General features: G+C 44.6%; 1 protein-coding gene across 2 annotated transcripts; it reads left to right on the plus strand.

The window, feature by feature from the left end:
* Positions 1–55,664: 55,664 nt before the first annotated feature.
* On the plus strand, positions 55,665–179,808 carry LOC144755342 (uncharacterized). Of its 2 annotated transcripts, XM_078644151.1 has the most exons (5): positions 55,929–56,038; positions 115,641–115,737; positions 123,523–124,129; positions 128,703–128,867; positions 175,771–177,459. In XM_078644151.1, exons 3-5 carry the CDS (start codon positions 123,574–123,576, stop codon positions 175,992–175,994), a joined length of 945 nt encoding a protein of 314 aa, XP_078500277.1. In that variant the 5' UTR covers positions 55,929–56,038; positions 115,641–115,737; positions 123,523–123,573; the 3' UTR covers positions 175,995–177,459. The 2 variants fall into 2 exon arrangements, with proteins under 2 accessions (XP_078500276.1, XP_078500277.1); XM_078644150.1 differs by lacking the exon at positions 115,641–115,737 and having other exon boundaries at positions 55,665–56,038; positions 175,771–179,808.
* The last annotated feature ends 108,550 nt before the right edge of the window (positions 179,809–288,358 follow it).

The raw sequence follows: 288,358 nt of genomic DNA on the forward strand, positions 1-288,358 counted from the left end.
CCCTTAATACCAAAGGTACCAATCACCCTGTAAAATGCGGAAAAGTTCTAGATTACTGTACTAAACTCGAGCGTGATATACTACTACTGCAGGAAACTAAATTGAGTCCCTAAGATTGCAACTCCCAGCATTATAAAGGTATCCGGAGCATCTCTGCCTTCCCCGCCAATAGAAAGAAAAATTGAGTCATCACTCTGATATCTATAAAAGCCAATATAGAAGTTGTGGACAGTACCCACAACAATGACGGTAGGTAGCTAATCACCAAACATAAAAACTCCTCGTTCTATATTATCATCATATACACCACCATGGATGACAATTCTGAATTTTGAATCACCCTAAACAAACGAATATGTGAATTATCAAATAACTCTAGCATTCTACTTGCAGGAGATTTTAACATACCATGGGATGCTGTATTAGACAGGAATTCCACTTGGAAATACAGACCAAACAAATCACATAAACGAATGAAGAATCTAGGTAAGACACACTGCCTGAATGATATTTAGTGCCTCCAAAACCCATACTGGAAGCAACTTTACATTTTACTCACACCCACACAACACGCTATCAAAAATAGACTATATCTTGACAAATAATGAACTTACATTGGCGGCTAAGTCCTCTACAAGCAAATTAATATTAATCTCAGACCATGCTTGCATCTCTGTAGATTTACAAATCAATCACAACCCCCTAGGAGAAATCAGTGGAGATTCAACGAAGAGGTTCTGAAAGATCAATTACTCACAGACAAAGTAAAAAACTCCAAACTTCTTTCCTGAGGACTCCCATGAAGTCTCTGAAGAAACCATTTGGAATGCTTTGAAGGCTACCATAAAGGGAGGAACTCATTAACATTATGTCCAATATAAACCCATTCACTAACAAAGGCATTGTGGAATTAGAACAGCCAATCAAACAAGTAGAAAATAAATTCTTTGTTAATAATAATCTGGAACTTCTTCAACAACTTAAAACATTAAACTACGATTACAACACTATTTTAAGTAACCGAGCGGACGCCTGGGTACAGCATAACACAATTAAATGCTTCAAAGACTCAAACAAGGCAGGCAAAACGCTAGCAAATTACTTAAAATTTAAAAAGGACCAAAACTATATCCCATCTATTAAAAATAAATCAGGAACAATGATAATTGACCCTACAGAAATAGCTAACATCTTTAGAGTGTTTTACAATGACCTTTAGCAGACTGTGAGAAATACCTGGAGATAATACCAAAGTGATCTATCTAATGAAACAAATGAGGACAGATGGTGCACCAGGACCCAATGGGGTCCCCTCATCAGTGGTTAAAGCCTCACATGCATTGTGGGCAGGAAAGCTTACACCATTCTTCAAGCACACCTACGCGACTTCAACAATTGCATCATCATGGAAAGGTTCCATTCTCTTCCCCATTTATTAAAAAGGGGACTGCATGAAACCAGAAAAGTACTGCCTTATTGCTTTATTAGACATAGAAGCAAAAGTGCATGCAAGAATACTATTGAAAGAACTAGAAGCCTGGGCAAAAGACAATAACATCCTTCCCCTCTTTCCATCTGATTTTAGGCCTGAAAGCTCCACAACGGATAACATCTTAGTATTGGGTCACCTGTCACATCGAGCGACACAGCCAGCACAATCACCTCTTTTTTGCTGTTTTGGGGACTACATCGCAGCATTTGACAGGCTGGACCAAGGGAAACTGTGGGAAAAACTAGACTCCTGGGGAATTTCCCAACAGCTGCTAAAGGCAATAACAGCATTACATCAGGGGACCTGGGTCCGCATAAAGACCAGCCAATCTACAATAACAGCCAAGGTGCCAACCAACAACGGCCTGAAACAAGGCTGTGTCCTCACCTCCCCCCCCTTCTCTTTAATCTTTACACTGCAGACCTGGGAAAAGCCTTGGATGACACATGTTTATTAAAACCAAGGTTGGGGAAAGTGTGGCTCCAATCCTTCAGTATGCAAACGACATTGTAATAATGGATCACATGTGGACTGGTCTTCAGAACGCCATAAATGCTCCACAGGTATAATCAAAAGAGCAACCTCATGATGAACGAGGAGAAGACCAAGATAGTCACCTTTGGGAAGTACCAGCGAAAGAAAACAGCTCAATGGCACCCATTGTAACCTGAAAATCAAAGCATGCACGAGCTACAACTACCTTGGCATCAGGTTATCAGAAGGGGCAAAACCATTGGCCCACCTAAAACACCTAAGAAGCAAGGGGGCCGTCATAATTTTTAGTCTGAAGCGCCTACATCAGCGACTACATAGTCCAACTGCAGAACCCATTCTGAAGGTTGCAAAATGTGTCCCCTCACTAAATTGCAGTCACCTAGTATTTCCCGGCACACTCATAAGCTCCTCATGAACCTCCAAATCTCCCCTTACAAGAAGGTGCTAACTGTCCTCTGACAGGCCAGGAGAGCCAGAGTGAGACTGAAGCAGGGACTTGCCTGCCCGGATATCATTTGCTCAGGGGACATAATAAAATACTACATTAGTACCTCGCTTGCCTCAGCACCCTCACTGAAAGCCCAAATCAAAACAATCTTTGAAGAGACTGGTTCCCCATGGCAGGTACAGTTGGCAGCGGCTTCAAATCTACTTCAAATAGAAGTTCAGAATTTGCATAACCAGGATATCACAGTCACAGCCTGGAAAAAGACAGTGTACGCATATGTTAAGAAAATATAATTTGAAAGGGACCTGGAAAGTTTACGCTGACAACCTGATCTTTCTGCACTGGACGCCTCTTATATCCTGGGATAATCTCAGCCCTACTTTGAGCAAGTTTTGACAGGCCAGGCCCGGAGAAGAATTACTTACATGAGACTTCTTATATTGCCCATTGCGAACTTCAATCCATCCTGGGCTCGGGAGGACAACTCAACCGATTGTCATCTATGTAGATATCAACGTGAATCTTGGCTTCACCTGCTGTGCTGCTGCCCAAAGATGGCAAGAGAGTGGCTTTGCCTGGTATTCCCAATTTGCAGGTATCACAGCCTTAGACACTGCAGAGAAGACTCGGTGCTTCTCCGCCAACACAGCACAAACTGTGGCCTGACTAGGGACATTATAGATGTTATTTTGGCTGCTCAGAAACATACCATTAAAGCCACAAGTTGCAATTAGTTGGCCACTAAGCATGAGTGACAATCACCAAATTGCCCACAATATAATCTTGCCTCAGATTTCTCCCAACACAAATCCCAGGTACACAAGGGAACAATAATGATCAAGACTAGAGGATTAAACAAGTATGCCAGACAAGTCTACCCATGTACCCTGCACTGAAGCAAAGAAAATAATGTTGTTTTAAATGTTTAGTCATAACTAATGCTGGGACAGCTGACATAAGTGCTTTTTTTAAGCCCTGTAAATTAACATTAATTTATTGGGCAAAGGGCCCACCTAAAGGACGTGCACATTTCGGTCCCCAGATGTAGGTGCCATCCTTACGCACTAGCTCTTTAGTTTTAGCTCAAACTATTGCTTTTATGATTTTAGTGAACCTAGTTACCCCAGTTGGAGTATGCATGACGGTTATGAATTCGAAACTTTTTCTTTTTCCTTCCTTGCCCACACATGGAGAATTAAGTATATTGTAATTATTTTAATTAATTGAACAATGAAATAATCATCACCACCTGGAGAAAATACAGCACTCTGCTCTCTCAGATTCTAACTACATTTTTCTCAACCAACCCTTCTCTTGCTTGGAGATTGCGAAAGTGATACTGTTCTTGAAGCTAGGCAAGGCACCAGGTACTGATGAGTTTTCACCCATTGTTTACAAAACCTTCTGAAATGAATTAATTCCCCATCTGCATTTCCTTTTTACTCACTTTGAAAAATCAGGTAAAATCACAAGCACAACCTCCGTAGTCAACATTACAGTGATTCATGAAGATGGGAAGGTCCTCCATGAGGTCAAAAAACTATAGTCCCATTTCTCTCCCAAATTTGGACTGTAAAATGTACGCTAAAATCTTGGCAACCAGACTAGAAACACTTCTCCCATCCCTTATTCTTAGATCACAAACAGGCTTCAATAAAGGTAGACATTGCTTTGACAATGTTAGACTTTTCTGACATATCATTGACAAAGCTAAACGTATAGCATCACCAACTTATAGCATCACCAACAATGGCCGTGGATCTGGACTCAGAGAAGGCATTCAATAAGGTATCCTGGCCTTTCCTGCATGCTGTCGCAAACAAATTTAACCTTGGAGATACTTACATTAACCAAAGATTTGCTCTATATGCCCAAACCTCCTGTCTTATCAGAGTTATTCAAATCCTATCCAATAAAATTAATTTGGCTTAAGGAACTAGACAAGGTTGCCCACTTCCCCCCTTCTCTAGCTTTCAGTCATCGAACCCTTCCTTGTTTCCATCAAAACAAACACTCCTATTAAAGGTATCTCTCATCTCTCTTGGAAACACTCACTACAAAGTCACCACCTATGCTGACGACATACTCATATTTTCACAAGAGGCCAATACTACCATTCCGGCAATCTTATCTGAAATCAATTCCTAAGATCAGGTTACTCCCTAAATCTTGAGAAGACCGAGGTTTTCCATCTCAATAACCTTACTTTCCCATCCATTGTGAACAACACCAAACTAAATTGGCAATCCTCACAGGTCAAATACCTATGCCTCTACTTTAAAATCAATCTAAAAGACACAAGGAAAATAAATGAAGATTACCTCATAAAGAAAATCAAAGAAACTCTCACAGCCTGGTCCTGAAAAGTTATGTTGTGTTGGGGCCGAGTGGAATGCACTAAAATGATGACTGCCCCACAAATAAATGTTATTACATCCATGCTCCCCTTACTATTATCAAACACCTTCTATAAAAACATCATCCAGAAGGGAAAAAAGGTAGAATGACACTTAAGAAACGAAAACTAAATAAAAGCTCTGGAGGGCTCAGCAGCTCCAGCTTTTTTAAATACCAACTTGCCTTTCTAATCAAACAAGCCCCCTGGTGATCCCACCAAATAATACTAAACTCTTTGCTTTGGTTGCGGATCGAATAATCACTGACTAAACCGTATGCCTTGAGCTTGTTGCTAACTATGAAAAACATACTGATACAGCACTCTCACACTATTACCAATGGCACTATCTTAGCCCTCAAGTCATTAGATAAAATGCTTCCTCATAACATCCAGAACTCAGACTATGGTTCCCTATGGAACAATGCAAATATAAAAATAGATGGCACCTCTCCATCTTGGTCATCTAATAATATCTTGTTCTTCAAAGACCTTTCTGGGTTTTCTAAAAACATTTGAAGAATTACAGAATGGTGGCTGTACGAGTTTGCTAACTTGGGTCTGCCCTACCCTGAATTTTCAAGCTGATTTTCGCTCATTCCCCTTTTGGGATTAAGTCGGCACTTCCAAAAGCCCAGTTTGTTACAATAATTACATGGATTAGATTTTTTCAATGTTGCCACATTGATTCCAGTACTGGGGTCAATCAGGGAGACCACAATCTCCACCCGCATCATCACAGGGACTCCCTGTTGATGCACACCACCTTGCACAAGACCAACATTCCCTACTTACAGTTGATTCTAACTTCAAAATCAAATCAAATCAAAAAAGCATTTATATAGCGCGCTACTCACCCGGAGGGTCTCAAGGCGCTTGGGGAGGGGGGGTCTGCTACTGCTTGAACAGCCAGGTCTTGAGCTGCTTCCTGAAGGCGAGGTGGTCTTGGGTCAGGCGGAGGTGGATCGGGAGGGAGTTCCAAGTCTTGGCGGCCAGGTAGGAGAAGGACCTTCCTCCTGCTGTGGCTCTTCGGATGCGGGGGACGGCGGCGAGGGCGTGGCTGGTCGATCGAAGCTGGCGGGTAGGAGTGTAGAAGTTGAGGCGGCTGTTGAGGTATCCTGGGCCTTGGTTTTGTAGGGCTTTGTGTGCGTGGGTGAGGAGGCCGAAGGTGATTCTCTTGTTGACCGGGAGCCTGTGCAGGTCTCTCAAGTGTCCGGAGATGTGGCTGTGTCGGGGGATGTCGAGGATGAGTCTTGCTGAGGCATTCTGGATCCGCTGAAGTCTCTTCTGGAGCTTGGCGGTTGTTCCGGCGTAGAGGGCGTTGCCGTAGACCAGTCTGCTGGTGACGAGGGCCTGGGTGACCGTCTTCCTGGTCTCGGTGGGGATCCACCGGAAGATCTTACGTAGCATGCGCAGGGTATTGAAGCAGGACGAGGAGACGGCGTTGACTTGTCTGGTCATGGAGAGGGAGGAGTCCAGGATGAAGCACAGGTTGCGTGCGTGGTCTGTCGGTTTGGGTGCGCTGCCCAGGGCGGGGGGCCACCAGGAGTCGTCCCAGGCGGAGGGCGAGGAGCCCAGGATGAGAACTTCCGTCTTGTCTGAGTTCAGTTTCAGGCGGCTGGTCATCATCCACTCGGCTACGTCTGTCATCCCTTCGTGTAGGTTGGCTCTGGCGGTGGCTGGGTCGTTGGTGAGGGAGAGGATCAGCTGAGTGTCGTCGGCGTAGGAGATGATGTTGAGGTTGTGTTGGCGTGCGATGGCTGCGAGGGGGCTCATGTAGACGTTGAAGAGGGTGGGGCTGAGCGATGATCCCTGTGGTACGCCGCAGATGACTTCGGTGGCTTCTGATCTGAACGGTGGAAGGCGGACTCTCTGAGTCCTTCCGGCGAGGAAGGAGATGATCCACTCCAGTGCCTTCTCCTGGATTCCGAAGTTGCTGAGGCGTTGCACTAGGGTGCGGTGGCAGACAGTGTCGAAAGCCGCGGAGAGGTCCAGGAGGATGAGGGCCGCTGTTTCTCCGTTGTCGAACAGGGCTCGGATGTCATCGGTGGCTGCGATGAGGGCGGTCTCGGTGCTATGGTTGGCCCGGAAGCCAGACTGCGAGAGGTCGAGGGATCCATTTGTCTCGAGTAAGGCGGGCAGCTGCTTGTTGACGATCTTCTCGATGACTTTGGCCGGAAACGGGAGGAGCGAGATGGGGCGGTAGTTTTTGAGTTCGGTGGGGTCAGCTGATGGTTTCTTCAGTAGAGCGCTGAGTTTGGCGTGCTTCCAGCTCTCCGGGAAGGTGGCGGTGTCGAAGGAGGTGTTGATGATGTCCCGCATGTGGGGGGCGATGACAGCTTGGGCCTTGTTGAAGACGTGGTTAGGGCAGGGGTCGGTTGGAGATCCGGAGTGGATGGAGTTCATCATACGGATGGTGTCTTCGGTGGTGATCGGGGTCCAGACACGGATGGAGGTGGTGGGGGCGTTGATGCGGTCGTGGGGAGCGTTGGTTGCGTGCTGAAGCTGTTGTGTATGTCCGCGATCTTGTTGTGGAAGTAGAAGGCGAGGGAGTTGCAGAGGTCTTGCGATGGGGTGATGTCGTTGTTTCCGGCGTTGGGGTTGGAGAGCTCTTTAACGATGTTGAAGAGTTCCTTGCTGCTGTGTGCGTTGTTGTCCAGTCGTTCCTTGAATGTCGTTTTCTTGGTGGCGTGGATCAGTTGATGGTGTTTTCGAGTGGCGAGCTTGAGGGTGGTCATGTTGTCTGGTGTTGGGTCTCTGCGCCAGGCTCTTTCGAGGGCACGGCAGTTCTTTTTGGAGCTCTTGAGTTCGTCGGTGAACCATGGTGCTTTCTTACTGCCGGGTCTGTTAGGCGGGGTCCTCAGTGGGGCGAGGTCGTCTGCGCAGGTGCTGATCCACTTCGTGAGGTTATTGGCGGCCTGGATGGGGTTCGCTGAGCTGGTGGGAGGGTGCTGGCGAGCTGGTTGGCAGTGATCTTGTTCCAGCTCCTGCGTGCAACCTGTTGCTGGTGATGGTGGATCGTGGTTCTTCTGAAGCTGAAGTGGATGCAGCTGTGGTCCGTCCAGTGGAGTCCGGTCGCGTGGCTGAAGACGATGTCCTTGCTGGATGAGAAGACGGGGTCGAGTGTGTGTCCGGCGTAGTGGGTGGGGGTGGTCACCAGCTGCTTGAGACCGAGGTTGGCGAGGTTGTCCAGCAGGGTGGTGCTGTTGCGGTCGTTGTTGTTCTCCAGGTGGAAGTTGAGGTTCCCGAGGAGGATGTAGTCAGCGGAGGGGAGGGCGTGCGGGCAGATGAAGTCGGCCATGTCTTCGCTGAATTGTGTGCATGGTCCGGGGGGTCTGTAGATGAGGGTGCCTCTGAGGGTGGTCTTGGGGTCGGTGTGGATCTGGAAGTGCAGGTGTTTGACGGTTGTGAGGGTGTCGTGGGTGTTGGTCGTGATGCGGATGGTGTTCCTGTGGACGATGGCGATGCCTCCTCCGGTCTGATTGCCGCGGTCCCTCCGGGTGATCTTGTATCCGTCCGGGATGGCGATGGCGATGTCAGGCGCTGACGAGGCGTTCATCCAGGTTTCCGTGAGGAAGGCGACGTCTGGGGATGTGGTGTCGAGGAGGTTCCAGAGTTCGATGGTGTGTCTGTGGACGGAGCGAGTGTTGAGCAGGATGCATTTCAGGTGGTTGCTGCTGGTGCTCGGACTGGTGGGTGAGCGTTTGGTGCAGGTCCGGTTGCAGGTGAACTTGCAGGAGTGGCAGCTGAAGGGTCCGTGGGAGCGTCTCGGGGTGGCTTGGTAGCAGCCCGCGATCCGACCGGTGTTGAGTGCGTTGAGTTCGGTAGAATCGTAGGACAGCCGGGTCGTCTTCCGTCGGTGGGGGCAAGGGGTCCTGGCCCTGGGCGCGATCCAGGCGCGGACGGGCGCAGACGGGCTTACCTTCGGCGCACAATCCGCGCGCCCGCTGCGCGTCAACGCTGCGCGTGCGCACGGTCGCCATTTATGGCGAAGTGCGAGGGAGGGAGGAGCAGCTGGGAGGCGGGAGCGGGGAGGGCACAGAAGTCAAAGGGGGCATGTCCTTACACACGGCGGCGGGAAGCGGGGAGCGGGGCGGGAGGGCAGCGGGGAAAACGGCAAGGGAAAACGGCACAAGGGGGCACAGAAATCCGAAAAAGGGGGCAAAAGCCTAAAGAAGGCTACAAGGCAGCACAAATACCTAAACAAACACAGTAGTGCAGGAGGCCACCCCGAGCGACGGCGGGGGGCGTGGTCAGCAGGCAGGCTGGCTCAGCGAGGCTGAGAGGCAGCGGCAGGCGGGGGAGCACACGCTACAGCTGGTGGCCGTGCGGCGCGGGGGTGTCCCCTCTGTGCTGCTTTCATCTGAGCCGAAATGAACTTTTTCTTCAACTGCTTATGTTTCATGACCAATTCATGACTACAATATTTTGCATACCTCAAGACCTCATCAATTGACTTATTTTGCCAACAAATTAAATGCTGTTGAATCATCAAACTAATCTCAGGTATCAACCCTGTCACAAACCGAGACATAAAACTTTTCATGTCTTTAGCTTGAGTATTCCCAACCCCACTATGATGTTTAAACACTTACAACAATCTCTTATAAAAAGCATGCACAGTCTCTTTCTTCAGGCTCTTGAGTTGTTCTGTCAAGCCTAACCAAATCAATATCCTTCACCAGCACTTTCCATTTCAAAAAAGTAATCACCTGTTGATACTTTTTCATCGCCATGGGGCATGAGACATCATTTTTCTCTGAGGCTCCTTCTCTGGCCACTGTATAGTCGCGTACGCTCTGCCCATAAGTCAATATCACAATGTCAAAAAGGGTATTCAAATCCACCCACAATACCGGGGAAACCTTTACTAATCGATCAACCTGATTTGAGAGGGGACGACAGGACATGGGTCGGTAACTCACCATGCCTTTTCCACGGTCTTCCACTCTCCAACGTCTGCGGCTGGACCCAATAGAGAGGAAGGAGTTAACACTAACCAATGCCTCCTCCTCAGAGGAAGAAGGGTGTTCTCCAGGGCAGGACGGCGAATGGACGGTGTTGAGGAGGGACCGTCAGTACATAAGAAGAGGGAATCCCAAGAGGAGGAGATTGGAAACCCAGAAGGCATGGGGTGTTGGAGGAGCACAACTGTGACGGAGAACGAAGGCATCATGCCGACAAAAGAAGAGTACCCAGCTGAAGCTGGGAGAGAAGAGGAAGACACCGGAGAGGACGCAGCACGACGATTGGTGTGAAGACTGGTGGACGTCACAGGATATTGTCTTCGAGCCGCCGCAACTCAGGAGTGTTGTGGCAGTTGCGGTAGGTGACTCGGGTAGGGGGGAGGAAATCCAAGGGTCTGTCACAAAGGAGAAGGAGAGGGGTCATGAAGAGACACCACCCTGAAACAGTGCACCACTATAACCAGTCATCTCTTGCCCGGAATAACCATAACCTCTGGAGAGGGAGGCCGGGACAGGCTTTGGGGAAAATATTCACCCTCTGAAACCTTGCATGCCGAGTTAAACCTTGTTTATTTGTTTTCTTCTTTTTGTGGGGTACGTGACCTAATCCCTGAAACTAATTGATAAGCAGTAGCAGGAGAAGAGAGAGGGAGATGTTAAAACGGGGTTATATACCTAGTCTTTTGGCTGGCACGGTCCTAAGCCCTTCTCTCGCCTCTAACCCCCTGCACTTTGGTCTGGTGGCGGTATCTCATTAGAAGCCACTGCTGCTTTCTTTTCTTTTGGAGACCCCAGGAGATGACACCCTGATAGCCTAATGGAAGATACCTGGAGAGAAAGAAGGAAAGAAAAGAATGACTGTTTGGACCCTCAGGGAATGTCCCTACCCTTTCTGTTCTGAAGTATTGCTTTGTATCATTTCAATAAATCTATGCCAAGATTGAGCCGCACATCAAGCCTGCTAGATTCTGTTTCCGCCCATCCCTCCCACACTTGGGTATACCAAAACACTGGTTTCCCATTCCAAATATATGAAACATGAAAAAGCAATTCCTCTCTGATCAGGAATTACAGTTTAAAAGTGTATTAAGGAATTCCCAATGCTAGTCTATGAGAGGAGTAGGCCTCACAGTAGTGAAAAACTAAATAGGCTCTTTTTCACTATGAGAACACGCAAAACATTAAGGGACATGTCCTATCTCTTACTTATATGGCACCAGGACCTCAGGGTTGACATATAATAAAAGGAAGTTTTAGGCTTTGCAAGTAGTTTCAAATACCAAGTCGAAGTGGCAGTGAACTGCACACACAGGCACTGTAGTGGCAGGCCTGAGAAAGGTTTGAAAGGCTACTGCTGTCGGTAGCACAATCAGTGCTGCAGCCCACTAGTAGCATTTGAAATACAGGCTTGGGAACATGGTATACCACTTTACAAGATACCTCCCAGTACAACAAATATGCCAATCAGGTGTACACCAATGTCATCATTTTCAGGGATGAACCACATGCATTTTAACACTGGTTAGTAGTGGTAGAGTGCTTAGAGTCCTAAGGCCAACAGAAATAATCAGCAAAAATGAGAGGCAAAAGGATAAAGTCTAGGGGTAGACCATCCTAACGATAACAGGTCTAATACTGCCTAATTTGAATTTTCATTGCTGACATCCTCATACTAGTTATATCACTTTTGTAAAAAAAAATGCGATAACTTTTCTATAAGGATTTAGTCCGACTTAAATCTACATCATACACACAAGCTAAATCAGACAGCTTATCATGAGCTTGTCCAGCACGCTTAGTAACATGCTCGCACATGCATATAAGTTAATTTTCTTCATAGGTATCTAAGCAGGAAAGATCAAGATTTACTAATATCATCTCATCCAATTCTTAATTTTTATTATGACCACATCCACTGCAGTCTCCCTTCTTGGAGACTGAAGTACCCTGCTCATTCTCAAACCCTAACATTCTCACGGAGGACCCACTGAAAAACCGAATCAAATCATCCAACTCCCGTTATTTCACATTCCCGTTATGGGGCATTATCCCTTCCCAGGGACAACTGCTTGAAATATATTGAGATCAATTCCAAATAGACAGATGAGAACTTTGTGACCTCTGAGCGGGTTCCTCTGCTGGGGTGAGCCCTGTCTTATTCTTTGACAATGATACAGGAGCGACATATGTTGGAGTCACCATATTCAGAACCAAAGGAGTTCTTCATGTCCCCCCTATCCAGAGGCAGCGGGAACAGTAGTTCATGTGTTTATTCCAGTAGGAACCATCAAAGCATGGGTTGTGGTCCCTCACAAATCAGGTTTATATAAGGTAACTGCAGGACCAGTAGTAACTGGAATAGTTATTGTGTCTGGGGCATTAAAAGCAGAAGAATTAACAGGGGCATGAATCCCTGAATTTTCGCCCATAGGGTTCTGACTTGTATTCACTGGGGTGGTGGCTCTCTCAGAGTCACCACCAATAACAGTACCACTCATCCCTTCAAATTGGGACATGTTCTAAGGCGATGGATGGGTTGGCAGTAACACATCTAGAAAATCATCACTAGAATCACTATCACTATATTTGCCTGATCACTCTGTATAATCTATTTTATCCTATGTTTTTCTTCTTCTCTTTCTGAGGTTCCTCACTCATCTATGCAGGGTATAGTCTAATTCCCTCAATTATTTCAGCACAGCATCATTATTGTTCTGCAACCCACCTGGCTTTCTGACTTCATCCTGATATCTCTCTTTTTCTTTAACATGTGTTGCACGTTCCCAGGTACTGGGTGCCTCTTATGTGCGTCCTCTTGTACAATACCCTTCTTAGATTTCCAATAATTCTCAAATTAAATGTGCCATAGCGGGAAAACCTCAAAGCATCTGCATTTTCAGTGATCTTATGCCAAAATGCAATGTGGAGCTCACATGTATGGCCATATAATTACCTGCCGTGACCTCTGGAGGTGCTTCTTCTCCCTCTCGAACAGGGACGCTCACATCTCCCCTAATCAAATCTCTGAGAGCCTTGAAACACTTCATTTTTCAACAATAATACCAACAATCGCAAATAGAATTTTCATTTTAGAACAGGAAATAATCTCTTTAACCACAGTTCTTGTTCAGAGCATAGAAGGTGTCAGCATAATATAGACTTCTGTATAAGTCTTGGAAAAACGGAATTAGTGTTTAGCCTAAAGCTGCACACTTGCAGGAATAAGATAAGCAGAGAGGTCTGTCCCTCTCCAAGTCTAAAAGCAGTCTGACTGTCTAACTGTGGGAATGCCAATTAAAACACCAGGAGTTTCAAAAACATCCTTATCTCCTTTCACACCACCAGGAACCAACCAACTTGCTTCTCCAGAGAAGCATCCACAACTTCCCTTAATGTTCCCACTGCATTGAAACTTGGACTGTAATCAGGACCCTAAACATCTTGCCGTCTTGGTACATGATGAATAGAAGGTCTCTTTTGAGCATTAATTCTCCATGGTCAATGCCATGTTCTTCCCTACAGGCCTCTCTATTAACAGTCTGATACAAACAATACGCCTTTTTCTAACAAACAAGAAGAACGGTAATGTATCTGCAAAAAAAAGAAAGATTACTCTTATCAAGGCTAAATGCATTTCAATTGAGGTCTGTAGTCAGGCTTAGATAACTCAGCAGTTAATATGAACTTCCAATACATTATTTCACATACACATATCTAACTTGAAAGTGTGAAACATAAATAAAAGAACACAAGATTACATGTTTCAACTGAACATTATACGACTTGTATGTAGATCTCTAATCCCTACGATGATTACCTTTCATTAGTACATTTAAACACTTCACACACATTAAGGCACACAGTGAGTATAATGTCAGTTATGACAATATATTCACCGTAAAATTGTGAGAAATAAAGATGGAGCCTAAAAAACGCTGCTTCATTATCAAAAAGGAGCTTTTCATTTCAGAAAAAACGTTGTTATTCCTCAAACAACAATTTATTAGTTTCATTATAAACATTCACATAATTTTTATTAGCAGTTGGTGCTCAAATATTAATTTGACATTTTCGTTGAGTACTAATCACTACTACACCGGGATAGATTCTGCCTTACATAGCCAGGTATCACCATTTCAGTTCATAGATGCCCACTCTTTGCGAAAAAACATTTATTTTAGACTCCGTATTATAGAAAGGTGGGTATCATGATGCCATGAGTGGGCACAAAAGACTAGGACTCCCTTAGTATGCAAACAAAAAAGCAACGAAAAACACAGCACAATGTATAGTGTTAATTATGGTGTGTGTTGTGTGCCTTTCTAACCATAACTGTAAGTTTCAGTAGTTTTACGAGTCTGAGCTAGCGCATAACTTCGTTGTTAACAGTGTTTAGTGACCTTTGACATTAATGTAAACATTATGTTTCTCAGTGGCATGTGTAATGCTTTGCTTTTAGTTTTTGTAAAGGTTTGCAAGCCCTATGCATGTTTTTTTTTATTTTATCGTTTACTAGACTACAGAATTGTTTTCAAGTATGAGTATACTAAATAAAGGGTCGAATGGTCACTTCTACAGGTCTCTGTTAAGGAAAGATCAAGGTTAGAATTAGTTATGATATCAGCCATTTTTATGCCTCTTGATTGTGCGGAGCGACAATGGGCCAATTCAAAAAAGCATTTTGAACTACTAAAGAAGAACATGTGCACATGCCTTTGTAAAATGACCTCAAAAGATGTAAAATAGTACTCATTTAAAGGCCTTTGCTCCTTTTGCACTTTTACAAATAGAGAATTGAATATTTCAGTGATGATTCACAAAGGTATGTAAAAGACTACTCATTTAGTAGTAAATTCCATACCCATACTACTTTTGCGAATCAACTCTCATGTATTTGAGTGAAATAGCTTTCCTGGAACCTAGAGGCATCCTGTGATGTGAATCTCTCTGCAGCCCTGTGCCTTCTTGTGGAACTTACATGTAGTAGAGTTACATTTAAAATCGCTTGCCTGTTGTCCTGTTTGTTGATAGGGAGTGTAGCCAACTGTAACTCGTTCTGTAGCTTGTAAGATGTCTGTTGTTTGTCTCATTTAATGGTGTAAATTGTACTTGACAATCACTCCTTAAGGACATTATAAATAAGAAGAGATCAGGGTTTGGTCTGTAACTTTTTGGATTAAAGAAATTATTTGAATCACCCGCAACAGAGTGCTGTTCTTCTTTTCGGGGAGAGGAGAGTTGGTATTTGATGTTTTGCAGTGCTTGACCGCTGACTGGCACCGGGCTCATGGGGGATGTTCAGCATTGTCAGGTGTAAAGATAAAATATATATGTCACCACTGTGCTGGTATAATGAGGTGGAGATTTACACAGGAAGAGCATTTTTGTTTTGCTAATAACTTTGAAGCTGTTGAGGAATCTGTATAAAACTTTCCAAAATAACTCAAGTTTAGCCACTTAACCTCCTTCCTGGACAGTTTCAGGGTGATCCATAAAGCAGAATATATGTATAATTTACAATTAATGCACGCTCCAGGTATTAAAAATATTCAGTCATACTAATTTTCTTAATGGAAAGAATAATCAGTAATATTTTATTTTAAGAGATTAGAAGTAGCCTATGGAGGATTTCCAGTGAACACTCTCCATGTTCTTCAAGTGTACATTTCCTATTTTCTCAATGCATTTTTGATCATGCGGTTTCAATGTTTATCTTTCAAATGTGTCTGTCGGCATAATTTTTTTCATCTAATCATCATACTGTGGGACATGTGGAGTTCTCAATTTATTGATCATAATCATTTTTGCTACAGTCAGAAAGGAGACAATCCCTTCAGCATCAATCCATCATTCCAACTATTTTTCCAGAAAGCTTTCAAATGTACACAGGTCTACCAAATACCACCTGTGTCTCAGCCAGTTTGATCATATATGCAACATTTAAAAGCGAGTTGAAGCTCATTCAGTGCCTAGGACTAATGTTATTACACAGGTAACACTCACATCAATCCCGAACTTTGGCTTAAGTGAAATTCCAAAATGTATTGAAATTGTACTTTTCCTAATTCTGTGTGATTTCAGAAATCCTCCCACCAGGAGACATGTTTTGCTAAAACCAGTTTCCTGCTATCTCACAAGTCTTGGTTTTAGGTAGAGAGGGTCACTGTGGGATTGTTTGCAGCAGGGCACACGGGAACTGCTTCAGATATGGGTAGGATTACCCCTTGGAACTTTTTCCCTATTGGTTAGGGATGGGCCAGAAGTCACACCCGACCACAGGCTAGTGCCAGGCATAAATTAGGCATTCCTTGTGGAAGACAGAAGAAGGACTGCACCTGCTGTTCAGATCTGTGAGGAGACCTGAAAGGATGGACCTGCTCCCACTTGTACCTAGAACAAATAAGTTGACTCCAGGGGTCAGTTGGCTGACCTCCTGTTATACGACTGGGGAACAACAAGCTACTAGAAGCTGTGACAAGGTGGAATAGTAATGGGAATGGATGGTAGTACACCAAAAGTAATAATGGCACTATTAAAGTTCGGTCCAGTAAAGGTTTTGGTAATTTAACCCTGGCTTAGCCCCAACAGCTATGTCATAGGGCCGACAGGCTTAACTTAGGAAAATGTGCAAAACCTTTAGAAGTACCAAAACAGTTAAAAAGTGTTTCCACTCCAATTTATGGAAATAGAGAATATTTTACTACCAGTGTTTATGCCTTGAGTAGAATGCTGGCTTGGATGTCAGCTGGTGAGAGAATGCTTCGTTTTGATGGAACTCCATGTAGTCACGTTTTTAAGCTGCTTCCTTTTCTTAAAAACCCACTGAAATTTGGCACATCTTTGCTTGCGTGCCTATTCAGGATAATATTCTCTGAAATGGCTTTGCTTACATTTCCACTTTGTAGGCATATTATCAACTACCTTGAACATTTTGTGCAAGAGCTAAGTTCACTGTGAAAAATGCGGATATTTGTTATTGTCCGCTTGGCGAATCAACTACCATAGAAGAATCAACAATAGCAGCCTTACTCTAGCTTCAGCATGGCAACATGGGTGATGTTTATTATGTAAACCACATCACTTCCTTGTTTAGTTAGAGGAACATTTTGCTGGCACTGAGAGGTCGCCACATGCCAGCTGATTCCTGTTTACCTCTTGCAAGGGATGATGCCCAGCTCTCCAGCAAGATAGGCACCCTAATGACACTTACCCACAGGTAACGGAGGAGATAGATCACCATACAGGGATTAAGGCAGATTCACCCACCCTAGGTACACTAGAATATGTAGTGCTAGGTACGGGTATGATATAATACAGTACTTATAGACAAACATATATTTTCTGTTACAGCACCATTGTTGAATTGTTTATCTTCTTTGCCATTCTCGTAATGCTTATCACATTATTCTGTTTCCTTCCATTGATTATCGGAGCACATGTGTTTAATACAAGAATCACAATGCGTCAATAAATATTTAAATGCCTTGCTGAGTTTTTCTTGTGTAGCTCTTTTGGGTATTCATAAGTAACCATACAAAAGGGTTCTAGATCTGTTACCACAATTTCTTTTGGAAGTCAGGGTTGTCATGTTGTGAGGATGCACCATTCATTTGTTACCTGGCGGTTTTGGGGTACAGTTGGTACAATGTGAGCTAACAGGGCTACTTCCCACATATCCTGATGGTGTCGCAGAATCAGTCTTGCACCATCATGATGTTTTTGTTGTCCAACAAACACACAGTTTTTACTGAGAAAGTATAAGAAGTACTACATGGCACCACCAACGTTCTAGCTTGCATTTATGATGATAAATCCCACAAGGGCTGCTCAAGCTACACATCCACAACTGGCTACACTTGGAATTAGTCCAGTAACCATCAATGCAGTCATGGGTAAAGTTCCTAATAGATGGAAGGAGATTCCGTTTTGGAATTTACAAAAACCAAATCAGCTTGAAGAATAGTTTCGCCATATGAGCCACTGAGAAAAACATAGAATTGTCACAATATGTGTGTTAATAGGGATGGCTCCCCAAGTGGAAGACTTCACCACTTGGGGTAAAGTCTTTGTTGTGGTATATAATAGAACACATGGTACACCCTCATTAGGTGTTTTGCCGGAGGTGCTTAAACAGATCCAAAAGGAGAACGGAGAAACCCCAGGCCTGGATTTGGGGATGAAACTGATGGGCAATTTTGCTGCAGTCTTCACCATAATGTTAAGTAATATTAAAGGGGAAACAGCAGTGTTGGCTATACACCAGCGACTCACACAGGTTGCCTTGCCCACCAGGAGCGCGAATAATCTAAAATTATTGAGGAAACCTATGTAACTGTAGGTAGAGATACTTTAGAAGCCAGACCTAGTAAACCACAAATTAAGACTAATTCTGAAAAGGATAAATTGAAGCAGACAACATATCTTCTACTAAAAATAAATGGGACAATAAGAAAAATAAAGAACAGACTAAAGCATAGGGTGGATCTCCTCAACAGGATTCCACTGAAAAACATTTTAATTTGCATAACTGATAATATTAAAACTCCTGATAGATATCAGGATACTGATACACGTTCCTTTCTGACATTTCGGGATTCATCTGAAAAACGCTCTGAGGGAATCGGACATTAAAAGCTCAGAACATAGGAGTACATAAAACCGAAGATGGACTCACAACACTCTTCTGACTTTATAATAAAACAGGAAGACAAACCTAAATAGTCCAAGCCTCAATTCATAAAGAAGAAGGTGGCTGGTCTTAAATTTAAGCATGCCACAGATGTTGAGAACCCTTCTTCTGAGTGGGGAGTGTGTTCTGACCATGCTGGACAGCGTGGCAGAAGTCACAATAGTTCACTGGAATGTCTTGCGGGAGTAGCAGTGAGTGACTATGTCCAGGTGGAAATACCAGAGAGGAGACTGAGTGTCCCTAGCCAATTATATGAATTGCAACTCCAAATGGAGGGGGATATACAACATACCATAAAGGTTCTCTTTTCTGAGAACTTGTCATTCAGCTATGACATTTTCTTAGCTGAAAAGGATGGGCCACCAGAGTTTGTTATGAATTGCCCCAGAGGACAAATGGTAATTTTGCCTGCCTTTTCTGACCTTCTCCCAGGTGCAGTAAAACATTCATATGCCAAGGAATGGGCCTTATTGCAAGCTCCTGCGCAACCATGAGGGGTGGGATGATGGTTCCCCTTATCACATAATAACTATGAGGTCAGCCCCATAGCCACAAAGGCAATATCCCATGAAAGATGAGGCTAGAAAACCAGTAAGAGAGATCCTTACACAACCTGAATACCAACATGTAATAGACCATGAATAATCCTTTGTTTCCAGTAATGAAACCAGACCATTCACATTGTTTGGCCTTAGATTATAGACTTTTGAACACTTCTACATGCACATTCACTGTACAGAACGCGCACAGGATTTTCTGCCAAAATATAGCACCTGAAATCAGGTAGATGACCTCATTTAGCAGTGTAGGTTATCAAAAGCACTTCTGTCGATTTCCCCAGGAGTATAAGAATAGCCCAGGGCTGTTTTCAGGCCAGTTTACAGAACTTTTACAAGATTTTTATGATTAGGCATTGTCCTATGTCAATGACCTAATGGATGATGACCTCTCAACATACTTGGCAAGAGTAGATTGCATAGTTTTGGGATTTGCTCACATGGGCTACAAATTTCATTTTAAGAAATCGAAAATTGCCTATCTCAGTGTCCTGTTTTTGGGATACGATCTGTCAAGAGAAGGCAGAAGCCTTGCAACACATTATCTAGAGATGTGTGTGCTTCTACAACCACCTAATACATTGAAAAAATTCAAATCAATATTAGGTTTCCTAAATTTTGGAAAAACATACATTCCGGATTATGCAGAACTGGTAAAATCGTTTTACGACTTGATTTATCCAGACTTTAAAGGCACACGTTAGACATCTGAACACACACACATTCTACATTCAGTAGAAGCTGACATATTAGCCTCAAAGCAATTACACACATGTGTAAACACCACAAACCTGGGGATCTGTATAATTACTGGTGCACCAAGATACACCAATGTCACATTCAATGAAAGAGACACTGTTGCTTGTGCATTTAAATCGCAGTTATATACAAATGAAGAAATGCATTTTGCACCAACAGAAAAGTATCTGATGACATTACAGACTGCTGTGATGGAAGCGAGATCATTGCTCAGGGGAAAAAATTATTGTCATGACTTCAGTTCCAGCCTTAGAGTCTGTTACAAAGGCCAGTGTTCCAAATGCGAAAGCTTTACTACCAAGATGGATACAGTGTGCCAATTCACTTAACAGATGTTGACTACATATTTGACTCAACACTACAAAAACAGGCATATCTGTGATATAAACATAAATATCCTCTGCCTAATGAAGTCATGCTTCTGGGTCATACAATTACATAATCTATACTGATGGTTCAGCCAAGACTCCCGTAGGGACTAAGCACCAATAATAAAATGAATAAATAAATAAAATATTCTGCCACGTATGTAGCAGTTAAAGGTCGGATGCAGGATGGCGAATTCCACCCTCAGAAAACCTGCACGCAGTCACTTGGTGAGTGCAAAGTGCAGCTGGTTGAACTGAAAGCTCTAATTCTGGAACTTGAGAATATGGAGCCCGGATTCTACACACTCATAGTGTGAGATTCGTATTATTGTGTCCAGTCTTATAATGAATACTTACACTACCAGAGCCAGAATGGATTCCAAGATTCCAAAGGGTACACGATAAAGCACAAGATGCTTTGGGGACAGGTAGCCAAACTAAAAGCATGTTTGCCACAGACTCATGTGATTCACACTCTCAGTCACCAACATGTAGAAATACATGTTGTACGGAATTCCATGGCTGATGAAACTGCCAAAGCAACAGTGCAAACTGCTGCAGTTGCTGCAATTACTTGTTCTAGCATGAAGATAGATGGAGACATTTTGATGGCTGTCAGCGCTGCAAGAGATGGCACCCACTTACTGAAAGGTTTTCCAACTAAATACTTTTACTGTTAAGTGCGCAAAACATTCCGTTTGTTTATATTCCCGGAGTGGGGGATAGACTAATACAAAATTCGGATTGCAGGTTAGCTTTAATCCTAGCTGCACATGAGGGTCTAGCATCTGCCTATGCAGGGGTGGAAGTTGCAATTTCACTATTGCAGCAATGCTATTGGTGGCCAGGTTTATACAAACAGACCAAAGACTTTGTCCTGATATCAGTGAATGTCCTACAGACCGCCTGTGCCTGTCCTGGCTGTTGAAAGTAACAGAAGTGTACCTTTACCGCACATTTCTGGTAACAAACACAAAAGATTTGTGTAAATTGATCTAATCAAACCACATTATGTGCCCAGCAGGCCAAAAGGAATACTGGGTAGTTACCTGTCTCCTCTCACTACCCTAAAGGAGATCCCCTTGGAAGCTTTGATCGGCAATGAAGCTTCTTCTCACATCATACAGAGTGACATGTCTTCTTCACAACATGGGCAGTCACAGCTAAATTTTATTATATAACTGAGTTTGACTCCACAGACGCTTCGTGCTGGTTGCCTTCCATGGAAACACCTTAAACCCACAAGCTTGTTTTTAACATACAACCTTGCAAAACAACAAACAATTATGGCAAAGAAGGACAAGACATACACTATGTTAGACATAGAGAAGTCAGAAAAACTACAATTCACCTGTTGTAGGATTAACTTCCACAGGATTTGATAATCCACAGCTTTATTTCTCTGCCAATTTTGACTTTTCACTTCCAATTCTGCTTACAACACCATCAAAAGGGCAGATATAATGCACTAGGAGAAGGGTATGTACACGAGTTGTGGAACTTACCTTTCACATACCATTGTAGGAATGGGGGAACTGAGGTTTTTCTTAGCGGCATGGGCTACGAGAGTAATTTAAGCAATTCTTTAGTTTTCAGGAAGATAATGCTCCATGGTGCATGTAATGCATACATGGCAAATTTGTTGCATACTCTGAAAGGTTCCCCATCTGCTGTGATCCCTCTGGCATTCAGTTTTCTCTCTAATGGGAATTTGATGTTGAATGATCAAGGCTGCTGTAGAATGAGATTGGGAATACCATATCTGGTGATGGTTTCTGGGGGGTGACCTGTTGTGCACAAGTACTATTTCCACCTACCCGTACAGTTAGGGATGTGAAAATTTCGACTTCTATACAGATTCAAATGTAAACCTTGATGCTTTTAGCAGACTGAAAGCCTTATTGTTTCAGAAGGAAGTGGCTGTAACATCTGCACAAGAAATGTTTGGTCTTCTAGTTGCAAGTTCTTCCTCTGAGATACAGTTGCTACTGCGGACCAATCTCCCACACCATTTTGGGGAGTCAGTGTAGCGCATTTTAGGTCTCGCCTGGTGAAATCAGCGCATGCGCTGCTCTTGCCATGGAGAGCACCTTTTGGAATAATTTCTCCCGTGGGCTCATGAACGCGTCTGCATGGACAAAGATGTCTGTCCTCGCCATCTGTCCAATGCAGACTGCATGCACGTGTCCGTGGGACAGTGGACAGTCCCACTTCATTTTGTGTTCCCGTCGCACACACGCACGCATGGTAGCATGCTTTTAAATAGTGTGGCCTTAGCGTGATCGCTTTCAATTTCGCGCGCCCTCAATTGCTTTAACTTTTGCGAGGCCGCGATCGCTTTCATTTTCGTGCGGCCACGCTTGTTCGCTCTGTGGCCACTCAGTAAAATATTTTTGGCCATTGTCGGCTTGATTCCTCGGAAACCTCCTCCTCTGTAGATTAAGGCTTCCCTCTAACATTTCTTTTTATCGTTCTAATTCTTCCATGGTCATGCTACAGTGTACTCCTCCCCTCTCCCTCTCTCTGCCTCCCTCTAATACGTTATTTGGTCTCACTGCTTTCTTAAGCCCAGAGCTCCTCCCGGTCACTTTACCCCATGAGCCGTAGGTTTCCATCACATGAGCTGGGCTATGTTTGGGTCCATCTGAGGCTGAGTGAGTGAGTGTGAGGCTCATCCCACGGGCTGAGCTCCAGGGCTGGTGATCAGCACTCCTCCAGGCTCCAGCTCACTCCCGCCCAGGGTTTCTCAGCATGCACCCACGGCTTGGGACAGACAGATTAGCAGAAAGAGAATGAGCCACCTAAAGCCCTGAGGCATCACTTGCTGATATTAATCCCCATTAAAACCTCTACAGGTGCGTGTCACGGGTCGGCATTTGTGCACGCGGTGCACGTGGATGTTCCCAAGGAAGGCAAGCTGCATGGCATTAATACACCGGGGCCTCTGCGTGGAGGAAAACGATTACTAACCTGTAGCACTATGGGTAACTTCCTCAGAGTTGTGAAGCACTGCAGCACTAACAACCATTAGAAAAACCATTCTAGAACGCTGCTTTGTTTCATGCAGCCCTAGGGTATTTTAGACATTTTGTGACATCGTTCCTGGACGGTCCAAGCTGTAAATGTTTATCAACACGGCATCCAGATGTGCATGTTTTTGAGCATGGTTACATTTGTTAATAAAACAGCCTGTTTTTCTTATTTCCTCGTTTGCACAATTTATTTTTTCCTGGGACCCAGAAAGGGCTATCCAAAAAGGGTACAATAGAACCTTTGATTGGGCCTCTGGGTAATGAAAAGGCTTAAAATACAACCGTGTTCTCAGGAACCATTGGGAGTCCTCACTCTCCCTTTGCAGTATATCCTGAGATGTGGCTAGAACTAATTCGCTTTCAGGGGACTATCTTTATCAACATTGATGACTAAGCAGTGAAAAACTGTCCCAGGGCCAAAATAGTCTATAAACCTTTTTCCAATCAATATCCCTCATTTCGGTTGCCTCATCCTGTGTTTAGAAGGCGGAGTAACAGAGGGCCACCCTGAAGAGTTGGAGCAAGACATGGTCACGAAAAAGGTGCCTCGCCAAGTGTCCAAAACGATCTTAGAACGAGGCAGCATGGTCTCAATTCTGAAACCTGAACAGGGATGATTTAGACCACCACACTTCACTTCCAAGGGCACAGAGGCTACGCGGATCAGCCAACTTTTGGGATTCTTGACAGCTTAAAACTCTTAAGGTTCATCAGAGGGCTCATAATGTGTAATATGTGAGCTCCTTACAGCATATGTGTACTAGTCCTCCCCATATTTGTTCGACGCACAAGAAGATATATTTCCTCTGAACTCTCATCCCTTCGTGTCGAATATGCAAATCCCTGGATGAGCCTTCCCAAGACACCTAGTGGTTTGAGGGGCTGAGTCTTTAAGATCCAGAAAACTATTTCATGAAGGAAGTTCCTGGTTCACTTTTTAAAACAAGCATTGGCATAGCCAATAGGTCTCGCTTTAGGGACCTTATAAGTATTTAGTTAAGCAGCGCAATATCCTTAGTGCAACAACACCAACTGTTGCATGGCTAAACACTTATAAGGTCCCAAAGGCGAGACCTATTGGCTATGTCAGTGCTTGTTAACATTTCCAATACTGGGGGAATAGCACACTTTTTTCACATCCGAGACCAGAAGTCATACAGGCAATGGGCAGTACTGTGGAGACTTTAAAGGGGTCTCCTCCCATCCACACGAGCAGGTCCGGTTCTCGGATTCTTGCTCAGGGAGTGCCACGAACATTGATGGGTGGGTCATGAAGATGAATGCGGCATGGGCAGTGGTACAAAGTATTGCAGAGATGTGATATTTTAGGCACTTCACTGTCAACTTTTGCCATTTTGAACAACATAAGTATCAACCAATGAGGTACCTACTTTGCTTTCCCTGCTTTGCTTCTGGCTTTGTGGAAGGGAAGGGATGTGGGATACCGACTGGCTGGAGCCTGCTTCTAGCCATGTGCAGCAGCAGAAACGATCCTGCTGCCACACATGTCTTTGCAGCTTTTCATGTATTTTTTTAAAATGACCATTTTGCAGTTTGCAAAGCACTGAAGTTTAAACGTGTGTTGCAGTAAGCCCTCTAACAACTTTGCACATCCCTGCCTAATAAAATAATTCAGACTTTACAATTATTTATCCTCCCTTTCTATGCACATGGTCAATAAAAACACAGTTATGGTTTTGCCAAGCATGCAAAAGCAATGAAACTCACCAGTTATGCTAACCAACGCACACATAACTCACGTTGCCCATCATGTTTGAGAACATTTGGGAATTTGTTGGGGGGAAAGGAGCCTGGAAAACATCTTTTAATAATTTTAAAAAGTGCACAATTGATTCGCTTTGCTCACACTCCACCTTCTGATCCTGCCCCTCGGCTCACACGCTGTTTGCTCGCGTGGAGGCCACCATTGGGCATCTGCCGCAGTAACCTTCGCTGATTGGCTGACTACTAGCCAATCAGTGCACAGCCCCGGTGGAGCTTGTTGTCTCCCGAGGCCTGAAAAGGGCGCCGGTTAGTTAGTGCTGCTGTTTGTTTGAGAACATTTGGGAATTTGTTGGGGGGAAAGGAGCCTGGAAAACGTCTTTTAATAATTTTAAAAACTGCACAATTGATTTGCTTTGCTCACACTCCACCTTCTGACCCTGCCCCTCGGCTCACACGCTGTTTGCTCGCGTGGAGGCCATTATTAATTAGAACAGGGAGACCCCCTCTTGCAGATAATTTCAGGCCAGGGAGTAAAGGGGAAGAAACACTACAAAGAACTAGAATGCTCCCTCTTGACCTATAAATGCTTTTGACACGGCTGATACCTCACAAAAAACCAGGGCATATACAAAATACATGTACAATTGTATTTGAATTTTAAGTTATTTTATTTCATTTTTTCATATCAAAACTTTTTTATCTCATTTTTTTATATATAAATACAGTGATTATAAAATTCATCATTATTCAAAGAAAAATTTCTTTCAATATAGTCAATCCATAATTATTTGTCATTGATTGTCCGAATTCACATAAAATACAGAAGTTCAGAAAACCAGGTAGAGAAACAACCACACAGCCACATACGTACTCACTAAACATGCATTCCCTTTCACAACAACCATAGACATCCTGTAATACTGTAACTGTTGTCCAGACTCATTAGTTCTAAAAAATGAAGGGTATTGATCACAAATTGCTCGCGTGGAGGCCACCATTGGGCATCTGCAGCAGTAACTTGGCTAACTACTAGCCAATCAGCGCACAGCCCCGGCGGAGCTCGTTGTCTCCCGAGGCCTGAAAAGGGCGCCGGTTAGTTAGTGCTGCTGTTTGTTTGAGAACATTTGGGAATTTGTTGGGGGGAAAGGAGCCTGGAAAACATCATTTAATAATTTTAAAAACTGCACAATTGATTCGCTTTGCTCACACTCCACCTTCTGATCCTGCCCTTCGGCTCACACGCTGTTTGCTCACGTGGAGGCCACCATTGGGCATCTGCCGCAGTAACTTTCGCTGATTGGCTGACTACTAGCCAATCAGCGCACAGCCCCGGCGGAACTCGTTGTCTCCCGAGGCCTGAAATGTACACTAGGTCTAGGACGCGCGCAGCGGGCGCGCCGCTGGCGCCCCGAAGGCACGCCAAAGGCAAGCCCGTCTGCGCCCGTCCGCGCCAAGGACGCGCTTAGCGCCTGGTATGCGGCTTCTGTAGGGCAGCAACAGGGGCCCGCGGCGGCTGGAGAGCCTAGACGGTACACCAGTAAGGAACTTTTTAGCATAGGCGAGAGGAGGCGGGATAGAGGGACCCTAACGTTGTCTATGACGGCCTTCCCTATGGCGAACCATTTGAGGGGTGACATTTTAGCCGGTGGGCTTTTGAATGTGATGTCTCTCCCTAAACATAGTGTGGATATCCAACTGGTGCTGGAAACTCACGAACTCGACTTCCTCTGCATGACCGAAACCTGGACTGTGCCAGGATGTGATGTGGATGCTGGGATCGCCTGTCCACCAGGGTTCAAAATGCGTCATAAGCCCAGATCAAGTGGGAGGGGGGGGGGGGGGGGGGGGGAGGGAAAGTCGGGGTAATTTTTAGAGACATCATTGACCTGAATGTCATTAGTATGGAAGAGTGTAATGGTTGTGAATTATTCGCTTTTTCTATCAAGAACGCACAGAGGCCTGTCTTAACCTGTATGATCTGCTACAGACCTCCGGGGGCCTTTACGTATGCCCAGCAGCAGGAATTATTGGAATCATTTTCCAATATGGCAGTTATGCATAGCCACCTGATGATCCTTGGGGACTTTAACTTGTGGATGAACGGCATTTCGAATACAGGCTTCCTTAACATGATTCACTCGTGTGAGGCTCTTGGTCTTTCCCAGCAAATTTCCCAGGCTACTCACACGGGAGGTCATCGGCTGGATCTGATCTTTTCGGAGGCTAATCTTCTTACGGTGGAGATGTGCTTACCATGGCATGGACGGATCACTCGCTAATTAAACTTTTTGTAAAGACAGGCCTACCCGTAGTAGAGACATCTGGGCCAGTAAGGGAGTATGTTAGCAGGGACTGGAAGTCCCTGGCCCGGAAAAAAGGTGCGTCACCTACATTCATGGTTGAGCAATGTTTCACCTCGGCCTCAGGCACTGAGGTGAATTATGCTGCCCTCTGCTCGGAGATTATCTCGGTGCTGGACTCCTCTGCTCCTCTTAAACACCATATGAGTAGGGGGAGGCCCTCCGCACCCTGGTTCTCAGACAGCCTCAAAAATCTGAGACTAGACTGTAAACAAGCAGAAAGAAGGTGGAGGCATGCATATCTGGACAGGGACAGGCTAGCTTGGAAAGCCAAGCGAGGGGCCTATAAGAAGGAGATTCACACAGCGAAGGTAGAACACTTCGCACGGGTGATTCTCGATGCCCCAAACAGTTCTCGTAGTATATTTAACATCTTGAATAGTCTCACCAGCCCAGAGTGTGTCAAGAATGACTTCCCCCCCTCTCAGGAACTCTGTGACAACCTAGCAAGGTTTTTCCAGGAGAAAATCGGGTTGATTATTGATGACCTGGGGGTGGAGCAGCAACAATCTTTGGAAAAAGTTGATTGTGATAGTCTGCCGACCCCCGGTGCTGCCTATGTACTGGAAGGAGTTGAACCTCTTACAGTCTTTCCTCAGTTGTCTGTAGAGGAGTTCAGGGAAGCGGCCTCTGGCATTACATCCGGGTCTCCGCCCGACCCGTTACCTTTAAAAATCTGGAAAGAGTACGAGTCTGAGCTCTTCGCTGCGCTGCGGTGGGTGTGCAACCAGTCGCTTGCTACGGGAGCGGTTCCACCTCGGTGGAAACAAGCGGTGGTTACCCCCCTACTGAAAAAGCCCTCCCTTGATCCGGATTGCCTAAAGAATTTTAGGCCAATCTCGCTCCTACCATATCCAGCAAAAATTGTAGAGCGGGTGGTGGCAGGCACCCTTTCCAGGTATCTTGAACATCACAAGCTCTTGGAGGACGTTCAATTTGGCTTCCGTCCAGCTCACGGTACCGAGACGGCCCTTGTGATCGTGTTGGATGAACTACGCTGGCAGGCAGACAGTGGACAGGCGGGGGTTCTGATCCTGCTTGACCTGTCTGCCGCCTTTGATACGGTGAACCATGACATTTTGCTGGACAGGCTGAGAGAGGTGGGAGTTGCAGGTAAAGCCCTTGGATGGTTTGAGTCCTTCCTCCAAGGTAGGGAACAGGCTGTGTCTCTCCCTCCCTTTCAATCCGCCTTCTCTACCATCTCGCATGGTGTCTCTCAAGGATCGGCTGTCAGTCCAATACTCTTTAATGGTTATATGAAGCCCCTAATAGCGATCATCAAGCAGTTTAAGATCAAAACTGTTAATTATGTGGACGACACGCAGCTGATCCTGTCATGGGAGGGGAATGACTCCACCTCCTGGGATGAATTCCACAACTGCATGAGAGCCACTGCGGAATGGCTGAAAGCCAATTCCCTGCAATTCAATACAGGGAAGACTGAAGTGCTTTATTGCCCTAGGCCTAGGATACACTCTGCCTTACCTAGTACTTTCTGGCCGAAGGATTTCTCACCCCAGATCCAGCCTGTGAAGGTAGTCCGGAATCTGGGTGTGATGTTCAATAGTGACCTCTCCTTGGAGGCTCAGGTCTCTAAGGTGGTAGCCAGTTGTATGGCCATCCTTCGCCTCTTGAAAAAAATCTTACCCCTGCTACCATCCCTGGCAAGGATAGAGGTGGTGCGTTGCACCGTGCTCAGTAGGATAGACTACTGTAACGCCCTGCTGCTGGAGTATCCCAGCTTTCTCCTGGATAGACTCCAGAGACTCCAGTCGGCAGCTGCCAAACTCGCCTTAGATTGGCCAACCAGATCCTCCTCTTCGGGGGCCCTGGCTCAGTTACACTGGCTCCCTCTGAGACAACGGGTGATGTTTAAGTCACTTTGTCTGACCTTCAAAGCCCTACATGGGTTAGGCCCGGCTTGCTTTCAAAGGAAATTCTCATGGCATGTACCGGTCCGCAATCTACGCTCCGCTTCGGCTAGGATGGTGACTGTACCGAGATTCAGAAGATTCAGAGCAGGTGGCAGGTCGTGTAGCGTGGCTGCGGCCAAGCTCTGGAACTCGCTGCCTATTGATTTGAGGAAGATCAACTGCCGTCTCACTTTCAGAAGACAGTTAAAAACCTTGCTCTTTCCCACCCTGGCTTAATCTGTAGTCTGCAACTAATCACACCTTTACCTTGGGTTCTCTAGCGCCAGGATGCCTCTCGAGGTGATAGTGCGCTTTATAAGTATAATAAATAAATAATACTCAAAACTCTTTCTTAACTGAGCCTGGGTCTTTCTCCTATCTCTTTTGAGGCCGTCCAAGTTTTTTCTGAGATATTGCTTTTTTGCCCTTCTAGCCTCTAGCTGTCTTCCCTGTCGAGGTAATACTCCCAGCATTCACATCTCCCCCTTAATGGAAGAAGCAACACCATCCTTGCAGTGCTTGTATTGAGTCGTCTGCTTGTTTTGTAGTGTGTATTTAGTTTGCTATGTGTAAATGGTCATTAAAGTCTACCAAGTAATAAAAGAAGCTTTATTCAGGAAACAAACATGCCCATGATAGACAACACTAAAATGTGCACTACAGAGCTCTGCTTAGCCACTCATCTAATCAAAAAAGACTTCAAAAGAAATTAAGAGTACAACAGTTGTACACTATGAACCTTAAAACACCTATCTTTAAGGTACTGAAATACATCAGGTAAGGAGCTTTTGAAAGAAATCATAGTGTTATGATGCAAAATGGTTGCAAATTGAGCATTCAGCCTCATCTGAGAGAGTGAGCGTTCATGATATCTGTGTTGTTCATGGGTGCATGCAGCAGCTACTATTCCTGCTGACAACACACTTGTCCGCAAGCCTGAGAGTAGCCTATGTCCTGGGTTGAATCAGGACCAAAAATTGGCATGGGCATCCTAAAACAACTGCCTCACCTTTGCAGATCGTAACTTTTCATGAAACATTGCTGGGATAGTATCAGGGAGTAAATATGGGGAGACATTTGTGAAAAATTAAACTTTTCAAATGTTCTAGGACCGTTAGCATTCTCCACTTGCTGGAAACACTATTTTTTCTCTACAGCTCACTCACACATCTTCCAATGAATCAGTCCCTGAATCAGTTGCTCATTCTTAGACCTTCTAAGCCCTTACTCACCCTCTGAGTCTCTGAATTCTCTCTCTGCAATCAGGTCCTAAAACCCCTGATCATTCCTATGATCCTTGCTTGGCCCTGACCAACGTGGCCCCAGAAGCTCATGCAGATCCTCTTGCCAGTAGGCATCTGTTCACACTTAAGAATCCATAGGTGCTGCTCATCCTAAGGCCTTCAGACTCATGCTCACCATCAGTTGGTCTCTTAACTACCAACTTATTAAAGGAACCTGATGCTCATTTCCACTCGCCGGTCCTCGGAGACTCCTGCTCAGGCTCAGATCCTTAAAGTTCACTCTCAGGCGCCTTTGGATTCCAGCTCATCGTCTGGTCACCTGATTTCCCTGTTTATCATCAGACCCTAAAGCTCTTGTCAATCTTACTTGGACATCCTCCTTTTACCATGAGATTCTGCATAACTTATATACCCATAGAGCTTCCTTGATGTTTTGCTCACCCTAAGGGCATGAGGTGTAAGCATGGGCTGAAAATTCGTTGCACTCGCGAAATTTGCGGATTTTTGGCAATTTCGCGTTCCGCGAATCACGCAAAATTGCCAAACAATCCGCAATTCGCAAGTTTGCTAATTTTTTTTGCTTGTTTGCGCTTCAAAAATACAATCTCGCGCGTGCTGCATTGACTTACCTTGATTCTGAGTTTGCCGAGTTGTTTTCCTCCCGCGAACAAGATGGTCACGCCCAAAAACGACCGCATGGGTAAGTTCGCGGTAGCCGCACTGAAAAAAAAACCCGCGAACACGCCAAAATAAAAAAATTCACAAATTCACGGATTTTGCGGACCGCGAATTAGCTTTCGCGCGAATTCGCAAATTTCGCCCATACTTAATGAGGTGTATTGTCACCATCAGATGCCTGAAGCTACTGCTCTCCCTCAATCCTCACAGTCGGCATTGGGGTGAACATTTGCTTCAGAGGCATAGCTGAGTTTAGGTCCCTGAGCCTCAAGCGCACCCTCAGAGTCCTGAGGTTTATGCTTACTCCAAGTTGCCTGAAACCCTGCTCATACCAAGGTCTTCAAGGCTTCTGATTGTCTCAATGGCTCTGGCCCACCAGGGGGTGCTAAGGTTCCTGCTCAGTGTCATTTACTTGTGCCTCCTGGCCACGCCCAAGTGCCCAGAGGTTCCTACTCAAGGACATTAATCATTGAAGATCTGGTACACCTTAGACCCCTGGAGCAGATGGCATTCTCAGGTTGCTGAATCTTCTTCTCAATTTCACATACCAGGAGATCTTGTTAACCTTCAGATCACTGACTTCACTGGTCACTCTAAGGTCTCCTGATATCTTTGCCCACACTTCATAAGTCAGAAAACACACTGCTAAACTTCAGGCTTCAGTGGCTGTACAAATCCAAGTCTTTCATGGACGCTTTTGGTTGCCACACAGAAGTCTCTATGTGTGTGATGTCTTAGGTGGTTTAACACAGCTTGGTACTTGGTGACTTTTATATTGTGGGGAGAGACATGATCTGAATCTGCTTGAAATGCTTGCTGGAGGACTTCACTTCAACGACACGCTTTCTTTTCATTTTCCATATGTTATCTGTGCCCTTGCTCCCTCTTTCATTCCCCCATGTGTATCAACAACGTTTCACTGCTCCTGCTAGGTTTTATCCCTCTCGCCCCTTTCTTTACTCTCTTATTTTACCTGTACTCTCACATTCTCACCAACCACATTTCCAGTTCGGAACACTTTCTTCTAACCATTAGGTGTGAAGATGTTTATCCGTTCCGGGTCTTGAGGGTTCTGGTCTGTCTGAGGTAGGGGCGACCCCTTCTGGTAGCCACAGTGCTGCTGACAATTCAACGTCAGGGCAGACAGTGTGTAAAATTCTTTAAAAGAAGATGCAGACAATCCAAGAGAAGATTAAGATGTTTCTTCCATAAGGCGCAGTACTGCTCAGAGTAAAGCCAGCATCAGAATGAATAGGATTCCAGTTCTAAGTGGAATCATAGCTAACTGCATGGCAGGAGCTAGAGTCAAACGTACACAGGAGAATTAAAGGGGAAGGACACATAGAAGAAAGAATACACATGTAATGTAACACATTTCTTCCTTTAGGAAAATTCACGAAAAAACACTTACACATTTGGCTACTCTTTCGACATTCCAAACGTTTCCATTTGTGAAACAACGCAGTTCCGATTGACCGTGATAACTTGTCTGCCAAATTTAATTTCACCCTTAAGTAAAATACCTGGCAACTCATATTAAGGTCACTCTAAGATTCAAGTAAGTTTTCGGTACCTGTAATCCACAGGCAGTCTCCCATCCAGGTACTAACCAGGCCTGATCCTGCTTCACTTCAGACGAGATCAGGTGCTTTCAGGGTGGTAAGGCCGCAAGCAGGCCTCTGCCTACAGTGCCAGAGTGCCCCAAGAGAAAAGAGAAGTGCTGCAGGGCGCATCTTTGCACCCAGAAAAGAAACGGCGGGGCACTGCACTGGGCTGGGCATGCCCAGTGTCAAGAAATAGGTGCAGCGAACCGTGTTACAGCCCGCACCGGTGAGGTGGGAGATGCGCAGGTCATGACCAGGTCCACAGCGTAACACCACATCTATTAGATTTTCAAAGTTTCTGTATGTCTGTCCATATATTATACCAACTTTTCATTCTGTCTCCCTCCCTCTGTCTTTCTATCATCCTACAAACCACTCCTTTATCATACTCTGTCCCAATATTCCATCACTTTTGTTATTCATCCCTCTTTTCCTGTATCTCTCTCTCTCTCTCCCCATAGTTACCCAGATTGTTCCTTTTTCAATTGCCCCTGAGTTATTTCCCTCCCTCTCTCTTAGTCTATAATGTCCCCTCTTTCTCACTCCTGTCTCCCATATACACTCTATACCTCGTTCTATTTCTATCTCCCATGTCCTTATTCCCCACTCTCTTAATTCCTATTGCCTCTTTGAGATGTATGTTAGTTCTTTTTCCAGTCTTGAAAATTCTCCCTTTCTTTAGTTATGTCTTCTCATGCCAGTCACCCTCATTTCCCTCTAGCCCTTGAACTTGATTGAATGTTATATTTCATTGTGTCAAAATTACTGAGTTGCTACTGTCAGTAACTACCTGCTTTATCAAACCTTGTCATTTGTAGAAGAACATTCTCTGCAGACATTAAATAGATTCATGTCCATGTGAGTGCTTTCAGTTCTGCATGCTTCTAAAGGTTAGGAGAGTGGAAAGACCTTGTTTTACCTTAGGTAGACATTAGCCCAAAAGAATGTTTAATGGTGAATGGTAAAGAAAAATCCACCTATTTCTGGAGGAGTTGTTCGATACCAGGGATCCTCCACATGTGGCATTTCTTTTACCATACTATCCTTTTCTCGAAGTGATAGTGCCATATCAGCCCTTTCTTGGGTTCTACTCTTGATTTGGCACTTCCGCAAGGTATCACCAACTTCTAAATCAAGCTGTAGGCTGCTGAAAGTCAGAACTAAGAAGTGTGTTTAGGCCTTGATTCATCCTTTCCTTATTATTACTGACCAGGAAACTTCTAATAATCCCCTTCTGCATCCATCCTTCGCTTTGTCATTCATTATTCTATTTCTCCCTTTGCCATCGCCCTTCTCCACTTTTGTTTCCTACCCTGTCTTTACCAATCTCTTGTTCTAACCTTCTCTCCACTTAGTCTGTACTCACTTCATCTTTTACTTGGCTGTTTCCCTCTCTCATTTCCCCCTCTCTAACTCTCTCATGGTACTTATTTATAATTATTTCCCTCCCCTCTCGCCTCTTTTTCTCTCTTCTCTCGTCAATCATTTCTCCCTCTTTCTTCTCCCCCTCTCCGTTTGTCTCTACTCTCCACTCAGTCTCTTATTTCCTTTTGGCTCTGTATCTCATTTTATCTCTCCTATGCTCTTACCTCTTTCTTTGTCCCAACATTGAGGGTGAATTACGTTTTTACTGCAATATTATCAAAATATCAAAATCGAATTTTCATTTTTTACATTTCTTGTCATAGTGTTCTTTAAATGTAGTTATTTCAGGCCATAGTGTTTTTTCCGAAGATCCTTCACTCGTAGCTGTATACAGCACTCTCCCCATTGCACAAAGGGATGGAATTTCAATGGAATGAAACTTCCAATTTCAATCCGGTCTGTCACTTCACAGTTTTTAAACTAAGAATGTTGCCACTCGCCCTTCTCCCCAAACCCCACCCCACCCGTAGCTTTCTATACGATTGTTGTGACCTGCTGTGAGGGACTAAAGCTCATGTCCCTTGAATAAGGCTTGTTAACTGTGCTGCTGGAAAGCATCAGCAGCACCTCAAGGACACAAAGTCATCTCCTGAGGCCTGGGATGGAAGGAGATGCACCATGCTGTGCCTCCTCTGCCGGCCCATTGTCATTCTGCCCAGGACAATGGAACGGCTGACTCTGTGGCTTGCAGAGAGTCACACTCGAGCTGTAGCAGACGTTTAGATAGGCAGGGCTGGCATCTGCCACGCCAAATGTATGGCGGTCGTGCCAGCCCCCAATGACCACAGGCTTGTCACACAGACGATGCGCAACAGACCTGCCTCGCCATTCCATTGCGATACCAAAGGGGATGATGGAGGGAGCGCTGGAACAAATGAAACACTCACCCCCAGTCAATTGATCTGGGTTTAATGTATCATCATTCTTTAGCTCACACCACCACCCAGTTCAGACATGGACATATGCAAATCAGTCTGACCCTGTGCCTCATGGGAACAGCCCAGCCCGAACTGCCAAGCCATGTCTTCCCTGGGTCGGAACCAAGCATCCTTGGGCCGGTTTCGGGCTAATTAGCCATCATCAGCCAGGCTAGCTTGAACCCAGCGGCAAAGTAAGCAAGGGACCCACGTCTGGGCATACCCTGCCAATTTAGGGCGAACAAAGCGATACCAAAGGGGATGATGGACGGAGCGCTGGAAAAAATCAAACACTCACCTCAGTCAACTGATCTGGGTTTAATCCATCATCATTCTTTAGATCAATCCACCAACCCAGTTCAGACATGGCCATATGCAAATCAGTCTGACTCTGTGCCTCATGGGAACCGTCCAGCCTGAACTGCCAAGCCAGGTCCTCCCTGGACTGGAAACAAGCATTCTGGGACCTGTTTCCGGCTTAGCAACTGTCATCAGCCAGGCTAGCTTGAATCCAGTGGCAAAATGAGCAAGGGACCCACGTCTGGGCATACCCTGCCAACATAGGGCGAACAAAGCGATACCAAAGGAGATGATAGACGGAGCCCTGGAACAAATCAAACACTCACCCCCAGTCAACTGATCTGGGTTTAATCCATCATCATTCTTTAGCTCACTCCACCACCCCAGTTCAGACATGGCCATATGCAAATCAGTCTGACCCTGTGCCTTGTGGGTACAGTCCTGCCCGAACTGCCAAGCCATGTCGTCCCTGGACCGGAAAAAAGCATCCTGGGACTGGTTTGTGGCTAATCAGCTGTCCAGTGGCAAAATTAGCAAGGGACCCACGTCTGGGCATACCCTGCCAACTTAGGGCGAACAAAGCGGTACCAAAAGGGATGATGGATGGAACGCTGGAACAAATCAAACACTCACCCCCAGTCAACTGATCTGGGTTTAAGCCATCATCATTCTTTAGCTCACTCCACCACCCCAGTTCAGACATGCCCATATGCAAATCAGTCTGACCCTGTGCCTCATGGGAACACTCCAGACCGAACTGCCAAGCCATGTCTTCCCTGGACTAGAAACAAGCATCCTGGGACCGGTTTCCCAGTCAATTCCATTCCATTGGTCAGGGGCAGAGGCTCACGCCCCGGAAGTGATTACAATCACTTCCGGGGTGCACATTTGTCCAAACGCTAGGCCGGTTAGAACCGGCTTGGCATCCATGACCTGGCCATTCAGATTTTGCACAGGCAGGAAAGTCGACCCAGGTATGTGGGCCTGCTTTTCCACTTCTGAATGGCCTTGACTGGGCCAGGACCTTCCTTGGGTGGGCCTGGCCCACCCTCTAGAACCGGGCCTGCAAACGAGTAGATCATAAAACTGCAGAGCTCCTTTATGCCTCTTGGATTCCTGCCCACTGAGGCCGTTGCTACCGATTCCTTCATTCTCAAACAGTGTTACAGTGAAACTTTAAACAACCAACTAAGTTGGCCACTAGTATAAGACTGTCTGTCACGAAAATGTCTGGCACCTCATTCGTTTTATTAATAAAACCCTCACACACCAACCTGGTTGGTGCCATGCTTCATCATCGGGTCCCAGCTGAGTAGCCGAATGCTACTCGGCTGTGCTACGACACCTGTTTACAGTGGAGCAGGTTTTGAGGTGTTAGTGAGTGTGATGAAGTGAAAGTGAATGTTAAAAATACCTCTGGATACTATCCGCTGAGTTTATTCTTGGTGATCCTGGGTATATTTAAAAACTAGAGAGTGGATAAAGGGTACTATGTGTAGCCGTATATTTATCCAATGGTGGTCAACATGTTTCAGCCCACTAAAAAAATAGGCGGGTCTTTCGTCAGGACCTCTCAATTAACGTGTTCTAAAGTGCAAGTGAGTGGTAAAAAATTACATCATGTGTGGCATTTTTAGTGTTCACGCTAAGGGACACTATATATGAAAAAAGTTGAAGGACTTACCGTAATATGGGTCCTTTCATAAGGTGATACTTTAATCAGTTACACCTCACTCTGAATCACACGTTATGTTTTTTCAATGGTTTCCCTATTTAACATAAGACACAGGTTTTCCAAAGCAAAATATACACAGTCTTTATGGTCCTTGTTTTACAGGCTTTTATTCTTTTAGTTTCAGCCACAGCCAACACGTGTTTTGTCGCTATTGGGGCGTAATCCCGCGACTTCATCAAGGCTGTATAAAACATAAACATACAGAATTCCTCTGTATTCAATTTTCCAAACACAGCCTGATTATACATAGCAATTTTTATACAGTTACTATATCTTAGTGAGAAAGGCGAAGACTAGTATAGACCGAGTGAAAAGAGAGGAGACATTGAAGGACCACAAGAAGAACACTAAGGAAGCAGACAGAATTAGGCTAATTACTGGATATACCAACTGGTCAGGGGTACTGAGGCGAAGCATGGAAAAACATTGGGATTTATTGAGAGCTGACACATTTCTTAGCAAACACATTACAGAACAACCAAACATTACCTATAGAAGGGGTCTGACTTTGAGGAATATCCTGAGCCCAAGCTACCCGACATTACCTTGCAGAGACAATTGGCTGACCCAACATAGTACAGGCTTCTATGGTTGTAATCAAAGTGTGGCCTGCAAATGGGCTACTCCTAAAAAAACTCACTTTCACGGTCCAAATGGGAAAATGTATGAGATTAGGAGCAATATTAATTGCCTGACAAAATGTGTTGTCTATGCTATAGAGTGTAAGTGCAAGAAGAGGTACATATGCAGCACCATTAGACCTCTAAGAGAGGTGGCTGTGGCTGAAACTAAAAGAATAAAAGCCTGTAAAACAAGGACCATAAAGACTGCGTATATTTTGCTTTGGAAAACCTGTGTCTTTTGTTAAATAGGGAAGCCATTGAAAAAACATAACGTGTGCTAGGGAGTGAGGTATATTCGATATAGGGCATTGGCCTTGCTGTTTGTGGAGTCTGGTGGCTCTCCACACCTTTAAGCACCGTTGATATACTTTTTGAAAACTTATAATCTATGCTAATTCACCAAGAGGCGCCAAAATCCCTATAAAAAATACCACGCATCTCTAGTATTTACTACTTTAATCAGTTATTTGGCTCGTGTATTTGCTCCTGGGAGGATAGAGGGGAGCCATTACATCACCAACTTTGTAGTAATTCATTAAATTGATGCTTACGTCACTGGAGAGGTTAAGGTGTTCGAAAAATACGGGGTGAGAGTAATGAATGGAGCAGAGGGATGAGGTCTGAGTTTTTTTAGTGAAGTTCGTGTTGGTTCTAATATGTCTGAGGATCAGGTTGAATGAAACTGAGATGCTGGAACAGTTAAGGTGCAGGAGAGAATGGATGTTATTTGCAACTGATTTAGGCATGGGAATTAACGTGTGCAAATGGTATTTGGATCGATGTTGCATGTGCTATTAATATTTGTGCAATGTTTTGCAGGTGTATTCTAAATGTAAGTGTCCAGGCAAACAAACGAACAGGCAGTATTAGCACTTTCTGCTAATAGGTGATAGTACTAACAAGAACTTCAATTCCATTTGCACACCTTGAACTGCTAGTGCACAGGACTAAATGCCTCTGCCAAAGGAGGGTGGGCACAGGGCCAGCCAGTCTTTTACAATGTTGTTTCCGCTCACACTCAGATGTTTTCTCGAAGCCAAAATTACGGCTACTGTTTACTTATTAAATCACGGGGCCGGGTTCTCTTGAAGTCATGTTAATATTGAGTAACTTCTCTCTACTGCCAAGGGTGGATGTAAATATGTTGTTTTAAGGTTACTTCAGGGCGCAGTTATATTTTGCTCACTAGTGCTAATGTCAGGAATGTACTGCTAAATCTATTGTAATTACCCCAGTTTGGTAACTATGTAAGCAAAGTTTGATTTTATGTTACCTTGGATTTTGTTTTTTTCGGTACATAAATAGTGACCAATTAGCAGCAACCATATGTTTTGCTCCCTCTATACAGTTGGGAGAATACCACGGTTATACCCAATATTTAAAATTGATAAATGTATGGTAATCTGATTGAGTTATATTCATCACCCTTTTTTGGTAATCTTTTACATTTGACGACCGAAGTGAAATCGTCATACTACATAGAAATAGTTCGAATAAGTACATCTCATTCACAGACATTCGCTCGGTGCTTGATGATCCAATGTATTTTAGGAAACCCGGTAAAGACAAACTTATAATATACATATGGTGCTTCCTGGCAAGTTTCAAAGCGATTCCCATCCTTTGGAGAGGAAGATACAACTCTTTTGCCACATTATTTCCCGTTTGTGAGGTCCCTTACCCTGGCATGTCATCGTGCCGAAAACAAATGTACAAATTTCTGATGGTAGGTTAAGGTACATTCCACCTCATTTACATACAACACTGTAAAGACCTCTGGGATCTCAATTAAAGGTTTAGTCTTGTTTGAATGGGTGTGGGCGGGTAATATAGGTCTTGCCCTTGCTGGCCAGTACCCTGCTCACTGTGCTTTATCTGCGCATGCTCAGGATATGTATGTATGTATGTATGTGTGTACTTATATGATATTTCTATAGTGCAAACCCTGCCAAAAGGCAGCTGAACACTATGTATGGCCAAAGACAAGCATAACACCAATGAGTAAGTGGAGACAGAGCAAGGAGTAGGGTCGTTGATGCATTGTGATGTAGTGTTCTTGATGTAGTGTTCTTGATGTAGTGTTCTTTAACAGGGGCGCTTTCAACTCTTTCCTAAACTGGAGCATTGCTAGTGCGAGCCTGAAGGATACTTGGATGTTGTTCCTGTCAGACTCCTCTGTTCCAGTTCCTCAGGGTCGTGCTGATGCTCAGCGGCGGTCCACCTCTGAACTACCCCAAGCCTGGATTATGAATACACAGACTGTTGAGGTTATTGAGCGGGGGAAGGAAAGGGTAGGAACTGTGGGGAGGGAGATCTGTGAGGGATACAATAAAAACAATGTGAGGGTGGTACTAACTAGATTGTCTATTTTCCTTCACCTTAACGTATGTAAGTAACCCTTCCGGATGTCAACCCCAACCCCTACCTGAAACAATAAAGATGGATAGCAGGCTTCAGAAGAGAGAAGAGGGTGGTGGCACGTTCACAACAACACTATCAATAAAATGCAAAACAAGAGAAAACATATTAAAGAAGGATTCCTACAGCCCTAGACACTTCTTCTATGCTTTGTTTGTCATCATGAAACACATGCCAAGGATTCTTGCATCGTACATTGTGTCTGCCAGACTGTGTCTTCGATACCCCTCTTTGTGACCTCTTTCCTGGGATTTAAATATAACAAAAGGAAGTACCATCAAAACATGAACGAGTGTCCTTCAAAGTCTGAAAACAAATGACGGCATTTTCCTACTCCATTTGTGTAAAAGGCAAAGGTTTGTTAGAGAGCACAATACCCCTGTACTGTCTCAATAATTGCACTAGTCTTTTTCTGCAGACTGATCAGTCGAAATACCACCTAGTAGTGGTTGGCGCAGAGATTCTTTATATTACGAACGATACAAGACCTTTATCCAAGAATTCCAATAAACAATATATATGCCACACAGAATTTGGATTCCTAAGATTATCCTTATCTCCATGCATGAAACCGGTAATCCTTCAGTTTCTCCAACAGGAAGATGGCAGACCCAAACACCACTGAAGGCACCTAAGCTCCTCTGCATGAGACCGCTAGCAGGTGGGTCCCAGCCCCCAGAGGAGTCAGTGATTTGCGGTGAACCCGTCACCGTAATATTTGCTGAGATGGTTTGTTCGGTGGAGTTGCGCAAACGCACACTTACCGCCCAAACGAGAGAGTGTAGTTCGGCAGTGGGTGTTCCGGAGCCAGGTGTGCGCAAGGAGGGCAGTTAGTGCGCAACCGGCATTTGGATCCTGACAGTTCCAGATGTTAGGTCTATAGATGGAAACGGCCTGATGTCTAGTTTCTTCTTTTTTACATTTCTTAGTCTGCAGTCTGATGGTGTCCTAGGTGCGGGTGTGCCAAAATCCACCAGAGATGGTCAGCTTCTCTGCAAGATGAGTGGGGTGCCGTTCATGATGAGTGACAGTCTTTTGAAGCCTCACCTAACTATAACTCACTCATTTGGGGAGCCTCAGCCCTTGAAAACTTTCAGTAGCTTGAGAGGCCCTTGAGGATTCTGCCTATGTGAAAAACATAGACTGACACTTATTATCATTTAGCTTAATTGTATAGAATGGGGCAGTAAACATTTGCCACTATGAAAATACACACTTTTAACAGTATGACCCAATGCATATTTAACATAGCAGCAATATACTCAGCTATCATAATACATCCAGTAACACTAGCCCTTCAGATACATTACCAATAGACGCCCTCAGATGCATCTCATAAATACCATGCTCATGTACAGGGCTGGCTTTAGGGTGGTGCAGCCAAGTTAAACAAATTAAGTTTTTAAACTTATTGGTTTAAAAAAAACTGCTGAAAAGTTCCTTGTGTCTCCAGCACTTTTCAGCCAACAAGAAAAATGTCTAGATAACTCTACTGATTAATGTTCCTTTAGTAGAACAATTAGTGTTTTTCCTAGTGGCACTTTTGACTCATCATAAAGTAACACAGATAATTTAATATGCCTTCTGCAAAGAACATGTACCCTGCAGATAACAGAACTGTATTTTATGTTTATAGCTCATTGGGTTACTTCTTTTGTCCCAGAGATGGTTTTATTATTTGAAGTTCATTAGTTATTCTCCTAATATAGCACAGTGAGGTGTCATTAAAGAGCTGCATGCAAACTGCATGGTATAGTTTAGAACATTATGTTTTTCACAAGTGGTTCATTATCCTAATGTGGCTAAAAAGTGTTAGTTTGGGTAGTAAAACCAACCCCAACTACTGTGGTACATTTTAAAACCTGAGTTCATGCTTCTTCAGATCAAACACTCCTAAATTACACTGCCTTCTAGTATGGATGACATGTGATTCCTACACCTTGTAGTCCTCATTGTCTTATATACCCTTTCCTATAGACTGATTTACACACGGATGAGTCATGTGTCTCTGTATAATGTGTGTGTTTGTGTGTGTGTTATGTAAAGTGCTTTGACACTCCATCCTGGTATGAGTGGCCCTATAAAACAAATAAAATGTATGCGAGAGAGGGGCTATGGAGAGATGAGTGGCACTGTTGGAGGGTGGTAGTGAAAGAATCCACGGAGAAGGAGGTCATTTGGAGGGGAGCTCCAAAAAAGATTGTCATACTGGACTGGAGCTGGGCCTGACTAATAGACTATTTAAATATAAGCAGAGCATACTTAATTGCTGGCCTGTCTGCTAAAGTTGGATGAGGGCTCCCTGAGGCATACAATAACACCGTATCTGCAGGAGAAGAGCCCAGGCCAATGGACGGTCAATTTACAAGATATTAAGGCCCCTTAGGCTATCCCACTAGGGTTTGGCCAGCAAAACTTGTCTGTAAAATAAATATTAAAATGCATGATGACAGAGTGTTCCAAGAACAGTGATTTAGATGATATGTGTAAAAGAGGTAACTGGCAACATCTAATAGAGTCAGATTATTGTGGTCATAGCCAGTGTTATTTACTTGGCATACAAAGCAGCTGCATTGGAAAGTGGGCCTTAAAGGTTAGGCTACTGCAGCTCTTTTCCTTTGTAAAGTGGAAGTTGGTTAGAGCTGGTGGGTAGAGAGTGGCATTCACCCCTACTGTCAAAATGCCCCATTGTCCTTCTTGTAAACAATGAAAAAATTCCTAACTTTTGTAACAAAAGTTTCAATTCTATTAAGGACACGGAAGCAAGGATTAGGCTTTTCTTTCCTCATTTATTTTCAAAGCAGCCATTTTAAACATAAACAAAACACCACCAAAGACTACATATCCCATGAGTCTTCAGAAAAGCAGCACATTCTGGAACATGGTGTCTCTAGCCAATCAGGCATCTCCTGGCTCTATAACTGACAACGAGTCCTGCAGCACTTCTTCTTTCTAACTGCGACAAAGCCGACTGTGGAAGATCTTTACTCCTGTTTCGACGTCTCTGAACCTATCGATAAAGAAAGGAGTTGAAACCTTCTGCGTGCAGAAAATCCATCTCATACACCTTAAAACAGAGCCCAATTGGACAAGACCTCTGGGGGAATAAGGGTTCCTGACGCCTTGGCATCCTCTGCCATGTCAGACTGTTTTGCCAACTGGCCCGTGACGACCAGAAGCTTGCCCTGGCATGCTCAGCAGAACCTGTCAATGCCCTTTTTGTGGTCCTTGATATATTTGGTAAGGAACCTTGCCATCCTTGTATCTATTTCGGGAGAAAGGGCTACTTTACCTTCAAGGGAAGGTCAAGGGCACTCCGCCCTGAGGCAGGAGCATACCTCCTGGTCCAGAGGCTTCAGCAGCCGACTTGCCACGTATTTGACTACTGTTTTACAAGGGGCCCACTGTGATGATCTGGGTTGGTGGAGTTTCTCCAGGTCCGAGAGATCAGATTGAGGATCCGCGACAGTCTTGGAGGCCTGCAGGGGAACCTGCACTAGTGATGGGGAAGGGCGCCAAGACCGGCTGTGGCCGGACTCTCTGTCCGAACCATCCTGAGAGTCATCTGAGTGTTGAGGGGATGCCACTGCAACTCATCCCCTTAGGGGAGGGGCCTCCTGTGGAGCAGCAGCCAAAGGCGTGGACGGTGCCTTGCTGTCCAAGAACGCTTGCTTTAATCTGGCAAACGCATCCATATCCACCCCTTCTGGATGTGGGCACTTGCGCGGTTTTCACAGAGGGGAGAGTAGTGGCCAGCTCTGGGGGTCGAAGGTCCGAGGGCCCTGGAAGCTCTTCCCTCCCACGGAGCGGTTGAAGGCACTTCTGCGCAAGACCCATTAATCTCCTCTCCAGAGGGGCCACCGCCTCTGAGACCGCCCTGACAATGGAGGCGTCAACAGCATCCCACAAATCATCCATGACCGGGAAATACTGTGCCTCCTCACCCTCCTCGCATTAGTCGTCAAATTCCTCCATGACACACGCGGTCCTGGAGAAATGGAGGACCAAAGGTGAGTATCAGGTAAGTAAAGGTAAGTAAGGGGCCACCCACCAGGTAAGAGGGCTTATTTATAATGGGTGAGGCTAATGGTCCCTGACTAGGGAGTGTTCAATGTCAGTAGGGGAGAAATGGGTTGAGGACAACCACTGAGACGCAGCCAGCACTAAGGACAATAATGGAGCTAGGAACAACTCACTAAGCAACAGTACCGATTGTCCTCTAGGACTGACAGGAGACTAGCTCCTTTCAGACAAATGCCCTTCAAGTCACTCGGGCAACAGAAAACCATTGCCTGAGTTAGTCTGCACTAGCAGGATGTGCATGCTGCTCTTACCCCCATGAGGGGTATTCAAACTTCAGGCGGGCCGGGAGGCTCAATGGATGCAGACAGATGCGCTCAGTAAAACCAGAAACTGACATGACCTCCGTTCGTGCCCGTCAAACTACGAGCATCTAAAAGACGCGAAGAGGCGAGCGTCCTTTGGCGACCGGCAGACTGCTGCCTGCTCTTACACCAGCATGAAACTGACGCGTGGGAGCAGACAAACCGTTCCTGTGGCTGCGGAAGAAGAAGAGGCTTCTAAACAACACAAGGCATGTAATAGCCAATAATAGACAAGGAGATCACAATAAATTACACATAGGTGCCAAATACAAGCGTCCCAAAACAATCCCAAACCCCATAGGAAGTGAGGCACGTAACTGACACAGAGGCTGCAGTAGCGAAGAAAGAGGAAGTGCTGCAGGACTCGTTGTCAGTTATGGAGCCGGGAGATGCCTGATTGGCTAGAGACACTATGTTCTGGAATGTGTGCTTTTCTGAAGACTCATGGGATATGTAGTCTTTGGTGTTGTTTTGTTTATGTTTAAATTGGCTGCTGTGAAAATAAACGAGGAAAGAAAAGCCTAATCCTCACCTCTGTGTCTTACCATAGAATTCTATTTTGCACTTGCTTTGTCATAGTAAGAAGAAGTCTGCTACCTCCTGTTTTTAGATATTTACAGGTCCGCCGTATTAGCAGCCGCTGCCTGTGGAGGGAGTTGCGGTTGGGCACAAAGGCGGGGCGGGGAAGGGGCAGGGTGGGGGGTGCTAAAATCCGGAATACGGATAATTGGAGGCAAGCAAACAATTTAATAAATAAAACGGATTTCGTAGCACGCCCTGCATCGCAAAATGCGATGCAGCGTGCACTACGAAATTCGTTTTATTAATCAAATTGTTTACTTACTCCAATTATCCATATTCCGGATTTTAGCAACGCCACCGTGCCCCTCCCCCACCCCACATTTGTGCCCCACCGCAACTTCCTCCACGGGCCGCGGCTGCGTATTAGTGATTTATTGTCAGAAATATTTAAGTGCAATGATATAAGATTGTGTTTTGCCTTAGGGACATTTTTGTCTGTAGTCGCTGAATGGCTTGCTGAGTCAAGTAGTTCACAGCAATAGATGCACTCTTATGGAATAGGTACATTCGATTCAAATATCTACGAATTGTGAGTTTTGCCAAATTGTTTTTTACTTATTAGCATTACAGAATGAAATTTTAAGATATGAAGTATGAACTGGACAGAACCCTACTGAATTATTCTTTGCAGTTTTAGCTGGATCTCGCTTCTTAAAATTGAGAAGTTGAGGTTGAATTTTCGCTGCTACAATTGTATTTTGCACATAAATGATTATATTTTGCACACACAATAATGATATTGCTATACTATATATAAATCCCTGTTTGTGGTCTTTAGAATACTTTGTACTTGTGATCCTTGCAGTGTCTCTTACTGTACTTACCATCTATATCAGTAGTTGAGGTCCTGCTACAATTGTATTTGGCACCTAAACAGTTGTATTTTGGACAAATGTTAGGGATATTGTCATACTATGGGTAAAGAACGGTTTTTTAGAATGTTGTGTGCTTATGATTGGTGTACTTTGCACCTTACAAATTGCATTTTTCACAAACAATAAGTATATTGTCTTTTTATAGGTAAATTCCTGTTTGTGACTTTTAGCATATTCTGTACTAATAAAGTTTTAAAAAGGTTTATGTTAATGTTTATGGGTGCGATTATATTAATTTATGGAGGTTTTAAGAAGTATGTTGCTCTTTTAAATTAATGTATACCAATATATTGTTTGTACTGCCTTATTGGCAAGGTATCAAACTGTTAAATAAACAAACTAATAGATCGGATAAGTAGCAATTTAAAGAAGCTTGACAGAGTCAGTGTCTTTGTTGTAAAATGGAAAGAAGACAGAAGTGGCTAGGAGAAAATCACATTGCCCTCCCCAGTGACATTTTAAGGATTTTTGGGGCCCATAGCCGAAGGTATTTTGGGGTCCCTGTTCAGAACAGCTTTCAATTCATGATCCAATGTCAGCTCTTCCATGCCCTCTTTGACAAGTTCACTCACAGTGCACAGGCACACTCGTTCGAATTCTAAAGCTGTTACATCATATATTCAATAATAGTGAGGTGTGATTTCAATATAGTAATACAACAGCAGCTTACTAATATTACTACAAATAAACTCTGTGACACCCCTATTTCTCACATAGGAGGTCCTGTTTTTATCTAATAGTAACATTATTTGTGGATGTTGCATGAATCATAACCATAAAATGTCTCTGCAAAATGCCTGTAATAGACTTTCACACATCACTAACATTAAAAATAATTTTTAGGAAAACAGTATTTAGAAACAATCTGTTGAAGAATTATACAAGGTGATAAGAGCAAGACTTTCTGCAGAACAAAGCGGGGTCTGGATCTATATGGGGACCCCTTGAAAGGCTGAGGCCCAGGGTCAGAGCTCACTTTGCCCATGCTTTAAAACGTCTCTGCCTCCCAGGCTATGAGGGAAAGCTGTGCGAATTCTGCAGTATACAGATGATACAGTACTCCAAATGGTTTAGCTTATTACTGCAGTGAGAATTCTAAGGGCCAGATGTGCAAAGTGAAAATGCTTTTATTGTGTACAAACACCAATTCAACAGAATCGCAATTTGAGTTTGCGATTAGGCATTTGGAAGGTGAGTGTATAGGATGTCGCTTCCAAATAACGAATCATAGAGGTAGTCTAATGCATTGCGACCTACATGCCTCATTTTGAGAAACAATTACTTGGGGAGATGAGAAAGAGCCGTCCGCAGAGATCTAAATCATTAGTATGGTTACCAATGTGAAAAATATTTGGTTTATCTCAAACATTACCAACGCAAAGTGTAGTCAAAGTCTGCAGAGTGTTAATACCAAAAGATGACTTTTTAAGACATGTAGAATTGTGAATGGTGCATATAAAAGTTAGTCTAATTGTGTGTTTGAGTGAGTATGTTGTTAACCGCTTCCATGCTCATGACTGGGCCGCTCCGTCATGAGCATCCGTTGAGCTGTGCTCATGACAGAGTGGTTCCGTCATGGCCCGCTCGGCGCGCCTGCGCGGCGCGAATTCCGCGCCTGCGCTGGACGTTCCATTGAGCGGGCGAGGCCATGACAGAACCGCTCCGTCATGAGCACAGCTCAACCGCGGCTCGTGACGGAGCGGCTCCGTCACGAGCATGTGAGCGCCGCTCGGCCCCCCTGCCCCGCTAGCGCTGCGGCGGAATTGCCGCCGCAGAGAAGGGATTAAGTGAGCACTGAACTGCAAATTTATATAATGCTTATAGAGTGGTTTGTTCCCATCATCGCCCATGCAAAATTGGTTGGGAGTATGTTTGTGTTGGTGCTTATGCTGATGATGGTGATTGAACCGTTGACTACTGAGCTGCTAGGTTTGTGAGTGTTACAAGAGAATTGATATCAGGGTTTGCCTAGGTGTGTGTCTCATAGGCTGTGGTGTCAATGCTGAGTTGTGTGTTTGTCTTGGTCCTGTAGCTTGACATTGCCACTTTATTATTACTGCCCTATCATCTTCCAGATCAATTTATGTTGACTTTACTCTCTTTCCTCAAATTATGAAGATGTTCACTGTGCATCTTTGTCATGTCCTGGAACATTTCACAACATTATCTCAGTCTGGTGTGTGCTTGTTATTCATATGAGAGAGTCATGTAAAGTGATCTCCAATCTCTCAAATGTCCACCCTGCACAATTAGCTGTTATTAGAAAAATTGATCCTTGCAGAGGAAAGGATTTGTCATGCCAGTCCTCCCATTTTCATGATGCTTAGCCACCTGACACGGTCAGCAGATTGTCCTTATTTGAGAGGGATGCCATCTGGGAGGCAGTAGAGCTGAGTGATGAAGTGGGGTAGCTGTTCCTCACAGGGATATCCTCTCTCTCGGATGATTGAGAGAAGAGAAGAGATGTGCATGCAGTGGGGAAGTGTGTAAGGAAGTCATCAGAGGTATCTGTAGGTTGAGGAATGATTTACGGTGAGTCTTGCATTGCTAGCACAAGCATCCATGGCTGAAAGCTGATGGCTGGGAACGAGCAACTCTAAGGAGAGCAGTTGGAGGAAGACTGGTGGCCAGTTGTGTGGAGGTCTTGTCTGATCATCTCTGTGGGTGGCTAGCAATGTCCTTCTCGACCTCCTCTTCGTCTTCATCCTTCCCTTCTTCTACAATATGTTTTGTTCCTCCTCCTCTGCCTATTACTATTCAGCAGTTTTGACTACTGATACAGCAGCTTGAAGGAGGATTGGATTTTTATGTGTCATTATCTGCTGTCCTCTGTTTGTGGATGGTACAGCATCATTGTTCAGCTAAGTGTCGCCTGTACCAACAAGATGCCCCCTTTTCTCTTTACTGATGCGAAGGAGACACTGGTGACTCATTCAACCTCATCTGAATTAATATTCATATTCAATCAAGAACTACAAGATTGCCAAGGCGTTTGTTGCCCATTGTGGCTTTTTCCTCCAAACTGGGACTCTCTTAAGGGGACAATTGACACCTATCATGTGTATGGTTAACCACAGGGTGCCACCTTAGAAGCTGTGAGGAGTTGCCCTTTCTTTCAGCAATCAGAAGGAACATTGATAGATCTTCACAGAACATTCTTCATGGCTTTAGAATTGACAGTATTGTTTGCTAGAATGACAACACTTCACAACTAATTGGAATGTTAATTATAGTTACTGGGAGAAAGGCAGCCAGCGGAACTGGTTTCATTCTAGTTGGCTTTCAGGCAGCCCATAGTGTACTTTTTCAAATTTACCTTTCACCTTTGGACATCAAAATCCTACTTTCATCATTTAATTTGGTTTTCGATAGCAAGTGAAAAACTTTCAAGCAAATTGCTATAATTTGGCTGAATTATGAAACGAGATGTATCACAAGTATTCACAACAATTCATCCTCCTAGGAAGATGTAAATTTACCTACACAGTGACAAACAGCTTTGGGCAACTGTGCACTGTGGGGACATTCCGCTCTGTAATACTTAACATGCACAACTTTTACACATCAACCTCTGGCCTTACAGAATGCACTTAGTGCCTCAATATGTGTGTCCTAGGAATCCTGATGGGGAAGGAAGCAGGCATTATTGGCCCCATTAGGATTAAACATTGAAGTCTGTTATATTAAGTTTTCCAATGCTGCAAATTGAAATTCTGTGGAAAAACATGTTGGGCAATAATCCACATGGTGACCTCATTTGTCATGTTATCCTAAAAAAACATGTAATCTCCCTTATTCCCCAATACACAGAATTAATGGAAGTCCTGGTAATGATTAATTCAGGGTTAGGGGGTTACAGGAATTTTTCTGAGACACTAGTAGTGTGGCCCATTGAGACAATTTTGCCAGTGAATAAAGATAGGTTTTCTACTTGACAGAGTACTTTTCTCCCACATGTGTCATGGCAGTAGTTTTGGAACTGCAGCCAGCAAGTACCTGATGTTTTTTCAGGAGACCTACATTTTAGACACATTAAGTTGAATCAATCAGTGCTTGGTTCCTGCTCCACAGAGAGAAATTATGTTAGGCCTGCATTGAGGAATTACGAGGCTGACTGCCACTCAAGCCAACAAATGGTAAACAACGGGTGGGCTCCAAGTCCTTTTGTTAGTAACAACAGTGTCTCACAAGCTGGCTAAACGTGCTAGCTCATGCTCTCGTAGACTCAATACTAAAAACACCTCTATCTTTGTCTGTAGTGTGTGATTGCATACTATTTTTATTGAGTTTTTAGTATTGAAAACGTTAGTGACAAAGATTTTGTGTTTGAGGATTTTAAAAGTGTAAAAATTGTATCATTGTAATTCTAGAGGAAATTTCAGAGGAGGATGAGAAAGACCTGGTACACTTTCAACTAACCAAGCTAGATTTATCAAACCTCATAGAAATGAGATTTCACATGCAGCCGCAATCACCACCAGTGTGACTATCCCTGTAACAACTACTGCCACTACAACTCCTACCTCAAGAACTGGAGATAAAGAAACCTTAACTACTCTGCTTGCTAACTGTTCTTTTATCTGTTCAAATAATGTCTCCTTTATATACAGAGTAGAAATCACAACTTGAAATGGATGCCTATATTTAGCGATGGCAAATGCTATCCAATTGTCAACATGTCTCTATATTTTTTAAGATAATCATAGCTAGAGGAATGAGGCATAGAAGATGAGACATAGAGCAACAACAAACACCATTTGAACCTCTAAGACTTGAGTCACAAATGATTGTAGCCCAGCCTTCTGAGCAATCTGTTGCTCTCACACAAACCTTGGCAAACATTTGTAGCAGTTTGTAAGCAATGGCCTCTAGCCAACTCCATAAGAGCATCTTTGGAAGTATTCCCTTTTAAATTTCATGGGTGGGAAAAAAAAGTCGGATTATATGCTGACGATCTAAAGGTATTCACGAGTAATCTCAGGGCTTCATTACCAAATATTACTAAGATTCTGGATGATTTTGGAGGGGTTCCTGGCTATTAAGTGAACCATCAAAAAACTGAAATTATGGAATGGAATTCTCCATTTCCACATGCTACAGCAAAAAAACTAAATTAAATATCTAGGTGTAGTGATATTACAAAATATCAATGAAATTGCACAAACAAACTTTGAGATGAAGATAAAAGAGACAAGGAAACTTTTGCAAACTTGGAATGGTTTACCACTGTCCTTCATGGGGAGATCCAATGAATAAAAATGTTACGTTCTAAATTTACATTCTAAAATTACGTCTAAATGTATGTTCCTATTTAATACCATCCCATTGGAATTCAAGACACAATGGCTTAATAAAATACAAGGAGAATTGAATAGTTTCATTTGGGCGTCAAAAGCAGGAAAGAAACTGCACAGAAAAAAACTAACAAGGGGGTATTGCTAGCCCAGATCTCTAACACTATTTTAGAGCCTTTCAATTAAAAAATATCAGAGCATTACTCAAGGAACACGCTTTCTATCCTTCCTAATATAAATCCATATTATTAGAAGACTTCTTGCGATATAAATTTGGACACCCAAAATATTTAAAAAATGTAACTAAAGATCTTACTTACTAAAGGCCTGTAACCAATGGTATCAAATCAGAAGAAATCTGCAAATACCGTATTATTGTACTACAGCTCCAAAATTGGACTCTCCAGGGACACCAGAATGCTTGAAGAATACATTGGCAACCCCAATAAGACAAGCAGGGTAACAAAATGGGGTCAACTGATACAATCAGGGTCACTGGTTAGTTGGGACTCCTTACAACAAAGCACGGATCTAAAACTATCAAGGTTTACGTTTTATCAATTGACAAGCTGGTCACAATAGTTGGAGAAGAGAGTTGCAGAAAAAGCAACTTCAGAGGAAGAATTACAAAGCAATCCACCAAACAACATAAGTATCAAAATGGTACTGGTTAATGATCCAAGCAGGGGAAGAAGACTCTAAACTACTGGTTGAACTCTGGGAGAAGGACTTGCCAACGAGCGACATCCAACACCTATGGCAAGTATCTTTGATTACATTATGGCGAGTTTTACAATCTGCACATCTTAAGAGAAACAATCTTTTTACATTACACAGGGTATATTGGACCCCGGAAAAGCTATCAAGGATAAATAAACAGGGGGTGAAAAGTTGCCCCAAGTGAGTTGAGACAAAAGCTAATGACTTCCATATGTTCCAGAAATGCCCGCAACTACAACAATTCTGGGCAAATGTGGGTAAGGTTATAAATGAAGTATTAGGAAAAGACATAGAGGTAAGCATAGATTTAACTATTTTTGGAATTATGAATGATATTGGTGGCTCACTTAATTTAAACAATAAACAGATGGACTTACTGTTTGTATTATTATTACTTGCCAGATGGGAAGTATGTATAAAATGTATAAGTGTAAACCCTCCAACCGTAAATGAATGGCTGATCTCTGTGAATAAGATTAAAAAACTAGCAGTGAATAAGGAGGGAAGAAAGCGATTGAAGTTTGGGAGATTTGTGATAGGAATTAATCTTATAGTAGTGAGAAGGGACAAGGTAGGGAGGGCAGTCCGATGATTACTCTTGTGCAGTACGAATTACGGGCATGGTTCAGTGGAGGAACCTCGAGTGACCTGCCTTAAGAATTCGAGATCAGATGGCCAGACCCCACCTCAGATTAAGTAAGGTTTCAATGTCCGAGAAGAGGTGAGAAAAATCCTGCTTGGTAAAGTTGCATTTGAGGACAAAAAAAACGAAAAAGCAGTTTGGGAGCAATTGAAGCTGCAGATACTGACCCTATGGATCTAGGAAAGTGTATTACACTTTAAATGAGATTAGAGACACACTGATGGAGCAGGTCAGTTTGTATCAGTAGGAGGCATGTTCGGCAATTTTGCATCGCATTCACCAGAGTGGTAAATGGCATTCTTCTCAGTGTGCCATAGCTGTGTCCTCAAGGTCTGAGAGAACTAGTAGAAGGATCCATGGGAGATGGAAGATGTGGAAATACCAAGCAAAACTATGTAAATCAACTTGCATTAATATATACTATTCTATATCATTTTAGAAAATACGGAAATGCATAGAATCCCTGCTTTACGGACCCATGTCTTCTCAGAGGCCAGTAGCTATACTGCTCATTCCCCTTAACCATCCAAATCCTCCCCTTCACAAACCTCCCAGCAGCTTTCACCAGTGAGGCCAGGAACTGCATATGAACGTGCGACCCTTTGTCACACCCTCCCAAAAAAAGGTTCCTTAAAACATTATTATAAGCAATTAAAAATAAAGTATGTTTGCTATTTGATCAATGCTTATTTTCTACATGCAAAGTTATGTATGTATTTGTATATAGAAAAATAAACAATCGTTTTGATTTATTTTATTTTGTAGTGCAATGCTGATGTACATAAAGATATCTATATGAATATCAAAATGTATACATTATAAATATCAAATGTATTTTTCAATGAGTTCGTCTGTTATGGCTGCAGCATGTTGGTACTGTTGTTGTATGGCCTGTACACCATCTGTGCTATTCTCTTACTCACTTCAGCTATAATCTTGCTTGTCTAGATCTTCTAGCATGGCCATGTGTCAATGCAAAAAAACACTGTACAGCATGCAGCATAGGATTGTAATTTTACTCCCCTTCTCTGGTGTAAATGCTAACATCCCACCACTACGGCGGAGGCATCTAAAGCAGGTTTTAAGAAGTCCAAATGCAAACTCAATTACATTTCTGTTCCTAGAGTGCATCTCATTATCTCCCCTTTGAGAATGAGTGATGGGGTCAGGAAGGGGTGTCATAAGTATTCATGTATAGGATAACCAATCACCTAAGTCAAAATTAAGCAGACAAGTAGATGTTAAAATTATTATAGATATCATATGTAGGACGAGCCTGTCCCTTTAAAAATAAAAATTAAAATGTGTGGATTTATATTCACCTAACAGCCGTATTCTTTGTATTTTTTATGAGTGATATCTAGTCATGGTATATGGCATCAGAATATTTCCTAAAATCATGGGAACGTGTATTGATCTGGAGAAACTGGCAGAGCACTGAGCAACAATGTATTGTGGTGGAAGTTAGAACAGGGCATCCATCATCTGCTGCTTCAAAACTTTTGATAAGGTGGGCTGTAACATGGCATGAAGTCTTCCCAGTGGAGCTTGAATCCCACCTGTAGCCAAACAATTTAGCACTGCGAGCAATTTTAAAAGTGGTAGAAAGGCAGAGTTCGTTCTAATATTGGACTGTAAAGCAGTCCCTATGGCATCCAATATACTGAGGATGGTGTCCACGTCAAGGTGATAGTTGTTAAGGATATACTCCCTGGACACATTTAAAGGATTGAGACACCTCCTGATCATTCTTGGCCTTCTTCTACCCTATTGGGTGCGTGTTGTCTTGGTTGTTGGGCCTGTTAGTGTACTTGTGCAGTTACAGCTGTAGAACTATTAAATTAAGCCCCTGAAGATGAAAGGTCCAGTGCTTCAGTCATGCGACTGTCTTGCAGAATGAAAGAGTGATGGAATTGTCAGCACTTATATATGCATGAAATTGATAAACTGGATTATTTGAACCTGGTGTGTTTGACTTTCTCGATAAATGTGTTTGTGGCACAGAGGTAATGTTTTATTTTATAATAAACTTTTGTAACCACAAATATACCGTTTAAAAATTAATTTGTGGTGTCCACAAACACAAAAAAACACTGTTTTTATTTTTAAGAAAGCTACAAAAAAAATACAACATACATTCAATCCACCTTACTATTGTACTGCTGTTCTCTAAATATGTTTAATCACTGTCAATTAAATATATACATCTTTCAGATGCTCGTCTAGGGTAATAGTGATGCCGCCCACAAATATATATATATAGTTCCCCCTAGTCTAACTAATATATTTACTATGGAATTTCTCTTCCACTTGCAGATGTTGTGCAAGTTCTTATTCTATACACATTTACGGGATTAGAAAACAACAGTCATATGTGGCCTTCGCCTTGCCCAGGTGAACTGGGAAAGCGATGAACCAAGATTTACTTTAAGCTTCTTTTGAACGAACTTTGAGACCCAAAGGGCTGGCCGCTAAGACCAGGAAGTGAATGTATTATTTCCTCCCCGGTTCTTTACATGTAATGAGCACAGAATTACACGGGTGCCAACACAGCCGCAGTAAATAAAATAGTTAACGAACGCTGGACAGGTCAAAGTGCAGTAAGAGAGTCAGGGGCAGCATATTTCACACCCTGCCCTGGGGTGCTGTTTTATATTCTGACTGGGTTCGTGCCAATGTTACCGTTTTGAAAGAGTGCATGCTGTGCGTATGGAAAGAGCTACTTCGTTGCCGCGCACAATCATCTCCTTTCAGCTGTGCGCCTGTTGTTTTATACGGATATAATGCCTCGCACGAAAAGATCTCTTTTGGAGTAAAGTCGGGAAACATGAATCCGAGTTTAAGAAACATGAACGCTGGCCAGCTACTGTGCTGTGTGGGAGAGCGTTCATTCCCTTTCATTACCCTACCCACAGGTGTACCTACCCAGACCTATTGTTAGTATCCTCTGACTTAATTGGCAAACTCCATTGAAACTTCTGTCGTTTCCATAGAGATATCTCCATGGCTCGCCCAGCCCTCCAGGGAGGGTAATGCTGCGCCTTTGAATACACAGGAACCTGTTATGTCAGTGTCTGTGACTGCACCCAGAACCCGAGCCTGCAGGTACAAAAGTCACTGCGGTTCCTTGTTAAGTGCGCCTCCGATGACTTTAATGAACTAGATTCTCACAAACTAAGCAAGGGAATGGGGAATGGGTCGAGGAGTTCGAAGTGTAGCTCCTGAGTTGGGACAAATGTCGCCCGATTATAAGCCCTCAAAGTTGTTTGGCAACAAGGCGTCACGGCTCAACATACCCGGAAGTGTTCGGTGTCGCCTGTGGCAGAACAAGCTCGAGTTCATGGACAGAGTGCTTTTCTAAAAGGTCTGCACCGGTGAGAATTCTGCTAAAAAAGGTAGAGTTAAACTTATTCTTTTCTTTGGAGACGATACCTATTATTGACGCAATGCAAGTAGTTTGTCGTCGTTGCGGACAAATACATACAATTGTATAGCTTAGCAAGGCGTTCGTTGAGAAACCAAAATACGCACTTTTATGTGCTCCGTTTCAACAAAGAGGTTGTCGTCTGTCGCCGTGCTAGTCTAGGAAAATAAATAAAAGAAATTTAAAGAGGAGGTAACTGAGGATCTTTCCCGGACTAGGACAATACGGTTTAGTTTACATTTTCCCAGAAAACGATGTTGCCACGGAACGCTGAGTCTAATAGGGCTGCATGTTCTTTGTACATCAAGAAAAACTCAATTTAAGGAAATTTAAATGGACATTCCTAATTAACACTCTGAAATGTAACGTTAAAATAGGCTTACTTAGTGTGCCTATTTCAGCTATTGTTTGCAATAAAACTGCTTAAATGTTGTGTGACTGTATAATAAACAAACAGCCTTTAGTTAGCGCTGTTTGTTACATGATGCGTGCCAACTCCGTGTCAAGTACCTTCCCCACTATTGGGTTACTTTGCGTCTGGTTGCGCTGACAGTGGCTGGCCTGTGGTTGCCTAGCACAATTACCTTGTGGGTTAAGTATGAGTGGTTCATTGTGCGGTCGCTTTGTCTGGGATGCGCAGGTATCTGAAATTAATCCAGCAGATAACGGGAAGCCAGCTGGAGTTAGTGCAAAGAGGGTGTAATGTGAGCCCAGAGGCTAAAGGCTGTTGCAAGTCTTATGGCTGCATCTTGGACTCCATGATTGCAGGCCAGGCTGCCTTTTCTATATTCTGAAGTCTAGTTCATCTCATATAAAGTCACTGGAGGACTAAGGTATGGAGAGTTCTTTTAAAGTGGCTGGAAGAGAAAGGGTGATGGACTCCGGTCATAATGTTTTTTTTTTGTTTTTCATGGTCTGGCTAGACAGCGCAGCTGTCACCAGACAATTATGTGAGCATCTCTAGAGAGGGGTGTGGCTCCCCTTACAAGTTGGGAGGCAAGAGAACATGTGTTGATTGGGCAGCCGTTGGGTGGATCCACAAAAAGGAGCCTTTTCTCAGTAGTAGTGGCTGGTGTCCGAGAAATGTGGTGGGCCAGCGCGGGGGCTGAAACTAAATAAACAATAAAAAACATATCTGCCAGTCTTCTGTTTGCCGCTCTTCTGCTCCTCTGGGCACAGGCTGAAGCTCGCATACTCCCCTACGGCCAATCCAGATGCGGCTGGGTTGGAGAGATGTCAGTGTGCATGACAGTTTGGTCATCCCAAAAAGGGCGTCCAAACCGTCATGGGCACTGACAGCAGTGTCCACCACTCCTCCTTCCCCGCTGCAATGCTGTGGCCCAGCCCTCCAAGACACGGCTGCAGGATAAAAAATAAAATGATCATCACTTTATTTTTCATTTGCCTCTGAGGGCAGGGGGCGGCGACACTCCTCCGCCTTAGCGGAGGAGCCGTTGCTGCTTTTTCTCCAGGTCGAGACAGCTGTGATCATTTTGTTTATTTATCCAGCTGCCCAAGCTTAAACTTTCAGGGCACATGCATGACAACTGAATGCTATGAAAATGTCTTAGATTAGTAGATAATTGATGTTGTTTTTCTCTGGCAGCAGCATTGATTTTTAGTTCTGGCTTGACAGTGTATCTGTCACCAGACCTTTTAACCTGCACCAATATTATTCTACAGCTCTCTGCTACCACAGAAATACATATCTATTCCCATGCTATTTACATGTAATGCTTCACATTACCATATAACATTAATTCAAAGCCAGACGAATTGGCACTGCCAATGTTTGAACTTATTTCTAACCTCTGTTAGGTCTGCTTCAGCTAATCTACATTGAAGGCGGGTATGAGTTTTTTTGAGTGATAATACATAGCACTTGCCCTACACCTGTGCAAACAAAGGTGGTTTGTATGAGAAAGCAGAGTTTCAATTACACATTGTTTACATGTGCACACAATGAAGATAAAGTCTCTTGTGGGGAATTATGTGGCAAGCAGCAAACATTTCCAGAGTAAGCTAGATGCCCTGGTGAGCAGGCTCGTCTGCGACTGAATCCATTCGGGATTTACAGCCTCGCAGGGCACGAGAGGCTCACACGCACACGCACACGCATCTGCTTGTGCTGCGCCGAAGGGTAGGCAGAGTTCTAAACAGTGCACAAAAGCACTAATTGACTCCTGTAGGCAGAGGGTATTTTGAGTGGCCACCGCTCCTCTAAGTCCAGTCCCCACATTCTTCCATACCAGCATCAAATACAGTCTTGCCTAACAGCACCCATGTAGTCCCTTGGTCAAACACATCACCCACTCTCCAGTGCCCAGCTCCTTTCAGTATTCTGCCTTCCTCCAATTCCCTTTCTCGTACGTCTGATGGGATCACATGGTGGAAAGTTTTCAAAGATTAGCTCATCTGAGAAAGGCCGATCTGCCACCGTGTAATTTAAGCCCAAATCCCAGAGGCAGCTTTAATATAGCACAGTACATCGAATCTGCAGACTGCCACACAATTATTTATTCACTGTGGAGCTTTAACTCGAGACTGTTCTTCTAGAAGTCTTTCTTTTGAACACACATGCTGTAGTTAATCACATAGCTTTGGATAGATGGTTCGTTACTTGTGAGTAGGTACATATCAACACACTCTTGATTTCCACCAAAGAATAATATTTTCGAAGACCTGACCTAAAAAACACTGTTTTGTGAATAAGGAGCCCTTGTCAGTTAACATACATGTAGAAAATGATTCCACCAAGGGTTAAAATTAACTTTTGTCTGCTTAAAAATATAAGTGTAGTAAAAACATTATTCCAGTCGCCCTAGAAGTCACATAAACATGTTATTAATCCAATTAACTAGCACATTTGCCCATGCTTACTTTGTTACAAGTGGCAGGACAATACCAGATTGTTTTTGTCTCGGTATTGGTTGCAGATCTACTGTTTACAATAGATAACATATACTTAACGTGGGCTTTGGCAAGCCCTCTTCTTATGTTTGGGTGTCTTTAATGTCTATCTCTGATCCCTGCTCTTGATTAAATGGCTTCCCTCCCTATTCTTTTGTTTGTCCCCTCCAGGGTCATTTCTGTCTCACAGGTTCCAGGACTGATTGACTTAAATCTTTCTGTGCCTGACTTGAGCGGATTTTGTCCTACTTTCCCTTTCGGTCCCTCCCTGTTTACTACCATGTTGTGCTCCTTTGATACACCTTGATGATCCCTGTTCCACTCCTCGTTTACAGTTTTTTCCCTCAAATTGTAATGATGACTGGGAGCTGCAAAGTCCTCCTTTTTGAAGAGCTGTTGCACATTTTTTAAAACTTTGTATTTATTGTTCTAAAATGGCCATCGGCTGTATGGAAACTTTAAAAGAAAAATGCCAACATGGTTGCACGTGCATCACAATGCGCTCACATGCACCCGCAGCCATTTTCTAATGGCTTCACAGGGACGTCTAACTGTGCATCATCTTGGAATGGCTTTTCTCTAATACAGATCAGAAACAAGATGGATTCCTGTGCATCTGCATGTATTCCCGTGCGGCATGAGCATGTATGTGCAGGCCTCTAATTCACTTTGGTATTTTTTAATGCAAATGCAAAACAAGAATTAGTCAAACCAACAGCTCAGCCTTTTACAGATGAGAGCTATTGATTTTGCCAGTACTTGTTTAAGTTTGATTGAAATCAGAATTTATGAGCTAGTTTAGTCCCTTTTATGAATGCTAGTTATTGCCTGCAGACTTTGAACTCTTTAATGGAAGATGACCGTTTTAGATGATAATTTGCAGATAATCTATAAAAGCACTGCCATTTTTCAAACTATGAGTACAAGCCTGTTGTCTGACTGGCCATCAGGAAAAGCATGTCCCACTTCTCTAGTGACATTGGAGCAAGGTGACTGATGGAACTAGTGTAAACACTTGCACCAGCAATGAATGCCATAAACCCATAGTTTGATAGTCTCCCAGCCCATCCAGATTAAGGGAGTGAAGATCTGACTGTACGAGATGTACATCTTGGTGGTAAAACTATAACATCGCTCCTCAAACCCCGTATTCAGTTGTTTAAGGCATTAAAGAGCAAATGTTGCAAGTTGGAGTGAACTTCTGTTACATTCGTCTCAACAAATACATTTTGCCAAAGCCAATAGGTCTGGCTTTCGTGTGCCCATGCATGCAAACTGCACTTGTGCAGGTCTATTCGCGCGGTTGGTAGCATGTATGTCCGATTAATGAGATTAGTCCGGGTTTAAGAATGTAGATTACAAAGGCGTTGATGTGTGGCTAATAACAATCCTGATTAACTGGAAGAAGCAAATCTAAATTGCATGTGATGAACTGGATTTATTGAATATTTAAATGAGTTCCAATAATGTAAAGTTGAAACATCTGTAGGTATTATTCTTTACTTTTGTCTTTGCCATTTCCTCCCTTAATCCTCCCTATTCTCTCACAAGTAAACTATTTAATGCATACATATTGTTACTGGGATTCTTTGAATATGTTCTCATAAATGCTAAGGCCGAGCCCAATACAATAATGTTTGTAACATGCACGTCCATCAGAATACACGTTTTCTGTAGTGAGAGTCACTCCTGGTACTTAGAGAAGCAGATTCCTATTGCCAGAGTGTACATGTCTTTACCAAAGACTTGTAAACTTGTCAAACTTTGTCAGTGAGGCACGCAGCTCCTCGTTTTCTTTTTCATTTTGGTTTTAGCATACGTTTTAAAAAAAAAAATATGCAACTATGAGTTTTAGCCTGGTGACCCGCAATTAAATCTGCACCTCCTTCGTACTGAAAAAGAAAAGTAAAATGCTATTTCGTTTAGTGCAAATGTCCTTCTACTTAATGCCTCGCTAAAAGTATGGAATCACTACATAAATTACCATATAATGCATAGGATTCTTGTGTTTTTGTAGTCAGAAGTGACATCGACGGTTATGAATGAATGAATAAAGGTTTACAAAGTGGTACAAAACAAGGGTGTCCTGGCACTGAAAGGAGGTGAGGTAAGGAAGAGACCGAGTTAAATAACCTCGAACCAGCCACATTTTCAGATACTCTCTCAAAAGCGATCCCGGGGGCATTTCTTTTGGGTCTAGTGGAAGATTATTCCAGATTGTTGCTGCTGCTACAAGAGCAACAGAGCGTCCTTCACTCTTTATTCAAAGGTAACGTGGGGCTTGTACAAGAAATGCCTTTTCAGATCTACGAAAGTGTGGAGTTCTTATGATTGCATTAATTTTTGAAGGTAAATTGGGCGTTTCTTGTTAAGGAGCGGGAAGGTAGGAGTAGCCTGCGGGAGGGCGGCCTGTGGCCCGCTTCACTCCTGTCTGAGATAGTCGTTGTGGGCGACACGAGGGAAACATTGCAAGGGCTGGCTGGCGTAACGAAACTTGAGAGGACCCCCGCCCACAAAGTACATGGAGCCCCCCCTCCTTTCCTGGCCCACCTGGCACCACCTAGCACTTTTGCTGAGCCCCCTGAAGCTCGGCCCACCCTCGGCCCATGGTGGGAGTTCCCAACATCAGGCTTGCCCCACAGCGAGACCCATTCTTCCTCACCCACTATGCCCTGAATGAGAAGGGCTGTGGGTGAGGTGTTAATGCAAACACTGTTTCTGGGCTGCATGGGCCCCAGGGGTCCGAGGTGACAATGGCTCAAAGGCCTGAGCAACACCTTGCTCCCAGGGAGGCTGATTCTGGCACACAATCGCCCCAGGCGTCCACAATAAAGTGATCTGTGAAGTCTGCACATTGACATATGTCCGGGACTCACAGAAGGCGTCTGCCGCACGTAGATAAAATGCAGCACTTGTATGCACTTAGAAGAATACGGTGAAATGAACATACAATAAACTTCACATGTGCACATGGAAGAGTTCTCTGATGTGTGCACACTGGTCATCGGCCAGGTGCACACAGAAGCTGCCTGTAAAAAAAAGCTGTTTACATGAGTACAATACATTTGAAAAGTTCTGGCTTACATCTCCTGTTGCCAATTAGAAAACAGAATAAATGTGCTCGGGTCTTCTTGAATATAGAAGCCCTGCAATTGGCTTCAGGCCACTATACTTCACTCTTATAACCACAACTCTGCATTTTTAATTGTTTTGTAGCGCTCACATGGAGCCTTAAGGAGCTTTGCTGCAAAGCTATGAAGTGAGGCTACCATTGAAAACAAACGGAGAGACGCAGGTGACTGGCAAGAAGCTGGCTCATGTGTGGGGGGGCTTACTCTGAGTCACTGCTGACGCTTCCAGAAGGGTGCGCTGATGTCAAGGTGTGTGTGGGGACAGTCTCTTTAAGGACGCCTGTCTTTGGTTTCTTTTCACGGCTGACAGAAATGTTGGGGTCCCTGGATGTAGGCTCAAGTAAGGGTTACAAAGGTGTGATTTGCAGAGCCCCCCTGCAGATTGTGATGGGGCCCCGATGCTCACATGTCTCACAGACATCATCAGCGAGATTGCTTGGCAGGGTAGGGGGTCAAGGGGAGGCCACAGCACATCATCGCTGAACGGCCGCCCAGCTCTCCCTGTCAGTGCTCTATGTGGACTGGAAAAGGGGATAAATAAACCGGCCCACAGAGGGCACTGAGACACCGGCCATTCGGCCCATGCTCGAGTGCCCGCACTGCCAATCCGCCCCTGCCCAGAAGTTCTGTAAACTGAACAATCTGCACTTTATAACGTACATAAGTGGGACTGGACCTGCAGATGACTTAGCAGGAGGTTTTTTTTTAGGTCCTTTAAGCGTCAAAAGGAGGGATGCTTGGCCCAGGGTGCACATAGAACCTCACATAGCTTTCTCCGCACCACGCGCCGGGGTAGCCTGCATAGTGGATTCTATAACCAGACTACTTAGCCAACCACATGTCGACCTCAAAGCTGGGTAAACGGGTTTGAGTCGTGGCTGGGATTCTCAACATCCTGTGAATCTGGGAAAATCACTTAATCTCCCCATCCCCAACAACAATTAATGTCTGTAACAGAACTGGTGTTCATGTAAAGGGCTCTGATACATTCGGGTAGACTACTCCCTATATAAAACTGCAACAAAAAAAAACAACTGAAAAGTGCCTTTATTTTCTTCACTATGTGTAAGAACAGTTTTGTGTTATGTGCAGTATTGACATGAGCTCTGGTAGACAGCTCCACGGTCAAGTCAGACCTAAGAAGAATACAACAGAGAACAGCATAATCTTGGTAAATGGGCGCTGCACCAGAAACATTTCAGAAGCCCTTCGCTGTAGCTCAGTGAGAATTGTTTACCTGATAGAACAGCCAAATGTTAAGCTAAACGTTCACAGTGACCTAATCCCTGCCTAATGCAAACTTTATCCATCCCCTCTTGGCCTAGAAAATGTTAAATATTTACTGCAACACCCTATGCCTGAAATCCCATTGTACAGTTAAACTCGTTTTCGGCTCTGGGAGGGGAACTATTGTTTGCACCGTAAATATTTAATGCTAATAAAATCTTATTATTTTCTGAATATCTTTTGGTCATATTTTTTTTATTTCATAATTATTTTGCATTTGATGCCAAATTTCCCAACTCCCTACCACCTGTACTGGATTCCGCTCTTAGCTCAACCACACTATGAGTACGCAAGGCATGCAGAAGACTAGTCTAAAAACCTGTTTTGTGTTTTCTGAGTAAAGTGCTTTGTTGCCTTCTCTGCTTCAGAGAAACCAGCACTTTTTTGCAGCGCCCCCTCACACTTTCTGCCCCCATTTTGACTACCAGATGCTGGTTTTCTGTCTCTGATTGTTCCATGGGCTTTGCTAACCATGCCCAGGGCCAGTGCTCTGATCAAAAGGTATATGCTAATTAGGTGCAATTACAATTATTTTATTATTTTTATTTTGAATATTTGTATAGCGCAACTGATACCTTGCAGGCTTCCTGGCGCTGAAGAATACTCTGTTGACGGTTGACCGGGAAAGCAGTCAGACGGGCATTTATTGGGGGAAGAGCCAGGTCTTAATACGTCTCCTGAATGGCAGAAGCTGAGAAATCTGACGTATGTCGGTGGGCAGGCTGTTCCACAGCTTGGCCGCTGCAACCCTGAAGGATCTGCCCCCTGTTCTGGTTTTATTGAATCTGGGTACCTTTACCAGACAGGCCGAGGATGAGCGTAAATCTCTGGCAGGAGTGTACCACCGAAACAGGGCTTGCAGAGGTTTGGGTCCAAGTCCATGCAGAGCCTTAAAGACAATGCAGAGGGACTTGAAGGCCACACGTTGTTTTAAGGGAAGCCAATGTAGCTCAGCCAGAGCTGCTGTGGCCGAAGCCCTCCTCGTCCAGCCAAGAGCAAGCTTGGCGGCGGCAGATTGAATTCGCTGTAGTCGATCCATCAATGTGACTGGAGACTCCAGGAGCAGGGCGTTACAATAGTCGAGGCGACTAAGTATCGTACCCCTGACTATTGACGCCCGAGCTTGTGCCGGGAGAAGTGGCATGATTTTTCGGAATGAGCGGAGCAGGGCTGTGCAGGTCCCCACGATTTTCGTCACCTGTGTTTCCAAACTTAATTTATTGTCAAGCATGGCTCCCAGGTTGCGTACCGAGGCAACCGGCAGAGGTTTGTCTCTGATCTCTGGGGGCCAGAATTCATTCGGAAACTGGCGGGGTATCTTGGTGCCTGAACAGAACAGGACCTCCGTTTTAGAGGAATTGAACTGGAGGGAGTTTCTGTGTAGCCATCCAGCCGTCTCTCTTAGGCAGTCATGGAAGGTGGACAAAGGGATGGCATCCTCACCTTCCCAGGAGAGGATGAGCTGCGTATCATCAGCGTAATTTATTGTTTTGATCCCAAAGGATTTGATTAGCTTGACTAGCGGGATGAGGTACACATTGAAAAGGATGGGGCTGATGGAGGAGCCCTGAGGTACTCCCTGGGGTACTGGTGCAAAGGTAGATTGGAATGGGGGAAGGGAGACAGCCTGTCTTCTGTCCCGAAGGTAGGAGTGAAGCCAGAGCAATGCAGTGCCCTCCACTCCCACTTCACCAAGTCTCTGCAGCAGCGTGCCGTGGTTAACCGTATCGAATGTGGCAGACAGGTCCAGCAGTATCAGCGCCACTGGCTGGCCCCTGTCTGCACGCATGCGAAGATCCTCCATAGCTGTCAAGACTGCTGTTTCGGTGCCGTGGGCAGGACGGAACCCGAACTGGTGGTCGTCAAGAAGTGTGTTCTGTTCTAGGTGGGCGGACAGGCACGAACTGACCCATCGTTCGGCGACCTTCGCTGGGAAAGGCAGCAGGGAGATGGGTCGGTAGTTTGAAAGGCAGTCTGGGCTTAGGGAGGGTTTCTTCAAGAGAGGAGTGATTAGAGCCTGCTTCCACGGTGTTGGAACAAAGCCACTGTGCAAAGACTGGTTGCATATAAGGCGCATGGTGCCAAAAAGTTCATTTCCAAAATTTTTCCAAACTTTTGGAGGCAGGGGATCGAGTGGAGAACCCGAGGTGATACCGAGCGCCAGTCTGTCAAACTCGGAGGCCGGGATTGGGGGAAATTCCCGTAGTCTAGACAAAAGGACCAAGCCCGAAGACGACAAGTTTTGAGAGCTGGTGACCAGTCCCTGCGTGTTGGAAGTTCCCGAAGAGGGAGGTGTTTTCAGGTTATGAATAATGGTGTTTATTTTGTTAATGAAAAACACTGCCAGATTGTCGCAGAGGGCTTGGGTGGGAGGTTGTGTAGAGATGACACACACAGGATTAGTTAAGTTTTTGAGTATCTGAAAGATACTTTTTGAGCTGTTGGTGGCATTGGTGATAATGGAGCAGTAGTGTTTAGCCTTGTTTTGGGCAATGGCAGTTTTGTACTCCCGGAGATTTACTTTCCAGAGAGTTTTGTGGGTTTCAGAATAACCCTGCCTCCATTTTCTCTCTGCTTGTCTGCATGCTAGTTTGAGAGCTCTTAAAGAGTCGTCGAACCATGGGGCCGCTACTCGTCTCTGTGGTTTACCCTTTTTTTGAGGGACGAGGTGTTCCGAAATATCGGAAATCCTTGTGCAGAGGGATTGATAGTTAGCCTCTACTGGTTGAGTAGTGGAAAAACTGTCTTCCACTTCAAATACTGGGCCGATCAGTCTAAGTTTGTCCAGAGCCTTCCAGTCTCTGTACGGGGGTACAGGGCCGTGGCGGGGTGCCGGTCTGCAAGACCTGCTGCCTGCTATGTAAAATTTGATGAGTGCATGGTCGGTCCAGCACATTGGCAAAATGTCGCTCAGAAGTGCTAACTGGGGGGAGGCAAAGATTAAATCGAGCTGATGCCCCGCTGCGTGTGTGGGTTTGTTCACTAGCTGGGCGAGTCCCATTCCTTCACAGGAAAGTAGGAGATTGTTGAGGGCAGAATCTAAGCTGCCGTTGGGCCAAAGGTTGAAATCGCCCAAGACAATCAGGTTGTTATGAGAGGTAGCCATATTGGTAAGGGTGGTGAGGAGCGACTGCTGCTGAGTGGAATTGAAAGCTCCCGGCGGGCGGTAGCAAATCACCGCCGTAAAGGTCGTTCCAAGATGGCAGTCGATAGAGAGGCCAAGTATTTCGGTCCCGACCACTGGGTCCATAACAATGGTCTTTACTGACCAAGAAGCTTGATAGATTAAACCGACACCACCGCCCCGACCCTTAGGTCGAGGAAGATGCAGGATTTTAAAGTCTTGTGGGCAGGCCCAATCCAGTACGATATTACAGTCAGAGTGGGTCCATGTTTCCGTCAGGAAAAGAGCATCTAGATGGTGGTTATCTATGAGCTGGGCGATTTCGTGAGCGTGTTTGGGCAGGGACCTGACATTCAGCAGGCCTCCTGTAAATAAGCCTTTGCGTGCAAAATCGTGCAGAGGATAGGCGGAGTCCTGGAAGGACAGTTGACCTTCATGAGCGAAGTCTCTGAGGCGGAGTAGAGCCTCACGCGTCAGGAGCGAAGAGCTAGTGGTGGACGGGGGAGTCGGGGCCACGGGTGGCGCACCGGGCGCTGCCGAGGCGCGGACGAGCGCAGACGAGCTTGCCTTATGCGCGCCTTCGGCGCGCAATCGTCGCGCCCGCTGCGCTCGTCCGCTGCGCTCGTCCGCTGCGCTTCCTGCAGGAGCTCATGATTTGTAGTTGCGTCAGAGCATAAAAAGGGGGGCGTGGCCAGCCGCGGTGGGCGTGCCTGGCGGGACCCTCGACCAAGGGAATGGCGGCAAGACGCTACCTGTGAGCGACGCAGCAGCTGACAAGCGCTAAGCTCCAGCCAGGTAGTGCCACGAGTATTTTTTAAGCAGTGCACAGGTCTCAGTCACACAAATACACTTTAAAAACGACTCGTAAATTGTTAAAAATAAGTGACTTCTCACGGCTCCAGCCAGGTAGTGCCACGAGTTTTTTAAGCAGTGCACAGGTCTCAGTCACACAAATACACTTTAAAAACGACTCGTAAATTGTTAAAAAATAAGTAACTTCTCCCGGCTTCCGCCTCAGGAGTATTCACACAGTATAATGAAGCGCTGGCGCTTTGGAGCTTAATTTATACTAAAGCTGAAAGGGAGGGGGCGTGGCCAGCCGCGGTGGGCGTGCCTGGCGGGACCCTCGACCAAGGGAATGGCGGCAAGACGCTACCTGTGAGCGACGCAGCAGCTGACAAGCGCTAAGCTCCAGCCAGGTAGTGCCACGAGTATTTTTTAAGCAGTGCACAGGTCTCAGTCACACAAATACACTTTAAAAACGACTCGTAAATTGTTAAAAATAAGTAACTTCTCACGGCTCCAGCCAGGTAGTGCCACGAGTTTTTTAAGCAGTGCACAGGTCTCAGTCACACAAATACACTTTAAAAATTTAAAAATTAATACTGACAACATACCTGTAAGTTCCTAGTGTATGGTAGGGCACATCGTTTTAGAGGTATAGCAGATTTTATGCACTTAATTGTGCACAGCTGTGTTATCTGCTGTCATTTTAAAAGTCAGTCTTGCTTTGCAGGCTGCTTTTAAAATTATATGCAAATTCAACTTTGGAATTAAAGGTACTTCCAAAGGCTTAAACTACCTTAATTGTACATATAAGTCACCCCTAAGATCTCCTCAAGGTGCCCCAGGGGTAGGGTGCCTTGTAACTATAACCAGGGACATTATAAACAAGCATTTGCAATGTAGTCGGTCTCACCTTTGGGATCTTATAAGTATTTAGCTCTGCAGCACATTATTGTGGGTATAGCAACATTGCTCTACTGTGCCGGACATAAGGAACTCTTGCACTACCAGCAGTAGCATAAGCAATGAAAGAAAATGGACAAAGAAGGCTGTTATTAGGTGTCCCTTGGGACATCTTTTGGCCACACAAAGTACTGCACCCTGAAACACATCCCAATGACCCTTCGCTCACTCAGGGCCGGGTCCCGGCAGGAGCCATGAAAATGCATAATTATACGACTGGCCACAGACAGTCATTCATTTCATTTAATTTCCGAAGGCTTTATTCGGATCATAAAAGAATATCCATAAAAGCACACATAATGGTAAAAACAGGTCACAGTTACAGTACCATTTACAAAAACATTTAACAGTGATTGTTAAAAATAGAACATAGTATACAGGCGGGGAGAGAATAAATATTTAAAAACTCATACTTTTCCTAATGCCAATTGCATAAGCAAAAAGGTAGCAGTAAAAAAACAAACATCAGCATGGTGCAGGTTAAAAAGCAATTTCATAGAATCATGGACTGTCCTTACACCAAACTTGACGAAGATCGGTTTTAAAAGGGTTTTACGATAGTTCCCATACAATTGACATAGCAGAAGAAAGTGCATAGTGCTTTGTGCAGAGATATTGTCACACAAACAGAGGCCAACGAGGTGCTTGTTCACGGGAGGGAAAGCAACTAAATTATGCACAATCCCCATCCTTAACCTAGTTAAAACAAACAGATGGGAAGCTCTGGTCACTTGGGTCAGATATTGTTGATAGCCCCCAATTTCATTCATACTATTGTAGAAGAAACAGGTAGATAACTTGCCTTCCTTGCAGGTCCTCCTCACTGACTTACTATTCAAAAAAATATTCTTCATATCAGACTTAGAAAAGTCTACAGCGCCATATCGGTCAGTAAGAATATTAAGACCGTAGGATTCCTGGAAGTTGTCAATAATATATTTGATCCAGGGAATCTTTGAATGGTGATCCATAGTGAGACAGTCATTAATAATATCTCTAGTTAGAGATGTCTCCTCTTTCCGCCATATGGAGCGCCACAACAATAGAGGTCTCAGAAGAATTAAATCACTTAAGTATTGGATTCCGAGTTCTCTATGAACTAAATCATTAGAAGTAGATTTAGGCAGACACAATAATCTTTTTAAGAAAGCGTTCTCCTCCACCTGAAGGTTCCCAGCAGGGGCCTGACCCCAAACCCCGGCCCCATAAAGGGCAACCGCAAGACATCTGGACTGAAAGATCTTAAGCATGTCTTTAATCCGTTTGTTCCCTATTTTAGTGGCAAAAGTGAACACCCCATTGGCACTCCTTAGCATCTTCATCTTAACGTTCTTATGCTCGCTGGTCCAACTGCAATTCTTAGAAAAAGTAATCCCGAGATAACAAAAGTTATCAACTTTTTTGACCCTTTGACCTTCTATATGATAAGACTGAGGCTTACTTGGACCAGGCCCACACTCCGTGATATAGGTTTTGCTTTTATTAATCACAAGTTTTCTATCCTTAATAAATTGCGTAAACCTGTCCATCAAACGTTGAAGGCCAATTGGAGTCCTTGCCAGCAGCACGGCATCGTCCGCATAGAGTAATACAGGAACATTAAAATCATTAACTCTCGGGACATCTGCCGCTACTGTCTGTAAAACCGAGTCTACTTCATTTATGAAGAGTGTAAAAAGCAAGGGGGCTAAAACACACCCCTGCCTTATACCCCTCTCGATATTAAATTTGGTCGAACACTCCCCGTTTCTGCCATATCTAACGCTGGTACGTAGTTTGGCATAAAGACGGGCCAAAAAGAAAATGATACCCTCAGGTGCCCCCTTTCGATCAGTTTTCTCCAGAGAATAGCGTGGTCCACCATGTCAAAGGCGCGACTCAAATCTGCGAAACAGAGATAAATAGAGCCCTTCTTTGCCTGGGTATATTTTCCGATCAGGAGTTCGAGATTTAAGCACTGCTCAATTGTTCCACGTCCTTTCCTAAACCCGAACTGGCAGTTAGCTAAGATCCCGTTAGTTTCAGCCCATTCTTCCAATCTAACTAGAAGTACCCGGCTCATAATTTTCACCGAGGAGTCCAACAAAGAGATTGGACGATAAATGTTCGCGTCCCCCCGTCACCTTTCTTATATATGGGGATAATAATTGATTCCTCCCAGGTCGCGGGTATCCCATAACATACTGCTGCATTGAAAACTTTAACCAGCAGTGGGCCCCATACAACCGGGGCTGTTTTATAGACATCAATGGGGACCCCATCAGGTCCCTGAGCCTTTCCCCCTTTACTAGCTCTAATGCTTTCCAGTACCTCTATAATAGTAATGTCCAGAGGGACAATGGGCCACCCATCCATACAATTACCCAAGGCTTTATCTGAATCAAAGATAATAGAGAAATGGGCAATCCATGATTTCATACTGATCATGGAAGTTAATTCTGGAACCTTCTCATCTTTGAGAAACGGGCAATTAACAGTGGTCCAAAATAGTGTGCAATTTTTTAACTCTGCCGCCTCATTCAATATATCCCATGCCTCTAGCTGAAGCTCTTTCTTTCTTCGCTTTAAAATTATCTTGTAGTTAATTCTAAGCTGGGACACCTGATTCCTATCTCTGGGGTTGACTGCCAGAGCCCCTTTAAGCTCTTTTAATGCAATAGTGCAAGCATGGTCAAACCATCCCCTTGATTGGTCGGGCTTAGGGCCAGCTTTTTTAGTAAACTTATTGTCAATGATGGTATTCATTTTAATAAAATATCCGATCAGTTCAACAGTGACATTAACTTGCTCAAGGATCACAGTGATTTCTGAAAGGCAACTACTTATAATAAAATCTGACGTGATTTCAGCCTTATCCCCCTTCCATCTTAACCTGGTACCATTATGTGTATGGGGTTCAATGTTAACGATAACACCTAAATCAGGTACAGGTTTTTCTTTCCAGAGTGTGGCCTCAATGGTTAAACAGTTATGGTCGCTAAGCATTATATCCACGACCTTAGGGGCCAGACTCCAAGGGACAAGGTTAGAAGACATACATATAAAATCAATGACAGTATTTGCCCCCCTACCTACAAAAGTGGAGATACATTCATCTAAATCATTCCTCATGTTCTCCAATATTTCCATATCAAGTACTGCCAACAAATTATTCAAGGATTCACCGTACAAGTTATGGGGAAAGTGGAGATCTGCATCCCCAACACGGTTAGTAACCCCACATATACCATGGAGGGAAAGGGGGCAAACTGCAATGTTAAAATCCCCTACCAAAATAAATTCAAAAGTAACATTTGATCCATCTATAATGTCAACCAGAGCACTCTCTAGTGCATTAACCACAAGATGCCTGGTACAATCAAAAATGTTATTATAAAAATTAATTAGAAGAATGTTTCTTCCCTCCTCCTGTGACAACCATAAAATTTGAGAGTGAGCCCCCGTGATAACATATTTTTTAACGATTATAGGTATTTTGACAGAAATCAATATCAAAAGCCCGCCCTTGGCTCTACCAGAGGTTGACGCCGTAGCAGGCAGCTGGTAAGACACAAAACCATTATAACCGGAAAAGTTTTTACACCAGGTTTCCTGGAGGCAAATAATATCAAAGAGGTCAACAAATTCCATCCACCCCTGACAATCCTCCTTAGACTTTAGACCCGCAACATTCCAACTGGCGATAAAACAGCTTGAAAGCCCGGTACGTGTATGCATAGTATCTACAGTAATAATAGTTGGATTAATACAATGATTGTCCTGCACACCATTGGGATCTATATAAGTTGAACTTAACCTATCTACTGTAGGTAAACCCTCGATATGCCCATCAGAATCATCCAAGGCAATGTGAATCATGCGATTAACATTTTGCTTACCTATAATAGTAGTAGACCCCAAATCATTTCCCACAACTACTAATTCTCCACCATGGGATACACTATTTACTACAGGTTGAGAAGGAGGCTGGTCAAAATTCAGTCAATCATTGGAGTTTAAATCACTCAGTGGTTGGTAGCGGTTCGATGTTGCCAACTCAAAACCCCTAGACATACTGGAGGCACTACCTCTTCTTCCCCCAAAATCGTTAATTGGCTGAGCAAATAAATGTCTATAGAAAAACCCCAAAGGCCTTAATGTTATCCCCTGATCATTTGGTGGGCGGGAGGTAGCTCTAATCAGAGAGGTAGTGGCTAGGTGGGGATTTTTAAAATTAACTATTACACAATCGCCACTAATATTTTTGTGTGATTTCCCTATCCAGTTGGTTCTTGTAGTAGTTAAGATCTGGTCAGACAAAGCTACAGGGAAACCACACTCTCGGTTGAGCCAACCCACGGTTTTATTCTTCAGGGATTCTTGGGTTTCCGAATTGCCAAATAATCCTGACTCCCTAACTGGTGGAACATTGGTCAAGACTACCACATAGGGGGCACAGTCAGGTGGTAAGTCGGGTTGCGGATAGCCGTGTCGCCTTGACTTCTCTTTTACTGGCCCTGGCTTATCCGCAGAAACTGTTGCAATAGGGGTCTTTGGACACGCCGTTGGCACAGGGTTAGATATAGCTATGTTAACAGGACAAGGTCCCTCATTAAGAATCACTGGTATCTCTATCACAGGACCGTTATCCCTAGTACTGGTTTCTGAGATAACATTAGACCCTGCGTGTAAACTCAGAAGAAGGCCTCCCAACCTTGTTACCTCCCCCGAGACTGCATCAAGTTTATCCATTAACGGTTTCAAAATGTTATCCATCTTTGCGTCGATAATGCTGATCAAGAGCTCTAACTGTTCCGGGACCAGTTTAACCTGGGGATTGTTAACAACAGCTTCTAAATCGCTTGAAGCGCTGTTAGATAATGGCTCTGGTCTTTTCTTACTGTGCTTCCCCCCGTTTTTGTGTATTTATCCTGCCGATATTCCTCCCAGAACTTAATACCCTCTGGGCTCTTGGAGCCGGAGAGTCAGAAGCTGTTATATCAAGAGGAGACTCGGGCATAGCCACATTAGGCTCAAGTTCCATAGGGGTAGCCACAGGGATCTCCAGATTAGAGCTTACTTCAATTAAAGAAGTAGACAAGGATATGGGTGACTGGGGTGGGTCAGAAAGGGTAACAGAGGGGCTCCCCCGCCCCAATGAAAGTCGGCGATCTTTATTAATTTTATCTACGACCGTAACAAGATAATTGTCAAGGGTAGCTAGGGCGGGGCGAGTGTTTACACTGTTACATTTAGACATAATTAACACTCTCAAAATACTACACAAAGAATATTACAATTCCGAAAGCCTTAATCAGGAACAGGTATAAGATCCAACACACAGTTAAAATGAAAATGAAAAAAAATAAATCAGTTCAAATACAGTCCAGGGAACAAACCGGCTAAAAACAGCAGGGAAATGACAAATACAGGCTCGAGTACCGGTAGCAGAACAAGAACAAGTTAGTTTAAGGGTACCTCAGCTTGTTCCAGAGCCAAGGACCATGGCCCTGCCCTGCCTCTATCTGTCCCGGACTGTCACAGACTGTCCCGCCCTTGTCCCGGGCTTCTTCCGCGATGCTCCCACGCGCAACTCGCGATGCGAGAGGCGTTCCGACTTCTTGTAGCGCCTCCGGGCGCGCTGCTGGCGTGAGGAACGTCCGCCGCCGCCCCAGGGCCTGCCGGGAGTTGTAGTCCGCCAAGCGCCATTTCCCTCACGGCGTCTGCGGCGCTAGGTCTCAGCCGTTGCCCTCACGGCTTGTACGAAGGAAAGCAGAATGCCCATGAGCTCTAGGCGCTCCGACTTCTTGTAGCGCCTCCGGGCGCGCTGCTGGCGTGAGGAACGTCCGCCACCGCCCCAGGGCCTGCCGGGAGTTGTAGTCCGCCAAGTGCCGTTCCCCTCACGGCGTCTGCGGCGCTAGGTCTCAGCCGTTGCCTTCACGGCTTGCACGAAGGAAAACAGAATGCTCCAGGAGCTCTAGGCGCTCCGACTTCTTGTAGCGCCTCCGGGCGCGCTGCTGGCGTGAGGAACGTCCGCCGCCGCCCCAGGGCCTGCCGGGAGTTGTAGTCTGCCAAGTGCCGTTCCCCTCACGGCGTCTGCGGCGCTAGGTCTCAGCCGTTGCCCTCACGGCTTGCACAAAGGAAAACAGAATGCCCCAGGAGCTCTAGGCGCTCCGACTTCTTGTAGCGCCTCCGGGTGCCCTGCTGGCGTGAGGAACGTCCGCCGCCGCCCCAGGGCCTGCCGGGAGTTGTAGTCCGCCAAGTGCCGTTCCCCTCACGGCGTCTGCGGCGCTAGGTCTCAGCCGTTGCCCTCACGGCTTGCACGAAGGAAAACAGAATGCCCCAGGAGCTCTAGGCGCTCCGACTTCTTGTAGCGCCTCCGGGCGCGCTGCTGGCGTGAGGAACGTCCGCCGCCGCCCCAGGGCCTGCCGGGAGTTGTAGTCCGCCAAGTGCCGTTCCCCTCACGGCGTCTGCGGCGCTAGGTCTCAGCCGTTGCCCTCACGGCTTGCATGAAGGAAAACAGAATGCCCCACAGACAGTCTTATATGCAAGAGAATGCTCAAGTTTTACGTTAAAGAAGCACACGTGAGTGGAGGGGCGGGTGGGATGTTCAAGCAACGATGGGAGGGGTGGGGGTGAATAAGCAACCACAATAGGAAAAAAAGCACAAGACAAGATTTAGAATCAAGCCTAAATAGGAGGAGGGGTTATTGTGTTCTGGAACGGTGAACGCGTTGAGATGGCCAACACTGGATTGAAAGGCAACAATGGGAGGGGTGGGGGTGAGTAAGGAACCACAGCCGGAAAATCACTAGGCAAGGTTTAACATAAAGCCCAGCTGGTAGCAGTGTATGCCGTGATGTAGCCTCATGTTCAGCTTGTTTGAGGCACGGACGTGCTTCACACTGACAACGGGAGGAGGAGCCTGGACAGCATGAGACAGGAGGGAGGAGCTACTAGCAACATGGACAAAGTGTGAATTGAAAGCAGGATGCGGGCAGTGCTTGGCGCTACGAGCTGGAGTTGGAATAACTTAATTGCAGGTGACAGCAGTATCTTGCAGAATGGTGCGGAAAGGCAGTTGTCAGTCGATACACACCAGGGCTCAGTGAAAGCTGGGATAAACAGTCAATCTCGCCGTGCCTAAAAATGAATACGTCAGTTTGCAATGCACCCAGTGCTCCTGGAATGCGCTCTGATAACTTCGGGTCGGGTTCATGCTATTTACAACTGCCCAAAACACAAGCATGAAAAACACCTACTATCCCAAGGCAGCTCTCTCTGTCCACCATGCTGCAGAGCGGTGTGGACGGCGGGGGATCAGCTGCTGAAGGAGAGGTGGGCAGGTCTGACGCTGGCAGCGGCTGATCACCGTTGCCCCTGCAGCTGTAGAGGTGATCCCGGGAGAGGCTCAGCCCAGCCAATAACAATGGCACAGACTGCTTAACCCAGCAGCTGGGGTGGGAGAAGCTACAATAGGAAGGCTGATTTTGGTGTTGGTAAAAGAGAAAGCGCGGCGCTCGTGGAAGGCAGTTGCACAGCGAGAGTACCTTCAGAAATAAATGCACACATTCAACTGTTTTGCAAAGACTTGCTTGACTACAAAAATGCTGTTTGCTGCATGGTGCCACGGTTTGTAAGTTTCGCCTCATTCCTGTCAGAAGAATATTTTTGCTCCTTATGATATTACTGAAACACAAAAAGAGGCAAGAGGCAGAGAAGGGCTAGGCCGGGCAGGGAGGGAGGGAGACAGGCTCCGGGGGCTTCAGGCGCTGCTCTGGAGTGAGGGAACCAGACACCGGCTGTGAGTGGCCGGCAGCCAACGAGTTGAGAACGAGAGTGTGCCACTTGGCGGACAGGAGGAGCGAGGTGACCAGCAAGACATTGAAAAGAAAGAGCGCATTCCTACGACAGAAGATGTGGAAACAAAAAGTACGTGTATCGTGTAACAACCAAGTAAAGGGGCCAGTAACCATGGGAAGATACAAATGACGGCATGGCTGTATTAAGGAGAGACTAACAAGCCTCATAATGAATCAGAAGACAGCATTTACAAAGGACAAACACACAAGCCAATGAAATGCATGCCAACAGACTACCCCCAACTTTTTTAAAGAGATAAATGTCTTTATTATGGTTGTCTTCTGCTTGAATTGCCTCTGCTTCTGTTGTATAGCGTTTTAGGACCCTAGTGTAATTCTCCCGATTCATGCCCTTATATAGATATAAAATACCTTATCCTTATATAGGCATAGAAATCATAACCATATTAAGACATAGCTCAAGTAGTTCTAATACGGCTTGGCTACTTCCACCAGTTCCGAAAATCTACAACGATTTCTTGGAAAAACCCGCCTTCAGCAGTCAGGGACTTCCCCCTGCATGAATATTAAGTTATCCAAGAAATCATGGAGTTTTCAGAGAATTAAGTCTCTGATGACGTTATTATGTCCATCTTACGTCAAACTCGGCACCTTCAAGGTATAAATATGCCCACACTTGTCCGAACAAACACACAGTGGTTTGGAGCAGTTCGACTATCTACTTGCCCGAAGCGCCCTGCTGCAGCAAGTGCCGAAGGAAGCCGACCCTGCAGCTCGCGCACTGAGAGACGCTGCACTTTCTCCTGCCTAGAAATCCAGCTCCAGTGTTTCCAGGCCACCCTTGCGGGTTGCTGGGAAATCGAGTCCTGAGAGAGAGATACAAGACCTCCTACATTCTAAACCAAGGTACGGAGCTGATTAGACCCTAAGAGAATTCTTGGAATAGATTCTTGGCAAATAATACTAAAACTGGGCTACACCCTACTTACTTCTTCCCTTGTGCTAGACCTAGGTTAGGTTCACCGGGGTAGGCCTATTTTAGAAGCACCAGTTGAGTACTTTTAGTCATTATTTATCACTGTATGTATTTTATGCATTTTAGGTATTTTATGGCTTAGAAACCATATCATGCTTTTACAGTACTATTTTATAATACTCTTCATATTATATGCTCTGTACTTTACAGCAAGTATTACGATTGCAGCAGTTCATTTCTTATGCTTGAGAAAGAAGACTGTTCAATAAATACCCTTTTTATTGAAAACGCCCGTCTCTCTATTTCTCTGCACCTCTGGTGAAACGAAGCATGCACGATTGACTGAGTGAGATAACTATCTATTGTTTCCGCGACTCTAGAGATTGGGGCCCACATGCATCAAGCATTTTTGTAGTCGCAAACGGTGCAATTCCTTAAAATCGGCCGTTTGCGAATGCAAAAGTGCTTTTTGGGATGCATGAAGCAATTTTAGAATTCGTAATATTTTTGCGAGTTCTAAAATTGCGGGTGCTTTTAAGAAGTCGCAGATGTGCGACTTCTTAAAAGCAATGCATCATTACTTTGACAAGTGGAAATTCGCAATTAGGGTGCCAAATTTACCGAGTGGTTGAACCACTCGGTAAATTTGGAAAAAGTGTTTAAAATGGTGAAAAAGTATTTTTTTCAACATTCATGTTTAACACACACATGTCTTTAGGACATGTGTGTGTGAAACATGATGCGAAAAATACATTTCAGGGGTGCATGGGGGGGTCCTTTGGACCCCCCCTGCACCCATGAAATTTTCTAAGTGCCACTCGCAATTTGCATTGACTCCTATGGGCCTTTTGGCCCATAGGAATCAATGGGAATTGCGAAAATTTACTTAAGAAATCGGTATTCATTTGGGATTCGGTAAAAATTGCGATTTTTACCGAATCCCAAATGAATACCGAAAATAATGATGCATAGCATTTTGCACTTCTTAATTTGCGATTCCTTATTTTTCGCAAATTAGGAAGTGCAAAATGTAACAATTATGCATGTGGGCCAGATTTCCTATTCTTGGGGGAAACAAAGTTGTCATGTTTTAAGCGGTTGTCAGAAACTAATCCCTTCTTGTTCATTCGAGAAAGTTTCTAGTGACCTCTGAGCTAGCTGCCACACACACAATTAAGTTTAGTATATTCGGGAGAGACCTAGTTGACTTCAGTCCTAAGATATATACACAAATATATCCTATTCAATCAGCATAGGTAAACATCCACATGACAATTCATGAATGGCAACTCAAACAAAAAAACTGCTACTTCAATTCTTCGTCTGAGCATTAATGATTGACACTTTTGCAAGTTATATGGACAATATATACAATTTATGCCATATATACATTATTTACCAACTATATACATTTATACAATACATAGTCTGATGGTGTTCGCAGAACAGTGTCAATTCGTCGACGTTTCGGTCTCACACTTCGCAGTTAAACAAGACCATCATCAGGACAAACGTTGCACCATGAATAAGTGGAACGTCAGAATAGTCCTGTCCTCCTGAATCTTGTACTAGGGAGAGGCAGGTCCAAAGTATTATTCGTAATCTTCTGGCATGTTTAGAATGCCTGCACGGAATTTGTTTGGGAATTAAACACCACCAAAATCCACCGCTCGCTACACAAGTTTATAATAAGGCAACTTTTTGTTATAAACATCCACTTTGTCACCTTTCACTCCCGGTCCTGAAGAAAGCCCACAAGGCCTATCTAGGCAATTTGGGCTGAAACATGTCGGCCATTTTTAATCACTAACTTTGAGTGCGTTAGAATCCCTAATACATTCGCGGAACGCACGATATTCAATACCCTTTGACGGGCTACCCGAATCCAGACCCAATAAAGCAAAGCATCTGGCTGTCCGGGTATTTTAACGAATTTGAGCACTTTCCACATCACTTGATCACTACTGTTTTAACCATGGGTAAGAACCTCCAGGTGGAGGCTGCATAACCTCACTGACCCGATGATTATGCACACACGTGAATGAAGAGCGGAGAATCAACATATACCGCTACCACGATCTCCCCATCACGTGCATGAGGGTTTTTTACCTGAGACACCCCACATACCTCCTGCATACCCTGGTTGTACAGGACAAGTGATCCTTCCCCCTATGAATAATTGAGATTAAAGTTAAGGAAACTGAATGTATCAGAACTTCCTACTCCCTCATATGATTGATTGATGCATGTATAACATGCAAGGACCTGTAGTTCCAGATTACGAGTATGAACTTACAATTACCAGAAGTACGTAGCACTCTTTGTTAGTTAAATAACCAGGACTGGATACAATATAGCATTGTGACATAGGCTGACTACTTGGCAGCTATGCACCTACTCTTAAAGTGCCTGAAATATGTCAGTTGAGAATGTATCTTCTACGCACACTTTTATGAGACCCTGCCTTGCACTGTTCATGTGCGTGGCCATTGAGCGTCGACGGTGGCCCAACCAGATAGCGTGTTGCGTTCGCATAAGCAGTGTATTATCCTCACCAGTAGAAAGTCGCCCTGCACCAGACACAGTGTTTCATCACCGGCAGGCCCTGCATGCAGGCAGAGCAGGCAGAGCAGGCAGTCCAATAACGCCATCTCCGACCCCACCCACAGTGTGCGACCAACGAAACTCAGAGAATCCCCGCAGCCCACAGTTTGTTTGTCCGCACTCAAATTAATTCAAAATAGTTTATGTCGAAATAAAATTCATGTGTTATTTCAGTTGCCCTCATGAGGTCGTTTGTAAGCATTCCAATTAATTCAAAATAGCTTGTTATGTCAAAACACAGAAAGAGGCAATAGGTAATGAAGGACCAGGCCGGGCAGGGAGGGAGGGAGACGGGCTCCTGGGGCTTCAGGCGGTGCTGTGGAGTGAGGGACCCGGAACAATGGCTGCGAGTGGTCAGTGGCCAACGAGTCAGGAACGAGAGCGTGTCACTTGGCAGACTGGAGGAACTAGGTAACTTGCAAGGTGTTGAAAAGAAAAAGCGCATTCCTACGACAGAAGATGTGGAAACAAAAGGTACACGTACCGTGTAACAACCAAGTAAAGGGGCCTCTAGCCATGAAAGGATACAAATGACTGAAAATTTGCACTGTTAAATTAATAACAGTGTTCCCGAGGGTCGGAGGGAGACACCCGCCAGCACCCAAAACACAAGAAAGACTTATCTTGCCGACACAGAGTAACTCATAACAAATTATAGTGTGCCACACACCGCCCTTCAATTTCAGGATACAAATGACAATATGGCTGAACTATGGAGGGACCAACAAGCCACATTATGAATCAGAAGACAGCATTTACAAAGGACAAACACACAAGCCAATGAAAAATAAGGGTGTGGGAGTGGGAGAAGCTTCTCTCGGTACTGAACTACCACAGATATTCGCAGGGCAGCGCTTGTGCGCTGGCTCAGGCTCAATCTAAAAATGTTTTATATGCCCTAGAGAGGGGAAAACTGGCAAATTCTATTTCTATTTCTATATTTTGCCATTGTAGTACATTATCTCCATAGGGTAACATGGGAAGGCTTTATTTAACTTTAATAAAGTATAACTATTGACAGAAGTGAGCTTAAATAATACTTTAAAGATTAAACATGCTAGTTGCAATAAATCTAGCAACTTGCCATGGCTTGATTTTTTATAACTATCACAGAAAAATGTTATAGAGCATGCTTTTGATGTGTATGAATCCATCATTGTAGTAGCCTCTTCTGATTGGCCAGCCTTTGACAGAGTGAGCCAAGTCTTGATTAGGTGTGAAGTGACTGGGCTGAGACAAAGGCAACGTCTGGTGGGAAGCGATCTGCAACTGCAGAGCAAAATGCAAGAACGGTGCTGGTTAGCCAAACTTGTCTTTAAAGGCAGAAAGACAATGAGGAGAGGAACCAGGACCACTCCCACTTAATACACCCCAGCCAGATGGAAAGCCCTGTAATTGAATTAGCAGAGAGGTTGGAAGGGAAGTGTTAGGGAAAGTTAGCCACATCTGTAATTTGGGTTGGCCAAACCTTGAGCTTCAGAAGAGATTTTCTACATTTTTGATTTTCAAAAAGGCCCAGCGCTTTCTGGAACAAGAATGTGCCATACTTCAGGGGAAGCGGTCATCATTGAGGGTAGCACCTTGCACCTCATTGGTTAGTGGTGCCCCCTCTGCTTGCCAGTCCAGAATTCTGGATAAATATGGGAGAGTTACTCAGCAACCCAGATCCCTGCCTAGAAATATCAAGAGAATACGGACTGCACTGCTGAATCCCTGGTCTACACTGCAAGAGGACTGCACTCATAAGGACTGCATCTGCTGCACACTTTTAACTTCACAAAAAAGGACTTTGCCTAGCTTCTAAAGGATAAAGGAGTGGACTCGCTGAAACCAACAGGTACAAAAGAGCTTTAAGAAGCCACCTGCATCAGTTCCATCAAGACAAGCCCAGCTGAGCAGCTTTTCCTGGACTTTAAAGTATTTGACAAGGACACCTCCAAATGACAAGCTTCACCTGGATTGACCAGGTGCATTGAGGGAGTTGTAGTTCCAGGCCCCAAGAGGCAAACCAGAGCTTCCGAACCCTTGGCGGGTGCTGTGGACCACTTTCCTGCATCAAGAAACAATTCTGGAGTGTAAAAGTGTTACATTGCAGGCAGCTTGAATTCTTGACTTTGTCCCAGTCCAGTGTGATTATTTTTAACCCTTTGAGCTCTATTTGCTTTTAAATGCTAGTTTTACTTTTACACTTTAAAAATTCATATCTCCGGTTCCCTACACTGGATATTTGTAGTTTTGGTGTCACTTTAAATATACAAATATTTCCTATTTATATTGATTGGTGCTGGATTTTTATTGTGTGTTGTGTCTTACCTATTGTTAGACCTGACACCCTTGGAGTGGGTGTCTGTTCTAACAATCTGTGTTTTTGCCTCTAACTCCTGTATTTGTGATTGTATGCGGGACTTCTTTTTGGCTGGTTTGTGGACTCTGGGCACTTTATCACTGCTGATCAGTGCTAAAGTGAAACTGTTCCCTTTGTAAATTATGATTATGATTGGTTATCCATGATTGGCATTTTGATTTACTGGTAAGTCCTTAGTAAAGTGAACTGTATCTGACCAGGGCCTTTAAATCAAATGCTACTAGAGGGCCTGCAGCACTGGTTGTGCCACCCACAAGAGTAGCCAAGTAAACCTATCTCAGGCCTGCCATTACAGTGTCTGTGAGTGCAGTCCTAGGATGCTTGGTTCCAGTCCAGAGAGGACCTGCACTGGCAGTTCGGGCATGACTGTTCCCATTGGGCCCAGGGTTAAAACTGATTTGCATATGGTTAGGTTCAAACTGGAATGCATGGGAAGCAAAAACACAATGGATTTAGGCGGAGATCTCTGTACTGGGCTGAATGTGTGACATTGTTCTGCATTCTGTCCATCAATTGTTCTTTTTGCATTTGTCACCCAAAGTGGGACGCGTATGCCCAGACGTGGGTCCCAGACTCTCCTTGTCACTGGAGCCAAGCTATCCTGGCTGATGATGGGTGAAACCCCGAAACCAGTCATAGGATGCTTGGTTCCAGTCCAGGGAGGACCTGTCCTGGCAGTTGGGGCTGGACTGTTCCCATTGGGCACAGGGTCAAGACTGATTCGCATTTGGCTGGGTTCAAACTAGAATGGCATGGGGAGCAAAAAATGATGGATTTAGGCCCAGATCTCTCTACTGGGGTGAATGTGTGATATTGTTCTGCATTCTGTCCATCAATAGTTTGTTTTAAATTTGTCATCCCGAGTGGAATGGGTATACCCAGACGTGGGTCCCATGCTCTCCATGCCACTGGAGTCAAGCTATCCTGGCTGATGAGGCGTGAAACCCTGAAACCGGTCTTAGGATGCTTGGTTCCAGTCCAGGGAGGACTTGTCCTGGCAGTTCGGGCTGGACTGTTCCCATTGGGCACAGGGTCAAGACTGATTTGCATATGGGTGGGTTCAAACTGCAATGGCATGGGAAGCAAAAACAATGGATTTAGGCACATATCTCTGTACTATGGTGAGTGTGTAACTTTGTTCTGCATTCTGTCCATCAATTGTTCTTTTTGCACTTTTAGAAAGTGGGCATATTCTTGATCTACCATCCTATGCCTCTGTCTGTCTATGGAATCAACGTCTGGTTTAGACTGGCAGCTGGGTTGTTTGTGCATTCACTCTAGACAGTCACACAAAGGGAGCTGAAGTGTGTCCTGCATGTCCTTTAGGTCCATCACCAGGCTTATGGGCCTTCCTGAGCTAGAGTGGCAGGAGGAGTTGTCACTAACACCTGAATCGGCTGTGCCTGGCCTCTCACAATGCAATCTCCACCCCCCCTGTAGTGTTTCTGGAGCCAAGGCAGGATATTGTGGAGAACAAAGACTTTCCTTTGAAGTATGCGTACTTCCAAGGCCAAAACGGTATGAGTATTGGTACTGTAAGCCACATTTTCAAAGCTCTTCTGGATTGAGAACTCTGCCACGAAGAAGAGCTGTCAGGAGGAATGCTGCCCCTTTGCTGTGGGTTGCTGTGCTGGGTTGGCCTGCAGTTGCTGCCTCAGTCTGTAGGCAGTCAAATAATTGGACGTTGCTTTTGATGCCCGCTTTTCCAGCTCTAAATGTTCTCCAAGGGTTGGTGTGTGCAGACCTCTGGTTGGAAGTCTCAGAGCCATCAATACTTCACCTGCAGCATCCCTGAACTCTACTGCTGGGAGTTCTGACCTGCCAAGTGGTACCAATTTCAGTTATGGGCCCTTGGAGGTTGGACCTACTGTAAAAGACTGCAAAATCAATGCATTGTCCTTCCAGCACCTGTTTTTCCAATGAAGCACTGTTGTGTGGGGGAAGTACCCACACAGTGCCGCCGGGCGGCCAAAGAAATCGACACAGTGCTTGTTCGTGGATCGAAGAACCGCCGCAGCCCGAGTCCAGAGCGCCGTGTCTCTGACGTCTGGGACCACTGCACTAACTTCGATGCAGGCCCTGCTGTGTGACTGAAAGAATCGACGCATCACAGGTCCGCGGCTGGAAGAATCGATTGAGCGCCTGTTTGCTGCTGCCTCAACCTCCAGTGCATCCATAATTCTATGCATCGCACCAGTGCGCCAAGTTTTCCACTGCATTACCCACAGACCAGAACTGTCTTCAGATTTAAGTGCATCGCTTCCACTTACAGTCCAGAACCAATGCATCACTTCTACTGCATGCTGCAGAATGAACGCACCACTTCCCCAGGGACTCAACAACTGATGCATCGCCGTTTTTTCCCGACACTTCCCTCCTCTACGACTGTTTTTTCTTGTGGATTTTGACGCATACAAAGTAATTTGTGTAAAACCACCACATCCATAGATTTCTATGGACAGTTTTGCTTAAACCTTTGAAAAGTGATATTTTGAGTTATGTACATTGGAGTTTTATTCTTGTTTTGTTTATATAAATATTGGTTATTTTTTTAAACTGGTGTGGTGTCCATTTGTACTGTTTTTACTATGTTGCTGTGTGTGTTCTGCACAAATACTTTACACATTGCCACTGAGATAGGCCTAAGTGCTGGTGCCAAGCTACAAAGGGGGTGAGCAGGAGTTTTCTTGGATGTGTAATCCTCTTATCCTGACTAGAAGGAATGGTCCCTACTTGGACAGGATGCGTACCACCGCCTACTAGAACCCCCCTCTTTCTAATACTTATTTACTGCTTTGGTGATATTAAATGCTTTACACACCTGTCTCCTAACTTAAGCTGGCTGCTTGTGAGCCAAAATACCAAGGGTTGAGAAGGATTAATTTATTGAGACTTGACTGGGCCTTATTTGTGATTATGGTGTTATTACTAGCTTAGATACACACCTGGACCTACTAATAAACCTCCTTCCAACAATGTCACCTTTTCCTTACTACTGATTTGCTCATGACAGGGTTGAATTTGGACAGGCCCACACACATGCACACTCAGTCATATCCATGCATTCACATGCATGCACATATACATCTACCATTAAAAAGCACATAGACGCCTACACTCTCACACCTATTCACAGCACACACTCACAAATATAATTCTTTTTAAAAATATGTTTATTTGACTTTTCGTTTCAAACATCGAAACAACCAGCAATGGTAGTACAATACATGGATAGATTCATGCAGAGCAAGAGCACCAGGTCATCAGATCACCACTATATATAGTCCAGAAAGATGACAGCAGCAGAGATTAACCCCTTGTGCAGACATTATACAAAAGTTAAACCCTGTGCACACTGTGTATTATACAGATTAGAGAAAACATGAGACAATGCAACGTAGCAAATATTGATGTAGTGTCAAACATCATCCCAAGATCAAGTTATAAATGTGGTAGATGAGGGGAATGTGGAGTCCGCTCATTTTCAATCGGATGCTCTAGGAGATAAGACTTGATTGGGTCCCAAATATCTTGAAGGCGGGACTTGAGGGGGAGTAATTCAGCATAGGTATGCGCTTGATCCTGCCAAAATAACATATCACCAATCCATTCCTTAAATTGGGGCGTTGTTCCCCAATCAGTCCCTTAGTCATTGATGCTGGTGGGACGGGGCCAATCTGATAAGGAAAGCATATTTTCCAGGAGGCCTGGTTCACACATCTGGTCATAAGTAATACCGCAGTATGGGCTGAGGGTGTCCCTTTTCAGGCACTAATAATATCAGAAGAGCTGACCCATTTAATTATAGAAATCCTAGCGGGCGCCACAATAGGTACAAGTTTGCACAACTTGCTCTAGTAGAGGTATGGGACCAGCTCCGCAAAAAAGGGGGTGCATCTCTTAGAAAATGCACATAAGCTCTTTAACCATATTATACTGGTGGCGATTAGGGAGCACTGTCATCGCCGGGGGGGGGGAGGGTGAGTATGCCGGGTAGCTTCTCACCCTGTGGCGGAGCACTGACAGTTAACAACAAAGAGGGATGCACAACAAGGGAAGTTCAGCGACCGGATGGACCCCAGGAGGGTGTAGGAACCACGTGTGCAGAGGGTAGGTGGAAAAGGAGGACTGACCTGCCAGTGGTCCTGGACTTTACTGCACTAACCCGCAACGTATGGACTGAGTAGAACCTTGGGGAGGCTGCCTGTGTTCAGGCACCCCGGTGGCCCGGTGCGTAATGCAAATCCCTGGATTTCAAGTAATGCAACTGTTTGCTGAAGCACATTGGGGCCTGCCAGCGCAATGTGTGCAGCTGAGTGGAGAGCTTGGTGGGATGAGTCGGTCAAGTTCCATTGTAAGGTCAAGCTCAAGTGCTGGTGGTTATGCAGTACCCGGGTTTTCAAGTAATGCAACTGTTTGCTGTTGCGCATTGGGGCCTGCCGGTGCCATGTGCGCAACTGAGTGGAGAGTATGACAGGATTAGTTGGACAAGTTCCATAGTAAGGCCAAGCTCAAGTGCTGGTGAAATGTTGGGCCTAATGTTCTTACTACTGTTGACATGTTGTTGCCTCTAAAGGGTACGGCCTAAAGTGAAATTCAAGTAATGTTGTGCCTGATTTACTTAATGCTTTTGACGAGTTGAGGCAGCTTTAGCAGGATGCTCTGAATAATGTATATATCCAAATAGGATGGTTTTCTCCTATCGGTCTGTGATGAATTACCTGGTTTGATGTGAATAAAAGGCTACGCCCCAGACAACATGCTCTGACTCTGAGAGTTATTGGACATAGCGGGGGGTAGAAAAACTGTTGTAACTGATGAAGGGTGAATGTCATGTTGTGCGCATACTAATGCTCAGTCTGTTTACAGCAGTATGACGACTGTTGGTCAGTGACTTCCTGTCCCAGTTCAGTGGACCATCTATCAGGGGAAGTGCAAGGAGTGGAAGCGGGAGCAGTATACAAGCTATGGTACAGGGTAGATACCAAATGTGAGGCGCTGTCAATTCATAGTATGTGGCGTAATGGAGCAACTTCAGGGGGTTCCTGAGGGTATGAAGGCGTATTTTCTTTGAGGCCTTGACAAAGTCGTACGTAAAGGAAAATATCCATAGGGGAGGGCGGGATGTTTGAAAAGAGTTGTTGTGACGTGCGAAATTTGCCATTGAGATAGATTCCTCCCCAGCAAGTAATGTTATATTTGGCTTTTGTTCTTTTAAAAGCACCCTCACACAGGACTGGCATCTTTGGATAATAGGTGAGGGGGAGTAAGGGCGAGTAGAGCATGGGGGCCTGTGAAGATTTAGTATGTGGAGCCAGGCTTTAACAATCCAGTTTACAGAGGACGCTAATATGGCGCGGGGGTTGGAGTAGTCAGTATGACACCTTCTGAAGGGATGGGGTCCGCCAACCAGTTTTCCGTCGCAACATGTGCTGTGTATCTGGGGGGATGAAACCAGTAGTGGGTGTAATGAGCCTGAGCGCAATGATAGTACAATTCGAAGTCTGGGATGTCAAAGCCGCCCTGCCAGTAGGGTCGCACAAGAGTATTTCATCGTAGACGAGGTTGTCTACCACCCCACACCAAACTGGGTAGTTCCAAGCGCAGGGAAGAGAAAAAGTGGCAGTCAGGGTCATAAGGAATATTTAAAAATAGATATAAGAGTTTGGGCAGGATGACCATTTTTATCAGGGAGGTGCGTCCCGCCATGGTGAGAGGAAAAGCATTCTATCTCGTTATGCTACTAGTGATGTGATCTAGTGTTCGCCCGTATTTCATTTCAGAGGCGCACCATTCAATGGGGAAGTCGGGGATGAATAGTTGCACTGAAGAAGTGAGTGAAAACAGCTGAGATTTGGCCCAGTTTATGCAGATACCGAGAGGCCGCCAAACCGCAAAAATTCTCAGAGCGATGGATTTAAGTTTTGCAATGGCTCTTTGACACAGAAGGTGAAGTCATCAGCATAAAGAGAGATCAGAATGGTATGAAGGAAGCAGCGAAGAGCCTTGTCTTGGTGATGTTGTCTGATTTATGCAGGCAAGGGCAAAAAGTAGCGGGGATAGAGGGCAACCATGCCGAGTACCGCGGGTGATGGGAAAGGGAGGGGAGACATGCTCATTAATTAAGACGCTTGCTTCTGGAGAGGTGTAAAGGAGACGTGTCCATGCTAGAAACCCTTTTAGTAGCCCCATGGATTGCCGAATAGCGAACAAGTAATCCCACTCTACAGAGTCAAAGGCCTTTGGGGCGTCTAAGAAGAAAGATACTAGTGCCAATTGGGGTTCTGCATTCTGCAATATAGAGAAAAGGGTGCAAAGGTTATAGGAAGTCACCCTCCCAGGAATAAAACCAGCTTGGTCTGTCAGAACGAATTTGTTCATGAGGAGGCTGAGGTGGTTAGCCAGCAGTTTGGCAAGAATTTTAGTATCTACATTGATAAGAGAGAGAGGCCAGTTGGAATCACATAGATCTGCAGGTTTGCCAGGTTTCAAAAGAGAGGTAATAAGGGCCTCCCTCATTGAACAGGGAAGTATCTGTAATTCTTGGGCCTCCATGTATACCTCCTTTAGTACAGGAAGTAATTGATCAAGATAGGTTTTGTAAAATTTGATGGGTAGACCATCGGAGCCCGGGACCTTCCCGATTGCATCTGCATAATAGCAGCCCTAAACTCGTTATTCTCGAAGGGAGCTGCCAGGAATTCCCTTTGGTTGTCACCTAGCCACCCCAGTGCTACATTTCCCAGATAATGATACAGATCAAGGGGAGCAGTCCTGTGCGTGCTATAGAGGTCAGTGTAAAATATCAAGGCTGTCTCTGTGGCGTCCCCCAACTTTGTCAACAATGTCAAGAACGTAGTTAGAGAAGCGGGGCTGGCAAATTTCTGTCGCAAGCGCCTTACCAGGCTTCTCACCTTCGCCATATTTGAGGGCTAAGAGGTTTTTGCCACGACAGCGCGCTTCTCTCTCTGCTGTGTCAGTGTATTCAGTGAGTTTGTCCCAGAGTGTAATACGTGTGCTCCCAAAATATCGAGCCAAAGGTCTTTTTCCAACTGTTTCAGTTCACTCTCCAGTTGGCGCAAGCTACGCCGGAGGTCTTGGAGAACACCGAAGCTTTTTGAAATGCAATAGCCCCAGATTGTGACTTTAAATGCCTCCAAGATAGTGCTCATTTGTGCAACCGAGCCTCTGTTCCTTCTAAACAACTCAGTTATTTCCTCACCTAATTCCGCCTTGAAGACGGTGTCTAGGAGCGCATCGGCACTAGGCACCAACACCGAGTAGTGATTGAGGAGTTAGGGGGTGAGATCGACAGACAGACAGGAGCGTGGGCTGAGTGCGTTCTGGCCAAGTATTCCGCTGGGAGAATCCAGGGGGCTAACCCGCGAGATATGACCCAATAATACAGCTGGGACCAGGAAGAATGAGCTGATGTATAATATGTACCCTCTCGCCCGTCTGGATGGACAAGGTGCCACACATCAATAAGACAATGGTCTGGGAGCAACCGTGCGAGAGTGTCATTGGAGTTGGTGTAGTGGTGGGGGAGAGGAATTGATCTATCGATGGCAGGATACAGAGCAGTGTTAAAGTCTCCTCCCTAGATAACATGAGTGGACCCCACCTTGATAATCTGACCCCATGGTGCTGTGAAATAGTCAGGATCATCAATGTTTGGCGCATAGCAGCATACAAGCGTAACCAGGCCATTTCAAACCAGCCAATGTGAAGTACTAGGTAGGTGTGTTTCTTGTCTTCAGCGAACTGTTTGTCTTTATCTTGTTCCTTCTAGAAAATGATAATCAGACAAACGCACTATGGAGAACACCCTACCAGCCCCATAAATCCTGTAATGAGTTAAGTAAGTTGGATTCAAAGGTGCCTCCCAGGAATTATGTACTGGGTTCTCCACCCCTAGAATTTGGTATCCAATCAAGGCCCAATGTTCAGATATCCAGTGAGTAGATAATAAAACATGGCTGGTTTTGGCAACACATTTTTAATCACAGTGTTGGAAGAAGAGATTTACTATGGTCCACATTCTAAGCCAGCACTGAAACTACATAGGATTTTTCCTACTATTCCCAAAAGTAACTAAACGCCACATGAACATTTTCCAAAGACTCATCTTCATTGTGCCTCAGTTATAGTGCTTGTTGCTCAGCAGCAGCTTGAAGTTTATGTTTTGCTTTAGTTAATAAAAACCTTTCATATTTCTGCTTTTAGATTGTTGCGATCACCCGCTTAGCGTAAATTATGATTCTGGACATCCTTTGCGTGCTGCAGGCCTTTAATGATAACTCAAGACAAATAAAGGGGTCTGTTAAAAGATCTCGTTCCACTCAAGTGCATAAGTCATGGTCTTTAAGCTTTCAGGCTTTAACCTACATACAAAAGTCTCTCTCTCTGTCACCTTACCAGCATTTCTATATTTTTTAGATGAATAGAACATTAACTCACAGGCTCAGCACATACGTGGAGCCTTCCATTTGGCTCAGACTGTCACCCACACACAGGTTAACAGTTGTTAATTACCAGATTCTTTTAGGTTACTGGCCAAGTAAAGCCGCCTCTTCCCACTCAAACCAGGCCTCAACAAGCTAGCATTACTGGCCGACACCCACGGACCCTCCAGCTGTCACCAATGCTGGCACACCTGCAGCACCGCCAAGACCACAGACCCAGCGCAACCCGCCCGCAAGAAACACAAACGAACCGAAGACCCTGTAATGCATCCTCCTCAACGTCCGATCCCTTCACAAACACGCCACCGAAATCTGGGACCTCCTCGACAGCACCACCCCGGATGTATCGTTCTTCACCGAAACCTGGAACAACACCACCTTGGGACCGGACACCACCATCACCATTCCCCAAGGATACAAGATCTCCAGGAAGGACAGCCCCACCTGCCCAGGAGGAGAAATCGCCATCGTCCACAAATCCACCATCCGCCTGAGCACACTCTCCGACGAGCCCACAGACCTGATGGTACACCTTCACTTCAAGTTACTGCCCAGCCCCACCTCCACCCTCTGAGGAACCCTCATCTACTGACCCCCTGGAACCTACAGACTTTTCCCCAACTCCATCACGGACATCATCTCCCTGCATGCCATCGCGTCCACCAACTACACCCAACTGGGAGACCTCAAGTTCCACCTTGACAACCAACTGGACCCCAGCACCACATCCCTCCTGGACAACCTCCACAGCATTGGACTCCACCAAATCATGACTGAACCCATGCACTCAGCAGGACAAAACCTTGACCCCCTCTTCACAACAGGAAATTCCATCACCTTCAGCGACACCACAAAACTCCCATGGACTGACCATCGATGCGTTCACTTCACCTTCACAACACCCACCATCCACAGACACCAGCACCTGCTCCGATGAAGAAACTGGACCAGAATCACAGACAACCAGCTAACCTCATCACTCAGCAACTCCACCCCAACCATTGTGGAAAACGTCGACCCCAACATTGCAGCCCGAACCCTGAACAGATGGATCTCCAACAGCGCCAACACCGTAGCCCCCTCAAGAAAAAACAACAACACCCACGCCAAGAAATCTAGATGGTTTACCACCGAACTTCGAAAGTCCAGACGCACTTGCCGGCTCCTCGAAAAGGACTGGAGGAACACCAAATCCACAGAAGCCCAAAACAACTTCAGAGCCCCCAGCAACGCCCACCACCAACACATCAGAAAAACGAGGAAAAAAGCAATTGATGACAGAATTTCCACTCACACACAACAGCAAAGAACTCTACAATCTCATCAAGGAGTTCGCCCAACCCACCAGCGAGTCCACCAACATCCCTCCCTCACAAGACCTCTGCAACAAACTCAGCACCCTTTTCCACCACAAAATCAAGACCATCTACGACAACTTCAACGAAGACAACCAATGCACTGAACCCTCACCAACCACCCCGACACCCCGTAGCCCTTGATCTACAACTGGACAGCCCTCACCACCAAAGACACACTGAAGACAATGAAGTCAATCCACTCTGGAGCCCCTACGGACCCCTGCCCCCACCACATTTTCAACAGAGCCACCAACACCATCGCACCCATGCTCTGCCACATCATCAACTGCTCCCTGGCAACGGCCTCGTTTCTGCAGCCTGGAAACACGCCAAGATCAACCCCCTCCTGAAGAAACCATCGGCAGACCCCACCGACCTAACAAACTCCAGGCCCATCACTCTGCTCCCGTTCCCAGCGAAAGTCATTGAGAAAGCCATCAACAGCCAACTCGCCACATTCATCGAAGAGCACAACATCCTCGACTCTTCCCACTCAGGCTTCAGAAAAAAACACAGTACGGAAACCATCCTCCTCGCCGCAACAGAAGACATCCGCACCCTACTGGACAAAGGAGAACAGCAGCCTTCATCCTCCTCTACCTCTCAGCAGCGTTCGACACAGTCTCTCACGGCACCCTAATACGCAGACTCCACGACGCAGGGATCCAAGACAAGGCCCTCGACTGGATCCGCTCCATCCTCTCTGGCAGAACACAGCGGGACAGACTCCCCCTTTCCTCTCGGACCCCACACCAACCACCTGCGGAGTCCCCCATGGATCTTCCCTCAGCCCTACGCTCTACAAGGTCTACATGGCTCAGTTGCCCCCATCGTCAGAACCTACGGACTCAACATTGTGCCTTACGCAGACGACACCCAAGTCATCCTCTCCCTATTCAACAAACCCAACACCGCCAGACACAACCTCCGAGAAGGCATGGAAGTCATTGCCAAATGGATGAAAAACAGCTGCCTACAACTAAACACCAACAAAACGGAAAGACTCATCATGGGCCCAAACCCCGATGCTTGGAACGACACCTGGTGGCCCCCTGCCATCGGAAGCCCACGCACCCCTACGGACCAGACATGCTACCTAGGAATCATCCTGGACTCAGAGCTCAAAATGGACTACCAGATCAACTCCATTTCGTCCTCCTGCTTTCACACCCTCCTCCTCCTTCTTAAAAACTTCAAATGGATCTCCCTCGAACACAGAAAGACCGTCACACACTGGTCACCAGCATACTCAACTACTGCAACTCACTCCCTGTCGGAATAAACAAAAACCTCACCCACAAGCTACAGAACATCCAAAACGCTGCCGCAAGGCTGGTCCTCAACCTGCCAAGACACTGCCACTCTCCCAGCACCTGCGCACACTCCACTGGCTCCCCATCGAAGCTAGAGTCACCTTCAAGATGCTCACCCACGCTCACAAGGGCCTCCGCGACACCGTACCAGCATGCCTGAACAACCGACTCAAATTCCACTCACCCACAAGAACTCTACGATCAGCCCAGCTCTCCTACGCTGCAGTTCCCCGCATCAGAAAGACCAGATCGGGAGGCCGCTCACTTCCTTCCTCGCGGCCAGAGCCTGGAATGACCTTCCGCTCCACCTCAGACAGACAACATCGCTCCCCATCTTTGCAAGAAACTTAAAAACCTGGCTATTCGACAGACCCCCTCCTTGATGCACTGGAACCTGCGACCCCCCCCAGCACCTTGAGACCCTTATGGGTGAGTAGTCACGCTTAACAAACTACTTGATTGTTTGATTGATCTTCAGTTTCTGGTCAGACATGAGGCAAGCACAGGGAGGAAATATGACTTCCAAGACGTAGGAGGAAATAGATCACAGCAACCAACTAATCACTGCTCAAGCATGCCCACCATGAAAAATCTGCAACCTTAGGGAGATTTCCCTGAATGCGGCAAAATACAATGCTGAAAATGCTTATGCCGGCACAAAATAGAAGTTGACTCAGGAACCTCGATAATGTGACATGGAGAGCTATTTTCAGTTCAGTTTACAAAATGCCGAATTTTTGGCGCAAAGCTCCCAAAATGTAAAATGTGTTTGTTATAAAGCAAAATCCTACCTGATTGAGCTATCTGTGACATGTTTCTTGTGGGACAACAAATGGTATTACATTAATGAAGCCTTTCGAGATGTCAATAGGACATTTGCCCCATTTCTTTCTGCATTGCCCTCTTTATTCAAGCTTAAGAAAATCTAATATCAGTCCAGCGGCTGTAGAGAAGGTATCCTTGACGTGAACGCAGAGTCTCTGATATTTTTACTGAGCAACATTGATCAAAGGACCACAAATAATGCAATCATTATATCCAGAAAACTCGTTAAACAATGCTGTGAAGTATACAACAAGACTAAAATAGTTTTCTGTTTCCTCGTTGGCTGACGAAGGAGGGTGGGTGCCAGGGCCGGACTGGGAACAGAAACCGGCCCTGGCAAACTGCTCCGCTGTCCCCCCCCCCCTCCCATTGGAGGGGGGAGTGCTGCTAAGCAGTTTGCGAGGGCCGGTTTTGGGCGATTTTGTGCAGGGGGCCGATATTAAAAACCCCTGGTAACAAAAACGGCCGCCCAGGGGCCCAAAACCAGTCCCCACCCTAGCGGCCCACAGGGGAAACGCCTGGTGCCTGCTATGGCCAGTCCGGCCCTGGTGGGTGCATTTGGGAAGAATCTTCGATGCATGCATGCTACTCAATAACCACTACAGTGATCTTGCAATAACTAATATAGGCATACTGCCCAATTCAAAGTTGAATGAGGTTTATGAAAGTTTTTCAAACTATTAATATGTATTGATTGATCTTGTATGAAGGACATTTAGTGCCAAAAAATGCTAAACTAAACTAAACTTTAATTGTCAGACATGTACCTCACTAGGGTGTAGTCACAACTCCCAGCAGGGTGTGACCCACACTTTGAAGACGACTGTCTAAGAAACTCTTTGTGAAAAGGCAATCAGCTCTTGTGAGTTATTTCCGATTTTAACCAGTCATACAAAGACGGATGCTTATTTTCTCCTCTACTCTTTGGAAAGCTTTTCTGTTATGTTATGCCTTGTTATGTTATGTTTTGTAATGTTATGTAATGATTAATGGAGCGCAGCTGTTACCCCACCGGGTGTTCCGGTATTAAAATGATTGTAGCTATTCAAAACTTCTACCACTTCAGAGAAATTCGAGTTCCTAAAAAATAATGGTCTTCTGGGATTTTGTAAAGCTTTAAGGATTGTAATCCTGCCTGAGAGGAAGGGAAGAGCATGCCATATTTTAGATGGTTGTGCCGAAAAATAATTCCTTCTTTGTCATTCTTTCTTGTAAGAGGAAATAGGCAATGTAGTAGCAGATGTAGACTGAAGTGATATTAGGGTTGTAGTATTGAATTGAATTAGGTAGTAGTATTGAACCAGTTGAAGAAAGCCACGATGTTTAAGGCCTAGTGCTTTTGAAGTTTTTCAGGGGCGTAACACTGTTACTGAGGTAATATCCTCTATGTGAGACTTTGTAACTGCTGAGAGAGTTGTTTTGCTGCATAAAATAATTTTTACTTGTAATCTGTGTGGCAAAAAAGGAAGATTTTCTAACACCAGTATACCTCTGTACTGGGGTAATAAACTCAAAGTTGATGCTTACACTGTAGTGGTGTATGAATGTTTTTGGCACACATTACATAATAACTACTATTATTATATTTATATATAAAAGTGTCAAAGTAAGTTCTGTCGTGCTGTGGAAGCTTCGGGGTGATCCGTTAAGTGGGGGCTGAGAAAAAGGGGGTTCCCAAAAAGTGCCTTTTCCCATTTTGCTGGAATGCTGAGAGGTCTTTGTAGCACGCCCCCTTTCTCTATCACTCTGCAAACTCGCCTCCTGGCGCACTACTAGTTGGAAGATGAAGTCCCACACAGCTGGATTGCTAAGAGGTCTTCAGAGGCCATGCCCCCTATCTCCACCACTCTGCAAACGCGTCTCCTGGTGCACTGTTGGTTGGAGAATAAAGTCCTCTTGGATGCTAAGGGACCTTGGGCCAAGAAGCCCTCCTCGTACTTTCTGTAAGTCCTACACAACATGATGTTTGAGAGCTGATCAGAGGCCCAGCCCCTTTCTCTACCACTCTACAAACACCGTTGCTACTTAAAAAACCATAGGCATTCACTGAAAAAAACAAAGGTTACAGGGATGTTATAGTTAGGCTCAGGTTTCACTCGTACAAAACCAGTAAAATTCAGTAGTTATAGTAAGCTGAGCTAACTATAAGTCACACCCCCACACTGCTTTTGACCACAACTATTACATCACTGATGACATAGTCATTGACATCACCATCACTGATAACATCTCAAATGACATCACTGACCTCATCCACAGAATGACTGATGCACCCACTCACACCCCCATATAACCTTTCATACACCCCTGTACACATACACCAGCACTGCCTGTTTCTGAGGACTGGCTCTTCTGATAAATGTCAATGATAACTTGAAAACTCTGCACCAATGCCTGCCAACTGGGCGATCTATGATGAAGCACATCCTGGCCCAGCAGCTGGGATTTGGATTAGTGCTCCTGCTGAGCAGAGAATTGAGCTGGGAGTTGAGATGGTGCAGCATGAGTCAACAAGCTGAGGAGAGTGTTGCAAGAGAACCGTTCATGCTACCCTAGGGCCTCCCTGCATGCTCGTTTTACAATGCAGAATGTACTGAGTGAGGGATTTATATCTCGGCTTCAGTACAACATCCTGACCTTCTGTGTTCACAAGTTGTGTGTCCTTCTTCTCACTCTTTCCACAAACGTTAGCCCCCCTGACTTTTTCAGGGGCGATAAAACAACATTTGCTATGCGTTTGTGTGTAGATCGGCCATGTAACCCATGAGTGAACCTACGAGACTGTCATTTGAGTGGAAGAACACTCTGTCTTGTGAGGGTGTTTGCGGGCACCTGAATGGATATTTTTCAGGTTCACTTTGCAGAAACATACATCACATGTCAGTGTCTCTAAATGGTTATGTACAGTGTGACGTGGAAATGCAGCCAAAGACTACCTTGTAGGAGGGGTTGCAGTCTTTGAAAACATTATTGGGATGAGGGATATGACCAGACAATCCTTGAAACACTCCTTAGACCCACGGAGACAGCTCTCACTTAATGTGTCCAACTGTGATGCAAAATTCTGCACTTAAGTTTATGGGGCAATTATGTTAATCCTGCCTCAGGAATCAAATTCTTCTTTGACCATGAGAAATTCTAGCACTGTGCACTACTGCTCATCAAGACGGTAGTTTATAATCTGAAAACAAGTCAACACACAGTCACCTTTAACATTTCTCGTCCTGCCTGCAAAACACCTCCGTGAGCTCAAGGAATGTAGCAAGTCGAGAAAAAAATCCATGTCAGACTGGATGGACAGGATTCCACAAATGTGTCATTAACTTGAAGAAATGAAGACGGGACTGTCAAAAAGTGCTTTTTCAGGAAATGGCAAAGGGGGCATTAAAACATGTTAAATTAATCAATGTTAAAGTAAAACATTCTGCTGTGGTTCAAATTGAGACGGCACATCTGATGAAGGAACTAAAGTACATAAGTACATAGGCATTCAACTAAGATTTGTAGTGTAGGCATAGGTTACGGGTACCAAAGTAGACTAACACATAACATTAACACGCGGGTTCGTCATTTGCTGGGCCATGTCTGCTTTGCATGTCTCATTGTGCTTATGTGCATAGTTTGTCTAGTGCAATATAATACAGGGATCGAAAACTGCTTTGTTTCAAGCGGGCAATGTGTTACCCAAATTAAGCACACCCACTTTGCCCAAAAATCGCCTCATTGGTCTGAGACTGGAATCCTCCTAAGGCCCTTAATTTCTTCTAGATGTAGTAAAATAATTTCAGCTTCTGTCCGTTTATGGGGGGGTCCAGGGGTGGGAGGGGAAGATCTTGTGTTTTTTTTTTTTAATGCGTTGCAATCATACATTTCACAAGTGAGCGAGGTCTAGAAACCCGGAGGTGATCCTGCCAGCTGCCAATTGAGGAAACTCTACCAGTAGGCAGCATTCAGGATTAAATATATATGTGCATGCTCCATGATTAGCGTCACCATACGTCTTGTTTGCAAACAATATTCGAATGTGACCGGGCATTACCAAAATACAGGCTATAAACCAGTCCCGTTTTATGAACATCGCTGGGTTCCCCATATGGAATTCGGGTGTCTTATGCAGCGTGTCAGGAGCTATTGAACTGAATATATTTAAAAGGGGCACTTCTAGAAATATTGCGGGTATGAGCCATTAGGTCACCACACTCCTTGTTGTTGACACACCTGCCCAGATCATTGTTCCATTTGTCTCTTATTTGGGACATGTAATTTTTAGTAGGGCTCGATATCACCAAGTGATTAATGGGTCCAAGCGTGACAGGTTCAGTATCTATAATATTCCAACTTTGCCTTGAGGGCTTTAGTAAGGCTGTTGCATGTTAGGAATTGACCGCTGTGTAACCCTAAATTATTCATAATTGAGTCAAATGAAAGAAGATGACCATTTTCAAATAGGTGAACAATTGTAAATATACCTGCTTTTTCCCAATGCTCTGCGGCTTTAATATTGAAATCATCACTTCCTGAGGGAGGACTCTTAGTGGTATAGCAGGTGCATATTGGATGTCTTTCTGTGTCTTTCATCTAACCACATTCCAACAGTGCAACACATCCCTCAGTAATTTGGGGAGTGAGCCAGCACGTGTACGTTTATCAAACTACATATTAAACAGTTTACCAATCTGTATGATGGTGTTAGTGCCTAGCTAGCCAACATGCTAACCACTGAAGCTGGGGTTCAATGTATTCTAACTCCATAACTGAGGTCAGCCCTGCTTTGTCTGGGGGGAACTTAATTTTGACAGTGCAACTCTTCTCTTACTATGACCCCATATCTCTGCCTCAGTCCTTAAAGATAGCTGATGGCCCCTGCTATGCTAGATTAACAATGTGTTAGAGCAGTCTGGGAAGCATAACCATTTTTGCCAAAGCCACTCGACACATTGGGGCAAAAGAAAATATTTTCCAAAAGGCAACTTGCAGTCTCAAAGAAGCAATCAAGACACCCACATTGTCCAGCAAAGTGTATTTAGCTTTATGGTACACCCTTATCCCCCAGTATCTGAAGGTATGACTGTTATGTTATAGTAGCTTGCCTATGAGTAAGATGAACTTAAAGGGTGCTCTCTTCTGTGGGATTCATACAGGATTTGGGACAGATATGCTTCAGTCCTACCAGTTTCTCCATTATGTGAAGCACCTCAAAGATGGAAATGAGCTTCCCCATATCATCCTTCATAAAGATTACCATATCATCTGCATGGAGATAGAGTGAGTGGGTTCCATCTCTTAATGGAATCAAAAAGGCAGTCAACACCCAACTATCATACTTCATCCAAACCAACAACGTTATAGGACGATCTCCCAATCTGGATTCCGCAGCAACCATAGTTTCAAGACCGCCTTCCTCGCTGCCACTGATGACATCCGTGCCTTCCTTGACCAGGGCCAAGTGGCAGCCCTCATCCTCTTGGACCTATCAGCAGCCTTCGACACCGTCTCCCAACACACAATAGCCAGCAGACGCCAAGATGCTGAGATCTGAGGAAAGGCCTTAGACTGGACATTCGCATTACTCACAGGCAGATCACTGACAGTCAGACTCCCATCCTACCTCTCAGTTCGGACAGAGACCAGATGCGGAGTAACCCAAGGATCCTCCCTCAGCCCCAACCTTTTCAACATCTACATGGTCCCCCTTGCTACCATCGTCAGAAACCACAGACTCAAAATCGTCTCCTATGCTTATGACACCCAGCTCACCTTCTCCCTCACCAAAGAAACCAACATCACCAGACAAACTTCCAAGAAGGGATGAAAGTTATCCTAACCTGGATGAAGAACAGCTGCCTGAAACTCAACTCAGAGAAAACAGAAGTTCTCATCCTCGGCTCTACCCCATCAGCTTGGAATGACACTTGGTGGCCCCGCTCCCTCGGAAGCCCACCCACCCCGACAGACCATGCACTTAACCTCGGCATCATACTAGACTCATCGCTCACGATGAACCACCAGATCAATGTCATCTCCTCAGCCTGTTTCAACACCCTCCGCATACTCCATAAAACATTCAAATGGATCCACTGCGAAGCCAGAAAAACACTCACACATGCCCTCATCATCAGCATACTAGGCTACGGCAATGCCCTCTATGCAGGAATCAACAAAAAACTCCTTCGAAAGCTCCAAACCATCCAGAACACTGCAGCCAGACTAATCTTTGACATCCCCAGGCACAACCAGATCACCCAAAACCTCTGCAATCTGCACTGGCTCCTCTTTGAAAGAAGGATAACTTTCAAGCTGCTCATGCATGCATACAAGGCCCTCCACAACATTGGACCAGAAGACCTCAACAACTGTCTCTCCTTCCACGTCATCAAGAGAAAACTTCATTCAGCCAACCTCACCGTAGTTACCATCTCATGCTTCTATAGGAACAGAGTGGGTGGAAGGTCCTTCCCCAACCTAGCTGCCAAGAACAGGACCAACCTCCCCTCTACCTCTGACCAAGCCCCACACTGCCCCAGTTCAAGAAGGACCTCAAGATTTGGCTCTTCAAATGACCCCAACAGAACTGCACACACTCCCCTCCTAGTGCCTTGAGACCCTGACGGGTGAGTAGCGCGCTTTACAAATCCCTGATTGATTGAATGGGATACCCCAATTTGTGCTGAGACCAGGTGTTTCCCAGGGTGGCTGCCAGGGTGGAGCACGGTTTTGGACACCTGGAGGGCCTTTTTTGTTACTGGGGTCCAGTTTTTCAGAATAGCTGCAATATTGGCCAACTGTAACTAAAAAGCAACTGCAGTATTTTCCGCGTGCAGTGCCATCCCACAGTAGCCAGTCCGACTCAATTGCCAGGGCCGGTTTGCATTCCCAGTCTGACCCTGTTTGTGGCAGGTTTTCGTAAAGCTTCAGAAAGTTTCTCAGCCCCACTACTAGCACAAATGAAATGGAGGACAGTGGGCATCTCTACAACGACCCAATTTGAATATTATATTGTTGCAAGATCGAACCACCTATTTTGACACTGGTGGCTGGTGGAGTGTATTGTAAATGTATTCATTGGAGCACATGGTTACTGATGCCAAATTTGCATAGTGGTAAAAATAAGTATCCCCGTCCTAAAGCATTAAAGGCCTACTCTATATCCAAAGCAAGTATGGCATTAAGGAGATACTTCATTTTTAATGCTGTGCTACGCTCAGGTGTTAAACCATTTTCGAACATGTGAACCAACCTGGGCATACGTGGCATCAATCTAGTGGCAAAGACCCTGTATGGAAGAGACAATGCCATATCCAGTGGTCTGTGTCTTTATTTGGTTAAGGCAGCGACCAGGTTTCACTGATAGTAGCTGGGAGGCAACCCACCTCCAGTGAAACATTATTTACCTTTTTCAGCTTGAATGTCGGAAAAGTAGAGACGGCATAGTAAAATTCAGATGGCAGGCCTTCCGTTTCTGCTATTCTGTTTCTGGCTGTAACATTTGTTTTGTTCAGGAAATTTTTATTAGGCAATTTAAAATTAGTATAGAAACATGGCATAAGTAATTAGGTAAAAATACATAAGGAAGTAATGTGAAAAGCCATGACCATATCAAAATAAGTATATGAGAAAAGATAAAAGGGGGAAAAGGACAGTAAAGAAGGAAGAAGGAAAAAGGAAAAGAAAAGGAAAGAAAGAGGGAGAAGAGGAGAGGGAAAACAAGAAGGAAAAAGAAAAGAGAAGGACATATCATGTGGGATTAATAGTACGAGTTAGGGGAAAAGGATTGGAGGAAAGATAAGAAGTGAAAGGGAGCCATAATAGATCAGACTTAATTTTTAGAGGGACAGAGGTAGAGGATGCGATAGCAATTCTATGTTCATCACAAATATAGTTCCACCAAGTATGGACAGAGAGTTTAGAATTATCTTTCCAACACGATAAAATAACTTTAAATGCAAGAGCAATAAACAGGTCTAATAATTTAGCAGAAGAAGATACATCAATATTCATCTCATCTGATAAAGAACCTAAAAATATATTTAAAAAAGATAATTGAGAAGAACGAGAAAACATTGGCATGCAAATATTCCATATTTCAGTCCAAAAAGATAAAACAGGGGTACAATCATATAATTGGTGTTTAAGGGTACCCAGTTCCTTGGAGCAAGACCAACATAAAGGTGAAGAAGCAAGAGAGAATTTATGAATACTAACCGGGGTAATAACAACTCTATGATAAATAAAGAGTAAAGATTGCGTAACGCGTGCAGCAACAGACACTTTAAAAAGTTTAGACCATAATCGATCCCACAATGCAATAGATAAGGAGACATCAAGGTCAGTCTCCCAAACAGTCTCTACATTAGATTTAGGACGATCTGAGATAGTAGATAACAAAGTTAAATAAACTAGAGCAGCTTTAGGTAATTGAGTAGAAAATAGGGGATACAATGGAGTGGTAGGGGTGAAGGAGGAGAAAGGCTCAGTAGAAGAAAGGGAAGACAAATAAGATTGATTTGCAGAAGTTATAATAGTATATTCAAGGAGACACGATGCAGGCAAATGAAACATATTTTGCAATACTGGAAAGGAAATCAGGGAGGAACCAATAAAAAATTGATGTACAAAGAGGATATCCTTTTCTTTCCAGTGTTTAAAGTAAAAAGATTTGCCTTTGTATCTAAGAAATTTGTTGTACCACACCACAGAGGATAGAAAACATTGAAGAGGGGATAGGGTAGAGAAGAAGACATTTTGTAATAAAGCTTGGGAGTATTTCAAAATAGGGTATTTAGATAAAAACGTACAATTTGACATGAAAGTAACATGCTGGAATGAAAATTCTTTCAAAAGGGAGCGTTCCACAAGAACCCACTTAGGAATCGGATTATCCATGAAGTCATATGCCAAGGAGAAGGATTGTTTAATCAAAAAGGCCGAATGGTACGAATTAAAGTCAGGAAATCGAACACCACCTTCATTTTTGGGTCGAATTAACTTATGTAACCCAATTCGTGGATGTTTGTTATTCCAAAGGAATTTTATACACAGAGAATTAATACGTGTAAAATAAGATTTAGGAATTTTAAATGGAAGCATGGAAACAGTGTAGAGAACATGAGGGGTAATCATCATTTTGATGGTATCCAATCTACCCCACCAGGAAAGGAATAAGGGGGACCAAATTTGAAGAAGGGATTGAATTTTCTTAGTTAGAGAATCGAATGTCAATTTGAGGGTATCTTTTAGAGAGGAGGAAAACCAAATACCGAGGTATTTGATTTTGGAGGGGCACCATGCAAAATCAGTATTATTAAACATGTATTGAAAACAAATTGGATTAAGGGGAAGAACCTCTGTTTTAGATAGATTAAGCTTATAACCTGATATGGAGGAATACAGATGCACTTCATCGAGAAAATGTGGGAGGGAGGATTCTGGGTTGGACATGTAAATGAGGACATCATCAGCATATGCAGATAACTTAGTTTCTACAGAGGAAAGTTTTATTCCATTAATACCAGGGTTGGAACGAATACGTTCTAAAAAAGGTTCAAGACATAAAATAAATAACAAAGGGGAAAGGGGACAAACCTGTCTTGTGCCTCTATTTAATGAAAAAAATATGGAAAATTGGTTGTTAACAAATATACTGGCACGAGGGGAGGAATAAAGGAGTTTAACCAAGGATATAAAAAATGGGCCAAAACCAAACCACTTGAGGGTATGAAACATATATTGCCAATTAATGCGATCAAAAGCTTTTTCAGCATCTAGAGATAAGGCTGCCAATGGAACATTAACATTTTTACTATGAGCAATGACATTAGAGAAGAGGCGAGCATTATCAGCAGCAAGTCTACCCTTGACAAATCCCACTTGGTCTGTATTGATTAAGCGGGGGATAACTGAATCAAGACGAGAGGCAAGTATTTTAGCAAAAATTTTACAATCATAATTAATTAAAGATATGGGGCGGTAGTTTTTACACTGTGAGTGGTCTTTGTCAGGTTTGGGGATAATGACAATGAGAGCATCCAAAAAGGATCCAGAGGCTTTGGCATCTGAAATAAATGAATTAAATAATTGAAGAAGTTTAGGTGCAAAAAAAGAATGAAAAGAGGAATAAAACTCAACAGGTAAACCATCAGGACCAGGGGCTTTTGACTTTTTAAGAGAGTTAATGGCTGTAGTAATTTCCTGGAGATTAATTTCCCGCTCCAGGAGAGCAAAGTCTACCGGAAGGGAAGGGGGAGACGGAAGGCCCTCAAAAAATGTTTTTAAGTTCGATTCCGAGGGATGAGTATCATCAGAATATAAGGTTTGGTAATAATTGTGAAATACTTCAGCAATATCTTCATCAGAAGTGACTAACTTATTGATAGAGTCTTTGAAGATGAGACCAACAGTTTTACGTTCTGATTTTATTTTTAAATAATTTTCCAACATTTTCCCTGCTTTGTTCTGGCCACCATGGAATTTAGATTTGATTTTGAGAAGGGTGTGACAAGCTTCATTGGTAATAATTTTATTAAGATCAGTTTTGGCAAGAATTAATTCCTGAAGGGCAGAGGAGGATTTAGAAGTAAAATAGGAGTGTTCAAGGTTTTTAATTTTTTTCAGCTGGTCCTCATATTTTTGTTTATTAAGCTTCTTTTTGGAAGCGACATAGGATAGAGTAAAAGCTCGAAAAGAAGCCTTAAAAGCATCCCAAGTGATGGGAATAGAGGTGTCCAAGGGATTATTAAAGGAGAAATATTCAGTGAAAAACTCTGCACTTTTTTTCATAAAAATGGTATCAGATAAAAGAAAAGAATTACATTTCCAACGACTAAATTTAGAGGAAATAAGAGAAAGATCCAGGGTAGTATAGACAGGGGCGTGATCAGAAATAAAAATAGAACCAATATCTGATTTTTGAATGGAGGGCAAAAGAGACTTACTAACCATGATGTAATCAATTCTCGAACGTGTGTGATGAACATTAGAAAAAAAAGTATATTCTAATAAATCAGGATTACATACTTTCCATGAATCATATAAAGGGCGAGAAGCAATGGCAGATGGAAAACTCTTATGAGACTTGTCCGGTTGAAACTTACTGGAGGATAATCGATCTGAAAAAGGGTCTATCCATTGATTAAAATCACCAGCAATGATGAAATCTGGGCAATCTATGGAAGCAATTAGAACTTTGATATCTTTCCAAAATTTTGGATCCGGACGGACTGGACCATATATATTAAGCAATACTATTGTCTTGTTATGAATAACAACCTTAGCCATTGCCCAACGCCCTTCACTATCACTTTGAGAAGAAATTATCTGAACATCTAAGGCTTTATGAAACAATATAGCAACCCCTCCTTTTTTGTGAACAGCAGGTGAAAACACAACCTGACCCACCCAATGTCTTTTGAGCTTAAGAGATTCAACATCTGAACAATGTGTTTCTTGAAGAAATACAACCTGCGAATGAAATTTGGATAAGTGAGACAATACCTTTTCACGCTTGACAGGATGACCAAGACCTCGAACGTTCCAAGAGACAAAGTTAAACATGTTGGAAGGAGGGGAGGATGGGCAACAAATGGATCAGACACTTGGCAAGGAGATCACTACAAAAGGGAAGACAAAAAATACCAGTGAGAAAGTGGATTGCCAAAACGCTCACAATATCTAGACCAAATAGACCCATAAATAAGAGAGATGACATTACGAAAAACAAAAACAGAGGTAGAGATCGTTTAGGACTAGAATAGCATTGAGACTGGAAAACAGAGTAAAGAAACCAAAAAGAGAGAGGGAGAAAGAGAAGAGAAAAAGAGGAATAATATATAAGGACAGAAAGAGAGAGAATGAACAGATCAAGGCACGAAGGCCTGATCGGAAAAAAAGAGAGCAACCAAAACATCTGAGGCGAGGATACACCAGAGAGAGAACGTAACCCACGAGCTACCAAAGAAAAGGACTTTTACAGATAGAAAAGACACAAGGATGTGAGGATAATACCTCAAAAAGGAGGTCAGGAAGAGAGGAAAGGATTAGAAGAGGTCAGAAAGAGTAGAAAAAATAAAAACAACGATAGAGAGTAAAACATGGAGAAAAAAACATTAGTTAGAAGTGTCCATAGTGGGAGGAGAGACACTCAGGAGATAATCATGAAGTTTCTGCAGATCATTATAAGATCTGGTACGGCCACCATGCGTGATCTTGCAGAAGCAGGGATGCAGAATTCCATATTGAATGTTCAGCTGACGCATCGACGGTCGAAGATTCAAGAATTCCTTGCGCCGAGCATTCGTAGCCGATGAAAGATCCTGTGAAATAAAGATGTTATGACCAGACCACTGAAGACGACGTTTGATCCTGGCGGCCTTCAGGACAGTCATCAACTCCGTGAATTCCAGGAACAGCATGATGATGCCACGTGGTTTGTAGGAATTGGAGTTCATACGGCCAAGACGATGGGCTCTTTGGATATTAAGCTGATGTGACGATGGTTGAAGGTCCAAAAGTTCCTGAAGAAATTTCCGCATAAAGGATACCATGTCCACACCCTCCAAATTTTCCGGAACACCATAAACGCGTAGATTATTTCTTCGATTACGATTTTCCAAATCCTCGGTATGAAGCTTGAGTTTATGGATCTCTTGTTCCAACAATGGAATTTTAGTGGATACATACTGGATATCGCTCACACGCTGTTCCAGACTCAAAACCTTACCCTCCATGACCACCCAACGCTCCTCAATTTGCTGTAATTTTGCATTAGTAGCAGTCATAAAAGGTTGGAGACCCCGCACCTCCTCAAGGATGGAATCCAGGACAGGATTAGACGAAGAGTTAATGGGGGAAGGAGGGTTATTCTTAGGCCTCTTAGGTTGAGCTCCAGTCTGTGACATTTTTGGTGAAGTAGAGACATTTGCCATGATATTGAACACCTGTCAGGGATCCACACAGTAGTACGAATAACGTATGAGGGCACCACCCTGAACAGCAGGTCACAATAAAAATATGAACATCCACTTGCTTAGAGACGCTGGTTAGTAAGAGGTGCAAACCAAGTGCAGCAGAAATGAGGCGGCAAATAGAGAACAGTCAAAAGCATGCACTACCCTTGAGTGCTGATGTCTTCATTGGATTGGAAAGGGCAAGAAGAAGACATATGACATATTGGTGATACAAGCCACACTGCACAAAAAAGGTGCGTCTACCAATGCCAGTCCACAAATAAGGTGTTAAGGCGAAGGCAATGTCACATTGATGGTATTAGCGTCGAAAGAGGCAAAATTTAGATCAAAACCCAGCAGGACTCAAAAAGACATTAGGGTCTCCTCAGATATAATACGCAAAAACAGCAACAAAATGTCTGTAGGAAACACCAGAAGATAAGAGGCGATGGGTCTGCATGCCAGCAAATACATTCAAGTAACCTCTCCAGAGCGTGTAAATTTTTAGGGTAATCAAAAAGAAACAGAGCTCTTCACATGGAGGTGTTCTAAAATGGCGGCCAAAATTCCTCAGAGGAACTGCAATGAAAGCTGGACTCGACAGGTACAGTGCATTAGACCCATACAGAGCACTTACAAACGAGTCTAGATTGAAAAAAGTGACATAACACTATTGCCTGAGTCATTAGCGCCTGAGTATAGAAGCAATGCTGAAAAAACGATGTAGGAAGGCATTCACGATGTAAACAAACAAAATGGCGGCCATCCGTGGAGGAGACAAGCTAACATTAGCGATTTAAAACTTCGCCGTTCCGCTGCTTAAATAACCCGCAGAAGTGCACCATTATTGTCTGCCCACCTTCCGACGTTGTTGTGTGCTGAAAGCTGTAGGAGAGTAGGGTCTGCTATCCTATGGTCACCCCAAATTTTTGCTTTTTGCTTCACTGGTTTATGACTTAATGTGGCTGTGGGCCTGCTAATCAGACCCACAGCCTGCTGTTCTCTCTCTAAATTGTAACCCATGTACTTTAGGTGCATAACGGAATTGTAACTGGTTCACCTTATTGGCCCCTGTAACAGTGTACCCAGGTACCCAGGGCATAGGTGCTTCCAAGGCCTACCAGGGGCTGCAGCATGTATTGTGCCACCCCTGGCCTGGCCTCCATATTTGACACAACTGGCTGATCACTCAGCTGGGGTAAGTCGGTGTAGCCACCCCTTACTTAGGTGTAGTATGCCTATACCTAACCTAAAATGGACACATATGTTCCTATCAGTCACTCCTATGGAAGGCCTCATCAATCCTGGAGGCAGAGTGCTTGGAAATATGTGAGATGGTGCTCTGGCATGAACTGAGCCTGTCTACAGCTTTCGGAACCATGTCCTTTAGCTGTTTCATGATATTGCCATACCATATACTCTTAAGTGCATTATGAACCTCGCGGTTAAATGCTATCTTAGGTTTGGCTTTATCAAAACATGTCGAGTAAGGTGTCATACGAATTGGAATACTACCCCCTCACCAGTTCCGGCGACGGGGGTAGCATTCCACCCTTCTAGAGGGACACGACATGTACCTAGCCTGAACCCCGGTTAAAGTTAAACAGAGCCTTAGCATCTCAAAATGGATGCTGCCACCACAGACACAAGTCTGACCTCCTGCTGCTGGGAGTCCTTCCAGCGAGGGCAGCTTGGACAAAGGGTTTCCTGCCTGGGGAGGTGCTAGCACCACTCCAGACAGGATTTTGTGTATTGGGTAGGACAGGGCTGAATAGAATCAGACATTCCTGGGGCACACAAGGTGTCCCTGTGCATAGGCCAGTTCAAACCGGTGCTGGGGCTTTCCAGCCCCAGTCCTGGCGCGAAACTGGACAAAGGAAAGGGGGTGTAACCACCCCCCTTCCTGGTTCCACCCAGAGGAGGGACCTAGTAGGTGATCCGGCCCCCCAGATTCGAATAAGAGTGGGAGCTGTGTCCTGAGACTTCAGATCATCCTGAATCAACTTGAAATACAGAAGAAGACTGGACTTCGACATTCTGCTGCTCAGAAGACGGAAGAGAATCTCCCTTGTGGCCAAGGAGTGACCACCCTGTGAACACAGGCACCAACCAGCAACTCGACGTCTGCTTTGCCGCCGCCTCCCAACGGAGCCCGAGCCCAGAGCCTGACAAGACCCAGACTCCCAGACTTCTCACAGCCCGATCCACAGTCCCTGCAAAGAAGGGACCCGTGGAGGCACCGAGAGACGTGGGACCGGACATCTTGGAAGACCCCCGAAACGCTGACTGCGCAGCATCAGAGGCACCCTCGACGCTGTGCTTTGGGGTTTGAGAAGCCCCAACCTCGAGCAGCCCTTGCATCGAAGAACAGCCCCCCAGCATCTCCACGATCTGCGTGGGGCCCTTTTGCATCGTGCCACTTGACGCGCCTAACCGTCCACTTGCCACGCGGCTAGTGGCCATCTTGGCAACGAAACCTACAACTTTCACTGCGGGTCTGGTTGCTCTAGACTTGCCCTTGCTCCTGTAAAAAGGAGCCCCTGCTCTGACCTTGCTGGTCCGAGTAACAAGCCTTTTTTGATTCCTGCGTGGCTTGCATTAGTCAAGGCCTGTTTGCTTCAATCAAGTTGCCGACACCGCCAACAGCGAGAAGCCTGCGTGGGACAGCTCGTGACCGACTCCTGGACGTCTTCGACCCCTCGTGTCCATGTGGCTGCAGACAGAAGCTACACCTCGACGCCTGTTTGCACCCGACATTGCCTGGTTCCAATCTGGTTCCACGGTGGTCACTGGCTAGTGACTTTGAACATTGTCCCCTCTGCTTTCAGGTCTTCACCTCTTCAGATCCACCCTTGGATCCACCGTAACTCTTCACATCGAGCCGCCTGCAGCATCTTCAGCTCCAAGCACCATCGACCTGCGTGACGAAACCCGACACTACTTCGACCCTATGCACCCGCTTCCTGTGGGTGAGGTAACTCAGCTCCGCCGGTGTCCCCACACTGGTACACACCTCTAGGGTCTGTGTCTAAAGTTTCATCCTTCTAGGTCACTCGGAAGGTTCCTTTCTAACTAACTTTGTACTTTTTACGCACCATAGACTTTGCATTGGTGAGTGCGTGCACTTTAAACACTGCACCCGAGTCCCGCGGGCCTTTCCCGACTTCTTCACTGTTAGTCCCGAACAGCTCCAGCGATTCCCCAGGCCCTAGGCCTCTTCACTTTCCCCATAGTGGTTCTTATACCACTATTTTAGTATATGGTTTAGGTGGCCCCTAGGGCTCATCCAAAATTGTGCAACTTTTGTGTATTTTAACTGTGTTTTGTTTTAACGCATTTGCTTCTGTGCTCATAAAGAGTATCAGGGATATTTGTAGTAATAAATCCATATATATTTTCAATATATATCTGTGTGGTGTCCTTTCATTTGGTATTCAAGGGATTGTGTATGGTAAAACAGCTTGCTTCACATGCCTTTACAGAGTTTAGCCTAAGACTGCTTAGTCCATGCTACCCCTAGGATAGCTCGTCTATAAGGTTGACTTTACAACCTGCACCATAAGGGTTGCTTGGCATGGTACAAGGTGATCACTAGAACTAGTGAGCATCATATACCAGGCCAACTTCTCACAAAAGCGCCGTTCAAAAAACGGCAGAAAAGGTCCTCACGGCATCCGTGATTAAGCCCAGAGCAGAGCTCACGGGAAAGCCGTCCTCTGCCGCCGGCGCGCAAGCCACGCCCCTCTGGCTGTAACATTTATGGCACAGCTTATTATATTTTTAAAAGATGGCAATCTTTTTTCACGTATCCTGGTCTTTGTTTTTGTACGGTTTGGAATAATATGTGGTAAATGCCATGGTAATGACCATCTGCGACTGTGGTGTTTTCCCCAGGGAATTTCTTATGGCTGTGACTGGAGGGTGTCCGGTGTCATTTCTCAGTAGTCTGGCCAGCAATCTCCTTGCTTTGTCAGCATGGGTGTGGGTTCGTGTGACGCATGGCAGGCGTGCAAAGCCCATTGGGCTCAAAGGGCTTCCGACCCCCGTTATGTGTGTAAGCCCGGGCTGAGACAGCTTTCTGGGCACACACACAGCCAACCCGAGTACTTCACAGGTCTTTAAAAGACCATTTACTTGCTAACAAAGCTTTGTTGTGTTTTCACCCCTTCTTAAAGTCCCTGCATCTCCACTCTGCATATTGCTGGAAGAATCAGCCCCCCCAAATGTTTTGTAGCCCCCCTCAAATTTGGCTTTAGGTGCGCCTCTGACGCATGCCCTATAATCAATACAACGTCGCCTGCCCAACAGCACATTGTACTCTTTCTTGGCCTGTAGCAGTGTAAGGGATGAAGAAGTATTTACTATGGTTTCACGTTCCTATATTTTTTGTCTGGCTTCGCTGCTAATGTTTCTTTGAGTATTGTCTTGAAGAAACTTACAGATATTCCGCGAATAACTATCTTTAGGGCGTCTCACTCCGCTAACCTGTTGGATGCTCCACCGCTTATTGCTATGTACTAATCCAGACTCTCCTGTAGAGTGGATTTGTAAACTTCATTGTCCAAATTTGCTATTTGTAATTGCCAGGAAGAAATAGGAGTGAGTTGCCGGCTCTATTGTTATTCAACTAATACTGGGTTTTGGTCTGATAATGTTTTACTTAGAATATTCTGATCTTTTTCATCACTCTATAGACATCTTGTAAACAGAGTATATAGCATAGTCTTGTACTATGCAGATGTTCCTGCAGCATGTTTGCCATTTTGAGCCATGAGCACAGCCCTCCAGATAGCTTATTCTATCTTGTAATCGTGACATTTTCTGTTATAGATTTGCCACAGTAGGATGTAGCTTATGGAGGTAAAATTCAGGGGCTTACGGGCACATGCATCATTGTAAATTGCAGTCGCAAACGGTGCGAATCGCAAAATTCGGCTATTTGCGAATGCAATTTACAATTTTGGGGTGCATCATGGGTTGTTTTTTTCGCAATTTAAGAAATCGCAATTATGTTGCGATCCCTTAAATTGCGATTGCATTTAAGAAATCTCAATGTGCGATTTCTTAAATGCAATGCATGACACTTTAAAAATTGCGAATTCGCAAAAGGGAGAGGTAAATTACCATGAAGTTGACCTTCATGGTAATTTGCGAAAACTTTGAAAAATGCACAAAAGTGCATTTTTCAAAGTTTCATTTTACACACACACATGCCCTTGGGGCATGTGAGTGTGAAAAATGTACTTAAAGTCAAATTTCAGGGGTGCAGCTTGGTGTCCTTTGGACCCCCCCCTGCACCCTTGAAATTGCATTCTCATTTTGCGAATCACAAATTGCTATTCGCAAAATGAGAATGACTTCCCAATCATTCCTATGGGCCTCTAGGCCCATAGGAATGAATGTAAAGGGATTCCTTATTTGCGATTCGCAAATTGTAAATCGCAAATAAGTAATTTTAAGAAATCGCAAAAATATTTGCGATTTTTTGATGCATTGCTTTTTGCGAATTCTTAATTGCGATTCCTTATTTTTCGCAAATAAGAATTTGCAAAAAGCAATATTGATGCATGTGGCCGTTATTTACTAGCCCCTTGCGTAGCTCCTGAGTCACTTTTCCTAATGTTAAAAGTGACGCAGCAGCGGTGCAAGGGGCTTGTAAATAAGCCCCTCAGTTTCTTTTAAGCTTTGCTCAAGTTTGCTTTGGTCTTTCTTGAACAATCAGACTTCAATGGCCACTTTGTTGATTTTTTTCTGAAATGTAGTCTTGGTGTTAGTTATAGCCCCAAGTATATAATTCACCTAGCTTTCTGTGGTGTACGCCGCTGTGGAAGTCTCTGCACAACACATATGGTCTAGTACTGTCGAGTCCCCCTCCCCCTTTAATTCAAACAACCCTTGGGGCTAGCCCGATGTTTTGGAAACGTGTGAACCGGATGCGCTTGTAGGCTCTTCCGGTTCATGCTGCCACCAGCCAATCAGTGATGGTGAAAGGAGTCTGAGTGTGTTGCGTCACTGCTGTACGCGGCACCGCAGAGCCTCCCAACGGATGCGGGGGACCCAGATCCAGATCAAGCTACCGGAGTGACCTTGCACAGGGGGCCAAGTTTGCTTGACTAATACCTCCCCCCAGGCACCCCCTACACCCTCAACATTATCTCCATTAGAGGTCGTTGCAGTTATGCGTCCTTGCGCCCTTGAGCGCATGCGCGTGCGGGGGTTGGCCAATCAGCCTAGTGGAATCGAGACTTCCCTTTCCCGCACCCTTCAAGCATACCGGTTGTAACTGCCCCTGGAGTTCTATGAGAGACCATCTGTCCCCCCCCTCGGGCATCACAATGGTGATGCCTGCTAAGAACCGTAAACTATGCCCACCAATTATGATCATACCGCTACAGGCCAGTATAGTTGCCCGACTATTTGGCCTCCCCCCTCTGTTTACTAGGAGGTCATGCCTTGTTCTTTGTCCTTTCTAACCATGCCAGTATATTTTGTATGAATACCCAGACTCGAAAGGTGGATGCCATCCTGCAGAAAAAATTGTTCCCCCCTAATGCGCCCATGCCCTATTGACCACAACTTCAGGGACCTAAACAATTTATCCAACCTATAGTTAATCCATTTTACTGAGTGATTGAAGGCCCACATGGACTCACCTCCTCTCCACTGGAATCTAGGAATCATGTGCGACCACACTATCAGTGCCTCGGGGCACCTTTTCGCCAACCACCCCACCTCCGAAAGCAAGGTCTCCATTACCCTCTTCCTCCCTAGGTGAACCAGGTCATTACCTCCTAAATGCTAAATAAAAACTGCAAGGGGTACCTGATTCTGGCCCAGCGCGCATGTCACCAGATTCCTGAATTGGGCAAAACGCAGTCCGCCCTACCCGTAGAAAGAGATTTTTGCACCTGCCTGCCGTGCTCTAAACTTGTAGGTATATATAAAAAAGAACCGTTGAAATCTGTTAACATACGAATGACCAACAATCCAGACAACATTATCTGCATGCTCCTAGGCATGAAGCTGTTCTGCAACGTGCTTTGAGGGATGATGATCTATTGCCTGCTTTCTTCCTGCGTGACAGTTTGTCGCAACTGATGAGGCATGTAGCGATACAAGGCGTAGGAACTGCAAATCAAACCATGAAGGGAAAAACAACTGTCAGTCCAAATCCTCCATAAATCTAGAGCATATGCAGGTGCACATAGCATTTATAACAATCTGAGGACCACCTACAAATCCTATGCACCTCACTTCCAGTAAACCCCCTAGCTGCGGCTTCAGTGGTGGCCCCCATCCTAAAAGAGTGGGTCCCAAAACTGCCTGGATCTAAACCGGCTTTCTGCATGGCTATACCCATGACCCTTCTGAACTGGAAAGTAGTGAGCGGTGTACCGTCTGCGGGAATCAGTAATGGCCCCCCACACCCTTTGTCTGTGTGCCAGGAATGCTTCCAGCCTGGCGATGGGGCAGCAAGTGCTTCCTTCCGCCCTTCACAACATTACCCCTTCCCCTCTGCCTTCTTGATCAGTTTTGGACATGGATATTGATATTAATAAGGAGTCGCCTTGTATCTGTACATGTTCAAACTGAAGTCCCCCCAGCCAAGCCCTTTAATTTTTTGCCACCTGCTCCCCAATCCTGAACACGCAGTAAAATGCTAAAGAAAAGGCAGCCTGAAACAGAAGAGTTTCATCTGTAGAGTTACACACTTATTGCAGGACATCCAGCAGTGTGGCCAACATTTGGACTTCCATTGGTCGCCTTACATCCGCTTGCCACCCTTTTAAAGCTTTCCACACTATAAAAGAGCCAGTAGGATCCCCTTTGCCCTTTGCCTTTTAAAAAAAAGAAATGGCTGCAATATGCCACCTTACTGATGTCACTGAGCGCCCCTTGTCTTACATTTCTCTCATATAGGTAACAACTGCCCCAGTATCATGCCATGTCTCCTCCCATCTTTCCCTCATGAAATAGCAGTAAACCCCCAAATTCCCTTCGTATGCCCTCCTGATCCAAGGTGCTAGGCTAGCTGCCACAAGGTCCGATAATTGGGGGCACCAAGCTGCCAAAGCTGTTCTTTGAAAGGAGTTGGGTCCTTTGCAGCTTCTGGGTGATGAGACCTTAATACCTGCATCTTAAAGCGAGAGAGTGCATCAGCGGCATGATTCAATACTCCTGGCACATGTTTTACCCTAAACATCATATTAATTTGCATGCACAGCAGTATTATCTCTTTCAACAGACGCAGGATCATCTTACACTTTGCAGCTTGATTATTAATACACTCCACTACTGACATGTTATCTGACCGGAACACCACAGAATGTTTTTTCAGTTCTTCTGGCCAGATGACCAGTGCCACCAGAATGGAAAACAGTTCTAATTAGCCTATGTTACTTGTGAGCTCCACATCTTCCCACCATGCTGGCAAGCGTTGTGACTGGCTAACCCGATGTTTTGGAAACGCATGAACCGGAAGCGCTTGTTAGCCGCTTGTGCGCGGCGCCGGCCAGCCTCCCACTGGATGCGGGGGACCGGCGCGACCGCCATATTGGTGGCGTGCCTGAGTCCGTGTCCGACTTTGAAGAATTTGTGTTAGCTGCTATTGAGAGTCGGGCAAGTGCATCTAGGCACCTCCTTCAATCGTGACCTTCATTCTTCCTTTCTTTAGGTCGCCAATGTTAGTGATATGATACTAAATCTTGACACTTTTATTCCAGGAATCTGCTGTAGGCGAGATGCAACAACTGTGTCTGGTTCAACATTGGTGGTCTAATATTGCAGCCTGCACTCAGCGAGATAGATGTTAAAAGGCAGGTGAATAAACATTAATGGCGTGCTTATTCAATGTTCCCCCTATTATCCGGTACAGCATACACCTGCCTTTTACTGTGTGCTGAACCAAATATTAGTAGGCATTATTACTGTTTACCATTCATTATATTTAAGTATAAGATTACAGTCACATTATTTTACTGTTTACCATATATTTTAAGTGCGGCCACTAGATGGCGGTCCAGGATTATATCTGTGCTAATACACTTTGGAATGCATTATTTTAAAATTGCAGTGCCGGCAGGTTAATAATTTGTTCCTGCTCTGTTGTCACATTTGGATTAATGTAATTTATTATGCCTCAAAGAATTACTTGTGGACCACTCAATGATGCATAGTCAATTTTTGGCTTTTCTTGCTTGCTTGGTGAACATGCTGTTTCTCAGTATTACCCGTGGATGATAGGACTTCAATGTTCACCAAACCAGGGACTCCGAGGCTGGGGGCACTCATGATGAGGACCGACCAGACAGTGCTTGAAATGGAGAAACAGAAGTGCAGATACTCTGGGGGATATGTACAATGAAGTGGCGGAGCGTGTGGTTAGCCTCCTGGGCTTAACGACTCGCTCCGCAACTTCAGAAACGAAAGGCTGCACCATATTTACAAGAATGTGGTGCAGCCTTGCATTTCCCCCTGCGATGGCACTAAGTTTAACAAGTTAGCGACAACGCAGGCACCTTTGCACCAGAGTGCAAGGGTGTCCGTGCGCAGGTTGAGGATTGGTTATGTGTAGATTTCTGCTCCGCCCGCCGCAATGGTAAATATACAGGATGCGCCCGCCTGTGTGGCGGGCGCATCCTAATGCCCTGATCGGAACCCCCGCCCTTATGGCGGGCGGTCCCGGGTCCCGGTATGATGGCGGGCGGACTAAGTCCGCCCGTCATCATAATGACCCCCTTAGTTTGATTAAGCATTTATAGAGGAACATTTGACTTCTTGATACTAGTGACCCAGTGAATGCCTGTGACAGGGCCTTGGTTTGACAGTAGCATGACTGGTGGAGGTTCAGCAACCAGAAAAATAAAAGGACCTTCTGAGTTTCCCTAAAAGTTCAATAACAGTCAATAAAATGGCTATGTAATGAAAGTTCATTCCAAAATATTTGAGCCATGAAAGTGGAAGGATTGTCTGCCACAGCACTACCTCTTAATCCAAGGCAGTGGATAGTGTTAACTTTTCTCGTATAAAAGGAGCTAGAAGAACTAGTATATGCTCAGCTAGAACAGGCCCTCCAACTATACAGAATCATTTAAGCGCTTGAGAGTGGCCCTTACAAGGTACTTTGTGCTTGATTGCACGCCACAGCAGAACTCTGCGAGCATCTCTGTGACAAGCTTCCACTTACACAGGTGGGTGACAGTCCAAACTGCAAAATTCAGAAATCTCTCTGCAACTTTGTCCAAAATATATACTGGTGTCCTTCCCCAAGTGCGACAAGTCATTTTAGTCTAGGCTTCAAAGTACACAAAAATACATTTCTTTGGCATGATTTACTTGTTAGAAGGATCTTTTACGAAGGGCAAGGAGACAAAAAACAAATCTGGCTACCAGGTTATTGTTAACGTTTAGGGAGTGCTCTTGATTCAAAAACTTTCAAACACTGATTTACCTTTAGAAATAGGAATAGAAGTTTTACCCATGCTTGATGACCAGAGTACATTGCATCTCTTTGCTTTGTTTCCCCACTATAAACTTTTGCATCACAAATAAATATTCCCTTAAAGGAAACGTGGATCTGAGGGCCTGTATGTCTTGCCAAACAACGATATGAATGCATTGGCATAGGATTATGAAAAGCAGCCAAAAATTCTACTCAGTGCAATCAGAGATCTTGCATGGATGTTATGTCAATGCAATCAGAGGTCTTGCACTGATGTTAAGTCAATGCAATCAGAGGGACTTGCATTGATGTTAAGTCAATTCAATTGACAAAATATCGACAGACAGAAAATTTACCTACATAAGTATCGACACAGAATTATCGAAGTCAAAAATATGGAGAAAAAAAAATATTGGTGTCAAAAATATCAATGTTAAAAATATTGTTTTTTAAAATGTTTAAATAGTGTAAAAATAAGTAAATAATGCATACAATAAAAAAATTATGGATATAAATATTAAAACATATTTAAAAATAATGACTAATACATATAATGTTGAAATTAATTAAACATCTACATATAAATTAATATATACACTTACTCCACATATTGCAACATTAGGGAAAGCGTTGGATAGTGTCAGGGTAAAAATTACTATTCCCACTCCAGAGAGTTCAACAGTTGGAAAGCGCTGGATAGCATAGATTTATAAACCGAACAAGCACCTCCAGGTCCTCACTCCCAAGGCACATGAGAAGGGCTAGGTCATTACTCAAATGGATGACGTGAGTACTGGATTTTTGGCTTTCCATCATGTGAACAGAAGTTATTACTCCTCCCCCTGGGCTCACTTACAAAATTTCAATTTCAAATTTACTTTCCAACAGCAGGCTATAAATATTATCGTTTATCTCAGTGTTTCTCTGAAGGAGGGGATGACATCACCCTCATTGGGTGAGTGTTTTTCCCCCTTTTGACCACAGTGTATGAAATCACCCCTATATGTTTTATGTATGTGTCACTTGTTTGCACAGTATGGTGCTATATTATGACTTATTTTCGTAAGTACCTTCCCCAGGTCAGTGACTTTACATCCTGCAGGTGTACATATAGGGTACTTAGTGTTTTGACACTACTTGTTGCATCCTTCAACCCAGACACTTAGTAGATTAGTTATAAATGTTATGGTCCTGAAGAATTGCTCTAGATCACATCTTGACTAATTGACGGCATGAAACATGTTGACCTTATAGGTCACCAGGGATCATTGTCCCCACTGGTGACATCACATTTTTGATAAGTCAAGCATACTCAAGGATTAAAATTTGATTTGAGACTTGCCTAGCCTTTTTAAGTTACTCATCACCACATCAACACCTATGTTTCATAAATCTACACTAAGGGCCCTTAATTTACACATCCCATCACAGCTTTGGACAAAGATCTCTGAAAAAGAGCCCCCTTGAGTGTGCCCGTCAGGCATTGCAGCACTGGCATGATGAGGAGCAAGCCCGATGATGAAGCATGACACCCGCAAACGTGTATGAGGGGCCCATTTCCAACAAGCATTTGCAATGCAGTCCTTCCCACATTTGCAAGAGTTTAAGCTATTGGCACTGTAAATGACAATGCCTTTTATTTTATTTTTAAAATTCAAAACATAACTAAATGGCATTGTCATTTACAATCGCAATTGCTGAAACTCTCGCAAATGCGAGACCTATTGCATTGCAAATGTCACACACGCAAGCATACACACAGACACACACACACATGCACACACACACACAGACTCATTGAAGAGTTAATAAACAAGCCTACATTAAATGGAATAGCAAGAAAGTAGTCGCACACAGAAAAGTGAGTTTGTAACAAGTTCAGGTACTCATATCAGCCATATAACAGAGTTATGGTGAGCGTAGAGCCCACCAGCTGCTTACCGTTGGTTGTCGGCCGCCGTATTAAAACATAAAGCACGTCCGGGACTGTGTGGAAAAACAACACATAATAGCAGGGCAGCCGGCCACCATGATAAAAGGGCGTCAGGTACTCTGTTGATAAATAATACATGAGGGCAGCGCAGCCACCTTATTAAAACATGAACCGTGTTCGGCGCCTGTTTGAAAACAATTTCTACACAACTAATTCATTGTAAAAAGGCGGGCACCCTATGCATTTTTTCTATTTATTTGCTTTAGTAGTTTTCGCCGCACGCCCCGATTTAGAAGTTAAAAGCTAAAGCGCAATGTGCCGAGATCACTATAAAAGTAAATAAATGGAAAAGAAATGTGGTGTCTATATATTTCTATTTATTTACTTTTGTGGCAATAGCGGCACACAGCTTTAAACATCTAAAGGGGGCGTGACGGGGATACTACTAAAGCAAATAAATGGAAAAAATGCGACGGCCAACCTAAAAATGACAAATTAGAGAAGTAATACTATTTAAAAAATGCGCTGCATAAAGCCGCAGAATTGATCTTTTCTTGACACATAATTTATCAACCTTGCCGCATAATTTTGTGCTGCCTTGCAGTGTAATTCCAGTGGCCCTAATGACACCTTACCCTCCCATCTTATGATAATGGCAACTGCCCTCTCCCTCTCTCGTCATTCCATGTTCCTTTTCATCTATCTTGACATGTTCAGTATGGTTCCCCTGAAGCTCTCGCAGTCAGAGTGCCAGAATATGAGCGCAGCCGGAGGAGTGATATTTATGAAAGTGTGTAATTGCTTGTGAATTTCTACATGGGCAGGTTGCACAACCGGTGAGCGCATTGTGGAGTGTGACTGAACTTGGCTCCCGCTCCAGCCACTTGTGTGTCACAAATTTACTGCGTGCAGAAATAAACAGTGTGCCAGGGAGGCATGACGGATACAGGTCATGAGCTCAGGGTGCTCAAAGCCAAGAGGAGGGGGGAGGGGAGAAACACGAGGGAGGGACACAGAAGGAAAGTTGTCAATGGAGAGGAGAGAGGCAAATGAGAGGGTGAAAGAAGGGGCTACAGGTTTAGAGGCGGTGATGATAAAACAGAACAAGGGGAGGGAGACGTAAAAGCGGTAAAGCAACAAAGGAGAGGAACGGTAGTGGAAAGAGGAGAAGTGGTAGGCCGTTGGGAAAATGGAGAGATGGGAGGCTTAGGATTAACATATTTGCAATGCAATAGGTCTCACATTCAAATGCGAGACATATGGCATCGGAGAGAAGTGGCCGCCATTGTCCCGGCTGCTTGAAAAGAGAAAGCGCACATGGTGCGCTGAATGTAAGCAAAGCACGTCATGCCTGCAGTAAGAGAAACTCAATAAAGAAAATAGTGCTTTCAGACTTAATAACACGTACTGTGTAACAACCGAAGTAAAAGGGGCAGTTGCCATGGGAGGTTACAAATGAAGAGAAGGCGGTACTAAGGAGGGACTAACAAGCCTATTTACAAATCAGAAGCCAGCATTTATGAAGGATAATGACACAAGCAAATGACAAATATGGGGGAGAGTGGGAGGGGCTTTTATTCCTTTAAGTCCTGCAGCGCATGTGCGCTGACTCTGGGCTCGGCCTAAAAAGGAACTACTCCCCTAAAAAGGAACTACTCCCACTTTTCTCAGACCCACTCTCCTTTGTCCTTTGTCCCCTTTAGGAACAGCATACCTTTTTCTTTTGAGAATTAACAGTGGAACATGTATGCTGGACCTTTAAGCGCTCTAGGTCCTCACATTTTTGTGATGGGTCACAGAGACCCTGCCATTTGTGCACATTTTCTTGTTTAATTTCAAGTACCACAAATGTAGGATTGGCCAGTAACGCTGCAAGTCCTGGGTGGGGAGAAGCTGCCACCAGTTCTGAGGCCGCCAATTTTCAATTTAACACTGGATCCCCTTTTAAAAGCAACCAACCGACTCCAACACTTCCTGCAAATCAATAGAAAACATCTGTCTCAGTGTCGGATAAGTGGATCCCCTCACCTGAAAACTAGTCATTCATTTTGTGTATTTACAGGTTTATGTCTATAAAAGCCAAGCTTCTTTTGCCACTTAATTGCTGCCTAGAATTACTGACGCACCTACGAGTAATCTCAATGACTGCCTCAGTCCTAACCCCATGAGAATGTGTGCGAGTTCTTATTACGGACCATGCTATTTCATAAGAGCTTAATCATTCATTGACCTAGATAAGCGTTCTTTCTCATGGTTTGAAGCAAAGGTCTCCTTCCTATGTATGTAGGTCACTGCAATCAAATGTATAACCAGAACATGTTGCGGCACGTCCACACTGACCATAGTTTTACACAGCCGCGGTCGGTAATGGGTGTACCTGCCAGGTGGTGACATAGGGAAGGGGAGGGGCAGGGTGGGGGTTAGTAATCTATGGATTACGGGGCATTACAGGTAAGTAAACATATAAATAAATAGAACGAATTTTGTTGCGCGCACTGTATCGCATTTAGAAATGCAGTGCACGCAACAAAATTTGTTGCATTTATTTATATGTTTACCCACCTGTAAAGCTCCATAATCCATAGATTACTACCCCCACCCTGCCCCTCCCCCTACCCACGTCACCACCCTGCAGGTACACCCATTACCGACCTCGGCTGCTTTTGCATATTTGGTTATTTGCCCCCACCGGTTCAGCTTCAAGCCATTATACAGGGTGCCATATTTGTGAAATGTGGGCCATATGCAGAGGAGCCAACCATGTTACTTATTTTATGTATGCCTCGGTTTGAAAATTACCTGTCATTCGACTGTGAAACTGTTTGCATGAGGTGGAACTTGTCATATATGGGTGGCATGTAGAGGGTTGGGGCGGCAAGATGGGTGCAAAAAGTACAACCCTCTCTAACTTATTATGCCACAACATCAACCCCTTGTAGTGTACTGCAGCCACTGCCTGATCCCCAAGCTATGAGTGACTCCACACTGGTCTCTGGGCCCACAGAATACATTCACTGAATGAAATTGTCCAGTGTGAGTGAAAACCATGTCACTTCTGTACTGTCCAAGCGACCAATGTATTCACGTAAGCAACCTGGTCTGCATATTGTTTAATTAATTTACTTGCATAATTCTGGATGGGGACACCCACACCTTGCCAATTACAGTTAGCCATCACTCTGTCACACCTCCTATGAATGCCAATTGTATACTTCTTAAAAAAAACTTCACTCTGTCCGAAGGATGATAGTCCTACTTTGTGGTTCAATTTCTGACATGCTGATGTGTGTGACAGACCCCCTTCAGTTACATTGTATCAAGCAGCTCCTCAATGGCTCATCAGTGTACCAGGCTATGGGGTGATAAAATGTGAACTGTACTTCAATGCTGGGTTGGTCTGCTTGCATGCAATTCGACATGCTCAGATGTCTCTTCTTCCAAGCAAATGGCCATTTTGTGACTGTCGGCGCCTCAAGCAAATTATCATGCTGTTTGAACCCAATGGCATCAGGGTGGCTACATGTGGTCTGCAGCTCTCAGTTCTGTAAATTTGCAGTGTCAGAGATGGCAGTATAATGAAGGTTAGCTGTTATCGGCTCCCAACCGTCTGGGAATAAAACTTGGCAAAAGCGAAGATTCAAGGGTTTTTTGGTGGGAGGTCTGGTTTTATTAATTAAATGCTTTGGATGATATTTACATGTACTGAATGCATACATTATGTGTATTAAAGTAAAGCCTGACCTAATGGCACATTTTTTCTTTATGTAGGAATGCATACAGGAGCTAAATAATTGAATGTGGCAAAAAGCTTTATCATTGAGTCTACTTTACAGATGTAATATACTCCCTAAAACTTTCCCATGAATGAACCTCCTGGAAAGGGAAGTTAAATACCAAATTGCCAATAACAAGAGATAAGAGAATATTACTTCTGAAGTAGAAGTTAAAGCCCACTCACTTTTTTTATATGTTAAAGAATTGCAAACATGTCTCACAGACTACTGCACTGTCAAGTCAGACATAAAAAGCAAAATATTATTTTTAATATTTTAAACTCAACATAGAGGCATGGATCTACCATCACCCTGAATAAATTTTTGACTGTTTATAAAAAATGCCTCTGTAAGCTTGAACCAAAGCTAATGCACCATCTGACTACCCTACACAGCTGTTTGTGAATTGTATAGGCTAGGTTTTACGTATAACTTTATTGTTTCCTTCTTCTTTGCAGATCTGAATTAACAAGGAAAATTAAGTTGGGGAAAACTTTTTATAAGGCAAAATGACCTATGGAAAAAATCATTTTTGGGATTTTCTGGTACTTTTATGTGCTCTTACATTATTTGTTGTCAAGACTACAGATGCACTTCGAGAATTTCCGCTGGCAAATATCAGTGCAACTACAAGTGCCCCAGAAGTACATTTGACTGAGATTAATGGCACAGCCACTCCTAAAGAACTGCCTGAATCTCCAGCCCCTACAGGGATGCCCACAGCTCCCACACTGGCGCACACTTCAAGTACCGACAGGAACAATCTGTCAGAGGCGTCATCTGCGGCAAATGTCAGCGGACCCGCGGGAACCACGATAAGCCCCTTTACAATCACCAGCACCGAAACACCTGGCAATAGCTTCGATAATTCTTCGGGATTAGCCAGTGGAAAAACAACAGCTACTTTGCCGTCTACCACACGGACAGCTCATGAGACCTTCGCCTACACAAATACGTCAGAGATTACTGGAATACCGGCAACACATGTGTACTATACAAAACCTATGAATACTACAGAAGGAACTGAGGTGAACACCACGGGGGCCTACACAACTGCTCTCACAGGTAAACACAAAGAGGGCCTGCTGTTGCAATTTTTGGCCCAGTTAATCCGGTGTTAATATGAAACTGTGGGGTAATTGGCAACTGTGGGATGCAGAAGACTTGTGTCACAACCATGAGAAAGTAAAGGTCACATAATTGGAACTGTGAAAGACGTGACAGATGAACTCGCCTCTGTGGTTAAGGTGGGTGCAAACAAGGAGCAAGAGTGGATGCAATCTATTGCCGCAGAAGTGCGGGGCAGCTTGCACCATGCTTGCACCCTTCGGACTCTCTTGAGAGTGACATTTCAGTGACATCCACATTTTTTATTTTATTTGGGGTACATGGGAGTTCCCCTGGGACCCTCACAAAAGGGCCAAGGGATCTGTGTACCCCTACTTTGTCACCTTATAGGATATTTTTAAAACATTTTCAGGGCAGGGGCCAAGTCCCTGAATTCTGTAATGGCTGCTGCAACATTTCCTCAAACAGCAACAACGTTATTGACAAAACAAAAAACACTCTTCCCATAGAAAGGCTACTACCACAGTGTAATATATACATATAGATGTACGACACTCCATTTGTTCCCATGCTGACTCTTTCTGCCCCTTCAAGGCAGTATGCATCATGCAGGTCAGGTTCCCTGCTACCAACGCAATCAGCTGTACTCCACAGATAAAACATGCTCCCTTCAAGCTTCATGCCATATGTGAGGGTTTATGAACAAAATTGGATCTGTTTCTGTTAATAAACCCTCACATAATGCATGCAGCCTGTGTGGAACACATTTTTGCTGTGGTGTAACAACTGATTGCATACATGCAGAGGCAGACTGTAATATTTGTAATATGATATTTATTAACATTGCTGAGTGTAGGAAGAGGATCAACAAAGGCGAAGCCTCAAGTGAGTCATGAATCCCCATCCCTTTCTCAACAATTGTAAAAATAGCTTTTTACATTCTGTGCGCTGCATGTTTGGTTAATTATCTAACAGTTTTGGTGGCACTTTATGCAGTTCACTTAATACACTGGGACTTTCCTTCAGAAAAAAGTGAACACTGTGAATATCCTGGTATGTTTCAAAAACGGTATTTCTGTTTTCATTTTATCAATGTTCTGTTGTAGTTTTGCCCACTGTTCTCAAGCATCCTCTGCGAAAAGAGGCGATGTCTGCCACTGTGCTCCATATACATTTCTTCTTCTTTCTTTTCTTACCTAGGGTCACCAAACTGGTATATAATTAAAATAAATCAAGCAGGACTTGTATTTCCGCCTCACATTAATTCATTTTTTCTGTCACAATTAGTAGTTCTGAAAGCTTCCCTTTTCGAGACCAGATAGTGGCGCCCACACACAGGAAGATTCAGGACGGGCAGACACTTTGCTATTGGAGGATTAGCAATGATTGATGGCTTTCTTAGAAGGAGTTAAGCACAATGGGGTAGAATGAGTATTCATGCTATTTAAGCTGGAGTGTAGGCATAACATGGCAAAAGACTTTTGCATTGTAGTAATCACATGAGAACGTGCTTATTAATACGCTTCCTCCAAATAATATGCTACTGGGCTACTTTTATTTTCACTGGCATGCTGTATATACGTATAGGATGGGCAGTGGCAGAACAACGGCCCATGGAAGACAGGACTAAGGGGCAAGGGCAGCACCCAACTATGCAGTATAGACAAGAGAGGCTGTTACAGCACAAGGAACAATGAAGGGCAGGCGGGTGGGGCAGTGGTAGCATTCCAGATTGAGGAGGACAGAGGGGGATTGGGGTAGAGGCAAAGAGTCAGATAATGTAGGGCAGGAGGGAGGTGGCAGGGGCATCAAACTGACCATGTAGAGCATGCAGCGGAGGTAGTAGCAACACAATTGACCACATAGGGCAGATCAGAGGGCAATGGCATTTAATGGGCCATTGAGGGCAAGAGATAGAGATCAGGGGCAAGTACACAGACAACAGACGGCAGGGGGAGGGAGGTATGGGGCAACAAACTCACCTCACAGGGCAGGCAGAAGGGTCATTGTTGGCACAGCAGACAATGCAGGGCCAGAGGGGAGGTGGCAAGGGCATGACAACAGACCACAGATGGCAAAAGAGAAGGGCTAGAGACATTGACTCGGACAACAGAAACAGTGGGTTGCGAGAGGGGGCAGCGGTAACAAGCTGACCACGCTAGGCATGTGGCAGAGGCAATGGCAGCATAACAGACAATGCAGGGCATCAAAAGGGGGAGTGGCAGCCCAAAGGACAATGGAGAGCACAAGGGAGGGATTAGGAGCACAGACTCATACAACGGAGCGCAGCAGGAGGGGACAGGGGCCAAAAGCTTACTACACAGGGCAGGCAAGATGGGAATTAGCAGTATAACAGACCACACAGTGCAGTTAGGCGGGGCAGGTCAATGGACCATGGAGGGCAATAGGGGGGGTAGGGGCACATACGTAGACAATTAAGGGCAGGGGAGGAGGGCAGGAGTAGCAAGCTGATCATGCAGGCGGAAGGGACAGTGGAAACACACACAATATTAAGGCCAGGAGGGAGAGGATAGGTGTACACATGTGGAAAATTGAGGGAAGGTGGAAGTTGGTCAGAGGCTGGGGCATCAAGCTTCCATACTGGGAGGGGCAGTGGCAGCACAACGGACCATGTATGGCAGTCAGGAGTGTAACTGACAGCACAACAGACCATAGTGTGCAAGAGGGAGGAGGCTGGGGCATGCACAAAGAACTATCTAGGGCAGAATGGAAGCAGTAGGGGCTGTACTCAGACACAAGACAGCAGGGGGCAGGGGCATCAAAATAACCACACCGGGCAGACAGGAGGGGCAGTGGCTGCCCAACAGATCATAGAGGGCAGTGAGGAGGGAATGGGGCATGGGCTTGGATAATGGAAACCAGGGCAAATGGTGCAGGAGCAGCAAGTTGGCCATGCTGGGCAGCTGGGAGGGGCAATGGCAGCACAACAGACTGCACAGGGCAGGTAGGAGGGAGGGTGCAGTGGCAGCTCAATAGAAAATGGAGGGTAGGAGAGAGGAGGCAGAGGCACGCACATGGACAACAAAGGACAGGAGGAAGGGCCAAAGCCATAGACACAGACTGCAGAGGAAGGGAGAAGATTGGCAGGAGCACCGAGCTAAGCACAGAGGGCAAGCGGGAGGAGCCGTGACAACTCAATGGGGCAGAAGAGAGGAAGCAGGGGCAGACTTGAACAACAGAGGGCAGGGAGGAGTGTATCATGGAGGGTAGGAGGGAGTGACAAGAGCCCGAACACAGAGAATAAAGGGCAGGGAGGGCGGGGCAGGAGCGGGGGAAGAAAGTTGACTGAGTAGAGCAGTCCATCAGGGGTAGTAGTAAGCTGTCGTCAGAGGGCTGGCGGGATGGGGCAGGGGCATGCACACGGTAAATAGAGGACAGGCAGAAGAGAGACTGGGGCAGAAATCGAACCACGGTGGGTAGACCTTTATTGGTTAAGGGCAAGGTCAGCCCAATGACCCTCGAAGAATGTAGAGCAGGGGGTGGGAGGCAAGAGTAGGGGTAGCAAGCTGACCACAGAGGGCATGGTGGAATGGGCAGCATAACGGACCATGAAGGTGAATTTGAGAAGGCGTAGAACCATGCTCACAGAGAACATTGTGGAGGGAGTGGGGACAGCAAGCAGAACACCGAGGGCAAACGGGATGGGTTGGGACATACAGAGAGACAGAACAGAGGGCTGAAAGGATTGGGTGCAGAGGCGGCAAGTTGACCATAGAGGGGAAGAGGTGTAGGCAGAGGCACACAGATAGAGAACAGAGGGCAAGCAGGAGACGAGGAGGAGCGGCAAGCTGACCATGGAAGGCAGGCTGTGGTGGGTTATCCACCAGGAGGGAATTGGGCCTGTGCCAAAACCAAGTTGCGAAAGGGCAAAGGCGGCGCCCAGTGGAAGTGTTAGATGAATATGTTAAAAATCTCTAGACATTACATTTGAATAACATAATGGATCACCCTATTACTAAAGGGGTTACATACATGCAAAAGGGACATCACAAGGGCAGGTGACTTCACACTTCCAAAACAAACGTTTAATCACAATTTGTAAAACAAATTGTGCTTGGCCCCAATATGATGCAAACTGCTTAATGTCACAAGACCTAGAGCAAGTCCATGCAGGCAAAGTGAGGGCATCTTGAAAACACTGTCCACAAAGATTTCCTGTATTCCTGACACAAGTATAATGCACTCTGAGACCTCAAAGAGAAAGAGAGCATGTGAATCAGGCCCCAGATGATTCTCCCACACTTCTGTTACAGACACAGGAGAGCCAAGGAAGAAAGGGAAAAGCTGGAGACCATGTATAGCCTCACCATCAGAACTAGATAGGAAATTAGCAGACTGCATTGTCCCATGATCCCAATCTGCATGTAAGTCACAGAAGCATTTAAGAGTACTTGAAATTGAACTACAGGTGCTCCATTTTGTTGGTAATTAATGTGTTTGAGAATTAACGCCTATGTTGCTGTTACTTTTATTGTTTTGAATAAAAATAATTAATTTTGATGGTAAACTATGAAAGTAATAAATACTCTTTTTCGTTTCTGCTTTTCAGTTGAGAGTGTACATCTAAAACATTCAGAAGCTATTCTGACTATTGCCTTCAGCATTATTCTCGGCATTGTTGTTCTAGTGATTCTGGTATACAGTCTCAATAAGTGCAAGACAAGAAGATCACAGTACTCTCATCATCCACTTCATGCCTCCTCATATGAATCAGGTCAGTTGTGATGTACACTATATGATTGAATTCTTGTCTTCTTGGAGTTGGGTTATCACCACAAGAAAGGCAAAATTGTTTCTTCTATAAAATACATGGTGGTTCACTTTTATTCTTTGAAATTCTCAATAGGATTATTGACCAGTTTTACAATACTTGACAGAACGCAGAGCAGCAAGTTGCTGTGCTATTTTCGTGAAAGGGAGAGAGGAGAACTGCACCATACTTTTAAAGAAATGGCATAGTTCTGCTCTCTCCCAGTGCTGATGCACTTTTGTCTACATAGCGCCAATTCAGGCACCCTTTTGAATACATTGATGGGTGCCTGTGTTATGGCCAGGATAGTTTTTGTGCAGAAAGGGTGCCTTCCTGCACAAAAAACATCACTGGAGGTGTTGTCCTATTTGTATGTGTGATGCAGAATGTAAAAAAGTGAGGTAAAATGTTTGTAAATCTGGGTCCATGGGTTTGTTACGGCGGGATTTCTGATCTATTGCTATAGGTCTAGATCCCAACTCAGGTCGACTGAACCGTTGATACCTGTCATAGAGTAAAAGGCAATCCACTACTAGGTCAATCAGTTAAGGACTTACACCACTCTAAAGAAGCACTTACTACGAATAAGTTTTAAAAGTTTATTATAAAGCCAACGTTAACTGGAGATACAAACATCTCAAAATAAGGTTCAAAAGATATACTGGTATCAATACAAACATAAATTTTCTAAATGCTCTTAGTCGGCAGAAGAATATCACCAAAACCAATTCAAAAATCATCAGAGTTGCAAGAATAGACACAAGCTGTAGCTTATGAGTCATTTACAGAAAGGAAGAAAATCCAGATTAGACTGTCCCTACACTAGACTAAGTGACATCCCTACTTAGTAAAATCTTAACCTAAAAAAAGATGTCAGCCGTGGTGACTTCCAAAGAAGATCACTCACTTCCCTTAGTCTTCTTTGTAAATCGGTGTCTCGCAGTTAACCTATCTGCCTACCCATCCGCTCTCTTAGGTTCCTCAGACCATCTGCTCTAACTCCACCCAGGGGTGCTGTCCCAAATACAAAAATCACATTTACAATAGAAACGCCCTTTAGAGACGCCCCTCACGTGGTGTCAGTTCTGGCATTTTCCATGCTGATACTCCTCTGGGCCCATCGTTAGCGTTGACCTTGCTTCTCAGGCTCTTCTCCGGCAGGACGGTACCCCCCAGGAAATTCCTGAAGCCTCCTCCAGGCCTGTGCCTGGCTCTCTTAACAAAACCCTATTCATCACTCTCTTGATTGGAACCTCCTCACACCTGCAAACAGACACTTGTACAGTGGGCCCCAAATTCCGGCCTCCACCATATCTTCTAAGTCGTAAACCATCGAGCAGTCTCTGCAATTTAAGCTTAACATGACATTTCTCTAACTAGCACATACAGATCAAAAGAAATGAACTTATCTATTCAGGCCTATTTGAATTACATGAAACGGGCCTGTGCACTCTATAAACCTTTAATTTCTTAGTCTAAACAGTATTCTAACTCATTACACACAATGGTTATATGAAGCACTTCTATAAAACATATATTCCAGTTCTATGATCAATAATACTTTGAATTAAAACAACATTAAAATCCATATCATGTGAGAGTGTAACAACCCCTTTTATTTCTGTGAACTGCCATGTGGCCTACACATTTCTACGTTTATCAGTATTACATTCTCCTCTACAACAGCCACATAACATGGGATTTCAACATTATTCTAACATCTCTACACACTTCTACATTAGCTTTTCACACTGATATATGCATTCTATTTTAATTAAACACTCTTATGTATTTTCACTGTATAAATTCGACACTCTTATGTAATCTTTACTAAACTAATGCAACGTGCTTGTAAATATGGTGCACTTCTATTTTTTCTCGATTTGCGCTCTCTCAGTTCCTCCCTTTGATGACTTTTAGTAGTCATCACCATCACAACACCATCCATGAGGTATGAACTAAATCAAACTGAACTCGTTGTAGTACTCTCTCGTTTCATCATTTCTAGAGCCCTCAGACTCCTGTACTGATTATCCTGCATCGCTGCTAATCTCCTCTCCTGCTCTCTCATGGATCTCTGCAACCTATTTGATCTATACCATTGGTACAGCCGCACCAATCCCCACAAAGTGATTATACAAATCACTATTATGATGATAGGTTTCAGTATGTACCAAATGAAACCCTTTCCTAGGTTGGCAAACCAACCTCCAACCTTACCCATTCCATGACCTACTTTTTCCCACACATTTACCTGTGTCAAGTCCTCAATCTCATGATGAACTTCAGTGATGTTCCGTATATATTTTTCTAGAGGTATTGAATTGTCTGGAATGTAAGTACAACATTCCTGAACCTTCAAAGCCTTACAGACTCCTCCCTCTTTGGCTAACAGAACGTCTAGAGCAAGTCGGTTCTGAAGAACCATTGCTCTTATCGACTGCATCTCTCCCTCCACCAGCATTAATGATCTAGCAGTACTGGTGGACAACCTATCTACAACTGTTGCCAATCTTCTGATCTTGACATCATTCAGTACTATCCCTAAAAGAGGAAACATAGCACCAAATACGTCTCCAACTACCTCCTCATCGCTTACATCCCTTCTTCCTCTAACTTGAGTCCTTCCCTCTATAATTTAAAATCCTTAGCATGGTATATTTTGGGGAAGACAATTGCTAAAAAACATGATCCATACCAATTATCCGGTAGTTTCACGTATGCATTTCTTCCACAAACAAAATATACATTCGGGATCACCTGCATTCCCTTCAAGAAATCCTTGGTTTAATATTCTAATTGGAAAGCATGTTCACAATTTACTTCTCCCACAAACACATTATCATCATAGGTTTTACCCCTATATATACACAGTTTCCCTTTTTTCTCTCGATCTAAAGCTATTGGACCATTACTACCCTTTCTTTGGTGTGACCTTTCTTCCTCTGTCCAATCTGTTTTCCATTGGCCTGAAGCTTTTAAGATCTTCTGTCTCCTGTACCGATCATCCACCTGCCCTATAAACCTTTTCTCAATTTCTGACACTTTACAAGTCAAAATATTTCTTCGGGCATGTGAAGTATCTAACGTTTTCCAAGGAATGAAAAATTTCTTTAGTCTATCTTCACTCTTATAATAATCCCACTTGTTCATGTGCTTGTAGTTTGGAACTTCTGGTAAAACAGCATCAAAATTTGAAAAATAATACTCAAAACCATCACGTTCATAGAATATACTAAGCAACAAACTACATGTGATTCCATAAGTCAATGGAAGATGATGATATCTAATACCTTCGTCTACAGAGGCTGGCAATTGCATACACACGTAGCAATCTTTTGCCTCCATAGCATCAATATATTCATAAAGCAATTTAGCATATGTATTTGATTTGAAATTTCCCTGTGATTCATCCATATGCAACCTACGAGTCTCTGCTGCTAGTAAAGCTTTATCTTTCTCTGTATTGTCCCCCCTTTGACCAGCAGTAGTAGGTTTCTGTATCGATACAATTTTTGCTTCCTTTGTAGCCTTTTCTTCATTTTCATGTCCCACTACATATGATATAGTGACTACTAAAACTATAAGAAAAATTACTCCCACTAAAAGTGTGCCTACTATGCATTTTGTCCTGCGGTTTGGGTTGCCGGCCTCCATGATCTCAAGACAGTGTAGTTCCGATTTTCTTTCAGAACACAAAGTCTCTTTCCTTTGCTTATTCAGCCTTTCAGAACCACACCTGGAAGCTGATAATCCCTTCCGCAAGATCGGTCTTTGAGTTCTATAGCAACAGACAACCCTAGCCCTTCTCCGTCCACTAAATGGAAACCCCTAAATTTCTTCTTCTTCCACTTGGCGCTAGGTTATCTTTCAATCTGTTTATTTACAAAGTCTTTAACAATCTGGAATGATACGTGTTCCAGTGGCTCTAATCACGTATTCTAATATTTCCAAACGAAGAATGATCTCCTCGGGTGTTGGCCTCATTGAACAAAAAGTCGGAAATTCTATTCTGTTTAAAACCATTTCTCTTATCCTGCTCATAGTCACTTCAGGGCCACAGAACCCCCCCGCCCCCGTGATGCCCAAACCTGCAAATAACACACAGACACAAGTGTTAAGTTTGGGAAAATTTGCTGCAGGTTTATTACATACAACATATGTAATGATGGTGGGTTATCTTACGGGCGATCCAAGGGCAGGCCGCATTCTCGCCACCTGCCCGCCTGTTGAGCCAATCAGCATAGTGGCGAACCACCCAACTGCTGCACAATTATAATTATACTACACACGCCCCTTGCAGGGCGTGACTAGGCAAACCCCCGGCTGCACAGGCCCACAACCGCCCGAAGGACTACTGGGGCGCCGACACAAGTTCCTGCGCCTCCCATGAGGTGACAGGTTAGGCTCTGGCACCCCTATGTGCCCGCTGAAGTACAGTGTTTGCACCTCTCTTCTTCCGGATCGCCCAGTAACTCCGCCTGCAACGAAAAAAAGAACACATTAACACTCCCCATGGAGCCCCCCTCAAGCAGACACTCTGGGTTTGAGGTAGGGTGGGGAAAGAGTGTCCCGACGTTGTAGCGCGACGTCCGGAGCAGCAAAGAGGGCTCCAAGATGGTGCCCAGGGGTCAAATACCCCCCAGAGGCTCCTCCTAGCTGCCCCGGACGTGCGTCAGCAGCCCGCCTCCTACTGGGCGCGTCCTGCCCGGCGAGGAGTGGCTGGCCACAAGGGGCGGGGTCAGCCCTACGTGACTAGGAGCCCGCCCTCCTGATGGCCACTGCGTGGCCTCGGGCAAGCGCATAGTCACTTCAGGGCCACAGAACCCCCCCGCCCCCGTGATGCCCAAACCCGCAAATAACACACAGACACAAGTGTTAAGTTTGGGAAAATTTGCTGCAGGTTTATTACATACAACATATGTAATGATGGTGGGTTATCTTACGGGCGATCCAAGGGCAGGCCGCATTCTCGCCACCTGCCCGCCTGTTGAGCCAATCAGCATAGTGGCGAACCACCCAACTGCTGCACAATTATAATTATACTACACACGCCCCTTGCAGGGCGTGACTAGGCAAACCCCCGGCTGCACAGGCCCACAACCGCCCGAAGGACTACTGGATTACGGGGGAGCCGACACGAGTTCCTGCTCCTCCCATGAGGTGACAGGTTAGGCTCTGGCACCCCTCTGTGCCCGCTGAAGTACAGTGTTTGCACCTCTCTTCTTCCGGATCGCCCAGTAACTCCGCCACAGCCCGTGCGGTGGTACCCGCCGCCGCATGGGCCCCCACCACTGCTACTCCACATTACCTGCAACCTTTGCTCCTCAATGCTTCTTTAAGATCTAGGAGGGACAGGTCAAAGCCTACTGGCGTGAGATGAACCTCATCAGCTTCAAAGTACCCCTTGACTTTGTCCTGAATCATCTCGTGTTTGATGAAACCCAGGCCCCTCCGCTGAATGAATCTTTACACGGCCCCCCACCACTTCAGGTGAGCGGTGGACCCTTTCCACCTCGAAGCGACCTGATCCAGACATGAAAATTACATGCCTGAAGTACCCAGGCCCCTCTGCCCCTAATCTGCAGATACTTGAAGTCATACTTCCAGGTGAATGACAAAGTAATGAGGAGGGGCCCCTACCACTGAAGGTGCTTCGATTCTAGCAATAGGCGTTCCAGCACATGCCCTGCAACTCAACCACACCCATCACACCAAGTGTCAGCAGGCTCTACCCCGCAAGTTACCACTCCTGCTGTACGCCGTTCTCCGCATCACATGGAGAAAGTGTGCTTACAATGACGCTTGTGCAGCTATACTCGAAAGAGCACAAGGGCATAAAGGGATAAATACATATTATACTATATACTTGGGCGATGACTTTGCATATGCCAATGCAGGATAGAACAAGTATAAACAGCGGGCATCACCTGCCCTCTCTGGTTTCGTCTGGAAGCAGTATAGGCCACGCTACCAGTAGATAGCTTGTCTGTAAGAATGACTTAAGACCACAACCAAGGGATTGCTGGGACATAAACTAGGTGCCCCCTTAAGATCCCGACCTGCAACATGACACGCCCGCTGACACCAGAAGCCCACTGAAACTAGTCAGCAAATACCCAAGGGAACGATTCCCTCTACAGCAATAGTGTAGACTATCCCAGGTTCTAGAGGTAATACCCCTGGAGAGAGCCCAAGCGATGAGGGGACCTCCCCTGCTGATATCGTTCCCTGATCAAACCATAGTAGGACCAGCGCATGACACTGATACCCCCCACACACCTTCGCACGAAGCATCAGCAGACTCCACCCAGTAATGTACTACTTCTGCTGAAATGCCATGCACAAAATACAACTGTAAACTGTGCTATGTGTACGCTTGAGCAACTATCCTCAAGCAAGGTACAGCGGGCTATTTTAGGTGCTCGGTGCAAAATAGTATAGCTTGAGTGGTGAACTCATATTTAGGTAAGCAGCCAAAGACACATGCCCCCTGGAGGCCGAAGACTGCTTAGACCCTGCTGCCAACAATAAATAGCTAGTCTAAAAGTTGACTTGACAACCCCCGCCCAGGGATGAGTAAGCTGAACCAAGATCTCCACCACATACGACGTTGTAGCGCGACGTCCGGAGCAGCAAAGAGGGCTCCAAGATGGTGCCCAGGAGTCAAATACCCCCCAGAGGCTCCTCCTAGCTGCCCCGGACGTGCGTCAGCAGCCCGCCTCCTACTGGGCGCGTACTGCCCGGCGAGGAGTGGCTGGCCACAAGGGGCGGGGTCAGCCCTACGTGACTCGGAGCCCGCCCTCCTGATGGCCACTGCGTTGCCTCGGGCAAGCGCAGATAAGGAGGATTAGGAATAGTGAGTGTCAGCAACCCTTCGACCTCCACTCCGGGTATCAACAACACTACTTCCAATGTTATGATTGGGTCAGTGCTGGTCAATGTCACTTCCCTCACCCTCCCGGATCTCCGTGCACTGGACATCTGCAGCTAGGTAGGTCCACTCAGGAGTAGCGTATCTTCTGCAGGGCACTCGCACCCTCCTTGATCTTCTCGGACCTTCCTGTTCCTGTCTTTTTGCACCTTCGTCCAAATCCGAGTCTTCAGATATAGGAGCAAGAGTTCTCTCTGGAGTTGGCTTCAAGCTCGGCCTCGTCTTTCTTTCAGGCCAACTAGCTTCTCCACGCCTTGTTCTCCTATTTCTTGTCCTCCCACTCGGTTCTTGATCACTCTTGTCTTGATCTGTGTCTGAGCCGTATTCACAGCATCTTTCTCCTTCGGTGGCAACTTCAGTTTCACTGTCGTCCTGTCTTTCCTCTTCTGGATCTGTAGCACTCCCAACTTCTTCCGACACCCCCACAACTTGACTGATCCCCTCTAGTGGTTTGCCGTCCACAGCTGGATTTTCATCTGTGAGAGGAGCTGTTTCTTCTAAGGGTGCTGGAACTCTTCGAGTATGGGAAGCATGAATCCAGTTTGGCAGCCCTCCACACTTTACCGCAGTATTCGTTATCAGGATTATTTGGTAGGGCCCCTTCCAACGCACGTCTAGGCAGTTCTTCCGGACGTGTTTCTTCACAAGGACCCAGTCACCAGGGCACAAGTCGTGACATAGGTCTCTTGAAGATGGAACTTCAGCAGCCTGCACCTGAAGAGACACAGAATGAATGACATCAGAAAGTCCCTTGCAATAATCCAAGATCAGGTCATCTGTAATATTCAACAAAGCTGTAGTTGGAACAGACGGAAGTCTCATTGCCCTCCCCATTAAAACCTCATGTGGAGAGAGACCTGTCCTCCTGTCTGGTGTGCTACGCATACTCATGAGTACCAAGGGCAGAGCATCAGGCCAGCTTAAGGATGTCGATGAACATACTTTGGCTATTCGGGACTTTAGAGTTCCGTTTATCTGCTCCACGATACCTGAAGCCTCTGGTCGATAGCTACAGTGCAACTTCTGATCAATGTTTAATGCAGAGCAAAGCATCTTCACAACTTCGCTGTTGAAATGAGTTCCTTTGTCTGATTCCAAGGAGGTCGGCACCCCAAAGCGCGGGATCAACTCTCGAAGCAACAGCTTTGCTACTGTGAGTGTGTCGCACCTGCGTGTAGGGTATGCTTCGACCCATCTGGAAAATATGCATACAACCACCAGAACATACCTGAGGCGGTTGCTTTTTGGCATCTCAATAGAATCTAATTGCATTCTGTTGAAAGGCCCCCCAGACCTCCCAATGTGACTCATTGTAACTGGTGTTCTTTTCCCTACGTTCAATTGCTGGCAGGTGACACATCTCCGACACACTGCTTCTGCTGCAATCCTAAACCTAGGATTATACCAAGTCTGCCTAAATAACCTCAGCATGGCATCTCTTCCTAAGTGTACTGGACCATGTATCTGTCGTGCCATTGGACTCACTAGTTCATCAGGTAATACTGCCCTTCCATCTGCTGAAACCCACAAATCCATTTCACTTTTCACACAACCTGCTGTTTCCCAAGCCTTTTTCTCAGAGTCAGGTGCTTTCTCTTGCATGTCTTTTAAATTATCCCAAGTATCAACTGTTTCTAGCATCATGTTTAACTCTGTCTTTTCCTGAGTCCCACCTACTTCCACTTCCGTGAAAGAGTATCCTTGCTCCGCGCAGTAGCGAGCAACTTCGTCTGCATATCGATTACCTTGCGACACAAAATCTGTATTTTTGGTGTGGGCTACACATTTAACGATCGCAATTGCTGCTGGACCTTGTAATGCTTCTAACAACAGTCGCACAAATTCCCCATTTCGAATAGGCGAACCGGAGGAGGTCATGTAACCTCTCTGAGACCACAATTGCCCATAATCATGAACCACACCGAAACCATATTGGCTATCGGTATAAATGGTGACTCTAATTTTGCTACCTGCTAAACAGGCACGTGTACTCCTTCCAGGCAAGCGGCTTCCACAACTCCAGTAATGGTGCAAACAGCATAAGCTGCTCTCAACCGACCAGTATCGTCTCTTAAACATGAGCCATCAACAAAGAAAATTTCATCAGGGTCAGTCAACGGCTCATCCACAATATCTGGTCTTGGCTTGGTGCATAGTTCAGTCACATCAAGGCAATTGTGATCTTCACATTCTTCGCCTTCTATATCATTAGGAAGTGGCATCAATGTAGCAGGATTCAAAACAGAGCACCTCTTAATGGTCACGTTCTCCGCAGCAAGAATAACCTGCTCGTAGCGCGTGAGCCTATTATTGGTTAAGTGCTGTGTCTTGGTCCTGGTCATTAACAGTTCTACAGAATGAGGTACATACACCACTAATTGGTGTCCCATAACAATATTTTCACACCGTTCAATGCTGACACCTGTTGCAGCAACGGATTTGAGACATCCGGGCAACGCTGCGGCTACCGGATCTAAAGTAGCCGAAAAGTATGCAACTGGTCTACGGGCATTTCCATGAGTTTGTACTAAAACTGACAAAGCACAACCCTCTCTTTCGCAGCAGTAAAGTGAAAATGGTTTTTCGTAATCAGGCATCCCCAAAGCTGGAGCACGGCACAAGTCCTCTCTCAGCTGTAGGAACGACATCAATGGTACCGGATCACTCACCTCCTTGTGCGTCAGTTTTTGTAAGGGCTTTGCTTTCAGGGAAAAGTTAGCTATCCACTGTCGGCAATAACCCACCATTCCTAGGAACATCCTGACTTCTCTCTGTGTCGTAGGCGCGTTCATCTTCATTATCGCCTCTATCCTATCTGGTGACACCTTGCGCTTTCCTTTTTCTATCCGGTGACCCAAGTACTGTACTTCTGTCAGACAGTACTGCAATTTGCACGGAGATACTTTATGCCCATTTTCAGCTAAATGGTTCAGCAAGGCGATGGTATCTATCTTACAAGCTTCTTCCGTTCCTGACGCAACAAGTAGGTCGTCTATGTACTGGACCAGAACCGAGTTCTGTGGCAGTACTAGACTTTCAAGGTTTTTCTTCAATAGCTGGTTGAAAATTGATGGGCTTTCTGTATACCCTTGTGGGATACGACACCATGTTAGGACACGATTTTCCAGCTTAAAAGCGAAAAGATACTGGCTTTCCTCATCTAATGGAATTGAAAAGAAAGCCTGACAAAGATCTATCACGGTGAACCACTCAGCTTGGAATGGTATCTGAAACAATATCACTGATGGATTCGGTACCACTGGACAACATGAAACAACTATGTTATTAATCTTTCGAAGATCTTGCACTATTCTAAATTTCCCACTAGGTTTCTGCAAACCCATGATCGGTGAGTTGCATGGACTACCCGCGATTTCCTTCAGTATTCCCTGTTGAATCATAGAGTCGATTACGGGTTTTATTCCTGCAATCGTCTCCGGGGTCAATTTGTATTGAGGCGTTCTTGGATATTCAACATTTGGTTTTACCATGATCTTCACTGGTTCTACTCCTTTGATCAATCCTATCTCTTCTCCAGTAAAATCCCATACCTCTGATGACACTGTATCTCGCAAGTCCCGAGGAAGGTCCCCCACAGTCAGGGTAGGATACAGTTCTACGCATACTCTCGAATTTGCAACTTTAAAGGTAGCATCCTCGTCTGTAGTCTGTACCTCTACTCCCTGAGGTGTGCAGTATATTGTGCAGTTCAGTTTGCACAATAAGTCTCTTCCTAACAGACACACAGGACTAGAATCACATACTACAAACTGATGTTCATAGTTGTGGTTTCCTATTCTCACTAGCACTGGTTCCGTCAAAGGGTTAGTCATTCTCCTATTTGCAACTCCTACTACTTGAATGGTTTCCCCCGACATTGGTAGATCTGGAACCACTGCCGATCTCAAAGTTGATCGAGTAGCTCCGGTATCCACTAAAAATGTTGTAGGACACCCTGCCACTTCAGCCTCAACGAACGGTCCTCTTTGATCCACCTCTAGAACTGCCCCGAGGGTACAGTCCTCCTCTCTACTTACACGTCGTCCCGTCAATGGATCAACGTAGTAACACTCTTCTTCGTCTATAAAAAGAGGCATTTGTCTATAGATCTTTCCCCCTGTCGTAATCTTTGGTGGCTGCGGGAACTGAGCTTGTGGAGCCGAAGTCCCCCCTTTGGCCACCTTACTCTTTGGCACTGTCACCCTTTGAACTGGAATTTCTCGAACTTCCTCCTCCTCTACTTCTAGTTCTCCGTTCTCAGGGTTATAGGGACACTCGCGTTTTCCAATGTCCCACCTGGTGACACTGGTGACACTTTGTCATTTTTTTCAATGTAGCAATGTCTATTCTAGGTCTTGAGTTTCCGTCCCATTGTCCCTATTCCCTGTTGCTGCTGTCCACCCTTTCCAGCCGACTGCATCTGTACCATCATCAGTTTCTCTTTTAGTTTCTTTGCTTTGGAATCTATTTCATCACTGCAATACCTTGCGTATCTCAAAATTTCACCCAATGGTTTGTTTTGCCAACAAATTAAATGTTGCTGAATCATTAAACAAATATCAGGTCTCAACCCCAAAACGAACTTCGATACAAACTGTCCTATATCCTTGGGATCCATTACATCTAATCCACCGTATTGTTTGAACGTTTTCAGCAATCGCTCATAAAACTCATGAACTGTCTCCTTGGGTTCCTGTCTTGTTCGGTCTATCTTACCCAATCTATGTCTTGTGGTGGCACCTTCTCCTTCAGCCATGTCATCACCCTATCATATTTTAACATTACTGTTTCTGACGGTCCATTAGTACGGGCATCCCTTTCTGGTTCTGCAGTTGGTTATTCGACACTAACCTTGCATGCTATGCACAAGTCTCATGGGACCACAATGTCAAATAGGGTGTTCAAATCAATCCACAATACTTTTGAAATCTTGACAAACCTCTCTACCTGCTTGTACCACTCTACGGGATTTTCCCTTAACTTCGGAAATGAGTTGGTGAATGCAGCCAAATCTCCCCTACTCCAGGGCACGTGTACATATCTCCCATTCGCTATTTCTCGCAAAGGGAATGCCTCCATCTGCAGTAGCCTTCCCTCCGGTGACATCACATTTGCGCTCTGCCTGACAGTTCCCTTTTTGGACCACCTCTCTTCCCATTTGTCCAGATCTCTCCATGCTCTTATTCCTGTAATCAGTTCCCTTATGTGTGTTTTTAATCCAGTTGTCCTCCTCTCATCTAAGTCCTGATCTGAATAATGCAACCTATGGTTACCCTGCAATGCCTTTGTTCTGGACAAATCTACCATATACTTGTCTGCCAGTTCAGACAGTTTCTCATGAGTTGCTCTTGCCTTCCGAGTAATATCCTTTGCTATAAACAGCAGCTCATCTTGTTCGTACATGTCAATCCTTTCTAAAGGCAACGCACCATCAATTATATCGTCCAGGTCAGATTTTAAGCTGGTCACATCGAGTCTTTTGGCTTTTACCACAGCTTTCAGTATGCTATCTCTAGAGAGTCCATTTACATCTCTCCCATCACAGCTCTGAGTCCTACGTCTGGGCTCAGGCGTGTTATGGGGAGTCCTCCCATGCTCCCATCGCTCCAGGTCCCATGCAGTTCCATCCTCTCTGGGTGTATAGTGAAACACTTCTCTATTTCACATAGTCCCACATTTCCCATTCCGCCTGGTTTCTCTCGGTGCATGGTAAGACATTCCATTATTCCCCATGCTTTCGCAATTTGTCTGTGATCTCTGATCACTCGACGCATGGCAAGATCCTTCGCGGTTCCCCATGTTCCCACAATTCCAGTAATGTACGTTATCATCAGGTGCGTGGAGAGTGCACTTAAACCTATCCCTGTACTCTTGTGTCCTTTGGTCTCCCTCACTTTGAATGAGACGAGACGTCTCTCCACACTCCGCACTTCTACCTTTTTGCTCCTGCCCATTTCCACCGTCAATATGACGTGTAACTCCTCTACTCTCCTGACTTTTACCGTCCCACTCCTGACTGCTTTCGCTAGCCCCGCAGTGAGATAATGTCCCGTTGCCTCGACTTCCCCATCCAGCTTCTGCTCTTGACCTGTTGCTCGGTGCTTCTGTGGACCTATCCCATTCCTTCAAGTCAGCCCTCAACTCTTTATAGGATTTCGGCCGTGGTCCCCTCAGGTCCATCGGTCCTCTCTGACCCCCCTGCCCTGCTACGGGATCCACTGCTGAATCCAATGGGGTGCTCCACGTTATCGGTCCTGGCAATTGCCTCCAGGCATTTGTCGTGTTATTCCTTCTTTCCATCTCAACTCTTTCTCTGTCTAGCCGTACCTGTTCTCCCTCTCTCCCTTTCTCTGGGTGATAAACCGACACTATAGGACCTATGGTAACGGGTACTTGAAGAGCATCTGGCAATCCATAAGACTCAACCCTCTCTGTTGCTGGCATCTTCTGCACCACAACCCTTCTGACTACTCTCTGTACAGGACTATGTTGAGGTGTCTCCTCACCTTTGGCAGGTACCCAATTCGTTATAGGGAGTGGCCTGTTCTCTTCTATGTCAACCCTATCTTCCCTTGGGAGCTCAGTACCTTCTATCTCCCTATTGTCCGGAGGCGGTCTATCTATCAACAACCTATTTATTAGGCCATCCTCCGACTCGCTCTCGTCATCCTCTTCTATGGGTCTCTTTTCTCCTGTAACCTCTCTCACTGGGTACAACTTATCCACCTCAATCGTCTGTACCCTCCATTTCTTAGCTTCCGCATCCCACTTGGCATCTTGCACTGCCCTTACTGATCGCCTTACCCTTTCTTGGCGCCTGTTCTGATTCCTGTCGTGCGCCGCCCTAATCCACGCATTAAGCGCCTCAAACTGTGTTGGTCTAGGCAAAGGTCTCAATGAGGACATAACTGCTTTCAGCTGATGCAACACTTCTAGTCTAAACGTTCCGTATTTCGGAAAAGTCAGTTCCTCATTCCCCTCTGTAATCTTACTCCAAGTACTAAGCCACAGTATAGTATGCAACCCAACATTCGTTGCCATATAGTGAGCTGGTGTACCCTCTGGCGGTGCCTCTTCCCCGTAATAAGATTCTCTTCTTTTTCTCTTAAAGATCGCTCTCAGACATTTAAAACACTTCATGTTCAAAATCTACAAAATTTCTATTTTCTCCGCGTTCGTTTACTTCCTGATGACAATCCACCAATCCCAGCGCGGTTCTCGCTAACTGGCCTATCACAGCGCGGCTTTTGCTGACGTCACACCAACCGGCCTATCTCAGCGCGGCTCTCGCTGACGTCACTCCTACCGGCCTATCACAGCGCGGCTTCACACCAACCGGCCTATCTCAGCGCGGCTCTCGCTGACGTCACTCGTCCCCCTTCGCAGCAGTTCCCCTCCTTTCTCTGCTCGTCTCCCGGTCATGCATGCGTCCCATTCATACTCTGAAAAATGATTACTTCCGACCAAGCGATCACTTTCCTTGACTGTACGCCCACAGTCTAACTGTAATTGTCACCTTAACTGACGAAATGTCATTCCGTGTACGTCCAGACAATCGCCTTAACTGATAGGTTACTTACACACGGTAACCTTTGACCTGCGTCCGTTACCCACACACTCACTCTTGCGTTCCCCCTATCTCGGTCCTGCGGGCGATCAATGGTACCTCATGACCCCCTTTACTCTGGTCGACAACTACTCTGGATGTTCGATACACCCGAACCACTTAAGCTCTTCCCCGAACTTAAGATTTTCCCCTAGCCAGGTTGCGCGCGCTCACAACCCTCTCTCACTCACTCTACAGGCATTCAACTCCGCATGACATTACAATACAGATACAACACAAAACACCGCAATCTGTCAACGCATGACCCTTGTTATACTCACTCTCGACCGACCCTGCTGCTTTTCTCTCGCACCGTCAGCACCTTCTTCGGCAGGCGATTCTTCCGCTGCTCATCTCTCGATCTCTAGGGACCTTGGGGTAATCTTAACCTAGTCTAGATCACCTTCCTCTAGAAGGTAACCATCCTTTTCTGCTACCAACTGTTACGGCGGGATTTCTGATCTATTGCTATAGGTCTAGATCCCAACTCAGGTCGACTGAACCGTTGATACCTGTCATAGAGTAAAAGGCAATCCACTACTAGGTCAATCAGTTAAGGACTTACACCACTCTAAAGAACCACTTACTACGAATAAGTTTTAAAAGTTTATTATAAAGCCAAAGTTAACTGGAGATACAAACATCTCAAAATAAGGTTCAAAAGATATACTGGTATCAATACAAACATACATTTTCTAAATGCTCTTAGTCGGCAGAAGAATATCACCAAAACCAATTCAAAAATCATCAGAGTTGCAAGAATAGACACAAGCTGTAGCTTATGAGTCATTTACAGAAAGGAAGAAAATCCAGATTAGACTGTCCCTACACTAGACTAAGTGACATCCCTACTTAGTAAAATCTTAACCTAAAAAAAGGTGTCAGCCGTGGTGACTTCCAAAGAAGATCACTCACTTCCCTTAGTCTTCGTTGTAAATCGGTGTCTCGCAGTTAACCTATCTGCCTACCCATCCGCTCTCTTAGGTTCCTCAGACCATCTGCTCTAACTCCACCCAGGGGTGCTGTCCCAAATACAAAAATCACATTTACAATTGAAACGCCCTTTAGAGACGCCCCTCACGTGGTGTCAGTTCTGGCATTTTCCATGCTGATACTCCTCTGGGCCCATCGTTAGCGTTGACCTTGCTTCTCAGGCTCTTCTCCGGCAGGACGGTACCCCCCAGGAAATTCCTGAAGCCTCCTCCAGGCCTGTGCCTGGCTCTCTTAACAAAACCCTATTCATCACTCTCTTGATTGGAACCTCCTCACACCTGCAAACAGACACTTGTACAGTGGGCCCCAAATTCCGGCCTCCACCATATCTTCTAAGTCGTAAACCATCGAGCAGTCTCTGCAATTTAAGCTTAACATGACATTTCTCTAACTAGCACATACAGATCAAAAGAAATGAACTTATCTATTCAGGCCTATTTGAATTACATGAAACGGGCCTGTGCACTCTATAAACCTTTAATTTCTTAGTCTAACCAGTATTCTAACTCATTACACACAATGGTTATATGAAGCACTTCTATAAAACATATATTCCAGTTCTATGATCAATAATACTTTGAATTAAAACAACATTAAAATCCATATCATGTGAGAGTGTAACAACCCCTTTCATTTCTGTGAACTGCCATGTGGCCTACACATTTCTACGTTTATCAGTATTACATTCTCCTCTACAACAGCCACATAACATGGGATTTCAACATTATTCTAACATCTCTACACACTTCTACATTAGCTTTTCACACTGATATATGCATTCTATTTTAATTAAACACTCTTATGTATTTTCACTCTATAAATTCGACACTCTTATGTAATCTTTACTAAACTAATGCAACGTGCTTGTAAATATGGTGCACTTCTATTTTTTCTCGATTTGCGCTCTCTCAGGTTTTTAACAGGGTCCTCACCTTTGTTGTGCATGAAAATGCACCTAATTTGTCACTCTTTATCTATATCAAATATTAAGCAGTGTTCCTTATGTGTGAATGCCTCTGAGGGCACTGGATGGTAGGACATTCAAGTAGTGTGGCAAAGAAGACCTGAACTCAAAGTACTGAAAAGTACTAGTAGATAATCAGAATTTGCCCACCTCATCTTTATGTTCCTCCTGCAGTATGAGCATATGGCCAAGCAGAATATTGATTCTGCACACCACTCAAGCAATCAATGCACACCTTCCTTTTCAGATTAAGCACATCTTGCACACCAAAGACAAAATAGGAATATGTAGCACATGCACCATGACAGAAACGTAATTCTAAAATAGCATGAACTCTGAATATATGCATATAGATGCCAATGGCAAGATGTCCACTTCCCTGAAGGATTCTCTGTGCCTGTTCTAGAAGATGCAGTGTCAAAAAGTTACCTACCCCAATAAAAATGCTGGCAAGTCCTCATTTGTATACAGCCCTACCCAGAGAAAACACAATCAAAGCACATAGAGAAGGCATTCTTCAGTGGCTGGAGGCACAGAAAAGAGCAAGGAACCTGAAATCTGGAATTCTGTGTGAGCCAGGGGCACTGATAATTTGTAGTACCTGCTCAGCTAAGGAACACAAATCTCTATCTTCATGTCAGAAAAGCCATCCATTTAAATATTATGTGGATATGATATGCTCTAATTTTTAATCACAATATTTACAGCACACCCAAAAAACACAATTAGTTCACAAATTGGCCATGTCTCTCAGCAGTCTCCACATGGTCTGAGCCTTAACTTTATCATGATAGGATGGATATGATAAGCAAATTCCCACCCTGAGTGTTCTTAAGTGCACAGCTATCAGACAATGAAGAACTAGTTCAGGCACTTTGGGTATAAAAAACCCTTTTCTGAAAGGTATACTCGAGATTCTAATTTAGGAACTGCTGGCAAAGCGGCCCTGGGAAACTTCAAGAAAAGTTTCATGATTTGACCCTGTAGAAGCTGAAAGGGGCAGAAAGAGACAACCTGGATGGAAGAAGGAGAGTGCGAGCCTTAGGCCCAACAGGGGCTGTGGAGATGCGACAAGGATGAAGGACAGAATTGGGTTCAAGGCCAGACATTTGGGCGGAGGAGGAGAGTGCAGCAGAGGGTTGGAACAGTAAGGGAGGGGCATAAATAGGGAATAAATAGGAGTTCAACCTAAAAGTCTGGACTAGGATGTTAGAAGAAGGGTGCATTGCTGAAGGTAGTGACCCGTTTATGGCCACCCTGCTCACTAATCACCACCTCTCAGCCTTCCGTACTAAATGAAGAATCAGTCAGACAGGAGAGAATACAAACCAATAACTGTTTATTCATATACACTCATAGCAGAGCCCCATCTGCCCAGTCGCTAGGAGTGTTATAGAGGGGAATTGAAATCAACACGCATAGAGATATATTATGTTTGTTTCATAACCGGGCAAAAACACGCCCACAGTGGAATTTTTCAAGCAGGTACAGTAAAACAGTGAAATATAAAAAAAACGGTTCAGGGCTCCTATCTTACACAAAGTTTCATGGTTTAACGTTGTTCCATCTGGAGCCCGCCATCAGACAAGGGTGAGAGGGCCTCTATCTGATGAGAAAGCTATGTGCTGACATGAACAGTGTGCTAATTACTGAAACAAAACCCAAGTGAAGCAACAAAACACAAAGGGGAGCGTTTCTTGGAATTAAACTAGATCAATTTCAAACAGCCAAAAATGGTTCCCAAATAGAAAAAGGCGCAGAGAATGCTAATTTACATGGAGCATACGCGAGGATAAATGATTTCTATTCCAACAATGGTAATAAATAATGTGCATCCAAAGTCATGAATAGATGACTACTGTCAAACACAGTAGGTTCACTCCACTGAGTCACTGGAGTTGAATTTGCATTTTCTAACATTCAATCTGCAAAGCATTGTTGCAAGTCACAGATACATTCAAAGCATATGTAGCACATCAAGTGACTTATTAAGATTATGTTTTACCCTCGTCCGTCATAAAAGCTCTCTCCGGGGAAGCTCTCTCACCCCTTCTGACCATTATCAACCTCAGTATCCTTACTCAAGGCATCTTACCAAAAGCTCTCAAAACAGGCCAAATCTTCCCACGACTAAAGAAATCTAAATTAGACCCTGATGACCTCTCCACCTACTGGCACATCACTCACTCAGTCTTCATTGGCAACATAATTTAGCATGCATTAGAAATGCAGTAGGTTTTGCAATTTTTTGAGTTAGAGCTATTGGTGTTGTAACTGCCAATTGGATTAGCACTGTTAATTGTGTAATTGTGTGGCGTGGAATTGTGTGATGTGGAGTGGATTTTTGTAGTGTAAATGTGTCTTGGTATGCAGTGGAATTATGTGTATATTAATTATGTGATGTAGAGCGTAGTGGTGTAGAGTAAAGTTGTATATAGTGGCATAGAGTGGTACTGCACATATTGTAGTGTAGTAGAGAGGAGTGCCACAGATTGTAAAAGAGTGCCTTAAAATGGTGTAGTTTAGAGTGTGGTGGCGGCGAGTAGATTGTTTCAGAGTAGAGTGAAGCGGTATAGAGTGGAGTGGTAAAGAGTAGAGTGGATTGGCGTAGAGTGTAGTGCCACAGAGTGCAGTTTTGCATATTAGAGTAGCATGGAGTGGCATAGAGTGGAGTTCTGCAAAGTACAGTGGAATGCCATATCCTGGAGTTGTATAGAGTGCAGTGTCCAAGAGTGCAGTTGTGTATAGTAGAGTGGGATAGAGTGCATTAACATAGATTAGAGTGGGGCATAGTAGAGTAAAGAGGGGTGGTGAGTTGTAGACTAGAGTCGCACAACGTGCAGTGTAATAAATAGTGTGCAGTGGTGCACAGTAGATTAGAGTAGTTTAGAGTAGTGTAGAGTGTATTGGCATAGAGTGTAGTGGTGTACAGTATATTGGCATTGAGTGCATTGAGTGACCCTTGACCCTCCAGGTAGGTTGCTCCCCCTCCGCTGCAGCGCCACCACTGCTGTGCCTTCGTCCTGCCATCTCGTGCCTGCTGTTCGCGCTCCGGTGCCCTAGCACCTGACTGCATACCGGCGCCGGTGCGGCCGTTTTTCTTCTGCTGCTGTTTGCCTGTGCCCTGTCCGCCTTCTTCTCTCTGTTCCCTGTGTGCCTGTGCCCCTGCCCGCCCTCTTCATTCTGTACCCTGCGTGCCTGTTGCCCCTCGCCCGTTTTCCCTCCTGTTCCCGGTGCCTACTGCATTTTCTTTTTTCCCCTTAGGCTCTGCCCCGGCCGAGTTTCCCACTGCTGCCCCCCCTGCGGCCCCGCCCCCCCAGTGCCCATTTGCTGCTCTGCCCTCCTGCCTCCCAGCTGATCCTCCCTCCCCACCTCTGCTTAAATGGCAGCCGCGCACAGCGGGTGCGCCGCTGGTGCGCCGAAGGCACGCCTAAGGCAAGCCCGTCTGCTCCCGTCCGCGCCTGGACCGCGCCCAGCACCAGGACCCCTAGCCCCCACGCCATCGACAGAGCAAGACTCCACTATGAGGCCAACACCCTCATCGCTCTCAACCACAGACGGACCCCCAACTGCTACAAAGCCACCCCCAAGCGCACCCAAGGCCCCTTCACCTGGCAAAACTGCACCTTCACCTGCACCAGCGACGCCAAAACACCAGCAGCAACGGGATCCGGCCGACTACGATGCATCCTGCTCAAGACCCGCCCCGCACGCAAGTCGAGCTCTGGGACCATCTCACCACCGCATGCCCAGACATCGCTTTCCTGACCGAGACCTGGCTGAACGAAACTTCCGCCCCAGACATCGCAATGGCCATCCCCGACGGATACAAGATCGCCCGCAGAGACCGCGCCAACGGAATCGGAGTAGGGATCGCCATCGTCCACATGAACACAATCAGGGCCTCCACAAACACCGAAGACACCCTCACCACCGCCGAACACCTGCACTTCAAGATCCACACTGACCCCAAAACCACCCTCAGAGGCACCCTCATCTACAGACCACCTGACCCGACCCGCCCCCAATTCTGCAACTCCATCGCCGACTTCATCAGCACACACGCACTGACCTCCACCAACTACATCCCGCTAGGCGACCTGAACTTCCATCTGGAAAACAACAACGACAACAACTTCTTCACCCTGGTCGACAACCTCGGACTGAAACAGATCGTCACAACACCGACCCACATCGCCGGCCACATGCTCGATGCCATCTTCTCCTCCAGCCCACACGTCGCCTCCAGCCACGCCTCCGAGCTCACCTGGACCGACCACCACTGCGTCCACTTCACCTTCCAGAAACCCGTCATCCACCATCGCACCCCACAGTTCCCCCGCCGCCGCTGGGGCAAAGTCACCAAAGAACTAATGGAAGCACACCTCGCACTCGACCCACCGACCAGCCCCACCGACCCAGAGGAAGGGGCCCGCTCCCTCAGACTCTTGATGGAAAACTGCGCCAACACCATAGCACCAGTGCGACAACCCGCCGACAGAGACACCAGCCAGAGAGCCAGCTGGTTCACCCCGGAGCTCCTAGCCTCCAAACGCACCTGCCGGAAACTCAAAAACATCTGGCTTAACGATAGAACGCCCGCCGACCGCGCAGCCCACAAAGACGCCATCCGCAACCACCATCACCTCATCAGGACCACCAAAAGAACGTCGTTCACAGACCGCCTCGACAACAACGCACACAACAGCAAAGAGCTCTTGAACATCGTAAAGGAACTCTCCAGTCCCAGCTCCTGCACCAACGACATCCCGCCGTCGCAAGCCCTGTGCGACGCCCTCGCCTCCTTCTTCCACCACAAAATCACCAACATCCACAACAGCTTCAACTCCCGGACAAACCTAACGGACCCCACTGCGACGAACTCACCCAACCCCACCGACCACAACCTTCTGACCACATGGACCAACGTGAGCACCGAAGACATAATCAAGACCATGAGCACCATCCACTCAACTCCCCATCGGACCCTCTCCCCCCACATCGCCAACAAAGCCTCACCGCACCCCACCTGCGCAACATCATCAACCTCTCCTTCGAAACCGCCACCTTTCCTGAGAGCTGGAAGCACGCCCTACTAAAAAAGCCCAAGGAAAACGCGAGCGACCTCAAGAACTTCCGGCCCATCTCCCTGCTTCCGTTCCCAGCAAAAGTCATCGAAAAGACCGTCAACACCCAGATCACCCGCTACCTAGAAGACAACAGCATCCTGGAACCCTCCCAGTCTGGCTTTCGCAGCAACCACAGCACCGAGACCGCCCTCACAGCCGCCACAGACGACATCAGAATCCTACTCGACAACGGCGAGACAGCAGCCCTCATCGTGTTGGACCTCTCCGTCGCCTTCGACACCATCTGCCACCACACACTTCGCACACACCTCTACGACCCAGGGATCTGAAAAAAGGCCCTGGACTGGACCACCTCCTTCCTCACCGACAGAACCCAGAGAGTCCGCCTCCCCGTTCCAATCCGGAACCACCAAAACCATCTGCAGCGTCCCGCAGGGATCCTCCCTCAGCCCAACGCTGTTCAACGTCTACATGGCTCCCCTCGCTCGCATCGCCAGACTACACAACCTCAACTTAATCTCCTAGGCCGACGACACCCAGCTGATCCTCTCCCTCACCAAGGACCCCCTCACCGCCAAATCTAACCTGCAGCTGGGTATGAAGGCCGTCGCCGACTGGATGGAGGCAAGCCGGCTCAAGCTGAACACGGATAAGACGGAGATCCTCATCCTCGGGCCCAACCCCTCGGTGTGGGACGACTCCTGGTGGCCTCAATCCCTGGGAACCCCCCGGCACCAACCAACCACGCACGCAACCTGGGGGTCATCCTCGACTCCAAGCTCAGCATGACCAACCAAGTCAACGCAGTCTCCTCTTCATGCTTCCACACCCTCCGTATGCTCCGCAAGATCTACAGATGGATCCCAACTAACACGCGGAAAACAGTCACCCACACCCTCATCAGCAGCCGACTCGACTACGGAAACGCCCTGTACGCCGGAGCCCCATCCAAACTTATCAGCAGACTCCAAAGAACCCAGAACGCCTCCGCACGCCTGGTCCTAGACGTCCCACGCAGAGACCACATCACCCCGCACCTGAGAAACCTGCACTAGCTCCCCGTCGACAAAAGAATCACTTTCAAACTCATGATCCACGCACACAAAGCACTCCACAAGACCGGCCCAGCCTACCTCAACAGCAGACTCTCCCTATACGTACCCAACAGGAGGCTCCGCTCCACCGACCTATCCCTGGCCGCCGTCCCGCACATCCACAGAGCCACCTCCGGGGGCAGATCCTTCTCCCACTGCGCTGCTGTGACCTGGAACCTGTGACCCCCTACATCTACGACAGACCTCAGACCTCCCGGCCTTCAGGAGACTACTCAAGAACTGGCTCTTCGACCACAAGCTGCAGCGCACCCCCACACCCCCTAGCGCCTTGAGACCCTAACGGGTGAGTAGCGTGCTTTACAAATTGACTGATTGATTGATTGATTGATTGAGTGCATTGGCATTGAGAGCAATAAAATGGGGTAGAGTGGATTGGTGCTGTTAGAAGGTGGTTCTGACCATAGGAGCTGCCCAGATTTGTCACTTTTTGAACACCTAATTGTTGCAAGCTTTTTCTGTGGGAGAGCCTCATAAATTGGGAATCACCCTTTGTGAACTCATGATGAAAGAGACTGCATGTGGATTTTACTGGTGTCCCCCTGGTGAGACTAGGCCGCTGCTCTGCAGCCGGAGTAAGGGGTACTGGGTTGATTACATGCAGACACGTGTACATGCGTGTGCACACATTTAGGGGCTGTGCAGGGGAGACTCCTGGTGTGCGCTGCCCAGGAGCAGGGACAGATTGAATGGTGTGGCAGGAATTACGCAGAGCTGGGTGGTGTCATGGAATTGGCTTTATACTATGGGAAGAAACATGTAAGGGAAAGTCAGTGTGCTTTACTGTTTTCACTAAAGGACCACTCCATTATTCTCCTATGAGAATGGGGATCACATGGGGTATTTTCACTTCCCTAGGGCCTACAAATTTCAGACACGCACTAAAGTCCACTGTAACGTAGGTAAGAAGAAGTATTCTGCTGAGTCCAAAACCATATATGTACTGCTTATGGGTCATCCAGAAATGTCATATTCCTCTGACTCACCTCATAACCAGAGCCTGGCTGGGGCAGACCCTGCCAGGCTGGATTAGTGACTTTCCTCCCCAAGCTGTAGCATCAGAGACCTGGCCCTTCATAGCAAGCATTCCAAGGGCGAAGGTTTCCTCTCTAAGAGGGAGAGAAGGTGGGTGGAACTCCATGGTTATCCATCAGCAGCTGTCACCTGGTGTGAGGCACCAAGCTGCTCTGGAGAGAAGGCAGCAGGGGAAAGGTGCTTTTCAGAGACCATCTAGCATGAGACCCCTGGACGACACCATTTTGAACTATCCCAGAAGCCTAAGCAGGAAGCAGGGAGCAGGGGCAGAGAGGTAATGTGTTGCTGCCTGATAGGGCAAGAAGAGCCTTCCTGCCTGCCACCTCCAAATTCTTTTAAAAGAGCTTGCACAGGAAGAGGAGCTCTCTCTGGGTGTGGTCTGCTGAGGAAGACTGGTGCTGAAGCCTGTCACCATGGACAGTTGGAAGGAAGAAAGACCTGACTGTCCCAGGACCCTGAATTGTGCCAAGAGGGGAGTCCAGGACCAGGAGCCGAAGCCGGGGTCTCTGCGCAAGGAGAGGAGAGGCCCAGGAGGAGAGACAGGTGAAAGACTGGTGCAGGAAGCCAGTGAAGACAGCTCCCTGCTGAGTTCACCCTCCTTGAGACCAGGAGGGTGAAGGAAAGTGCTCCCAGTGGCTGGCGCGTGCACCAGGAGAAAAAGAAGGCAAACATTGTAAAGATTGGCCATCTGGGGGCCAAGATACGCCCCCCCAGGAGTGAGGTGACCTTTGACCCCTGAAGAGGACAGACGAGGAAGCGCGTAGGGCTCCACCGTCTGTCCCAGACTTGCCCCCGGCTGCCCCAAAAGAAGTCAAGTCGGGAAGCGCCATCGCACTTCCCGTGAAATAGCCCTGACTGTGGTGCCAGGGGCCTACCCTGTACCAAGGTATGAAGGGCTGAGCTGGAGATGTCTGGAGTAGGGTAATGGCAAGAGAAGTTCATTTAGCAAGGTTATTTCTATTGAGGGACTGAATGTCACATGTGAAGTCATAAGCAAAGTGGGGTTATGTTGCTGGACAGTCCTGCAAGGGTGTCTGGCAGTATATATTTAATCCTGTGATTATAACTGTGAAGCCTTTTAGGGGCTGTGATTGCAATGCATTACAACTGTTATCAGCTAGGATAAGTACCTCATTTAAAGTGATGTCTAAACATGTATTCTGGCTGCTGCGTTAGGTGAAGAACAAACCAGACTGTTCACCCCTAAGATGTAGAGGTGTATACTGTATGGTCAATATGAGATGCTCAGTCAGGGTTATGTGTCACCATTGCAGGTTTGCCCATTTTAAATGCCTGTTGAGATAAAGGGGGCGGGTCACCACTGGGATGGTGCCAGTGAGCAAGGCTCTCGCTCCAGGTTATGTTCAACCCACTGTATTAGGGGGCAAGATGATGTGCATAAATAGGAGTGGTAGTACTAGACCCCACCCCCCTGCGGGAGGGCTGGGAATGTTATGCGATGTCACAAAGTAATTCTAACAGCTTATGTATATTTGTAAATTGGTTCATGGTATTGAGTAGTGAGTGTGTTTAATAAATGTACTCTTCCTTTCATAAAGCAAAGTAAAGACTGGGCAATTAATTATTGAGTGTTATTTCTGCGTACTGGTAAATGGCGATTACTAGCCTACACCACCTCCCTTGAGTAAGCCTTAGACTGCTCTGCAACGCTACCCTCTGAGAGTCAAGCACAACAATGGGGTGTTCGGCTCTCAGTGAGGAGCAAATTTAGTCATGTTATTTGTGCAGGCCTCACAGATACCTCCTCGTTTTCCAACAGCTGCGGAGTAGAGTGCAGTGTTATAGCGTGTAGTATTGCAGACTAGAATGGTGTTGAGTTCAGTGGTGTCGAGTAGAGTGACTTAGAGTGCAGTGGCTGTAGGCCCGATTCACAGAACTAACTTAAGACAAAATCTTAAACTTACTACCATTTTGGTGTTCACAGAAGGCACTTACTCATTTTGGTATTCACCGAAGGCACTTATTCATTTCAGTATTCACAGAAGTTAGGAGTCCTAACTTTAGGACTCCTAAAAGCCTTCTGTGAATACCGAAAGTCTTAAAGTTAGGATTTTTCTCAGTTTAGGAGTAGTAAAGTTAGGACAAAATGCACTACAAAGTATAATCGTTTTTTCCCCTGTAATTTAGTCAGCCATATAATTTGTTGTTTCAAAGTTGGCATAATTCCAATGGCATCAGGTACTACCTCTGTGTTTGGTGCATGTGTATAAAATATCTGCCTATCTTCTTGACCATGATGTTGCTGTAAAAGTAAAATTGGTACATTGTTCTTAACAGGCTGGTAATTTAAAAAGTGCGTAATGAGCTGGAACTAGTGTGCAAGTGGCACATCATGTATCTACTTTATTTACAAAGACAGCTTAAACCTCGGCTCACCAAGTCTCCGAGGAGGAGGGTGAAGGTGTGAACAAGCACACACTAGAGAAGTAATTAAAAGCAGGCTAACACACTAGAATGGTAGCCGAGAGGTGATATTTATTAAGGAGACAATGGTGCTAAAAAACTGAAAAGTAGAAAACATACATGTGTGCATTACTCTCAAGATGCTGCAGCTGGTCGCAGGGCATGTGGCACCATACCAGGGAGTGAGCAACATCGGCAGAGTCTCTGGCATCCACCTCACTCCTTTTTCTTATCTTTGGCACTGTTTTCCTATCTTTCACTTCTTCACTCTTTCAACCTGTTCTGTCTTTCTGAGCTTGTCCTGGACTAAAGTCTAATGATGAACAAAAATGATGATGGGAAATACGTGCTAATCGCCAGAAATGAGTCTTGGTGCCCACCACCTGCTTCCACATGCACAAATTAAGCTGTAATGCCAGGGTCCTCTGTGCTCTTCAGAATCTGGGTCATTCTGGTCACTATTTACAGGTACTGCTGTGTACCAAGGACCTGTGCCCTTACTTACCCTGGTCACTCATTGTCAACCCAGATCCTCTCTCCACAGTTTGGAATGTGACAGGCACTGCAGTGCTTTTCAGAATACTTACAACTGTGAGGTCAATGTGTACAGGGGATGGTGCATTAGGGGGTCCTGAGTTCTTTAAAAGCTGTGTCACCCAGGAGCTAGGTGCAAGGTCACCCTGGGCTCCTGTCTGTAGTGATGAGTTATACACAAGAGGCACTCTTCTTTCAAATAAGTCACCCAAGGGCCACTGTGTGCAGTGAGAAGGAGTGTACCACAGAGCACTGCACTTTTCACTCCAGGGTTCCTGTCTACTGTGAGTGGGTGTGATCTTTAGAATCATTGTCACCCTAGAGCTCTTATCTACAGTAAGGGACATATACAAGGAGGCACCAGGCTCTCCAAAAACACTATCTCCCCAGAGTTGCTGTGTAAAGTAAGGAAGGGTACACCAGAGGGGCCTGTGACAGTCAGATTCAATGTCATGCAGGTGGCTGTTCTGTGCAGTGTCGGGTGAAAACCATGGGCCCGCTGGTCAGAAGTGAGGCCTGTGCTCTTCAGTATCTTACACATTTCACTTTTGGCCTCCTTCACGTCTGAACACGTGTGCCCTCAGAGCTCCTGTCCATGGTGAGATCGGTGTAACATGGGCCAGTGCACTTCTGAACACGTTTCACCTCAGGGTTCTTGTTCACAGTGAGATCGGGGTACCTCTGGACACTTCTGAACACGTGTCACCTTGTGCACCTTCCACAACAGTGTGGGATAGGGTGTGTTCCTGATGTAACCGCAGGGTTCTGGCCCTCTGAGAAAAGTAAATGTGAGGAGTGTTGGTAATCTGATGAACACAGGTCACCTCACATCTCCTGTCAGTGGTGTGGGGTGTAAAGGTGTGCCTGCAGCCGGAGGAGAGGATCATCAGTGCCGCTCGGGCAACAGGGAAGGAAAAGCCCGACAAGCAGAGGTGAGGATGAGGGAGCTGCAGTCCGGCAATATTGGAAACCACTTATATTTTCTCTACAGAAACAATGCATAAAAAAGCACATCATTCATCTAAAACTGAGCGACTCAAGATATTATCGGTATTGCTACTGATGATTTACAAAATATTTTGAAAATACTATCTTGCTCCTTATTGTTTACCATGTAACACACCAGACTACAAGTGGGGGTTGCATGTGCACCGCTGCTTGTACCTGCGGCAATACTCCAATCGAGTGAACTTCTCAGAAAAAGTGAGACATGCACCCACCATTAGCCATTTTTAGGCTACACTTCTTAAATGAGACACACAAAAGCCAATCCAGAGCGTGGGATGAGTCAGACGCCACAAAGTACAGATAACAGATTGCCTAACAGGGCAATTGGGGTTCAGGCTCGACCTAAAAAACATCACCTTTGCTGAAGAAGTGGAGGTAGATGAAAATTAATGCTTTTTTAATCGTTAGGACCGCCCTCTTAGACCCTGGGGACAGGTAACAAAATAAGTGCCCTACCAGGTACGGATACCATTGAACAGCTCTGCAGGCACCATCTCCCTTCATACTGCCAAGTCAATGAACCAACTGATGACAAATCACATAAGAGGATGGTACAAGTATGGTACAAAGGGCGAGAGAGAAGGTCAGATGAATTGTAGAGCGCAGCTTTGCGACGAAAGTAGGGATCTATTTACTTAACAATTTCAATGTCAAGTTGTATATTTTCACATATGTACCAAACTGGTAACACGCAGAAGCTGGTATAAGTACAGGAATGGGAGCAGTAAACAAGCAGCGGAATCCCTGGTGAGCATAAGCATGCTTGTTTTGGGTTAACTGAAGGGGTGCAGGCACATTGAGGGGATCACCAGACCAGCTCTGAGACCGCCTTTTATTATTGAACAACACAGATAGCATTTTATGATTAAGTGCCACATTGAGGAGCTGTTCACTTTTGCAACTGATGCAGCCCATGGCTTCCTGGAGGTGTGAGTTGATCACTCTTGTGCAATCACACGTGAGAATTATAATAATCAGAAAAACAATACATTTACAATAAAAACAACATTGATAGCAATACTAAAGCTACCAATACCAGTGGTGGTGTTGATGGTGGCAATAATCCAATGAGTATGATAATCAATTAATCACATCTACAATGCCAACGTGCGACCATGACCTACACACACAGCATCCATGACTTTCGCCTGTATTTTCACGAAAGCCCACTAAGCCCAGGCCAGAGACAGGGAGGTGCATTTCAGGCAATCAGTTTGTAGTAAGCCAAGAGAAGCAACTAGAAGAGACAACCACGCTCCTGTTTACAACATACAGCCACAGCACCGATGGCATGCTCCTGAATACACACACTCTTGAACACCTCCACTGGACTGCCTCCTGTCTTAATCCACTGCTGCTGTGTTTTGTACGGGTTGCATACACCAGAAAATCTATATTCTATTGGGATAGCCAATAACAGAGAGTGCAAGAGGTAAAAAGCTTGGATAAAAGATGCCATGCATCATTCACATACGTGTCTCTGCGTGAGCGCTACTGCTCGTACTCGCTGGAATACTCCATGGCATGAACTTAGGAGAAAAGGTGGGATAGTCCCCACCATTAGCCATTTGCAGGATATGATTCTTAAATGATACAAACAAAAGCTGATTGAAAGTGTGAGAGGAGTCAGACCCCACAAAGTACAGATAACAGATTTCCTAACAGTGCAACCGCTGTTTAGACTCGACCTAAAAAGAAGTCTACGCTGAACTCCAAGATCACATTAATACTAACCATTTCATTTCCTGCATGAGCATGACTACCACTCTGTCATAGATCACACTGTAGCACAGAGATGAAGATGACTCCTGCCTCCTGATATTGCTGGACTTCTCAGCTACCTTAAACTCAGTCATCCTCCCCATCCTCATCCACACCTTGAAGTTTCCAATGGGATTCACTTTTCAATCAACACCAGTTTGTCAATGTGGGCAACTCCAGGCTCCATATTTTTTCTATCACCTGGTGAGTCCTCCAGGGTTACATACTGTCTATTATCATCTTTAATCTCAACATTGAGACCCTATAGAAAACAGCATTAACATTCACCAATATGCCAATGATATACAAATCTACCTTAAGGTTTCCTCTGTTCCAGAAATCCAACACCTCAACCTCTGCCTGCACCTGATCTAGGCCTGGATGTCAAGTGCCTACCTAAAGCTCAACCCAGCTGTTAGAAAGAAAGAACTCCGTACATTGTACATGAAGTATGAGGGTTTTAAACAATGTCCTCCAGCTGCACTCACAGATCCAATCCCCACACCATACAACTGCCATCCTGTCATACACATTCTAAACAAACTCTAATGAAACGTTCTATTGTGGGGAAGGGGAAAAGGAGGATTTGTCTGTGAAAAACCAATTGCAACACATCTTCCTTCCATAAAAGGGAAAGTTACTGAATGTGATATACATGAAATGATTAAAGAGCAAGTAAAGCAAAAGACACACAATTGATGGACGAAATGCAGAACAAATCAAAACATTCAACCCCAGTAAAGAGATCTGGGTTAAATCCATCATTCTTTTGTTCACCATGCCACCCCAGTTTAGACCTGGCCATATGCAAATCAGTCTTGACCCTCTGCCTCATGGGAACAGTCCATCCCGAACTGCCAAGCCAGGCCCTCCCTGGACCGGAAACAAACATCCTAGGACTGATTTCGGGCTTTCAGCCCTCATCAGCCAGGATAGCTTGATTCCAGTGGCACAGTGAGCCCGGGACCCACTTCTGGGCATACCCGGCGCACTTGGGGTGAGAAAGCAAAAGACACACAATTGATGGATGGAATGCAGAACAAATCAAAACATTCACCCCCAGTCAAGAGAACAAGTAGCATTATGAATTGCATACTTGAATACAACATGGAACAAAAAAAATAAGAATAAAAATCCTTAAGCCAAGTGGGGTTAGTCCATTCACATTCACTCATGCTCCTTTTTGATTCTTTGCAGTCCTTGACAAGTGTCTCATTTAGATAAATTTGATCTCTACACATGGTATAACATTTGGCCAATCCTTCCATGTTCCAAGTGCAGCCATCCTCAAGTACAACAACATTTGTCTTTACTTCTGTAATCCTTAAAGGTCTAGAAACCACTGAACATTTACTCTTGACAACTTCAGGTATCTTAAATACTACACATTCACTTACTTGCCAATTAAGTAATTTACTCCAAACTTGGTACCATATATGGATGTGTATCGTGATTGCTGTTTCTTAAACTTTTTGTTTGTAACATCTTTTTTAACCCAAAAGGCGTTTCCCCACACAAAACCAGATGGGAGTTTGTGTGGTAACTGGTAGTCTACCCTTAAGAGACACATAAGGGGAGATACCCAAAATGGAGTTAGGGCTAATGTAATATGACCACAACATGTTCTTTAAATAATCTTCAACAGCAAGGCCAGAAATACAAGATAATTCAATAAAATATTTTCTCATTCTGTTGACTCTTGCGATGAAGCCATTAGCTCCAGGAAAGTACAAAGCTGTTTTCTGATGGTATACAGACAAATACTTTAGGACTCTTTTCATGGACTCCAAAGTGAATTGGACCCTATTGTCCATTATAGGAGTACTTAGAATTCCCTCAATGGAGAAAAAGTCGGACATAAATAAGAGGTCCTTGGTGGTGATACTGCTCACTCACAAGTTTGATGGTAACCCAGTGAGAATGGTAATCTACTAAAACAAAAAAGAAATTCTTCTTGACATAGCAAAGATTAATAAGTCCTGTTATGTCTATACCAAGGTTTTGATGGGGATAATGGAATTCTGTGCATACACTTAGATATATTGATTTGCTCACAAGCATTAAAGTCTCTGACCTTGTTTGATCCTTGTATTTGTAATAGGATACCAAGACAGAATTGTATTATTTGGCAAGATCAACAAGCAAGAAATAGTTCAGGGCCCCTATTTCCTATGAACCCTTCTCGACCTTCCACATCTTATATCGCTATTTCCATTGCACAGGATACTCCCACTGGGCCCCCCACTTACACACTAAAAGGTGTTCTCCCCAACTTCGTGCTCAGATCCCTAACGCCATCTATGCCAGTTTCACCCCACATTTGAAGCCCATAAATATGCCCAAACAGGGTTCCTTCGCCCAGTGTAAGAGCTGTGAGGATAAAGGGCCTCTCCCTTCATCTTATGCTGAGCAGGTACATGATAGTGACGACCTGCGCCGGATTGAGAAAAAACTAGCTGAACTGAAGTTGGACCTCCTTACTGTAAAGGATAACCTCCAGACCTTCCTACAATGCTCATTGAATAATGAGAAGTTGTGCAAACCCTATCCTCACCTGGGGTCTGATCTCCCTAAGACCCCAGCAACCACTTTAAGTAGAAGAATGAAAATGTCCTCTGATACTTACCCTAGTAACCCATGTTGGCCCCCCTGCCCTCTTCCCAACCTCCATGCAAGACCCCTTAGATTCCAGCCTCAGATGTCTGAGGAAGAGGCGCTTGCACTCTTACTTTCATATGATGGATTTGAGGTCTCTAATAGCATCATACCCACTATCACATCTGATCCGGATAGAGAACCTAGCATTAACTTTAGATCCTTGAATAAGGATAACTTACTTCATATCGCCATGTCGCACCGAGTGGAAAAAAATATAAATTCTCATGTTAAATCGATGATTCTCAACTGCAGATCAGCAGTGAAACATGCAGCGGATATCTCTGAACTCATCTTATCACAAGAATTAGATCGCCTGATTCTTAAGGAAATGTGGCTTAATGACTCCTCCTCCTCTATTCTTGACATCTTAATTCCTCCTGGCTATGACATGATCAGATGTGATAGATCTATGAAATCTGGGGAGGCATTGCCTGCATCCATCTTTCTAGTCTCGTTCTGAAACAGACTCATAAGGATATGATGTCCTCCTGTGAGATCTTAGTCACTGATATTTTGAACAAGGGCGAGGTTGTCTGGGTGCTTCACTCGACCTATCATCCCCCCGGGGACAACTTACGCTTTATAGAGCAACTGCATCTCTGCCAGCTCAGCCCTCCACCCCAACGATATCTTCCTAGGTGACTTTATCCTTCACTGGAATGACACTAATGATCCACTAGTTTGCTCTTTTAAGACCTTCCTCTCCAACCTCAACTATATACAGGCCTGCAACTGTCCCACCCACTCCAAGGGCGCTACCCTTGACCTTATCATAGCGATAGACCATCATTCAACTGGATGACATAGTACCTTGCAATTGGTCGGATCATCACTAAATCTCCTCTCACTTTCAGGACAAGGGTTTGCTCTGGCAAGGTCAACCACTCAAAAACAAGCAACTGACTCGTAATCTGAGAGACATCAACATCCCTAACCTCACCTACTTGAGCAAGAATGTTCTAGAACCTCCCACTAACATGAATAATTTGGAAGAGTTGACGGATCACTACTTAAACACTACTTTAGCGAAATTGCTTGAGAAATGCGTTCACACACAGCTCTGCGACTACATTGAGAAATTTCAGGTACTAGACTGACATCAGTCAGGCTTAAGATCAGGTCATAGTACAGAAACAGTGCTAACTCACATTTTTTATGGCGCCTTGAGAGCTCTGGACCAGAATACATCTTGTTTAATAATTCTTCTGGACTTGTCCTCTGCCTTTGACAATATCAAACATGATAACTTGATTAACATTCTGCAATATAGGATGGGATTAGCTGACCCTGTCTTAAACTGGTTCTCCTCCCTTCTGCACAACTGAACACAAAGAATCAAAGTCAACCAATCTTTGGCTGCAAGCACCACGGTCACTATTGGAGTACCTCAAGGTTCTGCACTTTTGCCCACGCTCTTCAATCCCTTCATGAAACTGCTAACTGATATTCTGAAAGGGTCAAACATTCAGTACCATATGTACGCGGACGATACTCAACTGTATTTGAAGATCTCCTCCCCAGATGACATTAAAACTGTTAATGGAGCGCTCAAAAAACTCAACAATGGCTAACACATAACCATCCGTTACTAAATTCCCTCAAAACAGAATTTCTCCTGATTACCCTTCGCAACCAAGAGACTCCAACGCAAAACTGGATCAAAAATAACTCTGCACTCAACTGCACCCCACATATGGTGGACTCCGCTTGCTCTTTAGGTGTCACCCTGGACACATTTCTAAAGATGCAAAGACGTATCAGTGCCCCCACTAAGAGTGGCAATCATCACCTCAACACTCTTAGGAAATTCAAACCTTTCCTTCCTCCTGAGGACATCTAGTCAGCAATCCAATCACTTGTTATCTTGCGAGTAGAAAATGGCTTGGTGACCCTAGCAGGGCTTTATAAATCCAGGTTAGCTCCGCTAAGTGCTACTCTGAACGCCTTTGCCAGACTAATCACAGGTTCCAAAAAGCATGATCATATTACACCTGACCTAATTCAACTTAAGTGGCTTCCATTTAAAGCAAGGATCCGCTTCAAGAAAGCTTGTCTGACACATGAAGCTATACACCTCAACAGCCCCATTTACCTGGCAAAGAAACTTGAGCTCTCTGGTTCCAGTCGAAACTTAACAAGCTCCAATACTTTACTCCTGAAACCACCTAAATTCAACAAAAAAAGAACTTAGAATCACAGCTTCTCCCAGCTGGCTCCAAGAATCTGGAATGCCCTACCGACGGAAATCAGCGCCAACCCCTCAACTGCTTCTTCAGGAAACAGCTCAAACGACGACTTTTGGAAGAACTTGAGCACAATTTATTTTATTTATTTGCGGGTTTATAACGCGCTTGAATCCACTCCCGGAGGAGTATCTCTGCGGCCAGTAAAACACCAGTAGCAATAGGGTGAAACTGCCAATCTAATAAAGAAATCTTAACCAGAAAAATTCAGAGCGGGGCTAAGCTCGGAATAGAAAAGTTTTCAACCTTTTTCTAAAGGTCAAATGATCTGTACACTGCCTTAGTGAAAGAGGGAGTTTATTCCATAGTGTAGGGCCGACCACTGATAGGGCCCTGCCACCCTGCCTGACCCTTCTAATCAAGGGCATGCGGAGGAGCAGCTGGTTGCTCGACCTGAGGGTACGGGTAGGGACATACGGGACCAGTTTATCTGCCAGATAGGAGGGTCTAAGTCCATGTAGGCCCTTATGGACCACACAACAGATCTTAAACTTCACTCTTTGGTGGACAGACAGCCAGTGAAGTTTTTCCAAAAGGGGTTTGGAGGGGGATCTGGGTGGTGCATTAAGGACCAGTCTAGCAGCGGTATTCTGCACCACTTGAAGTCTGTCCAACACTTCTTCATTGGCTGATGCCAATAGTCCATTGCAATAGTCAAGTCGACTAAGCACTAAGGCCTGTACCAATGTTTTTCTGGTGGAGTCGGGGAGTAATGGGAATACTTTACGGAGGAGCCCTATCACATGGAAACATGATCCTACTATAACATTTCCATGCTGTTTAAAAGATAATTCCTGATCTAGGCGTACCCCAAGATTCTTCACTACTTGTTTTGGTTCGGGAACCGGGCCTAAATCTAACGGCCACCAGTCTGGTGCCCATAACATCTTTGCCTCACCAAAAAGCATGACCTCTGTCTTCCCAACATTACATTGAAGAAAGTTAGAGGACATCCACTGGGAGACTGCCTTCATACCATCGGAGAAAGATTGTTTAACCTCCGGAGTGAGGGATTTGAACGGAAACAGAAGCTGAGTATCGTCAGCATATGACATGGGCTGAAACCGAAGGCTCTCATGAGCCTAGCCAAGGGGGCCACATAGATGTTGAAAAGAGTAGGGCTCAAACATGATCCCTGTGGTACCCCTTGGTGATCTTAATCTCTGCTGATCGATACGCACCCATGTTTACACATTGTGTGCGTTCAGAAAGAAAGCTCCTCAGCCATGCCAGTGCCATCTTCTTCAGCCCAATCTCTTCTAGGAGTCCAATTAAGATGTTATGTGATATAGTATCGAACGCTGCCGATAAATCCAATAGCACCAGGACTACAGAAACACCCTTGTCCTGGCACATACGGAGATCATCCGTTACCGACAGCAGAGCCGATTCGGTACTATAATTTGGCCTAAAACCGGACTGAGAATAGTCCAAGCTTCCAGATTGTTCAATGAAATTAGAAAGATCTTTATTCACATGTTTTTCCGTGAGTTTGCTCCAAAAAGGGAGCAAGGAAATGGGTCTAAGATTGTACATATCCGTCCACGGAATGGAGGTATTTTTCCGGATAGGTCTCACCAGAGCCTTTTTCCATTCACGTGGGAGCAGCCTTTTACCAGCGAGAGGTTGACAAGGCCCTGGATCTCAGGACCGAGCACCTTGCCAACCACCGGCATGATTCTAGCTGGAATCTGGTCCGACGGACATCCACTTTTAATTTGACTAACCAGATCCTCCACCTCCTTCAAAGAGATGTTGGGGAACTTGACAAGCTTGCCGATATTTACTCCTTCCATTGCCTGGGAAGGTGCTGTAGACACCCCTATAGTCAAATTGAAAGTCATAATCTTTTCATAGATCTTGTTAATTTTCTCAGTAAAAAAAATGAGATATCGTCACATAATTGTTGAGACGATATGTCCGTGCTCTCACAGGCAACTGGTTTCATAAAAGTCTGCAGGATCTGATATAATACTTTCGGAGCATCACCTGCAACTGAAAGTTGTGCGGCGATATGATTTTTGCGGGCTGCTCTAATTGCGTTGTGATAGAAACTCAGTGCAGTTTGGTAACAAGTTTTATCCGTCTCCAAATGTGACAGTCTCCCGGCCTTTTCAAGGTTCCTAGCCCCTCGTTTAAGAGACCGTAGATCTTCTGAAAACCAAACTTCCTGTTTTCTAGTTGGCCGGGATTTAAACGATTTAATGGGTGCAATTTGTTCCACAGCTATGTGGATGGCTGTTCATATTCGGATAGCGCCACCTCAACATTTTCGATGGACGAAAGATGAGGTGTTACAAAAGTCTCCTTAAAGATCTCCTGGGATATTTTGTGCCATTGTCTCCGTTTTTTTGGTAAGAGTACTGGTTGACTAAGGGGTTTACCCAGATTAGGCATGATAAATTCCAGGATAGAGTGATCCGTCCAATTGACCTGTTTCAGTGGATAACACACAATTGCAGGTGAATTAGAAAAAACTATGTCCAAGGTATGTCCCGCCAGATGGGTGGGCCTGATGTTATACTGAGTTAGACCTAGTAGTGAAAGGTCTGTCAGTAGGGATTGAGTATCCACATTGTCCTTCAACTCACTATGAATGTTAAAGTCCCCTAACAGTAGAAAGTTTCTACCCATATTGACATGTGGGGCCAGTGCTTCCACCAGAGAGCTCGAGAATTTTGCGCAGGGGCCTGGGGGACGATACACTAAAGCCCCTTTCCAGCTATTCTTAGCTGAATTTCCAATTTTAAAAATCATCAACTCTAGATCTGTGGTGCAGCACTGATCAATAATGGAGATAGCTATGCTACTTTTGTGAACTATAGCTATACCACCTCCCACCTTAATGGGGCAGTCCAATCTGACTATTTTATAACCCTACGGAATCCCAAGAGTGATGGCGGGAACCGAATGAGCTTTAAGCCAGGTCTCTGTGAAAAAGCAGAGATCAGGTTGGTAGGTCAAGATGAGATCCCAAACCTCGATATAATGTTTGGGCAGTGATCTGATATTGCACAACACATTTCTCCAACCCATTTGCACCTTCCAAGTTGCCCTAGATAATATTTCTTGATGGCAGGCTGGATTATAATTATAAGCATCATACTGTGCCTGGAATCGGCAATGCCGACATGAATACGGCCCCTCTGGGGGAGATTCCCCTCCTCTCACACATCCATCCAGAGGCATTCGCCGTAAGTCTAAAAGGTTCCGGGAGGGGTAACTCACCCTTTCCGTGACGAAACTACCTCTACAAGAGGATGTTACAGCCATGGCCCCTGGCCCTGTCCGGTCGCGGACGGGCGCAGACGGGCTTCTCTTTGGCTTGTCTTAGGCAAGTCCTTAGGCGCTCCCCTGCGCGCGACCGCTGCGCGCTCAGAGCGACGAGAGGGCTAAATAGCCCTTCCTGTCGGAGAGCTAGAGAGCTAACCGCTTGTGTTGGGGAAAAGTCCCTGGCTCTTCCTGTCCCGCCCTCCGCTCAACGGTACTGGTTACCGAGTCGGACCGGGGCGGGCAGGCTGTGAAATCGAGCACAGGCTTCCTCAGGTGAGTATGAACCCTCGAAATAACACCCACTGTTTGATGCCCAAGATTTTAACAGGCTTTGCACAAAGTAAAAATAAATAAATGCGTCGATTTTAAAATCAGAAACTTGGTATTATTAAAAGTTCATCAGGACTCAGATTATTCCAAGAGCATCAATTCAATTATTAGATAGCGCTCACACAATTGCTTGCTGGACTCAAAGCGGGTCGGGGAGACTCTGACACCGTCCTCCCTACCGCGCTGAGCCCGCAGCTCCTCGCCGCCTAAATAGCCCTTCCTGTCGGAGAGCTAGAGCGCTAACCGCTCGTGAGTGTAAAGTCCCTGGCTCTTCCTGTCCCGCCCTCCGCTCAACGGTACTGGTTACCGAGTCGGACCGGGGCGTCAACGTCATGTGATATTCACTTCTCCCTAGTGCTTGACAATCATTCTTACTCCATGTGTTGAAATGTATACCTCACATTCATTTTCTCTTAATGTTTTGAAATATGTACTTGACAATTGTTTATCACTTTGGATTTAAATTGTATTTTGTCAGTCTTATGTTGCCTTTTTGTATTGTACTTTTACTGTTTCTTCACGTCAACGTTAATTTTCCTCTTTGTACAGCGCTTTGTTACTTGTTCTGGGGCTTGTTCACGCTTTTTAAAAACTTTCAAATAATACCTGGTTCAATGACATGAAACTCAACAGCTTCTTAACCCCAACTTTCACAAATGCCCAGTCACTTGGCATCACCTTGGATTCCAACCACACCCTCAAGGATTACATTTCCAAAAGAACAAAGGCAGCCTGTTATCTGCTTTTTCTTCTGAATAAAGTGAAATAATTTCTTCCAGAAAGTGACGTCAGAACCTCTGTTCCTGCCCTAGTACTCTAGCATCTGGATAGTGGTATTGCCCTACTCCAGAGCCTCCCACAATGGCACCCCTTAAGGGCATTCTACACACTGCAGCATGTCTCATCTATGGCTGGAAATGTGATCATAAAACACCGATCCTGATGGAGCTTCATAGTCTCCATTTGCCAAAACTCACCTTCTTCAAAACCAGCTGTATCATTCACATAGCCATCTTGATCAGCACTGCTGTTTATCTTGAGGACAAACTCACAATCTCTGGTGATTCTTGGCACACCCATAGCCAGCCCACCATCAAATTAGAAACTAAGGAGTGTAAAAAAGGACAAACAATGCCGCAAGGCTTTTTCATCAGTGCACCCAGGACCTGGATTAACATCCCAATTTCGATAAGGATCACCATAACACGACTCCAATTTAGCAGAGAATTGAAGACACACCTCTTTAAAGAATACTCATCCACAGTGTAATCCCAATCCAATAACCTGCTACGTTTCCTGCCACTCATTGACTTTATTCGTACCATTACCCTTTAAAGCACCCTGCAGCCTTTTTTGGCTAGGTCTGTGCTATACAAAAACTAAATAAGTACATACATACAGAGAAGCACATCACTGATCAAATTCTTCCATAGGCATCGCTTTCCCCAACACAAGTGCCCCCAGGCAATTCAGAAAAGTAGAAACCACAGAGGTCCACATTGACACCCAAAAATGAATGCAAGAACCCAGGGGAGGAGATGGTATCTGAGTAATCACTGAGCAACAGGCATTTGTTGAAGCAGTATATTTCACAATGTTGCATCTATTATATCATATAAAAATAGCATCAAATTAATTTAACAACCTCACAACTATATCACAAAGTATGTATCGCTAAATGTAATAGTATACAAATAATAATAGTAAATAGGGTTAGGTAGATGATATGGAGGTAGAAATATTAATCTTCTGCTTATCATGAAGATACAGTGTTAGGTGATGTGCTGGTTGTGATATTATTACAGGTTGATATTATCATCCTCAATATAGTGATATATATATAACCAGCATCACATCACATCCCATATTGGGAAAGAGGACAACTGGGCACCGGCTCACACCCTTACCCAGGTTCTCTGTCACAGTGAATGAGGGAAAGATCGTACAGGACAGCAGAAAGGAGAGGAAGGAGAAGGAGAAATGACCGCCTGACTTCTTCAAGACCCAAGACTACCTCTGACTCAACTTCAAAATGCAGAACCCCTATCCCAGAGCTCAATTGTTTTTTAGAGCACAACCCTAATTACACAAACACCACTACAGTAACAAGAGGGTCTTTAGGGTGACAAATCAGAGGCACAAGCACAAAAGACAAGAAAGGGAAGCACCATTGCTGTCCACCTACAGACCACAGTTTCAGAGCCTAACTATCCTCACCACAGTTCATTGCTGTACAATGAGCCTCTGTATGGCAAGCACATAACATAAAGAAATATAATAGTTTAATATAACCGGGGTCACTGGAATTATGGGATTTTCTTTGCATAATTATGGATTTGCCACATTTGCCACATAACCTACCATCTTCTGCTGCTTCATATTCTACAGATTTAAAAAGAGTGTTTCCAGCGCAGACATGTCAAAAGTTACTAAAATGTTGTCATGTTTTTGTGTGCTATAGAAGGAGCAACGCAAAGGTTACCTGGTCGTCTTTAAGTTGCTTATTTCTGTTTTTGGTAGTTAAACTAGTACTAATGAGGTGACATTGTCGCCCAGACAGTTGTACCATGTGTAACATTTTTTAAATAAATATTAGCATCAAAAAATGTGCTGAATTATGCCACATAATGTTTCTTTTATTGCCACATAATTTAGTAGAACCTGTACATAGTTTGGTGTGCCCCTGCAGCATAATTCCAGTGGACCCGAATATAACATAGCATCAGCAACACAGACTAAACCCTGCAGCCTCATTAAGGTATTCCCGAGCAACTATAGCACCAATTCTGCACCTTCCAGTGCCACCGACAATAAACTGTGGATCCAGGCACAGTCCTGGATCTTTCTAGACCATCTGGAAAGGAGCATGCAGCCTCACTAGCAATGCATATTCTATGGCAATACTGCCTATAGAATCTGCAAAGTTCAGTGGAGAGCCCACCTCCTGACCACCATCTCCCGTGTAGGTGAATCGACACACCTCAGATGCCTAGTGGCCCACTGACCAATGGCACCAACATGCAACACACCCTTCAACCCATAACATTTACTTGCAAGAGAGGTGTATGGTGTTTCTGCTGACTCAATGATAGAAGGAAGGCTTGATATAAGACATTATTTAGTTAGGGATTCCATATCAGTCTTTGGCTTTTCAGGAGTGGAATGCTTTGTCTTGGACAGGTGTGCAGAGGTAGCAGGAATTAACGCAATATGCTCTTTTACATATTGGTAAGTGTGAATATAACCAATGTAGAACTAACAGGAAACAGACATTCTAAATGAAGATTTGATGAAATTCAATAGATAGCAACAATAATTCATGAAAGAACAGCAATATCATAGAAACACAAGTGCTCTCATATAGCAGTTACAAGGATTCAAAGAATAACCAAACATTTACAACATGAAGCAGTCTATACAGATAAGACCTCTTACTTTCCGTGTAAGCAATACTGGAGACCCTTGGCCAGCGTTCACGGCTACAACGCCAGCAGAAGGATGCACAGTGTCCAGGCAAACCCCTTCTGTGCTCATGACGAGCTCAGCTCGTCATGAGGCACAGTGCTCGTGTGCTCATGACGAGCTGAGCTCGTCATGACCACACCCATTATTTATTATGGTCCAGCACAGCAGGCAAATATCTCAAGCAGCCAAGATGTTAAACAACAGTATGCACTACCCTGTGTCGAAGTCTCACTGATGTCTGTTGCTACAACCTTTTCTGACTAATAAGTTGGCAAGCATGGATCAAGTGGGTAGACTTTAATGTAATCATACTGGCTGGTTCTATTTATGATAATTTGGCAGTCTGTCCATTGTTGTAGGGATTCTGCACATACACAGAACTATGGCCAGGATTATGGGACCATGGTGTATAGGGACTGTGCCTTCCTACTGCCTTAGTACCCACTAGCCCAGGAACGACTAGCTATAGTGTCTTCTTCTGTGTTTACTGCCGGCCGTAGAAATGGCAAGGCAAGGTCCACAGGCCGCCAGTGAAGGCGTATCGGGCCGCTGGCGGCCCGCGGGCCTTACTATGAGTACCAGTGCCCTAGACCATAGGTGGTCAGACTGAGACTTGGACCCACCCGGCTCTGATTTGGAGCAGGGTTTGGCGTATCCTCATGGATATAAATCCTTCTATAAACCACGCTCTAGTGGCAGAGGTGGTGGGGTCAGGATTATATTGAAGGAAGCATGGAACTTCTCCCCCACAGACATTGATGAGGTTGACGGGATAGAGCTATTAGGCTTTGCTCTACAGGACCATGGGAATCAGGAACTAACTGGTATCATTTGCTATAGGCCTCCAGGGGCGGTCAGTCTCCTCCAACAAAAAAACCAGATTGATGGTTTTAGTAATATGTCTCTCTCACACGCCAGACTCCTTATTTTAGGGGATTTCAACCTGTGGGCTAATGGGAGTATGGACCCCCGGGTACAATAATCTCCTACAATCCTGTATGGATCTGCATCTTCCAAAATGGATAACAAAGCCTACACATACGAGGGGACATAGTCTGGACTTAATTTTCGCTGGGAAAGACTCAAAGGAAGTGGTGAATTTTCTGCCGGTGGGATGGTCTAATCACCCCTGATTAAGTTTGATTTATTTAACATCAGGCAGAATGGCCCTGTTATAAAGGAAACAAGATAGAGGGATTGGAAAGGTCTCCTGAGGAAAGCTAGTGTCACCCCAGTATTTCATCTTGAAGGGTCCTTCGACCCTGGAAAACAGGTGGAAGATAACTATGCCACCTTCTGTATACATATTAATAACCAACTTGATCAGCTCGCACCTCGAAACTGGTAAAAAAAAGCAGGCAAACCTTCTGCTCCCTGGTATAATGCTGAACTGCAAAAGTCAAAACTTGGATGCAGACAAGCAGAACGACAGTGGAGGAAGGGGTATCTTGACACAGATAAAGCTGATTGGAAGGTGAAAATTCTTAGCTATAAGAAATGTATCGCCACGGCCAAAGCGGACTATTTTGCTAATGTGATTTTGAAGGTGCCTAATAGCTGTAAGAGCGATTATAAAATAATAAATGACATTGCTAGACCTGCTTGAACCGCAAACAAGGTTCTCCCTACGCAGGAACTCTGTGTCAGTTTGGCTGTTTTTTTAATGATAAGATTGGTAATATCATCGAAGGGGTAAAAGGGGATAGCACAGTTGATGGAGCTAGTGGCCCCCCGGAGGATGGGAAGGGGGTCGGGGTGGGCTGAGCTATACAACAGATCAGAGGCCTCTTCTAGATCACTTTGATTTACCTTCTGTGGAGGATTTTAATCGTCTAGCTTTGGGTGTCTCTTCTGGCTCTCCCTTGGACCCCCTTCCCCACAAGATCTAGAAAGCGGTAGGCTCTGAACTGTTCCCTCTTCTAAGACAACTATGCAATCAATCCCTGTGTAGTGGGTTGGTCCCATCCTTCTGGAAGCAACCAGTTGTGTCCCCCCCTATTGAAAAAACCATCACTTGACCCAGCTTGTCTTACTAACTACATGCCTTTCTCACTCCATCCATATCCAGTGAAGATAATTGAGCGCCTGGTAAGCAGGGCACTCTCCCGGTTTTCTGGAGTCGAATGGTATACTGGGAGACGTGCAGTTCGGCTTCCTCCCAGGTCATGGGACGGAGACTGCCTTGTTGACTGTGTTGGATGATCTTTGTCTGCATGCAGACAGGGGTCATTCTGCCATCCTGATCCTGTTAGACCTGTCATTCGACACAGTCAATCACAAGGTTCTCTTGGAACGGCTGGTAGGAGTGGGGGTAGTGGGCCTGGCACAGAAGTGGTTTCACTCCTATCTGTCTCCATTTCAGTCTAAGTTCTCCAAGGTCCATCATGGGGTTCCGCAGGGCTCTGCGATCAGCCCTATTCTATTCAATGCCTACATGCGCCCTTTGGTGGATGTAATTAAATCTTACGGCATAGGCCTGGTAAACTATGCGGATGACGCCCAGCTTATCCTTTCTCTGGAAGGAGAACAGTCATCCACCTTGGAGAACTTCCATGCCTGCATGCAGGGCATGGTACATTGGCTGAGAAACAACTCCCTGAAATGTAATGCAGATAAAACAGACATCCTTTGTATTGCAGGTGAGAGAGTGCCATATACTCTCCCAGACGATTTTTGGCCTATTCCTGATGATCCTCCACTGACACCATCTAAGTCAGTTCGCAATCTAGGAATCTGTTTTAATGAGAAGCTGACTTTGGAAACTCAAGTCCACATGGCCATCGGGAGCTGTTAGTCCCTTATCAGGGCCCTCAGGAAAATTCTCCCTATGCTCCCTACACAGACTTGCGCACATGTAGTAAGGAGCGTCATCGTGAGCAGGTTAGATTATTGTAACACCTTGCTACTGGAGTCCCCAAAGTATCTCATTGGGAGACTACAGAGAATCCAGAATGCGGCGGCTAAACTGGCCTTGATGAGATCTCGTCGGTCCTCTCGCTCTCTGGCCCTTGCGGACCTCCATTGACTCCCTATCCTGCAGAGGATTCATTTTAAATCACTCTGTGTCATGCACAAGGCACTGCACGGTCTAGGCCCCATTCCGCTGCAGAATAAATTTAGCTGGTATTCTCCTATGCGCTGCCTTCGGTCCTCTTCGGCCAATCGGGTGAACGTACCCATGGTCAGAAGAGCTAAACTGGGTGGGCAAGCCTTCAGTGTTGCTGCGGCTAGACTCTGGAATAGCCTTCCTACGGAGCTGCGGCAGATGAAAGATCTCCTGCCGTTCAGAAGGAAAATCAAGACTTGGCTTTATCCAAGAGCCTAATGTCTATTAGCCAGATTCATCAAACTAAAATCGGCTCGCAAATGGCCAGATTCTGAGAATCTGGCCCTTTGCGAGCACTATTTTTGCATTTGGGATTCATCATCCCAAATGCAATTAATCGCAATTCTAGAAATCGCTAAATTGCGATTAATTGCATTTAAGGAATCTCAATTTGAGATTCCTTAAATGCAATTCATGAACCATTTTAAAATTGCGAATTCGCAATCTGGGGCCGCTATTTACTGCGAAGTCTAACTACGTGGTAAATAGCAAAAACTTTGAAAAATGCACTTTAGTGCATTTTTCAAAGTTTCATGTTGCGCACACACATGCCCTAAGGGCATGTGTGTGTGCAACATATGGCACACATCAATTTCAGGGGTGCAACAGGGTGTCCTTTGGACACCCCTGCACCCTTGAAATCGCAATCTCAATTTGGGAATCGCTAATTGCGATTAGCAAATTGAGATTGTCTTCCCATTCATTCCTATGGGCCTCTGGGCCCATAGGAATGAATGGGGAGATATTCCTTAACTGCGACTCGCAATTTGCGAGTCGCAATTAAGGAATTATTAGAAATCGCAATTTTTAAGTGATTTCTTGATAGCGAATCGGTATTTTTCGCTATTAAGGAATAGCAAAATGTGTTCTTGATGAATCGGGGGGTATGTCTTTTTTCCTTGCCACAGGCCTTCCTGTCTCTCAGTGCCAGGATACCCGATGGGTCACAGTGTGCATTACAAGTATCTGTTACATTACATCATAGGTGCATGTTGCTCTGCTCTCTGGAAAGGTCCCTCTCCAAGTGTGTGTCACCTAAACATCTATCCCCGTAATATCAGTCCCTATCAGACACATGACACCATGTTCAGCAAAAGTTCATCTCCTCCGCTTTTCCCTTTGAACCTATTCAACGTTGCAAACTTTTCATCAGAGGTTTCTGTCCTTATCAATGGTGTATAAGCTCACAGCCTGGCAGGATGTTCTGTTACCTCCTGTTTATGTTCTCAACCTTGGTCAACTAACTAGGACAACACCAAAAATAATTTGACGAACCAAAAAATCAACTTACTTCTCATATCATTGTTCTTTCATGTCAGCTGCAAACGACTGTGGTTAGCCTGTGACATATCTGAGAAAGGTATTCAGCAAGAGTGGCAACTTTTATTGACACAAAGTATATTTCGTAAAAGAAAGTTCCTCCAGCAGGAGCTGCATTATTGGGGAAGAAATTGACTTCTCTTTAAACAATCCATAACTTTCTCAGTGAATTCAAAATTAATCCAGTATTTATCTTCCAACAATTTGTCTTTCAGATAATCAAATAATTTATTCTTAGATTAATGCTTCAAATGGGAACTGCTTATTTAGTCCACCAAAATGTTTCACTTTTGATCATCTGGTTTTTGGACCTTTACTATGGGAGAATCTCACTACCTAAGTGTTACCCACTGTAATGTCCTGATAATTGGACTGAGCATAGCATTTTGATGCATTCCCAGGTATATTGCTAATATAAAATCTGGAAAAGCTGCAATTTCCACAGATGGATACATGGAAACACTCACGCTCCAAACATGGAAGGCCTCTCTGGAGCAGATTAATGCAAGGCAGCGATATGCGCTGACGTGCATTACTCCAGATTTATAAAACCGTGCAGGGCCACACAAGGTGGTCTTGCATGGCGTGATGAATCTGACTTTAGAGTTTCATCGCGTTTGCACCCTTTTTAGATGCACAAGGGTGACACAACACTATGATAAATATGGGCCTGGGTGTTACATGAGAGGTCCTGAAGTTGAAGGTGAGGTGATGAGTATTGAATGTCTTTGGAAGGGGTGAATAGAACTATTAAAGAGTGAGATAGTGTTTGATGAAGAGGAGGTGCCAAGTGTCGAATTTTGATTGGTAAGTGAAGTACATTGATGTGGTGGTGCAAAGTGTTGTTGAGAAAGCATATTTATATTGCAGTTTAGCTAAATTATGTTGAAGTTAAATATTTCTAGGTTTTTTATACATTTATGGCAGCGACATATAAAACTGATACCTGTATGGAAACCTACAGGCATATACAACAAACCCTTAATACATTTCTCTCTCCTTGTCTTATAGTTGACCACTACATGGCTCCCGAGGATACACTGGTAATATCCGGAGGTTTATATGATGCACCAAGAGTTTACAACCCCACCATGACTGTGCTGGAAGATGAAGAGAGCCAGCATGATTATGTGTCATTTGCTTCCAGGCCTGGACAATTTAGGCTTGAATTTTTACCCGGAGAAAGGGAAACAAAACCTTCTGATAATGACCGAGGACTTGGGACCTTCCACTAACCATATCACAGTTTGTGAAATACCATAGAATGTGGGACTATTGTTTTACAAAATAGGTTGTACAGATAGAGTCTCCAAAATATATTTTATAGAACCTTCATTTTTTGGATCATAAAGGTTATAATTTTGTTATTCTCTATACATGTAATTTTTTACTGTAAGTGCTCTTACATGTTTGGCATTACTTATATAATACCCATTCCAGAACATGTTTAACGTAATGAAACAGTTTAGAGAACTGGAATGATTGGGGACAAAATGGCCCTCAGCCTAGTTACAAAAGAGGAATGTCCACATTGAGATTACTACAGAGAATTTCTCTATAACAACAGCACTAGGGATATCTGTTACGCTTGCTTCCGGTAAGCAAAACTCCTTGTTACACATCTAAAGTCACTAACAGTGTAGCTGATACAGACAACGAGATCTAAGGGTGAAGAAGAAAAATAGATGACATTAGTACAGATCATGAAAACCGAAAATACAATGAAGAAGGAAATCAGACATTTTTCCTTCCCTCGAGAATCTCCTCATGCCGCTTTTTCACTTGAGTGATGTGGAAAACTTGGATATTAACTGGTGATAAGACTACATAAGCTCGGACATTTCTGGAAATGGACTGCTTCATGTAGTTGAAATATAATGGATTTTTTGTTTGTACTTAGACATGGTTTTTACAGTAGCACATTGAAAATCTCACAGGAAATTTAAGTGTTACACCAAATATACTTGTGTTTATGATATTGGGGAAGCATGAAAATGTTCAAATTCTTTTTAAACACTGTGTGACATCTATTATTCACATTAGTTGTAAGGGAGAGGGTAGCAAAGATAACAAAGATAGCAAAATCATAATTTGTTTCTAACTGCTAGTAAATTGAAGTATGTTAGGTGTACACATAGGGATGTTAAAATACAGTTCTGCACTTTGACAAACGCTTAACAAACAAAAATTACACTTCTTGTTTTTAAGCTGAATAAGGTGTCCAAAAAAAGAGGAGCTTAACAAAAAACATAAACACATGCATATTATTTGTTCATTTTCTTCATCGGATGGCATTACACATTCATTACCTCAATTTTTTTGTCCTATTATAATAGGGAATCGTGTAGAATTCCTGGTGCTTTACAATTTGAAAGAGGTTGTATCCAAAGTATATGCAGTGTCTGACACAGTATGGTCAATCTTACTTCATCCACCACTCATTTAAGCAAAAGATAAAACTCTTCTGCTATTTCTCTACCACGACTACCTCTACCACAATCCAACAGCCCTGACATGTTCATCTTATTATATATAGGCATTGCAGGGGAAAATATCTAAAGTGGCATGTTTTCAAAAACTAAAGCACCTACCGCCCACCTCATCAATTCCTGATCTCAATACAAACATATTTTCCTATTACCCGCCACAGAATCAATCACAGTAAAAGTAGTGGTCTGTGTCATATGCCCCTCCCACCCTTGTCTTTCTTCCATGGTCTTCCAGAGCACCAACAAAACTTGAGGCTTAGGGACCTAAGTCACATTTTTCATTTATTGGATAGCATATTCATCCAATAGCTTGGCAGGAATAAGTGGTACAACAAGCCTCCTAAAAACAGCATATTCTCTATCCGCCATTATTGTATGTCTCTTTCATGCAGGTGTGTGTCATCCAGCTGTTTAATAGGCCACAATAGTGATCGGTTATATTTTGTCCACCCTAAAGGTTACCATTAGGTAGCTGTCATGTAGTTGTTATCCAGTCACTAATAAAATAACCACAGCTTTGAGCCACTTCTGTCCTAAAATACCAGGTTTCACTGGAAAATCGTCCAGCAAATCCCACAGTAGTTCTGAGAATTTTACATCTTCAGTATGACTGCTGATAACAGGTATGCTTGGGGTTATAAGCATTTACCAGATACCCTTTCCATTAATGAAAGCAGTAAGCATTACCTTATGAGGCGTCTTGGTAAGCATCAGAGCGCTGTCTTATACACTGCTGCCTTCAAAGAATCCTATTAGGAACTTAGCTAAACATTCCAACATGGTAATTAGCGTCAATATTGAGACCATATTTTCTGTGACAACAGAAGTTTAGCACAAAAATCCATTCATACATTGAAACTGTTCATTACAGTGTTTGTGAAATCCGTTGCGGAGGCAGGTCCGTGACGTACCATCTTGGTAAAGACTAGGGGCCTCATTTATGAAAAGTGACGCATCGCTGCGTGAAAACAGCGATGCATCACTTTTCACTGCGCTCTCCCTGCGACATGATTTATGCGTCATATTTATAATATGACGCATCATGTCGCAAGGAGTTACAGATACGTCAGTATTTCTGACGTATCTGTAGGCGTAAAAGTGACGCATTGCTGGAGTGTGTCACAAAAGTGACGCAACTCCAGCAATGCTTCCTTTCACATGGGGAAGGCCCCATGTGAAAGGGCTTGCGTCAGTCTTACGCCTGCTGTGAGGCAGGCGCAAGATTTTGACGCAACAGCGTCCTAAAAGTGACGCAGTGAAATCTCATAGATTTCACTGCGTCACTATTACGAGGCTTTTTGCGGGTGAACGCCCCCTTTGCATACATTATACCTGACGCAGGTATAATGTAGCGCAGGGGTTTACAAAGTGACACATCTGCTTAGATGCGTCACTTTGTAAATAGTGCGCATCAGGAGGCATGTTTTACGCCACCGATGCGTCACAAAAAGTGACGCATCGGAAGCGCAAAACTCACGCAAGGCCTCATAAATGAGGCCCCATGGAGCTTATTTTGAAGGCCCTTGCGCTGCCTGTGTGCCACTTTATCTCATATAAAAAGTGACTCACTGGCGGCGAAACAGCCTTGTAAATAAGGCCCTTTGAATGTAATGAAACGTGTAAAAGACGAGTACAAATTCTGTCACACCCAGGAATCAAATGTAATGGGTGGGTGGGATTGAATCTTTTAGTTACCAGTGCAACCGACCAGCATATAATTGTAAACACAGACAACAAAGATCTGTGTGAAGTCTTCAATGTCACGTTTTCTGTGTATGAAGCCATCAATGCCACGTTCTTCTTGTCTAAAGTCATCAATGCCACGTTTTCTGTGTCTGAAGTCATCAATGTCACGTTTTCTGTGTCGGAAGTCATCAATGCCACCATTTCTCAGTCTGAAGTCTCCAAAGCCACCTTTTCTTGGTCTGAAGTCTTCAATGCTACGTTTTCTGTGTCTGAAGCCATCAATGCCACGTTTTCTGTGTCTAAAATCATCACTGCCACGTTGTCTGTGTCTGAAGTCATCCGTGCCACTTTTTCTGAAACTTTAGGTTGATCTGTACGCCAAAGTTCATACAATGCACGTTCATAGTCTGTATTTAAATAGTGAAATAATGTATTTCTTTTTGTGTGCTTTACAATATTTAAGGAAATATTCCTCATGCCAAGGTAGAGTGTAAATAATCAAATATGTTTGCTGTATTAGTAACATCCTCTTGGAACCTGTGGACTGCTTTTCGCACTAGAAGTTACATTAACACCCACATGCTGCAGCCTAACCCCTCCCAAAGGGTACGTTCCCAGCTCCCCGTGTGTCTTCTCCACATACGAACTTCCCCTCCCCATAAATCATTCCAGTGACAACCTGATATGGTGCATAGAAAGGTGGCAGTTTTTTATTCAAACATGAGTTATACTATCACAACTTGTTGGTTGGTCATTCCTATCCCTCATGTCAATGTACATCCTACATTACTTCTTTTTTTTTTGAGTTATCATTTTTTATTGACATTTGAGAAAATTGCATCATAAGTTCAATAAAGTTAATAATAACTTACAATTTGAATGATATGAATAAATATACGGAATATATGGAAAAGAAAAAGAAAAAATGCATATATGATAATCACTATGCACCAATAATTATCCTACATTACTTCTGTGTGGTTCTGACTTTATGACAGCACTAACCTTTTCCAATGTTCCTCTTATGCAAGGTTTCCCCGTTCCTGGTTCCAGGCTTCCATTGCTGCCAATTATTGTGGGTGTCCATGAGGACTAGCCGGGGCTGCAAATGCCGTTCCGTTTGCTTGGACCTTTTGCTGGATACTCTCCCGCTCCCCAGTGCCCCTGCCATGTGGCATCCCAAGGACACTGTGCAAACATCATCTACTCTGCCTGTGGCTGCGTGCTATCACCCGCTCTCCCTGTGTCCCTGCCTCGAGGAATCCCAAGGACCCTGCGTAAACAGCTCTTCTACCTATTGTATTTCCTTTTTGGATCTTTTCTGGGTTTTATCTGCCACGCTGCTGACGGTTTCAAGATCGGAGGCAGCTCCCCTCCTTACCTTCGCTCAAGAGAAACCCACCTGTTCCAGGATCACCACTATGTTGAGTATGAATATGTCTGTACCGAACCCTGTTAGGTGCACGCCGTCCTCCAAATGGTAGCCCCGGAACCCGTGTCTCACTAACCCCCAGCTGTTTACCCTACATACTCATGCCATTGTGATATTTAGTTTATGTCAAGGCTTTTCAACTGCCCCATTGTTAATGGCTCCTCCATGTTTTGCGCACTATGACCTCCGACCATATTACCTCTGCCGGGCGTACTAGTTTGGCTAAAGCTGCCAAGTCCATGATCGTTTTCTCCAATAGTTCTCTCCACCCCATGGCTGTCAAATTGTTACCCCCCAGGTTGACCACCACTGTATCCAGTCTGCCGCCTCGCCGAAGTGCTTTCTGCACTGCGGGCAGCATCTGGTCCCATTTCAACCTGGATTGCCCTAGCCAGGTCACATCCGTATTGTGGAGCCAGATCCCTTTGAACTCACTCTGCCCACTGCTGCGCCAGGGATATGTATGAGTGGGCCATTATTCACACTCTCTTGCGACCCACTGGCGTACCCAGATGGAGGGGGGGAGATCACACTCAGTATACCATTGGACAAATGTATTTTTGAAATTCCCCGGATGCTCACCCCTCCAATGTTTTGATCTGATCGGCACCCATCTCAGGGCTAGCTGACATGGTAGCTACCCCTACCCGGAGTGAGTGCAATCCAAATTCTCGTGGCACAAAACCTGCATCCGCTAGGACCCTCCACATCACTGCGACAAATTGAAAACGGCTGAGACAAGATCCTTCTTTGTGCGTAAAAAGCAGCCCCTGTGTTTGCCCTCCTAGCTGTAAGTAAGCTCGAATGAGGCACACTGGGCAATGCTCTTTATCCTTGATACATCCAATCCTAGTGAACTTCCCTTTCCCTGTCTGGTCTGTCTTTGATCTCTGCAGGTGTATTACCATGTGCCCTGACCCATATAGAGGTCCGACCCGGGGTGCCTCCTTGCCGGACCGACTAGTTCGCTGATCCTGTAAGCCCCAAAGAAGGCCAGTGTGAATGCAGCCCTGAATAACTTAAGTTCCCCAGTGCATATTCCAACCAGTGTGGTGTTTGCCCTCTTTAGAACTGCAAAATCAATGGGCTTCCTCCTCTTCTTAATTTTGGACTGCAGCCCTTCATAGCCATTCTGCACAGAAAGGCCCCTGTAGGGTCCTTCCCAGTTGCCAGCTTAGAGTAGTAAGCGACTGCGCTCAGATGCGATTGGGCCCATGATTTTGTTTTCTCGTTCTGGAACACCCAGTCTATGAATGTCACTACCTCCTCCAGTGTCACTGCTTGGACACCCCCCCCCCCAGCTCCTGTGATGCCCCTGAAGGTTGCCCAGCACTTCAAAAATCGCTTCTCTGCCTTGGGGGCCAATGCGTTATCCAGCAATCTCATGAATCCAGGTCTCGTTGGTCCTTCTGCTGGGCTGGTGGGTTTCCTGAGTCAACAAGGGGGACCCCTGCCCCTTTTTGACCCCACCAGATGCTCCATTTCTTGGGCCCTGATTGGCCAGTTCGTTACCTTTCGGAGGGTGACCAATCAGGCGCACCCTCCCCTTCGCAGGCTTTCCCTGGTTCACACCCCCTGGGCGGCATTCTGCACGGGTCCCAATTGGGTCCAGCTTCGCCTCCCCCTGGCCCGTGCTCCTTTCCATTGCTTAAGGCCTGGACACATAGACAGTGCACCCCAATTTCTTACATTAAAGCTCCCATAAGAACACTGGCCGAGATTTACTAAGCCTTTGCACTGGGCGCATGCACCATCAAATGAGGCAAAGCAACCCAAAGTGATGCATGGTATTTGTTACCCATATATCATATATCAAAAGATGTCTTCTTCGCAGCACTCCTTTGAAACCCTCTGCATTAAAGAAACATTATCAGAAGACAGATCAGTGCAAACACTCATAGGGTTTGATGCAAAACCCAGTCTAACACCAACTTGAAGAAGGCTTTAGCAGGTGAAATGTATCCTTTTTTGCAGATTACAGACTTGTTGCCTTTTTTATAATACTCCTGATTTTATCTAGGCATAGGGATTTGTACTGTAAGAGTTTGATCCGTCTGTTCTAGACAGAGTACACCCACCTCTGTACTATATGAGAAGCTGTGCATCACTTCAGGCACCTTGTTAGAGCACCAGCGCAGGAAATGACAGAAACAGCAGGCCAATCCTAATAAATATGGCTCTCAACTGTGCTTTCCCCTTGTTCAAAGCAGTGCAGCCGATTTCATTGCTACACTGCATCGCATGGCAATTTAATAAAGATGAGCGACTCTGTTGGTTGCATTAAAGACCATAGATTACAGACCATGTTGGCTGTAGTAAAACCCACATATGGAGACCCCTTAGCTGCATGAAAGCCCACACTGTGCAGACCATATTGACAGAATTAATGCCCAGCCAATAGAGACTCTTTTCAGTGCGTCAAAACTCACCCAGTGTAGAACATTTTCAAAACAATAAAACACAGACGGCTGCATTAAATCCCACCTAGGGATTCATTACGAGGTCCAAGGTACTGGCAGGATGGTAAATGTGCATGTGACATATACTTTGCTGTGCAGTAGCACTGTGTAGTAACTCTGTGTCAGTACTGTACAATTACGATTTGAACCCCATTGAGTGAGGAATTACTGTGAGTAAATAGTCGCAAAAACACCTGAACTGCTTCCATACAGTTCAGAGCTGTAAGCAGGTGGTAAATGTAAGGGGGGGGGCTGTGTGTGGGGTGGGGTGGAGAGAGAGGTTTGGAAAAGAGGGAAGGGAAGCGGCAGATCAAGTTTGACTTAGGGGATCATTGAATCCGTCCCCTGACAGGAAACACAATCAGGGGTTGAGGCTTGGCTGCTTCTGCAGCCAAAGCCTCAAGCAATTTTACAGGGAACAATGACCACCCAAAATTGTATCTGGTGATTCCACACATTGAAAATCGGGTGTGAGAACAATGGCCCTCTCATCATCAGTAATTATGTGACGCCAGATTCGTAATCTGCTCCCTAATGCCTACTGCAGTAATGCCCATAGAGTGCAGTGTGACTAGTATCTCTGAATTATTGGCAACAGGGTGCAGCCCCCGTAGGCTGTATTAAACTGCACTCAGACCCCACCGAGCTCACAGATTATATACATTGTTGGTTGGATCAAAGCCCGCATAGAGCAGGCGCTACTCGTGGCGGCCTGAAAGGCCACACATGCAGGATCTTCCGGTCTGAACTGTTACAAGCAGAACTACAAAATATCTTAGCTCTTTCTTTAGAATGTATAACTGGGGTTTCTCCTTAGTCAATTATTAAATACGGCTATTGTAACTAAAACAATATTTAGTTATCTGTTGATTTTTAAGCTCGCAATACCCTGTGATGCTAACATTTAGTTTCATGGTATGTTTTTGGATGTTATTTCACTTTGTAAATTGATGGTATTTTTTTTATATTAACAGCTTTCCTCTGGAAACTCCATACAAATAAAAAAAATGTTATTCTGTTTTATTTTTTCCTCTGAAGATTGTGTCTGTAAATATATACGTTCTATCATTCAAATTAGATTCTTCTTTTGCTGCTTCGACAATTTGTTGAAGGATTCATTTAAGGAAGTCACAATAATGATAGAGAATGTGCGAATTGAGGTGGAATAATCTCTTTACATGTTATACCGCCATCCGTTTCTTCAATTAATAACTAATTAATGCAGTTGTTAATAGTTGGAAAGATGCAATCAGAGCTTTTAGTTTGTTGCCATTCATTCCCCATCTAGAATATAATACCTAGCATGTTTCCTAGCAGTCTGCTGCCTCTCGATTCCTGATTCATTGCCGTAATGACAGAAACACCTGTCCAGGAGGTGCAGATTGGACTCCTACGCCTTGTTAATGCCTGTGCGCATCCACAAATGTCCTGCTTGTCAGCTTCATTTGGTTACAGCATAATCCACCTGCCTCTAAGCTATTTATTTATGTTGGGTGATCCTAGAAACAGTATCAACGATTGGTTAGGGGCCGTGATGGGTTTGCAATGTATTTTGGGCGTGAGATGGGGTCTCCAAAAAATAGCAAAGACCCTTTAAGAAGTACTCATTTATACCTAGTACTCTCACTGCCAACTGTAACTACTAGTGCCATCCAAATTTATCTGCCCCTTCTCTTACCTAGTTACTACGCCAGCCCTATTGCTACAGCGCTCCATTAATCCACAGCTAAATTGACCCAGAGTGCATTACTTTATGTCACTGTTTCAAGTAATCAGTGTTGTAGATTTATGCAAAGATGTGTGGATCGTACCTGTCTACATGTCGGGTGTGAGTAGATTTCCCAGTGCTATGTTTTTTCTTTTGTATTGTTATTTTTGATCCCTCTCTTCCCTGTGTAAGACATTGTTCCTTTACAGTCGAAGGTGCCTTGGGATTCTGTTAACAGTCCAACTGGCACTTGAGCTCTGACTAAAGAGCTGATGGTGTAAGAATTAACCTACTAAGAACCACGTTGGCCTTTTTGAATAAAGTAATTTAAAACTTATTAAGCACACTTTAACAAACAATGGACCATCCTTAACCCCTTCGATGCTCATGACGGAACGGTTCCGTCATGAGCTACGGTTGAGCTGTGCTCATGACAGAACCGTTCCGTCATGACCACGCCCGTTTTCATTAGGGCCCAGCACCGGAGGGGGAAACGCGGTCGCGCTGAAAAGGTTAAGCCTAGGTTGAATCTGAACTCAGAAAATAAGCCCTAATAATGGATAGCAGAGTCCATGGGGGCCAGGAAGAGCCAGGTTTAAGCCATGTTTGAAATAGGCTTCTGATTATGAGACACTGAAAGGGCTGGGGAGTAGACACCATGCCTTGGATCGTAGAACCCTGAAGGATTTGCCACCTTAGGACCTTAGTCTGAATAGAGGGGGCTTGAGAGTTTCCCATGGTAGGATCTCATAGTTCTATTGTTTGTGTAATGCGTGAATCGGCAGTAGGTATTTTGGCCCAGTGGCTATGAATGCTTTAAAGACCTGTAAAAGGAAGGATTTTGAAGAGGATCCTTTTGTATACCGGTAACCAGTGTAGAGTTTTTATAGCAGCGGAGGCAGTACTCCATCTGGTAAGCTTTAGCACAAGTCTAGCTGCCGCATGTTGCAATATCTGGAGTTTGTGAAGTGTTAGTTTCAAAGCTGCTGCATTGACACTATTAGAATAGTCGAGTCTGGAGTTTATGAGAGCAAAAGCAACTGTTTTCCTGGCAAATAGTGGGAGAAACACAAAAAAGTTTCTTAAATACATAATTAAGTTGAAACACAATTCTGCCTCTGTAAGAGCTTAGGGGAGGAAAGAGCGGGAGGTGTAAAAGTTTACTCCCAAGTTTTTTGCAACTTCTACAGTGGAGGAAGGTGGGGGCACAGAGTTCTGCCACCATGACGCCGGGAGAAAAGATTGGATTTCAACAAGCCACTCAAGCATTGGTGCTGTCCAGACTAGACTACGGAAATGCCGTCCGTTCTGGTACCGCAAAATCCCACCTCACCCCCTCAAAACAACCCTCAATGCAGAAGCAAGAATGGTCACCAGAACTAAGAAGTTCAACCACATCTCGCCCACACTCAGATAACTAAAATGGCTCCCAATTGAAATGCGGGCCAGCTTCAGAACAGCCTGCCTCACGCACAAAGACCTGCACACAGGCAAACCGGAATACCTGGCTTCAAAACTCAAAAAAGCCGGCCAGACCAGGAACCTCAGCAGCTCCAACACTCTGCTTCTCATCCCGCTGAAAGCACGCAAGCAAAAAAACGCAGCCAGGTTGTTTGCTGGTAATGCTCCCAAAATCTGAACTCTATTCCCCCCCCACCTCAGAACGATCCCCTCTTTTGCAAAATTCAAAAGTCTGCTCAAAGTCATCTTCCTCAGTCGCTGCATAGCGAACCGATAGGTTCTACTGAAGTGCTGTGCCGGCACTCCACTAGACTTTGACTCTGTGTCCTGTGTCCTGTGACCTTGACCTCCTTTTCCTCCCGGACCCCTACCTCGTTCCCTCCTCCCCAAATAAGAAAACTTATCGGCTACTCATTTTGTATGACCGGTACTCATCATGTTTTTTCTTTCTATTTGCTACTCCTTTTCTTTGAACTCTACTCGTCACAAATCGCTATGTCCTACAATGATCTCTGCGTTGCTTGATTTCATATATGACACTTGTTGTAAAGCGCTCTGATACCCTCGGGTCCAGCTAGCGCTTTATAAAACTCCTAAATAATATTTGCCAAATAGCATGATCTCTGTTTTATCTGTGTTGCATTTTTGATTGTTTGATCGCATCCACAGAAGGACTTCTATAAGACTGTTTTTAAAGTTTAGTTCTGAGCTAAGGGACCCTATATCCAGGGATAGTTTTTGCTGCATATCATCAGTGCATGATGTAATGGCGATTCTGCATGAAGCTATTGGAGATAAGGGGGGCATGTATATGTTAAATAGAGTATTTATTTATTTTAAAGGTTTTATATAGCGCTGGCTAGACCCGGAGGTATCAGAGTGCTTTACATAAGAATCAGATCATAGTTAGAGGTTAAATCGTTACACAAAGGTTACACAGTTATTAGAGCATGGCAACATAGTGACTTGTAAGGTTGAGATAAACAATAAACACAAATACATAAGGGGAAAAGCAGGCAAGGGGAGAGATTCAGGGGAGGGGGTAGGAGCAGGGAAGTAGACAGATAATGAAGGCGGGAAAGAGGAGGGGAGGGTGAGAGATGCCGAATGGAGAGAGGAGGGGAAGGGCGATGGGGACATAAACCGGTAGACGAGTCAAAGCAACGTCCAAAATCCAGTAAGCTGTGATCCCAGGGGAAGTGGTATCACTTCCCTATCTCTGTTGCGAGAAGCTCCCTTCACGCAGTGGACTCTCTCAGAGGGGTCTCTGAGACTCCAAGGCCTACATACTGGATCCTTCCCCAAAAAGGGGAGAGGGAGTGCTTTGGCAAGGGGTGCCATACCATACCTCAGCTGTGAGTGGCTCCCTTGGTGCAGTGGACTCTCTCAGCGGGTTCGCTGAGACTCCAGAGTATAAATATTGGATCTTTCCCCAACAAGGGGAGAAGGAGTGCTTAGTCAAAGGGTACAAAGGACAGGGGGCAAGGTAGAGTGGCAGGCAAGGGTAGAAATTCAGTGGAGAGGGGATAGGAGCTAGGGAAGTATACAAAGGGAGAAAGAGTACTAAATGGGAACATATTTAATTAGTGAGTTATTATATAGCACTGGCTAGACCCGAAGGAATCAGAGTGCTTTACATGAGGAACAATAATGTTGCAATTAACATCAGTTAAAAGTTACATAAGTATCAAGAAAAGCATTTAAAGAACATAGGGGACAAGGTGAATGGAGCAAGGAAGGGTAAGGGGATAGGGTAAAGGGGTAGGAGGAAGATAAGACGTAGAGACGGGGTGCAATCTGTCCAAGGTCCGGCTGGGTAGGTGACGGCAGGGGGGAGTCCATAAACCCATCTCCTCTTTAGCTATCTGGTAGCTCCACCGGGCATCAGGAGACTGCAGAGGAGGGAATCCACAGCCCTTCTCTCCAATAGCTATTGGGGTAGCTCCACCGGGCATCAGTCAGAATAGCTAGGTCTCAGTCGAAGGAGTGTTCCCAGAGTAAATGTCCTTGAGCAGAGGAGTGTGAAAGGCTTCCCTCATAAGCAGCACGTGTTCGGTAAAGGCAATATAAGTACTCCTAGGCTGGTACTCCATATTCTCTTGGGCAGCTCTAGTAAGGCAACGTGTCTCTTGCCTCCTGTTGGGCTCCCCATTTTCTATGCACTGCCTGGCGGCGAAGGGTGCCATCTTAGGGTCAGGCATCCAGGTTCTGGGCATGGGGGGCCTGGGTGGAGGGAAATAACATAGATGGTTCGGGTGTGGAAGCAACACAGAGGGCACACCGAATAGTTAGCGAGTAATCCACAGTAATTCAGTTAAAAAACCCCAATCACTCCCTCTGTGAGCATATTGTCTGAAGGGACAATAGAGCGCTGAATCTTCGCCAAACTACGCAGACGACCCCATGTACGCACCACAATGTTGGTAGTATAGGCCCCGCTCCAGGTTAGCCATAGCTGGCAGTCCCAATAGTAAGCAGGCTAGGAAGAATCCGACTGAGGCCCATCACACGGCTCGAATATGCGAGCACACAGGAGCTATTCACAGCAGTTTTAAGCTGCCCGCCACGCTATCCTCTTTTACACTGCCCGGGTACTCACGGCAGATGAGGTGGATCCCATGTAGCTCCAGATGTAGGAGTCCGCCGGTAGCACGCACGACCTCCGTGTCCGCAGGCGCCCAGCCGAGTCTCAGGAGTCGCAGCATGAAGGTCCGCCAGCCAGCAGATGAGGCGGCGCAGCCCTGCAGCGCTCGCACCACTGCTGCAGCAGCACAGGCAAGGTGGGCCGCAGTCTGCGGCACGATGTACGGGGAAGTCGCAGTCAGCACCACACGGCGGAGGTAGGCGCAATCAATCGCTCAATGCGCTTGCATCGGAAGGCCAGGATGTAGTGTTTCTCCACTCGGGAAGGCCACCGGCAGAGACATCAAGCGCCCCGCTGTCCTGCACGACCCCTCACCGTCCGACATCCACAGCGCTGAGCTGAGGCAGTAGGCAGCAGAGCGCTCTCACCGTGGCAATTACGCAGAGTCCGGTGCAGGGTGTATGCCAGACTGGGCCCGCATCTAGAACCCACCACAGGCCCCCTTTGCCGCCGATCACAGTGCCGCCATTTTGACCAGGGCCCTACGCCCCAGGAACCAGCCGGCCGATCCGCGAGGGTCCGCAGAGACCACAAAAGCATGAGTATGAGTAAGGTATGAGCTCTGCGGTACTCTTGATGCTACTGCTCTTTCTATTGAGGTAAAAGATCCAAGTGTGATTGCTTGACTGTGACAGGTGAAAAAAGATTTGATTCAGGCCAGGGCTTTATAAGATACGCCACAATCCTTGATTTGCTTAAAGAGTATGGTACGTGAAATTGTGTCGAACACAGAGGAGAGTTCACATAAATTCATCACTGCATTATTTCCTGCGCCCAGGGTCAGTTTTAAGGTGTCTGAAACTTCCAGCAGGGCTGATTCAGTGGAGTGTTTAGTTGCTAAAGACAATGGTCCCTAGACAGTTGTTAAATTTACTAAATAATAAATATAGGCTAAATAGCTTCTATATTCTTTGTCCAGCCAGACAGAATTTTAATACTCAATAAATATGTTAGAGAAAGAAACATTCACATATAAGACAAGTGGGACACCACCTAGGTCCTACTACCATAATACGATGGACAAAGGATTGGGGAAACGGTTCAGGCAACACAAAGAAGTCTAAAAACAAGTCCTCGTAGTAGACTTAAGTAAGATGAAGATACCATTGCAAAATCACTATAAGAGGGCCAAATCGTCTTGGGTGGAAGCATCAAAAGGATTTGGATATCAAATTAGATCCTAACAGTGCTGATCCTATCCTTCTCGTGCATCCTTCTATTTGTGGGGAAGAAGTATGCAAGGAGTTTCCTGAGATGTTTTCAGAACAGTTAGGATTATTAAGAGATTACCAACACCACATTAAACTCAAGTCAAAGGTTACACCCATTTTACATAAGGTCAGACCCATTCCTCACCTCCTACAGGCACCATCTGAGAAGAGTGGTGCCTGAATGTAATTGAACCAATAGAATGCTCAGAATGGTTAACCCCAATTGTAATTGCCCCGAAAGCAATGAAAAGTCAGATTAGACTATGAGTAGACCTCTGGAACTTAAATGTCAATATATGGGTGGATTGAAATCCCTTGCTCAGGATCCATGAAATTCTATCACTAATTGACAAGGCTTCCTATTTTGGTGTCTTAGACCTATTGTCGTCCTACCATCAAGTGGAATTAGACCCTCCTTCAAAACATTTGACTTCATTCATAACACTTTCAATATAAAAGAATGTCTTTTGGGCTGGCTTTGGCTGGTGCTGCGTTCCACGATAATGAGTCACCTCTTATTGAGCGTTCACAAAATAATCTGCTTCCAAGATGACATTTTGTTCTTTGACACCAAAGACAGAGCATGATAACACTGTCAGGGCACTGTTAGGAAGAAATGAAAGGGGAGGATTAATAATATAAAGGAAACATGCCATATAGGAGTAAGCTCTGTGCAATATTTTGGTCATATAATACCACAGGAGGGAATTAAATCCAAGATTGATTTGGTGGAGTCAGTAAAGAAAGCACCAGGGCTCACCAGTAAAGGTGAATTGAAGTCTTTCTTATGACATGCAGAATTTTTACTCTAAATCTACATTTTTATCTGGGTTTGCAACTCTAGTGCATCCCTTGCGTAACCAATTTAAAAATGTGAGTGGGATGAGAGTTGCCAAAGTGCTCTGCAAAGAATAAAGACTGCTATAGCAAGTGTTCCACATCTGGAAAGGTTTGATCCCAATAAACCCACCCATTTAACCACAGATGCCTGCAACAAGGGGCTAGGGGCCATGCTTACACAAAAAGAAAACAGCGCAGAACATGTAGTTGCGTTTGTATCAAGAGCTCTCAAAGGGCCTGAATGTAAGTACCCAGTAGTTGAAAAGGAAGCGTTTAACTTCTATTGGGCTGTCAAACACTTAAATGTGTGGGGTATTCCCTTCACAATCAGAACAGACCACAAGACCTTAGTTATTGCTTTCCCGCCAAAGGGTGAGAAACAAACACACCCTGGATTTCTTGGTAGGTACTTGGACTGGAGGCATATAATTTTAAGGTACAATAGCTACCGGGGTCAGAAAACAGTATAGCTGATTACCTCTCTCAGAACCTCCTCAAAGGGCAAGCAGAAGGTATAGATGAAATTCCAGAGGATACAGATGAAGAATTCAAGGCTGTACTTCCTTACATTCATGAAGGTTGGCCTGCAAATAAAAAGGGAATTACAGAACCACATAAACAAATACTGGGAAGTAAGAACGGAGTTAAGGAAAATGTATTTGTACAGGAGACAAAATTGTGCCTCCTCAAGCTATGAGAGAAAAAATAGCAAACCTAGCCCACATAGTCTTACAAAAACAAAATAAGGGATGACTTATGGTGGCTTCACATTGACATCATAGTCGAGGAATTTGTAAACTGTTGTGATGGTGCTAATAGATGTTAAGCGCACCAAACCCCTATTCTCTCCTGCTAAGATTCCAGATAAACCATAGACCCAGTTAGCTCTTGATATAATTGGGCCACTAAACTACAAATCACTTAGTGAACACTTCTTGCTGGTGCTAGTGGACTTCCGCACACAATGGATTGGTACAAAATGTACTCACTACATTAAAACTAACACTCTCATAACATTTTTTAAAGATATATGTTTTGGAGCAGGATTCCCAGAAACACTAAGAACAGACAATGGGATACAATTTATTTCACACCAGATGCAGGAATTTCTAAAGGAACTATCCATAAAACACATAGAAAACAGCTATGTACTGTCCCAGGGCGAATGGCATGGTGGAATGCATGAACTGAATGACCAAAGAATGCATGCAGAGGGCAGAAATAAATCAGGTTCCCTTTGCTAGGGCTCTCCCAAAAAAATATCATATTGGCTTATCGCACCACTTCAAAGACGAGCATAAGTTTATCACCATTTCTTTTACTTAACCGCATGCGCGCTAGCAGTTTTCCCGCTGCGCTTTAAAAAAAGCCGTGTTACATGACGAGCTCAGCTCATCATGAGCGTACGAGCGTCGTCGCTCATGACGAGCTGAGCTCGTCATGAGCGCGGAAGTGGTTAAAGGTAGATAACTCAAAACCAAATTTTCTGCTAATTGGCTAAAAAAGAAGAACAGATGGTGGTCTCCAGGGAACAGGTGATGGATAAGATCCAAAGAAACCTAAACAAATATAAACAGAAAAACGACAGGAAAAACAGCACGTTCACATCAAGTCTCAAGCAGGGAGATTGGGTGTACCAGAAAAAAGAACAAAAGGTTGCAGTCATTTCTCTAACCCGGTGAGTTCTACATGGGTGTTTAAGAAGGTCGTCACATTGAAGAATGGTAAGACCTGGGGTATGGACAAAATCCATAAATTTAGGAATGGGGTACATCTTTTGGACCCAACCCAACACACACAACTTTAGGGAATAACTTGTAAATACACCAAAGAAGAAGTAAAAATAACAAGCATTTGCAATGCAATAGGTCTCGCATTTGTGAGAGTTTGAGCAAATTGGCATTGCAAATGATAATTCCTTTTATTTATGTGTTGATTCTTAAAACAGATAAATAAAAGGTATTGTCATTTATAATGACAATAGCTTAAACTCTTGCAAATGTGAGACTTGTTGCCTTGCAAATGCTTGTTTATGTGTTGGAAATTCTTGTTGACGTCCAGTTGTAATGTTTGTTTTTTGAACTTATAGAGCCCTCCCTTGTGTTTTGTACAGTTGAATGTGCTAAGAAATACCAACTGAGCACAGTGGCCAGGCCATCAACAACGACTATGAAAATGTAGCTTTAAAGATTTCATTTTACCCCTGAAAACCTGGGTTTGTAAGTGCTTTTGTGTAATTTTCGCAATATTATTTGGTATGTTATTTTAAGGTGTTAAATGGAAGTAAATAAAGATCACAACTAGTAGACTATGTTCTGTTGTTGAATTGAAAGCCAGGTACTGGATATTGGTGATATGGAGAGAAGAGCCATGCCCACTATAGTATCATATGCACTGGTATTGCAGTTATGGAGCTTTGCTGAGTACCAAGAGAGCATCCGCCTGCCTATATGTGCACTGAACATTGTGAGTGCTTTTGCTTACCTAGGTGTGTAGTGATGTGTGAGTGAGCATTTGCCTGCATGCACTGAGCTTTTGAGAGCCTCCACCTGCCTAGGTGTGCATTGAGCTCTGAGAGAGGCTTTGCCTGCATAGGTGTGCACTGAGCGGCAATAGAGCCTCCGCCTGCCTAGGTGTGCACTGAGCATTGAGACCCTTTGACTGCCTAGGTGTGCATTGAGCATCGAGAGCGCCTCTGCCTGTGTAGGTGTGCACTGAGCAGCAAGGGAGCGCCTGGCTGCCTAGGTGTGTACTGATTAGCAAAAGAACATCTGCTTGCCTAGGTGTGCATTGAGCATTGAGACCCTGTGCCTGCTTAGGTGTGTATTTAGCGTTGAGAGAAACTATGCTTGTGTACTTGTGCACTGAGCGGCGAGGGAGCCTTTGACTGCCTAGATGTAGTGTGAGTGTTGAGAGAGTGTCGAGCTGGCTAGGTGTGCACTGAGCATTGAGAGAGTTTTTGCTTGCCTAGGTGTGCCTTGAACAGTGAGCAAGTGACTGCTTGCGTAGATGTGCATTGTGCGGCGAGGGAGACTCCGCCTGCTTAGATGTGCACTGAGGGGCGAGAGCACCTGTCTGCGTAGGTGTGCACTGAGTGGCGAGAGAGCCTTTGCCTGTTTAGGTGTGCACTGAGTGGTGAGAGAGTCTTTGCCTTCCTAGTTGTGCAGTGAGTAGTGAGAGAGCCTCTGCCTGCGTAGGTGTGCACTGAGTGTCGAGACAGCCCTCTCCTGCCTCTGTGTACATTGAGCATTGAGAGAGCCTCCTCCTGCATAGCTGTGCACTGAGTGGTTTGAGAGCCTCTGCCTGACTAGGTTGTGCACTGAGCAGTGTGAGAGCTTCCACCTGCCTAGGTGTACACTGGCAATTGAGAGCCTACCCTGCCTTGGTGTGCACTGAGCTTTGAGAGAGTTTCCGCCTGTTTAGGTGTGCAATTTCCCTTGTAGGATGTTATAAGAAGAGACAAGGTGATACTAAGGATTGACTAAGCATATTGTTGAATGCTAAACTACTATTTTGAACGTACTTTAACAGGATCAGTTTCGAAAATCGGTGCACTTCGCACTTATAGATTTTTGTTTATGAAGTATCTCTAAAAAAAAATTATTAAATGATTTCTTTTTTCTGTTTCAATTAAAACTTTTTTTTACCAGATGTACATCAATATATACTTTATTATAGCATTTTTAAGTTTGTACTCTAATCAAATGGAATAAAACGTTATTTTTTCAAATTATGTACATTGTTTGTAATCTTCAAAAATGTCTTGTACAATGTCTTTAATGAATCCATTGGTGGAAATAATTTCAAATGTGACCGGGAAATGTTTTATTAATTCATCAGCCAAGTGTTCCACTTGTGGACTTGTAATGATCTAAACCATTTATGTCTCACTGAGAATACCCATTGATTGTAAGTTTTCATTTCCTTTAACTTGTGTTGTTAGTGTTGTTTTTTCTTGAGTTGTATTTTCAATCCCATAGATTTGTATGGTAATTTTTTCAGGTCGTGCTTCTATATTCTGTGAATAAAAGAGATGAAAATTGTTATTTATTTATACATTTATAAGCATATACATTACAATTTTTTATTTTTATTTTTTCATTTGTTCCTTAATGATTTTTAGATACGTTAATAAAGGAGAAAAATAATTATGCTGTGTAATTTAAAAGTTAATGTTAGTAGCATGTTAAAATGTGGCAGTTTAAGTACTAAGGGGCTCATTATGATGGCCGAAGGACCACCACTGCCAGGCCGGCAGAGGCTGTCCTTCCAACATCTGACATCAGTTTTTCCCTCATGCCAAATTATGATGGCAGGGGGAAACCTCAGGGATGCCTGGCGGACTGTCCACATGGTTCCGCAAGGCGGTCAGTTTCGGCCCGCCTCGCGGAACCAAAATATTGGCCAGCATTGCGGCGGTGCCTTGCAGGCAGCGCTGTAGGAATTAGGATATCCTTTCCACCTGTTTATTCGCGGCAGTCATCCAACTGTGAAAAGACAGGCGGAAAGGGCATCAGGGGCCCATAGCGGGCCCCCCTTGTTGTGGGGGGAGGTGGTGCTGCACTCGGCTGCATTTCCCTGCACTGCATGGCAGGCACTGCGTGGAGCCTACCACGCAGTGCAGGGAAAAGCACTGCATGGCAGTTTATCATTACATACGGTGCTGCAGCCAGCAGCACCGTCCACAATGTTAAAGGCCCTGGATGCTCCCGCCAACCTAATTGCAGTGGTGGGACCGCTGCATGTCTGGCGGGTGGTCCCAAACACCGCAACAATGGTGGGCAGACACAGGTCCGCCCGCCATAGTATTGAGCCCCTAGGGGCCATATGTACAATGAAGTGACGTAGAGAGATGTTAGTATTAGGGTTTTAATGCAACGCCCATTGTATTTTACGCTGCTCCGTATGTATAAGGGTGGCGTACATAGACGGATGCGCCACATTTAAGACCATGAAAACCCTGGTGTTAAGGTGTTGTGATGAGGATAAATTATTTTTTTATTTTCTTTTTGCTGTGTGCTTCCTTGAGCAGCATTAATGCAAAAAGCAAAATGCTATTGTTTGTTTATGTACAGGAAGGTGTTCCTTTCTTTACATAATCAAACTTTTTAACAAATGTCATTTTGTTATTTTTCTGTGTGCTGTATAAAGCAATCCATAGGAAAGTTACAAAATGGTATAGTAGTATTGATTATGTGCGGGAAGGGACATCTTCCTACACATAACCAATTCTCCTACGTAAACAGACACTCTTGCACTTTGGTGCAAGGGTGCCTGCGTAGGTGCTAAGTTGTGAAAGTTAGTGCTATTGCAGAGTGAAATGCAAGGCTGCACCTTATTTTTGTAAATATAATGCAGCTTTGTGTTTCTGAAGTTGTGGAGCGTGTTGTTAATGCCAGGAGGCTAACAAAATACTCAGTCACTTTTGCGTACATATATCTCTAAGTATATTAATGTAGCGCTAATGTAGCGACTGTTGTACTATAATGCAAGTGTGTCTGCGTACATGGGAGGATTGTTTATGTGTAGGGAGTTGTTCCTTTCTGCATATAGTAAAAAAATAAAAGGGAGGAAGGTACCCCTGTGCTTAATATCAGGGAAGGGGTTATCAAACCAAATCAATGAGCTAAAGACCCTGTTATGAGGCGACCTTAAATACACCTCTTTTCCTTGGAGTGCTACCACTCACTCACGCTATATTTGTATATCTAACAATGTTGTCAACCTCACAGTGCACTACAAATCACATCTAGAGTAAAGTATAAAACACTTTTTTATTTTGGATCAAAAAAGACCTCCCAATGGGTTACAATCTAAAACAATTTCATTTCTGTAATCATATAAAAACATGAATTCATAAAAAGTCGACGCAGCGTTTCGGTGTACACTTTGTCTTTTTCCACCTTCATCAGGACAAAAACATTTTAAAATCTAAACCAAAGAATAAAAATAACATTTTAGATACCTAATGCAATCTGTGGATCCTATTTACAATCTATACAACTTTTAAGTACTGGTAGATCTCACTTTATCTACCCTCTTTATAAAACTTATTACATGGCACCCACATTGATCATAAATAGTTTTTTGCCACACTCATATCAATGTATTACACTTTATTCGTCTTGTAAAGGGTTGACCCACATGGTTCTCCAGATATCTCCCATGAGAGTAGAGTTATTTTCACTCATGTGGCATTGATAAATTTGTATCTATCAGTCAGGACATTATTACCTGATAAAATCATTGCGGAGTCTGATTCTTCAATTTCAGAATTCCATCAATATTCGGTATATCCTCTGGCTATTTTAATAATGCCTTTGAAGGTGAATAAGTATTCATTATATATTAAACCAATCACAAGGCTACTCTAGTTCTGTAATAGCCTTTTTTAGGGATGTATTTACCTTGTTGTTCGAATCTCTGTAGGGTATAATTAATTACCACTGTACACTTGGAGCCACACTCTTGTGTGTTAAGTTACAGATGATTGCCATACAACATCATACGGATAATTGAGACACATATACAGTGCAATACTAGAATCTTGGGGTAAGTGGAAAAAACATGAAATGTTTTTTGCTGTTAAATAAATTCCAATAACTAAGCCCCCTTCTAGAATGGTTTATTCTTTTTCCAACAGACCCACAACAAACTGAGAGCCCGCCCCCATCTGTAACTTAACACACAAGAGTGTGGCTCCAAGCGTACAGTGGTAATTAATTATACCCTACAGAGATTCGACCAACAAGGTAAATACATCCCTACAAAAGGCTATTACAGAACTTGCATAGCCTTTTGATTGGTTTAATATATAATGAATACTTATTTACCTTCAAAGGCATTATTAAAATAGCCAGAGGATATACCGAATATTGATGGAATTCTGAAATTGAAGAATCAGACTCCGCAATGATTTTATCAGTTAATAATGTCCTGACTGATAGATACAAATTTATCAATGCAACATGAGTGAAAATAACACTACTCCCAAGGGAGATATCTAGAGAACCATGTGGGGTCAACCCTTTATGATCAATATGGGTGCCATATGTTAAGTTTTATAAAGAGGGTAGATAAGATAAAGTGAGATCTACCAGTACTTCATTGTTGTACAGATTGTAAATAGGATCCACAGATTGCATTAGGTATCTAAAATGTTATTTTTATTCTTTGGTTAAGATTTTAAAATGTTTTCGTCCTGATGAAGGTGGAAAAAGACAAACTGTACACCGAAACGCCGCGTCGACTGTTTTTATGAATTCATGTTTTTATATGATTACAGAAATGAAATTGTTTAAGATTGTATCCCATTGGGAGGTCCTTTTTGATCCAAAATAAAATAGTGTTTTATACTTTACTCTAGATGTGATTTGTCGTGCACTGTGAGATTGACAACACTGTTAGATACACAAATATAGCGTTAGTGAGTGGTAGCACTCCAAGGAAAAGAGGTGTATTTAAGGTCGCCTCATAACAGGGTCTTTAGCTCATTGATTTGGCCTTTCTGCATATAAACAATTTACAAAATGCTGTTTTGTCACTTTTATGGCTGCTGCTTTATGTAGCATGTATGAAAGTGACAAAATTGATTTTGTTTTTAAGATTGTATATGTATTAGAAGGGACATTTTACTGCTCTTAAATAACGTACGGCATGTTTATTTTTCAATGTGTGGTGCACAAGTTAGCACACATGGAAAATTAAATAATGTTTAGAACTAAGGGGTTCATTAGGATGGCGGGCGGTGGCACCACAGCGATGCTGGCAAGGTGGAAATATGCCTTTTTCCGCCCGCGAGCAGCGGAACTCACGCCCGCCATAGTAGTATAGCAAAACATAGGTCATTTCCCGTCCGCCGCGGTGCGATGCGCACCGCCATCAAAGTGTGCCCGCCACCGCTGGGGTGTGAGCCAATCGAGACTCACCACCGTGTGGAATGACGTCCGCACCGCTCCACAAATTAGGATGGTCCAAACAGGCAGACGCACCGCAGCGGAGACACCACATAACCAGAGCCGGCGGAAAGTCGATAGCAGAGCACTATAGCCGAGACCCGGCCATGAACACCATGGACCCAGCCCTCCACATGCATCCGGTCATGTACCTGCTACTGCACTACCATCTACAGGGCCGCCGCGGACGACGCCGCATGTACGCAAATACACCAATACAACACTCAACACATGGCCCGACACAGGGTCCAAGTCCACCACAGACACCCTGCTGGGGGTCACAACACATCAACAAGGGCACCCCTATATTACCCACCTACCAACAAGTCACCCCTCTGCATCCGGGACACACATCGACCGCGAACTAGCAGCAATGTCCTGCTCCCGGTCACGTCACCGCCGCGGTCAACACATGCGCACAATGCAGAAGGCAGGGCCAGTCCAAGGCATGGGCAGGGCACTGACACCACAGGGACACACCACCCCCAACCACACATCAACACACACCATCAAGTCACAGGCCAGGTGCCCATCCTGTACACCCCCATGCACAGCAACAAGCACAGGTACAAGCAAGCACAATACACACCATGCACCACACAGCAGACAACCAGGGAGACTGCCACTGCAGGAGTAGCTGACAAGGAACACACTACACCAGTGCCACACACACTCAAGGCTGACAATCCTTCCCAGCACATACACACAACCTGGGTGTAACCACAAACAGAACACACACACAAAGGGTAGCCTGAACAGATGCCTGCACAAAACTATACACAAACACCACAGGACATCAGGGGATGCACATCGGGCAATGCCAAGTACACAGACACACAACACTGTCTGCACAACAGGCAGTGTGTGCCCAACAAGCACAACAGATACACACAGACATGACTGGCACAACCACAACAGACACCACAAAGCAGCACAGCACAAAAACAACAGCACACCCAGGAAGTGAAGCTACACCACAGCCAACACACAGACACCCAACACAACAACAACAGGATGCACCACTCTGGGATACAACAGCAGACCCAGCAATACCAGGGCACTGGGCAGCACACACAGCCCAAATGCACAAGGGCAAGCAAAACTGATGAATACCACAAGAACATCACACATAAAACAAATGGGCCATGTCCAGAGTGGAAAAGCAACCTTGGCCCAAACAATCCACCACAAGGCACATAGACATGGAAACAAAGGGGACAGCTGACATCAAAATCAACTGATTTGCATGTCAGTATCAGACATGTGAGGTGTGTCCAATACACAAATAGAGTGAATGCAGACCCATAATGTCTATGCACAAGTGGCACACATAGAGGAAGGCATCACACCACACACCATGCCTTACAGGAGGAGAAAAGGCACCATGTGCCTGCAGTGCTAGATAAAGTCACACACAATGCCAGTGATGACCAGCAGGGTCACATAATCCACACAAAAACACACAACACATATTGATGATCAAACAACCACAAAACTGATGTACAAGTAACATACTTTGCACACACATAAGTGACAAATACAACAAGGAGGAGTCACACAGAACTGCATGGACACACCAACACACTGCACAGTGCACAACAGACAACTCACACAAAAGCATCAAATCATTTACACAGGGCAGGACAATCAAAAACACAGGCACACATATCCTGGCTGACACATGTGTGTCTATCACAATCCAGGGGCACACACACATACCCAACAAATACAAAATCACACCCTTCACACTGCACACCTACTCACCAGCCAAGAGCACACATCACATGTATGCCAAGGGCCCAGACTACGGGCCAACACAGGATGTCCATACACATACACAGCTGGGCATATATACAGGAATAACACATATACATCATGACAGTGCGCAGCCAGCATGCTAACCTGTGCACAGCATCACACCCTGTGCTGGCAGTATACCCCAAACTGACATGGCAACCACGTAGCCAACAACAGAAAACCACTCAAAACATAACAGTATGACAGCTAAAAGAGCCAACACAGGTAACACAAGTATCAGTGTCAGAATGGACTGAAGCCCCTGTCACCCCTGTCTATAAATGTGATGCGGCCAAAGAGCTTAGCAATTTCGAAGTGATACATAGAACATGTGGCCCAGTCAACTAAATGCACACACAAAAAGAACTTTAATCAGCAAGGACACCAACAAAAGACACAACAGGAGTAACTGTCTTTATTCACATATTGCACAGATGTGAAAGTAACAACTGTACACAACATCAATGTACAAAAAGCAGATCAAAAGCAAAATATCCTGCACAGGCAAAGTACAAACAGGAAGGCCAGTGTCCATGGCACAGGTGAGAGTACAACACAGCAGAGCAACAGGGTCCGTGTCCATGGCAGGTGGCCCAGCAAGTACATGAGAGGCAGCACTGGTGAGACTCCAACACAGCAGAGCAACAGGGCCAGTGGGCATGGCACAGGTGAGAGTACAACACAGCAGAGCAACAGGGTCAGTGTCCATGGCACAGGTGACAGTACAACACAGCAGAGCAACAGGGTCAGTGTCCAGGGCAGGTAGCCCAGCAAGTACATGAGAGGCTGCACAGGTGAGACTCCAACACAGAAGAGCAACAGGGCCAGTGGGCATTGTACAGGTGGGAGTACAACACAGCAGAGCAACAGGGTAAGTGTCCATGGCACAGGTGAGGGTACAACACAGCAGAGCAACAGGGTCAGTGTCCATGGCACAGGTGAGAGTACAACACAGCAGAGGAACAGGGTCAGTGTCCATGGCAGGTGGCCCAGCAAGTACATGAGAGGCTGCACAGGTGAGACTCCAACACAGCAGAGCAACAGGGCCAGTGGGCATGGCACAGGTGAGAGTAGAGCACAGCAGAGCAACAGGGCCAGTGGGCATGGCACAGGTGAGAGTACAACACAGCAGAGCAACAGGGTCAGTGCCCATGGCACATGTGAGAGTACAACACAGCAGAGCAACAGGATCAGTGTCCATGGCACAGTTGAGAGTACAACATGGCAGAGCAACAGGGTCAGTGTCAATGGCAGGTGGCCCAGCAAGTACATGAGAGGCTGCACAGGTGAGACTCCAACACAGCAAAGCAACAGGGCCAGTGGGCATGGCACAGGTGAGAGTACAACACAGCAGAGCAACAGAGCCAGTGGGCATGGCACGGGTGAGAGTACAACACAGAAGAGCAACAGGGTCAGTGTCCATGGCACAGGTGAGAGTACAACACAGCAGAGCAACAGGGTCAGTTTCCATGGCAGGTGGCCCAGCAAGTACATGAGAGGCTGCACAGGTGAGACTCCAACACAGCAGAGCAACAGGGCCAGTGGGCATGGCACAGGTGAGAGTACAACACAGCAGAGCAACAGGGTCAGTGTCCATGGCACAGTTGAGACTCCAACACAGCAGAGCAACAGGGCCAGTGGGCATGGCACAGGTGAGAGTACAACACAGCAGAGCAACAGGGTCAGTGGGCATGGCACAGGTGAGAGTACAACACAGCAGAGCAACAGGGTCAGTGTCCATGGCACAGGTGAGAATACCAAGTGTAGCAGGACTATTAATCCATAATCCTCTCACCCCGGGCACAAGTGGGGGCTGAACCTTCAGCAAACAATGTTCAAACGTATGTTGTGGTACATAAATTTCTATTTAAATGATTTCAACTTTGGTTCCAAATTTGGTTTTATTGCGCTTTTCCAAATAAACTTCTCATGTTTTTTTCACATGTTCATGTGGGAACATTTTCACCAAACTTAAAACTTTCCAATGACCCACTCTGTGAATGCCACCGCGTCCAACTTTAAGTCCTGTATGCAACTTGTTGCAGACTGGATGATTTTCAACTCATTAAAGTTGAACGGTGACAAAACGGAGGTCCTGGTCTTTGGCAAAGACCAGGGAATGTGGTCAGGTGAGTGGTGGCCCTCATCTTTAGGCATCTGCCCCACACCCACACAATCTGCTAGGAACCTAGGCGTCATTTTTGACACCCGGCTCTCCATGGAACTTCAGGTCAATAGGACAGTGGCCACCTGTTGGGGGGTTATTAGGATTCTGAAAAGAATTGCTCACTATCTCTCCCCACAGGCACGTAAACAGGTTGTGATCGCCCTTGTTGGCTCAAGGCTTGATTATTGTAATTCACTCTATGCCGGGGCCAACAAGGGCCTCCTACAACGCCTACAGGTTGTACAAAACGCCGCGGCGCGTTTTGTTCTGGCCCTCCCGTGGCGGTCTTCTGCGACCTTGGCAAGGAAGAATCTCCATTGGTTGCCTATCCCTTCCAGAGTCTCGTTTAAACTTCTCTGCCTTACTTACAGCGCCTTGAGGGCAGGCCCGAATGATGCCTTGGGATCCTTGCTACTCAGGTATGTCCCAAGCAGATGTCTCCGCTCTCTAGAGCTTAATCAACTGGTAGTCCCACGCGCTAGGATGGCGAGATGGGGGAGCAAGGCCTTCTCCATTCTTGCACCACAACTATGGAACACTCTTCCCCTGGAGATCAAATTACAGCCCTCACTTGATCTCTTCAGGAAAGCTTTGAAAACTTGGTGCTTCATTAAAGCCTATCAGTGAGCTCTTGTTTCTGGTTGCCGTCAGCTAGTTTTGAGTTAGGCGCCTTGACGCCCACTGGGCATAGCTGCGCGTAGATAAATCACATTTCATTCATTCATTCATTCATTTCGGTGCCCCATGCACCTTCATCAGGGAAACCTGAAACCATACAAATAAAGCATCTTTCATACTGTTCAATTCACAATAACTGTTGCTGCATATCTATAATGTGTGAGTTAGTATCTTACACAACGTGATATTTAGCACGACCTTATTATGTGGGTTAAATTTCACCTGTTTCACACGATGTCTGCTCGTGATTTAAAATTGCTACAATCGGACGTTTAAAGGTGGTTTCAACTTTAGAATGAAGGTTGTTACGCGCTTACAATCACAATACGGCTTTTCACGGGCTCTGTTTATACTTGTAATGACAGATGTAGTAATTAATCAATGCCGCTGTTCAGCTTGCAACGAGTTTCAATACATTCGGCCCCCATCGTGGTTTAAATACGGTGTTTGAATGCGGTCATACGCGCATAAAGCTACTGGTGTTTCCCGGACCTGCCGGTCCTTACCTTCTGTTCGGTTGTCTTTCGCCTACGCGTTTTTCGCGGGAATTTCAGATACGGAAGCCTAAACTGGCCCTGTTTTTACGTAACGCCATTATCTGCGCATGCGCGCTACCTCTCATGTCGATTGTGCATTTTTTATCGAGTGTGGTGTAACTTTATGGATACAAAACGTACACAATGTTACAAAGCAACGTTTACAAAACAACACAACGCATAATAACTCGCCGGCATCACGGAAGGCGCTATACTAGCTTCAACCTGAGTAGATACAAACACGGATTCTCATGTGAATGTTCAAATACATAATTAATTCGCAATAGCAAGTTCGTTAAATTCTGGATACAAAGTTCAGTCATAGACAGTTCTCGAGTTCAAAGGTAGCAAAGAAATTCAGTCCAATCATTTAACCCATGCGGTTTCAAACTGTTTAAATGGTAAATCCAATAATTCTCACGCTTGAGTAAATTCTTTTTATTGATGGGAACTTCTTTATGAGTCACTGTTTCAAGTATGCATGCTCGCAACTGACTTATATGATGATGCTTCTCTTTGAAGTGGGTCGCTACAGTAGATTTCACGGATTCCATCCTGATATTACTTTTATGTTCTGTTAATCGCGTTTTCAATTTTCTCTCAGTGTGGCCAACATACACTGACCCACACGGGCATTTTAACAGATACACCACATTCATGGTATCACATGTTCCGTTGACTTTTAATGGGATCGTGTGACCTTTCATAGGATGGGTTATAGAATTCCCCTTCATTATGTTATGACAACTACTGCAATTCATGCATGGAACTGTTCCTCGGTATTTTATCATTAGCTTACTTTCAGTGGGGTGTGTCAGCATTTCTCCCAAGTTTTTCCCTCTGGTGAAGGCGAATAACGTTTTTTGTGCGAAAATTCCTTTGAAATCCACTTCTGATTTAAGCATCTGCCAGTGTCGTTTTATTATTGCTTTAAATTGGCAACTCACATTTGAAAACTTGCTAATGCATGTAATCCTTTCAGTAGTCTTTTTGTCTTTGCTAGTCAGTAGATCTTCTCGTGTTTGATTTTGTGCTCTTTTTAATGCTGTATCAATGGTGTTTTTAGGGTTTCCTCTATCACGAAACCTTTGAACCATATCCTTTAGCTGTTCTTGGCCCTTTAGAGAATCAGAGACCACTCTCTTTACCCTTAAGAATTGGGTATAAGGCAGATGTGTTTTTAATGATTGGGGGTGGTAACTGTCATATTTCAGAAGATTGTTCCTATCCGTGGGCTTACGGTATAGGTTCTTACTGAATTGATTGTTGATTTGATTGACTTCAACGTCTAGGAATTGAATCTTGTCCATACTAATTTGCCAGGTGAAACTTATTTGTTCATTCCTTGTATTCAGTAGATCCAACTCATTGATCAATGATTGTATGTCGTTTTTCCACACTAGAAAAATATCATCGATGAACCGTACGTACATCAAAAGTTGTGTTGCCCATTCATGTCGTTCATAGATATATTGGTGTTCAAATGAGGCCATAAATAAATTCGCATACGCTGGCGCGGCGCAATTGCCCATAGACGTATCATTTCGTTGCATAAACCAGCGTTTTTCGTGTTCAAAATAGCTGTTCAATAATGTAAATTCCATCAGCTCCATTAAAAAAATGTGTAACTCTTGTTCATACGTGCTGTTTAACAAGGCCAGTTCAATGGCTTCAAGACCTTCCTTGTGGGGGATGGATGTATATAATGACTTGACGTCAACAGTAGCCATAATGATGTTCTCCTGTGTGTTTAAATCCCTCAATTTCACCAAAAAATCTGTGGTATCTCTGATATATGATTTTGATTTCAATACCAAGGGCTGTAGATACCGGTCAATGAATTTCCCCACTGGCTCGTGGAGACTGCCTTTAGTAGATACGATTGGACGACAAGGTGGTTTATGCAGGTCCTTATGAACTTTCGGTACCATGTATATGGTGGGACTCTTAGGGCTGTCTTGGGTCAGATATTTTCTCGTTTTTCCGTGATTGTTCCTTTGTCTTCTGCCTTTTTTAGAATAATGTTTAGCATCTTGCGAATTTCTTCAGTGGGGTTCACTTCTATTTCCATGTACAATAGTTGGTCTTCTATGTGTGTCTTAATCTCAGCTTCGTAATATGACTTGTTCAAAATCACCATCGCCCCTCCTTTGTCGGCTTTCTGACACACTATTTTCTCATTCTTAGCAACCGAACCTATTATGCCGAATTCCTTGTTGGTCATATTCCTCTTACGATTGCTTTTGTTCGTGTTGATTCTCTCTATATCTTGTTTGCATAGAATCTCAAATAAGTCAATAGTTGTGTGACTAACTGGAGGCATATATGTGCTGACAGTCTTTAGACCTTTTAATTGGTCTGTTGTATGTTGTACTGGTTCAGTTACGACATTATCAAAAAAATGATGTAACCTAATTTTCCGGGTGAGCTTAAAAAGGCTTATTTCCAACTCCAATTTGTTAGTCCGTGTAGTGGGTACAAAGGACATGCCTTTCTGTAATGTTTCTAGCTGGATGTTATTGAATTTTTCATTAGAGACGTTAATTACCAATTTTTTCATGTCAGTTGTGGTTGTTTTTTGGTTCTGTCCTTCTTGCCTGTTATATTCCATGTCTGGGGCTGAGTTTTCTCTTTTGTTATTTCTACGTCCCCTCCGGGGTCTACTGTTTCTGTGGGGCCTCTTTCTAAAAAAGGACCTTCAGTGGAAGGTCCGGCTTGACTTGTTTGTGTTGATGGCCTCCTTCTTGGTCCTTCTTGTGTGGTGCGTCTGTCATCATCTGTTGATGAGGAGTCGGTCTGAGAAGTGTAGGTCTTGGTTTGGCGTCTCCTTGCATATACTTCTGCCCACGTGTATACTTCCTGTAATTTGTAATCGAGAGTATCTCTCTTATATTTCCTTAATTTACGACCGTTGACCTCTTGTGTATGCCTACTGAGATGGTTGTTGATGTCCTCAAGAATCTTTTTTAATTCTTCTTCCGATACTGCCTTTTATAGATATGCAGCAACAGTTATTATGAATTGAACAGTATGAAAGATGCTTTATTTGTATGGTTTCAGGTTTCCCTGATGAAGGTGCATGGGGCACCGAAATGCATTGGAAAATTTTAAGTTTGGTGAAAATGTTCCCACATGAACATGTGAAAAAAACATGAGAAGTTTATTTGGAAAAGCGCAATAAAACCAAATTTGGAACCAAAGTTGAAATCATTTAAATAGAAATGTATGTACCACAACATACGTTTGAACATTGTTTGCTGAAGGTTCAGCCCCCACTTGTGCCCGGGGTGAGAGGATTATGGATTAATAGTTCTGCTACACTTGGAATTGTCTGACACTCCCCAGGAGGAGGGAGATACCCTGGAGCACAGATTAAACTCACAAAGAAACAGGCTGTGCACATCCCACTACCTACAGTTAACTCCTTGAGTCCCCCTACGGGAAGGAGCATGCCTAACAATTACAATGCAGTATGATGATGATCCCGGTTTAACTTGAGTAATGGATCGAAGCGTCGACATTTCTAAATAGGACCACAAATGTCCACTGTGTCTAACTATTGTGGTCTCTATTTTTGGTCAAACTTGCCGCTATTTAAAACTGAATGCAGGTGGCCTAAGCTCAAAGTCTTTGCCTGTATTTGTGTTTTGGTTCTATTGTCTGTATTGTCATCCCATTCCCCCACACTTCCCGGTCCTTTTCGGGTACAGGCTTGTGCCCCACTATTTTAGTTGTTCAAAGTATTTCTGACTTTATTTTCTGCATTGAATAAATAAAACTCCATGTCTGGCTGGACATTGGACTGCTAGAGTAACCCAACGTTGGTTATTTTCTAATTATTGTGTGTACATTCATTATTCGCTTAGGACCTTTGTTTTCTGAAATAGAATTGTAACCCGTGGTCCTCAGCCATTTTCTCGGGTCCCCCTTGTTTGCTTAAAAATAAGTTATTTCCATGTGTGTCTTGTTGTTGTCATTGGTCAAAGTTTCTATGTCCATTTCTTCCTCATCTGAGCTATAGAAATGTGTCTTTGTAAGTACATTTTCATTGTCATTTTGAGTTTTAGCTTTTTTATTTGTTTTATGAGTAGAAATTAAAGCATAATCTACTAATGTAAATTTTTCTAATGTTTGTGGCCGTTTGTTATATTTTGTTATTATATTATCATATGGTATGTTAGTTGATGTATCTGGTAATGAGTGTATTGTATCTAAGTCACACATTAAAAAGTCTTTTTTCTGGAGGGTTAGTATTAACAAATTCAAATAACTTTGAACTTTTGCGCAAAGGAATTTGAGCTTCTTGAGCACTTATTTCAGTACAGTTTAAAAATGTGTTGCCTATATGCTTTAGTTGTTCTTTGACATTAGTATTGTAATATACTTCTTTAGCTGTTTGTGCAATTATTTTGCTCATCACTCTTTGTGATTTACTGATATATGTAATTGTGTACACCACACATGCATAAGCATTTAATATGAACTGCAAATCGATGTTTGCTCTCCAGGATTGTAACATAATTAAATTATAGTTATTTATATAGCATTTTGCTGGTGTCCTTTTTAAAAATATTGTGTTTTTTTTGTAAAATGGATCTTATACATGTAATATATTGGTGTGTCGCCAAATGTATTATTTGTAAAAACTGTGCAAAATATAAAGTATTAAAATCTTGTGTACTCATAGGGGGTCATTAGGATGGCGGGCGGGCCTCACGGGATTGGGACCGCCCGCCATAAGGGTGGGTCCCGTGGGGGGTATTAGGATGTGCCCGCCACAGTGGCGGGCACATCCTGCATTGTAAGCATTGTGGCAGACGGTGCTCTCAGCACCGCCCGCCACAATGCTAACAATGCATTTGCATAGACAAAGCGGCAGGCACCACGTGGTGCCTGACGCTTTGTCTATGCAAATGCAGGGGGGTACCACAGGTACCCCCTGTGTGCACCCCCCACCTCTCCTTCACTCTGGGAGCCCACAGGGGGCCCCCAGAGTGAAGACCCCATGCCTTTCCGTGGCGGCATCGCCGCCGCAGAAAGGCATCTAAAGCAGCCCATCATAATATGGCTGACGGTGTCTATTAGACACCTCCACCATATTAAACCTTTTCCGCCCCGGTCCCCCCCGCCATCCTAATATGGCGGGGGGGGGGGAATATAGGTGCAGATGGCGGGCGGATTGCCCCCGCCAGGCTTGCGGTGCCTACCGCCAGCCTGGCGGGGGCAATCCCCCCGCCATCCTAATGGGCCCCTTAGTGTCTTTATTTTTTTTTTATTTGTTCTTTTAACTGTTTAGCTGGTGTTTCTAGTAGTAGAGTTTCAAGGATTATCGTTTTTGAAATTGGTATTTACATGTTATTTGTTTTTTGTGTCGGCAATTCTTTGTGTGGCCATGCTTTTGTAGTGGCATTAAAATGTTGTAGTTGTGGCTCTTGCGATTTACCACATGTGATATATTTATCAATAAAGAGTAGTACTACTTCTATTTTATTCTTCCCATACTGTGGAGCATTTTTAACCCTTAATAAAGGATGTATATGTTATATATATTAGATTAGAAAAGTAGTTAATATATATGCGTTGTTTTTAAGTATGAGGAATTAGTATTGTCGTTATACATATAGTTATTATTATTGCGTATAAGAGTAGAACTGTGGCTTTAATATTTGTACTAGTATAGTATTTGTAGTATTGTTGCGATTAACCTGTTTGCGAAAGGAAGACAGTATTAGAATGAAAATAGGTAAAGCAGAAATTAGGCAGATAGATGTAAAAGTAAGAATTAAAAAAGATATGAAAAAGAGAGAATGAAAATTTGAGAAAGAATGGACTGTCTTTAATAATATAAAAGAGATAGATTTGATGTACAGTAGTGGATGTGAAATATTGTGTACTTTTTAAAGTAACACGTATGATTTAATGTTTTATTTGAGGGGACAGTGTTGTGAAGCAAGTTGTTTTGTGTTTTTTATCACTGCGATGTAAGAAGGATAGACAATGCAAGAATATTTTTGTATATTTTAGCTTAGATTACTAGGTCTAATATTCAAAAAATGTTGCGCAAAGGTGTAGCTCATTGTAGTTAAATACCTGAAAACTGACTTGAGATTTATGTGCAAATCACACTTGTTTGTGCTGTATGCATCCCGATGCAGAGATACATTAGTGTGCAGAGATACATTTAGTGTTTTTATATGCAATTTATGTATTATATGTAGGTCTCCCGTTTTTATGCAAATTATTTTTTATGCATTTCTGTTACTTGCACTTATCTTTTTTTTGTTTTTTTGGAAAAATGTAGCTGAAATTAGTATATTTCTACAGTTATTTAATAGGAAAATATGTGCACATACTTGAATGCGTACTATGTTGTAATGCTGTAAACACTCAGAAGATAGATTAATGTGCTTATTACTGAGTTTATAAGAAAATATGCAAATTTCAGTATCAATTGTTGTGTATATATACTGCTGTTAAATCCCTTTATTAAAACTCCACAGCTATTGGCAAGGTAGTTATATCTGACAGTATTTAGAATTTTTTTAAAAGCATCCCATTTTCCATTTTTATCCATACTAAAAAATAAATACATAGAAAAAAATTAATGTTTTTTGTTTCTATTTATCTGTAAAATTGAGTAGAAACTGAAAACCAGGAGCCTTATTTATAAATTACAAGTGTTTGTAATTGTTATGTTTATAATGTGCCTAGGAAGCATGAAGCATATGGTTTTGAGCCTAAGAAACAATTTTTTTAGTTCCTACACAATAAAGTAAGTATGTATAATTTTTATGTTAAGGTATATAACTAGTCATTTTAATAAGTGAACTAAGACCGAATGTGAATATGGAATTATGTGGTATAGCAATGTAAAATAATAGTATCTAAATTACCTTTGTATGTAAGAAACAATATATGTTCTGTTATGCCTATGTGTGATATTGTGCTTGAAGTTGGAATTTGATATGCAATCTGTAAAAGGAATAAAGATTTTGTTATAAAAGTTAGTAAAATATTTTGTTACTTTTTTATAGCTTATATTAATGCCTACTATATGGTATATTTTCACAAACATTTTTAGTGCATTAGAAGTTAGAAACAATGCATTGGAAGTGGCATTTCATTTAGTAATTAGGTGTTAGGGTATGTTGTGTTTGAAGTGCGGAAAAGCAAAGTTAAATGTATGCTCACATTTTCTTTTTATTATAAGTGGCAATATTGGTAATATTTAAAAATATTTGATAATATTTTTTATTTGAAGAATAAAGTGAAGTAGTATAAAGTTGTTGCAGGTCGTAAAATAAAAAAGGTAGGTTGTGCAGCTTATTAAAATAAAACTATTGGCAGTTAATGTGACGTTGGAAGGAATACAGCATGTTGGGCAGATGTGCATTGTTCAGAAAGTTGTCTATTTGCTTATTCTATTCGTGGGTAGTAATATTGTATGTTTTGTGGGTTGTTAGAGGAGGACTTGTGTATACATATTGAGCAGCTAACTCAGAGATAACAAATCCAAAAAGTAAGCATGCTGTCTAAAATAGTGAAACATTGAAATTTGGGTTAATAGACTCTACATTGTTAAATGGTGTTGAATATATACAGAGAGTGTTTTGCTCAATATAACCCTACGGTTTATGGAACTGTGCAGCAACGCTTAGCAATTAATAGTATTTGTTAAGCTGTAATGCAGGTCATTTTGTTTATGATGATATAGGGAGATTAACTAATCCACACAAAATTACATGCTATTAAACAGAAGCTAAGACTTAAAGTTTATTCCCAGTTAGTGCGTTGCAATTTGTGGCCTTTAAATCACAGCTTTTCCAAATGTATATATTTTTGTGTTGTTTATAATGCATAAATTCAAAAAACAAATGTACTGTGTGTAGCTGTGAAATGATCAGAGCCATACGATACGAAAGTGAATCTTGATTTTGAAGCACTTATGTTGGCAGCTTTAGTTTTTAAACTACATCCTCCCCGTATTTTGTATGGATTCTGTCTTTATTGTTACACAGGTTCACAATATAAGTCTAGTACGTTAAGCTGCCTCTTGACATGAGCACGGGCAATGTTTGTATATCAATTTAAGCACCAGGAGTGGGGCTGTAGGTACTCTATAATTTCGTTCATATGTTGCCTAAGGCTATTGAAATATGTTCAACTAAGCCAGAAGTTGTGCCCTATAAACAATTTACCTTCCCATTGTATACGTTTTTCCTGCTGTTTGATGAACAGGATGAATAAAAAACGGGTGGGCGTGGAATCGTAAATAGAAACACAATAGCAACGTTTTGGACTAAAAACAGGAAATACATGCTTTTTAAAATCGTAAAACATGGAATCAATGCAGGTACTGTGCTTTGCATGATATAATCATGGTTTTTATATAAAAGAAGTATAGTGCTAGATATGAGGCAGTTGTTTCCGGTGCTTCACAGCAGCACTTATTAATTAACACTATTTGTTTAGCTGCAGTTGAGGCCATATCTATTAGTGCAATTAAGTGATCTGTAAAGATTAACAGGCTTTTAATAAAAACCTAAATTAAAGTTTCCAAAGTCTTACGTCAGTAGTTTTGGGCTTATACAACCTCTCCCCTCCCATTGCATATGTTTTTTCTGCTCTCTGTTAAACAGAATTACCCTAAAAATATATCGATAAATGCTATTGTCTGATTAAAGTACAGTCACTTTACTGGTTACAAATTTAGCATTGAGAAATTGGAACTGCGAAATTAATTGGACACACGCACAGAAGTTTTATACTTCAAACAACTTCCCCTCCCTAGTTTCCCTTTTCTGGTCTCTGTTATGCAGGCTAACAAAAGAAACATGTTCTGTAATGCTGCTAAGGTGCCACTCGATATGAGCAACAGTTTTTGTTATAAATTAAGCTCTATAAGTGCGACTGTAGCTATGCCACAATTCGCTTTTTATTTTGACTAAGCTTTTAAAAATATGTCCAATGAAGCTAAAAAGATATATCTGTCTTAAAAAACAAAAGGCAAAAATGAAACAAAATTCCCAAACATCAGCAGCATGGGCCTTTAAACAACATCCCCTACCATTGTATCCATTTTTCCTGCTATCAGTTAAACAGGATAACCCAAAAATGATATGATTAATGCTATCACCTGATAAAAGCACCTTTATTTTATTTGTTACAAATTAAGCCCTCCAAATTGCCTGACCCGAAGCCACTACGCCAACCGTTATATACGTTAAACAATTTCCCCTCCAAATTTCTTCATTTTTTTCTCTCTCTGTTAAGCAGGCTAACAAACGAAACATGCTGTTTAATGCTGTTGAGGTGCCACTAGATAAGAGTACCGGCAATGTTTTTGTTACAAATTAAGCACCGCATGGGCGGCTGTAGCTATGCCACAATTCAGTTTTTATTTTTTCCAAGCTTTTAAAAATATGTTCAATGAAGCCAAAAACATGTATCTGCATTAAAAAATAAAAGGCATATATGTAGCATAAAGTTGGGACAAGACTTCTATTAGAAATAGGTGCGGATGGGGAGTCTGTATGTAAAATTTAGCACCTGTTAACATATAAATCAAAGAAACTTTCCAAACTTTTACATCAGCAGTTTTGGGCATTTAAACAACATCCCCTCCCGTTCTATATGTTTTTTCCTGCTATTTGGAAAACAGGTTAACACAAAAATTACATTGATTAATGCTATCACATGAGAAAAGCATTGGCATTGTATTTGTTGCAAATTAAGCACTATGAAATTGGCTGGACGCAAACCAGTACGTAAACAACTTCCCCTGCCTATTTGCTCTTTGTTAAGCAGGCTAACAAAAGAATCATGTTCTTTAATGCTGCTGAGGTGCCGCTTGATAAGAGCACCAGCAATGTTTTTGTTACAAATTAAGCACCAGGACGGCGGCTGTAAAAATAAGTGTGGATCGGGAGACTTTAGTTACAACCAAAAGCTGTATGGATTAAATTGTAAAAGAAATTACGAGACAGAATAAAAGTAAATAGATGCTAATGGCAAATGGTAATTGTGTCTGGCTTATGTACGGGTGGACGTGGAATGGGAAATAGAAATCCAATAGCGAAGTTATGGACAAAAAACAGGAATAACATGCTACTTTGAAATAGTAAATGCATGTTACTGTGCTTTGCATTATATAATCATGGTTTACATATTTGAAAAGTATTGTGCAAGATACGAGGCAGTGTTTTCTGGCGCTTAGCAGCAGCACTAATTAATTAACACTAGTGTTTAGCTGCAGATTAATCTATATATCTCTTTTAAAAAGAAATAGTACAATTAAGTGATCCATGAAGATTAACAAGTTTTTAATAAAAAAAATGTAATTAAGCAAAGTTCCCAAATTCTTACGTCAGCAGTTTTGCCCTTACAATATCTCCTCCCATTGCGTAAGTTTTTCAATTGCACATATTGTTTGCTCTCTGTGGCTCTCTGTGGAGCAGGTTAACACAAAAAACATGTTCTTTAATGCTGCTGATGGCAATGTTTTTGTTACAAATTAAGCTCCATGAGGCCTGCTGTACCTAAGCCACAATTCACTTTGCATTTGTGCTGTCACTCTATTAGTTACAAATTAAGCACTGTGAAATTGAGTATACCCAAGCCACGTCGTCAGCAGTTTAAGACTTTTAACAACTTTCTCTGCCTATTTGCACATTTTTAATGCTTTTTGATAAGCAGACTAACACAAGAAACATGTTTTTTAATACTGCTACCTGATAAGAGCACCAGCACTCCAAATGTTACAAATTAACCACTAAGAGAGCAGCTATAACAATGTTACTGTTTATTCTCACTTTTTTGGTTACAAATTAAACACTAGGAAATTGGCTGTACCTAAGCCATCACTCAGAAGTCGTAGTCTGTAAACAATTTCCCCTCCCTTTTTGCCTTTTTTTTTGCTCTCTGTGGAGCAGGCTAACACAAAAAACATGTTCTTTAATGCTGCTGCGCTGCCACTCGATAAGAGCACCAGCAATGTTTTTGTTACAAATTAAGCTCCATAAGGGCTGCTGTACCGATGCCACGATTCACTTGGTATTTGCACGGTCACTCTATTTGTCACAAATTAAGCACTGAAGTTGTCTGTACCCAAGCCACTACGTCAGCAGCTTAAGACTTTGAACAACTTCCTCTCCCTTTTTGGATTTTTTTAATGCTTTTTGTTAAGCAGACTAACACAAGAAACATGTTCTCTAATACTGCTACCCGATAAGAGCACCTGCACTCCAAATGTTACAAATTAACCACTAGGAGAGCTTCTGTAACAATGTTACTATTTATTCTAGTATCCGGCTAAAAGTTGAAAAAATATAGAAAGCTGAGCTAGAGAAATAGATTTCGGACAGCAAAACAAAAAGCAAGTACCTAGCACAAAGTTGTTGCAGGAGGCCAATTTTAAAAGGTAGATTGTGCAGTCAATTTTTTTAACAAAACGGCAGTCAATGTAATGTGCGAGAGAGTGCAGCAGCCAGGTCAAAAGTGCATTGTGCAGAAAATTGCCTTTTTGCTTATTGTAGCTGTGGGTAGTAGTATTATATGTGTGGTATGCGGTTAGTGATGAACATGTGTTCATATATTGAGCAACCAACTCGCAAATAACGAATTTTAAAAGAGCACCCTGTTTAAAATAAGGGAACATGGATTAAATACAAGTTCATACACTCCACACTCTTAAATGGTGTGCAACATATACGGAGAGTGCAGTGCTCAATATAAGCCAGAAATTTACGGAACTGTATATCAGCATTTAGCACTGAACAGTATTTGTAAAGCTGCAATGTAGGGAAACAATGCCCCAAAAAAGAAAATATATATATATACTGGGTAAACCTGCCACATAATCAGAGCCACAAGACTTTTGTTTTCAAATAAATTGAACACTAAGAAAGAGGCTATAGCTACATGTTTTCAGCTAGTCACAAAGAAAAATAGTAGTGTTAAATAAAACAAACAAATCAATTGCTGTAGCATGCTTAAAATGTTGGTTTAAAAAGTTTTTGTTCTGGAAGTGTGTTAATATATTGAAATGTATTAACAATCCTTCCGGAAAAAAAGAGAGACAAAAAGTCTGCAGCAGTATGAAACATTAGCATGTTTCCTACACTCGCGAAAGGAACCCAGGCCAACCTAATTAAGGGTAAATAAACCCTGTAGTGAAGATTGTAATCTTTTAGTCGGCACCATCTGTGACATGCAAAGCAACAAACAGAATGATGCTAAAGTTACAAAACAAACTGTAGGACATACATAAAAACTGTGCAAAATCTAAAGTATTAAAATCTTGTGTATTCATAGTGTCATGAAGTTTTTGAATTTATTCTTTTAACTGTTTATCTGGTGTTTCTAGTAGTAAAGGTTCAAGGATTATAGTTTTTGGCATTGCATATTTAGGGTATTGGTATTTACATATTGTTTGTTTTTTGTGGAGGCAATTCTTTGTGTGGCCATGCTTTTGTAGTGGCATTAAATGTTGTAGTTGTGGCTCTTGTGATTTAGCACATGTGAAATATTTATCAATAAAGTGTATTACTGCTTCTAGGTTATTTTTCCCATACTGTGGAGCTTTTGTAACCCCTAATAAAGCATGTATATGTGGTGAACCTCTTTGTTGAAATTCTACTGTGTAAAAGTAGTCTACTAATGTGCCAATTGGATTACTGGCATGTAGTAAAAGCCAATTAAAGAATTTGCGGACTTGAAAGTCAAATTGCCTTGCACATGTAATTGGATCTTCATGTATTAATTTATCCTTTGTTTCCCAAGACATAATTTCAAATTCTCCTTGTGTGGATTCATTATGTTTTTGTTTTCTTAATAGTATATTTATTAAATGGCACCATTTTGTTTGTGCTCCAGATGAACTTAGGAAAAATGTTGGTATTCCAAGTTTGTCGTATCATAGCAAAAAGATCTTTTTTGCAATGTTCCCAATATGGTGGGGAACTGCGAATTGTCTTATTATATTACCAGCTTTACCAATACTGTTCATGCCGCTGCTTTACCTCATCGATCACCTCCAAAGAAGAACCCACGAGGACAACGTTGCAGTAAGTGTCGCCACTTCATGTACCCATTTTTACCTATGCAAACAAATGCCTCACCATCGAACAGCCAATGGAGTTGTCCTTCAACTTTATTTCACACATTGATAGGGCCCACTTTTGACATTGCACATAAACGAAATTCACTATTTAAATCCATAGAGTCCACTCGACACCACAAACATTACAACAACACACTCACACCATATACAAATGGTCATGTGTCAGTACCTTTTAAAAGTGAAAGTAATGTCAGCAGTTTTCCATGATACACAATACCTCCCCATCAAAAACATCAGACCAATCTATGTCACACATACAAACGTGTAGAACTATCTTCCCAGACACAATTCTACTATTCTACATGAGTTGTCCAGTGTAACATGTTTGCAATAAATAGAAATTCACCGTGAAATTACTGCAACTCCCCAGACTCGGCCAGCATGACTCGTGGGTGGGGTGGGGGGAAGGCTGGAAGGGGTCAGGCGAGGGGTTCCCACGGGAGGGGGTTAATTAAAAAAATAATAATAAACTTGCCTCCCTTTTCCCGCGCCGTCTCAGCTCCCAGCCAGGTCCCATGTTTTCCTGAACAGGAAGCAGGCAGAGAAGGCAGCCTCCCTCCCCTCCCCTCCCCAAAGCCAATTACAATGCTGCAATGGCAGCGTTGTGATTGGCTGGGATGTCAACCACATAGGCGTCTATGAGGAGGCCATTTTCTCCATATGGGGTGCATGCGATTCAGGGGAACTCCACAACCGGTATAAAGATCACATTACAACTACCACTTTCGAAGGAACACCAATACCTATCAAACTAATACCAGAGTTTAAGCACGTAGTCCAGGTACCCCACACAGCAAATAGCATGTAAAGGACAGGATGGGTTAATGTTGTTTCAATGATTCAACAAAATGTATTATAAATAAAAAAGAATTAAGGCCACTGGCCTGTCCAATGTTCAAATCTGCATATGCACATTGCTGTATCACAGTACTTGCCAAACATGACACTATCAGGGAAAACTCCTCAGAAAGCGGCATCTAGTGGGCAGGCCAGGCACCTAAAAAAACTAGTGTGCACTGAGGTCAGGACTGGGTGAGGTTGGGTTATCAAGGGAAGATGGAGCAGTGAATGGGGCAGAAAGAAAGTCACAAGATATATGAGGGGGTTCCATGGGATCCTGGGCAGGTGGGATAGCAAGGGGTGAGCTTTGGGAGGTTGAAGTCCTGTATCTCTTTTGGGGCGGTGCCTGTGGTTGGTGCTAGTGTCTGGAGGTTTGATGTAGTTTGTGTCTGGGCTGTGTCTGTTGGTTCATGCTCCGTTGGAATGTGTGGGCTGGGCCTGGTGAAGGTGGTGAATGTCTGCTCGGTGGGCGCATATATTTTTTTTTACTGCATTTGAGGGGTGTTGTGATGAATGTAGATGCTGGACTGTGTGTCTGCCTATGTTTGCGTTTGTATGGGACAGGTATGAGAACTAAGGGTGGGTGGAGCTCACAGAGTTTCACTCCGCAAAATTCTGCGGAGTTACATGAAAACTCTGCAAGATTCTACGTACTTCCGTGAGCCAGCGGAGTTTAGACCTTAGTTGAGAAACACCATTAAAACAAAAGTTTTCTTATTTGTACATATGAGAAAAGTCCAATAGAATAACCTTTAATGTAGATGGCTGAATAGCTGCTTTCAGCAGGAGTCAGCGGTGGACTTCAGTTGCACCTCTGCCCTAGGTGCTGCCTGGGTAGGGCTTCCGTTAACGTCCGACGCCACTCTGGCTGTGGCCCGCTGCTGCCATCTCATGCAATCCATGTGGGCGGGCCTGTGAGACCTGACACAGTGGCCATAATATAGAGCTCCCCCCTCAGACACTCAATGGCCATCTTAACTTGTTACTTAAGACTGTTTTACCAATCTTAGGGGCCTATTAGGATGGCGGACGGACCTGCGTCCGTCCGCCACCCCGAGGTGGAGGGAACGTCCGCAGGGGCTGCGGCGTTCCCTCCATGCAGATTAGGATGTGACCGCCACCCTGGCGGTCACATACCCTATGTTTAACATTGCAGCGGGTGCTGCTTGAAGCAGCGCCCGCCGCAAGGTTAAAAGTGCATGCTTTGCATATGCATGCACAAAGCGGCAGGCACTGTGCGGTGCCTGCCGCTTTGTGCATGCATATGCAGTGGGGTACCATAGATACCCCCCATGTGCACCCCCCACCCTCCAACACCCTGGGGGCTCGCAACGAGCCCCCTAAAACGAAAGACCACATGCTTTTCCACGGCGGAAAAGCCGCCGCGGAAAAGCATGTCTTCTGCCCCATCCTAATATGGCTGGCGGTGTCTGATAGACACCGCCACCATATCAGAGCTTTTCCGCCGCGGTCGGAATGCGACCACGGCGGAAAAGCGGCGGACGGTCTTCCTGACCCACCAGCCATCCTTATCTGGCGGTGGGTCTTTGGAGCCTCCGCAGCGGTGAATCCGCATCCTTCGGGCCGGCGGTGGCTTCCGCCGGCCCGGAGGATGCGGATTAACCGCGATTCTAATAGGCCCCTCAGTGTGGGAAAGACCCTTAGGAATTGACAGCACATAATAGAAAAGCAACTTAAAATAAGCTGCTGTAGTCAAATTTTTTGAAAGGTTTTTTACTATTTCTTAGTAAATATATGCATATTTGAAAGGTACATATTTGCACAAAATCAACCCAAACAGTTGCTATGCATGTAAACTTTGTAAAGTTGAGTTTGTTCGAGTGAAAATTAAGTTACATTCGGTGAATACTTAGGGCCTCATTAGGATGACGGGTGGACTTTGTCCGCCCGCCACCCTATCGGTATTCTGGACCGCCCGCCATAAGGGCGGGGGTCCTGTTGGGGGAATTAGGATGTGCCCGCCACAGTGGCGGGCACATCCTTCATTTTTAGCATTGTGGCGGGCGGTGCACTCTGCACCGCCCGCCACAATGCTAAAAATGCATTTTCGCATTTGCATATACAAAGCGGCAGGCACCGCGCGGTGCCTGCCGCTTTGTACATGCAAATGAAGGGGGGTACCATAGGTACCCCTCCTGTGCACCTCCACCTCGGCCTTCACCAGGGGGGCCCGCAGGGGCACCCCAAAGCAAAGACCGCCTGCCTTTCCGTGGCGGCATCGCCGCCGCGAAAAGGCACCTATTTTCAAACATCCAAATATGGCTGGCGGTGTCTGATAGACACCGCCACCATATTACCCTTTTTCTCGTCAGAAATGCGCATGCGCGGGCAGCCGCGCATGCGCATTAGGATCTAAGACGGCGCCGCCGGCGGCGCGATGACGAGCGGGAGCCCCAGGGACGCGGCGGACAAGGTAAGTGGTTTAATAATTCATTTATATATTCATTTAAGCATTTAGGGAGGGCGGGAGGGAGGCGGGTGGCGGGCAACTTCGCTACGCCCACGAAGTGGGCGTAGTGTTGCCTGCTTCGCCTACTTTGCAAAGGGCAAAGTAGGCAACACTACGCCCACTTTGTGGGCGTAGCGAAGTTGCCCGCCCAGGGTTAGTATTTATTTCATGGGGGTAAGGGAAATAAATACGCAACTAGGGTGTACCCCTTAACCAGTTAAAAAAAAAAAGACGACAAAGATCGTTAGGCAATATCACTTACTAGGGGCAATGCAGTCTGAGCCATTAGAAAAACGGACAACACCGATCGTTAGGCATTGTATCTTAAAAGCAACACCAGCCGCGTTGTGCTCTATTGTCATTGCCTATATATCAAGCCTGTGCCTCCCTGAAACTTGTTATTAGAGGTATGCACGGCACACCTGGGACAAGCAATAAACCATGTGCGTGAGAACACACACAGTTACTCATCCAAATCCGGGTAAGACAAAGAAACTAAATATTCACACAATGGGCATATCACATCCTATGCTTAAAGTTCATTATACGTTTTGGTTATTTAATAACAATCTACAAATTACATGGTCTCGTCCTGACCCTCATATATGTATCAACTCAATTCCACACTGAGCCCCGATCAAAGCGCAGAGAGTTTGTTAGGATCTTGAGACTGTCCTAGTGTCACCCATATTGCTTCAGCAAATGAAAGTTGTATTATTGTCTATTGCAAGGTATCTATTTCAGTACTAAATGTTGCCAATAGATGGCACTGTTGACTCATCAAGCTTTACTTTGAAGCAGGATAGTGTTTGAAATTAATCCGCATAACAAACTGCAGTTCGAGGGTTGCTTTTTTCCTTTCTGCCTTATGTCTACAGCCTATCCTACCTTAAACATGAGAGGTGTGTGTGTCCACACAGTTATACAAACTATAGGCTACAGTGCCTTCCCAGATAAAAGCAGTTTTAACAAATAAAGCACAAGTATCCCAGTACAGGATCGTCCCCAAATTCCTGGAGGAGACTTAAGGTGACCAAGGTCACACATGCGTTTGGCGGCTAAACATAGGAGTAGCAATTTGATCAAGCGCCTGGGAAAGGATTCTTGGAAAGCTGTGTCACCTCCAGACCTCCTCCCGCCGTGTATGTGTCCTGCGCTCACCTCTCGCAATGAATATTGAATACAAAATGTTCCGTCTTTATAAATGGCATGGTTTGTTTTTTAAATAAACCGCTTTAACTATGGGAAACACGACAAATCGATAATAAGGAAGTTTGAAACACTTGTATTGGCTTATATACTCTCACAGGGCCTCAGATCTGAAACAAACTCTTAGTCACTTTATTACTTGTTGTAGCCCATGGAGCAGATTCAGGGGCCTCCAGTACGAGAAAAAGCCTCATTAGTCATGCTAAATACACTTGTGCCTAACTTACCAGTAGAGCATGAATGCCTACCCTGCACCATTCCTGCCTCTGTAAGCCACAGCCAGTACAGGAGGTAATAAAAACAATCCTTGAAGTCTGGCTTAGTCATGGCCTGGCAAAAAAAAAAACATGAAACATGCCCATTACTGCGCTTTTAAAGATGAGCTCGGTGGGGTGGCTGCTCAATTACCTAGCGAGCGTGAATGCCTCCCCAGTACCACACCAGCCTTCGTAAGACACAGCCAGTACAGGAGTACACAACAATCTGGCTTAGTCATGCCCTGGCAATCAACATTAAACATGCCCATTACTGCGCTTTTAAAGATGAGCTCGGTGAGGTGGCTGCTCGACAGTGAAAAGATGCATTCACTTTGCCTGCCCTTCTTAGAAATTGTGCTTCAAAGCACTTTGCACTCCGGCAAAGTGTTTAAACCCGCAAAGAACGAAACAACTCTCTGCATTTTCAGGACACACATCGGGCCCTCACACAGAGCTTGATTTGATTTATAAACTGAGCGGGGGGGGGGGGGGGGCATACTCACAGATGCACATGTGCCTATCGGCTGGGATGGTCCGGTCCGAATTGTCTGTACAGGCGCTGCCTCTCGAGACAAGGTTGACCAACTGGCATGGGTGTAAATTTATATTAGGTTGAGACAATCGTGCACTGCACGGTTTTTCAGTATGTCAACAGCTTGATACCTTAGACGATTCGAAACTTGCATCTCGCTCCAGCAGGTATATTAGTAACCAGACAATGATGAAGCACACCTGAATATAAGTGAGGCCACTTTTATTGTTGATTGAAAACTACTGGATATACAAGGAACTTTGCTGTGCCAGACCCCGGTAACAAAACCTCTCCCCCTACCCCCTTTCCAGCCTCCCAGGGAAACACCTGATGCCCGGTCCGGCCAATCCGGCCTTGCTACCACACTCCAATGATGCCCCTCATCCACACATAGACCGTCTCTCATGTGTGTTTAATTTCTTTTATAGTATTACTCACCCCAAGTATGTAGGGCAGGGTTTCGTAGTGCGTTACATCACACACATTATATAGAGATAGTGACTCATATAAACGTGAAAGTCAATGTATAGAAAATGTCCTTAAGTTAATGGGTGCTACAAGGTGTAATCATTCTTTTATCCATCAATCAGTCTTTCGCCATTCATTCTGTCCTTCCATATGTGTGCCCATCTATATCCAAGCATATTCAACCATTTGCAAACCTATCCACCATGTATCCTTCCATCCATCATTTCACTCATCCATCCCACCATCCACCCTTTCGCTCATCTATTATTCATCCATCCACCCTTTCACCCCATCCATCCCTACAGTCATCCATCCACTCTTTCACCCATCCTTCTATTCACTCATCGATCCAGCCATTTACCCTTTCACCCATCCAGCCATCCTTTCACTTACTCATTCATCCACCCAGTCACTTATTCTTCCACCCATTCACCCTTTCAGTCATTCATCCTCCCTTTCTCTCTCCATCCCCATTTCACTTATCCATCCATCCACCCACCCACCCATCCATCAACTCATCCATTCATTAATCCATCCATTGACCATATTACTCATCCATCCTTTCACTCATCCATCCATCCGTTCTCTCATCCATCCACACTTTCACTTCTTCACTCATCTATCCATCCTTTTGTCCATCTACCCCCTCTCACTCACTCATCAATCCTTACAGCCACCCTTTTACTCATTCATCCATCCATTCACCCTTTCACTTATCAATTCATCAATCAATCCATCCATCCATCCATCCATCCATTCATGTGCCCATCATCTACCCGTTCACTCATCCATCCATCCATTCACAAACCCATCAACCCTTTTACCCATCCATCTACCCTTCCACCCATACATCCATCTTTTTACCTTTTCTCTCATCCATACTTCCACTCATTCCCTCATCCATCCATCCTCTTTTATTATCTAACCATTCACCCTTTCATTCATTCATTCACTAATCCATCCAGCCATTCACACATTCCTTCACTTATTTACTTACCCACTTTTTCAGCTCCCACCTTTTCACATTATGAGCTGAGCCTTTGTTGGCAGAATTGCAGACAGAATAGGCCCATCAAGAACTTCACCTCACTGTAGTTACTAAAGCAAGGGGATGGGTGGGGGAGGGTACACTATTCCCCTGCACATAGGCAATCTGAAAACGTAGAAGTCATGAGTCATGCGTGATGCACAGTGCCAGGATGTGAGGTGACTGTGACATGGTGTTGTTTCCAGGGCTTTGAGTGGTGTAAAAAAACTTGGGGGTCTCTTCAAAGGGGGTGTTCGGTATAATTAAGGACGTGTTTTAAAACACCTAGGCTAAAAATCTGTGTTTAGCATAGTTTTCCGCCTGACTGGTATAATGTTGTTTCTGTCATTGCATCCATATATTTATAATACAGCAAGTATCATTACACCAACAAAAAGCCAGGACTATTGGCTTTGTCAATGGTTGTTAGTTGCTTAAAATAAAAAAAAAGCAGCAACCATGGCTTCCTTGAATATAATATTGAAAATGTGTCAGTTTTAAAATGATGACAGTAAAAGAACTATAACCCGTTCTTTTTTACTTGTTTCACAGGCTTTCTTATATAAACTGTTTTCTCAAGTTTATCCTTCTAACAGAACGTCCTGCTGTACCCTGAGGCAGGAGGGGGCTCACACTTGCTGTAACAGCACAGACTGGCCCATTGTCATTTTGTATGTGGCAATCAGCTGCATACTGAATGACAATGGGCAGGTGGGGCTGCTCTTGTGCTAGAGGGAAGTGAGAGGCACCCCCATCAAGGGGCAACGGCCTCTCACAGGGGAGCAGTGCTGCTTGCTGTGATGGCCAAAATTACGGACAAAAGGCGTCCGTAAAAGGGATCCTCACGGACAACGGACGTGAGGTCCCAATTAGGGACGGTCCATGAAATTTACGGACGGTTGGTCACCCTACTCGAGACTGCTGAAAGTTGTAACCCCTTCTGCACGCCACAACCACCGAGGCATCGGGCCCCCGCGCACTGTCAGTCCCCTGCTCTTTACACTGCCCTCGTCAGCAGCCCTGTAGCCCTCTGTCAGGAGCAGGACACCTCTCCAGTGCCAACTCCAACTTTACTGCGCCTCGTACCGAGTCCGGGGCAACGATTAGCTGCTCGACTCCCACTCTGTCTCGCCTTCACCAGCCCACTTTCTGACCTCAACACGAGACCATCACGAGTTCACGTCCCGATCGAACTCCCAGAACACCTGCAAGATAAAACCCGAAATTAATTCCAGCCTCCTAACGAGGCTGGCATGACTAATTGTAGGCTGAGGGAGCGGTGAGCAAAGAGGCCGACTCCGCCACTCCCCAGCCTTTTATCACCTGAGGTCCCAGCCAGGCCAGTTTTAACCGGCCTGGCGTTAACCCCAAGCCCGTGACCCGGAAGTGCTTTCAAGCACTTCTGGGTCACGCCCCAATATTTACTAAATCATGCCGAGGTGCACCCGTCGCGTCATCAGTGTGCACGACAGTCCCGCCCTTGCATGGTTGTCGGGGCTGGCACGCCCGCCATACATTTGGCACGGCCGATGCCGGCACCGCTTTTCTAAATGCCTTCCTTTTTCATTTAATTTTTAGCTGCATATTTGAAAATAACTTTCATTTCATTACTTTTGCCTTTTCTTTTCTTTTGAACTTTGATTGGATTTTAGTGTAAATACTTTGCATGCATTTATTTGTAGCAACCGTGTTAACAAATTTGAAGCTGATGTCCAGCGATAAACTACGGGGGTAAACTCCACCACGCTGCAGAGGCAAGGTTTTTCCCCGAACTTCGCTCTACAAGCGTAGTGCGGAGTGGAGCAGACTCTGTGAACTCTGCCCACCATTAATGAGAACAGGGATTCAGGTTTGATAAGAGGCAGGAGGTGGGCAGGAAGACTGGATTAAGGGGAAGATTGCAGTAGTGAGGATGCCAGAGCTTGAGACAACCTCTGTAGCACAGACATACTACTGTGAATGCCCTCCAAGAACTCCAGCATCTGTTCCATTACTGTGGACTGCCCCTGGAGGGCACTGCCGAGCATCCTGCTAAACAGAGATGCATCTCAGAAGGTCAATAGCCTCCTCACTCAGGGCAGCTGGGGCCATGGGACAAGAGATAAGGTGCCTGGACCCAAGGAGGCGTTTCACAATTTATGATTGCAGAGACAGGCCAATTTGTTTCTAATAGCAGGGAGAGTGGATAAGGGAGTGGAGGTGGTGGACAGCGATGGGTTGCTCTCAGTTCCTGAGGGCTCCACCACCTCCACAGAGAGGCCACTGGAGGGAGTATCCGATGATGATGTTGAAAGTTGCTCCTCCTGGGCATGATCCTCACCCTCTGTGCCAGTGTCTCTGTCCCTGTCAGTATCCTGACCAGAGCCGCCACTGTGCCAGCTGTATTCCCAACGTCACTAGCATGTCTTCTCTGCTTGCCTCTGTTGATGCTGAAAAAATAGTGCAAATAGGTGTAAAGCTACTGAACAAATTATTTTCACTTACATTACTCAATATCAACATCCTCAAATGGACAAAGTGAACTACATTTACAACTTGTAGAGAAACAAGATGGGCCAATCATTATTGGACAGTAGCTGCACATATTGTCAGGGGCCAAACTCACACCTAAAGCTAGGGACATACACAATTCACACTGGTCTGGGTGCCAACACCAACCTTACATTGCACGTAAAACCAATGGTGGCTTAAGTTGCTCAGCTTAGTCCCATGTGTTCAATTTAAGGGGTCACCTTTGGTCATAAGAGGGTGCATAGTACACTACCAAGGCTGATGAGCACACACAGTAGTATGCTAGACCATTGTTCATACATCAACATCTAAGCCCACAAAATAGTGCATTTTCTACACTGAGACATGTCAGTGAAACCCAACCAAAGGTGACCAAACGAACTCCACAGATATTTCACACATTTAAACCAAGGTCATATAAGTTTAGTGTCTGAGACGTAAATGTAACTAAATACACTTTGAAAAACATAGTCATTACATTATGATATGACCATTAAGGGAGATCTATATGGCTATGTATGTCTAAATAGCTCACCTATCTTCACATACTCCTGTCTGTGTGTAGAAATCAACATGTGTCATCCAACATGAATGAAAATTGTCCATTACACAAAGTCAACACATACTCATGTGTATAACTATTATTCTCCACCTTGATTATGCTTAACGTGTTAAATAGCTATTCAGTATTGTTAGATCTGGCACCATTGACGTGGGTCTCCCTTCCATTTTTTTGCTGTTGCCTCTTATGTTTTTGCTGGTTGTAGATGCTTTTGGGCTCTGTGCCACTGCTGTCCAGTGCCACAGTGCAAGTGCTAGAGGGTGGAAGCTCTTAGAGACACCGGAACCAGTGTGACAGCTGTCAGTTGTCAGCTGGTGTCTGAAGAGCAGGTAGTCCCCAATGCATTTTACCCAGTTGTTGCTCTGTGCCACTGCTGTACAGTGCCACAGTGCAAGTGCTAGAGGGTGGAAGCTCTTAGAGACACCGGAACCAGTGTGACAGCTGTCAGTTGTCAGCTGGTGTCTGAAGAGCAGGTAGTCCCCAATGCATTTTACCCAGTTGTTGCTGCTGACACCACAGAGTACCACTGCAAGGTAGCACAGGTTCCCTTTGAGTGGGGGGGTCCTCAGGGACTCTTCAAGTAGCTGTGAGGCCAGCTATGCCTGTTGAATGTCTGTTAGGTAACGATATGGAGAGCTCCCCTTGGGCTAAGGTGGAGCAGAGAGCTCATTTAGAGATGCTGTGTTTGCCTGAGTGACCCCTGATCCTGTTCTCAGGGCCGGTTGCTCCACGCACCGCACGGCCCCCCGTGAGTGCGCCCGAGTCGTTCCCACTGCTGCTGCCTGAGCCAGCCCTGCCACTGAGTATTGTGCCTTAATTCTGTATTTTGTTTTTTGTATTTTGTTGCCCTGTGACTGTTTTTTCGTGTTTCCTTGGTTTCCCTGGCCGCCCTGCGCGACAGTCTTCCCGCTCCCCGCCGCTGCTCCCCTGTGGCCAGCCCACTTTTCTTTCTGTAACCCAGCTCCCCTCCTATTCGCCGCCCCGCTCCCGCCTCCCAGCTGCTCCTCCCTCCCACTTTGCCATTTATGGCGGGGACCGCGCGTGCGCGAAGCGAGCACCCGCAGCAGGCGCGCCAATTGTGCGTCGAAGGCACGCCAAAGGCAAGCCCGTCTGCGCCCGTCCGCGCCTGGACCGCGCCCAGCTCCAGAACCCCTGGCCCTCGTCGATGCCAGCCCACCCGACAGACGTACGACACCGCCACCCTCCGCGCACTCAACACCGGCCGGACCCCCGCCTGCCACCGAGCCACCCCGAAACGCACCCACAGACCCTTCACCTGCCAAGCCTGCAAATTCACCTGCCTCCGAACCTGCACCGCACCCGCCAAGCCAAGCACCAACAACAATCACCTCAAGTGCATCCTGCTCAACACGCGCTCCGTCCACAGGCACGCCGTCGAACTCTGGAAACTCCTCGACACAACATCACCAGACGTCGCCTTCCTCACTGAAACCTGGATGAATGCCTCCTCAGCCCCCGACATCGCCATAGCCATCCCGGATGGCTACAAGATCACCCGGAGGGACCGCGTCAACCAAAACCGGAGGAGGCATCGCCATCATCCACAGAAACACCATCCGAGTCCACGACCAACTCTGACGACACCCTCACCGCCGCCGAGCACCTCCACTTCCAGATACACACCAACCCCAAGACCTCCCTCAGAGGCACTCTCATCTACAGACCTCCGGGACCACACACACAATTCAGCAAAGCCATTGCAGACTTCATCAGTCCACACGCCCTCACCTCCTCAGACTACATTCTCCTAGGGGACCTCAACTTCCACCTGGAGAAGAACAAGGACTGCAACACCGCCACCCTGCTGGACAACCTCGCCAACCTCAGACTCAAGCAACTGGTGAACACCCCCACCCACAACGCCGGCCACACACTTGACCCCATCTTCTCCTCCAGCAAGCACATCTCCTTCAGCCACTCCACCAGACTGGACAGACCACAGCTGCATCCACTTCAACTTCTGGAGAGCCGCGACCCACCACCACCCGCAACAGGTAACCCGCAGAAGCTTGAGCGAGATCACCGCCGACCAGCTCACCACCTTCCTCAGCCAGAACCCTCCCACCAACACGACGGACCCCAACGAAACAGCCCGCAACCTCATACTGTGGCTCACCAACTGCGCCGACGACCTCGCACCACTGAAGAAACCACCCAACAGACCCGGCAGCAAGAAAGCCTTGTGGTTCACCAACGACCTCAAAGACTCCAAGAAAACCTGCCGCACCCTCGAGAAAGCCTGGCGCCACGACCAGACAACAGAAAACATGACAGCCCTCAAGAACGCCACCTGCAAACACCACCAGCTGATCCGCACCACCAAAAGGACAATATTCAAAGAACGACTGGACAACAACGCCCACAACAGCAAGGAACTCTTCAGCATCGTCAAAGAGCTCTCCAACCCCAGCGCCTGCAACAACGACATCACACCCTCGCAAGACCTCTGTGTCTCACTCGCCTCGTTCTTCCACCGCAAGATCGCCGACATACACAACAGCTTCGGCGCACAGACCACGCACCCAACCACTGAACCAATGCCCCCCACCACCACCCTCGGCACCTGGACCCCTGTCAGCATAGAAGACACCACCCACCTGATGAACACCATCCACTCCGGCTCCCCAACTGACCCCTGTCCACACCACATCTTCAACAAAGCCGACTCCATCATCGCACCCCAACTCCGGAACATCATCAACAGCTCCTTCACATCCGCCACATTCCCGGAGAGTTGGAAACATGCCGAGCTGAGCGCCCTGCTGAAGAAACCCACTGCGGACCTCACGGACCTCAAGAACTTCCGCCCCATCTTGCTCCTCCCGTTCCCGGCCAAAGTCATCGTGAAGCCCGTCAACAAACAACTCTCCGCCTTCCTCGAGACGAACGGATCCCTCGACCCCTCACAGTCCGGCTTCCGAGCAAACCACATCACCAAGACCACACTCATCGCAGCTACAGACGACATCAGGTCCCTGCTCGACAACGGGGAAACAGCTGCCCTCATCCTCCTGGACCTCTCAGCAGCCTTCGACACCGTATTCCACCGCACCCTGATACAGCGCCTCAGCAACACCGGAATCCAAGGAGCGGCCCTGGAGTGGATCATCTCGTTGCTCGCCGGAAGAACCCAGAGAGTACGCCTCCCCCGTTCCGTTCTGCGGCCACCGAAGTCATCTGCGACGTTCCGCAAGGCTCCTCACTCAGCCCCACCCTCTTCAACGTCTACATGAGCCCTCTCGCAGCCATAGCACACCAACACAACCTTAACTCAATCTCCTACGCGGATGACACGCAGCTGATCCTCTCCCTCACCAACGACCCCGCCACCGCCACCGCCAGAGCCAGCCTCCAGGAAGGAATGAAAGAAGTCGCGGAATGGATGAAGCTCAGTCATCTGAAACTCAGACAAGACGGAAGTCCTCATCCTGGGACCATCCCCTTCCGCCTGGGACGACTCCTGGTGGCCCCCTGCCCTATTCACCGCACCCAAGCCAACGGACCATGCACGCAACCTGGGCTTCATCCTGGACTCCTCCCTCACGATGACCAAGCAAGTCAACGCCGTCTCGTCATCCTGCTTCAACACCCTGCGCATGCTCCGAAAGATCTTCCAGTAGATCCTCACCGAAACCAGGAAGACGGTCACCCAGGCCCTCATCACCAGCCGACTGGACTACGGGAACGCCCTCTACGCTGGAACCACAGCCAAACTCCAGAAAAGACTCCAGCGCATACAGAACGCCTCTGCATGACTCATCCTGGACATCCCTCGTCGCAGCCACATCTCTGCCCATCTGAAAGACCTGTACTGGCACACCCGTCAGCAAGAGGATCACGTTCAGACTCCTCACCCACGCACACAAGGCCTTCCACGACATGGGCCCGAAATACCTCAACAGCCGCCTCACATTCTACACACCCACCCGAAAGCTCCGATCCGCCAGCCTCGCCCTCGCCTCCGTCCCAAGAATTTGCAAATCCACCGCCAGAGGAAGATCCTTCTCCTACCTGGCGGCCAAGACATGGAATTCCCTCCCCACCCACCTACGGCTGACCCAGGACCACCTCTCCTTCAGGAAACAACTCAAGACCTGGCTGTTCGAGCAGTAGCGACCCCCCACCTCCCAGCGCCTTGAGACCCTAGCGGGTGAGTAGCGCGCTCTACAAATGTCTTGATTGATTGATTGATTGAGTGGGCTTGCGTGACCACTCGGTCTATGGCAGCCAGTAAGGGTGTTCAAGAGGACCTGGAGCCTGAGAAAATGGCACAGGTGCCTGCCTTAAAGAGAAGAGGTAGGGGGCATGGGAAACCGTCCCCTGAGATTCCCTCGGCCAAGGAGGAGGCGGAACCTGAGGGGGATGCCCTGGAGCCTACCAGGAAAGAGATAGCTGAACTGGGAGACCTGCCTGAGCTGACCCATTGGCAGCAGGAAGGAGATCCCTCCAGGGAGGAGTTCTGGGAGGAGCAGAACAAGTGCCCTTCTCTTGTGGGTTTGTGGCTGCAGGCTGCAAACCAGGCAGCGTGTGATCAGTCTGGATCACATTGAATCTACTGGGAGAATGGTCTCCTGTAAAGTGAACCTAAGGATGCTGAGTCTGGGTCAGCCCGTGTGCTGGTGTTACCCCAGCGCTTCAGAACCTTCCTAGTGGGGCTGGCTTATGAAGTGCCATTAGCCGGACATTTGGGGCAGGACAAGACCTTTCAAAGGCTTGTCACCCATTTTTATTGGCACCAAATGCGCAAGAGTTCAGACACTCATTGCAGGACCTGTCAGACTTGCCAGGCAAGTGGAAAGAGTGGGAGGAAGCACAAGGCTCCTCTCCAGCCACTCCTTGTTATCAGCACCCCCTTTGAAAGGGTGGGCATTGACATTTTTGGGCCACTGGACCCCAAGACTGCCAAGGGCAACAGGTTCATCCTGGTCTTGGTGGACCATGCCACCCGGTTCCCGGAAGCCATATCTCTGAGGACAGTGACGGCCCCCCTGGTGAGAGGTGCACTGATGGGAATTTTCTCACAACTAGGATTCCCTAGAGAGGTGGTGTCTGACCGAGGTACCAACTTCATTTCTAAGTATATGAAGTCCCTGTAGCAGAAGTGTAGTGTAACCTACAAGTTCACTACTCCTTATCACCCCCAAGGAAATAGATTGGTTGAGAGATTCAACTGAACCCTGAAAGGCATAAATATGGTTCTTGAGGAACCTACGAGGTATAAATGAAACGTCCTCTTACCATGCCTGCTTTATGCATACCGTGAGGGCTACAGAAATCTCCAGGGTTCAGTCCCTTTGAGCTTCTCTATGGACACCCAGTGAGAGGACCTTTGAGTTTGGTCAACGAAGGCTGGGAGCAATCTGCCAGGAAACCTCCCCAGGATGTATATAGCTACATGCTGGCCTTCAGGAACCAAACTATGCGTTTCTGAAAACTCACTGAGGCGAATCTGGAAGTTAACCAGGAGGAGATGAAGCGGTAGTACGACCAGAATGCCACTCTGGTAGAGCTTCAGCCTGGTCAGAAAGTGTGGGTCATGGCCCCAGTGGATCCCTGTGCCCTCCAGGATAAGTGGACCGAACCATTTGAGGTGGTGGAGCGCAAAAGTCCGGTTACCTACTTGGTGGACTTGCTGTCTCCCAGGAAGCCCTTGCGGGTCCTGCATGTCAGCCGCCTGAAGCCCCACTTAGAGAGGTCCGAAGTGGGCATTCTCCTAGCAACAGATGCTGGAATGGAGGAGGAGACTGAGCCTCTCCTGACCTCCTGTCTGTAACAGAGCGGGATGGGTCAGTAGATGGTGTGAACCTCTCTTCCACCCTGACCCCGTGAACAACAGAATGACTGTCACCAGTTGCTGGGACAGTTTTCTGACTTGTTCTCCTGATTTCCGGTGTCACTGATTGGTGCGTCCATGATGTGGACACTGGGGACAGTCCTCCTGTTGAGCAAAAAACGTACAGGGTGAGAGCTTGCATCAAGGAGAAGGTCTCCAAGATGCTTGCGTTGGGGGTGATTAAATCCTCTAACAGTCCGTGGGCAAGCCCAGTGGCCTTGGTCCCAAAGGCTGCCACACCGGGTGTCACACCAGAGCTGAGGTTCTGTGTGGACTACCAAGGGCACAATTCAGTCACCAGGACTGATGCGCACCCCATCCCCAGAGCTGATGAGCTCATTCATCGATTAGGGGATGGAAGTACCTCAGCACGTTTGACTTAACGTCTGGGTACTGGCAGATCCCCTTGACTGATGGGGCAAGAGAGAGGTCAGCATTCTCCACACCAGATGGGCACTACCAATTCTGGGTTATGCCCTTTGGGATGAAGAATACCCCTGCCACCTTTCAGAGGTTGGTCAACCAGGTGTTGGTTGGACTGGATGAGTTTAGTCCCACCTACCTGGATGACATTCCAGTGTTCAGCGCCAGTTGGGAAGAACATCTGCGCTACCTCTGTTGATGACGCTGCGGGGGTGGGCAGGCCTCACGATCAAGGCGAGTAAGTGCCAGATCGGGCAGGGTTCCGTGGTGTATTTGGGACACCACGTTGGGTGCGGCCTGGTGGCGCCCCTACAGACCAAGATTGAGACCATCCTGGCTTGGCAACTCCCCAAGACCCAGACAGAGGTGAGAGCCTTTTTAGGACAGGTATCACAGGAGGTTTGTCAAGGGGAATGGCAGCATTGATGCACCCTTGACAGTGCTGAGTTCCAGGAAGCAGCCCAAGAGAGTGATTTGGACTGACACCTGTCAGAGAGCTTTTGATGCCCTGAAGACTGCCACGTGCACGGCACCCGTGCCTCTGGCACCCAACTTCGCAAAAGAGTTTATTGTGCAATCAGACGCTTCAGAGCATGGCGTGGGGGCTGTTCTATCACAGATTAATGAGGAGGGCCTAGACCAACCTGTTGCCTTCATCAGTAGAAGGTTACTTCCACGGGAACAGAGGTGGAGTGCAATTGAGCGTGAGGCATTTGCTATGGTCTGGACACTGAAGAAGTTGAGACCTTACTTGTTTGGGACTCACTTTCGGGTTCAGACAGACCACAGCCCCCTCAGATGGTTGATGCAGATGAGGGGTAAGAATCCAAAGCTGTTGAGGAGCATTTTAGGACTCTAGTGTAATTTTCCCGATTCATGCCCATATATATGTATAAATCACCCTATCCTTCTAGAGGCATAGAAATCATAACCTTATTTAGACTTAGCACATGCAATCCAAATACGGCATGGCTACTTCCACTAGTTCTAAAAATCCACAACGATTTCTTGGAAAAACTCGCCTTCAGCAGCCAGGGACTTCCCCTTGCTTGAATATTAATTTATCCAAGAACTCATGGAGTTTTTCAAAGAACTGAGTCTTTAATGACGTTATTATGTCCAACCTTACGTTAAACTCCGCACCTTCAGGGTATAAAAATGCCCACACTGGCCCAAGCAAACACACTGTGGTTTGGAGCAGTTCGACTATCTACTTGCCCGACGCATCTCACTACAGCAAGTGCCGAAGGAAGCCGACCCTCAAGCAGACGCACTGAGAGAGACGGTGTCTTTTCTCCTGCCGAGAAATCCAGCTCCAGTGTTTCCAAGCTACTCTTGCGGGTTGTTGGAAAATTGAGTCCTGAGAGAGAGAGATACCAGATCTCCTTCGTTCTAAAACCAAGGTAAGGAGCTGATTAGACCCATAGAGAATTCTTGGATAGGTTCTTGGCAAAGAATACTGAAACTAAGCTACACCTCACTTACTTCGTTCCTTGTACTAGACCTAGGTTAGGTTCACCGGTGTAGGCGTATTTTAGAGGCACCAGTTGAGTACTTTTTTAGTCTTTATTTATTAATGTATGTATTCTATGTATTCTATGGGTTAGAAACCATATCATGCTTCTACAGTATTATTTTATAATACTCTTTGTACTGTACGCATTGTACTTTGCAACCAATATTACGATTGTAGCAGTTCATTTCTTCTGCATGAGAAAGAAGACTGTTCAATAAATACTTTTAATGAAAACGCCCGTCTCTCTATTTATCTGCACCTTTGATGAAACAAAGCATGCACAATTGACTGAGTAAAATAACTATCTATTGTTTTCACGACTCTAGAGATATATTTCTTATTCTTGGGATACAAAGTTGTCATGTGTATGCGGTTGTCAGAAACTAATTCCTTCTTGTGTATTCGAGAAAGTTTCTAGTGACCTCTGAGCTAGCTGGCAATCACAATTAAGTCTAATAAATTCGATAGAGATCTAGTAGACATAAGCCCTACAACAGATCTATAGAATATGTTATTCCAAAGCGCAGAGCCTGTTGGGAATATAGGAACTACAGTACATGGCGGCCAACGTTTGGTAAGGCACTAATTTAACGCTAGATACTAGAGTAACTCAGTCGTGCTTTTCACACAGACCCCTTTTACACGTAAAATACTCCAATAGACGTCTGGAGTGGGTAAAAGGATATAATATCTGCCATAACTGAGTAGGGCGAAAATTGTATGTATTAGTTTTGGTTTGTTCAATGTTGAAGGATACAGTGTTCCACAATATTGTGCACCTTATCTTTGTTTCCTTGGAACTTGCTCTGCAAAAACCTTCATAAAACAAAATGATGGATAGTGACGAGGAAAGAGCTGCTGCAGCAGCAGCAATTGAACAAAACCTAGACACTACAGGTTTTAATGAATATGACCCGGGTGCTATACACATCCCGGCAAATGTAAGAATAATTATAACTTACAAACTCATAACTAATGGAGTATCATCAAGAGGTGGTAAAGTAATCTTTGAAAGAGGTATTCTATTCATGGATTCGAGTTCCACTACTACAAAGTAGAGGAACCTTCAGCGGAATACATTCCTTTCGAGGATGTTGAAATTCCATTAACTTACCAAGAGCATCAGCTCTGGTTTAAAGGCACCCTACAACATCAAAAATAACATTACCAGGCTCGGTCCACTAGGTAGACCAGGAGCAATGTGGCCGGTACTAGCCAGCTATACACCACATTCTGAAATTGAAAGAATGACAGATGAAGAGCTATTAGCTCAGCTGAAACAATTAATTAATATACGTAGACAATTGGTTCAATATGTCATGCAGACTTTAACAGTCATACCTGCTCTAAGAATACCACAGCACACCCCTCACCAGGGGAACACAAACAAAATTACACCACAGACTATACAATCAGTCATTGGTAAATTGCCCGCAAAAAGGGAACAAATTCCGTTCTGATTAGCCCAAAAAATTACTCAGATAGAGGCAGTATTTCCTGATAGTACACCTCATGAAAAACACAGAATTTTAACAATCTGTTTACAAATGGGGATTGCACCACACGTGGAGGACTGTGACACTTGGGGTACAGTCTTTGCTTAGATCTACACAAAAACACATGGTGTTCCGTCTATGGCGGTAATACCAGACGTCCTAAGGCAGATTAAAAAATGAATACGGACCAGAACCTGCTTTAAATCTTGGTATGAAGTTACTAAAAGATTTCAAACAGGTCTCGGCTATACTACTAGCTAACATCAAAGGTGTAGCAGCATCCGTGGCAATCCGCCAAAAACCTAAAAAAAACAGATATAACTGAGCAACCATATGAACTTGCAATAATTATTGAGAAATCCTATGAAGAACTAGGTAGAGATAGTTTGGGAGGGAAACCAGTAAAACCCGAACTAACAGAAAATCCTGAAAAGGTTTTTATTAAAAATAATCTCACTACTCCTAAAAAGAAGTGGGAAAACATTAAACAGACACTTCCTAAAGAGAAGCGTTCTCAGTCCAGAGGAAGGTCTCCTCAACAGGAGCCCTCTGAGAAGAGGTATAACCTCGAAATAGAGAACATTTGAGAAAACCTGATAGATATCAAGATACTGATACATGTTCCTCTCGTACCTTTCAGACTTCCTTGCAGAAATCAGAAAGAAGAGGACGGTCAGAACAAAAGGAAGAACCCGTGGAGTCCAAAGACGATCAACACATTCCAAAAAATAAGAAAACTCAATTCACCAAGAAGAAGGTAGCAAGTGTAAAGATCAGACATGACGAGGATCTTGAGGACACAACTCAAGAAGGGGGAGTGGGCCCAGACAATGCTGGACAACGCAGTAGAAGTTACCATAGCTCGCAAGATCCTGAAGGATCATCTGGAGACAGTGGACTTGAATGAATGCATTCAAGTTGAAACTGCCGACAACAGGGTTAGTGTACCCCATAAGTTATATGAAGTAATGCTCCGGATGGAGGGGTACATAACCAGGAAAATAAAAGCACTCTTTTGGGATAAGCTTTCTAAGGGTTATGACATTCTTCAAGCTGAAAAAGACTGGCCACCTCAATTCGTCAGGGAGTGCTCACATGGCGAAGACATCATTATGCCAGCCTTCTCAAATCATATTCCAATTCATAAAAAATAGACTTATGCCAGAAAATGGATTGTAGCCCACGCTCCAGCATTATATAAAAATCATATGGGATGGGATGAGGAGTCTCCTCACCACAAAATACAGTTAAAAATTCAACCAACAATGCAAAGGCAATATCCTGTAAAACAGGAAGCTAAAAAACAGGTCAGGAGATCTTAGATCAACTTGAATACCAAGGGGTGATTGAAACATGCATCTCGTCTATGAACAATCCTTTGTTTCCTGTCTCCAAACCAGACAATACATATTGTATAGTTTTGGACTACAGACATTTAAACTCTTGTTGCAAAACCTTTGCAGTACAAAATGCTCACAGTACAGCACTGGTGAATAACATTGTGCGGAAAAAATATAAAACAACATTAGACATCTCAAATGGTTTCTTCTGTCAAAACATTGCACCACAAACCGCCTTCTCAATTATGGGGACACAGGGACAATTTTGCCGTCTCCCTCAGGGATTCTAGAATAGTCAAGGGTTATTTTCAGCAAGAGTAACAGAATTACTACAAATGTATGATGATGAGGCAGTATCTTATGTCGATGACATCTATCTTACAGACGATGACTTGGACAGGCACTTGAAAAGAGTGAACACTATTATACTTGGGTTCTCCTTTGAAGGGTACAAATTCAATTTTAAGAAATCACGAATTGCCCACCTCAACGTCCTATTCTTAGGATACAAACTCTCAAGTGAAGGCAAAAGCCTGGCAGCAAACTTTCTAGAGGAATGTGCGCTGCTCCAATCTCCAAAAACGCTGAAAAACTTACAGTCAATACTAGGTTTCCGGAATTTCTGAAGAACGTACGTTCTAAATTACGCAGAAAGGGTTAAACCTCTCTACGAACTAATAAAATCTGATTTCAAATCAACAAAATGGACTCAAACACACACAGAAATTTTGAGTTCAGTGCAAACAGACATGTTACCAAAAAAACAGTTACAGACACGCGACAACGTGCACAATCTTGTAATCCAAATCATCCCAGGGAGAAGTGGATTCACATACCTAACCTTTAATGAAGGTGAAAAGGTACCAATAGCTTACAAATCACACTTGTACACACAAGCTGAAATAAAATTCACTTCAACAGAAAAAATTCTGACAGCTGTTCAAACTGCGGTTGCAAAGGAGAGAGCCCTCGCGCAGGGTAAACACATAATGATCGTTACACCTGTACCTGCCTTAGAGGCAGTGACAAAAGCGAGCATTCCAAATGCTAAAGCTTTACATCTGAGATGGATACAATGGGTTAACTCTCTTGCTGCAATAGACGTAGAATACGTTTTTGACCCATACACAAGAATTTCTACAACACGAACAAAAATGTCCTCTGCCTATTGAGATTCTGCCTCTAGAACATTACGGATGTATAATTTATACAGACGGATCAGCACAGCCTGCTATTGGGGGCAAACAAGCCTATAGTGCTGCATGCGCGATTGTTAAAGGTCGCTGGCGCTAAGGTAAATTCCGACATATGGTCACAAAAAACTCAATCTCTAGGAGACTGTACAGCTCAGCGAGCTGAATTACAGGCTTTCAAGATGGTACTTGAAAATACCGATCGCGAATTCCCCACACTCATAGTGTGCGATTCGTATTACTGCGTCTAGTCTTACAATGAATACTTGCAGAACTGGGTTCAAAACGGTTTCAAAGACACAAAAGGTGGCACAATCAAGCATAAATTGCTTTGGTAACAAGTAGTTCTATTACAGAGAGAACTACAAAAGACTCACGTGATCAATACACTGAGTCATCAGCGTGATGGAGTTCACGTTGGAGGGAATTCATTGGCTGATGAAGCCGCAAAGGCAACTGTGCAAACGGCTCCCGTAGCTGCAATCACTCGTTCAAAAACAAAAATAGACAGCAAAATAATGCAAGCTATCACCGCTTCAGTAACAGACAGTGGTAAAACACTCCCAAAAGGCTTTCCAGTAAAGTAATCATATATAATGGGTGCAAATAATGTTCTGTTTGTTCAAATCCCTGGAGTGTGGGATAGGGCAATTCCAAACATGGAACATAGGTGAGGACTAATCTTAGCAATACATGAAGGGCTTGCCTCTGCACACGCAGGAGTTTTCGCCACAGTATCATTAATAAAACAGAGCTATTGGTGGCTGCGCATGAGGAAACAAACTAGAAACTATGTTCTAGAATGTGACATCTGTCAAAAAATGAAAGTTTCAGCTGTGAAACGACCTGCACAGATGCCCCTTCTAATCTCAGATAAACCGTTAGCGTGCGTTTACCAGGACCACTGTGGTCCCTTACAGAGCGATGGCAACTATAAATATATCATGGTCGCAGTTGATTCCTGCTCAAGATTCATTTGGATATGGCCCCAGCGCTCGGCTGACGCTCAAACTGTTATAAAAGATTTGCGAGTGTTTATCGGCACATACGCAATCAGCACGCTACATTCTGACCCGGGTCCTGCGTTTAGCTCACAAGCTTACAAGGAGGCCATGGCTAGTTTGGGCGTTGCATTGTGGTACTCAAGTCCATTCCATCCTGAGGGAAATGCGTTAGTGGAAAAAAAAAACCATGACATAAAGATAAAGAAATCTATAACAGCTAGGGTATTAGGCTCCGGTGATGGGTGGGTCAAACATCTAATAAGTGTCCAACGTAGTCTTAATAATCTGCCAAGAAATTCTCTGGGTGGAATCACTCCATTTGAAATACTTTTTGGTACTAGAATGTTCATCCAGGATCTTGATCGTCACACTTCAGTGGTGGAACAAAAACCCTTTGATATCAAAGACCGTTTGGCTGTTTTGCAGGACTTAAATGAAACAAGAAGAAGTCTAAGCAACACAACAAAAAAGCCAACGACCACTGAAGATACACGACCTGTTCCAGCAAGAGCTGTCTGGATTCCAAAGATTGGGGATCTTGTCAGGGAAAAGATTGCGGTGAAGAAGGAATTAGGGCCTTCTTACAGAAAACCAGTACCTGTCTTAGCAATCCACGGAACAAGATCAGTGTTACTGCCGCCACTTGCTGGAAGAAAGGAGAACCGAGTCGGGTCCATCGACCAGGTCAAACCACATCATGTAGCCGATAATAAGTAGTAGGCCCAGTGGTCTCCCAAGATGTAGCAGATGACCAATTCTGGCTACAATCCAAGAGGTTCAAACTGAGAGACTTATCACCTTTGATTAACCTGCAGTGAGAAAAGAAGGACTATGCAACAAAGCCATGGAACTTGTGCCTCTTGAAACCCAAGTAACAGTTCGTCAAGAAACACCTGTCTGACTATACTAATATGACGAAGGAAGAAGCAGCTCCAGCGATTTCAAATAATCTGGAAGCAATTCCAACAATTCACAGAACTGCCTCAGGCTATTTCATCAACTTTGATACATTTTCTGAGGATCCTAGTGTACCTGAAACTACGCCAGCAAATACAACTTTCAAAGTAAAAATAACAGAACTGTTTCATCAACATGAAAAAACATATCTGGTTCACCATGGGTTGAATTATGGATTTTGTTAGGTGTACTTGTTTTAAATTTGGGGAAGATGATAGATGGAAAATACAGTACAATGGACACAGCAAGTAAGAATATCAACTTGCCCCTGAAACCACATAAATCATCTCATCATGTCGTGAGCAAAGAGACCTGCCATCAGTGAACATCACAGCCGTTCCTATACCTGGTGGTATAGAATGGGACAACACTGATTATGACATTTATGGCCCGGCGGAACTGTTGAGGATTCCACACCAGTTTAAGGTTTCTCTGAGTGACTTTGTATCACCAAGCACGTTTTCTGATGATTGGGATTTTGAGACTGTTAATAACATGATGACAGACTTAGAAATGTCAGCTAAATTCACAAAACATGAATATTTAGAAGGTTAATCAGATTATGAACAAATGTATTGTTTTAATCATTATGGACACCATTATTTGCACACATCTGCAAACCCTAGAAATGTTTTTACTTATAATCAATGGGAACATTGTACAATGCCGCCAAAGGGCAGCTCAAAAACATTTTATGAAAAGTTTCCATACTTCCCAGGTTTTAATGTCACAAATCCAGAATAGTTTTATTTAAAAAATGTGAATAAGACAGGAATGAAAAACATGTTGACTAATACTAAACAAATTTATTCAGCAGTCTTTTATGCCCAACTGTCTGCATTAGGTTTTAACTTTTGGAATGACAACATTGAGACAAAAACTGTCTGGGCACAAAAGACTGGCAGGTGCAAGGTTTAGAAGCCTTATTCAGAGCCTGCATTATCCCAGAGCAAATAATGTTTTTAAATGACACTGTTCGACAAACATATTGTCGTGGCTTAGCTAAGATAAAAGATTTAAACAAACCGTCCTTACCGAAACCCACACCTGATAGTGATAGAACTACAGATGAGGAGGTAGATGTAAACTATATTTTACAACAGAACATAACTAATCCTGATTGGAAAAAATGGTTAATCTGGCTCACAGTCAGAAATAACTGTCAAGATAGATTCCTGAACAAAACTCAAGGGTTCACAGTGAATAGGCCAGATCCAAGATATTCCCAGAGACATTATCCAGGGATAATAACAAATTACAGTGTAGGAAAACTATGCCTTGAGTGGCTACAGAAATCCGCACTTCCAGAAATGAAACACTTAACTTTACTTAAAGATGACATTGATTTGAGAGACTTCCTACTTGGGCCTCGTAAACCACGTCAAAAACGTTTCATATACGCCGGTATATACTCTGCGTACAATGGAGCATGGAAAATCACACAAATGGAGACTGCAGAAAGAATTAGAGAAATTGATCGTATTAATTTAGAGAAAGCTCTCTCTGTAGTGGACAATGGGTTAACGACTCTGTCCTCTAGAATGTATTCATCGGACAGCACTGTATCCTCTGCCATTGACATAATAGAACAGGACTTGCTAATGTTACAACATGGCCAGTATCAATTACGTTCTATAATGCTGCTAGGCTGGATGTTACAAAATCTCTGTTCAGGCTACGTGCCATGGCGTCTAATCAACACCACGTCATTGTTTACTGTATTTAACCTTACAGATAAACAAATCTCTTTGGCACAAAGAGGAGCAGACTATACGTTGCTGAGCATAGAAAAACTGGAAAGATTACCATTAACTGTTTCTGAGAAACCTGTCGTAGAATGGATAATACACGGCACCATCACGATACCAGTGACGATTTTCCATTTTCATTATTGCTTAAGACACATACCAGCAGGCATGTATTAAAGGTTGGGTAAAGAATACATTAAGTCGACCTGGAATTTACCATACACACACAAATGTTGGAGTGGGGGAAAGGAGGCATTTCTTAGTGGAAAAAATTATAAGGACTCACTAAGTGGTACACTTTTGTGTCAAGGTATTAATTTACATGGAGCCTGCGATGGCTCTTCAAATAACCTTTCTTGCCACCTGCACGGTTCTCCAGCAGCAGTGATAGATCCAGTTTTTAGGCAGCTATCCAATGATAGCTACATAATGTTGAATGATCACAGCTGTTGTGGAATGATGGCAGGAAAAGCCTATCTAGTTAGTGTGTCAGCCAGAGTCACTTGCTGTATGCAAGTATTGTTTCCAAAAAGCAAGACAGACAGGGAGTCGTCGCTTTGGCCTTCACTGAACATCTCTTCTATACAAATTGATACTTTAAGCAGAATGAAAGCCATTCTTTTGCAAAAAACGGTCCCACTGACCTCGTCCAGAGAAACGTATGATCTGCAAGTCGCAAGGACTTCTACTTGGATACATGCCCTATTATCAACAAACTGTCCCATATATTTCATAGAAATGTTAGGTCGTATCTTAAACATGTCTGATATGAGTGGTATTGCACATGAAAAGTTATGTTAATAGGAGCTTGTAAAGCGCACTGTCACTATAAGTTTCCTGGCGCTGGGTATGTATAATGATGAAGCGGTGGAACAAGTTAGCAGATTTGTGTGAATAGCCAAGTCTTTAAGGCCTTTCAGAAGCTCAATAGGTTGTCGCTGGTCTTGATAGTGAGGGGGAGAAAGCTCCAAAACCTGGGTGCCAGGTGTGAGAACCTGCGATTCAGAAAAGGGGGTGGTGGTGATGAACAGAGTGTCTGAATTAAGCAGACCACTCTTACCCAGTCCAAAGATCAGGGCTTGATCCATCACCGTTATTTAGCTCACTGCCCCATCCCAGCTCGGAACCTGGCTATATGCAAATTAGTCTGTCCCTGGCCCAGTGCATCATGGGAACAGGGCAGACCAAACTACCAAGCCAATTCTTCACCAGAAAGGAGACAAGCTACCAGGGACCGGTTTCTGGCATTTCAGCCTCGTCGGCCCGGCTTGCTTGAATCCTGATGGAGCAGTGAGCAAGGGACTCATGTCTGAGTATACCCTGCCACACCTATAGTGGCCAAAAACGATTCAGAAAAGGGGGTGGTGATGAACAGAGTGTCTGAATTAAGCAGACCACTCTTACACAGTCCAAAGATCAGGGCTTGATCCATCACCGTTATTTAGCTCACTGCCCATCCCAGCTCGGAACCTGGCTATATGCAAATTAGTCTGTCCCTGGCCCAGTGCATCATGGGAACAGGGCAGACCAAACTACCAAGCCAATTCTTCACCAGAAAGGAGACAAGCTACCAGGGACCGGTTTCTGGCATTTCAGCCTCGTCGGCCCGGCTTGCTTGAATCCTGATGGAGCAGTGAGCAAGGGACTCATGTCTGAGTATACCCTGCCACACCTATAGTGGCCAAAAACAATTCAGAAAAGGGGGTGGTGATGAACAGAGTGTCTGAATTAAGCAGACCACTCTTACCCAGTCCAAAGATCAGGGCTTGATCCATCACCGTTATTTAGCTCACTGCCCCATCCCAGCTCGGAACCTGGCTATATGCAAATTAGTCTGTCCCTGGCCCAGTGCATCATGGGAACAGGGCAGACCAAACTACCAAGCCAATTCTTCACCAGAAAGGAGACAAGCTACCAGGGACCGGTTTCTGGCATTTCAGCCTCGTCGGCCCGGCTTGCTTGAATCCTGATGGAGCAGTGAGCAAGGGACTCATGTCTGAGTATACCCTGCCACACCTATAGTGGCCAAAAACGATTCAGAAAAGGGGGTGGTGATGAACAGAGTGTCTGAATTAAGCAGACCACTCTTACCCAGTCCAAAGATCAGGGCTTGATCCATCACCGTTATTTAGCTCACTGCCCCATCCCAGCTCGGAACCTGGCTATATGCAAATTAGTCTGTCCCTGGCCCAGTGCATCATGGGAACAGGGCAGACCAAACTACCAAGCCAATTCTTCACCAGAAAGGAGACAAGCTACCAGGGACCGGTTTCTGGCATTTCAGCCTCGTCGGCCCGGCTTGCTTGAATCCTGATGGAGCAGTGAGCAAGGTGTGAGAACCTGCGGCCTCCCTGCTTTTTCAGCCTGATGGAAGGAATGGTGAGTAATTGAAGGTGGGCTGAGCGGAGGTTACGGGCCGGAACGTGCTTTATGATCAGACTGTTCAAGAATTCAGGGCTATTGCAGTGGAGTGTTTTGAAGATTAGGCAACCTGTCTTAAAAGCAGCTCTTTGTGCTATGGGCAGCCAGTGTAGTTTTTGCAGCGTATTGCCATCTAGGGGTTTTATGGATTAGCCTTGCCGCCTGATTCTGGATGATTTGAAGGCGATTAAGCAAGGTCTGGGGTAACCCTATGTAGAGGTAGTTGGGGAAGTCAAGGCGTGAGAGCACTAAGGCGATCACTACCTGCACAAGAGCTTCATGAGATAGCAGGTGGAAAATCTTCCTAATTTTTCGCAGTTGGAAAAGGCTAACAGTGATCACGGCCCCCACATGTCCCTTGAGTGAGAGGTCAGAGTCGATGACCACCCCTAGGCTTTTCACTGAAAGGGACGGCGTGGGGGGAGGACCGAGTTCACTCGGCAGAAGTGTGGTCCCCAATGCGCAGCGCTGTTCCCTGGCAGTACCAGTTCCATTTTTCCTGGGTTCAATTTGAGCTGATTGTGATTCATCCACTGCTGGATATGAAGCATCACAGATTGGAACTCAGCCACAGCATCTGGGGAGTCCAGGGGAAAAATGATCTGAAGATCATCGGCATAATTGAAGACCGTTATCCTCCTGGTTTTAAGTGAGTGGATTAGTGGCCGAATGTAAAGATTGAAGAACAATGGGGAGAGGGACATAGTGTAGATAGCTTAGGGGCAGTAAAGGAGCCCAAGCATACAGTTTGGGTTCTGCCCGACAGAAATTACTTGATCCATTCATAGGCAGGACCGGGGATGCCTGCTTGTCCGACACGGTGTAACAGAATGTTATGGTCAACCGTGGCGAACACGGCCGACAAATCCAGGAGCACTAGAGCCTGAGGGGCCCCCTTATCTGCGTTTCCTCTTAGTGTATCTAGTACTGCTAGGATGACGGCCTTGGTCGAATGGGCAGGCCGGAAGCCAGCTTGGTTAGGCTCTAGGAACTTGGTGTTTTCGATGAACTTGGAGAGGCACCTGGTGACATGAGCCTCCAAAATGTTTGCCAGATAGGGTAAAAGGGAAATAGGGCGATAGTTGGAAGGGTTTAAAGGGTCTGCCTCAGGTTTCTTTAAAAGGGGAACCAATATGGCGTCCTTAAGTGAGCTTGGTACTATGCACTTACTGAGGGATTTGTTGAGGATGGGGAGAATACTTTGGGGAAGGGCTGAGAAAATGTCCCTAAGAACAGGAGGAGGGCAGCAATCATTAGGGGAACCCGACTTGACGTGGGTCATGAGCTCTGAGAGGGTGTTAAGGCAGATGTCTGAGAAGTGGGTAAGTGAAGATGGATTAATAGGAGTATAGTCAGAGGAGACCATGTGGGTAGTGGGGCGGATGGCATTCTTAATAACTGCGATTTTTTCTACAAAGAAATTATTCAGAGAATTACACATCTCTTGAGTAGGGGCCTGGCTCGGTAGAATTCTATCCTCGCTGGGATGTCCTTCATAATTTAAAAAATGTCCTTCGATTTGTTGTGGGCCGAGAGTATTCTCTCAGAGACATGTGCAGCCTTAGCCGTAGAAATCGAGACTTTGTATTCCTTGCGAGCTGCCAGGTAAAGCAATCTGTCTGCCTTGGAGTAGCCACGCCTCCAATTCCTTTCTAGTTGGCAGAGTTTAAGCTTTTGGTCCTTTAGGTCACTAGTGAACCATGTGTGTGCGTTGCCATGTCTAGTACGAGAATATTTAGTGAGTGGGGCGTGCCTACCGCTAGCCGAATGTAGCCAGTTTGCGATGTCTGCTTCCATCGAGTCGATATTGGAGTTGGAATCAATAGTGGGAAGTGTACTGGCTAAGGAGTAGATGAAACCCTGAGAGTCAAGTGCTCTCCATTTGCGGGACAGACCGCCTGCCATTTTAGGAGGCTTAGCCCTGCCCTTGACGGTCACAGTGAATTCGATCAGATGGTGATCCGACCAGATGCAGGGGGAGAATATTGGAGTTGACAATGTGGCATTATGGGACCAAATATAGTCGAGGGTGTGGCCCTTGACGTGGGTGGGGACAGATACTAGCTGAGTCATGTTTAAACTCGCTAGCAGTACGAAAAGTTCTGCCGCATGTGGCCCACCACATATATCGCGGAACCAATAATTAAAGTCACCAATGAGTAGTACTCTGGTGTAGTTGGTCATCAGGTTTGCCATCTGTTCACTAAGAGAGAGGGAGAATGAGAGCATGGATTGGGGGGGACGGTAGATAAGTACCAATGCTAGGGCGCCTGCATCGGTTTCGAGATTGATGACAATGTTTTCAACTTCAGGTAGGACTAGGGAGGCTGTGGTGATGTACTTGTAATTTTTGTGTATGATAGCCGCTACCCCGCCACCTGACCTGCCCGAAGGCCGGTTTACATTAAGGATGTAATAGTCTGAGGGGAGCGCTTCTGGCATATCCGGAGTGGAGTACGTGGTGAGCCAAGTCTCGGTGATAAAGAGCACATCTGGCTTTTCGGATGTTAATAATATAAATATGTCTAGTTGGTGCTTTACCATGGAGTGCGAGTTAAGGTACAGCACCAGAAGGGATCGTCGCGTTAACTGTGGGGGGTCTGTAGTGCGAGAGGGAGATGGGATAGCATGGGAGTCGGTATTGGTGGGAAGGCCCATTGGGGTTTGAAGAATGCCCTGGGAGGTAATGCGGTCAAGAACGGCTGGAGGAAGCGTGAATGGGGTTCGTTTTAGTGCTCTGAGTGCCCTTGGGGTGTAGCTGGTGGATTGAGCAGGACTCCTGGCCCCTGGACCCGGCGTGGCGCGGACGGGCACAGATGGGCTTGCCTTTGGCGCGTCCGCTGCGCTCCCGTGGGAAGAACTGCATTAGAACCCTTGTCCCGCCTCCAGGCTCTCTCCATACCAGCCGATTGGCTAAGGCCTATGGGAGGGGATTTAGGGGTGTGTCTGGGACAGCAGTGTGGTTTCGCGATTCGGGTAAGTGGATACAAGTTAAAACAGTTATAAAACAATGCCAAATTCTATTATTAGACAAGCGCAAGCTTTTTCAATCAAACAAGCCCGGGTTAACAGGTACAGCACAGCAGCAACATACAATTGCCCGCTTCCCGCGTAGACCCAGATTTTAAGTGCAGCGTCCCGCCTCCAGGCTCCGCCCCATACCGGCCGATTGGCTAAGGCCTATGGGAGAGGAGCTAGGGGTGTGTCTGGGACAGCAGTGTAATTTAGCGATTCGGGTAAGTAGATACAAGTTAAAACAGTTATAAAACAATGCCAAATCAAATTTTTAGACAAGCGCAAACTTTTTCAGTCAAACAAGCGTGGGTTAACAGGTACAACGCGGCAGCAACATACAATTGCCCGCTTCCCGCGTAGACCCAGGTTTTAACTGCAGCGTCCCGCCTCCAGGATCAGCCCCGTACCGGCCGATTGGCTAAGGCCTATGGGAGGGGAGCTAGGGGTGTGTCTGGGACAGCAGTGTGGTTTCGCGATTTGGGTAAGTGGATACAAGTTAAAACAGTTATAAAACAATGGCAAATTCAATTTTTAGACAAGCGCGAGCTTTTTCAATCAAACAAGCGCGGGTTAACAGGTACAGCGCGGCAGCAACATACAATTGCCCGCTTCCCGCGTAGACCCAGATTTTAACTGCAGCGTCCCGCCTCCAGGTATGGCAAGTCCAGTCACCAGGGATACCCAGTCTACCATGGAGAACGCTATCCTAGCCATGCAATACCTTGACAGAATTACACAGATTCTTGGTTTGGCTCGTTTAAGAGATATGAATACCACATGGTTCCTTTCATTCAGAACAATCTGGCAAGATTGCATCTTACCTGTTCTACGATGCCTGCTTTGCGGAGAAGAATGAGTGTTGGATGTTTGTCTTACACTACCATCAGCACTGTCAACGGATGTTGACGCTTTACTGGGTCCGGTAACGGCTCATATGTTGTGTTGCCCCCAACGGCTACCAATCTTCATGACGGCATTTATTGAGATCTCACCGGCAATTCCAGCTAATGGTGGGGTACGTGGACGAACAGGCACACAGGTACCATCTACTGCGAACATTGCTAATGCACCTAATGCTGACATCAATGCTTCTCATCTGTGCACAATTGACCTACTTAATGAAGTAGTTCGACTTTCACCTACTGTGGTAGACGATTTCTTTGCCAGCTTAGACGATTTGATGTTTTCTCCTGACACCGAGAATAACTTTTGAAATCTGCACACAGCGTTCCATGACCTCTAAATTCGGCCTTCACTTTTCATAACATTCATTCAAAAAACTTTTCAACGATTCATTTTGACTTTCTCCAAACTTGATTTTTTTTTTGGGGGCACAAAATTATCTGCTTAAAGTAGAACTATTCTTAGAGAACAAGAAGTCTTTGAATACTACCTAGAGACAATATTTGACCTTGTCCTCAAAACCAAAAGAGTATATTATTTCTGCTATGGGATGGTCTCAACCTTTTTTTTTCTGTACTTAAGAGACATTTCACAAATGTACATTTCGTTATTCATTTAGTTTGTATTAATGCTTTCATGCTATATACTTCGTATGAAAACACTATTCTCAAATGCGTACAGTTGAAATGCTCATTTTTGTGTACAATCATTTCAAATGCATTTTTGTATTTTGGGTGGGATTGTAAACACATGCTTTAGATATGTTTTATGCTTAAGGATTCTTGGTAATGTTAAACATAATAAAGTGGAGTGGGTGTTGAAGAGCATTTTAGGACCCTAGTGTAATTTTCCCGATTCATGCCCATATATAGGTATAAATCACCCTATCCTTATATAGGCATAGAAATAATAACCTTATTTAGACTTAGCACATGCAATCCAAATAAGGCATGGCTGCTTCCACTAGTTCCGAAAATCCACAACGATTTCTTGGAAAAACCCGCCTTCAGCAGCCAGGGACTTCCCCTTGCTTGAATATTAGTTTATCCAAGAACTCATGGAGTTTTTCAAAGAACTGAGTCTTTAATGACGTTATTATGTCCAACCTTACGTCAAATTCGGCACCTTCAAGGTATAAATATGCCCACACTTGCCCAAGCAAACACACAGTGGTTTGGAGCAGTTCGACTATCTACTTGCCCGACGCATCTCGCTACAGCAAGTGCCGAAAGAAGCCGACCATCCAGGAGACAACTGAGAGAGACGCTGTCTTTTCTCCTGCCGAGAAATCCAGCTCCAGTGTTTCCAAGCTACCCTTGTGGGTTGTTGGGAAATCAAGTCCTGAGAGAGAGAGAGATACTAGACCTCCTTCATTCTAAAACCACGGTACGGAGCTGATTAGACCCGTAGAGAATTCTTGGATAGATTCTTAGCAAAGAATACTGAAACTAAGCTAAACCTCACTTAATTCTTCCCTTGTACTAGACCTAGGTTAGGTACACCGGGGTAGGCGTATTTTAGAAGCACCAGTTGAGTACTTTTTTAGTCTTTATTTATTAATGTATGTATTCTATGGCTTAGAAACCATATCATGCTTTCACAGTATTATTTTATACTACTCTTCGTACTGTACGCATTGTACTTTGCAACCAGTATTACGATCGTAGCAGTTCATTTCTTCTGCATGAGAAAAAAGACTGTTCAATAAATACTTTTATTGAAAACGCCCGTCTCTCTATTTCTCTGCACCTCTGGTGAAATGAAGCATGCACGATTGACTGAGTAAAATAACTATCTGCAAAGAGCAGGGAGTGGTCCGTAGCACCACTGCCTGCTCTTAAAAAATATTATTGCTGTCAGTCACAAAGGGGATGGGGTCCTCTGGGGATCCCTTCCCATTTGCAACTGGCTTACCACCTTTTTGAAATGAGTGGTAAGCTCTGAGTGTTTTGTGACCGCAATTGCTGTCGCAAAACAATCGTACACTGAACTCCAACTTGCTATTAGGAAGGGATGCCCTTGGCACGCCCCTTTCTAATAGAGAGTCACAAACCCTATTTTGCGAGTGTGCAATAAGGTACAGACTCGCAAAATAGGGTTTGTACATTGCACAGACCTATTTTGCGGTCGCAAACGAGCCGATTGCCTGCTTGCGACTGCAAAAAATGATCATACATATGGACCCATAAGTCTCATATAAATAACATGGATACTGCTTCACTACCTATACTTGCTATAATCCAAATCATCCTTACACCTATACTCACCTACATCGTCTGCGAGGAAACTGCTTCTTGTGACAGGAGAAAAAAGAGAAAGCACACTGTCAGACTCTGCACAATATTTTACCCCTTGTAGTTGCTGTTGGGCCTTCAACAACCCATCAAGCTCTGGGTAGGCTACCGCCAGGATACAGCCAATGAGTGGAGTCAGTTTTCAGCACGCACCCCTACGACCTGGGGAGGACTTCCCCACCTGAGCTTAGGCAATGTTACGGGTCCAGCATCTTAGGTCCTCCCACCTTTTCTTGCAGTAGGTGCTGCACCAGAGATAGATCCCCAGGGGCCACACTTTTTTGAGGCCATGGCTTTTCACAATGCCTTCTTCTGATGGGCATTGACCTATATACACACAAGACATGAAGCAAGAGATTGTAACAACAAATACAATAATCTATTTTACAAACTTAAAAATAAATAAAACTGTATGCACATGTATATGACATCCCACTACACAACATTGGTACTCCGCACAATCTAAACTCCATCTCCAACTGTAACCACAATCGATAAATTCAAGTTGCACTACGCTTAACCCTTGTTGTGTAAAGCACTGACATACACAGCTACCAAAAACATGTAAAGCAGGTTATTTAGAATGGTTCCATGTTTAAATATCGATTATAAAAATATAGTTTACAAAAATATAGATGTAAAAATATCGATTACAAAAATATCGACTCCCTATACTTAAACAGGTAAGTACAATAATATCGACTCAAAAATATAGATGTAAAAAATATAGATGTAAAAAATATCGACTTTAAAATATATTATAACTTAAATTAAATATTTAAATATTATTAATATTATTAACAAAATAAATGACATTACATTAATATTTTAACTATTTATAACAAATAAACTTAATTTAATCATTATAAACTTAATAAATGTGTACATATACATATATTTTCTTAAATACATTTATTATTTTCTTTATTTAATTAATAAACTTTAATAATTATATAAAAAAAACATATATAAAACATTTTGAATAAAATAACAATTTTCTATATTTAATTAACACATAAAAGTATTTAAAAATAATGATACATACATTTAATAACAAAATTAAAACTTAGTAGTTAAAACATTTGATAGCGAAGGGGTAAAAATTACTATTCCCACTCCAGAGGGTGCAACAGTAGGGAAAGCGTTGGATAGCGTAGGGGTAAAAATTGCTATTCCCACTCCAGAGGGTGCAACAGTAGGGAAAGCGTTGGATAGCGTAGGGGTAAAAATTACTATTTCCACTCCAAAGGGTGCAACAGTAGGGAAAGCGCTGGATAGCGTAGGGGTAAAAATTACTATTTCCACTCCAGAGGGTGCAACAGTAGGGAAAGCGTTTGATAGCGTAGGGGTAAACATTACTATTCCCACTCCAAAGGGTACAACAGTAGGGAAAGAGCTGGATAGTGTGGGGGTAAACATTTACTATTCCCACTCCAGATGGTGCAACAGTAGGGAAAGCGTTGGATAGCGTAGGAGTAAAAAATTACTATTCCCACTCCAGAGAGTGCAACAGTAGGGAAAGCATTGGATAGCGTAGGTGTAAAAATTACTATTTCCACTCCAAAGGGTGCAACAGTAGGGAAAGCGTTGGATAGCGTAGGGGTAAAAATTACTATTCCCACTCCAGAGGGTGCAACAGTAGGGAAAGCGTTGGATAGCGTAGGGGTAAAAATTACTATTCTAACTCCAGTGAGTGCAACAGTAGGGAATGCGCTGGATAGCGTAGAGGTAAAAATTACTATTCCGACTCCAAAGGGTGCAACTGTAGGGAAAGCGCTGGATAGCATAGGGGTAAAAATTACTATTCCCACTCCAGAGGGTGCAACAGTAGAGAAAGCGTGGGATAGCGTAGGAGTAAAAATTACTATTCCCACTGCAGAGGGTGCAACAGTAGGGAAAGCGTTGGATAGCGTAGGGATAAAAATTACTATTCCAACTCCAGTGAGTGCAACAGTAGGGAAAGCGTTGGATAGCGTAGAGGTAAAAATTACTATTCCCACTCCAAAGGGTGCAACAGTAGGGAAAGCGCTGGATAGCGTAGGGGTACAAATTAGTATTCCCACTCCAGAGGGTGCAATAGTAGGGAAAGCGTTGGATAGCGTAGGAGTAAAAATTACCATTCCCACTCCAGAGGGTGCAACAGTAAGGAAAGCATTGGATAGCGTAGGGGTAAAAAGTACTATTCCCACTCCAGTGAGTGCAACAGTAGGGAAAGTGTTGGATAGCGTAGGGGTGAAAATTACTATTCCCACTCCACAGGGTACAACAGTAGGGAAAGCGCTGGGACCCAAAACAATAAAATAACAAACTATCAAATTTTTTTATTACATTTAATTTCCAATATAAACATAAATAATATATACATTTAAATATTTTATTATTAACAAAGATAATAAAAAAATATATATTTACACATTATTTAACACTATAATATCCACCACACACCTAAAAATAATTACATAATTACATTTATTATTTACTAATTAATTAATGATAATTATATATTGTTTTTAAATTAATTAATTAATTATTTAATTGACAGATTTCACACCATATACACTTATAAACACCACAACACAAACCTAAATTTAATTACACATTTACAATTAATAATTAATAATTAATTAATGGTAATTAATTTATAAAGTATTTAATAATCAATCAATAATAATTTAATTACTTCACACCATTTACACATATTAACTCCACTACACACACCTAAAATTAATTAAACAATTAACATAATTAATTAACATAATTAATTAATTAACATAGTTAATTAATAATTGACTAATTGAAATTAATTAACAAATAATTATTATATTAACACGTTAATTAATCAATTAATTGTATATATTTAAATTACTTCCCACCCTATTCCCCTATAAACCCACAACCCGCTACGGAACTAATAACACAAAATTCTACATAATATACATTATTAACTATTAAAATTCAACAACATATATTAAAATGACAAACAATTCCCATTAAAAACACTAAAATACATGACATTATTAAAAAATCGATATTTTTGTAAACTATATTTTTGTAAACGATATTTATTACAACTATGTTATTGTTATCGATATTACTTACCTGTCTGTCGATATTCTGGTCAAACTATATTTTTGTTATCGATATTTCTTCAATTCGATATTTCTGTGGCGATATTTATGTCAGACGATATTTCCCTGACGATATTCCTGCTCTGCACCATTTAGAATTGTACTCTGCTGTGACTTACATACTACATCAACTTATGACACTTGCAGTATGCACACGTTATTGGAATAAAATAGTCTTAACTCGATAACCAACATGAACATTATGACTGGGTATAAAGTATGTGACAAAACTAATGGTATCATAGACAATCCCCATGTGGAAAAGCACATGTATCTACATTCAAATTGTGATCAATAGAGTTTTGGTGGGAGGGTTTCTCTTGCTGAACTTGCTACTATCAAATGGGACTACAGGGAGAAAACTATATAAACATATGTAAAGTCCAAAGAGACTGTGTCTCTCAGCCTATGCCATTTTAAATAGTCGTCAATATGCTGCAGCCATACTCATTCAAGGCATCCAAAACAGACTTACATCAATTAAATTTACCAACACATTTACATGACTTCAAATGCCAATGTATAATCCTGGGCCATGACATATGTGACACAACTATGTGTGGTACTATGAGGGAGACTTTGGAGATTCTTTACCTCCATAGGCACATGCTTAATACAAACGATCTGATCTGCATTTCTATAATGTTTGTTTACAAGCCTCATTTAACCATGAACTGACAATAACCGGACTCAAACATAAGATACACTCTGGAATTTGACCCATCTAACAAGCTTCTTTAGGATTACATTACACAAGTATGTCTGTAACCTATTTCATCATCTACCTGTAGGATCTGTAAGCTAGGTAGTATTCTTTTTACCTGCACATTGCCTGTCCTGCCAAAATATGTTAACAATGCTTGCACACCCCTCATGTTAAAGACTTCAAATTGTTAGGCACACTGTCACCTATCTGTGCATGCAGACACAGTTGCATATCCTTCTACCAACTCATGTGTACAGTAGCATTGTGATCACCATTGACATGGTAATAGCTCAACGCTTTTCTAACTGACATGCATGTCATGGAAATGGGTACATTAGACATGACTCAGCAAACCATGCAGAGATTGTATGTGTGACACAGGCAGATCAGCCACGTGAAATTAATTTACACCTCTGTGCACATGTGCACTGTTTTACTCTATCAATATGTGGCATAACGATGTATCTCAAACATTTAACTGTGATGTTTGACAATGACAAACATCTGCCAGATATGAGATCTACCCATACCCAGAGTAGCAAATCCAGACATGTTATTACAGTTCAGAAAACGATTACACATACCCACCATAATTCAGACAAACCTCAGTCCATGTATGCCAACATGTCAATGCATGGCACACTTGGCCCTCTCCAACTGTTTGCCTTCATTGGTGCCATTTTCTCAATCAGTCACATAACTCTGTTTTTTTAACCAGAAAGACACATGTAGAAAACTAAACATGCTGTAACACATTACAGAGATCCGGACTGTCCTACATTTTGTTGTCAAACCTTGACATAACGCTTGTGTTTCTAACAAAATAAAATATTTATTTATTAAACATCAACTCAACACAACAAAGCATCAGGCCTTACATTGGCACATGCCAAAGAGCCTGGCACAGGTGTACATTATGTATGAGACCTCACCTGCCAAACAACCACTGTCTGAACACACTTCCCTGGAGGGGCATTGTGTGTATTGGGCAGGCACCTCAGGGATGCATCTGTGACATGTGGACTAGGTTTGGGTATGTGTGGGCTTGGGATTAGTAGAGGTGGGTTTTGCTTTTGGAGGGGTGGACTTTGCACTGGGAGGGTGTTGTTGGGAGTGGATTGGGACCTGCCTCTCTTCCTCTTTCTGGGAGTGGATTTAGGATGGGTAGACTGTGATGAGGAAAGATAGGGTATAGGGATGGAAAAAGTGGGCATAGGTTGATGGAGGGGATGGAGTTTTCATACACAGCACCAAGTCCAAGGGAGAAGATGAAATGGACACAGATAGAGGTTGTGGGTCAATCGGGGATGGGGTTAGGTTGGGAGGAAGAGAAAATTGATGTGTGGATGGAGGTGCAGTGTTTGTGCAGATGGGTGGTGGTTTGGATGTCTGTATGTCTGCAGGTGTGGTGTCTGTGATAATGGGTGGTAATGTGGATGGCTGTATGTATGCAGGTGTAGTGTGTGTGGTGATTGCTGGGGATGTTGATGGTTGTGTGCTGCAGAGTTGTGATGGGGTGGGTGCATGCACAGGTGTTTGTGGGCTTGGTACAGGCTGTTGGATGAAAGGCTGGGGTAGGTATATAGCTGCCATTAATGAGGAGGCCAGAGCCTGAACGGATCCCTATAGGACACAAATCCCACTGGTAATGCCACCCAGGTTGGCAGCCATCTGTGTATGTTGACTGCCCAGAACCTGGATGGCATTCAACAGTGCAGTCTGCCCAACAGAGATCTTTTTCAGGAGGTCACAAGCCTCCTCACCAAGGGCAGCTGGGGACATAGGGACAGGAGTAGAGGTGCCTGCAGCAGAGGAGTCAGCTCCCCCATGAAAGGAGGAGGCCTGGGCAACTGGTTAGGGAGCCGTGGGGAGTGGCGGAGATGGTGGCATACACTGATGACACTGCACCAGGTTGGGTGGTGACCACCGCCACAAAGGGAGAGCCCCTGGAGCCCGACTTTCTGGATGTACTCATCATGTATTGCTCCTCAATGACACTCCCCTCACCCTCTTGCCCACTGGGCTCATCAGTGTCAGTGTCCTGACCGGACCCACTTTGGCCAGCTGTTTCCCCAACATCCTGGGCCATGTCTCTGCAACTTGGCTGTGTAGATGCTAGAATGGAACACTGCTATGTTAAAGTAAACATTGTAGACTCACAAGAGACAAAGATAAGCACATTGAGCAACTTGCATTGTTGCTTTTAAAAACACCTTATAGGTATGCCAGTAGTGATACAGATTTAGCAAGAGCACATGCATGTCGGCAACATGAGCTAGTTAATAATCCACACATGGTCGCATTGAAGACAGTAACAAACAACTGAATGAGTCAACTTATTGCTACTTCTTATCCATGTATTTTGCAATGTCTGATTAGACATTGTGATATTGAGACCTTGTCACACACCAACTATCCTAACAAGGCTTACTTCAGTCATACCCTTTCCTCACAAGGACACGGTAGAAGCACAATACTTGCATAATAAGCTTTGCAATATGGACCTATGTGATCCTGCTATATGAGTCTCACAGCAATATGTCTGCTACATAATCATTTTTAGCAAACACAAAATCCAGTCGAAACTGTAAGTAGTAGTTAACTTCCTCAGATGTTAATTTTTTATACACATAAACATGATGATTATAGGGTGGTTCCATACCTTTCTGATTTGACTGACATCTAGAGTAATTTGTAAACAATGTGACTAACATGTTCACTTAACATATAAACACATCCATCCATATGACCTGACACAACATTTGTACATCCCCACTTTAAATCTGAGAATAATTCTCAACCATTTCCAGATTGGACTGCAGATGGTGAGTGTGCTGTTTTCAAGATAACTATTTTGCTTCTTGGAGTGTTACACCTGTAGACCCTTGGAAAGAGACATCATAGCACTACAACCATGTATATATATATATATATATATATATATATATATATATATATATATATATATATATATATATATATATATATATATATATATATATATATATGTATGTATATATATATATGTATGTATATATATATATATATTTATATATATATATATATATATATATATATATATATATTCACTGAAAAAGACAGGCATGTTATAGTTAGAAATTAACATTTAAAAAACCTTAGAAATTCACTGAAAAAACAATAGGTTTCAGGGACGTTATAGTTAGAAATTAGCATTTAAAAAACCTTAGAAAATCACTGAAAAAACCATAGGTTTCAGGGACGTTATTGTTAGTTGGACTTTTCACTCATACCAAAACGTAGAAATTCCCCCTTTATAATTAGTTCAGCTGTTTCTGTAAAGTTTAAATATGTTTTATATATATACCAAGGTGTATTGAAGAATGACTGGGTGTATAAGTGTCTGGATGAAGGATTTATTAGGTGCACGACTAATTGTATAAGTGAGTGATGAAATGTGTCTTACTGAATGCATCGGTTAGTGACTAACCTGTCTGAATGTTAGTATCAGTATGTCTGTTGTTGTGTAAGCTGCTGCATGTGTTGGTCAGTAGCTACATGAGGGTCTATATGGGTTATTGATTGGTTGCCTGAGTATTTGTATGGGAGACTGAGTGTGTGTGTGGGTGGGTGGGAGGTGTGTGACTCTGTGCATATATGTCTGAGTGGTTGATTCACTGGGTGTATGGGTTCAAGAGGGCATGTGGAAACAGCTGTATGGGTGGGTGAATGCGTGTATGGGTGTGTTAGTGAGAGATTGGATGTCTCAGTGGTACATGTCCAAGTAACTACATATGTAAAAGGCAGTACATGTGAGAGTTGGAGTATATAAATGACTATACGTGAGAGTCAGTGATTGTGAGAGTGGCTGTATGGATGAGTGTGTACTGGTATCAGTGATTGGATAAGAGAGTAAGTATGTGTTAGTATAAGTTTGAATAAGTGAGGTGTTGTGTCTATAACTGTGTAGGTGAGGAAATGAGAGTGTGAGTGATTCTTTGCATAACTGACTAGGTTTGTGAGTAACTCGATGGATGAGTTGCGGTGGGTGAGTGTCTGTATAGGTGTATGAGTGCATATGATAGTGTTGTATTGATGAGTGACTGTATGTATGAGTGATTGTATGGGTGAATGAGTGGATATGTGTATAGACCTATGAATCAGTGAGTGCGTATGTAGTAACTGATATTGATATGTGTTGATGGTTTCGAAAATGGTTTGTATTTTACACTGGGTGTATCAAAGGTTATATTAGAGTGTGAGGAGGTGCATCAGATTTTGACGTGGATGATGTCCTCAGTGATGCCATTTGAGATGTCATCAGTGACGTCACTGACCATGTCATGAATGATGTAATATGTGATGTCATCAGCAGTGCATTGCGGAGGCGCAAGTTATAGTTATCTGAACTAACTATAACGGGGAATTTCTATGGTTTTGTATGAGTGAAATGTCCACCTAACTATAAAGGCCCTGAAACCTATGGTTTTTTTCAATGAATTTCAATGGTTTTTTAAATGCTAATTTCTAACTATAACATACCATACCAGGGTGACCGCTCAGCCCTCCACAGGGCTTGGTCGCCCCACTCACTGCTGCCGCTCCTGCCTGCCTTTGCCGCCTCCTGCCTGCAGATTCCTTCGCTCGCTGCCCGCTGCTCCTGGGAATTTCCCGCTGCTCCTGGGAATTTCCCGCTGCCCGCTGCTTCTTGGAATTTCCCGCCGCTGCCTCCCTGCGGCCCCGCCCCCCTGTGATTCCATTCACCGCCCCGCTCCCGCTCCCGCTCCCGCCACCCAGCTGCTCCTCCCTCCCGGCTCCTTACTTATGACGCCCCCAGAGCGACCGCGCAGCGGACGCGTGCAGCGGGAGCGCCGATTGAGCGCCGAAGGTGCGCCAAAGGTAAGCCTGTCTGCGCCCGTCCGTGCCTGGCCCGCGCCCTGCGCCAGGACCCCAGGCCCTCCCCGCCGAGGCAAGACGACCCGACTGACCTACGACGCCGCCACTCTCAACGCACTCCATGCCGGCCGGACCCACGCCTGCTGCCGAGCCACCCTGAGACGCACCCACAGACCCTTCACCTGCTGCACCTGCAAGTTCACCTGCCTCCGAACCTGCCCCGCTCCCGCCAAGACAAACACCAGCAGCAACCACCTCAAGTGCATCCTGATCAACACCCGCTCCGTCCACAGACATGCCGTGGAACTCTGGAACCTCCTCGACGCTACATCACCGGACGTTGCCTTCCTCACGGAAACCTGGATGAACGCCTCCTCTGCACCCGACATCGCCATCGCCATCCCGGACGGGTACAAGATCATCAGGAGGGACCGCATCAACCAGACCGGAGGTGGCATCGCCATTGTCCACAGGAACACCATCCGCATCACGACCGACGCCAACGACTCCTTCGTCGCAGCCGAACATCTCCACTTCCAGATTCACACCGACCCTAAGACGACCCTCAGAGGCACCCTCGTCTACAGACCCCCGGGACCACGCACACAATTCAGCGAAGACATCACAGACTTCATCAGCCCGCACGCCCTCCCCTCCACTGACTACATCCTCCTCGGGGACCTCAACTTCCAACTGGAGAACAACAAGGACCGCAACACCACCGCCCTGCTGGAAAACCTCGCCAACCTCGGACTCAAGCAACTGGTCAACATCCCCACCCACTGCGCAGGCCACACGCTTGATCCCGTCTTCTCTTCCAGCAAGTACATCACCTTCAGCCACGCCACCGGACTCCACTGGACCGACCACAGCTGCGTCCACTTCAGCTTCAAAAGATCCATGACCCACCACCACCCGCAACAGGTACCTCACAGGAATTGGAGCAAGATCACCGCAGACCAGCTCACCACCTCCCTCAGCCAGAGCCCACCCACCAACACAACGGACCCCAACGAAGCAGCCCGCAACTTCACACAGTGGCTGACCGCCTGCGCCGACGACCTCGCGCCACTAAAGAACCCTCCCAGCAGACCCAGAAGCAAGAAGGCATCCTGGTTCACCGACGACCTCAAGGACTCCAAGAAGACCTGCCGCACCCTCAAGAAAGCCTGGCTCCTCGACCGGACCACCGACAACATGACCGCCCTCAAACACGCTACCCGCAAGCACCACCAGCTCATCCGCACCACCAAGAAGAAATCCCTGAAGGAACGACTGGACAACAACGCCCACGACAGCAAAGAGCTCTTCACTATCGTCAAGGAGTTCTCTAACCCCAGCACCGGCACCAACGACATCACTCCGTCACAAGACCTCTGCGACTCCCTCGCCTCGTTCTTCCACCGCAAGATCGCCGACATCCACAACAGCTTCGGCGCCCCACCCACGCACCCAACCGTCGAACCAACGCCCCCCACCGCCACCCTTCGCACCTGGACCACGGTGACCACCGAAGACGCAGCCCGCATGATGAACACCATCCACTTCGGATCACCGACCGACCCCTGCCCACACCACGTCTTCAACAAGGCCGACTCCACCATCGCACCCCAACTCCGGAACATCATCAACGCCTCCTTCAACACCGCCACCTTCCCGGAGAGCTGGAAGCACGCCAAGATCAGCGCCCTCCTGAAGAAACCTACAGCGGACCCCACCGATCTCAAAAACTTCCGCCCCCTCTCGCTCCTCCCTTTTCCTGCTAAAGTCATCGAGAAGATCGTCAACAGACAGCTGACCGCCTTCCTCGAGACAAACGGATCCCTCGACCCCTCGCAGTCCGGCTTCAGAGCCAACCACAGCACCGAGACCGCCCTCATCGCAGCCACCGACAACATCCGGACCCTGCTCGACAAGGGGGAAACAGTGGCCCTCATCCTCCTGGACCTCTCCGCTGCATTCGACACGGTCTGCCACCGCACCCTAGTCCAGCGCCTCAGCAACATCGGTATCCACGAGAAGGCACTGGAGTGGATCATCTTGTTCCTCGCCGGAAGAACACAAAGAGTCCGCCTCCCCCCGTTTCGCTCCGAGGCCACCGAAGTCATCTGCGGCGTCCCGCAAGGATCTTCACCCAGCCCCACCCTCTTCAACATCTACATGAAACCTCTTGCAGCCATCGCACGCCAGCACAACCTCAACATCATCTCTTACGCCGACGACACCCAGCTGATCCTCTCCCTCACCAGAGACCCCGACACCGCCAGAACCTGCCTACACGAAGGGATGAAAGACATCACCGAGTGGATGAAGGAGAGCCGCCTGAAACTGAACTCGGACAAGACGGAAGTCCTCATCCTGGGATCTTCGCCCTCCGCCTGGGACGACTCCTGGTGGCCCCAAGCCCTGGGCACCGCACCCAAGCCAACCGACCACGCACGCAACCTGGGCTTCATCCTGGACCCTTCCCTCTCGATGACCAGACAAGTCAACGCTGTCTCCTCATCGTGCTTCAACACCCTGCGTATGCTTCACAAGATCTTCCGCTGGATCCCGACCGAGACCAGGAAGACTGTCACCCAGGCACTCGTCACCAGCAGACTGGACTACTGAAACACCCTCTACGCCGGAACCACAGCCAAGCTACAGAAAAGACTCCAGTGCATCCAGAACGCCTCCGCCCGACTCATCCTGGATGTCCCCCTACGCAGCCACATCTCCAGCCACCTGAGGAACCTGCGCTGGCTCCCCGTCGACAAGAGGATCACGTTCCGGCTCCTCACCCACGCACACAAGTCTCTCCACGACCTGGGCCCCAAGTACCTCAACGACCGCCTGACCTTCTACACGCCCACCCGCCAGCTACGGTCCACCAGCCTCGCCCTCGCAGCCGTACCACGCATCCGAAGAGCCACCGCCGGAGGAAGATCCTTCTCTTACCTGGCTGCCAAGACTTGGAACTCCCTCCCCATCCACCTTCGGCTGACCCAGGACCATCTCCCCTTCAGGAAACAACTCAAGACCTGGCTGTTTGAGCAGTAGCATACCCCTCCCCCCAAGCGCCTTGAGACCCTTCCGGGTGAGTAGTGCGCTATACAAATGGCATGATTGATTGATTGATTGACCAGTTGCGTTACCAGAGAGGTGGAGAAAGGTGAGCGTGGCCTCCGAAACACCTCTTATTAATTGCACTTTGTGGGATTTACTGGCGGTAACAGGAGGAGTAGCTAGCCCCCAAAGTCAACTTTGGGGGCCAACTATCCCTTTTATTACCACCAGTAAGTCCCACAGGATTGCCAGAATCCAATCTCCGACAGGGGTCAGGAAAAGAACAGGCACGGACCACAAGTAGCTTGGTGAGATAAGTGCGTTTATTTCAAGATGACAACCTTTGCATGATGCGTTTCGACCGGGTCTCCCGGGTCTTGATCACATGATGTGCTAACAAAAGGCGTGTCTTTTAATAGTGCTATACAAAGTGCCACTCCTACTTCTCAGATGGACATGGAAAACATACTGCATGTAATGCTTAGTACAGAGATGAAGTATGCACATATTATAAAACCACATATTGATACGTAGCAATATTGAATCAACACCCAATGCACAATATAGCTGTGATTACAGAATATGGCAATACAGTGTGGCCAAGTTGCCAAATAATCAAGTGTGATGCATATAAAGGGCATATGTATATCTCCGTAATTACTAAATATATAGTCAGTATACCATCATGAAGAGAAGTGGCGGAAAGTGCAAGTGTATATATATATATATACATATATATATATATTTCATCCAAAGTGCCCCAAAGCAATGGAAGCGCACACGACTTTCAAAAGAAACCATGAGGTTTATTTCCATGGAAAACAAGTCAGCATTCATGTAATTTTCTTTTCCGACGCGTTTCGAAGCTCATGCTTCTTAATCATGGATAATTGACATGCACTGCGCAGATCGCTCTGCCAGCCTGCTCATTTAAATACCCCCAGTGGGCCTCATTAGTTACGTGAGTCTCTCAGTGCAGGCTGGAACTTGTAGTTAAGATCAGAGTTCAGTGTTACCCTTCGTGGGCTCTGCCGGGTGCATGATATTAATTATATTGTTACCTTCGTAGGCCATGCTGCTGAACAAGTATTATCTATCCGCTTTTGAAGTGCTGTACAGTGAGTTTAGGCAAAGTTCCAACTCGCAGCCTCTCTGGGGGTATTTAAATGAGCAGGCTGGCAGAGCGATCTGCGCAGTGCATGTCAATTATCCATGATTAAGAAGCATGAGCTTCGAAACGCGTCGGAAAAGAAAATTACATGAATGCTGACTTGTTTTCCATGGAAATAAACCTCATGGTTTCTTTTGAAAGTCGTGTGCGCTTCCATTGCTTTGGGGCACTTTGGATGAAAAATGTTTGACACGGCAGCCCTGCCATGGGAAGCTGCACCATCTCCAACACTGCGAGTGAGAGGCTGCGAGTTGGAACTTTGCCTAAACTCACTGTACAGCACTTCAAAAGCGGATAGATAATACTTGTTCAGCAGCATGGCCTACGAAGGTAACAATATAATTAATATCATGCACCCGGCAGAGCCCACGAAGGGTAACACTGAACTCTGATCTTAACTACAAGTTCCAGCCTGCACTGAGAGACTCACGTAACTAATGAGGCCCACTGGGGGTATTTAAATGAGCAGGCTGGCAGAGCGATCTGCGCAGTGCATGTCAATTATCCATGATTAAGAAGCATGAGCTTCGAAACGCGTCAGAAAAGAAAATTACATTATTGCTGACTTGTTTTCCATGGAAATAAACCTCATGGTTTCTTTTGAAAGTCGTGTGCGCTTCCATTGCTTTGGGGCACTTTGGATGAAAAATGTTTGACACGGCAGCCCTGCCGTGGGAAGCTGCCCCATCTCCAACACTGCGAGTGAGAGGCTGCGAGTTGGAACTTTGCCTAAACTCACTGTACAGCACTTCAAAAGCGGATAGATAATACTTGTTCAGCAGCATGGCCTACGAAGGTAACAATATAATTAATATCATGCACCCGGCAGAGCCCACAAAGGGTAACACTGAACTCTGATCTTAACTACAAGTTCCAGCCTGCACTGAGAGACTCACGTAACTAATGAGGCCCACTGGGGGTATTTAAATGAGCAGGCTGGCAGAGCGATCTGCGCAGTGCATGTCAATTATCCATGATTAAGAAGCATGAGCTTCGAAACGCGTCGGAAAAGAAAATTACATGACTGCTGACTTGTTTTCCATGGAAATAAACCTCATGGTTTCTTTTGAAAGTCGTGTGCGCTTCCATTGCTTTGGGGCACTTTGGATGAAAAATGTTTGACACGGCAGCCCTGCCGTGGGAAGCTGCACCATCTCCAACACTGCGAGTGAGAGGCTGCGAGTTGGAACTTTGCCTAAACTTACTGTACAGCACTTCAAAAGCAGATAGATAATACTTGTTCAGCAGCATGGCCTACGAAGGTAACAATATAATTAATATCATGCACCCGGCAGAGCCCACGAAGGGTAACACTGAACTCTGATCTTAACTACAAGTTCCAGCCTGCACTGAGAGACTCACGTAACTAATGAGGCCCACTGGGGGTATTTAAATGAGCAGGCTGGCAGAGCGATCTGCGCAGTGCATGTCAATTATCCATGATTAAGAAGCATGAGCTTCGAAACGCGTTGGAAAAGAAAATTACATGAATGCTGACTTGTTTTCCATGGAAATAAACCTCATGGTTTCTTTTGAAAGTCGTGTGCGCTTCCATTGCTTTGTGGCACTTTGGATGAAAAAAAAAAATATATATATATATATATATATATATTACCTACTGGCGGTCGCCAGTAGGTATATATAGTTAGGATTTTTTCTCTATGGGATTTTTGAAAATTCTATGTCTAATAACTTTGGCGTTTGTGGACGGAATTGGCTGAAATTTTCAGGAAAATGGAACATTTTATTTCTGAGCAGCCCCTGAAAATTTGGGGGGGTTTCGTCAAGGGGGGGCCGAGAAAAAAGGGGGTCCCAAAACGCGTTTTTCCCATGTTAATTTCGATAGGGCTGTTGGCCTCACTTTTAGCCCGAACGGCTGAATGGATTTGCACGAAACTTGGCAAAATTGTAGGGACTGGTAGCCCGATGTGCCTTTGCTAGGTCTCAATATATGTGCTCCAGTGGATTTTGAGAAATTAACGTTCAAAAAAAGATATATATCTGTAACAGCGCTCCGGGCAGCGATCCGGTTCGCGTACTTTTCGCGTTACCGAGCATTGCGATGCGAAGCTGATTGGCTCTCCGGTGTCTGTAAACATTCCAAACAGTCCGTAGCGGCCGCCATCTTGTCTCTCGGTAGGATCGAGAAACAAGAGTAGGCCAAAGCGAAGGGGCAAATGACCATAAGGGGGCATAGTAGATCCTCCCTGACCCCCTAGGTTTGATGTGGAGGCTTTAAAAGGGCCCCGCGGGGCAAAAAAAAAAAAATCGTTTTTTTTCGTGGGGTGCGCCCGGTACGCGTAACGGAAAGCGGACTGGGGAGCGTACTACAAGGAAACAAGAATGATTGACTTTTAACTCATTGTATGTTTATAGACTTTTTTTTTTTTTGTTTGTTTTTTTGCTGAGTGACGTCTCGGCCTATCTCCACGGGATGCAGTCCCTACCATCTCGGCGTTTAAGCCCAGGGGGACCGGTAGTGTGGGAGAGATAACGTCTGTTAACGTTCGATTCGAAGGAAATCAGGAAGTGTTGATAAACATTGTCTGCGCCATCTTGCCTTTTTTCAAATGCCACACTTTTGTCGTGCACGGCAGCCATTTTAGAGGCCTTGACCAGACCCACTCTCTGCACGCTGTCGATCCTTAGCATGGCTCCCCACCCTCGCAAGCATCTCCCCCAGGCACTGGTCACCCCCGCTCTCTGTCTTATGCATGGGCAATAAACCTCCCCCCATCTGCGCTGCTCTTCCTTGAGAATCACACCCTGTGCCCGCCCGACACCTCCCTTTCGCCCTATTCACTACCGCACCCTCTGACACTCCTCTTCCTGTGTGTCCGATTGTCCAGGCCGGTCCCAGGCTATCACCTAGCCATGCAGATGTAGTTTATGGCCCCAGCTGTAAAGAATCACCCCTCTTCAAAGGAGTTACAGTAGATCAAGGCCCCCACCCGATGAGATCCGTCACACCACACGCGTTCCTACTATCTGAAAACCATCCTGTATTGTGATTGGGGAGGGGACCGAGCCTGAAGCGGAAGATTCCAGGGATGCCTCTTTGTACATCAAAGTTTTTACAATTATGTGTCACATTAAAAATATATAGCACTCCAACAAAGTAGTAGGATTATAAAACTTTAATAACTTATAAATATATACAACGCAACAAAAACAGTAAATACATTTAAACATTTTTTAGAAAAAAGAAGCAACAATGGTCAGTAGCTGAGTTTTGTGTGAATAGTCCCAAGGCAGCACAACGTGCTGAGTTCTGGACGGGACCCAGGTGATGTTACCTGGGTGCCGCACTGGTTTTTGGTATCCTACAATGCAGCTCCGAAAAACGGCGTGGGGCGTCCCGGGGGGAGACCTCGTCAGTAGCGGTCTGTTGTGCGAATAGTCCCAAGGCAGCAGAACGCGCTGAGATGTGGATGGCACCCAGGTGATGTCCAGTAAGTTGCCGCACTGGTTTTGGTATCCTACAATGCTGCTCCGAATAACGGCGTGGGGCGCCCCGGGGGGGGGGGAGGCGGCGTGAACGGGCCTCCCCAGGTGGAGGCTCGTCTGCTGTAGTGGGGCGCCCCTTTACCGTTTCAGTTGCCATTCCGTGGTGCGTCCCGGGGGGTGCGGGGGGAGGCCTCGTCAGTAGCGGTCTGTTGTGCGAATAGTCCCAAGGCAGCAGAACGCGCTGAGATGTGGATGGCACCCAGGTGATGTCCAGTAAGTTGCCGCACTGGTTTTGGTATCCTACAATGCTGCTCCGAATAACGGCGTGGGGCGCCCCGGGGGGGGGGTGAGGCGGCGTGAACGGGCCTCCCCAGGTGGAGGCTCGTCTGCTGTAGTGGGGCGCCCCTTTACCGTTTCAGTTGCCATTCCATCCACTTTTGGTACACTGTGCCAAAATCCGCCATTCAGCTGAGTTGCGCCCACTCTTGCGGTGCAGCGATAGGCGGCTGCCACAGGACTCTCAAAATGGCGGCAGGCTCTTTCCTTTTTGGGCCTGGTCCACTGAAATGGCCCTGGGACACCTTGGAACTCGGACGCTTGTCTGCTAGGTCTTGGACCCCATTCTCGAAAGCGTCCCCTCAGCCTTGAAGATTCTACAAAAGTCATGGGGGCCACCGACTCCTGCAGGCTTCCGGTGGGGAGCGGCTGCCATGATTGCTCGCGGAATGACCACGACGGAGCTACGAGATGGTGGTGCTTTCATGCTGACGCCAGCTTCAGTCTGAAACATCCAGAAACAAGGTGGGGCTTTCATCGTTTGGGAAAAAAAAATGTTTTAATCCAATGAAAAGTGTATTTTTAGGTCATATGATCAAGCCTTCCATCATTAGGAAACCAAAAGTAAAATGAACCAATGAAAAGTTTTATAAACAAGTCACATGACCTGTTATGCGGCATAGGTCTATAAAAAGCGAATAGGCCGAAGGCAGCACAACGCGCCAAGATCCGGATGGCACCGAGGTGGTGTCCAGCAAGTTGCCGCACTGGTGTGGCCATCCTACAATGCTGCGCCGAAAGTCGGTGTGGGGCGCCCCGTTGGCCTGTGAGTTCGCGTCAGTCAGTGGGGGCTGTTTGAGGATCTGACTGCATTGGAAAGCAATGTGATGCTGTGCGTCGCCCCCAAGATGAGGCGGCGTCAGTAGCGGACCGATGTGCGAATAGGCCGAAGGCAGCACAACGCGCCAAGATCCGGATGGCACCAAGGTGGTGTCCAGCAATTTGCCGCACTGGTGTGGCCATCCTACAATGCTGCGCCGAAAGTCGGCGTGGGGCGCCCCGTTGGCCTGTGAGTTCGCGTCAGTCAGTGGGGGCTGTTTGAGGATCTGACTGCATTGGAAAGCAATGTGATGCTGTGCGTCGCCCCCAAGATGGAGGTTCCTCGGCTGCAGTGGGGCGCCCCTTGGTGTTTCACTTGCTGAGTTGCGTGCGCACTTGCGGCGAATAGGCCGAAGGCAGCACAACGCGCCGAGATCTGGATGGCACCGAGGTGGTGTCCAGCAAGTTGCCGCACTGGTGTGGCCATCCTACAATGCTGCGCCGAAAGTCGGCGTGGGGCGCCCCGTTGGCCTGTGAGGTTGCGTCAGTAGCGGACCGATGTGTGAATAGGCCGGAACCAGCACAAGGCGTCAAGATCCGGATGGCACCGAGGTGATGTCATAGTTGAGAGTTCTGAGAAGCGGGGGGGAGGCGGCGCAAACGAGTCTCTCCCTCCATGTGGAGGCACTTCATCTGCAGTGGGACGCCGAGATCAGGATGGCACCGAGGTGGTGTCTAGCAAGTTGCCGCACTGGTGTGTGTTGAAAAGATGAAAGATCCTCAGCAAGTCTATGTTACTTCAATGGAGCGCCCTCTAGCTGAGTTTAGCCCGCTCTTGCTGCTACAGCGACAGGCGGCTGCAACAGGACTCTCAAAATGGCGGCCTGTTCTTTGGATTTGGGCCTGGTCCACTAAATGGCCCTGGGACACCTTAGAACTCGGACGCTCGAATTTCTTTTCCTTTCCTCTACATGCAAAAAAAGGTAAATGCCCGGTACGTTACCTGCCTCATCTGCCACGATGTACTCTCCAGAGGAACCGAAAAAAATATAGTTATGGTAATTGTGGCAAATAAATTTCATGTGGACAGATGAGTGTTACTCTAATAAATACAGCATATGAACATCATCATAGTCGATGGTTGGTGGAGACATTTTGACTATATCCTGGACCTGCCCGTCCTCGCCCAAAATGGCGCCGGAATAAATGGGACTCGTAACTCCTTGTTGTGTACTGGTTGCACAACCTTGATATCACGAGATACGTATGCAGTTTTGAAGCACATGGCGGGCGGGGACGAGAATTGATTGAATATTTCGACATCCCTATTGATATTAAGTTCTGATGTGTTATTGATTACTGTACTATTGAAAGTTCGAATTAACGTCACCCATGGTACTTGCCCGCAAATGTATATCTATATAATTTTATTGTAACTGGCCCTGTCGTTTTTTAATTATAAAATGTACGTCCACCGATTCCGCAACTGTTAGACACCTTAGTTCTTGCAACCTAATGGCCCGCCCGTTACGTTCCTCTACAGTGTAAATGTCTCCTCATCATATACGATTACAGTTTGCTCCGTGGCCGGCCCACGTGGTTATAGGCCCGTATTTGTATACTGACATTTTCACAATAAAGGTTTTTAAAAGAAAACATTTTAGTAGTATTTACATTGGTAAAGTTTTTAATAATAGTCACTGTTTTCGAATCAGTAAAAGGCAAGTGAAATAAAGCAGTCCAATTACATGAAGGGTAAAAGGTATAATACGCAGGTACGCAGCAAAGATAAATGGTCAAGGGCTGTTGTGTTTTCTACTCCTGCAACATAAAGTGATCGATAAGAATCTGATATTCAGGCGTATCGGCGACTAAGACAGCAGGCCGAGCCTCTTTTGCTCAACGGCTCCGTCATGGGTCGAAGAAACGCCCTTTTTGTCGAAAAAGGAATATATTTTACTTGCAGGACAGTTGTAAATTTTCCGGGAAAGTACATTAGCCTGGAACATTATAACATATATGTTTAAGAAAAAATAATGTTCGAAAGTAATAAAAAGTGTAATTTTTAGGTCATATGACCAAGCCTTTCATTATTAGAATAAGAAAAGTAAAATGTACCAATGAAAAGTTTTATTAACAAGTCACATGACCTGTTATGCTTACGTTACGCGCTGCGCGCCGCGCCCCGGATCACTTCCGGGAAGCTGCGCTTCGCGCATCGGAGCACTTCCGGATGCGCTAACGCGGCGCGTCATATGACGCATTACGCGACAACGCAGGTCCAGAATATAGTCAAAATGTCTCCACCAACCAGCGGTCGGAACACAACCCCTTTCAGCAGGCTAAATAGTTCTGTTAAATGACAACAGAAGGGACAGGCAACAAGAACCATCAGTCAAAGAGGGGAGGGCAAGTTCTTCTCTACCGGGTCACGTTGGGGCGCTACCGGAACTGATCGAATTGGTAGTCTACAGTGTTTCTGGATGTTTCAGACTGAAGCTGGCGTCAGCATGAGAGCACCACCATCTCGTAGCTCCGTCGTGGCCATTCCACGAGCAATCATGGCAGCCGGTCCCCACCAGAAGCCTGCGGGAGTCGGGGGCCCCCAAGACTTTTGTAGAATCTTCAAGGCTGAGGGGACGCTTTCGAGAATGGAGCCCAAGCCCTAGCAGACAAGCGTCCGAGTTCCAAGGTGTCGCAGGGCCATTTTAGTGGACCACGCCCAAATCTGAAGAGCCGGCCGCCATTTTGAGAGTCCTGTGGCAGCCGCCTATCGCTGCACCGCAAGAGCGGGAGCAACTCAACTACATGGTGAGCGAAACGCTGTAGTCGCTAGAGCGGGCGGTAAACAGCTGAATAGCGGAAGAGGCACAGTGTAGCAAATGCGGGCGGAATGGCAACTGAAACGGTAAAGGGGCGCCCCACTACTGAGTGTCTTCAGGTCAAACGGATTGTGGGACAAGGTCCAGAATGGAAGAGTCACCAAAAGGCAAAAAGTTCCGCTTAACCCCGGGAGCCGGCCACCTATGTCGGGGGCGATCTCAGGCCACACCAGGGCAACACGACTTGGGGAGGGGGCCGGAGCCAAGCGCCCCCTCCGAGTCCGCGCCATCACACCGTCCCTCGGGGGCCTCCGTCAAGCGTTTCAGGGAGGCACCGCATCACATTGTTTTCAAATGCAGTCACGTCCTCAAACAGCCCCCACTTACATTGAGAATAGTGAAGCTGTAGCAGGTGCAAATAAGCTTCAGACAGTCTAACAAGCACTCCTCAAAACTTTGAACTATCAGAGTGCATGAGTTTCATGCTCGATCGATTGAGCTAGCCGGATCGGGCAACAAAAAGTATAAAATAGTTATGTAAAAAGTTATTAAATAACATGTTTTACCCTGTTACTTTGCTGGTGTGTTGTATATATTTGTAATATTTGCATAGAGTTTATCGTTATTTTGGGCGGGGTGGGTGGGGGAGCCGAGCTGTCTTGCAGCCATCATGGTGTGGAGTTCAGTTCATCTCACTAGTTTCGTATTTCTCATGAGGGGTTGTTCCTAATGTTTCTATTTTAGCGAGGTCAAAAAGAGATCCTATTAGTGGCCTACTGATTTTGCTCGATCCCTTTTGTTTTTTACACGTTTTTTCACTATCTGCAAAGACTAAACAGAGTATTGCGACTCTGTGCTTGTTTGTAAATAGAGAATGAACCAAAGAGAACCAATTCTAAAACAGTAAATGCTTGGATAACAATCAATCAAATGGAGAGAGAAGCAGGCACGACGGATTACAACGGGGGCAAAGGCCTGCGTTAACTACCCTTCACTATCTGCAAAGAGAGAGTACTCCTAATAGAAATGAGGGGGGCAGCATTCAAAGCAGATCAGTGTGCATAAACACGAAAATGTTTTTACTTACCACGTACTTGACATTCGACAGCTTATGATATTTGCTATTAAACAACCATTGAAATTCACTGAAAAAACCATAGGTTAGAGACCATATATAGTTAGGAATTAGCATTTAAAAAACCTTGAAAATTCACTGAAAAAACCATAGGTTATACACCATATATAGTTAGGAATTAGCATTTAAAAAACCTTATTTTACTCACACAAAACCATTGAAATTCCATATATAGTTAGTTGCACTAACTATATATCGCGCACCCGCAATCCACTGCTGATGATGTCACATATTACATCATTCATGACATGGTCAGTGACATCACTGATGACATCACTGATGACATCTCAAATGACATCACTGATGACATCACTGATGACATCTCATTTGACATAATTCTTGTGCTAATACGATAAACCTCTTCAGACTCTAATATAACCTTAGATACACTCAGTGTATACAGACACTCACACACTGTCACTCATCCATGGAGTTACTCACACACCTAGTCAGTCATGCAAAGAAACAATCTCACCTCCATTTCCTCAACTATACAGTTATACACACCTTACTTATTCAAACATATACTAACACATATTTACTCTCTTATACAATCCCTGATACAAGTTCACAATGATCCATACAGCCACTCACACATTCAGTGGCTCTCATGCACAGTTATTTATATATGCCAACTCTCACATGTACTGTGTTTTACATATGTACTTACTATGACATGTAGCATTGAGATATCCATTCACTCATCAATACACTCATGCACACAGTCAACCGCCCATGTAGCTTTTTCCACATGCACTCTTGAACTCATACACCTAGTGAATCAACTGCTCACACATCTATGCACAGAGTCACACACCTCCCAGCCACCCCCACACAAACTCAATCTCCCATACAAATACTTGGGCAACCAATCAATAACACATATAGCCTCTCGTATAGCTAATGATCAACACATGCAGAAGTTTACATCACAACAGACATACTGATGCACACATTCAGACAGTTTAGTCACTAACCCATGCATTTAGTACGACACATTTATTCACTCACTCATACAGTCAGTCACGCACCTACTTAATACTTCATCCAGACACATATACATCCACTCATTCTTCAATATATCAAACATATTTAAACTTTACAGAAACACACAGTCACTGGATGATGTTATCAGTGATGTCATTTGAGATGTCATCAGTGATGTCATTTGAGATGTCATCAGTGATGTCATCAGTGATGTCACTGACCATGTCATGAATGATGTAATATGTGACATCATCAGCAGTGGATTGCGGGTGCGCGATATATAGTTAGTGCAACTAACTATATATGGAATTTCAATGGTTTTGTGTGAGTAAAATAAGGTTTTTTAAATGCTAATCCCTAACTATATATGGTGTATAACCTATGGTTTTTTCAGTGAATTTTCAAGGTTTTTTAAATGCTAATTCCTAACTATATATGGTCTCTAACCTATGGTTTTTTCAGTGAATATATATATATATATATTACCTACTGGCGGTCGCCAGTAGGTATATATAGTTAGGATTTTTTCTCTATGGGATTTTTGAAAATTCTATGTCTAATAACTTTGGCGTTTGTGGACGGAATTGGCTGAAATTTTCTGGAAAATGGAACATTTTGTTTCTGAGCAGCCCCTGAAGATTTGGGGGGGGGGGTTCGTCAAGGGGGGGCCGAGAAAAAAGGGGGGTCCCAAAACGTGTTTTTAACATTGAGTTTTCCATAGGGCGGTTGGCCTCACTTTTAGCCCGAACGGCTGAATGGATTTGCACGAAACTTGGCAAAATTGTAGGGACTGGTAGCCCGATGTGCCTTTTGTAGGTCTCAATATATGTGCTCCAGTGGATTTTGAGAAATTAACGTTTAAAAAAAGATATATATCTGTAACAGCGGACCGGGCAGCGCCCCGGTTCGCGGACCGGGGCGCGTACCGGAACTTCGCGTAGCGAAGCTGATTGGTTCTCCGGTGTCTGTCAACATTCTGAACAGTCCGGAGCGGCCGCCATCTTGTCTCTCGGTAGGATTGAGAGACAAGAGGAGGCCAAAACAAAGGGGGAAATAACCATAAGGGGGCATAGTAGATCCTCCCTGACCCCCTAGGTTTAATGTGGAGGCTTTAAAAGGGCCCCGCGGGGCAAAAAAAAAATAATTTTTTTTTGTTTTTTTGCGTGGGTAGCGCCCGGTCCGCGAACCGGGAAGCGTTCTGGGCAGCGTACTGCAATGAAAAATGAATGATAGACTTTTTAAATGCTGTATGTTAATTGATTGTTGGTTTTGTTGATTATTTTTTATTTTCTTTATTTTTTAAGCATTTTTTTTTATTGTGATTGTGTTTCATAATTTATTAAACTTTCTAACATTTCATTGTCAGAAATTTCATAATTATCATTGAATATACATTAATATAATTGAAGCAGCCAATCAAAACATAAAGTAGAGGGAATGTAAGTCTGCAATGCTGTCTACTGTTTTACATTGCTTTGTGATTAAAAGTGATGTAGAGAATTAAATAATTGTAGTAGTCATAGAGGTAGTGTAAGTCTGCTTCATAGTGAGCAGTATCAGTGTCATAGGAAATGTAGAACATGACTGAGCAAGAAGGGGAAGATATTACTATTCCAGGATTGTGAAAATGATCTTCAACATTTTAATTCTGAAAGTTGCGGAAATGCCAAATGACGGGATTGGCTTACAAGAAATCCAAGAGTTATAAATGGGTCTGACAAGATTTGGCCTTGTGGAAACTTGTGGTAGAGAGCAAGAAGTCATTTATTGCATGTAACATGTTTTTAAAAACGATGGAGATTTTCTTTCAGAAAGTGGCGGGCTGAAAGTAATAACAGCACAACAGAGTGTAAGCTGTTCATAGGACATCCTTTGACGTCATGGAAAGTAAGTTAACTTTAAGGAGTTCTGAATTCTGATTTGTTATGTTGTATGGTTTTTTTAAACACAATCATTTTGATTGTGTTTTTTTTCCCCGCTGTTATATGATGAATACCTTCAAGTCACTGTTTTTAGTGAATTTTGATACATTCTGAGAACAGCAAAAATAAACCATTTAACATGTATAATTAATTCTGTACTGTTTGCATTTATGATGTATATGTAGAACTGTGTAGGAGGCATGGAGAAGGTGAGGCTTCTGTAAGTGTCAAAGTTGTTGCATGCAGTGCTGCACTTCTGCGTATTCTTTCATATGCTGGACTACATCTGCACAATGAGATACCTAAGCAAAGGAAACACAAGTGATGTGATTGTGAAATGAGCAAAATAAATTGCACGTATTTCATTTACATCACCTGTGTTTCCTATCATTATGAATCACATTGTGCAGATCAAGTTTAGGTCTGTCCAGGGAAACATAGGAGGTTTGGACTTTGTTCAAGAGTGCAGTGGACATGACTCACTTCATTGGTAGACCTTCACATGTATTATGTCCTCTGTTCTCTTCAACAACTCGAAATTTCATCTGCAACCCTGAGTAGGCCTCACCTCAAACAAACCTCTGGATAGGACACATCTTATTGGCATCCTGAAGTAATCATTTAAAATTTTAGTGTCTTGCGACACTTTTCTGAGACAACAGCAATGCAAAAGATGCACCATGTTTTAAGATAGGCCTCACTTCATCTGCATCAAGATACTGTTAGTTTAAAATGTATATCTTTAGGACTGTGTAGGGGGCCTGGAGAAGCAGAAGCTTCTGTAAGTGTCAAAGTTGTTGAAAAACTGTTTGTCCTTCAATCTTTTCCCTTGTCTTTTGTAATTTTTAAATACATGTTTTAATATTTTTCAAATGTTTGTTCTCTCTTTCACAGATTGAAAGTATAAAAACAAAAAGTGAGTAATTTAACCACAGTTATAAGGTAAATGTTTTGTACTCTTTTCATTACATTTCTATCACATTTAACTTCTATTAGTTCCACTGCTTCATTTCTTTAACCCTCAGTTTCCTGCCTTTGCTACTTTCCTCATTCCTTTCTCTATTACCTACTTACTCAACTCCTTCCACTCTTTTTCTCAGTCCCTCTCTTCTCATAGTTCCTCACTCTTGTTCACTCACTCCGTCTCTATTACTCTTAGTGTCTTTGACTGATCACTCTATCACTACTTGTTCATAATGCTTTCTCTGTGTAGTTGAAGCACACTAAGGGGCATATTATGAACACAGCCAATAAAATTATTGCTCTTTTTATTGGCAGAAAACTGGTGCAAAAGTGGTTTTAGCGGCAGTTTTCTGCCGCAAAAGCAGCTTTAGCGACACATTTCTGCCAATAAAAGCTGCAAAACTTTTATTGCCTATGTTGATGATATGGCTCTATGTTACTTACATTTCTTTGCTGTTTCAATTAATCTTTTTCTGTTATTTTTTGTTTTCTGTTTTCTATTTTTTCTCTCTGTTATTCCTCATGTTTTAATCTTATTTTGAACATTCACTCACATTCTCCAAGAAACTCTTCTTTGTTAATGTTATACTCTCTTTTTTTTTCTTTCACTTCGTTATCTATTTTGTTTTTCACAATTATACCCTCTTCCGTCTTTTCTTCGGTAAATAGATCTATTAAACAGTATCTCTTCTTTACTCCCTATAGCTGTCTTTCTTTTAACATCACTCTCTGTTTACTTTCCTTATACTTACTCTTTTTAAAAAAAAAAAAATGTTTGGGTTAGCTCCCGGTCCGCGTACCGGGAAGCTAACCGGGAAGCGAACCAAAAGAAATAGAGCTTGCCAGAGTGCTAAACATTCTAGCAATTTTTTTTGAAAGGGAAGGTAGTTCTGAAAAGAACTTTTTTTTAATATTTTTGTTGTTTTATATTTTTTTTTATTTTTTGAACATTTTTTGTTTTTTTTGTTTTTTTTGAACGATTTTATATTTTTTTGGTTTTTTTTGGGGGGGGAAACAACAAAAAACAGGCATTGAAAAGGGCTCAACAGGAGCAAAAAAAAAATTACTGGGGGCGGTTAGGGCAATTATGGTGTTCATACGCCAGGTTTATAGCATTTATGCTCATGTTGCCACATGCTAACAACGCACGACAGTGCATACAAGTGTGGATCATGTGGCCAAAATTTTCTTGTATATTTGGCACAGTTTCCCGTGCCTCTGCTGGTGTCAATGAAATGGGTATTCTTGATCTGGCCACAGGAGTTGATCTTGGATTTTCCTGCAAATCCCGTATTTCCGCCCGGCTATAATTCAGTGGATGCTTCCTTGTCATGTGCCTGTGCATAGTATGGTTGCCATAACTATATTTCTTATCCGTCCCTCTGGATAATTTTTCTTTACAGATGAGGCAGGTGACATACCTCGCATTGACTTTTTTTTGGCCAGGAGGGATCGAATAAAACTGCCAGATGAAACTGGCTTTCTTATGTGAAACCCGGGGCACCTCTTCTAAGAACTGTGGTTCTTCTCCCTCCTCTTCATCCATTTCTTCCTCTTCCTCCTCAGTGTTGGTCATCACCTGGGGAGGTGGTCCTCTCTTCCCATGAGGAGGTGGAGGTGGTGGTGGGGGTCCACCAGCTGAAGCAACTACTGAAGCCATTTCTGATATAGTAATGAAGGTCTTCCTCTCACAATGATGAAAGTCAGAGTGAGGAAAGAAGGAGGGGTTTTCATCATTTGGGAAAAACAATACTTCTCAACCAATGAAAAGTGTTATTTTTAGGTCACCTGACCTAGCCTTACATCATTATGAAACCAAAAGTGAAATGAACCAATGAAAAGTTTTATTAACAAGTCACATGACCTCTCACGCTCATGTTACGCGCTGCGGAACGCGCCCCGGTTAGCTTCCGGGTCGCTGTGCTTCGCGCCTCGGTCCGCGCCCCAGGACACTTCCGGGTGCGCTAACGCGGTACGTCACAAGACGCATTACGCGGCAATGCGATACGTCGCGCTTTCGCGACGCGCCGCGGATCGCTTCCGGGGAGCTGCATTTCGCGCCTCGGTCCGCGCCCCGGGGCACTTCCGGGTGCGCTAACGCAGTACGTCATAAGACGCATTACGCGGCAACGCGATACCGTCACTATGTTGATTTCTTACCGGTTCGCGGACCGGGTCGCGGCATCAAATTGAGCTAACGGGAAGCTTCCCGGTTCGCGGACCGGGAGCGAAACAAAAAAAATATTTAAAAAAAATTATTAATAAACATATAAAATATATTTTTGGATTTAAAGAAGAATACATTTTACAGCTATAGATATTAGCTTTTAAAAAACCAATGAAATTCACTGAAAAAACCATAGGTTATAGACCATATATAGTTAGGAATTAGCATTTACAAAACCTTGAAAATTCACTGAAAAAACCATAGCTTATACACCATATATAGTTAGGAATTAGCATTTAAAAAACCTTATTTTACTCACACAAAACCATTGAAATTCCATATATAGTTAGTTGTACTAACTATATATCGCGCACCCGCAATCCACTGCTGATCATGTCACATATTACATCATTCATGACATGGTCAGTGACATCACTGATGACATCACTGATGACATCTCAAATGACATCACTGATGACATCACTGATGACATCTCAAATGACATCACTGATGACATCACTGATGACAACATCCAGTGACTGTATTTTTCTGTAAAGTTAAAATATGTCTTGAGTGGATGTATAAGTGTCTGGATGAAGGATTTAGTAGGTGCATGACTGACTGTATGAGTGAGTGATTAAATGTGTCTCACTGAGTGCATGGGTTAGTGACTAAACTGTCTTAATTTGTGCATCATTATGTCTGTTGTTCTGAAAACTGCTGCATGTGTTGTTCAGTAGCTATATGAGTAACTATATGGGTTATTGATTGGTTGCCCAAGTATTTGTATGGGAGACTGAGTGTGTGTGTGGGTGGCTGGGAGGTGTATGACTCTGTGCATAGATGTGTGAGCAGTTGATTCACTAGATGTATGGGTTCAAAAGTGCATGTGGAAACAGCTGTATGGGCGGTTGACTGTGTGCATCAGTGTATTGGTGAGTGAATGGATATCTCAGTGCTGCATGTCAAAGTAAGTACATATGTAAAACACAGTACATGTGAGACTTGACATATATAAATAACTGTGCATAAGAGCCAGTGAATGTGTGAGTGGCTGTATGCATCATTGTGAACTTGTATCCAGGATTGTATAAGAGAGTAAATATGTTTTAGTATATGTTTGAATAAGTAAGGTGTGTATAACTGTATAGTTGGGAAAATGGAGGTGTGATTGATTGTTTGCATGACTGACTAGGTGTGTGTGTGTAACTTCATGGATGAATGACAATCTGTGAGTCTGTGTTTACACTGAGTGTATCTAAGGTTATATTAGAGTCTGAAGAGGTTAATCGTATTATCACATGAATGATGTCATCAGTGATGTGATCAGTAATGTCAAATGAGATGTCATCAGTGATGTCATCAGTGATGTCATTTAAGATGTCATCAGTGATGTCATCAGTGATGTCATTTGAGATGTCATCAGTGATGTCATCAGTGATGTCATTTGAGATGTCATCAGTGATGTCATCAGTGATGTCACTGACCATGTCATGAATGATGTAATATGTGACATGATCAGCAGTGGATTGCGGGTGCGCGATATATAGTTAGTACAACTAACTATATATGGAATTTCAATGGTTTTGTGTGAGTAAAATAAGGTTTTTTAAATGCTAATTCCTAACTATATATGGTGTATAACCTATGGTTTTTTCAGTGAATATATATATATATATATATATATATATATATATATGTGTATATATTACCTACTCGCAACATTCTATTGGGAATAACTTTGGCGCCGGTTGAGGAATCTGCCTGAAATTTTCCTTAACTTTGCCTCGCGGCTCTCCGCTCCTTCCCTGAAAGGTTGGGGGGGATTCGTCAAGTGGGGGCCGAGATAAAAGGGGGGTCCCAAAACGTGTTTTCTCCATGTTAATTTCCATAGGGCGGTTGGACTCACTTTTAGCCCGAACGGCTGAATGGATTCCCACCAAACTTGGCAAAATTGTAGGGACTGGTAGCCCGATGTGCCTTTGCTATGTCTCAAGATATGTGCTCCAGTGGATTTTGAGTAATTTAGGTTCAAAAAAATATATATATCTATAGCCGCGCCCCGGTACGCGCACCAGGGAGCGCTCCGGTCGCGTCACGCGACTTACGCACGGAAAGCTGATTGGCTCTCGGGTGTCTGTAAACATTCCAAACAGTCCGGAGCGGCCGCCATCTTGTGTCTCGGTAGGATCGAGACACAAGAGGTGGCAAAAACAAAGGGGGAAATAACCAAAAGGGGGCAGGGTAGACCCCCCCTGACCCCCTAGGTTTGATGTGGGGGCCATAAAAGGGTCCCGCGGGTGAAAATTTGTTTTAATTTTTTTCCGATTTTCGCGGGGGGAGCGCCCAGTACGCGCACCGGGGAGCGTACCAGGGAGCGTACTTTGGTGAAAAATAGTGAAAATAGTAGTGTAAAAAAATCATTTTGAGTGATTAGAGGTAGGGTAGCTCTGAAAAGAGCTTTTGGGTTCTGTGGCTGTTTTAGGTACCTACAAGTACGTCCCATACACACCCACACGCACAGAACCCCACACCCCCACAGCCCCACACTCCCCACACATACCTCACACACGCACACCTCCACCCACACCCAAACACCCCACACCCCCACACCGACACCTTACACATCCACACCCACACCCACACACACACCTCACCCCCAATATACACACACACGCACATACAGATACCTCACAGACACACCCCACATATCCCCCCCCACACCTCCCTCCCCCCCACACACACACCTCACAGACACACCCACACATCCCACACATACACACACATCCTACACACATACGAGCAAAACACCCACACACCTCCCACACACACCTCACACACCCACACCTACACTCAAACACCCCACACACCCACACCCACACACACACCTTACACACCCACACCCCCACCCACACCCACATACCCCACACACCTACACACACCTATACACCTCACCCCCCCAGACACACACACACAAACACCTCACAGACACACCCCACCATCCCCCACACACACCTCCCCCCCACACATGGGGAAAACTCAGTGAAACAGTAAAATAATATTTTAAAGTGCTTAGAGGTAGGGTAGCTCTGAATAGAGTTGTTGTGTTGTGTGGGTGATTTAAGTACCAACATGTAGGTACCAATGCAGAGTCTTAAATTCAATGTACACCTTTTTTCTGTAGATATCTTGCATGTTGTTACAGAAGTTATTGTGGTATATGGAATCCATACCATAGTCTGTCAGGAAAGCAGAAACAGATCCTTTAAGTACTCCCTGAGAAGACCTAGGGGATTATGGGTAGTCTACCCTGCTCCCTTATGATGTTTTAAAATTGCACCGTATACTGTAAGTTTCACTTTATGCTATAATATAAACATAAATCCTTTAAGTACTCCCTGAGAAGACCTAGGGGATCATGGGTAGTCTACCCTGCTCCCTTATGATGTTTTAAAATTGCACAGTATACTGTAAGTTTCACTTTATACTATAATATAAACATAATCATTTTGGTAGTACTTCATGAATTAGATATAAAAATGAATAATGTCTCAAACTATTTTTAATTATTAAATAAAAAGGTATTGGTTAGAATTTTCATAGTTCAATAAAACTTCCAGCATTAGATCATCTGGAATCTCCTAAAAAAATGCATGTATCTATATCTTGTAAACATTCAATAAATTGTTGATCCAAAGACTGATCCATAAAATCTTCTTCAACAAAATCTTCATTAAGAATCTCCTCATATGTAATCTCGAAGGAAACATTGATGTTTTCTTGCTCCCCTTCCATTGTTTTGCTATAAATTACATAAAAAATAACTATATCAGTAGAGTTAGGGCACTGTTGAGTTTAAGTTCAGACAGGTAGTTCTAATTTTTTAACAGTGAAGTTAACTTTGGGCAGTGTATGGTAACAGGCAGGAAGTAGAAATATAAAAAAGTGCCTGTGAAGAAGCGTAAGTAAATTCAAAATTATAGCAGAGAAGCCTAGGTCGATCCATAAATATAACAGAGGAGCCTATCTCTATATATAACTATAGCAGAGGGACAGTAAATAACTATCAGAAAACGTTTTTACAAATTAACTTAAAGTGCTCCTTACAAATTATCAACTTACTGTACAGAGAGGTGAAGAAGACAAAATGTGAAAATCCTTTCAAGATGTACTTCAGGTAGTTGTAGTCAAAATGGCCGTGTTTCCCTCTCATTTTTCATTTATATTCATGTACATAACCAATCAAAGGTCAGGAAAAAAAAGTAGAAAATGAAAGTAACATTTTAATTGGTTGTAAATTCTAACACTTCAGATGTGTTTTTGTCATGTAATTTACCTCAGGATATTTAGACAATGCTACAGCTGAAATGGCTCAATGGAATTCCACCAAATTTGGGAAAATGGTAGGGATTGGTATGTAGTAGGGCCTATTCTATATTTGGTGAAAGTGTCTCCAGTGGTTTTTATGTAAATTAACTTTTAACATTTTTTGGGAGCGCTTCCCGGTGCGCGCCCCGGTACGCGTACCGGCAGCGCTACTGGAGTCCTCCATCTTGTGTTTTGGTAGATTTGAGACACAAGATGGAGGACAAACAACGTTGGTAATGGGTAAAAGGGGGCACGGTAGACACTCCCTGACCCCCTAGGTTTTCTGAGGGGGGCTTAGGAGGCCCATATAGGCCCAAAGAAAAACAATTTTTTTTTAAATTTTCGCGGGGGGAGCGCCCGGTACGCGCACCGGGAAGCGTACCGGGGAGCGTACTTTGGTGAAAAACAGTGAAAAAAGTTAGAGTAAAATAATCATTTTTAGTAATCAGAGGTAGGGTAGCTCTGAAAAGAGCTTTTGGGTTCTGTGGCTGATTTAGGTACCTACAAGTAGGTTCCAATGCACAGTCTTATATTCAGGAGGAATATTCTATTCCCCTCATCTGAGAAGTGCACAGCATCTCCTCTGTAGATATCTTGCATGTTGTAACGCAAGTTGTTGTTGTATATTGAACCCATTCCATAGTCTCTCATGTAAGCAGAAACAGATTTATTCACATGTTTCCGTGCTTTCTCAAATTGTGGACAAAATTGGTTGGACCACTTCCATTTCTGTCTTTGGCATATATTGGAATATACCAAGGCAGTTTGAGGAAAAAGTGCCATCAATTGCTCAAAGGTGTCCTTTAAAAGCATTTCCAGACCTACCCCAGTCAAAGTGTCTAAGTCATTTCCACCACAGTGCAGAATTATGAGGTTAGGGTGTGGCAGATGCAAAAAGGTTTTCACCAATGGTATCAATTGATGACATCTCAATCCTCTTTGGCCAATCCATTTTATGTCTACATTTGGTAAGTCAAGGTTGTGAACATTTCTGGTAGCTGCATACTTTTGAGCCCAGTGGATGTAGCTATGTCCAATAATCCAGACAGAATACATGGTAAGAGGAGGTTCTGGTGCAGTCAGATGAAGTGTGGGAATGAAATGGCAGTTGGAACAGTATGAGTTTGCAAAAATAAAAACAGTGGAGTTTCAGTGCTCTTCAATCACAAGCAATGATTGGTGGATTCAGATAGTTGAAAACTGGAAGTTAGGGTGCATGGTTCTGTTCTGTGAAAGAAGCAATTTGAATGGTTAAGAAAAAGTCATTTAAAGAAAGATTGCAGCGGATAAGCTGGTGTATTGAGAGGTCAAACATCCTTGCTTAGTTCATTTGCAACATTGTAGAATAAACTTTTAACCATGAGAGCTCAGTGAGGAGGGAGTTGCTATGGTAACAGGTAGAAAAGGCTGAGGGGGAGGAAGGGTGTTGGTTTGAAAATAGAGAGGGAAGAGTTTTGATTGGTTACCATGTGCAATATGTGTGTAGAATTAGAGGTTCTCTGTGCCATTCATGGTTGCAGTGCCTGGAGTACATACCTTTTGCTCTGCTAAAGAAATATTGGTGTGTGTGTCTGACACTGTTCTCAATCTCCTAAAGCATTTGTAAAGGTGAGTAATGATTCATTTAATATACATAGAGACTTGTATACTCTATGGAGAAGATTTGGAAGCAAATTGTGGTTTTTTAATGTTGCTTAGTGTCATGCTTTTTGATAATGCTTGGTAAAAAGTTTTTACTGCATAGAGGAATTGTATTTTGTAAAATTGTGAAGTTTCAGAAGTGACATGGAATTCTTGTACATAGGACCTGTGCTGTGTTTCTTAAATGTGATGTCAAAAACGATGTTGGGGAAAATGAATGGCTTTTACATTTTTTAGAAGGAATAAATAATGTGTGCATGCTTAAAGAAATACATTTGACCCTTTCACAATGATGTTACCTGTGTTAACTCAGTGTAGGAAGCACATTGAGTTTCTTTGCATAGAGGAATTGTATTTTGTAAAATTGTGAAGTTTCAGTAGTGACATGGAATGCTTGTACATAGGACCTGTGCTGTGTTTCTTAAATGTGATGTAAAAAACGATTTGGGGGAAAATGAATGGCTTTTACATTTTTGAGAAGCAATAAAGAGTGTCTGCATGCTTAAAGAAAAAAAATTGACCCTTTCACAATGATGTTACCTGTGTTAACTCAGAGTAGGAAGCACATTGAGTTTCTTTGCTGTTGGTTTGTGTCATTTTGTTTGATAATGGTTGAATTTCAGTAGTGAATTGAATGCTTGTACATAGGACCTGTGCTGTGTTTCTTAAATGTGATGTCAAAAACGATTTTGGGGAAAATGAATGGCTTTTACATTTTTGAGTAGGAATAAATAGTGTCTGCATGCTTAAAGAAATAAATTTGACCTTTTCACAATGATGTTATGTGTGTTAACTCAGTGTAGGAAGCACATTGAGTTTCTTTGCATAGAGGAATTGTATTTTGTAAATTTGTGAAGTTTCAGTAGTGACATGGAATGCTTGTACATAGGACCTGTGCTGTGTTTCTTAAAAGTGATGTCAAAAACGATTTTGGGGAAAATGAATGGCTTTTACATTTTTGAGAAGGAATAAAGAGTGTCTGCATGCTTAAAGAAATAAATTTGCCCCTTTCACAATGATGTCACCTGTGTTACCTCAGATTAGGAAGTAGATTGTGCAGATGAGGTGAGGCATGTCCAGAGGTACAGAGGAGGTGAGGCCTTTGTTCAAGACTGTAGTGGGAGAGAGGGCTTTCCTGGGAAGCAAAGGTAGTGAGGCTTGTGTCTAAGAGTGCAGTGGACAGGGCTTCATGAAGCCTATCCCCGACTGCACTCTTAGACACAGGCGTCAATTTGACTCCTTACAATGACTTTACCTGTGTTAACTCAGTGTAGGAAGCACATTGAGTTTGTTTGCATAGAGGAATTGTATTTTGTAAAATAGTGAGGTTTCAGTAATGACATGGAATGCTTGTACATAGGACCTGTGCTGTGTTTCTTAAATGTGAAGTCAAAAACGATTTTGGGGAAAATGAATGGCTTTTACATTTTTGAGATGGAATAAATAGTGTTTGCATGCTGAAAGAAATAAATTTGACCTTTTCAGAATGATGTTACCTGTATTAACTCAGTGTAGGAAGCACATTGTGTTTCGTTGCATAGAGGAAATGTATTTTGTAAAATTGTGAAGTTTTAGTAGTGACATGGGATGCTTGTAGATAGGTGCTGTGCTGTGTTTCTTAAATGTGATGTCAAAAACGAGTTTAGGGAAAATGAATGGCTTTTACATTTTTGAGTAGGAATAAATAGTGTCTGCATGCTTAAAGAAATAAATGTGACCTTTTCACAATGATGTTACCTGTGTTAACTCAGTGTAGGAAGCACATTGTGGGGTATATTATCAACAACTAGCGATAATTTTTGTCTCTAACTTGTTTAGAGACAAAAATTATCGCCGCACATCGGCGATTTTTATCGCAGATAAACCTTGCTATTAGCAAGGTTTATCGCAAATGCGATAAAAAACGCCCGCAATGCATGAATATCGCTGAAAAGTCAGCGATATTCATGCATTATCGAGCAAATGCTCTTAGCCATGTTATCCACCTCCCATTGGATAACATGGCTAAGAACTGCTCAGGGCAGGTGTTAGCTTTTGGAGATATTCGCCCTTAGCGCAAATATCTCCAAAAGTTGGTAATAGGAGATAGCGATGTTAGCGACTGTTTCCAGTCGCTAACATCTTGGCACGCCCACTTTGCATATCATTAGTGATAAATATCACTGACATGCAAAGTGGGGCCCATGATGGTCGCTATCTCCTATTAGCTGTCGCTAACTGGTGTTAGCGACAGCTTGGTAATAGGGAGATAATTTTATCTCCGCTTTCTTGGCTTTTAAAGCCAAAAAAGCGGAGATAAAACCCCTTGATAATATACCCCTGAGTTTCTTTGCATAGAGGAATTGTATTTTGTAAAATTGTGAAGTTTCAGTAGTGACATGGAATGCTTGTTCATAGGACCTGTGCTGTGTTTCTTAAATGTGATGTCAAAAATGATTTAGGGGGAAATTAATGGCTTTTACATTTTTGAGAAGGAATAAAGAGTGTGTGCATGCTTAAAGAAATAAATGTGTCCCTTTCACAATGATGTCACCTGTGTTACCTCAGATTAGGAAGTAGATTGTGCAGATGAGGTGAGGCATGTCCAGAGGTACAGAGGAGGTGAGGCCTTTGTTCAAGACTGTAGTGGGAGAGAGGGCTTTCCTGGAGAGCATAGGTGGTGAGGCTTGTGTCTAAGAGTGCAGTGGACTAGGCTTCATGAAGTCTATCCCCGACTGCACTCTTAGACACAGGCGTCAATTTGAGTCTTTACAATGATGTTACCTGTGTTAACTCAGTGTAGGAAGCACATTGAGTTTGTTTGCATAGAGGAATTGTATTTTGTAAAATAGTGAGGTTTCAGTAATGACATGGAATGCTTGTACATAGGACCTGTGCTGTGTTTCTTAAATGTGAAGTCAAAATCGATTTTGGGGAAAATGAATGGCTTTTAGATTTTTGAGATGGAATAAATAGTGTTTGCATGCTGAAAGAAAGACATTTGACCTTTTCAGAATTATGTTACCTGTGTTAACCCAGTGTAGGAAGCACATTGAGTTTGTTTGCATAGAGGAATTGTATTTTGTAAAATAGTGAGGTTTCAGTAATGACATGGAATGCTTGTACATAGGTGCTGTGCTGTGTTTCTTAAATGTAATGTCAAAAACGATTTGGGGGAAAATTTATGACTTTTAGATTTTTGAGAAGGAATAAATAGTGTCTGCATGATTAAATAAATATATTTCAACCTTTCACAATAATGTCACCTGTGTTACCTCAGATTAGGAAGTAGATTGTGCAGTTGGGGTGAGGCATGTCCAGAGGGACAGAGGAGGTGAGGTCTGTGTTCAAGACTGTAGTGGGAGAGAGGCCTTTCCTGGGTAGTATAGGTGGTGAGGCCTGTGTTTAAGAGTGCAGTGGACTAGACTTTATGAAGCCTATCCCCCACTGCACTCTTAAGCACAGGTCTCACCTTCTTTGTACCTGTGGACAGAGCTCTTTTCCACTACACTGTTCAATACAGGCCTCACCTCCTCTGCATCCCTGGACAATCCTCACCTCATCTGCAACCCTGAATAGACTTCAACTAATCTGCATCCTTAGACAGGCCTCGGCTTATTTACACCCTTGGACATGCGTCACCTCATCTACACCCAGTTACCATCAATTATACTCAATACATTGAGGCCTGTCCAGAGGACACAGATGAGGTAAGGCTTGTCCAAGGGTCAGAGGAGATCAGTCCTCTCCACTGTACTCATGGACACTGAATGCTTGTACATAGGACCTGCAGTGTGTGTCTAAAATGTTATTTAAAAAACGATTTTGGTGCATATCAATGAGTTTTAGATTTTTGAGAAGGAATAAATAGTGGCTGCATGATTAAATACATATATTTCATCCTTTCACAATAATGTGACCT

Source organism: Lissotriton helveticus, chromosome 5_1 (assembly GCF_964261635.1).
Source record: "Lissotriton helveticus chromosome 5_1, aLisHel1.1, whole genome shotgun sequence".
NCBI classification, from domain to species: Eukaryota; Metazoa; Chordata; class Amphibia; order Caudata; family Salamandridae; genus Lissotriton; species Lissotriton helveticus.

Bases quoted from the DNA above. Each gene is read 5' to 3' on its own strand.
- LOC144755342 (XM_078644150.1), top strand. From the start codon at position 123,574: ATGACCTATGGAAAAAATCATTTTTGGGATTTTCTGGTACTTTTATGT. The intron at 124,130-128,702 runs GTAAACACAAAG...TCTGCTTTTCAG, and splicing joins CTACACAACTGCTCTCACAG to TTGAGAGTGTACATCTAAAA. The intron at 128,868-175,770 runs GTCAGTTGTGAT...CTTGTCTTATAG, and splicing joins TGCCTCCTCATATGAATCAG to TTGACCACTACATGGCTCCC.